We start from the raw sequence: 288,358 nt of genomic DNA, 5'->3' as shown, positions 1-288,358 counted from the left end.
AAAATTCATTCAAGTTACATTTGTGTACTAGTTCCAATATAAAATAAAAAAGTTGATATCACTAACTTAGGCAACATTTGACAGCGGTGTTTCTCCATCTGCCAATGAAGTGGCCATCATTAGAGTTTTTGTAGCACCAAGACTTTGATAATCAAGATAAAATGAACCCCCAACCATTGTCCTCCCATTGGTTGCATAGACATGTACTTTAACTTTGTTAAAAGATTAAATTAGCACACTATTAAGTGGTACATGAGTTCAAAAGCAAGATGATGATAGCTAGATAATCCTACAAACAAGTGTTCCATTGGAGTGAATTTGTGGTCATATAGAATGGTGCACAATATTACTTGTTACATATTTTGCAAATATAACAACAACCCAACTCGAGTTAGGATTGTCAAACAAAAAATTGGTGAAATTGGCCAGAACTTCATACCTTTGGAAACAAATAGAAACCTTCATGAATTTCTTAAAATATTCAAAAGCAAGAAATATTATAATTTGAAAGATAAAATTAATGTTATTGATAATAATGATGAAAAGGTTAATATTTGTGGAGAATGGTAACAAGAAAATTGATTATTTGAATACATTTCATTTGCAAAAATAGCAGTACCTCAACCCAGGGTAGGATATAAATCAGAGGTTAAGCTAACCATGGAATTTTATAGTTGGAAGCAATCAACAGTCTTATTTAGTTTCTTTGGATATTCAAGAATGAAGAAGTGAGAATCCATTTCATTACCATGCTGAGTTTTTTGATTGCAGTTATAGTGGAAGCAAGGTAAGGAATTATGTAAATGATGAGAATATATTATTGCAACTCTTCCATTTACATAAATATAATTTTATACACAAAAATGTATACTTCTCTAAGTCATATCCAAGGGATCTCATGGATTGAGAGTCTCTAATGGAAGCTTAGAGCTCCCTAGTCATCATGTGCAAAGGGTGCAAGTGAAGTGTTGTAGCTCTCAAACGAGCTTAGGTATGCAGCCCTTTGCAAGGTGTGCCATGAAATGGAAAATTTGAACACAAGAGAAATGGTGCTAGTGTCCAAGAACCGACACATAATGCAATGCAAAATGAAACTAACGTAAGAGGATGTAGAATGCAAAGCTAAACTAGCAAGAATGAATTGTTACAATCCCCTTAATTTAGCTAGATGAGCTATTCTAATGCATGAAAAGAAAAGCTACACTATATGCCATTATGCTAAGATGCAAATGGTGATGAAGTAGTGTGAAAATACCACAATCTCTCAAAAGCTCCAAAGTAGTTGAGGCAAGATATAAGCACATATTTTGGGCACCTTACAAGTTACACTACCTCAACTTGATGATGCAAGGAACTGGAATCCAAATAAAGTGGGTGAAAGAAATATTGTACATTATTCAAGCACATCATTCATTTCTTTGGACCATTATGATTTTAGGATATGTAGATGATGAATTGATCAGGCTTTAGACCCTTCCAAATAAAAGTGGAAGAAAAGATGACTTATTGGGATGAGAAGATGAGAGATAGATGGATTTGGGTTTTGCAATTCCTTTGTATGTTAGTTTGAGCTTCACTTGGTTTCAAGAATACTATAATATTCTCTACTTAACAAGGCCCAACCACATGAAGGTGGAAGCTCATCTGGCCTCACCCCCTCCCCCTAACACCAATCTAAATTACCCATTATCATCTAATTACATACTTCATTCATTCATTCATCCATTTATGAACTATAACATTCAATCAATACAATCACATAACATTCATTAATATACAATAGTAATCAAGACTTCATTAACACATAACAATATTCATTAACAAAAAATAAAAATCAATATTAATATGCATCATTCATAGATAATTACTTAAAAGAAAGTTCTTTCATTATACAACAAGGTTTATCAAAGACCATTTTTAAAACATCATTTCTTCTTTTAGTTTTTCTTAGCTCTCTTAAGAAAAATGCTCATAGGAGCATCCATTTCTTCCTCATTCTCCTCCTCTTCTAGCACATGTAATGTCAAATTATGATGGCTCCTTCTCTTTGGAGGAGCAAGAGGCTACTGCAGTAAAGGGGGATCTGTTGCAAGAACAAGTAAATGGGATAAATTGGCATACTCTTTTTCTTTTTAAAACTGTTACAAGTCTATAATTAAGTACTAGTACAACATAACATGCATTTTTTTTACCTAACAATGCCATATCATTTACATTAACATTTTGATCTGCCACCACATCAACACATGTTGAACACTTGGAACATGCTCCACTCCTTCACTATGATGTTCAACATGCTTTGAAATATTCAAAAAAAGGATACACATAAAATTGCAATTGAAGATGTTAAATTGTATTAATAATTGCATAATTAATTTCCAATAGAAAATTAATACCTTCACCACTATAATGAACATCATGGCCTTTGCCATGAGTAGGTTTTGTGATAGGATATGAAGGCTACCGTAGAATGTTATGCACATTGATATACAGTCAAATTATTTTCAAAACTAACACCAAAAAAGAATCTTCTCAACTATTCAATTTTATTTACTTTTCATCTAACCAATTTACCTATGAGATATCATTTGGTGCACTAGATTAGTGGGCAAGGCTTTCAGATTCTTCATGTAGGCATGCAACCATAACTTTATAGCCTTCCTTTAAGGCAATTTCTCTATCTTCATCTGTGAGCTTCACATTGAATTCTGTGCCCTATATTTTTTGCTTAATATCATCAGTTTTCCATGTATGGTTTCATTAAACAAAATTGTTTGCAATATTATATAAAAAAATAAATATGAAATTTCATTTCTCCTACTTACAAGTCGAGACTGAAGATTCATATAGCCACTGGAGCCAAGTTTGTGTTGACCAACCTTTTGTAGTCTCGCTTTTGTAGCCACGAATGTGTCATGCAATCTATGAACAATTTCAAACATCTTAGATTATATATTTACAAATATCACTAATTAGTGCATAATTAAAATGTACTTAATACTATCATGACATAAATTTTTTTGCCCTATGCTACTTCATTTACTCTATTTTCACATAGCCTTTTCTCCTTTGCATATTCTATTATTTCATTCCACTCCATCGGTGGAATCATAGGAGGATGGTCGTACTTTGGGTTCTCCTTAAGACCCCTTCTATATTGATCCCTCATAGTCTTTATATGCTTTGATGCTCTTTTGAGAAGTAGGCCAGTGTCAAAAATATTTTTTCCAAATTTCTCTTCAAAAGATGTAATCAATTAATTTTTTAATTCCACAGCTTGTAGATTCCACCTTTAAAAAAAAAAAAAAAAAGATTGTTAGATCAATAACTTTAATATAGTACAATAAATGGAAGAAAAGAAAAATTATGTAGCAATGATATGAAACTACGTACCTTTTACGTATGGTGGGTCCAAATAGTCTCAATGTCATATTAAAAAGATGATCAAAGAAAGCATTATTAACTACAAAAATATAAAGGTATAAAGGTATTATCAGTCCAAAATGAGTAATGTAAAAGTAAACTAAATTTACACTTTAAATACTAACAATTTTAAAGCACCTAGAAGCTTTTGTTCTTTTAACATAAACATAATTTTCTTATTCATCAACAATGTCTCTTCATATGAACTAGTACTAATCACACAAATTGCTCTAGGAAATGCATAAGATTTAGTAGTACTACTCTCTATTGCTCTTTCAACTGAAGGTCTATCTATTAGTGCACAAAATAAGAGCGTAGTAAGATCTATCTGGCATAACTTTTATCACTAGTTACATCCATTGATGAATTAGAGGAAACATTTAAAAACCATACTATTATTTAGTACCGTTCCTCATGACGAGTTTGAAGATTTAAAATATTTTACTTTATTGACATCCAATGACCCTTAAAGTGGAATTGAATGACATGGTTTTGTAGCTAAAATGACATCTTAAAAGATAAAATGCATGGTTTTTTAGCTAAAAAAACATGTCAAAAACACATTCTAACATTTTACCTGCATTGATATTTTTGCCCCTAGCTTTTGATTTGTTTACAATAATTTAATAGTTGCCCTTGCTAGTTAGCTTGTCAGAATCTGGGAAACCTTTTGCAGGCTATATCACTACATCCCCCCATTGTAGAATTTCAGATAAACATTGGTGAACTTATTTAGAAGTACTGGTGAATAAGTGCTAATATTGATTAAACAGTGTAATCTCAACCATTAATAAAAATAAAAGAAACGAGTTTATTTCTAGAAATGATTATACCCATTCTAATACACTATGCATTACAATATTCATTGAACTTGTGAAATGTTTTGCAATAATAACATCTTCAGCCCAAACAAATGTTCAAATAAAAAGTCTCAAAAATTAATTACCTATTGCTTTTATTTTTGTTTTTGCTACAAGAAATTCGAATTTCAGATTATTTATGTTAAACCTTACTTATCTCTGAAAATCACTTGAAAGAGGTGCTCTTTTGTAGTTCACAATTGTTACAAGTAATATTGATCACCTGGATTATTGAGATGTTTTATTGACCACAAACATAGTTATTTTCAGTAGTTTAGTACATGACCACTCTTTTTTGTGAAGTAAAAGAACAAATCAAGAGCTTGGCATCTTTTTTGTTACCATTCATTCAACCAATCACATTTTTGTTGTAGATATATCATTCTTAAATACTGTGGGGTTTGCATATCTCACTAAATATTATCGGGGGATATTTTTGGTACTACTGACAATTATAATTATAAAAGCCTTAACATATACTTTGAAAGTAGCTGGCATAGTGAATAGTGAGGCAACACAGATTTTAATGGACATATAAACTTATTGCTTTGATAATTTTCATTTCAACTTTCTTTGACGTAGGTCCCCGCATCACTTTTAAAGGACTAGGAAAATGACCTCATCTGCTAGTGGGTATGTGCAGGATCATGGTCAACCAAACTATGACCTTAAGTAGTAGTGAAAAACCAACAAATCAGGGTTATGTCAACTTGACACATAATTTTAAAGTGGTTCTGGACTTTATATCAAAAAGTTGTAAGAAAATAGTGTATAGGAAATTGAATGTAGTTTCTAAACTACTAGGCCTTATCTAGGAAAAAAATATTTGATTGGTCAAGAGTTTGGATTTTAATGCAATACTACAAAATTTTTTGGGTGAAAATAAAAAGTAGGTGTGTTTCTAACCACCTTAATCAAAATCAAATGATAATATTTTTTAATATAATTATAGATACAAAAAGTAGACTCATGCCTAGATGTGATGCATATTTTTGGGTAGTTTGATTCCAAATCAATAATTAAATATGGATTTTCTACTAAAAAATTTTTAGAAAAAAAACTCCTATGTCTGATCAACCTTAACTAATAGAAAACTTTACTAAATTAATTTTTTCCCTTATACTAGGCAAAGCATAGAATGTCACACAACTTTTGGATTTAAAAAATGTTATACCATTTGAAAGTTATAGCTATTTTTCAATCACTATGTCAATCAACACTTTACAATCATCTTCATTGGAAATTAACTAATAAATACTTATCGAACTTAGAATTTGATAGCAATTATATCGATGGAATCTTGAGTGTAATAAAAAAACCCTTTTCTTTTCATTCAATTTCGATGAAAATGACATTGTCAGATGGCTACCCTAAGTCTGAGTGTCAGTGAAACCCTTCTCAAACACATTTTTGGGTTAAGCAAATAGGCTTGGTAAATACTGAGCCTAATCAGATACCCAAAATGAAATTGAGTATCTGATCTGAAATCAGATATCTGATATGAAATTGGGTATCTGATCATTGCGTGATATTTCAATTGCAATTTTGGAGGGAAGTGTGGACATTGATATTATTATTACATATGATTATGATTACTATTATTAACTATTATTATTATATATGATTAATTATTATAATATCTAGTAATATATATGATTATTATTATTATATATAATATAGTAACATTATATGACTATTATTATATATAATAGTATATATGGTTATTATTATTACTAAATCTATAATCTAGTAACATATATGATTAGTATTATTATTTAATATAATAGTATAGTATTATTATATTAAAATATACAGTGTTATATTATTATTAAATATAATATTGTCATTAAATGTATTGAAAGGGGTCATAGGTTGTCCCTTGGGGTCTTAGGGCCCCTAGTGAAATACGGTGTCATGAAATTTGTTGAGAGGGGTCATAGGTTAATCTATGACACCTTTCGATGTATTATAACCATACAAATGCATCCCTAGGGGTCCTAGGGCCCTTAGGGAAATACATTGTAATGAAATGTGTCAATAGGGGTCATAGGTTAACTTATGAACCCTCTAGATGTATTGGAACCAACCAAATGTGTCAATAGGGGTCCGAGGACCTTGAGGAACATAGGTTGTAATGAAATGCATTGAGAGGGGTCATAGTTTAACCTATGACCCCTCTCGATGCATTGGAACCAACCACATGTGTCCCTAGGGTCTTAGGGCCCCTAGGAACATACGTTGTCATGAAATGTATTGAAAGGGGTCATAAGTTAACCAATGACCCCATCAAAGCATTAGAATTGAACACATGCATCCGTAGGGGTCCTAGGGCACCTAGGGACATATGTTGTCATCAAATGCATCGAGAGGGGTCATAGGTTAACCTATGACACCTCTCAATAATTTAGAACCAACCACATGCATTCCTAGGGGTCTTAGGGACCCTACAGACATAGGTTGTCATGAAATATATCGATAAGGGTCATAGGTTAACCAATGAACCCTCTCAACACATTGGAACCAACCACATTTGTCACTAGGGGTCCTAGGGGCCCTAGGGACATAGGTTGTCATGAATTATATTAAGAGGGGTCATAGGTTAACCTATGATGCCTCTCAATGCATTAGAACCAATCACATGTGTACTTATGGGTCCTACGACCCCTAGGGACATATGTTGTCATGAAATGCATTTAGACAGGTCATAGGTTAATATATGACCCCTCTTGATGCATTAAGGGTCCTAGGATGCCTAGGGACATACATTGTAATGAAATGCATCGATATGGGTCATAGGTTAACCTATGACCCCTCTTGATGCATTGCAATGAACCAAATGTGTCCTCAGGAGTCCTGGGGACCCCTAGGAACATATGTTGTCATGAAATGGGTTGAGAGGGGTCATAGGTTAACTTATGATCATTCTTGCCATATTAGAACCAATCAAATGCATCCCTAGGAGTCCTAGGGCCCCTAGGGACATACATTATGATGAAATGTGTTGATAGGGGTCATAGGTTATCCTATGACCCCTCTTGATGCATTGGAACCAACCAATTGCATGCCTATTTGTCTTAGAGCCCCTAGGGACATACATTGTCATGAAATGTATCAATAGGGGTCATAGGTTAACCAATGACTCCTTTTCATGCACTAGAACCAACAACATGCGTCCCTAGGGGTCATAGGACCCCTAGGGACATAGGTTGTCATGAAATGTGTCAAGAGGGGTCATAGGTTAACATATGACCCCTTTTGATGCATTATAATAAACTAAATGCATCGCTAGGGGTCCTAGGGCCCCTAAGAACATACATTATCATGAATTGCATCAATAGGGGTCATAGATTAAGTTATGATGCCTCCCGATGCATTGGAAGCAACCACATATGTCACTTGGGGTCCTAGGGCCCCTAGGGACATATGTTGTCATAAAATGAGTCAATAGGGGTCATAGGTTTACCTATGACCCCTCTCGATTCATTGGAAGTAACCACATGTGTCTTTAGAGGTTTTAGGGCCCTTAGGGACATTGTTTGTCATGAAATACATCGATAGCAGTCATATGTTAAACTATGACCCCTCTCAATGCATTAGAACCAACCACATGTCTCCCTAGGGGTCTTAGGGATCCTAGGGACATAGGTTATCATGAATTGCATCGAGAGGGGTCATACGTTAACTTATGATGCCTCTCAAAAAATTAGAACCAACCACATGCGTCCCTAGGGATCCTAGGGCCCCTAGGAACATACGATGTCATGAAATGCCTTGAGAGGGGTCACAAGTTAAGCTATGACACCTATCAATGCATTAGAACCAACCACATGCATCCCTAGGGGTCCTTGGACCCCTATGGACACACGTTGTCATGAAATGCATCAAGATAGGTCATAAGTTAACCTATGACCCCTCTTGACACATTATAGCCAAAAAAATGTGTCCTTAGGGGTCCTAGGGCCCGTAGTGACATACATTGTCATGAAATGCATCGATAGGGGTCATAGATGTATTATAACCAACCAAATGCATCACTAGGGTCATACATTGTCATGAAATGCATCGATAGGTGTCATTGGTTAAGCTATAAACACTCTGAATGCATTGGAACTAACCACATGCATCCCTAGGGGTCATTGGGCCCCTAAGGACATAGGTTGTCATGAAATACGTCGATAGGCATCATAGGTTAACCTATGATCCCTATCAATGCATTGGAACCAACCACATGCACCCCTAGGGGTCCTAGTGCCCCAAGGGACATATTTTATCATGAAAAGCATTTAAAAGGATCATAGATGAACTTATGATGCCTCTCGACACATTAGAACCAACCACATGTGTCCCTAGAGGTCCTAGGGCCCCTAGGGACATACATTGTGATGAAATATGTCGAGAGGGGTCATAGGTTAACCTATGATTCCTCTCAATATATTAGAACCAACTACATATGTCTCTAAGGGTCCTAGGGCAACTATGGACATATGTTTTCATGAAATGCATCGAGAGGGCTCACAGGTTAACTTATGACCCCTCTCGACACATTATAACCAACCAAATGCCTCTGTAGGGCTTCTAGGGCCCCTAGGAACATATATTGTCATGAAATGCATCGATAGGGGTCATAGGCTAACCTATAACCCCTCTTGATGCATTATAACCAACTAAATGCATCCGTAGGGGTCGTAGGGACCCTAGGGAAAAATATTGTCATGAAATGTGTCAATAGGGGTAATAGGTTAACCTATGATGCCTCTCAACACATTAGAACCAACCAAATGCATTCATAGGGGCCCTAGGACCCCTAGGGACATAGGTTGTGATGAAATGCATCAATAGAGGTGATAGGTTAACCTATGATCCCTCTCAACGCATTGGAACCAACCACATGCATCCCTAAGGGTCATAGGGCCCCTAGCAACATATGTTGTCATAAAATGAGTCAATAGAGGTCATAGGTTAACTTATGATCCCTCTTGATGCATTAGAACTAACCACATGCGTCCCTAAAGGTCTTAGGGACCCTAGGGACATAGTTTGTCATGAAATGCATCGATAGTGGTCATATGTTAAACTATGACCCCTCTTAATGCATTGGAACCAACCACATGTGTCCCTAAGGGTCTTAGGGTTCCTAGGGACATAGGTTGTCATGAATTGCTTTGAGAGGGGTCATAAGTTAACCTATGATGCCTCTCAAATAATTAGAACCAACCACATGCATCCTTGGGGATCCCAAGGCCTCTAGGAACATATGGTATCATGAAATGCCTCAAGAGGGGTCATAGGTTAACCTATGACACCTCTCGATGCATTAGAACCAACCACATGCATCCCCAAGGGTCCTAGGGCCCCTATGGACATATGTTGTCATGAAATGCATCAACTTGTGACCCCTCTCAACACATTATAACCAAAAAAATGCATCCCTAGTGGTCCTAGGTCCCATAGGGACATACATTGTCATGAAATGTGTCGATAGAGGTCATAGGTTAACCTATTACCCCTCTCGATGCGTTATAACCAACCAAATGCATCCCTAGGAACATACATTGTCATGAAATGCATCGATAGGGGTCATTGATTAACCTATGACCACTCTCAATGCATCCCTAGGGGTCCTTGGGACCCTAAGGACATAGGTTGTCATGAAATATGTCGATAGGCATCATAGGTTAACCTATGATCCATCTCAATGCATTGGAACCAAACACATGCATCCCTATGGGTCCTAGGGCCTTGAGGGACATATGTTGTCATGAATAGCATTTAAAGGGATCATAGGTTAACCTATGACACCTCTCGACATATTAGAACCAACCACATGCTTCATACATTGTGATGAAATGTGTTGAGAGGGGTCATAGGTTAACCTATGATGCCTCTTAATGTATTAGAATCAAACACATATGTCCCTAAGGATCCTAGGGCAGTTACAAACATACATTTTCATGAAATGCATTGAGAGGGCTTATAGGTTAACTTATGATCCCTCTCAACGCAATCTAAGCAACCAAATGTGGCTGTAGGGCTCCTATGGCCCCTAGGAACATACATTATCATGAAATGCATCGATAGGGGTCATAGGTTAACTTATAACCCCTCTCAATGCATTATAACCAACCAAAGTAATTTGTAGAGGTCCTAGGGATCCTAGGGACATACATTGTCATGAAATGGGTCAATAGGGGTCATAGGTTAACCTATGATGCCTGTTGAAGCATTAGAACCAACCACATGTGTCCCTAGGGGTCGTAGAGCCCCTAGGGACATAGATTGTCATGAAATGCATTGAGAGGAGTCAAAGATTAACCCATGATCCCTCTAGATGCATTAGAACCAACCAAATGCATGGTGAGTGGTCCTTGGGCCCCTAGGGACATACATAATCATGAAATGCATTGATAGGGGTCATGCATTAACCTATGATCGCTGTTGACACATTGGAACCAACGACATGTGTTCCTAGGTGTCATAGGGCCCCTAGGGACATACTTTGTCATGAAATGCATCGATAGGGGTCATAAGTTAACCTATGAACCCTCTCGACATATTAGAACTAACCACATGCGTCCCTAGGGTTCCTAGGGCCCTTAGGGATATAAGTTATCATGAAATGCATCAATAACCTATGACCCCTCTCAATGCATTGAAACCAACAACATGCATCACTAGGAGTCGTAGGGCCCCTAGGGACATAGGTTGTCATGAACTACATTGAAAAGGGTCATAGGTTAACCTATGATGCCTCTCAATGAATTAGAACCAATCACATGCATCCCTAGGGGTCATAGGGCCCCTTAGGACATACGTCGTCATGAAATGCATCAAGACCCCTCTTGACCCATTGTAACCAACCAAATGCATCAGTTTAGATATACATTGTCATGAAATGTGAGGAGAGGGGTCATAGGTTAACCTAAGACACCTCTTGATGTATTATAACCAACCAAATGTGTCGTTAGGGATCCTAGGGCCACTAAGGACATACATTGTCATGACATGTGTCGATAGGGGTCATAGGTTACCTATGACACCTTTTTATGCATTGGAACCAAGCCAATGTTTCCCTAAAGGTCTTAGGACCCCTAGGGAAATAGATGGTCATGAAATGCATCGAGAGGGGTCATAGGTTAACCTATGATCCCTCTTGATGCATTAGAACCAACCAAATGTGTCCCTAGATGTCCTTGGGCCCCAAGGGAATATCAATGTCATGAAATGCATCGATAGGGCTCATAGGTTAACCTATTACCCCTCTTGACACATTGAATCAACCAAATACATCTCTAGGGGTCCTAGGGCACCTAGGGTCATAGGTTGTCATGAAATGCATTAAGAGGGGTCCTAGCTTAACCTATGATGCCTCTCGATGCATTAGAACCAACCAAATGCATCCCTAGGGGCCCTAGGACCCCTATGGACATAGGTTGTGATGAAATGCATCAATATGGGTGATAGGTTAACCTATGATCCCTCTTGATGCATTGGAACCAACCACATGCATCCCTAAAGGTCATAGGGCCCCTAAGGACATACATTGGCATGAAATGTGTCGATAGGGGCCTATGACCCCCCTTGATCCATTGGAACCAATCAAATGCATCCCTATGGGTCATAGGGCCCCTATGGACATAATTTATGAAATGTCCCTTTTCTGATTTTGTATGATATTTCCAATCTTTAATCAGATCTTTAAGATCAAACAACTAATATCACAAAGATCCTCCAAATTTCTCAAGAAACCACAAATCGGGTATGCCAGAAATGGTGCCAAAAGCTTCACAGCTTCACCTATTATTAATAAATCTGAAAATGGCCATTTTTACAAATTTTTCAGTAGCATAACAGCCTAAAAAATGACATTTTCAGATCTATATAGCCTTTACACAACAGATCACAAATGTAGGACAAAAACTATGCTCATCGGGCTCCCGAAATTAACACAAAAATACCCGGAAACACCACAAAAACACTAATAAACTATCTCAGAAGTTTGATCACGTCCCAATACATATATTAAGCTCTATTTTAACAGCTTAAAGTCTGAAATACAGCAGCAACTAAAACTGATATGAAATGCTCAACTGAAAACACCAAACTCATGCAAAAAACACACCCAAAAACTCACAAATCTACATTGTTCAGCACAAAGGAAAACTCTGTATGAGCATGCACATGGAATGGCTTCAAACTCCCATCCTTAGCCTTCTTGGAAACTTGCAAACTCCCATTCTTGGGTCTCCCTAGAAACCTGCAAACTCCCATTCTTGGGTCTCCTTCTCCACAGGTTTGGCAGCCTCTGAAGAATAACAAAGAATGAGCAAAAATCAAGTTCTGGCATGTGCCCAAAATGCCTCCAAACCCCCTTAAAAGAGGGCATAAATGCAACTCACATCCAAGAGAGGTTAATGAAACATATTTTAATAATAATTTTCATTTATTAGTCCAACGGTTTCCAAAGATTAACCCCCTTTTTTTGAAACTTCACTTTCTTGGGCCTGGCCTGCCTTAGCAAAGATTATTATTTTTTTAATTATTTGAAAAGGGGACATGACAAGTCCTCCCCTCCCAAAAATTGTTTGTCCTCAAGCAATGGCTGAACAATAAACCAATCAATCCACCTAGATCCCAAATGTAGTCATGAACTATACTACTACCAATTAACACAGGCTCCTGCAATATCCTCTGCAATATGACCAAGAGGAATCCATAATCAAACTGACAATTATAGCTCAACCAAACTCCAAAATCACAACTTCCATAGTTAGAAACCCATGAGACACAAACTCTTAGAACATCAAAACTCAAGTAAAGTGGACTACCAACACAGTAAATACCATCAACGGATCCCACTAGCCTATACGGAATGCACAATCCAACTCTGCAACAATGGTGAATGCTCTTGAATAAAACTGCACCAAGTATGGAGAACCCACACACTTTACAAATCCTACAGTCAACACAACTTTGCAAATCACTGGCCACTATCTCATAACCATAACTACCATGCACCCCTGATGGTGAAAAGCCATCACAAGATAAATAGCAAGAATTGGAACCCAAACCAAATCTTCCTGCCATCAACTCCTCAACACAAGGATCAAATGCTAACTGATGTACATACCTTGCAATATAATGTTGATAAAAAAAACCAACCTTAGTCAACAACTCACCATGAAAAAGTGATACAACCCACTGTGACTGATTACCAGCTAAGTCTGGAGATGTCATAGCCAAAGGAGTAGAATCCATAACAACACCCGCTGAAGCATCACTCTGAAACTCCTGCTCTAAGTCATGTATTATCAAGTTGTCAACTGTAGAACCTATCGCCATGTCATGCCCATCACAACTCTCATCTTGAGGCATCAAATTGTCCCATAACTGATGATAAGCACTAGGAACCAAAGTACATCTCTGTATCATTATCTCATCAACATGGTCATCAAAGGTAAATTGATGAGCATACCTCACAGTGTAATGCCGATAGAATGCACCAATCTCAGTCAGTGGCTCAGACTGTAATCCAGATGAAACTAACTGCAATTGATCATTAACCATGTTGGAACTAACTACTACCTCTGAAGATATCACCAAGGGAGTAGTGTTACTAGTAGGAACCATGCCAACTACCGACTCACCAACATCACACATGATCTTTGATAAATCTCTAGTCTCGGTGCCATCAATACTAGAGGCCACCACCATGTCAGACATACAACAATCTTCTACAACACCCAACTCAACTGAACCTAACTCTAGTGGGAATGAACCTGATATTCCAATGTTAGTATCAAGAATGGATGCATCCCCATCTCCACTATCTTTGACAATCTCGGCCATGGACATCCTCGGATCACCAAACACCACTGCTTGTGACTGTATAGAATTAGGTGAAGATTGTAGTCACTCTAACTCCATGGTCACCATAGCCAAATGAAACTGTGACTCCTTGAAAGCCAACTGTGTACTCTCAAGAATCTCAGAAGTCACCACAAGTTGCTCAGTAATCTCACTCACCTCATCTTCCTTGGCCAACAATGCATCATATGTTGTACTGCCCCACTTCATAAGATAATCTCTGTCGGCTACCAACTGCATATAATCCTATCTTAGAATCTGGATAGCCTCCCATAAAGAGTGGAACTCTATCAAGGAAAGATAACTGCCTCCCTGCTCATCACTAGTAGGAGAACCCCATCCATAAACTGCTAACAACTGACGAGCAGCATCGAAATGCTGGCAAGTGATAGCAATGTCTTGGTCACTAACTCTCAACTGATTAGACACATGATGGCACTGGCTTGACTGTCTCCTACAAACCTCCTCTGATGCACTATCTAAAGGAGTATCCTCAAAGTTACTAGTCTCTAGAGTATTACCATCCATATCTTGTGAATCAAATCTAAAACTCATATCAACATACGGAGTATCAAAAACATTAGCATTTCTGTCCAACTCCTCTATACCCAAGGAAACTAAGTCTTCAAAATTGCCCACTGCATCTTCCTGGATGTCATCAATTCCAATATGATCCTGGGACTCATCTATACACACTGCCAAATATGAAATATCATCAACACATTCTAGCAAGTATGGTCAACTGGATATATGAACAAAGCCCAACATCAGTGTATAAAAACTAATACCAACATTGGACAAGCTGCTAGCACAAGAAAAGACAACACCGTGCAATCTGCTAATCAAATCCATGATAGCACCCAAACAAACACTGCTACCAAAAAGTGTTAAACATCTCCCATCAACTGAATCCCAAATGGCAATATAACAATCTTGAGTCCATATTTGTAAACTAGAATCAGCTGGTAACTCAAGCAAAATCCTCACTTGAGTAATATGACCAATACCAACTAACTCCACATACCTATCATGATGAGATAATGAAGTCAAAATACTATCTTCACTCACCTTCAGCTGGCGGGATAAATCATGTGAAGTACTACCTGCCTCAACCTCATGTGATGAAGCATCTAACTGTGCCTAGTACTCTTTCTGAGCAAAGTCATGAATGCTCAATGTTTGCTCATCTATATCAGGTATCTCACCATCCTGCACAACAACATCCTCATAATCATCATCTGAACCCACTACACTGTAGTCACTGCCTATTGTAACTATACCATCCTGAATACCTGTGGCGTCACCCTTTGACAACCTGTAAACAATTGTCTCAATTTGAGTATCAAGTTGACCGTTACTATCAATCTGTGTAATATCCTTTCCCGCCACCTCCTGTGGCAGAGTAGAATCTGAGACCTCTACCTGGCTATCAGCTAGTTTCTCAAACTCCTCATGCAAGTTCTTGGGAATTGTGTCATCTGTCCTGTGAGAAAATCTGCCAAATAGAAATCCAGTCAACTTATCCACCTTAGCTGGGTCAGATAACATGTCATTCATTATACGGTGGTGCTCAACCAACTGTTTAGACATGTCATAGCTTATTTTTATAAGTTTATCTCGAATGTCTAAATAACCATCCTTTCTACTATTTTGACTCTGGCTATCAATTGTCCAAGATCGTTCCCTCTAAGACTCTGTACTATACCTGTCCATTTTGGATAAAGTAGAGTGTAACCCCAATAGGATATAACTTCTTCAAACACCAAGAACTAATATGCAAATGATTAGAAGTAGCATGCAACCATAGATTTGGACATGCAACTGATTAGAAGCAACATGCAACCATCAAATTATGACATGCAAGATCTGGGTAGTTGTCAAAACTGACATGCAAGATCTGGGTAGTTGTCAAAACTAACATGCAAACTTCTACAACCACCAAATTCACCAAGAACTAACATGAAAATGATTGGAAGTAGCATGAAACCATAGATTTGGACATGCAACTAATTAGAAGCAACATGCAACCACCAAATTATGACATGCAAGATCTGGGTAGTTGTCAAAACTAACATGCAAAATCTGGGTACTTGTCAAAACTGAAATGCAAACTTCTACAACCACCAAATTCACCAAGAACTAACATGAAAATGATTAAAAGTAGCATGCAACCATAAATTTTGACATGCATCTGATTAGAAGCAACATGCAATCATAAATTATGACATGCAAGATTTGGGTAGTTCTCAAAACTGAAATGCAAGATCTGGGTAGTTGTCAAAACTGACCTGCAAACTTCTACAAACCCTCAGGCTGGCAAGATCATGGCTCTGATACCACTGAAATGTCCCTTTTCTGATTTTGTATGATATTTCCAATCTTTAATCAGATCTTTAAGATCAAACAACTAATATCACAAAGATCCTCCAAATTTCTCAAGAAACCCCAAATCGGGTATGCCAGAAATGGTGCCAAAAGCTTCACATCTTCACCTATTATTAATAAATCTGAAAATGGCCATTTTTACAAATTTTTCAGCAGCATAACAGCCTACAAAATGAAATTTCTAAATCTATATAGCCTTTACACAACAGCTCACAAATGTAGGACAAAACCTATGCTCATCGGGCTCCCGAAATTAACACAAAAATACCCGGAAACACCACAAAAACACTAATAAACTATCTCAAAAGTTTGATCACATCCCAATACGTATATTCAGCTCTATTTTAACAGCTTAAAGTCTGAAATACAGCATCAACTAAAACTGATATGAAATGCTCAACTGAAAACACCAAACTCATGCAAAAAACACACCCAAAAACTCACAAATCTACACTGTTCAGCACAAAGGCAAACTCTGTATGAGCATTCACATGGAATGGCTTCAAACTCCTGTCCTTTGCCTTCTTGGAAACTTGCAAACTCCCGTTCTTGGGTCTCCCTGGAAACCTGCAAACTCCCGTTCTTGGGTCTCCTTCTCCACAGGTTTGGCAGCCTCTGAAGAATAACAAAGAATGAGCAAAAATTAAGTTCTGGCATGTGCCCAAAATGCCTCCAAACCCCCTTAAAAGAGGGCATAAATGTAACTCACGTCCAAGAGAGGTTAATGAAACATATTTTAATAATAATTTTCATTTATTAGTCCAACGGTTTCCAAAGATTAGCCCCCTTTTTCCGAAACTTCACTTTCTTGGGCCTGGCCTGCCTTAGCAAAGATTATTATTTTTTAATTATTTGAAAAGGGGACATAAAAATTTATCATGAAATGCATCGATAGGGATCATATGTTAACCTATGACCTCTCTCAATACATTGGAACAAACCACATGCATCCCTAGGGGTCCTAGGGCCCTTGGGGACATAGGTTGTCATGAAATGCATCGATAGGGGTCAGAGGTTAACCTATGACCCCTCTTGACGCATTGAAACTAACCACATGCATCCCTAGGGGTCCTAGGGCCCATAGAGACATAGGTTATCATGAATTGCATTGACCTATGACCCCTCTCGACGCATTTTAGAACCAACCAAATGAATCATATGTCATAATAATTATAATAATAACAATAATATTATATGTTGTTATATTTAATAAAAATAAAAATAAAATATTAATAACATATCTATATATAACATTATTATATTTAATAATAATATAGTAAAAATAATAATAATATAATATAATAATCATATATATATATAATATTTATAGATTATAATAATAATAATAACATAATATATTATTATATATTAATAGCATAGGTCATAATAATAATAATAACATTTATTGCATTATTATATTTAATAATAATATTAAAAATAATAATAATAATATAATATAATAATTTCATATATATATATATTATAATTTAATAATAACATATATTATTATATTTAAATATAATATAATATAATAATCACATATATTAATACTAATAATAGGTCATAATAATATAATACATAACTCATTATACATTATAATCTTAATCTTAATCTTATTTCCCTCCAAAATTTTGGCGTGAATATCATATATCTAATCGAAAGTTAGATATCTGATTTATTATTAGGTATCTGATCTTAGATCAAATACGTGATTATAGTAGCATGATTTTCCCAAAATATTCCTTATGACTGCATACCCGACAACATCCCTTTTTGTGAGCCATTTTCACAAATTTTGGGAAAAGTCACATTTTGAGGCCCAAACGATCAACATTTTTTTCATAACATATCATTAGGTATCTGATATTGTCATCTGAATGGGCACCAACAATCATCAAAAGGCTAAACACAAAAGGAAGGTATCCAATGAAGATATTGCAGCATATAGGGAAAGGGACAAAGTAGATCATTGAAGGAAAAAACAAGGTATGTTAAATGTGAATCAAGTTGACGATGAATTAGTCAAAGGTGAAATCATAGAGTCAAATAATGAATATGTCCACTTGGGGAATGATAATGCCAGGATTGAAAATTTAGAGAATGAAAATTTGGAAGATGAAATGCTACCAGGTCATAATGTAAATTGCATGATTAACCATGCCAAACATGACAATGCATAAGAACCTTACATATCTTCTAATTATAATCAACATGAAGGTTTTAGAACATTAATTGAAAATGATGAAATAATGATGGCTAGTTTGGAAGGGACAAAATCAGAAAGAACTATTTGGTTATGGGCTTCAAGACTATATAAGATCTTTTTTGACAACAAGATAGTGGTGGAGTAATGTCAGCTTTTTATGAACTTATTAAAGATGCAAAAGATGAGACCTATGCTTTCCAAATTGAAGATTTGTGTCAATAAAAAATTGAAAAGAAATGTCATTATTGTAAAGAATCATTTTAGTGCTCTCAATAGCATTGAGAAAAATAGCAAGGAGAAGGATAAGAGAGCTGCTCGAAGGGTTATTACAACCTCTTGGGTAAGTCATCATTCGAGAAAGGGTGAATATATGAGACAAATTTGTATTGACCTGAACCTAAATCATACTACTTTGAGAAGAGCACTTAGTAGATGAGAGATAATTGATGATCCTCTTCAAAATGAAACATGGACTTTTGGTGGGAGGCTTTCACATTCTGATAAGAAGCTATCCAATGATGTGAAGGAAAAAATTACACAATTTTGGCACTCTCAATCAAGAGTATCACCCAATGCTAAGGACGCGTTAAAGTTTAGAATTGGCATTAGAGACCACATGCCACATCCTAAACATTATTTGGAGGTACTACACATTATTTAGAGTAAGTCAAACTATGTTGTTCAAAAAATTTAGAAAGAGTCATCCAAGTCTTCATATATCACAAAGGGCTTTTGAATCTTTGAAGCCATTTTATTGTGTGCTACTTAAAATTTGAAATATATGTTCTTGCAAATATCATGTTGAGTTTTCTATGCACCATGAACTATTACGCTCCATCTATTCTACTTTGCATAGTAAAGAAATGTTGGAGAATTGTGGTGCTAGTGGGCTTCCAAAATCATCAAGAGACTTGCTAGATCAATTTTTATGTCATAGAGTTGATGGTTGTTCTTTTATAGAAATGCTTACTTAAATGAGAAGTGTTCAGAATGTGGTGGCTTATCTAAGTCTGACAATAGTAAAAAAGAAAGGCATATGAAATGGTGAAATACACATTGAAGAGTGGGAGTGAGGGCTTTAGATGTGAATTGGTTGCAAAAGAAATCAATGTGGCTAGTTTTATTTTAGATTTCAAGACAAATCTTTTCTACAAGCATGCAAGACATAGTCAAAGGTCTTAGTGGTTGGATCAACAATTTAGAATGTGTTAGGAGACTTTTCCCATAAGCACTATTACATCAGTTGTTGACTTTACTGAGAACTAGACATTGCAACCTCAAAATGTGACACAATCTCAATATTACAACTCCATTCAGATTACTATTTTTTTCCACATAACATATAGACATACCCCTAATAGTGTAGAAGATAATCAAAAGATTATTAGAGAGTATCAATTTTATATGAGTGATGATAGATTTCACTCTCACGAGTTTGTACAACATTATTTTGAGAATTATTTTGATTTCTTATAAGAGCATGCAATTGTTATGGATAGATATATCATTTGATTAGATAACAGTATAGGTCAATTCAAGAATGCTCGCATCCTTTATTGGTTGTGTAGGATGCATGTAGAGAGGGGGTGCCTCATATTTAGAATTTTTTTAAGTCTGTCCATGCGAAAGGGGAACATTATGGACTAGGGGCATGTGTGAAGAGAGCTCTAGTTAAGGAGCAATTGAAGATTTCAGGAGCAGAGCTTCTTGATGCTCATAGAATTGTTGATTGGTGTAGTTTAGCATTATCATAGGGGGGAACTCTTGATTCAGTGTTACACAGGTTCTTTTGGTTGGTTAAAGAAGGGTCCATAGGTAATATATCAGATTATGCTACAGTTAGAGACTCGTCAAAAATGCATTCCTTTCGGAGCTCTAATTCTAGTACATGGACCTTTTGGACATGAAAACTAGCTAGCTTTTGTCCTAGTTGTTTTTAGTGTGATTGAGATCATTGTGAGTCGAGTGAGTGGGCAGACACATGGGCTCCACATTATCTTACTCCATTTTTCATCATACCCTCTATCAGAAATGATGACATGGAAAGTTCACTTGAGCATAACCATCTATTAGATCTTCTTCAACTAGGACAAGTCTTTGCATTGGTTGCACCATAGGGGAATGATGAGAAATATAATTATTGGTTAGCACGGTGTGTATGAGGTAAAAAAATTTTTGCACAACTGATCACAAATGATAATGGATTCACATACCCTATTGGTTTAGTGGTTGTCATTGGAACATGGCTAGAAGGAATGGAATTCCAGCATTCGAAGACTATTAGAAGCACAAAATAATTCTCATATATTTGCATCTTATTATAGCAACAAATGAAAAGTTATTGAAGCATCAAGGAAGACCAAAAGCAAAAGAACTTTTTGCTATTACTATTGTTGATCATGAAGCCCTATTGGAGACTCTAAAAAAGAGAGAGGACCCTACTAGAAGACTCAACTAAGTATATTTACTTTTTATGTTATTTTCTTCATAATGATTCAATGAACCAATGATTATCTTGTTTAATAAAATAAGTTACTAATTTTTTTAATGATATTGGAATGTAATTACATCATTAAGAGTAGCTAGGCATGAAGATAAAAAACTAAATAAGGAGTAGAATGAAGAAAATTCTATTCTATTTTTGACACTACGATTTTTTATAGTACTTTTATTGATACTACGATTTTTGACACTACTATTTATGACACAACAATTTTTGGTAGTTGTGAATTGATATAATAATGATGACACACTTGATATATTGTAAATGTGAACTTGTTGATTTAATGTAAGAAACAAAGATGATTTTACTTAATGCAATTTATGTGGTGGGACCTAAAAAATGATGATTTTAATACATATTAATACCAAACTTGCATTGTAAAAAATGCCAAAAACTCGAGAGAGGCAAAAAATAATGTTTATGCTTTTAATACAAACCCTAGTAAGACCCTTGTTCTAGCTACAGAGACCATCCATTGTCTGCGGCTAGCCTATACCGAGGAGTCCGCTAGGTGCTCTAAGTGTGTTTTGAGGTTGATATTCCAAGGGTCATAACTCCGAGCTTGTGAGGGATATCAATGGAATGTTGAATTTTATAAGACAATGATGTTGAGGCCTAAAATAACCTATCTCATTTTTGAGAGATCACATTCCATTTGGATTTGGCACAACAATCTTGCTTGATGCCAAAACTCATAATGTGCCTCAGTTCATAGGTGCACCACAACATAACTTTGAAACTGTTGATCTTGGCATCGAATCGTTAGCGCCATTAGGTCCAAATGGGTGGGTGAAACCTAGTGACACCCTTTTTCTAGCAATGGATACCTTCCATCATCCACAACCACCCCGTACCAAGGAGTCTCCAAGGTGCTCTAAGTGTGTTTCAAGGTCAATCTTCCCAAGGTCATAACTCAAAGCTTGTGAGGGCTATCAATGAAATTTTGAATGCTATAGGATGGTGATGTTGAGGCCTAAATAACCTATCCAATTTTTGAAAGATCATGTTCTATTTGGATTCGGCACAAAGATCTCATTCGATGCCAAAATTCACAGTGTGCCTGAGTTCATAGGTGCACCACAACGTAACTTTGAGACCACTAAACTTGGCATTGAATCATCAGCACCATTAGCTCTAATTGGCTAGGTGAACCCTTGTGACACCCTTGTTCTAGCTGTGGAGACCATCCGTTGGTCGTGGTCACTCTGTACTGAGGAATCTCCAAGGTGCTCTAAGTGGATTTTAAGGTTGATCTTTCAAGGGTTGTAACTTGGAGCTCGTGAGGGTTGTTGATGAACTATTGAATGCTATAGGATGGTGATGCCAAGGACTAAAATAGCCTATCTCATTTATGAGAGATCACTTTTTTTTTGGATTTGGCACAATGATCTCACTCGATGCCAAAAATCATAATGTGCCTCAGTTCATAGGTGCACCACAACCTAACTTTGAAACTACTGAACTTGGTATTGAATCATTCGTGTCATTAGCACTAGATGGGCAGGTGAACCCTAGTGACCCCATTGTTTTGGCTATGGAGACGATCCATCACCTGTAGCCACCCTATACCAAGGAGTCTCTAAGGTGCTCTAAGTGCATTTCAAGGTCAATCTTTCGAGGGTCATAACCTGGAGCTCATGAGCGCTATCGATGAACGATTGAATACTACAAGATTGTGATGCTAAGGCATAAAATAATGTATCTCATTTTTGAAAAATCACATTCTCTTTGGATTCAACACAAAAATCTTGCTCGATGCCAAAATTTGATGTGTACCTTAGTTCATAGGTGCACCACAACATAACTTTGAAACCACTGATCTTAGTATCGAATTATCAGTGCCATTAGCTTCAAATGGGTAGGTGAATCATAGTGAAACCCTTTTTTTGGCCATGAAAACCATCCATCATTTGTGACCACCCCATACCGAGGAGTTTCCAAGGTGCTCTAAGTGCATTTTGAGGTTGATCTTCTAAGGGTCATAAGTCAGAGCTCATGAGGGATATCAATGAACTATTGAATGCTACAAGGTAGTGATGCCAAGGCCTAAAATAAACTATCTCATTTTTTAGAGATCACATTCCATTTGGATTTAGCACAGCGATCTCGCTCAATGCCAAAACTGATAGTGTGCCTCAGTTCATAGGTGCACCACAACATAACTTTGAAACTACTGATCTTGGCATCGAATCATTAGCAACATTAGCTCTAGAAGGGTTGGTGAACATGAGTGACACCCTTGCTCTAGCCATGGAGACCATCCATCATCCATGGCCACCTCATATCAAGGAGATTCTAAGGTGCTCTAAGTGCGTTTTGAGGTCGATCTTCTAAGGGTCATAAATTTGATCTCATGAGGGCTATCAATGAACCATCAAATGCTACAAGATGGTGATGCAAAGGCCAAAAATAACCTATCTCATTTTTTAGAGATCACCTTCCATTTGGATTTGGCACAGTGATCTTGCTCGATGCCAAAAATTGTAGTGTGCCTTAGTTCATAGGTGCACCATAATGTAACTTTGAACATGCTGATCTTGGCATTGAATTGTCACTACCATTAGCTCCAGATGGGTGGGTGAACCCTAGTGACACCCTTGTTTTGGCTACGAAGACCCTCCATCATCTATGGCCACCATGTACTGAGGAGTCTCCAAGGTCCTATAAGTGTGTTTTGAGGTCGATCTTCTGAGGGTTGTAACTCGAAGCTCATGTAGGCTATTGATAAAACATCAAATGTTACAGGATGATGATACCAAGGCCTAAAATAACCTATCTCATTTTTGAGAGATCACATTCAGTTTGGATTCGACATAGCGATCTCGTTTGATGCCAAAACTTGTTCTTAGTTCATAGGTGCACCATAGTGTAACTTTGAAACCACTAATCTTGGTATCGAATCATCAATTCCATTAGCTCTAAATGGGTGGGTGAACTCTAGTGACACCCTTGTTCTAGCTGTGGAGACCATCCATCATCTACGATCACCTTGTACTAAGGAGACTCCAGGGTGCTCTAAGTGCATTTTGAGGTCAATCTACTGAGGTTCATAACTCAAAGCTTATGTGGGCTATCGATAACCCCTTAACAATATTGGTGAACTTGTCTAATTAAGAATTTAAAGTTATAGCAAAAATTGCTCAAAAGTTGCAAAATTGTAATTTTGCAACTTCTGCAACTTTTGCAACTTTTTCTTGCAAAGTGAAAATGAGTGCAAAGAACCAGTTAAGGGTTTGACCATGACCATACAAGGCTGGAAATAGCTATATAAGTTGTGAGATGATAACAATCATTAATGAAGCTAGTTTTGTTAAGTGGATCAGCATGGTTAATCTAATCAGTGTGAGAAATGTATAGATGTTATTCATAAGGATATGGTATTGGGGAACCAAATTAAAAAAGGTTTGATCCAATCAAGTCTCTTAAGTTGAGATATTTTGAGATTATGTTGAAATTGAAATGTTGTAGTATGAGGATAGTAACAAAGTGAAGGGCTAGTTATCAAAGATTATGAGTCTAGAAATGAGTTTGTGGTTGGGAATAGAATCCATGGTTGAGGAGTCGAGTCCTTAAGTGTGTTGAGATTAGATTTGAAGTCAAGAGTTAGTTTCAAGGTTGAAGGTGGATTTTAAAATCAGATTTGGGGTTATGTGAACCTTGTCTAGGAGGTTAACAAGTGTGTTTATGTCATGATAGCACTTCAAATTAAACATTGCATCCAAATTTGATAATAAAGGTTGTTAAAATGTTATTTGCAAATTATTGCATTTCAATCAAATATAACAAACATGATCAAAATTAATGATATTCCATAAACATGAACAATACACATGATCCATGATAAATTAAACAATACTAGATACTAAATTAATATGTATATCATTGTGCACGTAAATAAAAAAAAATATATATCAAAATACATGTATCCATAGACAAATTACACAAATATATATCAAAATACATAGATCCATATACAAAATGTGGCTGATCATGCCATCAGAATTTGTATAATATCAATGTTTCTATAAACAATGTGGCATATTCCATCTCAAAATGTCTCATGAGGTATCCTATGAAAACTATACTATCCTAGGGTGTTAGTGGATGATCAAAATGCAGCCTCTTTGCCACACTAGGTGGATCAAATGCCTCCTACATAAACAAAAAAGGAAAACCCAAAGTTAGACTACTAAATTTATATGATTCTTTGTTATATGATTCTTTGTATCCAACATTGAATTACTCAAATGCATAATGATATGTGTTTTAATGATATTTTATACTATTAAACTTTCATAATAAATACCTATCTTAACAACCTCTTGCACCGGTTAGGGGTCATATCGTATGCCCTCATCAATGCATGTACCTCACTGATTGTGGCCTTTGTATGTTCAAATATGTTTGTCAAATAAATCTACAACTTAAACTATAAAATTATAATTCATAGCATGCTAAATTTATAACATATTTAATCAAGAATTGACTACAACTTACTAGTATCAGTTCCTTCTTAGGATATAGTGGTTGTATCATCAAAGATACAAAACTCTCCTATCCAACCTCATGTGTACTAGGAGTTTTTTATGAGATACAAAATAGTAGTTGTTAATATCATGGAAATTAGTTTTGGATTTATTTATGAAGATAAGGAGAATAAAAAATAAATGATACTTATACATATAATGGGGCTCTTAGTGCGAATAGAAATGCCTAAGCATCTACAACACAAAATTTGCATGGGTTCATCGCTAGTAGCCACACTTTATACAGTAAATAATGTAATTAAATTTCATTACCACAAACATTTTACAAGAATGAATCAATATTTAATCAAATAGAAAGAACCTAATTACCTTTCCTTTGTCAATCGGTCTTGGCTCATCCCCACACTTTGTCCCCCAAGGATAGGTGGTACCTACAAGATAAAAGAAAGATTAGAAACCATATATGCTACAATATCAAATAGAAAAAATAATGAGAACACAAAATAATGTACCATAGATGTCTCAAGGCAAAATGAAATGGCCAAGAACATGACATCATCAACCTATCTCAACTCCTCCTCATTCATCAACTAAACATGAATGAAGATCACATACATGTATAAGTCAATATGGCTTAAAAATTAAAATTACTCTATGATAAAAATTAACTTTAAATCATATATTTTGTTACAAAAAAAAGTATACATGTACTGACACAAAAGGAGTCCATGTCTTTGCATGCCCTTCCTCTCTCGCATCAGGGTCCATAGCCTCTACATGTGCATCTAGTGTATCCTTGTCTAATAAAAACTAATACTTAGGAAGATCACCTATAGGACCCAAAAAAATATTCTTGCATGTAATGCAAGTATGAGGCACAAAAACATGTGATGACTTAGCTGATGATGAGCTTGCACCAGCATTATCAACATGGGGAGGTAGGACTAACCTAGCCTGAGATATCAATGGGCTGCTCAGTCTCTGGATGGCTCTAATGGTCTTAGAGCTAGCCTTTATGATAATATCAGAATACTGCACTCAAGGAGGGGGGGAGACATCAATAGAGGGGAAAAAAGTGCTAGCTTTCTTCCACTATGAAGAGGGTCTATCCTAAGGAGCTCCTAGTCCTACACCCATGCTGGGCTTGATGCTCCAATAGCTCACCTTGAGGCCCAATACAAGTTCTGCATACAATTTTCTAAGGAAATAAAATTCCACTTCTAAATTGCTATGTGTAGGAATGTCAAAAACAATCCACCAATGATCCCAAAAGTTCACACGTATGGCATCATTTGTGCACCATTTAATTGATAGTTTGGGCTTTTTGTGGTCAACTAGCAAACTAGATTTTGGGTTCACAAAAAGGGAAACCAAATCATCTTCACTTATATTGAGGGTTGCAAACTCATCATATTCAAACCCATTATCAAACATCTCATACATTTTGTCACACCAACAAGGAGTGGTATTTTGTTCCTTGGTAAGTGTTTCAATGTTATCCACTATGGTGTTTAACATGGATAACATAGGAGTTAATGAAGGTACATTATTATATGTCGTTCACAAAGCCCTCAATTCAGTGAGATTTCCAAATATCAAATCCTTGATTTGAGGAGGGTTTTGAGGGGGTAAAGGATCATTTGGTGGATAGTTTTGCAGGCCATTGGATTGTTTGGTGGGGGGTTATGAGTAACAACATTCCTTGCCTCAATATCATCATTTTGGTCTACCATACCTATTAATTTGCAAAACATAATTTAAATTTAATAAAATCTAAAATTTAACAATTTCTATATAAAAACCTAAATTCTAACAAATTCAACTAAAACTAAAAAATTTATAATAAAATATAATAAATTTATACTAAAATTGATTAAAAACAAAAAAATAACTTACTTATCATGTATCCGATCAAAAAATGGATATCCGAGCAAGAAAATACAATATCACTATGAAATCACAACCTGTTGATTTTCTTTTTTAATAATAGTGATAGTTATTAGGTATCTGATATCAGATACTTGATATTATCAAATATTATGATATCAGATACCTCATATTATCGAATACCCGATATTATTGGATATCCAATAATATCAGGTATTCGATATCAAATCGGATACTTGATAAGGGTTGGGGGCTTACTTTCTACGTTTGGTATTGGGATGGGTGGAAAAAAGTTAGAAAAAAATTTGAAATGCTTTTAGACATTTTCAAACTCTATTTTTTTTGCATTGCCACTCTTTGTAACACCATGATCCTACATGTACCCTAGCTTCATTCCACAGCTCATCAATACTAATACTAGCTAATTACTTTTTATTTGAATCATAATCATCATTTTAATTGTTATATGGTTCACTTACAAACTATATATGTGAGGTCATTAATAGACGATTTAAATGATGTAATTAGGGAAGAGTAAGGAAGTTGTTGAGTTGAAAACTCTTGACAACATAAACCATGTAATCAGATTGATTAAAAAAGTTGTTAGAAATTGGTTCAACAAAGTTATTATATTGATGTTCAGTAATGACAGTTTGTATGTCTTTTAATAAATAGGCCCTGACTAGTGAAGTGTGGTTGAGGCAGGATAGAAGTAGTGTAATACTGAAGCAAATATCAATGAAAATATATAATTCCTACATTTGAAATATATTCTAGGATTCATTATGACTGTTGGTAATCAATGGATGTATAGTGAATATAATAGAGTTAGAGTTTTTATCTTGAAGTACCATAATGGTATTTTGAACCCCATTATATTGATCACACTATGATTTAAGAACACAACTCAAAGGTATACCTTACCAAGGGTCACACGACAACTTGATGGATCCTCGGTGGTTTGGGGAATACTACTTCAGAAGAACATTTTCTAAAAATATGCATTCAAACTATGTCATCAACATAATTTATGTAACCATTAAAGCGGGGTCCCTACATGGGAAATTAATGTTTTTAGGATGAATGTAATAAGGAGGGGAATGTTGCTATGTTTTTATTACATTTTTTGGTAATACCACCATTTGGTAACTATTAACTACCTGCAAATAATTTGCACTTGTAACTGCCTTTGGCTTATAAATTTTCCCCATAACGTATCAATAAACTCATCGAATGTTTATTTGCTCTCTCTCAGGATCACATATTTATCTATGGAGAGAACTACAAAAATGTGTCCCAAAGATAATATAATGTTTTTTTAAGATGCATTAGTTTAGTCTAGTAAAATTAATGAATCTTCTGGTTAAGACAACCTAACTATGTTATCCTAGAAGCACATTTAATCCTTCCAAGAAAACACATACACAAACATTGATGTAGAAGGATCAAAATATGAAGTTTATTAAATATAAATGAAACATCATGAAAATTAAAGCACACAAAAAATGAAATGAAAGATAGAGAGACACCACCAGTCACACTTTCTTCATTGGTAAATGCATACATAAAAACATATGAAAGTACTGCCACTAATCACAGTATTGAAATTGTTGCCATATGAATTGTTTTACTTCAAACTAGAGTTCAGATCTATCAAATAGGACCTTAAATAAAATGATCAAAAAATAAATACTAGAATACATATCTTCCCAAACATATGCATTTCAAAGTTTCCAAATCTTGTAAGCCAACATATATGCCTAAATGATTACAAGAGTTTTTCTAGTCATCTTGTATCTGAATAATGATAATTTGGATATGCATGATAGGTACATGAGTAAAAAATCCACCCAACTAAAAAATATGCATGGTTAGCTTAGTATAGAAAAATAAGGTTTTACCAGTTGTAGTGGGCATAGACGAGGATGTTTGCATGGACCTTGTTGTTGACAATGTACAAGGCAATACTAGACTGCCAACCAAAGGAGGCATCTACACTTCACCATGAACTAAAGAATACAATATTGCTAGCAAATACATTTTCTATGGATAAAGATAAAATGGGATACTAGCTAGAAGCATCCACAAAAAAAAGGTAAGTGTTATAATGTTGATGAAAACAAAGAAAGAAAGTGTTACTTACATGAAGGTTGTGCACTACAACCCTCACCATGTTCACCATGTGATGTCACAACTGTCACATATTTCTATACAAGAACACATAAAATTAGAGATCATGATCCATAAGATACTATAAAATATTAACATCTATTGAAATTCTATTATTGCTTTAGTCTAATTACTGCTTACCTTCAAATATTGGATCCTACAGTCCAATTCTTTTCTTAGTGCCTCTTTCTCCTTGCTTGTGTCACCGTCAATGATAATGTTAACAATTTCATTAGTGTATCTTTGTTTGAATTTCTGTTCCATGAACATAGGGTCAGCACTAAGGGTGATGTCATGTAGAAATGATGCCCGTATTTCAAATCATATTTGATCAGTTGTCATTCTAGCTTTTCCCTATCATTTGTCACATCAAATAGCAGTAAAATTTCATCAAAATAACTCCAAAGCCATAAAGAAAAGAACAAAATAATATTAATTTTTTTTCTATATTAACATTTAAAATTACAATAATTAATGTTTACCTTTGCTGAAGGTGTGTGAGATGGTGCATTCATATTGCCTTGTGAAAAAGATTAGTAAGTTTTAGAAATCAGCAATGAAATTAAAATAATAGAATTAGAAAAAAAATATCTTAATAATAAAGTAGATTGCATATGTAAATAATTTGTCTTAAGTTAGCCAAAAATTTGGTGTAACTAATGTGTATATCTAAAAAAAAATTGACATGTTCTGCTTAATGTTTATATCTGCACATATGGTTTGGAAAGAAAAATTTGGTCATGCATGACCCCATCATAATTGACATTGATCCTACCAGGACATTTCATTGATCATCATGACCTTCATCCATGTCATCATCATCATCGTCATCACCATCATCATACTTGTCACTTTGATCATCGTCATCACCACCACATGATACTCCAAAATCTTTTGGGAGTTCAAATGCATACATTCTATCTTACAAAAATCTTAGTTGGTATGACAAGGGCCATGATCTAACTAATCCAAGTAAGCCCTTTGGTAGTTTCCTTTTCAAATAGCCATGAGCCTCAATGGCATTCATCTTCATAGTACATGGATCCTATAGTTTGCTACTAGTTAGAAAATTTATTTGATTGGTTTTCATCAAATCATTTGGTTGCAAAGGCATACAATCTTGTAATTCATATAATCGAGAATGGCCATGCCATGTTTTAGCTCTTACTATATGTATTTTAATACTTGTTTTAAGGCCCTTTAGCTTAGGAACCACACTTCTCTTTGATGGATTTGCCAAACAAGATAAAAAGCTTACACAATATTTGTTGAAGAAATGTACCATCAAATAGCAAGACACATGAACTTTGAGAAACAAAAATTTGTATCAAATAGCTAGTAGAAATCTAAAATTTGTATCAATACCATGCTATTTTGAGAAACAAAGTTATAAGATGCTATGTATATGTAATTTTCTACCATAGAAAATGTAGAGAGGAGGTGACAAAGGAATTCCCAAACCTAGAATTTTTGATCCTTGATATTGTTGCAGTAAATATTCTCACATTCCCAGAATTCCAAAACTAATAGAAAAATGTCAAAATCTACTCTGATGCCCTTATTCTCAATGGCCATGTTGTAGAAGCTCCAAAATATTTCTTTTAATATAGAGTAAAAGATAAGCTCTTCCAAACCACAAATGCTAGTTTCATATATGATTTGAACAAAGACTATATAAGAAATGTGTTAAGAAAGAGACTACATAACTAAAAAAGAAAAAGCCAGTGTGTAAATATAGGTTTGGCAAATAGAAAACATTGAACTTATAATTAAATCAATATGACTATGTACACAAGTCCAAACCCTCACCTATCCTATAGTTTAATGAATCTCCAAAAAAAGAAGAGATGAGTAAATTGATTCACAAAGATGACACGTCCACCTAAAAGGATTATTTTATTGTCAAAGCTATTCACAATCTAGAAAATCATATCCAAATCTTAATTGTGGATAGAAAGGAATGTTTGCAAGTAGTTGCCTATTCTGATCCCTAGATTCTTGGCTCAAAACACACAATGATAGACATGTGGAACATGGACAGGAAAAATAATATAGGTCACAACTAGAAAATAGTTTAGAGATGGTAAAGTTGATATTAAAGTCAACCAAACAAAAAATAAAGTGAAATCATAATGGAAGAGTGAACAATCAGTAATGCAAAAAGAGAGATTGGGAAACATGGAAGACAATGACTAGAAAGAAAATTCAAGACTACTAAATAGCAAAATCAAAATTCTTATAATAGTCATGAGTGAAGCCATAAGAAAATGAGTGGTCGCGACCTATTCCTAAAATATATGTAACCTCATAAAATTCCATACAACTAAGTAACATCATTAAATTCCACGTAGCTTAGTAACATCATATATCTTACAAGGCTTTATGATATAATGTGAACTTCCTTCCCAAAGTTATTATAATGAGATTAAAGAATATTTATACTCATAAACTCAAAAATTTAGAAACCAATATTTCAAATGTACAATTATTAAGCTATGGGATGTGTGTGCACCTATGTAATAATTTGATACTATTGACAATTAAGAAAATGACAACAAACAAAATCAGCATAAAAATAACTCTCCTACTACTCACACCTTTTTACTGGCTTTCTCTTAGCCTCCTTGTTTTCTATCTTGGTAGCTCCTTGGTTTCCCACTTGCAATCACCATTTAAACATGTTGAAATCATTCAGACAAATATTAAAAAGAGTAGAAATTATTTAAATTTCAAATTTTACAAGGAAACTCACATTTATTATAAATTTCTAGTTAAATGAGCCAAAACAAGAAAGCACACTTTCAGAGGTAATAATGATGAATTCAATCTAAAATATAGAAAAAAAATATTTTTTAGACTTTGCAATAAAAGAATTTATTTATTTTCAAAAAGCTACATGCATATAGATTATATTGTTGCAAAATGATGTAGAGTTGACAGGTAAACATAAAAAATGAAAAAATTCCAAGCCCTAGAGAGAAAGGTTGTGTTAAATTCTTCTCATGACTAAATGAGGAAAGGTATAGTTCAAGGTGACATTCACATAGAATTATCAATCCATTGGAAATTCCTTATGCACTTTGAAGAAAAAAGCCAACTTAATGACCTACTAATATGCAAGCTTTGTGAATAGTTGACTTGATATGTTTCCTAATGAGAGGTGCATAGGCTACATTTTTAAATGTCATACACAACTGGTTGAGAGAATAAACCAAAGCTGATAATATTCATGAGTAGGTGACTCAAATGAGTATGTTTTTGATTCATGAACACCTATCTTTTTAAATATTATCTGAACTGTGGAAAAATGAATATTTATTTTCTTTGTTGACTTTAAATGCTAGTCTTTTCAAAGCCAAAGAAAAAAAAATAGTTTTATAGTTGAAGACATTAAGCTTTTGACATCCATGCTATTAAATTTGAATGTTTCTAATTTGACTGCCTGAATGACAATTATGAAGTATTCAAATCATATTTTACAATCCATTATCAAAAACACTAAATTAGAAAACATATTTCTTTTCACTCAATAAAATCCAACATTTACAATTTAAATGATTATTATATTTTCAATTAAAAAAAATATCTTCTACCATTAAAGTAAATGTTACTTAAAAATCAGTTAATGAATCTATTAACACAATAATTATAGGTTCTTAAAGTATTTAGTAATCTTATATTCTAAATTCTAAGTAACTAATGGAATACAGTCATAATAAATAAGAATCATCCCCTTACTGATGTAGCATAGGGAAAGTGTGTATTTAACTTTACCCGTCTTAAATCATTGAGAAAATTCTAATCCTACTAAGTTACTAATTATTGTTTCTACTTTAGTTGGTATTGGCCTAACATGGAGAAGGAACATGCTTGTAAAGGAGATGCAGGGTACGATTGGGAGGTGGTAGCAGAGTAGATGCAGAATTGGAAGCAATGGGGGATGCAAAATGCAAGCCTGATAAAAAATCACCTTGGGAAAATGAGGGCTTTAAGCACTAGACAAGGATGAAAACTAAACATACCAATTTATTGTCATCAAGAGCACTAGTGCTAACAAGGCTAAACTAATTTCAAGGCACCCCCAATTCAAGCAATTATTGCACAACCTAGTACCCTAGACTTTGTTGAAGGTGCCTTCTCTTGATTAGTAATCTATATTTTCTATGAATTGATCTACCTATGAAAACTTTTTCCCAATTAAATTGTTAAAAAGTATTTCTAAAATATTTCAAACTAAAAAAATGTTCATCCTTCTTTGATTTAACATAGCAGACTATAGAAACTACAAGAATTTTGATCAATGATCGGTTCAAATTATAAAGGATTGATCACTAGTTAGTGTACAACCCTAAGCTTTAATTATCTTCCATGACATGGAAGGAACTAAAAAGAAGGCATCATTAGGCCAAAGAGGTCACATGAGCCTCCACAGGAAAATGCACCCATATTATTGTCATCATCAAGTTTCAGACCCACTTGTAAACACCCATAAAAGAAAGGTCATAAACATAAAGCTTACCAAAAAAAAACATCAAGCACAAACAATTTGTTTATCTATGTTAGGATTTATCCTTCTATGAAATACATAAATTCTGAAATATTTGAACTTAGGAAAATTTTACATATGTATCTATGAAGTCTTCAAAGATAACTGAAAATATTGTGACTTTATCTTTGATCCCTTCAAAGATCACACAAAGTGATATTTTTTAAAGCCCTAAAAGATTACTAAAAATATTGTAAATTAATCTATGAATCCTTCAAAGATTAGTCAAAAATAATTGTAAATTTTGATCTATGAAGTCTCCAAACATTACTAGGATCTCAACGCTGAAGAACAATGTGATTGCATTACAGATCATGTAAAAAAATAATGTTAACAAGGTTATAGCAGTATATCAGTTCATATTAAGGGTTCCAATATCTATCTCCATAAGTCACACAATATGATCATATCCCCCTTATTTAATTAATTTTCTATATCCATTAGGAATGCTTTTTGAATTTTTATGTACATTGATGAATTTTTGTGTGTATTGACTCTTTTCTAACAAAATGAATATGTTGAGAAATATTTTCTAATAGTGTTTTATCAACCATGAACATGGTTGTGAGGTAATATGTTTGTAGTCCAACCTCAACAAAAATTGGTTCCATAGAATAAGAGCATAGCATAATTTCATAAGCTTTGTCACCTTCTTCCCATGCATGCTCCAATAGGCATGAAAATTATATTTGGAAAATAAATGTTGATGACAGTCCTCATTAATTATAATCCACCTTTTCTTATTCTATTTAGAATAATATTTACTCTATTAGATCCAATCTATTAGTATATCAAATAAGATTTGGGGACATTACATTGTGATGGAGGAGTGAATCTATGTAAGAAAAAGACTAAAAATACACTAGCAACCAAAGTAGGTCATTGAGTTACAAGCTCAATCACAATCACAATCATGATAAACAGATTATGGATAGATGAATGAAAGGGGGTATATTTTTTGGATTATAATAGCACACAGAAATCACAAATCAGACTTGACAGTCCATCAAGCTTGAGTTCCCTACTAACATCTAAAAGTATCATACCTTGAATGCATAGGATTAGCAGAATATAGATCAGCAAAATGGAGGAATTACAATTGCCAAATGAATAAGTTTAAGTTAATTTCCATCATCTTGGTGTATTAGACCCTTAATGTACAACAATATCAACTCATTGATCACACAACTCCAAGACTCCACAACTGTCCAAAATGATATATGAGATATTTTTGTTCTTCTCAACCATACACGAGCCTCAACATATTAGTAGTCTAGAGTCCAATATGTTAGAAATGCGTTAGAATAATTGAGAGGCGGAGGGGGGAGGAGGGGGTGAATTAGTTATTCAAGGTCCAAATGTTGTATTCAAACTTTTTCATTAGTAAAGTGTGCCCATTTAACTTTGTGCTCATCCAAGCTTAAACTTCCTTATTCAACAAGTTACTATAAATCAACATGCAAGCATAACACATGAAATGATCAACACATAACACAGTGATTTATGTGGAAACCCAATTTGGGAAAAAACACCAGTAACATGCTACTCAATTTTCACTCTTCTGAAGTGATGCCTTGTGAAAGGCCTACCCTATTAAAGGTTTGCAACACACTGTTAAATGTGACCCGATTAAAGGATTTAACCACCTTATTAGAAGTGGGCCTGGTTAGAGGACTGTAGAACATTCACTTGGAATGCCACCCTATTAGAAAATTTACAAATGGTTGTTAGACCAACCTAAGTCCATAGGATTTTCCCTTACCCTAACTAATACAATTGCTAGAGAGTAACAATAAGGGGTTTAGACCTGATTACAGAATACAAATCACCTTGCAAATCTCATATCACTTCTCAGCTCATATCTTTCCTTGGCTTTCAATCTTTGTAGCTCTGACAGCTTGCCCTCCTATCAAGCTTAGTCTCTTTGAGTCTCCATGCTCAATGTACCAGTGCAATCATCACTCTCTGACCACTTTTTAAAGTATATTTTATGTTCTCTGTTCTTCCTTCTCCTAAATGTCTTCTCCTTGACACCCTTTGAACCACTTCATAATTTGGCACCCTAGTAGCTCTTGCTTCCTGGTCTATGACTTCTTAAATACAAGTCTTAGATTTCCTCTTCCTTCTTGATTCTTTTCTCTTTTAATTTCAATTCATATGGATTAGGTAGGATTCATTAAGTCTAACCCATATTTTGTTTCTTCTAGAAGCATCATGAAGAATCCTCTTGAATTCACTCAAAAATGGTTTACATAAAATTTTGGGCCACAAACTCATCATCGTTATCCTCCAATTGGTTCACAAAATTCAAGGTAAAAAAATTTTCAGCTCAAATTTGGTGAATCTTTGTCATTTCCAATAATGAAATAGCTTGACACATGCTATGTTACTTAGCATCAACTGTGTTTTACTGAAGCTCAGCACTTGAAGTTCACTTGACACATGCTAAGATCTTTTGATGTTTGGCATCTTCTATATCACTTGATACTTGAACTTCACTCGACACCCACTGAAGTTCACTCGACACACACTAGATTTTGCATTTGCTCTACTCCAACTAAAAAAATTCTTGCATTTAACTAGCTTGCTCAACACCCATTGATGAACTTAGTTTAAGCTTTTTAGTCAACCTTGTTCTAACTTATACTTCTTATGTTTCTAAGTGTGGCCAACCTCTATATCTTTAAGTATGCTATCAATACATCATTTAACCATTGTCTTAGCTGATCCTTGCACTTCATTACAAAACCATAACTCAACCTTTCCCTTAGATGCTATTGTTACGTCTTGTTGATCAAATCCTCTTCATCAATCAACTAAGTGATATTACTTGGATCTTATTAGCAATTATCATTCCTACAAATAGCAGGTTTGACATCAATGACAAAATAATGATTGAAAACATTCTTTTAACAACCAACTTCCTTCTTTGCAACAATCTCCCTCTTTGATCTTCAATCTTCTACATCAATGATCTTTTCAATCATGTTTCCAACAATCTCCCTCTTTGGCATTGATGGCAAACCAAATTGATCAACCATTAGACCAAACTATTCAACCATGTTATCAACATGCTAACTAGGTTAGAACAGTAAGTCAAATTGCAAAAAGTATTTGTGTTACCATCAATTTTCACATCTCCCTCTTTTGATCTATTATCCTGATTGCTTCATTTCTGCTTCCCCCTCTTAGTTGTTGTATCCTTTTTATTTCCTTCTCTCCCTCTATATGCATTTCTCATTTTCTACTATTTCTCTTTGTTCTGATCAACTCCTTCATTCTTCTTCCTCAACTATTGATCAGTTCTGCTATTTCTCCCTCAACCTTCATCTGATTAGTTTTTGCATTTTCTCCCTCTTTCTTCATTCTTTATCTTCTCAATAGTTGTTGATAAATTTTTGGCTATTTCTCCCTCTTTGACAATAATGCTAAAGACATATTATTTCAGCATCTTATCATGCAAGTGTAGCATTTGCAGGTTTATTCAATTTCTCCCTATGTCACCTTGCTTGTGACTGATTTGGAGCTTCTTCACTTTAATTACTTCAGGAGTAATCCTAAAGTAGGTATCCTCTACATCAATATGCAATATTTCAACAATCAACTTATTCGATGTAGGATAGTCTTACTTTTGCTTCAAGTAGCCTTGGTTAGGGTTATCACCCCTAACTTACCTATAAGATACTCAAAAGCATCTTTAGGTAATGCTTCTATGAAGATGCTAGCAATTTGTTCCTCTGAGCTAACATACTTAGGCTTTACTTGTTTGTCTTCCACCAATTTGCTTACATAGTGATACTTGATTACAATATGCTTGGTTTTGGATTATTTGATATGATGATAGCACTTGTATTATCACAATAAAGTATCATAGGCTCAATTACCTCTTCCTTCATACCTTGCAATAAATGTTTGATCCATACAATATTAGTGCAATTGATAGCAGCTGCAACATATTTAGCTTCTACAATGGACTCTGAGGTACAACTCTACTTTTTTCTGGCCCATGTAATCAATCTCTTTCCCAAAAAAAGTTCTCCTCCATTGGTGCTTTTTCTATCATCAATACTACATCCCCAATTTGCGTTAGTGTAGGCTCTTAGTTCAAAATTTTCACTCCTCTTGTAGTACAAACCAAATTCATTAGTTTCTTTTAGGTACCTTAGTATTCTCTTCATTACCATTAGATGATTTTCTCTTGGATTTGCAAAAAATCTTGCTACTATTCCAATAGCTAATACAATGTCTAGTCTACTATGTACAACATACTGTAACTTTCCAATCATTGATCTATACAATGTTTGATTCACTTTAGCTGACTCATCATTCTTTGATAGCTTATGTCCTATTACCATTGGTGTACTAACTAGTTTTGAGTCTTCTAATCCAAATGTCTTGAGTATCTCCTTGATGTATTTGGATTGGGTCACAAATATGCCATGCTTCAATTGATGTACTTGTAATCCAACAAAAAACTTAATTTCTCCAAACATTGACATTTCAAACTCATGTTTCATTTGATCAGCAAAATATTTGCATAAAACATCTTTTCCTCCAAATATTATATCATCAACAAAGATTTTAGATATCAAAATGTCTTTACCTTTTTTGGCCTTGATGTACAAGTTTCTATTGTCATATGTTCTCTCAAATCCTATCTTCACAAGATATTTGTCTATTCTCTCATGCCATGCTCTATGTGCTTGCTTCAAACCATAAAGTGCTTTATGCAATCTGCAAACCATTTCCTTGTTATTGTCATCGAAAAATCACTTTGGTTGTTTTATGTACAGACTGTTACCACATTTTATTTGCCCTGCCAAATTTCAAAATTTGAATGTTACCTCGCCCAACAGTCACCTCCCCGATTAGTAATATTTTAATACCCACGGAGATATTAAAATTACCTAAGTTTTGAACCTTACGATATTTTTTGTACCTCGCAAATTCTTTGCCGTCAGATCAAGGCTGATCAATAGTTGGTGCCATCGCGCTATGATGAAGATGCGTGAAGTTTACATTAGAGACATCGCGCCCTGTTGACACGTGTCCAGTGGGTCCACGGCGGGATAGAAAGTCTCACGACGGGTAGGTTGCATCACCAAAAAATGTTTGTGACAGCCGGGCAAGTATGAAGCTTCACGGGCCGAAAAACCTAAAAGACGGCAAGGCGCCATGGTGCTAACGAAAAATTTGCAAATTTTCGGTTAGCGACATAGCGCCCGGCCAGCCGGAGGGTGTTCAACGGCGAGTTCCAACGTTCGGTGGGAAAGTTTGCGATGACGGGAATGTCCATGACAGGCAGTTAGTTTTACGGGCTGAAGATAAAAATTTCAGTGAGGCACTATGTCGCCATCGAAAAACTCACAAGTTTTTCGATAGCAACATAATGCCTAACAGAAAGTTGCCACAGAGATAACTTCAGGTTGGGTCCCATTTCATACTTCCTTTTCCCAATTGGAAGGGTCCTCGTTCCATGCCAACAAGTTAGAACATGCCACATCCGTGAGAAAGAGCCACTCAATGAGTCGGGGCAGTATCGATCACCAAGATAATGCTACGCAGACCAGTGTGGGGATGCCACGTGTATTATGGGGCCAGGGTTTCTAATGTGATCATCGAATCAGGGAAAATCTTTTGTGGCTGTAGGATCAGCTCAGATCAACAGTAGGCACCATCGCGCTATAGAAAAGTTGCGCGAGATTTACAACGGTGACATAGCACCTGGATGCCATGTGTCCCTCAATAGGGTCAAGCGGTACGCACCCCACAGGTTGGTGCTTTGTCAGACCAAAGTTGTGCTTCATTGGACCAATAGGGAGCAGCCACGTACACCAGGTCAGAATATAGTCAGCTTCCCCAGTGTAGTCAAAAGTCAAGATCTTTACCGTCAGATCTATAGAGATCGACGATCAGCGTCATCTTGCTATATACAAGTTGCACGACAATTATGATAGCGACATGACAGCTTTTCAACACATGTCGGCGAGGTCCAGAGATGTTAGAAAGGATTCGTCAGACAGTTCACGTGGCTAGTTTCTATTCGTCGATGCACTGAGGGGCAGTATCCATCTTTCTTGCCGTCAGATGTAAGACAGATCAACGGATGGTGCCATGTCGCCATGGTGAAGTTGCCCGATCTTTACTATAGCGACATGGTGCCCTTTCGCCATGTGTCGACGGGGCCCGGTTGCAACAAGGTACGTTGGGCAGATGTCGACAGGTGTCATTCAAAGTGTAGTGCATTCTGCTGAGGTGGCACCAGATAGGACAGGCCCAGGGTGAAGCAAGTATGACACATGACGAGTCTTCATGATTGCCGAATTAAGATGGATCGACAACAGGTGTCATCTCACTATGAAGAAGTTACGCGATGTATATGTTGGCGACATAGTGATTTTTCGACGTGCATCTCACCGGCGGACCAGGGTTGATAGTTGACGGTTAGCAGCTGGCAGTTACGACGAATAATAATAGTCTGAAGGGTGCCGCGGTTAGTCTTATAAAGAGGGTCAACCACGGAAGACTCCCTAGGTGGAAAAATGAAGAGAGATGATTGGCCTGCATGGCCCAGCTGGCTCATATAGCCTGTTTGACTTGCTTCGATCCTGTTGATTCATGAACCAAGAAGCAAATGTAATCAATTTTATCCTGTGATCCAATCTTCATGATCAATCCCGACCTACCTGAAATGAATGTTGGGCAAAAAAGAACACTCCACCATCTCAGTCGATCCATCTACTTAGTCAGAACATCAATGGCACCATTTTCAATCCTCTCAAGACACCTATTGCAACAAGATTGGATTTTCCTCGGATTTCCATGATTGTCCTTCGCAGGACTTAATGGTAGGTAGCTGCAAGGTCACTTCAGTAGGAAAAAAATCTTCAGTTATGCCTAAACTATAAAGGCAATTGGGTAATCTTTTAAAAAAAGGTCGACCCTTCTCTGTTATTCTCTGCTACTGCTCGCAAGTTTGCAGTGTAAAATTCCCTGTGTCTCTGAACTGTATAACATTCTGTATCATCTCCTTCAGCCATCGATATGCATGTGCATTCATCTTGCCTCTCATTGGTGTACTGTTGAGATCTGTGACTGGCATATTGTATCTATTCTTGGCCTACTAGATAATGTATAAGTGAAACCCTTTTCCTTGTGTTATTCAACTATTTCTCTAATCTACATGCGGTTACTAATTGACATAAGTCTGAGTGTGTATGTCTTTGAATGTTATCTTGGTTTACTAGTGCATATATGGGCAGAAATGGGTTTGAACACTCTATTTAGGTGCATCACCTCCTTAGAATAGACTAGGTGGATTTTCTTTCATGCTCCTTTTTCTCCCTTTTCCTCTCCAAGAGTAGATAGGTGCACCCTGATAGTAAGAGGAAGCCGGCCTTCTCCGAAGACTCAACCTCACAGTTTAAGTCCCATAGCTTGGAGGTTGTTTCCATTTTTCACTAGGTTGTCCTCGCGCATAGGCCTTGGACAAGGGTGCAAACCTAAGTGACAACATAGACTTCTTCTTCCAATATACCATCTAGAAAAGAAAACTTCAAATCCATTTGGAGACTTTGAAACCTTTGTAAGCAACATATGCAAGAAATGTTCTTACTCCTTCCATTCTTGCAACAGGGGCAAATGTTTCCACATAATCTAGTCCTTCTTCTTATACATAGCCTTTGCAAAGTAGTCTACCTTTGTTTCTAGTTATCTCACCATTCTCATCAAGTTTGTTCCTAAACACCCATTTGGTACCACTTACATTCTTATCAGCTAGTCTTGGAACTAGGGTCTAGGTTTTGTTCTTCTTAATCAGGTCTAACTCTTCTTCCCTAGCTTTATACCAGTCATCATCTTGTAGTGTATCTTTTACTATTTTAGGTGCAATCTTGCTCAACAGGCGTGATTCATTCTTTAGTCTATTCCTTGTCATTGGTCTTGCATCCTTGTCACCAATGATTTGATCTATAGTGTGATGTCTTCTCACATACTTGGCTAACCTTGGTTCTCTCTTTCTTTACATGTTTGATCCTTCAACTTTAGAATCATTTTTCTCTCCTTCATCTGGTATTTCATCATCTCTTCCATGTGTGTTGTTTTCAAAGTCAGAATGTGTATTTCCTACATTTTGCAACTTGGCTTCTGAGTGCAACTTGACATTTACTGGTTGTGACTTGACTAATACTGAGATTTGTTGTTGATTCTCAACTTGATTGGTAGCATTGTCTTCAACGGTCATTCCTTCATAGAAGTATACAAAATATCTATAATCCTTTGATTGCTTGGACTCATCAACTTAGACTTCTACATATTCTTATAAATTTACATTTGCACTCTCTACAATCTTGTTAGTGTTAGTATTCAAAGACTTACATGAATTAGGAATATGCCTTCATCACTTTTTGCGTTAAGCTTTCCATTTATAGTGTCTTTAAGAATATAGCATTTACAACCAAAGCCTTTGAAATGTTTTACATTAGGTGAGTGACCATACCATAATTCAAAAGGTGTTGCATTTGTACCTTTCTTGACTTGGACTCTATTCAGGGTGTAAACAATAGTGCTTACAGCTTCTCTCTAGTACTTTACAGCAACATTTTTCTCCATCAACAATGTTCTAGCATTGTCTATCACTAATCTACTCCTTCTTTTAGTAATACCATTCTAAGGTGGAGTTCTTGGTGCTAATGTTTTCCTTTTGATACCTTTGTCATTACAGAATATCGCAAATTCCTTTGATGTGAACTCTTCTCCTTTGTCTGATCTTAGGCACTTTAAACTCTTACCTATTTCCTTCTCAACTCTGGCCAAATACCACTTAAACATTTGAAATGCATTATATTTTTTAAAGAAAAACATAGCAGTCATCATCTTTGAATAGTCATCTACAAATAGCATTATGTATGTATCTTCTAGGTAACTTTTCACTTCTATTGGACCACATAAGTCTATATGGACTAGCTCTAGTACTTCTTTGGAAGTGTATGTTTTTCTTTTGAAACTAGACTTAGTCATCTTCCCTAGTTGACATTGTTTGCACATTGTGTTTTCAAGATTCTTTAGTTTAGGCAAACCTCTAACTTTCTTCTTTTTGCTGATGCTAATCAAATTGTCAAAGTTAACATGATATAATCTTTTATTCCATAACCACACATCATCAAGTCTAACAACAAGATAGGTTGCATCTTCCATATCTAGATAAAATAGATTACTCCTAGTTTGTTCACTTTTCTTATCAGATTTCAATCAATGTCATAGATCTTGGCAATTTTGCTTTCAAATTCAACCTTGCAACCTACATTGCCTAACTATGATACACTCAACAAATTGTAGTTCAATCCTTCAACATAGTATGCATTATCACATGAAATTTTCTCTATAAGTTTAATTGATCTTTTTCCTTTGATTTTACATGGAACATCATTACCAAATCTAAAACTATTTCCATCATACTAAGTAAAGGTAATAAACTTACTTTTCTCTCCTGTCATGTGATGTGAGCAACCACTGTCTATGATCCACTTGTCATTCCTATTCACACAAGTCACCAATTTTGTAGCTTCATCTTCATTTGATTCATCCTTCATGACTACATAAACTACTTCATCATCATTCTCATTAGAATCTTCTTCAACAATGTAGCATCTTTTGTCATTGTCCTTGTAATCTCTACTATCATCTTCTCTTTTGTTCTTGTACTTATTTCCCTCTTTGTATTTCTTCTTCTATGTACACCTTGTAGCAATATGACCTACTTCATTGCAATTAAAAAAAATGATAGGCAACTTACCTCTGAATTTACCTTTGCCTCTATGGAATATTCTAGTTAGTAGTACTTCCAATTGTTCCACATCTTCTTCATCTGTGCTGCTATCATTGGATGCATGTTTTCCTTTTCTTCTCTTCTTGTTTGATTTCACCTCCTCAGTGTCTTTCAATGTCAGCTTGGCCTTGAAAGTAGATTAAAGGTTCTTAGGTATGTAGTTGTTAAAGTTGGACAATTCAAATGTAGTAAGTCTTCCCATAATTCATTCAAAGGTTAGTGTGCTCCCTTCTACACACCTTAGCTCTTCAATGGCTAAAACTCTAATGGCATAGATAGGGAGTAGGGTTCTCAATTATTTTTTTTTTATAGTCTCTTCTTCCAATTGACCACCCAAACTTCTTATTGTAGTTACCACTTCTTTCATTCTAGTACCATATTGAGTAGCATTTTCACCTTCCTCCATTTTCATGTCATCAAACTTTCCTCTAAGACTTTCTTTCTTTTCTCTCTAAACATTCTAATCTCCTCCATACCTATCTATCAGGGCTTTTCACATCTTGAATGATGTATCACATTCTTTGATGTAATCAAATTTAGCATAACTGAGTGTAGAGATAGTCTCTAGTATTGTCTGATTGTCCTCCTTCCTTTTATTCAAATCATCTGTAGTAAGAGGTCTAGTTGGATCTACATGTTTTGTTTTAATTGATGTTTTTTCATAATCACCTATTGATTCAAGGTTCAATCTCTTCAGACTCTACCATGTAAAAAATTTGTCTTTGTTGTGCTTGGGTACTTCTCTCTTGGACATCTTGATCTTCCTACTTCTAGTACCTTGAAACTAAATCAGTAGATGGGTCTACCACCAATTGTTAGAAATGCTTTAGAATAATTGAGAGGCGGGAAGGGGGGGGGGGGGGGGTTGCTGGGGGGGCACGAGGGGTGAATCATTTATTCAATGTCCAATTGTCCTATTCAAACTTTTTCATCAGTAAAGTGTGCCCATTTAACTATCTATTTATCCAAGCTTAAACTTTCTTATTCAGCAAGTTACTGTAAATCAATATTCAAGCATAACACATGAAATGATCAACACATAACACAGTGATTTACATGGAAACCCAATTTGGAAAAAGCTACCAGTAACATGCTACTCAATTCTCACTCTTCTAAAGTGATTCCCTATGAAAGGCCTACCCTATTAAAGACTTACAACACACTATTAAATGTGACCTGGTTAAAGGATTTAACCACCCTTTTAGAAGTGGGCCTAGTTAGAGGACATTAGAACATTCACTTGGATTGCCACCCTAATAAAGGATTTACAAATGGTTGTTAGACCAACCTAAGTCCATAGGATTTTCCCTTACCCTAACTGATACAATTTCTAGAGAATAACAATAAGGGTTTTAGACCTGATTACAAAATATAACTCAACTTGCAAATCTCATATCACTTCTTAGCTCATATCTTTGCCCGGCTTTTAGTCTCTACAACTCTGATAGCTTTTCCTCCTATCAAGCTTAGTCTCTTTGAGTCTCCATGCTCAATGTACTAGTGCAATCATCTCTCTATGACTACTTACCAAAGAAGAGTGTTTGTGCTCTATTCTTCCTTCTCCTAGATGTCTTCTCCTTGACACCTTTTCAACCACTTCACAATTTGGCACACCAACAACTCTTTCTTCCTAGTTTGTGACTTCTTAAATAGAAGTCTTGGATTTTCTCTTCCTACTTAATTATTTTCTCTTTTAATTTTAATCTGTATGGATTAGGTAGGATTCATTGAATCTAACCCATATTTTTTTTCTTCTAGAAACATCATGAAGAATCGTCTTGAATTCACTCAAAAATGGTTTACACAAAATTTTGTGCCATGAAATCATTATCCTTATCCTCCAATTAGTACAAAAAATTCAATTTAACAACTCTATCGGCCTAGATTTGACGAATCTTTGTCATTTCCAATAATGTAATAGCTCAACATTATTGAAATTTTGGTGCTTGGCACATATTGTGTTACTTGACATCAACTGTGTTTTACTGATGCTTGGCACCTGAAGTTCACTTGGAACACACTAAGATTTTCTAATTCTTAGCATCTTCTATATCACTTGACACTTGAACTTCACTTGGAAACCATTGAAGTTCACTTGGCTCACACTAGATTTTGCATTTGCTCAGCTCCAACTAAAAATTCTCTCGGCTTCAACTAGCTTTCTCAGCACCCACTGATGAACTTAGTTTAAGCTTTGTATTCAACCTTGTTCTAACTTATACTTCTAATGTTTTTAGGTGTAGCCAACCTCTATATCTTTATTTATGTTATCAATACATTATTTAACCATTGTCTTAGTTGATCCTTGCACTTCATTACAAAACCATAACTCAACCTTTCCCTTAGGTGCTCTTGTTACATCTTGCTGATCAAATCCTCTCCATCAATTGAGTAAGTGATAGTACTTGGATGTTATAAGCTACTATCATGCCTACAAATAGCAGGTTTGACATCAATGACAAAACAATGATCGAAAAGATTCTTTTAACAACCAACTTCCTTCGTTGCAACAATCCCCCTCTTTGATCTTCAATCTTCTTCATCAATGATCTTTTCAATCAGATTTTCAACACAATAAACCTTTTGAAAGATTAACATAGTATCTTTACACTATTTGAATGCTTAAGAAATTTTAGTGTCTACTCTAGAAAATATGATTTTTTTTTGTGTTGAAACCCTAGAGTTGAGTTACAGATGATGGCCTTTTGTAAATACTATGTGAGGGTGGTTTAGTATGACAGGTGATGTTATAGAGTCTAGAAGAGTTAGTAAAGTTTATGCAAAAAGTTGAATAAGTGAATTGGGTGATCATACATAGAAAAGCATCAATTGGAAATGGAGTGTGATATACATGACGTGGAAATTGCTAAAGAGATTGCAAAGAAAAACTTTGTTCAAAATGAACTAATGGGTGCCATGGCCAAGATTGAGCATAAAATAGTAGAAAAATTTGATAAGTACCTTGATTCCTCACCTCTTCCTTGATTACCACCTCTTCTCCTAAATTTATTATGCAGCTCCTATGTGCACTCTATAGAATCTTTGAAACTAGGGGAGACGAGAAAGATTGGAGCAAAGGCTGAGTGAATAGAGGCAAAGGTAGTAGTAGAGGCAATGAAGGTGGATGTAGTTTCAAGACTAGATATAAATTCTATTGACCTCATTTCCCAAGCATATTTACATCGAAATCGAGATGCACATGCCCTCCAAGCCATATACCTCCCACCCTCTTCATGCACCAACAAGCGCTAATCTACCACCTCTTAAGCAAACAAAATAATGAAATAGGCAAAACCCTTTTTCATTTTAACATATTCATCTTGTGTTGGTCAAGCATGGATATTTAAAGTAAAGATATTTTTCCTTCCATATTACAACCAATCTAAAATATTTTAATAGATGGTCAAAAATTTTGGTCTAAAAATGGGTCAAATGTACTAGTGACATTAGCACCCAGTTTCTTTTCTAATGTACTATCATGCAAACTGTTTCTCCTTTTCAAATAATGTAATATCATATTTTGACTATACCTAATATGAGATGATAGTGAAGAGATCTATCTTTTTTTCCATAATTTCTAATTTAAAATAGATGTCAGTAACACTCTTTGTGCAATGGATTTATCTATAGATCTAGATTTACTACCAACGGAATGCAACCCTTCCTCTTTTTAACACTTGTATCTATACCCAATAGTTTCAATGGCTCTTTTAATTCATCTTTAAGAAGTGAAATTTGATAATAGTTGAGTTTTCTCCACTGTATCAAGATTCTCAAATTGTGAAATTATTTCTTTAGAATTTTTATTGAATTTCCTCTTCATAGTATGTGAAGTTTGACTAGCATATTCTCTCAATTTTTCCACATCCATTTAAATTAAATGATCTATATTTCTATGATTCATTTTTCTCTTCAAACTTTGAGCTAGATTAACATTCTCATTTGTTGTTTGATATCGAGCTATAAGAAAAATTAAAATAGAGACTTAAGATCAAACTTCTCTTTAGGGTCCACATATGTGTATATACATATAACAAATGAACTATTAAATACAATTTTATCTAAACTTCAAATGATCCTTCTTCGATATTCATTGCTTCATCTTCAATTTCCTAATGTCTAACATTTTCATCTTCGACTATTGTACATGCATGTTATAACAAATTAAATTAGTAAATATTGTAAGGGGATTTTCCTCTAAAATTAAAAATCAAAGATATAAAGTTTTCCTCTAGACAGGTAGAAATCTAGAGAGAGATTGTACTTGCGAGAGATATGTGCATACATACATGTTTGAACTTGGGATTAACCTTCTCCAACCTCAGTAGGTTGCCATGTTTCACTACGTCCTAAATAAATTCATAATTTAAAAAGCCATAATTAAAATGTACCCTAATTCTAAATATTCATAATTTGAAAACCATAATGCAATAAACCCTAATTCTAAATATTCATAATTTATAAACCATAATGAAATTAACCCTAATTCTTACTATACACATACAAAAAGTATACAATACAATTGTACACTATATGAGCTAAATATGTATTGGAAAAGATATTGCACATGTGTACCTTGTTTCCTATAGTATCCTCCTCAATTTTTTCAACAATTTTCATCTTCTTGTTTGTGAATATTTACTTGCTCTTTTACCTTTACTATCCATGTCACAGTTTTTTCTTCCAAATTTTGAAAATAGACAAGTTGTAAAATATTTCCTCCCTCTTAGTTGAAATGTGAATTATCTAATTGGATTGAATGTTACAAATTGAAGAAAATAAAAATTTATTTATATGAAAAAATTTTAGTTTAAAGAAAACCCTAAAGGCAGACCTTACTTTTGATCAAAACAACATTAGGTAGTTTCAATCGAAAGTAAGGCTAACCCATTTAACCACATGGGTTGAGATTTATTAGTTTCAATAGAAACTAGACAATTTGGTTTCTATTGAAATTTATTTTTTTAGTTTCGATAGAAACTTAGTTTCTATCAAATCTAGGTAATTACAGGTCTTTCCAAAGTGTAAGAATATTTCCAATGTTTACATGGCTTCTAGGCTCAATCGCTAGGTTTAGATGGAGCACTAAAGTCATGTCATTTTGTGTGATAGAATTAATTTGTATGATCTTTCTAATGACTATGAATTTGCTAGATTTTGAATTTTTAAGGTAAACATTTTTCCACATGAATTGAATAGAGGTTTGTTAAAAGAAAAACCTATAGATTGAATGCTCATGGAAAAATAATAACTAAGAGATTTTTTTTTTGAAATATAACTACAGTCTTCATATTTGAGTCCTCTTTCAATCAAAAAAAGAAATTTTGAAATTGACTAAATATATAATAAGTTACATGTGTCAAAAGCTATGTATATCAAAGTTCATGTTAGGTCAATTCTAAACTCCAATAAAACATTAAATACTAAGGATAACAACATCATATCACCTCCATGGTTTTGGTATAGATGTTAGCAAACTAAATGAGAAAAAATCACACTGATATCTATTGTAGAAAAAAAGTTATATGCATCAAAAGTAATGTCACTTTTTAAAAATCAGCTTTTTGATAACATACCAATTTTCGTGGGAGAAAAAATAATTCAATCAAATCAATTCAAAAAAATATTTTTAAAAATATTTGTAATCTACACAAAAAATCCTAAAAAACTCTAATTTACTTCATCTTCAAATTCCTAATTGTTAAATGACAGTTTGCATTTGAAGGTGAAAGTCTTCTTGAAAATTCACAATTCAGTGTCAGTGTAGGCAAATAAGTGTAACCCACTATTGTGGGTTCACCTATCAACATTGGTTTAATTTTATATGAAATTTATAAAGTAAATAACAATATTTAGTTGTGGGAAAAATTTTCTAGAATACTGATTCACCCCCCTATCTCAGTATTATCTATTTCTAACAATTGGTAATAGGGCATAGTTACTTTGAAGAAGTATAACAACTTGAGTAAGATCCCCGAAGGTATGGAATAGTTGAAGAAAAATCATGAAGAAGATCTTGTGAAGATTTATCTCCTTACTAATGAAAGAGATAACCTAGAAGATAGGTATGAATATGCAAAAAAAGTTATTGGTAAACTAAAAAAGAAGATTGATGATTTGAAATCTTGCAAGGAATCCATTGCACAAACTAGTGATAATGTTGAAGTAGGAGATCTTCAGAAAGAAAATGATATTTTGAAACGTGAACTGAAAATCATCAAGAACTTAAGTTGAGTCTTAAGAAAAATAGCAACAAGAATGAACCAGAACTTAAAAGACTGAGAATGCATATCTTAGATCCTATTTAAGTCAACTTAGATTTGAACTAGATACTATCAAGATTGAACATGCTTAGTTAGAAAAATACAACATTATTGTGAAAGGAGAATTGACACAAGCTAAGTAGCACTTAGAGAAACTTTATACCTATAGTGAAAAGATAGATCACCAGATATTTCATTAGAGACCTTCTTATGACAAGACATGACATGGATATCTGATTGGAGAGAAATTAGCCAAGAATGTTGAAATAAGAAGAGAACCAGATCTAGTTATCGAACCCCCTAAGGAATTTCATCTGAGTAAGGTAGAATCAAGCACATCTACTAAAGTATCAAAAGAAGTTGAGTTAATTAATTTATTAGCTAAAACTAATGAACTTAAGAAAAAAGAGCAAGTTGATAAACCTAAGCAAGATGAAAGACATAAGGTCAGAGGTAGATGCTTCATATGTAATGAGGTTGGACACATGAAAAGAGATTGCACAAGTAAATATCTTAAACCCATTACTAATTTATATTTTTATAATTATCATGGTTATGGACATAAGGCAATAGAATGTAAGAAACCTAAGTTTGATAGTAATAATGCAAATAGTAGAATGTCTAGGAATACTAACCCTATAGGTAATGAAAGTGGAAGATCATAGAATAGATCAAATGATGGAGAGGCATCTAATGGAGAGAAGAACTAGTTTTTGTGTTAAAAATATAAAAATCCTAAAGATATTGTAAGGAATTGTAGAGAACCTAAGAATTGGAATGAAACTAATTAGAGAAGAAATGCACCTATATGTCAGTTATGTAATAACTTCAAACACATACTGAGATATTGTTGAATAGATAGAAGGAACCTTAACAGGAATCTGAATAACAAAATGAGCAATGATAGAAATGATAGAACGAATAATAATGGTAGTGACAAGAGTCAAAAGGAAGAAATTAAGGAACATGTTGATGAATTCAAAGAAGCATTTGTAATAGCTAAAGATCTAGAAAGTACTTATACATTTTTCGAGGAATATTTTTTCAATGCACTTGATAAGACATTGAAGTCACAGATTGTGTGTTACTCATACTACTTACATTGGGTAATTTCAATAGAGGTAGTGCATTAGTTGGTCATAACTAATGTTCAAAAGAGAATTGGAAGTTGCATAGTTAATAGAAGGTTAAGGACATAGAGAGAAGGCTATGGTCAAGTGTGCAAGTCTTGATATGATCGTAATGAGTAGGAATTGAGAAATCAAGCTTACTAGTAAATAGAGATAGAATTTGAATCTATGGTAGATACACATTTTATGTGTAGTGCATTTTGAAATGATTTAAGGATCACAAGAAAGATTGCATGTACTACTTGTGTGAAATGTCTTGAGTGAATTGAAGTGTGAAGTGAATATTGTAAAGCAGAAAATTGTGGAAATCCTAAATCACATTTTAAAGGTATTTTGTAAAGTTTTAATCTACTATTTCATTGTTTACAATCATTATGTGTATGATGTGAGTGACAAACCACAATATGAGTTTAAGAAACATCTATTTGTTTTATTATTGGATGACATGTTGGGAGCATTTTTATATGTTTTCGAAAATGTGTTACATGCTGAGGATATTATAAGTTATATTCACTATAAGATAGAGAGTATAGGTGATGACAAAATTCATTAAGACCTAGGAAGCATGTTCAACAATGAGTTATCCTTGAAGTATGAGTATGCACACCAAGAAGATTTAAATTTGGTAAGGTACATGTTTTATATAGATTTTGACAATCACAATTGGACCCAAATCATTTTGAGTATCATACATGATAATATGTTTTGGCTAGGTGATGATTAGCTTGTTATTGACAATGACCTAATTCACAAGGTCATTGAGAAGAATGTTAGAAAGATGGTTGAGAAAAACCTAAACACAAGGTTTGACAAAAGGAACATGAAGGTAGACTCCATTCAAGGCAAAGGAGTAAAGCTACTAAGCAAGATATTAAGGTACATGTTAAACCATGGATCAAGGATTAACTCAGTACCAGCTAGATTTCTACATGTAGCTTGTGTAATTGCTATGCAAGGAAGAAAAGTTAATTTGTATGAGATTATTAGATTGCAACTATTGGATAACATTGCAAAGATCAAGAAAACTAAGAATGAAGTTTTTTAATTTGAGTCCTTGCTTAATCATATATTCTTCTATGATACAAGGAAGTTTCTTGGATTGATATGTTAGGATAGCAACAAGTGAGCGATGAATATGGTGACTCAATACTATAGATCTAACCCAAAAAATGTCAAAGATGATGACATTAATAGGATGATGAGTAGTTTCTAGTCAGAAATGAAACATAGGTATAGAATACCTCCCTCAATGGTAGAGAAGTACAAAGAAGAATTATGTTTAATGATGGAAATAGATAACACCTACATGGAAGTAGTGATACCACAAGTCAAATTTATAAAGCCTACGAGATATCAGATGAGCACAGAGATCATAGAAGGGTATGCATAGATCATACTCTACTCAAAAAGGGACATAGAATGCCCTAGATGGGTTACTTATGAAGAAAAGATGAGAATAGTTCACTCAGAACTCTATAGCAAAGAAAGAAAGAAAAAGGTAGATGAAGAGATAGATTCCATCCCTAAGGAATCTAGAATGACTAGGGAAGAGTTTGATGAGATCAAAGGAATTGCATTGGAGATGAAAGCTAGTGGAAAAACTAAAGTATTGGCAACAACTCCCATTGGTATTGTAGGACCTTCAGAAGGTGTTACAATAGCACAACCTTGTGCATAGGCCCCTATTGAACCTTATGCAAAAGTTGCACAAGTCCAACCACTTAGAATAAGGGATGAACAACCTAGGAGGTAGACAGAGGTGAAAGCACTAATTGCATAGATAAAGTGTGAGATATTGGTAAGGCTAAAGCAAGAACGTGCATCATTAGCCAAGAAAAGGGTCAAGCACACCACCAGTAGACTAGGAAAAAGGAGAAAGTTAATGCAAGCAAGTAGTTTAGAGAGTTCTGAGGATGAAGCTAGTGATAAACCTATTGAACAAGATGCACAGGATCCTAGGACAACAATTGGAAGAAGAGCTTGGAAACCCAAGGTAGAGAATTTGAACATGTAGATAATTAAAGATGAAAATTTTGTAGAGTTAAATAAGTATTACAATATGTAAAGCAATATGGAAAGAAGGCAGTTGGAGAATGCTATGATAAGGAATATGATTTTGAGGAACAAGAAGTTTGAGAATATACAAAATAAGCTACCTAAAGACCTATACAATAGGATAACAAATAGAAAGAAGAGAGTGGTAGACGATGATCTAAGTATGAGGATCACTATAATAGATAAAATGGGTGATGTTGACTCCAAGGAGGAATTAGACAAATTTTTTAAGGGTATCAAGTCCTTGTTAAGGAATGAAACGATAACAATTCTTCTAATGGGAGGCAACTATGAGGATGTAAGGAAAGAAAAAGAGGAGACAATTGTAAAGTATATGACTATAATGCCTAAAATGAGTGCATAGTCAAATTTTGATAGCCTAGTATATCTGCAAGTACATACACCTTCTAAGGAAGATGAAGAAATAGAGGAGACACAATAGGCACCATCACAGCCTCACATTGTTATGAGTACTGAATCCATGGAAGTGGATAGTATGCACATAAATTTAGATAGAAAAGAGAATCCTTTTGTAGGATATGGGGAAAATATTATTGGAAATATCAGCAATATCACTACATACACCAACTTAGATGAGGAAGAAAAAAAGAGGAGAGAAGAAGATGGAAAGAGGAAGAAAGAAGAGGAAGAAATGAAGAAAGTTGAGGAGGAAGTAAAGAAGAACCAAAAAGGATAGCTAAAGAAAAGAAGAAGGTTGAGGAAGAGAAGAAGAGTACAAAACTAAAAGTAGTTCCACTCTTTCCTAGATCAGCTCTAGAAACAATAGCGAAAACAAAAATAGTAATAGTAGTACCATCAAATGATGATGATGATGATGATTAGAAGGGATTGATAAGCACTTTAAGAAATTTTTTTGAGAAGAACAAATCTATGAAGTCTTTGGAGAAGACTCTAGATGAAGTCTTGGACAAAATGTAGAAGGCAGATACTACAACTTTAGAAAATCTAGACATGCAGTCCAAGGCCAAATTGTTTGTGAAGACCTTTGATAGGGAATTTACAATATTAGAAAAAGTAGCCTCATCAAATCATAGGCAAAGCATGATGCATCATTGTTTGATACAGTATGCACCAATGTTAGAAATGATTTGATAAATTTATATGTTTGCATTAAAGATTTGAGGAGGATAATAGACAAAGGTAATAAGTTGTATGGACAATGTGAAATGACATAAAATTACCTATTAGATCTTGATAACAAGATTAAAGGCCAAATGAGTGAGCATCATGTATGCACTACAAGATTTCAGCAACCAGTGACCAAAATTGAAGATTTTGAAACTGAGATCTAGAAAAGATCCACAATGCTATTAGAAACATTTAGTTTGACAAGGAGAAGGTATTAAGGAGATTCTTTGTTCTCAAAGAACACTTATCATCCAAATTTTTCATTTTGTAGAGGTAGTTGGAGGAGTGTCTTGTAGCTAAGACATTCTATGACATCTTTGCCTATACTGACTTAAGTGCAGTTGAAGAGGCATGTTATGCACTTTGTGCACTCATCAATATATCTAATACAATCAAAGTAAATTGGAAGAAGGAATTTAAAAAGCTGAAACATGATTTTAGACATTGGATTTCCAGAATCACAAACTAATTAACAGAAGGTAACAAAGTTTTGCAGATACAATTTTTGACACCTCTTCCATTGATGTCAAAAGGGGAGTATTATGTAAAGGAAAATTGTATAGATGTAAATTTATATGTAAGAGGTAGCTTATGTATGTATCAATGGAAAGGATTCATGAGGAATGTAATGATCCATCAAAACACGAGTAAAATTTTATGTTTAGAAGGCAATTGTGTGTAGTTACATTTATTTGTTTTTGTTATGTATGACATCATTTTGGGACTCAGCCAATTTTTTCCAAATGTTTCCATTAATACCAAAGGGGGAGATTTTTGGAAATATGGCTAGATAGATGTCTTGATGATTTTCATTTATGGCAACATACATTAAACATTTCATTTATGCATTTAGAGTTAAAAAAATCTCTGTGTTAGAAAGTTTATAGTAGCACAGAGAATAGATCTTAAGTGTATGGATGTCACATTGAGAACTAGCTTATGTGCAGTTGAGGGAAGCTTCATGATAGTGTTATAATGATGTGTTCCATTACATAGATTTGTATAGGCTATACAATGCAAGTTATGATTAAAATACAAGTACAAGTATTTAATAGCACAAAATAGAGCATAGCAAAGAATTGGATTGTACAACCTTTAAAATTATTGTGGTTAGGAAATAATTACTAAGTTGTAATGAGATGACTATGTGGATATTATTCCATAGTCTATTTTACATTTTTTCAAGCATGTAAACACATGAAGGTTGACTGAGCAGAGTTTTGTAAATATGTAAGGTATAAGTAAAGATCTTATCTTGCAGAGAAAAGTGTGCTATCTATGATAGAGACAAAAGTGTTATGTGATGTAAACTATTATTTAGAAAGCTTGAAAGATATGCAACCCTTATATGATGTGAGATATTATTTATGATTAGAGTAAGTGTGAGTTATAATGGACAAAAATTATCAAGTATATATATCTATTCGTGTGAAGAACTAAATTGTATAATTTCATGTTATGGTAGTGGGTTCTTCTTGCATACATTGTATTTGTTCTAGCAACTCTTACTAGGGTTGAAGCAACTCCTAACAAGGTTGAGGCTTATAATAAGGTCTAGTTTCCTAACAAGGACTCAAGATTCTATATGTACTTCATAGACTCCTAACATGGTCAATATCCTTAATAGGATCCTATTGTTTAAGGAATCATCTAGCGGGTATCATCCCCACATGGATTTTCCCTTGGCCAAGTTTTCCCTAGTTAACAGATAATGATGTTATGAGTTGTCTATGTGCATGATTATATTTACTATTCAACATTGTTGGTTTACTTTCATATGCAAGTTATAAAGTAATTAAGAATATTCATTTTTGGGAAAAAGTTTGTAGAATATTGATTCACCACCCTGCCCGCCCCCCCCCCCCCCCCCTAGTATTATCTATTTCTAACACATGAACAATGACTATCCTCTGAGGAAAAAGGGGAAAGAAAACATGGTTATGTGGGCTTGTTATGAGGATTCTAATTCTAAAAATTCATTCCATCAATCTAAAAATGTGGAATCAATTGAAGGAAAGGAAGGCACGGGTGATGAAAACTTGAACAAAATGGCTAAAGGTGATGAGAAGGATTAGGATAGACTTAAGGAGGCACATCTCACTAGTCTATAACAAGATGTACCATTCAAGATGAGAGGCATATTGGCTGGTCAATGAGTTATCACTTTGCTTGATACAGGTGGAACTCACAAGTTTATTGATTCCAGGTTTATTGAGAGGCATGGGATACAAATAGAGTAGTATCTATATCTAAGAGTGATACAAGTTTATATTGGTTGTCTAAGAGTGAGGTTAGCTAATGGCTACATCCTCAAATGTGATAGGAAGATTATAGTCTTCCCCTAAAGATCAAAAAATTTGATTTCAAAGCATATTTTGATGTTGATAACATGAATGATACATATGTATTTCTTGGCATCACTTGGATACATGATATTGGAGTGTTTATTCTCAATATCAGAGATATAGAGATAGGTTTTTAGTTAGATGGAAAGACCAATATACTTAAGGCCATTCATGAAAATGTGTTTAGGATGATGTCTTGTGGACACATGGAGAGCTTGTTGAGGTATGACTAGGTTGAGTGGGTAGCTCATTTCACTTTAATGCCATCATATGGGTAGAGAAAATTAGAAGACACCCAGACATATAGGAACTAAGAATCAAGCACTATAAGGTTTTCAATGAAATACCACCAAGTAGACCTCTAGATAGAGGTATTGAGCATATTATTGAGTTAGAGGAAGATAATAAACCCATCATGGTCACATCCTATGGGTATCCAAAGACACTAAAGGATGAGATTGAGAAAACCATTATAAAACTACTTGCTACAGCCACTTTAGACCAAGTAAGTCGCCTTTCACTTCTATGTTTTTGGTGAAAAAGAAGGATGGAACTCTTAGGATGTGCATTGATTATGGGGTCCTAAACAAGAAGACTATCAAAAATAGGTACCCCATCCCATAGATTGATGAGTTATTAGATGAGCTACATCAAGCATGATTTTTCTCTAAAATTGATTTGAGATCGGTCTATCATTAGATATGAGTTAGAGAGAAAGATACAAAGAAGATGACATGCAGGTGTCATTGTGGCCATTTTGAGTTTTTGCTAATGCCATTGTGGATAACTAATGCTCCAACTACTTTTCATTCCATAATGAACAAGGTCTTTCAATATCAATTTAGCAAATTTTGGGTAGTCTTCTTTGGTCACATCCTAGTGTATAGTAGGACATTGCATGAGCATGTGTGGCACATAGACACTCTTTTGAGAATTTTGAGTAGGGATTCCCTGTATGCAAAGGAGGCCAAATGTGATTTGGGATTATCAATGTTCAGGGAATACACATGGATCCTAAAAATATTTTTACTAATACTGAGTGACCTACTCTAGTGAACTTGACATAGTTGAGAGGATTCTTGGAGTTGTGTTCGTTAGATAAGAAGTTTGTTAGTGTATATTCCATGCATGTATGACCCTTGATAAACTTTATGAGAAAGGGGATTTCTTATGGATTCTTGAGGCATAGGAGTGTTTTGATAAATTTAAGGAGTTGATGACTTCTTCTCCAATGCTAGCAATACCGGATTTCAACAGACCTTTTGAGATGAATTGTAATGCATCTAGTGAAGGTGTTGGAGTGGTGCTTATGTAGGATAATTATGAGAGTAGGAATCTCATGGGGCCTAAGAAGTGATTTAGCATTTATGATAATGAAATGTTGGCCACAATGCATGCTTTGGCCAAATTCAGGCACTATTTAGTGGGTAGAAAAATCAACATAAAAACTGACCACAATAGCCCAAAACATTTCGTGGGGTATCGATATCTTAATGATAGGAAATAAAAATCGATAAGTAAATTATAGGCATATGACTTTGCTAGTATCTATTTCAAGGGGCATAGAATGTAGTAGCAAATGTCTTGTCATGAAGACCTCACTTGAGCTTGATGAAAAATATATCTAAGGATTGGAGATATTTGATTGTTGTAGAATATGCAAAGGATACATGGTGATGTAAGCAAGGGAAGAATAACTAGGGCCAAAGGCTCACCCAGCTATCTAAACCACCTTACAAGAGTTAACACAATGGAAGCAAACACAAAGAAAAGCAACCAAAGGAGGAAGAAGAGCGAAATACTTTTATTGATTCATCAAAATATCTTCATACATGCCAAGCTATAAGGTGTTCTAGGTTATGGCCAAATAAAAATACATTCACATTCAAAGATCCAATAGAAAATTCACATTTTCAATTTTTCTCTCCAATCTACTTCCCAAAATCTTGCCTAAGTCTAAGTCTAAACACTCTATATATACTTGCTAAAATAACTTGCAGATTATTCTAGAACATTACATAAGAGGAAGGCTGACCTAACAATGGTCTAGACACATCTCAAGAAAAGATCTTAACATCAATGTCATGATCAAAATAAATCTCACAAGTCAGCTTGTAGAAATCATATCCAAATGCTAACACTCAGCATACACTAGGTAACTTAGCACATGAAGGAATTGCTATAGTAACTTGGCACATGAAGAAATTGCTACAGTAACTTAGCACATGAAGGAATTTCTATAATAACCTAGCACATGAAAGAATTGCTACAGTAACTCGACACTGAGTATTATAGTAATTTGGCTCTAACTGAGTGCTATAGTAACTTGGCCCTAACTAAGTGCTATAGTAACTCAGCTCCAATTGAGTGCTATAGTAACTTGCCACCAACTAAGTGCTATAGCAACTCGGCACCAACTTATAGATTGAATAAAAATGAGCAAGATAATAAGGCAACCCAGTATGCTCCTGCATTAGACAACCAAGGTTGAAAGAAATGATTCACTTGAATAATTGAGATGTCACAACCTGAGCTAAATCCAACTCAAATTGCAAAATCCATGAAGCATCTTCAATAGGTTTATTCTTCCACTTCACCAAATATTTATAGTAATTTTTTCCTCTTGTGCTCTTGCCAGCTCTCTAATCCAATATATGTTCAACTTCTTCAATCTGCTTCTTAGGATAATCATTTGATACAACAACTTCAGCCTTTGACTCATGATACTTATACAAATCAGCAATATTGAATATAGGAGATATATCCATGTCATCAGGTAACTCAACTTCATAAGCATTACCACTGTCAAACTTCTTCAAGATCTTACAAGGTCCAAATTTCTTCATCTTTAGCTTGTTATATGTTCCAACTATGAATCTTCCTTTCTTCAGATGAACCATCACCTCATTATCAACTTGAAAATCATGGTGTCTTCTAGACTAATCAGCATTCTCCTTATACTTTTGATTACTTTGTTCCAACCTCAACATCACTTCCTTATGCAAAGACTCCATAAAATCAGCAAATTCTTCCCCTACAATGCTTATTTTTTCTTCACCAGCAACATCTCTCAAATTTGATACTCCTCCAGGCTTCATTCTAGTAACAATCTAAAAAGGTGTCTTCCTTATACTCTTATTCATAGAATTATTATATACAAATTTATATTGTGTCAATACCATCTCCCAATTACTTGTCTTATTCCGAACTAAAAATCTTAGCAAATTACCTAAGCTTCTACTCACAACCTCTATTTGTCCATGTATTTGTGGATGGAATGTAGAACTAAACTTTAATTCAGTACCCATCTTCTTCCACAAAGTCTTCCAAAAGTAACCAACAAACTTACTATCTCTATCAGAAATAATGCTTCTTGATAATCCATGCAATCTCATAATCTCATTAAAGAAAAGTTCAGCAACATGCTTAGCATCATATGTCTTCTTACATGGTATGAAATGAGCCATCTTAGAAAATCTATCCATTACAACAAATATAGAGTCATACCTCTTCACTATCTTAGGTAATCCAAGAACAAAATCCATACCGATATCACTCCAAGGTTTCTCAAGAATAATAATAGTTGTATATAAACTAGTATTTTGACTTACTCATTTTGAAATTTGACAAACTCCAGAACTCTTTACAAATTTTTGAACATCCTTATACATTTGTGGCCAATAATACTTCTCTTTCAAAAAACTCAATGTCTTATCAATTCCAAAATGTCCAGCCAATCCACCACTATGATTTTCCTTGATTAGATTCAATCTCATAGAACTTTGAGGAATACACAATTGAATTCCTTTGGACAACATACCTTCTTGAATGAAATAATCATCATACTTACTTATGTGATCTCTTAGATTTGGTGCTCTAAACTCTCTCTACGCCTTAGAAAAATCAGGATCGACATCATACAACTCTTTCATTTCATCAAAACCAAGAACTTCAACCTTCATTTCAGTCAACAAAGAACATCTTCTACTCAATGCATCAAAAACCCTATTAGTAACTCTGCTCTTATGTTTAATAATAAATGTGAAACTCTGTAAGTACTCAACCCGCTTCATCTGTCTCTGATTTAATTTATGTTGACTTCCCAAGTATTATAAAGCTTTATGATCAGTATATAGCACAAACTCCTTGGGAATCAAATAATGTCTCCACTTCTTCAAAGCTTGAACAATAGTATACAATTCTTGACCATACATAGTGTAAGAATTTGCCTTAGGAAATAATTTATCCAAGACCAAGGAACTCAAAACACAGGCACAAATTAAACCAGAATATGATCAGAATAACTGTATAGTATTCAATTCTATATACAAGTACACTAGGAGTGCCTCAATATAAAGGCCTCTGAGATGCATCTAGAATGCCTCAGAATTAGCATCATGATAAGTCCAACAACTAGGCACATGTCCACTAGATATGGTTTATCCTCCATTATGCACAAAAGTAAGTGCAATGATGAGAGGATAAGCCTACAAAGGTGAAACACGCACATCAGTGTTGTAGACAACATGTGCTAAATTACGAGTACAAAAAATTGTGTTGTCTACATGACAACTCAGTGAATGATGCAAACTCTTGTGGTGTAGGCACCATGTGCATAATTAGAGTTGAATACTTCTATGTTGTCTACATGACAACTATAGAAGATGCACAAAGTCCTAAGTGTCTCATAAAGAGAAATAATAAAATAATGTAAAATAATAAAATAATGCACTAACCTAAGTAAACTTAAGTAAAGTGTAAATAGTAAATACCTATTTACACCAACACCCTCCCTTAAGTGCAACTTAGGGGAATACACTTAAGCTCACTAATGCATAATGGGTCCTAGCTACTAGGCCATGTTAGGTACCCATGTACAAAAGCAATGCTAAAATGATGCAATGCAATCTCTCATAAAGCGAAGAAAGAGGGAAAACCTCATGTGAAAAACCCTCCTCCATAAAGAGAGATAAGTACAATAGAGAAAGAGAGAGAAGAAGACCTCATAAGAGGAAAAAATCCCTCCTAGAAGAAGAAGAAGAGAGAAGTCAAGGGACTCCCCTATCTGCAACATCCCGCACCCCCAAGAGATCTCGTAAATGAGTATACTTGACCTCGGTGAAGGGTTTGGTGAAAATATCTGTGACCTGCTTTGTTGTAGGATAGTACTAAAGTGCAATGATCTACTCATGTATTATCTCTTTGATATAGTGCATGTGAACCTCAATGTACTTTGTCTACTGATGTTGAACTAGATGCTTAGAGATTTCAATGGCAATTTGGTTGTCACAAAGAATAACTATTAGCTTAGGTAGATCGAATCCAAACTCCTCCATGATGGTTGTAACCAAAGAGCCTCTGTAGCTGCATTGACAGCCCTTTGATACTCAGCCTCTGTGGAAGAAAGAGAAATATTGTTCTACTTCTTAATTTGCCAACAAATAGGTCCAGAATCAAGGTGAAATGTGTACCCTAAAGTATCCTTTCGAGAATCTAAGTCTCCTACATAGTCTAAATCTATCTATCCAATCAACTGAAGCCCTATACCTATTGCATAATGAATCCCATGTGTATGTGTACCCTTGATATAGAGAAAAATGTGCTTGGCAGCTTTCCAATGAAGCTCATGAGGTTCTTGCATAAAGCGTGAAACCATACCAACTGCAAGGGCAATATTAAGGTGTGTATGTGTCAAGTAGATAAGATCCCCAACTAACTTTTTGTATAATGTTGCATCAACAAGTGGAGTGGTGCACTTAGTCTCTAGCTTGACACCTGATAGGAAGGGAGTAGGAGCAGGCTTGCAGTCACTCATGTGAAACTAAGAAAGAAAGTCAAGAGCATACTTGGGCTATGAAAGTGAAATCCCTACTAAAGACTATATGATCTTAATGCCAAGGAAGTAGTGTAGCAACCCCAAGTCTATCATTAAAAAAATTGTCTTGAAGAGAGGTCTTGACACTAGCTATGATGGATGTAGTGCTCCATGTAATGATCAAGTCATCGACATAAAGCACTAAGATCAAGTGAGATTCATCTTGTTGAAGAATGTAAACATTCAAATCAAAATGACATTTTGTGAAACCTGCTAAGAGGAGAAATGAATCCATTTTGGCATACCAAGCTCGACAAGCCTGCTTTAAACCATAAATAGACTTATTTAATCTACAAACTATAGTAGAATCTTGTATGAACCCTTGTGGCTGCTCCATATAAAATTCCTCATGAAGGTCACCATTCAAAAAGGCGCTCTTAACATCCATCTAGTGTACAACCCATCCTTGAGCTGTAGCAATTGCTAGTGTTAGGCAAATGGAGTTCATTTTGGCAACTAGTGCAAAAGTCTCTATATAGTCAACACTTGGTACTTGCGAGAAACCTTTGGCAACTAGTCTAGCCTTATGTTTATCAATACTTCCATCTGCTGCAAATTTGGTTCGATAGATCAGCTTGCATTGAACCACTTTTATTCCCTTAGGAAGGGGAACTAAGTCCCATGTGTTATTGTTCACCAATGAATTGTATTCTTCCTCCATAGCTTTATCCCATTCTAGAATCCCCGATGCTTCCTTAAAAGACTATGGATCTAAAGTAATGGCTATGTATGCATGTGGAAATGACTTGTGTTGTGACCTAGTCCTCCGAGTGTCTAAAGATTTTCCCACTAATGAACCTGTTGCATCAAGAGTTTGTTGTTCCCAACATAGTTTAGTAGAAGAAGATGAAGGAATTTCCTCAGCTGTTTGTTGACCCTACAAAGATGGTGTCCTGCGAGTCAAGGTTGGAGTAATTTCATCTTTCGAGTCACTTTCATCACTGTGATCACTATCCATATAGGAGGAAGAATAAGGAGTTGAAGAAGCCAAACTTGGATATGTCTCTTCAAAATGAACACTCCTCTCATAAACTATTTTGTGAGTCTCTGGATCCATTAATTTATATGCCTTGAGATGATCATGATGTCCAAAAAATATGCATGGTTTTCTTTGTGGGTCTAATACCTTACGCTTTTGTGGAGGTATCCTTGCCCATGTTGGAGAACCAAACACTTTGAAATGCTTAACACTTGGTTTCCTTCTACACCATGCCTCAAAAGGTGTTATTCCATCTAAGGCCTTATGCAGACTTTGATTTTGAATATAGTTGGCACAACACATGGCTTTAGCCCAAAACACTTGATCAAGAGACTTGTGTTGAAGCATGCAAGTAGTCATTTCCTTAAGGGTTTTTTTCTTTCTTTCAGCTATGCCATTCTGCTATGGTGTGTACCCAATTAAATGTTGAAGATCTATCCCCTCATGTGTGCAATAGTCTATAAGTCTAGAGTTGACATATTCTCTACCATTTTCTATCCTTAGTATTTTGATGGCTTTCCCAGATTTCTTCTCAACTTGAGCTTTGAATGTGATAAAGTTGTAAAATACTTCACTCTTATGACCAAGGAAGAAGACCCAAGTGTACCTTGAAAAGTCATCAATAAATGTGAGAACATAGCGGGCCTTACCAAAAGAAGGTACTAGAAAGGGGCTAGCTACATCACTATGTACCAATTTGAGAACAACAGTTGCCTTTGAAAACTTCTCCTTGTCATATTTCTCTTTGGGATGTTTACCTGCTTCAGAACCTAGACATACTCCCTCTGAAAACTTGACTTGAGGTAGACCAATGACCATTTCCTTGCTGCTTAATTGTTGAAGGTAGCAATAATTAAGGTGTCCAAATCTTTCATGCCATAGTTTACTTTGAGTGTTTGAATGAGTCAACAAGGCAAGTGATGTGGACTTAGGCACAAAATGTGAGAAAGAATAAAGTCTAGTCTCATGGTTTGCCTTTCCAATCGCCACCATTGAATCATCTTTGATATTCTTTACCAAAACTGTGTCAGGGAGGAACTCTACTTTGTTGCCACATCCATAGTGAGTGATTTGATAGATGGAGAGAAGGTTGGTGCTAAGGCTAGGAACATGAAGCACATCAATGCAGACATCATTCTCTAACTCAACATTCCCTTTACCTTCTACTTTAATTTGAGTATCATTGCCCTCATAGATGTAGGGTACATTTGAAGTTTTTAAAGAGGAAAATCGCTTCCTTGAAGTACCCATGTGCTGAGATGCTCCTGAATCTAGAACCCATTCCTCCAGGTTGTTTGTTCTTGCAACTAAAGCTCGTCCCTTGCCCTTTGAAGTGGTTGAAGAACCCTTGTCTTTGTATGTATTAGGTGTAGACACCTAATAATCCTTTAGAAAATAAAATATTTTTTATTTTCTGAAAAAAGTCTCTGATGACATCATCGTTTATTATTTAATTAATTAATTTATTTATTTATTTATTTTTATGCCATTAAATCCCTTTATCTTAATTAAAAATATTTAATTAAGGAATCCCTCCCAAAAATGTTTAAATCTTATTTAAACACTATTTCCTTATTTATTAATTATTTAATTAATAAATTGACCAAAAATCCCAAAATAAATTATTTATCTATTTTTTGCCCAAAACTTGGCCAATTTCTTTAAGACCACTAACCTCTTCCAAAATCTTATAGTCCTTCTTTAATTTTGATTAAAGGCTAATCCCATCATTTCTTACCCCTAATCCCAACTCAAAATATTTAATTAGGATTAAATATTAATCCTCCTATTTATTAAAAATATTTCAATAAATATCTTCTCAACCCAAACCCTTGAAATAAATAAAACTTTATTTATTTCCTAAAAACCTTATTTATCCTCATCCTAGGAAGTTCTAGACTCTTCTAGAAAGTCTTCAAACTCATCCAAAGCCTAGACTCTTTTAGAAGATGTCAATCCTTATCTTTGACCCTAATCCTAATCCCCACCCCTAACCTTGTCACATTCCCTAAATATGGGTTAAGGCTTGCTAACCCAAGCTAAAGCCAAAAAATATCTCCTCCTTCACCCACCCCTCATTAAATGCCATCCACTTGCCCATCTGTAACATCCCTAATCTAATCCTAAGCCATCTCTAATCCTACCCTTAATCATTTGCACAATCTTAAACAAGCTTAAGACTTTCTTAAGCCAAGCCAAAGTCTATCCCCTCAAAATATCTCAACCATGAAACTTTATGAAAACCACAAAGCCATAAATGACTCTTACAAGCCCATTCATTGCTCTTACAAGCCATTATGAGGGTCTTTATGAGCTTTGAGCCTGCTTTGTTGACCCCTCAATCCCTCTTGCTCTAACAAATGAGATTGTGACATGTGTCACTCCCTGATTGGCTGTAAGGAAGCACAATCCATGTGCTCTCCTCTCATTCAATCTAAACCTTCCATAAGCATTTTCCCATCCTTGTATCCTAGCCCTTGATCCCTCAAGCCCTTTGCCTATTTAAAGAATCCTCTAGAAAGTAAAGCCATAATGCCATTTTGAGAAGCCATTTTTACATTAAAACCATTCACCAAAATCTATCAAAAATCCTCCATTGAAGCTCATTTGAGCATTTGAGCATACATACATAATCAAGCCATCTTAGCTATTAGACACACCTCTACATCAAGTGATCATCCTCATTGAGATAGCCTATCCATGGCTGATATTCTCATTTGAGGACTTCACTTTTTCTCTCATTAAGTTATGTTAAATTAGTATGCAAATGCTTTTTGATTGTTTTAATTTTGTCTTACTAACATACTAAAGTAGCATATACATTTTGGCATGCCCGGTGGGACCCTCCATGGGTCATCTTCATTAGCTTTTTTTATCAAGTTTTGTATGTCATTTTCTGATTTTGACTAATTTTTATTGTTTTTGTGATTGGTAGGATTGTATAAATGGGTTTTGTAGGTCCACATGAGCATGAAGAAGACAAAGGAACTCATAGTCTATCTCATAGTGTTTGCAGATTTTTTAAACTTATAGGTGGATGAAGCACTTGGAATTCTTCTTCCTCTTCTTGTCTATATTCTTCTTCTATTCCATCTACTACTTATTCTTCTTCTTGAGGGATCTTGGCCCTTTTTTTTTTAAGGAAGCAAAATCATACACACTTTTTTTTTAAGTGCTTAAAATGAACCCCCAAATCATACTTAAATCCATTCAAAACTAAAAATTTGCAACAAAAAAAAAAAATTTAACAAGTGAAACTAAACCAATCCAATCATTTGCATCCTTGCAACATCAAGGTTTTAGATGCATTCATGCAAAGTTAGAAACACTTCATTTTTGAAAATTTAAAAAGAACTTCAAGTTTCCATTTCAAAAAGTTCAAAATCAACACTAAGTGCACACTAAAATTTAAATCAAACTCAAAGCATCAATCAAGGATAACATAAACCTCATTTGCAAATATTTTAAAGTTCTTTTAAAAATCTCATGAAAACTAAAAGTACTAAATGGTTGCCAAAATTTTCCTAAACAGCTTTGTTATTTGTTCCAAACAAATGTCTTGTTGCAAAATCTTGAATGTTTCTTAGGTTTTTCATGCATCAAAACAATCTAGGAATATCATTTTTGGGCTTAAAACATGCAAACTAGAATACAAAATCTTGAATAAAAACCAAAGTCCAAAGAGTCATTTTCATTTTTGAGTCCAAAACAATCTTGAATGATCTAAGGTTAAAAAAAAGACCTTCAAAGTTCTTAAAACAACATGCAAAATCTCAATCTTGAATGCTCAAAGGAAAAAACTTGAATGTTTAATCACTTGTCTTTGAATGCATGTTGCTAAAATCACTCTTGAGTGCCATGGATTAAAATCAAGTTTTCTTTATTTTTTTAATGAATGCATGATTAAAACAACAAATCCAATCTTGAATGCCATAGATCAAATAATCATCTTTTGGGGCATAAAAAGAATTCACATTTTAAAAACTTTCTAAGTTATAAAAATAAATAAAGACACTTTGAGTGAATTTGTTGTTGGACTCATCCTCTTTAATCACCCATCATTCTAACCATTGGTTGCAATATTAACACCATATATGGGGATGGGTCTACCTAAGAAGGTGTTAAGTGCTCCACAAAAATCAAATTCCACTCATTTGAGTTTTTATTGGTTTTTCTAAGATAGAAAATTTTTTGAATGCACATTAGTCTCGCTAACACTTCATTTGGGTATAAAAATTGAACAAATCTTGACGTGGAGGGCCTTTGGGTGTGTACTTGAAATCAACCTTTACACATATCTTTATTTTGGGCTTAAAACAAACTCACACTCAATCTTGAATGCCTTAAAGAAAATCAATCAATACTTGACGTGGTGGGCCTCTGGGCGAGCGAGTTTACTTTTTGTTGGCCCTAAATCTTCTTAGTGTATTCATTCTTCAATCACTTCTCTTTTGTCAGTGCATTTCAAATTGGAATTGAACCTTTGCATCTTAAATCACGTGTGTTTTCAAAAGATCTAGATTAGAAAACTTAAAGTGTCAGTTGGAAAATAACTCTATCTTTTAGCCCAAGATCATCCAAGTCTTCTCTACCCTTGTTGTCTTTCAAGGCCATCTTGGGTGCATAAGATTAGGATCCAAAATCTTGTCTTAGCTTTTAGGAGGCATGCTCAGGGATTTCATCACCTTTTGGGATGACCTCAACTCCAGCATTCCGACAGAGTATAAAGATCGGGAGGTGAATCCAAAGACACCTCTCTTGGGATCAAAATTCTGTCACTCGGGCTAAGCCTCAAGGAACTTTATACCCTTGAAAAGTGATAGAGGAGAAGTGGGTTACCGCTCCTCTCGGCTGTGTGACATCTTTTTGGTTTCATCTATGGATTTGGGCCTCATGTACCTTGCGTATATTGAGGACTCCCTAGGTAAACCAAATTTCATCCTTGTAGAAAGCTTCCTAGGATGTTGGTGTGTTTGATGTTCTTGCTCCAAACTTTTGTCTGCTTTTTTGTTCATAGATTTTGAATGAATGTTTGCCAAATTTGGTCAAAATCCCAAAAATGCAAAAATCTCTCAGCTCAAGACATACTTAGCGTAGTCACTGCCTCATCAAAAAATCATCCAAGCTCCCCCGCCGCAACCAAATCTATCTAGTTCTTTGCTTTAGAACAATCTCAAATCCAAAGTCCATCCAAATCACCCCCCCAACCAGCTAGCAACCCAATCCAAAATCACCCAAGCCCTTAAGAAATTGTTGTTACTCTACCAAAGTTTTCTATCCAATCAATCTATCCAAATCCCTCAATCTCCCCAAGGTTATCCCTTTGATAGAGCTTTGTCTAGGGTAATCTAGCCTTGTCACTTGTCATCCCTCATCACCTTAAGTTAAAGGTTAGGATCCACAAGTGGTCAATCTTGTGTCATGCCCATAGGATCATTTTTCTATCCTCAAGTTGACACCAAAAGCCACCAATCTTGCACTTAGGAAAGCAAAACTCTCACTTTTTGATAGCATACCCTTGAAGTCTTCCATCCACAGGAAAGCCAACAATCTCTAGCCAATCCTCCTTAGGCCTATCATGCATCTTTGACTCTCCCTAAGAAATCTTTCATCAGCTAATCCAAAATCTATGCTTAATCCAAATCCAACCATGAGCTTTTGTGTTCATCCATATGCAAGACCCTATCCCCATCCAACTCATCATCAAAACATGAAATCCCAACCCTATCATGATGAGTTTGGTTGCATTGTCTTTTCTCTCACTACATCTTATTCTAATGATGATGAAAATCTTGTTGACTATGATGGGTATCTTGAGAGCCTAAGATGCCTTCTGCCAACCATCCCCCAAAATCCAAGCATTCCTCCAAACTATCTAGTCATGCCATCTCATATCCCAGCTTCTCCTCCATCACCCAATCAACCATGGTTCCAATCTTCCACCCCCATCACACCAACTATTCCTGTCAATCCACCACCTCCACCTCCGACACACGAGTCTCCCAGGAATCTCCTAGAGGAAATACAAGAAAAGATGCCTCCAACAGTCGATAAGACATGCTATCTAATCCAACCATGTGAAGTAGTCAGTGGTGAAGCTTCCCCATCTATAATATCACCTCCATCTTCCATAGCTATCATCCCCATACCATCCATCAAATTGCTTAAAACCGTTCCACTTCTCGCAAGCATCAAAATATCTCTACCTATCAAATCCCTCCAAATCCTATCCACATCACCTCCAAGCATTTCCCAAATCTCCCACAATGACCTTTATGTATCCATCTTCGACTCACCCATCTCCACTACCGAATCTCCCATCTATCCATCCACTACCTTTGAAGAATCCATCCCTTCACCTCCTATCGCACCATCTACTCTAATCCAATCCTATCAAGATCCTACCCAAAAGCATGTTGACATCCCCCAAAGCATAAACGAAGATATCATCGTACCATGTCTTCCATCCATAGTGCAGTCACCATCCCCTCCATGTCCAAAACCTCAAGCCATACCTCCTCTACTGCAGGATATCTTTTCATCCCATCAGCTAAATCAAGATCCTATCCTACCATCTCCTCTGCTCCATTCTTCCATCTTACCACCTATCCAAGCTATTCCACCATCTATAATCTACCCTCTTGGTTCAATTACATTCATCCATGGTGTCCCCCTCTCAATAGAAGAATTAAGAATAGTATCTCCCCATTGTAGTACATCTAATAAAGCACTTCTACCATTTTCTACAAGCAAAAAGTTTTCTCAACTCGTTCAAATGCTCAATCGATGGTATTATCAAGGTCAAGGTTTAGGACCACAAGAGCAAGGAATCAGAAAGCCTATTATTGCACAAAAGAATCTAGGATTTCATGGTCTTGGATATGTATCCAAAGGCTCACCATCTAAAAGTGTTGGTACACACCATCCCCAAACCAAGCCTATCTCTAGGCCCACCATGCCAACCTCCCATCACTCCTTCAAGAAATCTTATGTCATCCCCTCTCCACCATCTTTGCAACCCAAAACAACCTACCATATCCCCCCTTCATCCGCTAAATCTATTTTGGGTCCCCATGTCCCAAAATTTACCATCCTCCATCCTCCTATCAGCCATCATAAAAATCCTATTTCCTCCATCCCTACGCAAGATGAACAAAGGTACATATTAGGGCACATCATCCATCATCATCCCCCTACACACTCTTCCATATCCTCTCCATCTCACAAAGCTTCTCCTAACCATCTTCCCAAAGCTTACCATAGCAATCTGTATGCCAACTTTAAAATGCATAAAGCTAAAAATCCACATCCTAGGCAATCATATGTCTATTCTAAAAGACATACTCCAAAAAGGAAAAATCCAATCAAAGAATGCAAAACAATGCAAAAGCCTATGAAAAGAAAATCCAAAACCATGTGGATCCCAAGGAAAAAAGTTGAAACCCAATGCATAATGGCATCCACCATTGCTAATCCCCCATCCAGTGATTCATTTCCCCCATCGCCTAACTCTATCTTGGGTGCCTATATCCCCAAGTGTGCTTCCACAAATCCTCCATCAAGCCCACATCTACCATCTATCCCCCGTATGCTCTTTTCATACCCATCCCAACATGTGCCAAATTTGATCTTGCAAGCATCCCCATCTCATGCTCCTTTCTAGCCTTTTCATCCCTCCATCTCCTACCATAAATCCCATCTAATCCGATCTATTGCATAAATCACACATCTAGTGTACGAACAGCTACCAACAAAATTGAACATTCTAACAGCCAGTCAAAAATCCCAAAAAAGCCAAAAATAGCTGAAGAAAGCCAAAATCATTCCAGCTAAGTCCAAAGTCAAAAAAATAAAGAAAAATAAAGCGTCCACTGGTGAAAACTTGGCAATTCAAGTGCCTTGGACAAGTACCATGATGAAAACTTGGCAAACAAGCATCATGTGTAATCCAGCCATCCCCAGCTTTGCCTATCATCCTCATGATTTTGGTCACATCTTGCCATCTAGCTCCATCTTCCAATTTATCCACCTATCTTTCATCCTCTAGCTTTTATCTATCACTATCCACTTATTTTCCACAACCTCACCCCATCATCCTAGCTATCATCCATCTCCCTAGTGCCTTCAGCTTTTCCATCCTAGCTTCAATCCTATCACATCCATCGTAAGACCTCCTTCTGCATGTCATCTTCTAACTGGGGGCATTGTATTCCTTGGAGATCTTGTCTTGTCCATCCTCCCTTGTCATTGGTAGCTTTCTCTAGGCTATCCTCATGAAAATCCAATGTCATCCTCTCATTAGGCATTCACTCTAGCGCCATCTATTAGCTTAGCTACCACCAACCTTAGCATTCTCCCCATACTTGGTCACACATCTATCATCATCATTGGATGCATCTAGCCAAACCCATGTCGTCCACTATCACCTCATCCTTAGCTTCTGGATCTTGCACCAACTTGAGCCATCCCGCTATCTTATCATCTGGAGTTCCTGTACAGCTTGTAAATAATCTTGTATCCAATGCTTGTATCATACCTTGTATATCCAATCTTGTCCAAAACAACTTATACATTTGTACCATATCTTGGTCCATCAGCTTGTACATCCTCTTTATCTTAGTACCATTGTATCTATCTAGATTTTGTGTCAATTCATCCTTGATCATCATCTTGTACACATTGCACAAATCTTGGTTAGCTATTCCAATGCATCCTTTGGCTAGATCTCCTATCACCAAAGTGTTATCCTTCTTAGTTCAACTTGCTAAGTGCATCACTCATCCAAATCCACCAGCTTAGGTGCTCTCTGATAGATCTTTGCAGGATATAGCTTTCCTCATGTTCGATCTTTGTTAGTTAGTACCTTGTCCTACCCATCTCATTAGAAAATAGTTCTCTTTTCGATTTTTGCTTTCTTTTGATTTGGAATCTTCACTTTTGGGTTTTGAAGTATCTTTTCCAAGCAATCATTTTGTTCCCTCCTCAAGGTTGCCACGATCTTCCATATCATGGTATGCTATGAATGGGGCACTTTGAACTTACAATTTTGATCAAGTCTTTCATTTGTTTCTTTTTTTCTTGTGGGTTACCCAATGTCGGTTCCACGTTGTTTCCTCCAGGTTTCATGTGTGATGCTGGGGCAATCCTTGTCTGTTTGTTTTGAGTTAATCTATCAGTCCTCTAGACGGTTGGTGACATGGCCTTGATGTTCTTGTTAACCTTGGAAATTAACCAACAGTCCTATAGCAAATCTAATGCTCAACTACATGGTGGTACTTCTCTTTGAAGTATCCCCCTGCTCAAAAAGATTCAATGGATTCCCTTCATCTCCATTATCCCCCATCCATATCTAGCATATGTCTCTCCTACCCCAGCTTATGCATCAGTATCTCTTTGAATTAATCTTCACTTTTAGCTTTAGGGATCCACAATCCTAGTCTTAGGGATCCACCAATCCAATCAATCCACCAAGCCTCATCTTTTAAGATCCACAATCCTAGTCCTAGGGATCTTTGAAACCCATCTTCTGCCAATCTGACTCTTTGAAATCCTATTGCATCAACTTTATAATCCCCTCATCCTTCTCCGTATCCTAGATTCCATTTTATAGCGCTCCACTCCTTCATCTTTCACCTTCCCTAAAGTCTTAAGCTTGCTTCCTCTTGTGCATCTGATTCTCCTTTATCATTCTCCCATAGTGAGAGTTTGAGCTAATTTAGCTCCTTCTCTTTACCAATCTGATTCTCCTTGCTTATCTTGGATTCTTGTACTTTTCAAGAAGTCATCGAGCCTCGCTTTCTCTCCCTATTGCCTTCTCGAGGGGGCATCTCGCAGTCCATTCTCTCCTCTTTTGCTCTAGCCTTGGGCATCTTATTTTCTTATTTTTGATGCCATGCCACTTGCGGCATCACATCAAAGAGGGAAAAAATGTAGACACCTAAAAATCTTTTAGAAAATAAAATATTTTTATTTTCTGAAAAAAGTTCATGATGACACCATCATTTATTAATTAATTATTTATTTAATTAAATAATTTATTTTTATGCCATTAAATCCCTTTATCTTAATTAAAAATATTTAATTAAGGAATCCCTCCCAAAAATGTTCAAATCTTATTTAAACATTATTTCCTTATTTATTAATTATTTAATTAATAAATTGACCAAAAATCCCAAAATAAATTATTTATTTATTTTTTGCCCAAAACTTGGCCAATTTCTTTAAGACCAATAACCGCTTCCAAAATTTTCTAATCCTTCTTTAATTTCGATTAAAGGCTAATCTCATCCTTTCCCACCCCTAATCCCAACTCAAAATATTTAATCAAGATTAAATATTGATCCTCATGTTTATTAAAAATATTTTAATAAATATCTCCTCAACCCAAACCCTTGAAATAAATAAAACTTTATTTATTTCTTAAAAATCTTATTTATCGTCATCCTAGGAAGTTCTAGACTCTTCTAGAAAGTCTTCATCCTCATCCAAAGCGTAGACTCTTCTAGAAGATGTCAATCCTTATCTTTGACCGTAATCCTAATCCCCTCTCTAACCTTGTCACATTCCCTAAACATGGGTTAAGACTTGCTAACCCGAGCCAAAGCTAAAAAATATCTCCTCCTTCAGCCACCCTCATTAAATGCCATCCACTTGCCCATCTCTAACATCCCTAATCTAATCCTAAGCCATCTCTAATCCTACCATTAATCATTTGCACAATCCTAAACAAGCTTAAGACTTTCCTAAGCCAAGCCAAAGTCTATCTACTCAAAATATCCCAACCATAAAACCTTATGAAGCCGACAAAGCCATAAATGACTCTTACAAGCCCATTCATTGCTCTTACAAGTCATTATGAGGGTCTTTATGAGCTTTGAGCCTCTTTTGTTGACCCCTCAACCCCTCTTGCTCTAACCAATGACCTTGTGACATGTGTCACTCCTTAATTGCTTATAAAGAAGCACAATCCATGTGCTCTCCTCTCATTCAATCTAAACCTTCCATAAGCTTTTTCCCATCCTTGCATCCTAGCCCTTGATCCCTGAAGCCCTTTGCCTATTTAAGGAATCCTTTGCCAAGCCATTTTAACACATTCTATAAAGTAAAGCCATGATGCCATTTTGAGAAGCCATTTTTACATCAAATCCATTCACCAAAATCTATCAAAATTCCTCCATTGAAGCCCATTTGAGCATTTGAGCATACATACATAATCAAGCCATCTTAGCTATTAGACACACCTCTACATCAAGTGATCATCCTCATTGAGAGAGCCTATCCATGGCTCATATTCTCATTTGAGGACTTCACTTTGTCTCTCATGAAGTTATGTTAAATTAGTATGCAAATGCTTTTTGATTGTTTTAATTTAGTGTTTCTAACATAATAAAGTAGCATATACATTAGGAACATCAATTTTTTGTTTCCTCATAATGTTTATCAATTCATCAATCTGCTTATCTTTGCACTCATGTTCTTCATGTCCATTCCTCTTACAATGGAAACATGTTTTCTTCTCCTTGTTGGAAGTGTTCCCCTTTTGATTGTTCTTGGAAGAAGTCTTTCCTGATTATGAAGAAGAATGTTGAGTGGAAGAAGATTGACTTGTGGAAGATTGTTTTTTGAGGAGGATTGTTGTGTGTCATCTGGTGGCTTGGCCTTCCATTGGTTCTACTTCTTGTTTGAGTTTTTGCCACTTGAATTACCTTCATTTTCTACCAAGGCTTTGGTTTTGGAAGACTTGAGAATTCCCATACCCACTAGATTGTCATGTTCTAAGATCAACATTTCTAAGAATTTCTCGAATGAAGGCTTAACATAGGCACTACCCATTGTTAATTTGTGTGTATTAAAGCTAGAAACAAAAGGAGCATATTCAGATGGAAGATGAGTCATGATATGTTTGATCATCTTTCCATCTTTAATGGGTTCACCATAATCATTCAGTTGTGTCTTATAAATTTTTACTTGGGTAAGATAGTCTTTAATTATGTCAAAATTTCTAGGATCCAACCTAAGAAGTTTATCCTCTATTGTGTAAGCCATGTCTTGATCTACTGTCCCATACAAAGCTTCTAGTTTATTCCAAACATCTATTGGATCTATAGGGTTCCTAATGTGAAATTTGATAGGATCAGAGATATTTTTCAACAAGGCTCCTAAGGCCATATCTTGTTTGGATTCCCAATCTTCTTTACGAGCTTCATTAGCATCAGCAGGAGGTTTATTGGCTGCACTAGTGACATAATGCCATAAACCTTTTTCTACCAATGGCTCTTTAATGTTTTCTTTCCAAGTAGAATAATTATGTGGGGTTAACTTTGAAAAAGAACCCATAATGCAAGAACACAAGATAAAGGAGACACAGTACACAGTACACACCACCCCTTTTCACTCACTCAAAAAATGTCCCCCCCCCAAATAAATGATTTTGGCACTTTATATATATAGTGCATTTACAATGGGCCACTTGCCAAAATGGACAAAGTGGGCTTTCTGATTTTTTTGATTACAACCTCTGTATAGAGTACAAATCTGGACTATTACAATGTAGCTCAAAATTACATCAATTATGTAGCATTACAATGCAAAACAAGGCCTATCTCTGAAAGTTATACTTTTGTCCAAATAAGACTATAATCTGACTATAGATCTAAAAACTAGATAAAAAAATATACACTTTCAAAAAAAAGGGAACCTGAAAAGGAGTCCAGATGAGCCCGTACGATGCATTTGATGTTGCAAAAAGTAGGATTAGACAGGTATAGTCGACAAAAAATGTGATTTCCGACCAATTCGAGCACCAAAACTAGAAATAAACTACACCACTAAAATATTCAAGAAAATTTACCCAAAACCAAAAAAAACCACACCTAATTTGGAGTCTATATGACCAAATTATGGTTGATTGAAGTCAAGCTCCAAATCAAAATTGGAAATAAAGAGGGGCTTGTAGAGGAAACCATTATGTTAAATTTGATGTCCAAATGTTGTCTCAGTAGTTCAAAAATTCCCTGGTATGACAGTCAAATAGCTGTCAATTTTAGGCTAGTAAAATGATGACATCAGCATCTGTAAGGCCTTGATGACATCATGTAGTATGGTTTCTGATGTCATCATGTATGGACTGTACAAAAATTGTAGACATGTTTGGCTGATTTGACGTACAGAGGCTGACTGGGTCTATTTACATAGATGTTTATTCGACACTGAGTGTATAGGTTGGCATGGCATCTTGTCACTGTTGACAAGGAAAATAATTCAGCTACAGAGGCTATCAACATGGACCAGACTGTGCAGGGGGCTTTAGGGTGGGCGGCATAAATTTTTCCACGTGTCATGATCTATCTATGACCCATGTCATTGTGCTGCCAAAGCTAGAATAGGTTCTGAGAAACCGAAATCTCTTTTGTGACTGCCGGGTCTTCGTGGGTTTAGTCCCACATAGACTAGGGTCCCTCTGCGAGTGCAGAATATATACAAACTACCTTAAAATTTAAACAAAAGGCAATCATGCTTGTCGAAGATTGAAGGTGTTGAGTGGTTGTGAATTGCCACTCGTATGCGTGCAAGTACGATCAAAATTTTGGCCTTTGACAAAATTTATTGCAGAGTACAACCTTCGTGGGTTTAATACAGAGGCCCACGGTATGAATGATACAACCTTGCCAATTAATATAATAAATTTGCCAAATATGCAAACTAGGGGTTGATTGCCCAGTTCTGCCAAAAAAATTTCTCTCGAGGGCTGTATAATTTTTTTTGAAAATACCAAATCTAGAAAATACAGGGAAATAAAAAGAATAAATTTAGATCTAAAAATTAAAATTAACAGATCAAATAGATCATACCCTGATTTTCAAATTGGGCCTTCAGGTTCAAATTTGTAAAAAAAAAATTGCCTCTCGGTTGACTATGGCCTAAAATAGGAAAATTTATAGTCAATCTACACTGAATCTTTGCTCCGAACACAATGGCTATGATGCTCTAGATTTGAATCAAGTCTCTTAGAGGGATGAAGCAATGAGGTCTCCAATGGCTATCTGATGAGTATCTCCCTCAGCTCTGATACTATGTAAGAATTTTCCTTAGGGCAGAATTTACCCAAGACTAAGGAACTCAAGACACAAACACAAATTAGACCAGAGTATGATCAGAATAACTGTATAGTATTCAATTCTATATACAAGTACACTAGGAGTGCCTCAATATAAAGGCCTCTAAGATGCATCTAGAATGCCTCAGAATCAACACCATGATAAGTTCAACAACTAGGCACATGTCCACCAGATATGGGTTATCCTCCATTATGCACAAAAGTAAGTGCGATGATGAGAGGATAAGCCTACAAAAGTGAAACACACACATCAGTGTTGTAGACAGCATGTGCTAAATTAGGAGTGCGAAAAAATGTGTTGTCTACATGACAACTTAGTGAATGATGCAAACTCCTATGGTGTAAACACCATGTGCATAATTAGAGTTGCGTACTTCTATGTTGTCTATATGACAACTGTAGAAGATGCACAAACTCCTAAGTGTCTCATAAAGAGAAATAATAAAATAATGTACTAACCTAAGTAAACTTAAGTAAACTATAAATAGTAAATACCTATTTACACTAACACATAGAATACTTCTTTTTGGCGTCATTCAACTTTTCACTAAAAAAATGAGTTTACCTTCTTAACTTAATACAACTCCTATTGCATTACCACTTGCATTACATTGAACTTGAAATACTTTACTGAAATCAGGCAAAGCCAATACAGGTAATTCAACAAACTTTTTTTTCAAAATTTCAAAACTCTTATCAGCTCCATGTGTCCACTTGAAATCCCTTTTATCCCCCCTCATTGTTTCAGTCATAGCATTACAAATAGAACAAAAATTCCTTATAAACTTCCTATAAAAACTAGCCAAACCATGAAATGATCTTACCTCACTCACATTATTAGGTGTAGGCCATTCCAAAATTGCTTTAACCTTCTCGAGATCCATCTTCAATCCATCAACTAAAATCACAAATCCCAAATACACAATCTCCTCTTACATAAAAAAACACTTTTTTAGATTAATAATCAACTTTTCCTCTTTCAACCTCTACAATACTTTTCTAATATGTTCAAGGTTTGCTTCCTTAGTCATACTGAATATTAAAATGTAATCTAAATAAATGATCACAAACTTACCCAAAAATATTTTCAAAAATTCATTCATCAACCTCATGAAAGTACTAAGTGCATTAGTCAAACCAAAAGGCATAACCAACCATTCATACAAACCATCTTTTTTCTTGAAAGCCATTTTCCATTCATCACCTTCTCTAATTCTAATTTGATGATAGCCACTCTTCAAATAAATTTTGGTAAAATATTTTGCTCCACTCAAACAATCCATTATTTCATCCATCCTCGGCATATGAAACCTATATTTCATTGTTATCTTGTTAATAGCTTTGGAATTAGTACACTGTCTCCATTCTCAATTCTTTTTAGGTGCTAATATAGTAGGAACATTAGATGGACTCAAGCTTTCTCTAATCAAACCTTTTTGCAACAATTCATGTACTTGTCTGTTAAATTCTTCATTCTCTATAGGTGTCAATCTATATGGTGCTTTGTTTGGCAAACTAGCTCTAGGAATCATATCCATACAATGACTTATACTTATCAATGGTGGAAAATGATCAAGAATATCCTCAACAACAATATTCTTATACTCATTTAGCAATTCTATAGCTTTCACTGGTACTTGGCTATCATTATCTACTATCTCTTGGTCATTACCATCTTTTTCTGCTCGGTCATTACTACCAACACTCGGTCCTCTAAGAACTATGGAAAAAGAAATGTGATTCTTCTTCACTTCTTTTTCAAATTGTTTCCCATTAACCATGTAAACTTTTATTGTAGTACAACTAACCTCATTTAGACTTTCAATCAAAGGTCACAATATTTGTTTCTTTCCATTTGCCCAAAGAGTATATTGATTCAATCTTCCATCATGCATAGCATATCTATCATATTACCAAGGTCTACCCAACAAAATATGACAACAATCCATAGGCACAATATCACACAAAAATTCATCAAAGTAATGTCAAATCTTGAGCTTCACAAGGCATTGCTCACTTACCAATATCTTATGCTCATCTTTGATCCATGAAACATGATACGGTTTGGGATACTTTAGCCTTTGCAATTGCAACTTTGTAACCAGCTCTTCTAATGCTAGATTTGTAAAACTTCCACTATCAATGATCACTTTGCAGCATTTTTCAACCATCTTATATCTTGTCTTGAAAATACTTCTCCTTAAAATAGGTTCTTCGTCACTTCCCTTATTACATAAGGTTCTTCTCACCATCAAATTTTCTCTAGCCTCAGGTCTGCTTGGTGAACCCTCATCATGTCCTTGAATCACAATATTTCTATTACTTTGACCAATTTTAGAGGACCTACATTCAAAAGATCTATGTCCCTCTTTACCACATTTAAAATAATTACCATGAAATCCACCTCTAGAATAAGAATTACCTCTTCCTCGGTAAGGATTGGTACCTCCTCAAAAAGAATTACCACTTTTCCATTTTGTCTTTCCCTTCTCATCATTATTCCATTTAGATTTGCTTTTATCCTATACAAAATTGTTAGATTTGCTACCTTCACCATAAGATCTGCCTTTGCCTCTCTGGAATCTACCACCTCTAAATCTTTTTCTTTGTTCATGCTTCTTTGTCAAGATCTCCTAAGCTTTCAACGCATATTGATATGCTTCTTTAACACTTTCCAAGTTCAAAAAACTTATTTCATCTTGAATTCTAGATCTCAATCCATTTATGCACGTTTCAATTTTCTCAGCATCATCATACATATGTCCAGATCTGATGTCCAATCTATAGAATTCCTTAATATACTCTTTCACAGTCATGTCTTTTTATTTCAAATTTTGCATTTTTCTCAACAAGATAACTTGGTAATCGGTAGGAAGGAATTTGTTCTTTACCTTGTTTATCATCTTTGGCCAAGTTTTGATCTTCTCCTTTCCTCTCCTTTTTCTATCAGTTTGCAAGTGCTCCAACCATAGTGATGCATGACCTTTCAACCTAGTGACTACAATCTCCAGCTTTCTATTCTCAGGAGTGTTTCCATACTCAAAGATCTTCTCCATATTAGATATCCAATTTGATCTTTTTTCCAACTTGATCATATCTAAACAGTGTCCATCATCATTCGCATCCTCTTTCACATCAATTCCATATCATTTCATATCAACTCAAAACCATTTCAAATCAACTCAAAATCACCCAAAATTAGTCCTAATCAAACATCATCTATCCATTCCTAGGCATTGTTGTGACTTTTAGCACCTTGGAAACCTATTAATCTATCAAATCTTATCAATCTAACCTTAGTACTATCATGGCTCTCAATGCTAGGTCAAACTATCATTCATGTCATCCGATCTTTGACATCATTGAGTCTTTCAATGTTAGATCATGGAATTATCAACCATTTTAATAACATTGACAACATTTATCAATGTTATTATGATCAACCGTATCAATCAATCTTGATCCTATAGCATTTATGATATCAATTAAATGTTATGTATCTTTAATTCATGTCATGTGTCCTTGGCATGTTATAAATTTTGATCAATCAATCAATTTGACCATGGCTTTGGTCTACCTATCATCATCCTATTCGATCCATTTTATCATCACACTTCATCAAAGGATACTATTGCACTTATTTAATCAAATTGGCCACTCACCTACTAATTTTCTCTATACGAGTAAATAATTTAATCCTATGTCATTATTAATTATTCTTCTTAACTAACCTTTTTCATTTATTGATATTTTATTAATTTATTGGTTCATCATCCACAAACCATGGAAATTATCAATTTTCTATGTCATATTTCCACCATTAATTCCATTTTAACTATTTTTTATTTTTGTGGAATAAAGGATTTAATTCAAATATTCCATGTATAATATTGACATCATCATGACACATCGGTGTGACACCTCATGGATTCTCCTTTGACACTTGGCTAATATATGTCATAATCCAAAATTCTTATTCCCTTACACACATCCACATTTGGCTTCCTTTGTCATAGATTCTTGGCTTTAAGTAGGCTTGAGGTGTCATATGATGTGTCATAGATTCTCAACCATATTTAGCCTTGTTTGACTTCCAAGTGTCATAGGATCCTACACTTGGCATCTTGTGTCATATGTGTTGTGGATTCTCAAAGAAATCTCGTGCCAAGTCACATATCTAAGGGTGAAAATTCCAATGCTCTCATCCTTCGTGTTGATTATAAAATGAGCATTCTTTCTCTCATTTTGGGTCCTTGGCTCTTTAGTATTTTTACTCCATCTCTCACACTAAAATCGCAACTTCAAGTATATCATAGCATTATCATCACTATAGGATTTTGTTTCATAATTGTATACATTATAGACAATTTGGAGCTACATCACATGGAGAAGAAAGAAGGACATGGGAGCTACAAGTGAAGGAGTGAGTTCTTAACATTATTTTACTTTCCTTATTCGTTTGGCTTTCATGGTAGACTAGAGGGTGCTAACATATGTTTATTGGGTTTGTGATTTTCTCATAGTATGTTAGACATTAGCCTATTTTCTAGGTCCAACAATTGGTGAATTCGACGTGAACATGCTTATCTAACTTGGGTTTTCTTGTTTTGTGCTTGTAGGTGCAAGGAAGGAGCTCATTTGGAAGGGTATAATGACTATCTACACTTCCTTATCACACCTAGTATAATTAGGGGGCCTAGTAACATGCTTGTATGCTCTTGTTTCATGTATTTTGTTAGCTTGCTATCCTAGGGTGCACTCTACTCTATCAGGGCACACTTGGGACCCTTAGAAGTCAATTATAAGGGCCTAGGAGCCACCATAACCCCTTTATGTTGTTCCCAAGTCACTAACTATGCTTCGAACTTACCAATTGTGCCCTTTTGAGCCCTAACTACACCATGGGTATAGTTTGCACTGTCTAGGCACACTTGGGAGTATAGGTTTCAAAAATTTTAGTTTCTAGGTCTTATTTAGGCACCATTTCCCCACAACTTGCCACTGACCTTCCAACTATTCCCAGAAACTACCAATTGCACCGTTCTAGGCCCGAAGTGCACCATGGGTGTAGTTATCACTATCTAAGTACACTTGGGGGCATTCTTTTTCATTTTGGCCTTCTGGGGTGCATTATGCTCTGTCAGAGTGAACTTGGTTCATAGAAGGCACCTATTTCAATCAGAATTTGCATCTAAGGTTTCCATTTCCTTCTAGGACATACGTTAGATGATTTTTTGTTACTGATGGTCTATTTCTAACACATGGAAATCATTGGATGAAGACATGATCGTAATAAACTACTAATGCTTGTTTTCTAGGATGTCTAAGACATTGCATATTTGTCAAAACCATGTGTGTGGATTTCATAGAGTAAATAACACTTTGTTTGGTGCTTAAAATAAACTTTTTCTTTTCTACTTGGCATGTCTATTATGTTTAAAACCCTAGGGGTTACATGGATGTATCCTCTCCCCTCACCATTCATGGATCTTAGGTATAAGACAAATCTGTGTGACTTCTATAGGAAGCTTGCCTTTGACAAAGATACTCAATATTGGGTATGCCAGGGGATGACTTCAGAATGGTAATGGACCAAAAGCTAGGTCAACATTCTAGCCACTATATAAAACCCAATTATAGTGAAAGTTGTGTCAGTGATATTGCTGAGTGATAGCTCTCCTCTAGTACCCTTGGGGTGCATCAAACATTAATTCTTGGGGCTAGAAGACCTTCTGAGGAATTTTATCATTCACTTGCTAAATGGAATGGCCTTACTAGAAACCATGTTTTAGTGGCCAAATCTTTTCTATCCACTGGCTCAATGGGTCACCCATGCCCGTGAAGACATCATACATTCTTGTGGTCCTTAGTAGAGATAATAGTCCCTTAGGAAGTCATGCCCCTTGGGAAGAAAATCTTGGTAGCCCCGAGAAGTGAGTGCACTGTAAGGGGGAGCCTATGGTGCAAAGGTCCTAAGTTGTCTACTCTGGAAAAGTGTGGTTGAACTTCAGTTCAAGTAGGAATTTAGTAGATATAGTCCTAAAGCCTAGGTTGTGGTGTGCTTGTTCACTTTTTACAATAGCTATTATTTTCTTAATGTTTCTTACATGTGTGTAAAACATTAATCAAGATAAGAGCCAACATTTAGATTTACACCTTGGATATTTTTTACGCCTTCTCAAAACATCAAACATTATCAAAACATTACAACTTTGGTCAAAACTTTTCAATCTTAAACTTGGGAAACATGGAATACTAAATCCCTAGAAGTGCATACCTTAGGTTTCATCCTTGCATAGAACTAGTTGCATTCACCCTAGTTTTGACCATACTTTCATTATCTAGGTTTCATTTTGCATCTTCTAGTCCTCATCATGCTACCCTCATCCCTCACATTGCATTCGTTAGGATTTAGCCTACATTCTTTGCACTCCAACCTCCAATCTTGCATTTTGCATTGTCCATATTGCATCTTTGCATACCCAACCCTCATCTTGAACACTTAACCATCATTCCAAGTGTTATAAACATCATTCTAAACCTCCATTCTAGTCTTATCAGTGTGCTCTATTGTTTAGCTCATTGTGACATCAATCTAGAAACCCTAGCACTTCAAATTGTCTTAGTTTCAGCCAAGTTTAGCAACTGCAACCTGAAACTACCAACTGCACCAAAACTAGCCCCAACTACACCACAGGAATAGTTGGTACTATCTAAGTGCACTTAGTGGTCTGAGGAACCAGTTTGGGCTTCTTGACAATATTTTGAGACTTCAACAATGTCCTTAGGTACCTAGATAGCACCCCTATCTCAACATGCCCTAACTTGCATTCTGCATCTCCTAACCATCATTATCTTCACTTAGGACATCATTCCCTACATTATAACCTTCATTCTACATCTCATAACCCATCATAACAACAACTCTAGCATCCTAGCTTCCTGGCATAGCAAATTGACAACCACCCCTGTCAGAATCAACAACCCTTCAACCTAGCTTCCTTACTGTGCCATGAAACTACCAATTGCACCAAAACTAGCCCCAACTAAACCATAGGCATATTTTGTACTATTGGAGTGCACTTGGTGCTTTTAGAGTGGAGTTAGGCACTTGCCTGACCATTTTGGGCATCCAAACTACATTTTGGGACCCTAAAACTACTTTTAGATGCCACTATAGGTCCTCATTCTGCATTTGACCCAAAATGACATCTTGCACCCAAAACCTTTTTTTTCATCTTAGGACATGTCCATATTTCATATTTGATCAACATAACCACCATTTTGAGTAACCTAAACATCATTTTGAATCCCAAAACCCTTGAATTAAGTCAAAAATATAAACGATGTATGAGTCCTAGAGTATCTCCTAGTGTTGATGGATGATGGATCTTGACTAGTCTTTTTATCTTTTTTTATCATTTTCTTTGGTCAAACTCTATGTATGTCTTGATAGATTTTACCTTATCATCTTAATCATTTTGATCTTTTTGTCTTTTGTCACTTTTTGGTCAAGATCCAAAGTCCACTATCACAAGGTTAAGCTCCTAGACAAAATACTTTCTAAAGATTTCCACTAAATTAAAAAACTTTTCATACACACTTTCCATTAAATTTTCATATTCCTAAACATCATTTTGACTTACCTTAGTGTCATATTCCCCTTATCTTGCATTGTTCAAAACCTTAGCATCATTTCCACTATAAATCCCTATCAACTTGTCTATCAACCAAATTGTCTTCTTGATCACTTATCCTCATTTTGATTATCCCAAATGTCATTATCAACCCTAGGAAACCATCTCTTTCATAGTCTACCTTCCATACATCAACCCCTACCATCATTAACAGGTCCAAACTCCAACCCTAACCTTCATTTTTCATAATACGGGGTAATTTTAATCTCCTTTAGTCAACCTCCAATATGTCACTTTGCATTTGCATTTGTATAGTTTCCCTCGGACATTTGCATCTTTCATTTCAAAACCCAACATTTTTTGGCATTTTCCTAGGTTTCATAACATCCTTAAACACCTGAGTCAGAGGACTTTCACACTTATTATCAGCCTTTTATGTTTTAACTATTGGGTTTCAAGTTCCCTGTAAAACCTGTTTATCTAATCAAAAAAATCCTTAAACACCTAAAAATCCAAAAAATACTCATATCTTGCATACCCATGTCCTAAGTATCAAGTTTTGACCTGTTTTACCAACTACACCACTATTTTACCAACTACACACTTTAGGTGCATAGTTGGTAGTTTCAAAGTGCACTTGGTAATAAAGGAATTCATTCTACATTCTAGAACCCTAATCTGCACATCCACACCTTGCATTGCATCCCTAAACCTTGCAAAACACTATAAAACACTCAAATCATTCACATTTGGCATTTTAGGCACCCTAACACCCATTGAATACCTCCTACTTACCAACTACTTACGTTTAGGGCCCCAAGTGCACCAAGCATGCACTTGATACTATCTAAGTGCAGTTGGTAGTTTAGATATGCACTTTGGGGACATGGAGTCCATTTAGGTTATCCTCCACTTCATCTGTTTCCTTAGGTATCATGCCAACACTCACTAGGACACAACTAGCTTAGAGACCTGAAGAACTTTATCAACCTTTGTTTTCTAAGGCACCAACACAACCAAAACCTCATCCAAGAAAAAAGAAGTGCAATAAAATCCAAGAAACCTTTGATGAAGACCATATTGAGGTATCACAACCTTTACTTGTAGAACCCCTAAACATGTATTCGCAAGATCACCATAACCAAGAGATAATGCAACAAAACCTAAACAATGCACCTACCATGAGGTTTCCTTCAAACACCTCCCATACACATGGGATGATTCAATGTAGTCCTAACTTTGAACCTATATGCATGCTGATACCACCTGAAGGCGAAAGTGTACCAACCACACCTGATGATGAACAAACACACTCCTTTGAATTCAATAAACACAACACAAGTACCTTTCATGATAATATGTCAAACACAGAACAAGGTATTGTACACCTACATCATGACTCTGACACCGACTATGGCATCACTAATGAAGAAATGGCTAGGGCATGTCAAGAAAAAAATTTCCACAATAATTTCAAACTTTTGACAACCTAAGAAATTATCAAATTCAACCCAAACATGAAGAGACCTAAGTCCAAACATCAAACCAACACAACAATTGAAACCATACAACCCATGATCAATTTGGACTTAGATAAGGAAAAAAACCTTTGGAGTTTTCAAATACAATAATGGCACCTATAAGGTCCCATCAAGAATCAACCATCAAAATCCTCCTAAGTACATTTGAACACCTCAACATTAATCCCTTGTTTGATGAACCACAACCAATGAAGGGAAAAAAGACTCTTCCTAAGTATCCCAAAAGGATGTTATGACTTGATCTCAATCACGTGGTCCAACAACAAGATGTGCCTAAAGGGACTTGTGCTCTAGGGATTCCAAACACTCCTCCTTTGGAGACAAATCAAAAAACTACACTTTTGCTCCTAACCCTACCAAGTGTCATGACATCAAATGATATGGAGCCTCCCACAAGTACACTATGTGAAACATCAACTACAACAATCCCTATTGATGCAAAAAGGAAAAGTTTTATTGATATTACACCTATTCCCAAAATAAATGCACCTCATTTTAATATAAACATGATGTACCAAGGAGAAACCTCTAACACACAAAGGTTACAAAGCAATAATACCAACATGGTGGTCAATTCACAAGGACATAAGCAACTACCCCAACAACATCAATCTCCAATAGTCCAAGGGCCTAATGATTCAAACAAACATTCAACATATCAACAACAACCTCAACCACAATAGCAACAACCTCAAGTGGTACAAGCATCCAACATCCCTAACACATACTCCAATGTAAACCCACTTGACTTACATGCAATGTATCAACAAAAAATCCAACAACAACAAGCCTTGTTTGCTAAACAACAAGAGCAATTCAAACAAAATTTGGAATACCAAAGAAACCTTGAGCAACAAATTTCATACTAGCAACATTTTTTACAACAACAACATGTGCCACAACAACCTCAACAGATACCTCTACAATAACAATCACATACATGGTCTCACATACAACCAACAGAGGTATTCCAACAACAACCACAACGAATGGCACAACAACACATGGTACATAAATCATAGTCAATACCACAACAAGTGTGACATCAAATACCACAAAAAGTACCCCAACATGTGTCACAATAGAGACCTTTCTATCTTCAATGTACTAACATACCTCCAACACCTAGTGACACATCACCAAACTCATCATACATAGAAATGTCAGAACTAAGTAGACATAACTCCTTCCACAACAAATGGTCACCTCAGAGGCACAAAAGACTTGAAGGGAAAGCTATCGTGCAAAACCCTAATGAAGAACTGTTACAATAATTCAAACAACTTTGCAAACAAGTCGAGGCATTGGGAGTCTAGAAGAAACAGGCTCTATATACAAAAAGGGACTTACATCCTAATTTTTTTGATAAAATTCTATATATGCCTCCATTCCAAAAACACTTTGAGGCTCCAAGGTTTGAAAAATACTAAGGAAAAGGCAACCCTATTGATCACATCTAAGAATTTTGTGCCTCTTGTACTAAGCTCAGTGATGAGCCCACTTACCTCATGAGATTGTTCCCCCATTCTCTAGGTGGGCCTGCACTTGAATGGTACTCCAAACTTCCTCATGCTATCAAATCTTGGTCAGAGCTAGCAGACAAGTTCATCTCCACTTTGCCTTTAACATTATGAATGAGGTGACAGTCCCAAACTTAATGTATGAACTCAAAATCAAGAGTCCAAGCACCATTTCTAAATTGATGAAAAAAGGGGCCAGTATTGAAGATGCTCTTATCCATAAGGGAATCCTCAAGACAAATAAGTAAAACACAAACATCAACTTGTCTAATGTCAAGGCAATTTTTTTCTCCAAAAATAAGAAAGTGACTAATGGTGGCATTGTGGATGTGCATGCAATTAGCATGACACAACCTCAGTTGACTTTGAAAGGTGCAAACCCTATGAATTCACAAATTCCCAATCAAACATCACCTCCACAATAAAAAACTGAAACTTCCATGCTAGATGGACCTTGAAGACATCCTAGAAAAAAATATACAAAATTCACACCATTGGGTATACCTCTTGAAACTGCACTTCAACAATTACTCAGTAATAACTTCCTGCAGTTACCCCCAATCAAAGATGAGCCACTAACTAAGGCTTCTTGGTGGGATGACAAAAAAAATTTCGATTACCATCGCACCAAAGGACATAAGACCTCATCATGTTTCCAACTAAAGTATGCAATACAAGATCTTATTGATGATGGTGTAATCACAATCAATCCATCACTACTAGCATCAAACTTTGATCACATTATCTTCAAAGATCCTTTGGGTAATCATGACAAAGAGAAACCCTCCAGTTCAAACTAAAACTCACAAGGTAATGTGAATTACATGTGCACTAGATATGACTACACCATTAACTATTTCAATGAGTCAAATTCCCATGTATCCAAATTCAACTTAAAGGCTAAAGACCCTCATTGTGCTATCACTACACGTCGTACCAAGATCACCCTACCTGGAGCCCCATCTTCACCTACTCCCCCTAGTAGATGTGTTGCTCCTACTTCATCTTATTATAGCCTCATTGAATAGCCTAGCAAGACCCCTGCACAAATATCCATCTTGGACCTACTGTGTGCATCTCCCCAACACCATAAAATCTTGGATGAAGCCCTTAAAGAATTAGTTGTCCTAGATAAAATTGATATTTCCTAGTTCCAAGCCATGGTGGGAAACTTATCTGCATCACAATATATCACCTTTTGACCTCAAGATATTCCTAAAGACAAACCCAACCACAGTAATCTTCTTCACCTTGAAGTCTTTGTCCACAATGTTAAATTCTAATGTGTCTTGATAGGTGTTGGAGCAGGGTTGAATATGTGTACACTTAAAGTAGTCAAAGGTTTGGGTTATTTTGGAAATGATGTGGACCCATCTTGAAGGATCATAATCAAAGCCTATGATGATGGTGAAAAATTCTCTATGGGGGTCATCATCTTACCTATCAGAGTTGGTCTAGCTACTAAGAATACTTTATTCCAAGTCCTAGATATAGAAATGAACTGCAACATGATACTAGGCCACCCATGGATCCATGCTACAAAAGCAGTGCCTTCTACATACCACCAGTGCTTAAAATTATCCTATAATAATGTTGAGGTCACCATTCTAGGTGATCCAAATCCCTTCCAATTCTATCCTAATCTTAGAGGAACCACTACATAACAGGTCCTGACAAACCATGTAGCAAATCTACTTGAGTCCTTCAAGTATGTTGACCCTTCCACACTCACACCCACATTCAATGAAAAGCTCAAAATCCAAGACCAAGGTTATAGTGAGTACTTCATGTCACATCCCTTTCACATTGCGAAACTTCCTTTATCTCCCAAGTCATATGGTAAACCTCAGCTTAAACAAAACAAGCCTAAGTTCACATTGCAAAAGAAACCTTTTGTGGCTTTCACTAGTGGAGGCGGACTACATGAAGACCATGTTTCTTAAAATACCTCTACATGGATTGAAAAGGCTAAAGTAGAACAAGAACTTACTCCTATACCCCTTGACAAGTATGGACCTACATTCACCATCATGCAGAAAAAGAGATATGACAGATTTAGTGGCCTTGGACCTCAAAAGCAAGGCATTGTTCAACCCATCACTACATCAGGACAACCTCAAAGCTTGGGACATAGATCCAAACCATTTATTTTGGGTCTTCTTAATATTGAGTCATCCTCATCTAAGGATGTAAATGATTCAAATGATAACAAGGCATTTGAGAACTCCCATTTGAGAACACCCACCCTGAACCCGTCCAATCTGTATCCAACTTTGATGGTCCTGACACCTCCCTTGGCCTTGATCATATGTTTGCTGACCCCAATAGCCTATCTATGGTAGATAAACATGTAAATCCACCTATTACTCAAACCAATTCTTCACCTTGGATCAAAACATTCTGGTACCCAAGCCCTCCTACTTTTGAAGATGATCCCGATGATATCACTCAAGTGGATATCCATATATATGCCTTTGACCAATGCTTATTCAACACTGATGATGGCATTTCCCTAGTTTTCCATGAACTTATCAATTGGTACCAACAAGGACCACCAACATTTGAACTAGTTTGAAAATGATGACACCATCACAGATTTCTTTGAGCTCTGTGAAGATTTACCATAAGGCAATCACAAGTCCAGATTTTCCATTGATCTAAACATCATGGCATATTTCGAGGAGTCAACTCCATCTTCCAGTCACAAAATTGAGAGAATAACCAAAAAGACACAAGTAGGTCTCTTGATGAAAATTGAAAGGCACCATTAGACCATGAAAAAGTAAAAATAAAGGTTGTATCCAAGGGTGAAAACCTCTTTGAGGTGCCTGAGGATGGAAGATTGGACACACCCCCATTAAATGAAAGATCAACATTACTTGTGGAAATGATAAAAGAAATTAATCTGGGAACTCCTAACAACCCCAAGGTCATACATTTTGCAACCTCATTATCACCAGAGGAAAAGGATGAATTTGTCAGATTCTTTCTAGAGAGATAGATCAACTATGCATGGTATTATGTGGACATGCCTGTATTAGATCCTAAACTAGTCCTTCATCACTTACTACTCAAACTAGGAATGAAACAAGTAAAGAAAAAATTGAGAAAAATGCACCCTCAAGTTGCCCTCCTTGTCAAAGTTGAATTGAAGAAATTATTGGATGTCAGGTTCATAAGACCCATTGATTATGTAGAGTGGATATCTAGTCTAGTACTAGTAAGCAAACACTTAGGGGGCATCCAAATATGTACTGACTTCTATGATTTTAACAAGGCATGTCCCAAGCATGATTTTCGTTTACTGAATATAGATATCATTGTAGACATGACAGTTGGGTATGAGATGTTGTCACTATTGCATGGCTTTTTTTACTACAATAAGATAAGAATAGCCCCTAAAGATCAACACAAAATAAATTTTACATTCCCTTGGGGAACATACTACTGGAATGTTATGCCATTTGGTCTTAAAAATGCCAGGGCAACATATCAAAGAGCAATGAATACCATCTTCCATGATTTCATGCACATCCTAATGGAAGACTATGGTTACGACTTACTTTGCAAATCCTATAAAAGAAAAGATCATTTGGGTATCCTAGATTAGATATTCAATAGAATGGAAAGCTATAAGCTCTGTCTAAATCAAAAAAAGTGTGTATTTAGGGTTCTTTCTGGAAAGCTCCTAGGATACATTGTTTCTCAACAAGGCATTGAAGTGGATCCCGAGAAAGTAAAAGCAATACTTGACATGCCTCTCCAAAAAAATCTAAAAACATTAAAAGAACTACAAGGAAGATTATAGTATATCTGTAGATTCATTACACAACTAGCCAATAAGTGTCACTCCTTTCAACATCTTTTGCATAAGGGAGTGTCCTTTTAATGGAACAAGAAGTGCCAAGAATCTTTCCAATAGCTCAAGGATTATCTTCTACGTCCACCAATTTTAATGGCTCCTATTCCAAGAAAGCCATTCATCCTATACATATCTGCTATAGATATAGCATTAGGAGCTCTCTTAGCACAAAATGATGAACAAGGAAGAGACCGATCCATATATTACATCAGTAGAATACTTCTGGGCTATCAACTAAATTATTCACTCATTGAATGAGCTTGCCTTGTTATTCTCTTTGCAACCCAAAAGTTGAGACATTACATGCTCCGTCAGAAAACAATGCTTGTCTCTAAGATTGACCCACTGAAGTATCTCCTAAGCAGGGCTGCTCTCACAAGAGACTTAGCCAAATGGGTCATGATCCTTAGTGAATTTGGCATTGAATATGTAGACAGAAAGGAAATCAAAGGACAAGTGATAGTAGATTAGTTAGTAGAAGCACCTATGGCAGATGGTCATCCTCTGTTGATAGACTTTTCAGAATAAGCCATATTTTACAAGGATATAGCTAATGAATAGAAGCTTTACTTTGATAGATCACATACACATAATGGTTCAAGATCTGGCATTATGTTTATCACTCCCCAAGGAGACATAATTCCCAAGTCATATAGAATAACATTCCATTGTACGAACAACATAGCACAATATGAGGCATTGATCATAGGACTCAAGATAGCTATCCAATGGAACTTTCAACATTTACAAGTCTTTAGTTATTCCCAATTGGTCATCCACCAAGTCAATGATGACAATGAACCCAAAGATGATAAGTTAATGCCTTACAAGCAAATGGTAGACTTCCTTAAGTCTAAATTTGTCACTATCTCTTTTCATCAGCTACCAAGAATACACAACATGAATGTTGATGCTATGGCTATCATCATGTAATGCCCTGCCAAGCAATCCAAAGAATAAACCTAAAGTTTTACTAAGTTCAGTAGCATTTTTTTTTTTTTTTTAACATAAAAGTAAATACCACTTATCACTTATACACAATAACAGAAGCAATAGCAATGTCTATCTAAAACTAAACATAACAGGTTACATTCTTTAAGGATCCCTTAACGTTGAATTACATCTAAATCAACTAATGTTATTGAATCCATCTAATACAACAACCACATGAAATAATAATGATAAGTCCAATGTTTATACATTACATTTTTAATTGTTCAATCATCTACTATACATGTCATAGGGTATGAAAAGATTAAAAGAATATACATATGTGGAATAAGGTACATCATTCTATTCTAATCCATGATACATCAAAGTAAAGATAACCATATGATACACAAGATACATCATCATAGAAGATATATACATCCATCATAAAGATCAAACATAATAAACTAAGTGCACGGTTACTCCCAACCATTAATAGCATCATTAGACCATCATGGGTCCTAGCCATCCCTCCGTACATAACATTCCAAATCATCGAAGAGATCATCGGTATTGACATGGTAGGAATGTCACACCTAACATACTATATCATATGCAAAAAGTAATCTAACATGAAAAGTAAAGCATAAAATAACATCATCTAACATATGCTAATCATCAATGAAAGGATACATATCCACCATCATAAAGGACGCATCAACCATGATGTCTCAAACCGATCTCAAATGATAAGAGTGGAAAAACACTACCACCCGACTGCATGGAACCTAAGTGGTCTACTCCCACCGTGCTGAGGAGATAATCTCAAGTCCCAAACAGGTTAACAAAATCACATAGCATAAATCTCTATAAGTTCAGGAATCCTAAAAGTATACTAACTCAAAGGTTCCAACACAAAACTGACATTTAATTCCCAGAGGCACACACAGACATGTAGGAAGCCTACTATGCAAGCGGGAAAGTGTCATCGCATATATCATGTAGAAGTTACCCTGATAGTTAGCTATACTCCACAGGTCCCTACTGATCCTCATGCGGTCACTAGTATCCTCTCATACTAACAAGGCATACTATGGAATGCAAGGTCGCAACCAAGTGTTCTCTCTACTCCCATCCTAGTCTATACAAGCACTCGAGGCATGGGCAAGAACAAATTTTTTTTTTTTTTTTAGGTTCATTTAGTTAGTATTAGGTGTGAATGTTTTCACTTATTAAAACAACTTACAATGAGTTACCCTGGCAGCCTCTTAGGGCACCAACCCTCATTGCAAGCCACTTCCCGACACTACAAGCAGATAACCTACCCTAAGCTCATGGAATCATAAAGCACCCTAGTCCTATACAAGCGACTGGAAAGAAAACTCAAAAGATAATCCATAATAAGAACATCAAATATACACAATAAAAACATCAAATCTCCATGAGCAACTAAAAAGCATCCATAGAAAATCATGACCACAACAGCTCTCTATTCGCAACTGAAGCATCACTGATAATCAAAAGTATCCATTGGTTCTTAATAACCCAAAATATATCTCAAATCATACTGATCAAAGACTCCAAAATGGTTGAGCCAAAACATGTCACAACATGACATCATAAATCAACATTTCAATCCCATCATGGCAACTGGAAAATATACTTTGAGGATAACTGATCGATGACTCAAAAATTATTGAGTCAAATGTCTTATACATATGAATCTCATCTTCTTGCAAGAAGACTAGAAAACAATAACAATCAGCAATTACAAACATTTCATAAAGCATTCCATCACATAACCATTGTTGGGTTTATAAAGATCAGAAATAAGACATCATCATGACATCATAATCATAACCCCCAAGCCTTTGGTAGATGTTCTATAACTAGTCAACACTAGTCAACCCAAAACTCGAAACAAATAGCATAGAGAAACCACAATGCAAGCACATGTTTTGGTTTTGCTAAAATTACATCATTGAATTAAAAGTGGAGGTTTTCGGTTTCCATTTCCAATTTTGGATAATGAATGGAGGAACATTTTGTACGTTTTTCTAACCCATGTATATGTTTAAAAGGTTTTCCTTTATAACTCTAAAAACCTATCTTCCATTTATAATATTTTGTTTGTATAAATGTTATACTGAAAACATCCCCATCAAACTACAAATTAAAATTCATATTTTTTATAATTTAAATCAATTAATTAAATCTTAAAAGTTAAATTGTAATATAATTCACCATTATAAAAGATGAACCTTTAATTTTAATCATTTATCAATTATATAATAATTTAAATTTATTAATAACATATGTACATACTTAAATATATACATATATATATTTATATATAAAAATATATATATACATACATATATAAATATATATAAATAATTATTAATATTAACATTTTATAAAAAAACTGAAATATAAAATCGAATGTAATGTTTTCTTTATACAACTGTTGCAACATATATATAAACCGTGGCATGCACACCAGTACCCTGCCGTTGCAGGGCCTACAGCGACAGCGGGTACATGGTACCTACTAACATTGTAGTTCCTGTGACCGCAGGTACCCCATTGTAAACAAAGCGTGTGGGCACGGAAATCTTCTCCCCCACTACACATTAAAATATATATATATATTTATTTATTTATATTTTAAATGCATTTTGAATAACATTTTTTTTTAAATGTATTCAATCAATCGCGATGCGATTTTATAAGTTCTCACTGCGATATATCATTCAACCTTTCAATTAAATATATATATATATGTATATATGTGTGTGTGTGTGTGTGTGTGTATATGTGTGTATATATATACATATATACATATATATATACATATATACATATATATATATATACATACATATATGTATATATATATATATGTATATATATATATATGTACATATATATATATGTATATATATATATATATATATATATATATACATATATCTATATATATATACATATACATATATGTATGTATATGTATATATATATAGATATATGTATATATATTTATGTACATATATATATATACATATATATATATACATATGTACATATATATATATATACATGTAGATATATATATATATGTACATATATATATATATATATATATACATACATATATATACATATATACATATATATATATATGTATATATATGTATGTATATATATATATATGTACATATATATATATATATCTACATGTATATATATATATATATGTATATATATATATGTACATATGTATATATATATATGTATATATATATATATGTACATATGTATATATATATATGTATATATATATATATGTAGAGTTTTATATAGCATAAACATATATATTTATATGTATATATAAATGTATATTTATGCAAGTCTGAAAATATATGTTTTTCCACAAAGAATATATATACAAATTTAAGAATTTCATAAAAAATATTTGTTCTGTAAATTTACCCAATAATTCTTCTAATGGATTTGGCTATAATTTGAACCCTAGCCCCATAATCTCTTCAGATCTATGCATATAAAGTTTTTTCAAATAAATTTAACTACCCATATTAAAAAATGCATACAACCAAAATAGAAAAATCCTCAGAAAGCATATGGAAGACACGAAGAAGACAGGAAGTGCAAGATGCAAAAATAGCATAAGCAAAATCACAAGAGTCTACCCGGATTCTGATGCTAATTCACTTCTCCTCAGAAACTGTAGAGCAAGCTCCCTCCTTCTTCCACGTACCCGAGTCCTCCAATGCTCCAAAAATGCTCCCCTTAAGCCTCTAGGAGTGCCCGAATATAAAGGACTCTCAGGAAGCACCTAGAATGTTTCTAGAAAAAACTAGAAGGTGTAGACAACTAAGCACAAGCTTTTTCCAACCGTCTAGATGAGTCATAAGGTTGTAGACACCATGTGCTTAATTGGTGCACTAACCCCCGTGTTGTTGACATATGAGAAATAAAAAGGTGTGTTTACTCCTAGGCAAGCTTATAACTTTTATTTTAATTTTTATAACTTTGATTTTAATTTTTATAATAATTATTATTATTATTTATTTATTACTTGATTATTATTTTATAATTATTTTTAATTTCTAATTTCTTTTATTTAATTCTTTTTCTCAATTAATTATCATTTAATTAATTATAGTCAAAATATCAAAGATCATGATATTATATTATTTTTTTCCAAATAATTAATTTATTAATTAAATATATTTATTAAGACTTAATTAATAGAAAATTCACCATAGACCTCCAAGATAAAAATATGAAAACCCATCATAGAATAATTCATACAAAATCGGTCTAAAGGGTTAAAAATCACGAATTATGTCATCCGACACATTCGGTGGGTGAAATATCTAGATACATGTCCTATCTTTCTAGGACAATGGTTTTAAAGGTTTGGGATTTGGACTTGAGAATTTATCTCCCTTCTCTTATCATTGAGATAGTATAATAGGATACGCTCATCTTGGAAATTCAGGGAAGTCGATACTCGGTACCTGCAACCTACATAAAAACCATGGATGTACATACAATATATATAATGCTAAGCTAAACAGGCAATGGCAAGAAGTGGTGCATCATGTAGATCCCGAATAGCAGGTAACTATGACTCCCCTCCTTAACAAAATTGGAAATGCCATACAATAAGAACAAACATGGACACCATACACATGCAAGTATGGTGTAAGTACCCATAATAAAACACATGAGATAATAAACCATCTAACTAATCATCATCAATAACTGAAAGCAATGTAATGATCTTCATGCATACATGAAATGTAAAGTCTAAATGATATCATCATATATCAAGTGAATCCATAACATAATGTCTGATAGTCTCAAACTAATACCACTAATCCATCACCATAAAACTAGTCTAACATAGTTTGATACTAATAACAACAATATGTCCAGAAAGATGTGAATGAGGGTAGGCACTACATGTCACTTCTATGGTTGATATGCCTCAAAATGTGGAATTTTGTGAATTCCTTGTTGAGCAACTTTTGATTCTAGCATTCGAGCTCCCTCAAACTAAGTTTGTGGGAAAATTTGTTGGTCCCAATCCTCCTTGGTATCAAGACATTTACAATTACCCACATGCCCAAATCCTACCACCCAACTTATCCAAAAATGACTGTCGAGCCTTTATCTGTCAAGCCATTAGATACGTCATCATTGGTGGACCCTTTATAAGAGATTAGTTGACCAAACCCTTCTTAGATGCCTTGACACGTAAGAAGCTGAAACTACCTTACATGAGGTTCATGAAGGTATATGTGGAGGTCATTTCAATGGTCTGATTCTAGCTAAGAAACTTCTTAGAGCTGAATATTATTGGCCAACCATGGAACAAGATGCCCATGATTTTTCCAAAACATGTCATAAATGTCAGATACATAGCATTCTGATCCATTCACCAGCACAAGAATTACAACCAGTCATATCTCCATCGTCGTCTTCACAATGGGTATTTGATCTTATTGGAGCTATTTCTCCTCCATCCTCTAATGGTCATAAATTCATTATCATAGCAACAAAATATTTTACCAAGTGGGTTGAAGTTGCCCCTTTGACCTTCACCACTAGCAAGCAGATTTCAAGGTTTATTCTAAACTACATCATATGTTGGTATGGAGTCCCCTTGGCTATTAATTATTACTGACCATGGTAGTTCATTTTGAAACAAAGATGTAGATAAGCTCTGTGAGATGTACCACATAGACCATGGACATTCTAGTATTTACCATCCACAAGGCAATGGCCAAGCAGAAGCATCTAATAAGACCATTGTTAAGATTCTCCAAAAGACTATCAATGATTTTTGTTGAGACTGGCACCTACAACGAAACCTAGCTCTTTGGGCCTACCAAACAACTATACATGCTCCTACTGGTGCAACACCATACTCTCTTGTCTATGGCACTGAGGCCATACTTCCCATTGAAATTGAAATTCCATCATTGAGAGTGTCCCTACAAGATATTTTTGATGATGAAAACTACTAAATATCTAGACTAAAATGAGTTGGAAATGCTTGATGAATGGAGATGAGCTACCTTGACACATTTGCAAGCTTACTAAAACTGACTCAAATGGAGCTATAACAAGAAAGTCTAAGGTCATCATTCTAAGATCAGTGATCTAGTACTGAAGATGAACTACAAGACTCAACAACATAGAGAAAAACAAGGCAAATTTGAACCCAAATGGGAAGGACCTTATGTACTTACTACATCATTTGCGTTTGAAGTATATCAACTTACGACTCTAGAGGGTGAACCATTACCCATGTCCATCAAAAACATGCATCTTCATAAGTACTACACTTGGTTCTATCTAAAAGTCTTGAAAAAATATTTTTAAAAAGGCAAAAAGTCCTAAAAAAATCTCAAAAAAATAGCAAAAAGTCATGAAAAAATAAAAGAAAAAAGTGAATAAATTCATGGAAAAATGGATGCCTTAATGAAAACCTGGCACATAGGCATCTTGGCATGAAAATTTGAGTTAAGAGAAAAATTCTGTCCAAAAGTGAAAACCTGGAAACAGGCACTTTGGGCAAGTACCATGGTTAAAACCTAGCAAATGGGCGCCATGTGTAATCAATTGTTGCTCATCCATCTATTAGGATTCCATCTGGCTTTCTCCCCTTTTGCTATTCCTTCATCATATCCTTCATCCTACAAGACATCCTTGGGTCCTTGACCAAGGCTCATGAACTAGTTAATATCCATTGTTATCTTACCTAACTCATCACTAGTTTGCACATACTCTCTCATGGGCTTTTGTACATAGTTTGCATCTTTTCTGTGGGCATATTACCTACATGATGCATGAGTTTGAATTTGAACTAGGGGCATATCCCTAAAAAAATTTTATCAATTAGACCTATCACATAAGAGATTGGAGTAACACTTGTATATGCTATTACGATCCTGAAAAAATCCTTAAAATTCAAATACAATCCTAAAAAAAATCATAAAAATTCAAAAATGCCTTGAAAAAAGCACTAAAAATCATAATGTCTTGAAAAAAACACTAAAAATCATAAAATGTCCTGAAGAAAATCCTAAAAATTGTAAAACATCTTGAAGAAACCAGTCACACAAAAAAATCACATATCCTCAAAAACCCTAAAAATCACAAAACCACTCAAAAATTTGTAATAAACCCTATACATAATCATACCTTTTGCATAAACACTTGCACTTTCATAGAGTGAAACCCAAGGCATTTCACTTCAATGACAATCACACCTATTTGAGCACTATGAACCGACAATCAATCCAACATGTCATCATGAACCTATCAACTGAACCAACAATTGCAACCATCACATAATCAACCTATCAAACACTATCTAAAGACCTCAAACACTAAAAAGCAAGTAATAATGGATAAGAATAGCCATTGGCTCACATTGTTTAGTGAGTGATTTATTTTTTCTTTGTTTTTTCTTCGATCATGTTCCTATGCCACTCGATGATATAATCTAATCTATGAGAGTGGGAAAGATGGTGCATGGTCATATTTTATTTTTTGTCTATTATAATGTACCTTTGAGAGTCTAGGGCATGCATATATGCCTTAGGAAGGACAAGGTCATCTTTTGTTTGCATCGTCTTTGTTTATGCAAAAGGCTTGCATTTGCATTCTAGCCCTTTATGCCATGATGTGTTGCATTCCATATGCCATATCAAAATAAAGCTCCATTTGACATATAGTGCACTTTACAAAAGAAAAATTCTTCCCATCATCATTCACATCCTCTTCCACACCATTTTCATATCATTTCAAAATCATTTCATATCAACTCAAAATCATTTCATATCAATCCAAAACCATTTCAAATCAACCTAAAATCACCAAAAATCAGTCCTAATAAACCCAGAACATGTACAAAATCCCAAATCATTAATCATGTATCCAATCCTAGGCATTGTTGTGGCTATCAGTGCCTTGGAAACCTATCAATCTATCAAATCTTATCAAGCTTACCTTAGTACTATCATGGCTCTTAGTGCTAGGTCAAACTATTATTCATGTAATCCAATCTTTGACATCATTGAGTCTTTCAATGTCGGATCATGGAATTATCAACCATTTTAATAATATTGACAGTGTCCGTTGATGTTATTATGATCAACCATATCAATCAATCTCGATCTTGTAGCATTTATGATATTGGTTAAATGTTATGTATCTTTAATTCATGTCATTTTTCCTTGGCAGGTTATCAATTTCAATCAATCAATCAATTTGACCATGGCGCTGGTCTACCTATCATCATCGTATTCAATCTGTATTATCATCACACTTCATCAAAGGATACTATTGCACTTATTTAATCAAATTGGCCAGTCACCTACTAATTTTCTCTATAGGATTAAATAACCCATAATTTAATCCTATTGCATTACTAATTATTCTTCTTAACTAACCTTCTCAATTAATTTATATTTTAGTAATTAATTGGTTCATCATCTGCAAACCATGGAAATTCTCAATTTCTTAAGTCATATTTCCACCATTAATTCCATTTTCACTAATTTCTATTTTTGTAGAATAAAGGATTTTTAATTCAAATATTCCACATGATATTGACACCATCATGACACATGGGTGTGACACCTCATGGATTCTCCTTCGAAACTTGGCTAAGATATGTCATAATCTAATATTCTTATTCTCTTATGCACATCCATATTTGGCTTCCTTTGTCATAGATTCTTGGCTTTAAGTGGGCTTGAGGTGTCATATGACACGTCATAGATTCTCAACCATATTTAGCCTTGTTTGACTTCCAAGCATCATAGGATCCTACACTTGGCATCTTGTGTCATATGTTTCATGGATTCTCAAAGGAATCTCGTGCCAAGTTGCATATATAAGGGTGAAAATTCCAATGCTCTCATCCTTAATGTTGACTATAAAATGAGCATTCTTTCTCTCATTTTGGGTCCTTGGCTCTTTAGTATTTTCACTCCATCTCTCACACTAAAATCACAACTTCAAGTATTCTCATAGCATTATCATCACTATAGGCCTTTGCTTCATAATTGTGTGAATTATAGGCAAATTGGAGCTACATCACATGGAGAAGAAAGAAGGACAGGGGAGCTAAGAAGTGAAAGATGGAGTTCTTAACATTGTTTTACTTTCTTTATTCATTTGGCTTTCATGGTAGACTAGAGGGTGTTAACATATGTTTATTGGGTTTGTGATTTGCTCATAGTATGTTAGACATTAGCCCATTTTCTAGGTCGTACAATTCCTCTACCATGAACCATCTTTACTATAGGTCAAATTTGTAGATCTACAACCCTACAACCATATCCAGATCAGGGTTTTACGCCATCCATTCTCTACAAGGATGAACCTTAGGCTTTGTTACCAACTAACACAAGCAAGGGAAGAATAACTAAGGCCAAAGGCTCACCCAGCTATCCAAACCACCTTGCAAGAGTTAACACAATGGAAAAAAACACAAAGAACAACTAACAAAGGAGGAAGAAGAGTGAAATACTTTTATTGATTCATCAAAATATCTTCATACATGCCCAACTATAAGGCCTTCTGGGTTACAGCCAAATACAAATACATTCACATTCAAAGATCCAACAACAAATTTGCACTTTCAATTCTACTCTACAATCTACTTCCCAAAAACTTGCCTAACTCTAAGCCTAAACACTCTATATATAATTGCCAAAACGGCTTACAAATTATTCTAGAACATTACATAAGAGGAAGGTTGACCCAACAACAATCTGGACACATCCTAAGTAAAGATCTTCACATAAATGTTGTGATCAAAATAAATCCCGCAAGTCAACTCATAGAAATCACATCCAAATGTTGACACTCGGCATACACTGGGTAACTTGACACATGAAGGAATTTCTATAGTGACTCGACACATGAAGGAATTTCCATAGTAACTCAGCACATGAAGGAATTGCTACTGTAACTCGGCACCAACTAAGTGCTACAATAACTTGGCTCTAACTGAGTACTATAGTAACTTGGCTCCAATTGAGTGCTATAGTAACTCAACACCAACTGAGTGCTACAATAACTGGGCACCAACTGAGTGCTACAGTAACTCAACACCAACTAAGTACTACAGTAACTCGGTACCAACTTATAGATTGAAAAAAAATGAGAAACAAAATAAGGCAACCCAATATGCTCCTACATCACATGAGCATTGGGATTCAAAGATGATTTCACCCTTGTGAATAAGCTCATTATTTACAAAAGGGTGCATTTATTTGGTGCCAGGGTCAGAGGTGAGGAGGATGGTGTTGAGATATTATCATGACTCACCTATGGTAGGATATCCAAGTTATTATAAAACCTATCAGCAGATTCATGAGTATTTTTCTTGGAAAGGGCTTAAAGCTTATGTGTTGTAGTATGTTAGAGAGTTTCCTACTTGTGAGCAGAATAAATAGGAATACTCTTATGCAGACAATATCCTTAAAGCACTTCCAATTCTTGATAGCAAGTGAGAGTATTTGTCCATGGAATTCATTGCAGGAGGTCCGATAGCCTAGGGTAGAGACTGTATATATATGTTTTTGTTGATTGGCTTACAAAGTTTTCTAACTTCTTTCCAGTAAACACTACATACACTACTACATAGGTGGTATATTTATTCATCAAAGAGGTATTTAGGCTACATGTCTTACCTTATAGCATTGCCAGCAATAGGGACAATAGGTTTATGAGTCACTTCTGGTAGGAGTTGTTCAGATTGTGCATGATAGAGCTCACTCTGAGTACCAGCTACCATCCCTAGATAAATGGTCAGATAGAGGTAGTGAACAAATGGGTGGAGGGAAACCTCAAGAATTACATAGGAGCTCCATAAAAGGCTTGCATTAAGTGGATATATCTATGTGAGCATTGTTATATTATTGCATGTCTATCTAGATGTCACCATTCATAGCATTATATGGATATGAGGAACCTAGTTTCATGGATTTTTTGTTAATAGATAGTAGAGTCCCTAGTGCTAGAGACTTCTTATAAGAGAATGAGGACATTATAAAGGCTCTTAAGGAGAATATCAGTAAGGCATAGAATTAGAAGAAGCAATAGTATGGTGATCAAAAGAGGACTAAGTGGGATTTTGAGGTAGGGGATATGGTATATTTGATGTTGTAGCCTTACCACTAGTCCACTCTCAAAAAGAGTGGTTCCAAGAAACTTAAGCCATGTTATTATGGGCTTTTTAAGTTGATCAAGAGAGTTGGAGAGGAGGCTTATGAGTTGGATTTATCTGTAGAAAGAAACATTCATAATATTTTTCATGTATCATGTCTCAAAAAAGTGTTAGGACACCATATTGTTCCTTTTGTAGTGCTTCCTCCCTTGGATGATGAGGGAAAATTGGTATTGGTGCCAGACCCTAACATTGATTTAAAGGAGGATAGACTGTAATGTCCCCCATCTTTTAGGCCCTCAATGGAGTTCTTACCTTCTCATTCTCTAAAGGCTAAGTAGAGAAATAAATCAAATTAAAATAAATAAATCTAAAGGTCACTTTATATTTAATTAATTTAATTTTCTAAAAACACAACTAATTATTGTATTGGAAAGCGGGAAGCTTCTAGAGAGTGCAATTAAATAATATTTTATTTCCTTCTAGAAGGGTAAAGTAAAAATATAAATAGAGGCAAGAGCTTCATTACTAGGCATCCACTATTTTTTTATTTGATTTCTTTGAGCTTTGAGAAAGGATTTCAACATTTTTCACTATAGAACGAAGTTCTTTTGTGTGCCTCCATTTGAGTTGGTGAAATACCTGGTCAATTTGGTATTGGGAAGACATCATACAGGTGTTCTATTCGAGCATATTGGTGAAAGATCTTCCAAAGGGTTGCAACTATTGGAGTAGACATATTAGTCTTTTCATCATGCCGAATTTGTGGCCTAGGGCTAGATTGTGGAGTACAATTGAAGGAATAAGATATATATTTCTATAGTGTCCCCACTACTACAATGATTTGCTATAGTAAAATCCATATTTATGGAGCAGTTTCTAGGTTCCTATCCATTTCATTTTGTATTGCATGGAGGATAGATTTGAATATCTTAGGGCATGTTTAAGAATTTATAAATCATTTGCAATCTGATTTATATTAGAGTTTTGAATCAGAATTTGTTGTCCTAATGTCATATTGTTCTAGATGCATATTTTCTCATTTGTAACTAGTGTTATATGTTTCAAAGAAATACAAAAATATTGTCATCTTCATTGTTAGATGTTTTGGAGTTCTTTGCAAGCATATTTATTAAAGTTTGGCATTTAGAAAGATGTCAAAATTTAGATCTACAATATATCCCTTGCGTGCAAATTGTTTGACAAAATTCTCAGCTTAAGAAATCATAAAACTAAAATCAGAATTACAAGGGATATTACAGGGAAAATAATCAAATTTTAAAAGACATAGTATATCAAAAAGAGAACCATCCAGAAGGTTAATAATATGAACAAACAAATTGAAAATGAAAATGGGTGAATCACATTAAACATTAAACAACAAAGACTCACCTTTCATTATCACGGATCTAATAAAAAATTTACCTGTAAAAGATCCTTAAAGTTTTTTCTCATACAAAAAAATTGTTCAAATTGTAGTTCTACAGCCCAAAGGGGAAAAAAAAATGCCGAGAAAATCCAAAGCTTCTAAAATGGATGCAGCTTCCATGGCAAGGTTTAATACCAACTTCCTAAACCGTAGTGGATTCCAAAGATTATGAGAAGCTCTATGGTGACTACTAAAGCTTCGAGAAAATGTAAAGTTTCTTGAGTTTTTATGGACTAATGTTTAAAGGTTAGAAAATTTATTAATTTAATGTATAGAAATTTGATTTTTCTCCCTAATCAATATTAATCAATTAAAAGATAGATAAATAAATTTTTGGTTAAACCAATTAAATATATATAAATTTTGGCACTAGAAAAATGTTGAAAATTTTTCTTAATGTCGATTGAACAATTAAAATTGATAAAGAGCATCAAACCAATGCATCAGTATCAGGAGCTAAAAATTAATATTCAATAGATTCATTTGAATGGTCTTGTAATAGTTGTAAAAGTCATCATCTTCTATATAAAACTTCCTAAATTGAGTGACCGTTACATAACTAACATTTACTAAATCTGCCATTATTTATTTATTAATAACTATAGTAAACACAAACTATGATATAATATTCTTCTCTTCTTGGAAGCGTTGTAATAGAATGCAAGACACTAGGTCGCCCATTGAAAGACAAAGGAGAGACAGCCAAACACGGAAGACACATTTGTTGCCAACGCATACTATCTTCTATTTGAGAGACCTCACTTTACAATGTGAACGTCTGATTATTACTTCCCCGAAATATCGAAGAACAAACACAGAAAGCTGGCATGAAACACGAGGGTGACACATTGCACACGTCATCAAGTGACGCAGGATTGTCAGTATGATCTACGTCAGTGAAAATTATGCATTCTTGCAATATGATTAAAAACATTTCTTGACCAGTAAAATCTACGTCAGTGAAAATTATGCATTCTTGCAATATGATTTAAAACATTTCTTAACTAGTAAAATCTACGTCACCGAAAATTATGCATTCTTGCAATATGATTAAAAACATTTCTTGACCAGTAAAATCTACGTCAGTGAAAATTATGCATTCTTGCAATATGATTTAAAACATTTCTTGACCAGTAAACGCAGTGTCGGCGTACATTGCCCCCACAATGACTTTTTAACCATCGTATTTTTCCAACGTAGTCTTCTAACAAAACTTGAAAAACAATCTACAATGCTAATCAACAAAAATGTCATTGCTAAATTTGCTTCAAGGCTTAAGCTACCTTCAAGTCTAACCTCGATTTTTCCCACTTATGACATATTTGTGAAACATTAATAAAAATTCGAATAGTCTTTAGTCTATAAAATAAATATTTTAATAACAGAGTAGAAAAAGCAATTATCGTTCATTTATGGTTATAATTTACAAATTTAAAATAAAACATCGTGAAAATAGGAGGGAACAAAATAAATAAGATTTTAGTCTTAAAATATATTTTAGTTACATATAAAAATGTATGCTTTTAAAAATTAATTTCTGCTTTTGTATAAATTAATAATCTTAAATACAATTGAGAAAACGTTTAGAACATGAGGATGATTTAAAAATGTATTATGATTAAAGGGTTGATGCATGTTAGTTTGTTACTTTTTTATTATTCTAATTAAGTATAGGCAATTACTTCTAAATAATATTGTAGAAAGAGGTGGTTGATAAAAAAAATTAATTATATTATTATCTGTATATGATATAGATCACTTTTAAAAATCAAATTAGTTCATTTGGAATAGTACAAAGTTCAATAGAATTTTTTACTGTGTTTATTAGTCATTATAAAGAATCAAGTAGTATTAAATTAAAAAAGAAGGATCATGATAGATTTCTATATTCTTGTATCATGATAACTATAAGATATGTGTGTGTATGTGTGCGCGCGTGCGCGGTATTACTCCACACATGAATTCCTAAATAATAAGTTGTTACTACAAGAATTACAATATAAAAACATCGATCTCTTCTAAACTCCAATTGATTACAATATCTTGAACTACTATTCAATAATATGAATTCTCATAACTTTTATGTTCTTATTATACTATTAAATCTGAGTTGATTCTAATATAACCCTCTTTCATTTCTAGTTAATTTGAGATGTAAAATGACTCTTTTGTACAAAATTGAAGCAAGTAAAGATGAGTAACTTTTATTGTAGTACACATGTTACAATTATTATAATTAAATAAAAGACTAATGAAAAACCTCCCTAAGGTTAATAAGTCTAATTATGTCTTCAAATAATATTAGAAGTTCAAAATGTTTGACACACAATTTTATTAGGTCCTCTTTAGGGAATTTAACAAGTCATGGCACATTGACTAATATTTGAAATATTTGGAAATGATATTGCATGATAGAGTATGTAGTGTGCAAGAATTAATGGACCTAGTAAATAACATACAGAAATTATTACAAAATAATAATATTATTTTGGCACTGATAACTTAATATTTTGAAACATTTGTTTTAAATATAATCAAATGTTATTCTTTGAGATTAATGAAATTTATACTCCTATATACACAAAAAATAAAACAAACATAAACTAGTTACTTGAGATGATACAAGATTTTTTTGACACTCTAGATACTCTTCCATTAGGCCTCTAAAAACTAAAAAGCTAGTCCTCACTTTAAGTTGGATAAAACGAAACAATAGGTGTCTACCTTACCTATATACATATTTATATTTAGATTTCAATTATATTTCCCTCCAATATTACTAGATAATTTGATTATTTTTATTACTTGTATTATTCTCATTTATATTTTCTACTCCATCCTTGCTTTTGATTAGTTTCTTGTTCCCACATGTAATTTATTTTTGTACCTTAATTTTCCATTCAACTTCATGAGCTTCAAATAAATTTATAATATTAGATACTAATAACAAAAAATAAGCTAAATGTAACTCTACCCATTAGAATTACCACAATTGAACTTCATCATCTTACAGTTATTATTAGTGCCCAATGGACATATTTATCTTACCAAATTTATTGTCATGACATTTACAATTTAATATTCCTTATGTAGAATGTTAAAATTGTACTTTGAATTATTCTAATATACATTTTCTATAGAATTTGTTACCTTGTCTTGTAACATCTCCATATGATCTACAAATTCTCTCATACCTATTTCTAATTTTCCTTCATTTTATGATAAATTTATTAGGTTACTTTCATACACTTCCTTAAATTTTCTATCATTTTCTTCTTGCTCTCTATAGTATATGGAAAATGCATCCACATTGATGTAACATCTCAATATATTGTTATTTGATCCTCTAGAAATATCATAATTCAAATAGATTATTTTCAAATTTTTTTATCTACTTATCAATTTGTCAATCATACTTTGAATTAAATTTCATTTGTCTCATTATTTCCCATAAAATACTTTAAATGTAATAAAACAAAGTTCTATAGATAATACTAGAAATTGTATTCCTTTATATCAGTTTTACTCATAATATATTTTAAAAATAAATCAAGTACATTTATTGACTCATTAGTTTTTTTCTTGCATGATATTAATCATGGCCCCTCATTCTTTCATATTTTACAATGACATGTGAATTCATGTCATAATTATTTTTAGTTGTGTTAATCCTCTAACTTAATTCTCTATCATATAGAGACATTTAGTTATTTTAAATGAAAATTTAGGATAATGTTGAAAACCCTATTTTATTAAATCTTCCTAATAGCCAATTCTAAATGGGTAATTATATCTTTAGATTGACAATTTCAAGAAAATGCTTTGCTATAAGTATCTTTTTGGACTATTCAAATATTTGTTCTCCTCTTGTTTACACATGCAATAGTTGGAGGAATATTATATATAATGAAAGCTAATCTATTTAAGTAATTAGTCAATATGATGGAATGGATTTTCCTTCTATGAATTTAGAAAAAGTTATTATTTTCTTTAAAAATATTTAATAATATAATATTAGTTAGATATTTCAAAAAAAAATATTTATTTGTAGAAGCTAAAAATAATTATATTGTTTAATAGAAAAAGGCTAGTAGACATTATGTACTTATACATGTGTTAGCCACTAAATATAATATTTTATTTGAATGAATGATATAAAATTGTGTTGTATAATATCACTGACCAATATCACAAAGTTAGAATGTAAAAATGTAATAAAAAAATAAGGAATATTTGATCTTGAAAATTGTGCTTGATTTTTATTAACAAGTTTTAATGCATTTATTTTCTCTTGTTATTATTTTCCATTTTGGAAACAAGTTATGGCCTGCCCCGTGGACCTAAAAAAAGGTCATTGTGGTTATAAGAATCCATAATTTCGAAACAATAAATTGTTGGCCACATATTACTTGTAAGTGAATGTTTATATTGAGATATGAAACACATTAAAATCTTATGTAAGGAATTTAGCATGTAACTTTTTTATGATAGTTAATAAATAATTATTTTCATATAAATTTTATATTAGCACATGTTTTATTGATTTGTTAGAGAAAGACTCTATGCGCATGCGTGCGCGCGCGTGTTTGTGTACATGCATGTGCATGTATTTATATATATACATACATGTACACACACACACACATATGTATATATATGTATATCATATATGTGTATAGACACACACACACACACAAACACACATATATATACACATACACACACACACATATATATATACACATACATATATAAGTACATGTGTGCGTGTGTGTGTGTGTGTGTGTACATACATACATACATACATACATGCATACATATATAAATAGACACACACACACACACACACACACACACACACACACACACACACACATCTATGTGTGTGTGTACAATTTGCATAGCACATTGAGAAAAATGATATCACATGTTTGGCTCCTTGTTCAATTGCATTCATGAAAATTAATAGACTTGAAGCATTGGTTGAGGTAGATGCTAAGGTAGATGATTGGTTTTTAGATGTGCCTAATAAGAGGTTTTTAGATATTATTGTTGATATGGCTAGGAGATTTAATAAATTAATCATTTTGGATAATGAGATTAAGGAGGTTAGTTCCAAGGTAGCCTTCAAATAAGGAAGTTTTTTTATGATCTTGGCTATCAAGAAAAACTAGGGACTAACAAGATGGTGGATTCCATGTAATTGTTCTTCAAGGAGTTGGAATGTCATTGAGCCAAGAAGGAAAAAATGGATTTTATTTGATTCCTTATTGGAGTCACGTAGTAATATGTCTACTACTTAGTGTAAAGGGAAAATAAATTTCTTTTATCCAATGGTCGAGAGATTTTTAATACGAGATGAAGTTTTAAGGCCTCCAAATTGCAGGCCATTTATTGGTGTATACTAGGAGTGTGTTTTGGTCCTTGGGTCTTTTTTGTTATTTTCATTTGGTTTAGTTTTATGCACTATCGAAAATGATAAAAATGAAAAAACTGTTACCCTATAATGGAGATATGATCACCATTCTTACCATTAACAGAGGAGGAGTTCGAGGAATAATCCCCAAGAATCCTTGAATTTCTAGAAGAAGAGCTTCAAGTATTTATTTATATCAAACCCAACCCATTGTTACATATTCTAAATTGTTTCTATTGTTCTTACTATTTCTAAAGCTTTCCTGCAGTAAAATTAACATGAATTCATTGGTAGAAACTTGGCAGCCAAGATGTTAGATTGGCAGATTACTTAGATGCCATTTCAGTGTCAAGCACAGGAGGACTAATTACAGAAATGTTAAGAGCTCCAAACAAGCAAAACAAACCATTGTTTGCAGCCAAGTACATTACAAAATTCTATTTGAAGCAGTACCCTAAAGTTTTCCCAATCAAAGGATTAGCGTGTGAGAAATAAAAAATATTTCAATCACAAAAAACAACCCTAAATATTTCTTGCACAACCCTAAAAATTTCTCAACAACAACTATTACTAGGTGACAGATTTTGCTCGATAACCAAAGAAAATAGGTGGCAGGAGTGTTTACTGAGTGAGCTCGGTAAATGAAGGATAAACAACTCAGTAACCAAAGGAATCCGAGTGAGCTCGGTAGTGTGATTACTGAGTGAACTCGATACACAAGAAGGTGGAGCTTGGTAGAAGAAAGCATTGAGTGAGGTCCGTAGCCACTGTAGGGAGGAGCTCAGTAGAAGACATTACCGAGTGAGGTCGGTTTGAGCTGCAGATGACTTCTACCAAAGACAATACTAAGTGCAGACTTATGATGTGAATATTTTCACCATTAAAACCAGAGACTCAAAACTTGAAATACTCAACAATAAATTTCACAAATGTAATGAACAAGAAGCAATGGAATCATGTATGCCTGCTTGCTTCCTATTCAACTTAGATTCAAACTATTACAAAATTTGGGAGCATTCGGCTTCAACCAAAAAACCCTAAACTGGTAAAACTTGAACAACTTCAATACTTAGAAACTTTAAACTTGCAGCTCTAATGGCTGCATACAATAACGCCTAGAGCAATCGCTACTTCAACAAGATGAATGAAACAATAAAACATTCAACTTACAAAATGATCAGAGAAGAAACATGTGCAACTACAGGCACGAAATGAATTTCCTTTGTCTCTACAACAAACTTTGATCACTTTCTATGCTCTTTGCAACTTCTGAGCTCTTCAACTTCTTCTCTCTCTATCTCTACTTCTCACTTGTCGAATGAATCTGATCATTCCTTTTGTTATACTTGCAAAATATTTTCCCCCTCATTTCTGAATTCAAAAATTTTCACCTACCATAAAATAAATTCATTTGATTGTTCTGCAAGTCGTCAGGGAGGTAGGTGGGCATTTGGCTCCAGGGAGAAATGACCAACCACAATTAATATTCCAACATAGCGACCTACAATTTTCAAGCATTTCAGTTGGCAGAATAGAAGGATATTAAAAATGTTTAGGTGACTAACTTGTTGAATGAATCCTCTTCAGTGCCATTTCAGGATGGTTGAAATCAATCTACTCCCGCTTCGAATGCCTCAAATATAGTGGGGATTATTTGCACGATCTTGTAAGACTTAATGGGTGACATTCTGTTTCAGCAACTACTAACTAATGTGGTGATCCCAACCTTTCATATCAAAGTAGACAAGCCCACAATTTTCTCTACTTTTGAGGCACTTTTCTTCCCTTATAACAAGATACTTTAAATACTGATTGTTATATGTACATGTGTTATCTACAGGCCAGACATAATATCTCAAAAGATGCATATGTATCAGATGTATGCATTACTACTTCTACTACTCGAACATATCTTCCCGCCCACTATTTTGAAACAAAAATTGAGTCTGCAATACTAGATAATTTCACCTCATAGATGGACGAATCACTGCTAATAATCCAGTAATACTTCTTCCAATGTACCCAGTCCCACCACTGCTTTTGTCAATAAATCAAATGCTTTTCACTGTACTTTATGTTGAGATTTATGAATTAAATCCGATTGTCTGAAGCCTCCATAGAGAAAATATTAATTTTTAGATGCTTCCTATAGTTGTCACCAACTCAATCTTTATAGCTGCTCAGAAAATCAATTCTTATCTCTTCTTTTCATAACTTGATAATTAAGTCTCGAGGCTCCTCCCTCTTTTCTTCATGATTAAGTTACCAAGCAGGTCACTGATTACTTAGTGGTGAAGTCTCCAGTCCTATGAATAGAAGAGAATGGTTTTAATTTTGGCAAGTGTGTGCAAGAAGTATAGAGCTCAAAACAGAGCATTTGATAGAAGACAACAATAGTTTATATTTGCAGCAGAAAATTGATTTCCTCTGTACTCTATACTTCAGCACATAGCTTCTAGCATTAAATTTATTTTTGTATTGCACTATAGAGAGGAGATTGCTCATGGAAAAGACAATTTTGTTTGCAGCTCTGTAGTGCTTAGGTGTTTTGTAACAAAAATAGGACATATAAGCTGTAGAAGTTTATTTTTAATGTAATTTGTTTGTTTCAGTTATTGAATATAAAACAAGAATTTCTTGCATACTCTAGCACTTGTTGTTGTCTCCATTCGAATTAGTTATGTCACATGGTTGGATAGAAAAGAAATCTCTATGCATCTACTACTCTTCCCTATATGTGAAAAAACATAATCTAGGTTTGGAAGCATTAGTTTGGTATTTGTTGTTTGGTTTTTTGCTTCTAAAATCTTCACATGCCATTAGAATTGTTAAGCCCTCAATTGTACTGAGTTTGGGCATTTTTGTTTGTTAGGTGTTTGAAGTTATTGTGTAGGAGACATGGCTGGAGATGGGAGAAAAATTTGGCAGCAAGCATCGTCCTTTCATGGACAGAACTATCATGTTTGAGCAAGAAAAATAGAGACCATCATGATAGAAAATAACTTGTGGGATCTTGTAAAGAATGGTTTCGCAGATATCATAGACCTTGTTCAGTATGCTTCCTTAACGAGAAATCATAAGACTTAGCTGAGAGAGATAAGAAGGAAAGATGTGACGACAATGAGCTTGATTGAAGCATCCTTAACAAAGACTTTATTTCCAAGAATAACAATAACGAGTTATTCTAAATAAGCTTGGGATATTCTTGAAACTGCATTCAAAGGGACTGATCAAGTTTGTGTTGTGAAGTTGCAAATCCTTCAAAGAGAGTGTGAATCTCTTCTTAAGAAAGAAAATGAATCTATTTCTAAGTTAAGCCCTAGAGTCTCCACTTTGATAAATCAGTTGAAAGATAACGGAGAAGTGATTGAAGAATAAAGATTAGTGGAGAAAACCTTGAAGAGTTTTCCTTTTTGAAACACTTGTGATTGCTATTAAAGAGTCAAAAGACTTGTCCAAGTTGACAGCTGAGTAGGTGATGGGTTCTTTCCATACTCATTAACATTGTCTTAATAGATCTAAAAATTCTTCTCAAGAGCTCATTTTCAGAGATGAAGCCAATGCAAGAGGAAGGTGGAGAGGAAGAAAAAACTCTAGACATGGTTGAGGAAGAGGACATGCCAACTTTGGAAAAAAAATAATCTGGAGTAGAAATCTTAGCAAGTAGTTCTCAAAATAGTACTCGAGGAGGATGAAGAAATACCATTTCTAATAAGAGAAACGTTCAATGTTATTATTTACACAAGTTTTGGCATTATGTAAATGAATGATGGGAAAAATAGAGTGTTCAACCACAACAAACTGCTAATGTTACTGATGTAAATGTTGGAGAAAAAAACAATAAGACAACCTTTATTATGTGCAATATTGGTGAAGAAGGAAGTCCTAATGTTTGTTATGTAGATAGTGGTTTTAGTAACCAAATGAGTGGTAATGAAAGTCTATTGTGTTTCATTGATAAGAATCACAAGTCTATAATTAAGATGGGGACAAATGTAATTGTTCTTGTTGTGTGAAAAAGATTTGTTATGATCCATACCAAGTAATGTGAGAAAAAAGAAATTCACAATGTTAATTTTTTCCATGGTACTAAGCACAATCTAATGAGTGTTGGACAAATCATTCAGAATGGATACAAAGTGCTCTTATAAAATGACAAGTTTGTGATTCATGAGAAGGATGGGAGCAAGAAAGTTGTTGCAACAATTTAAATGAAAAGAATTAAATCTTTCCACTAAAGATTGAGAGATGTTTTAGCTCTCAATCTATTGTTGCACCTCTCAAGAAAGTGTGTACAACAATATAGAAGCAATCATCTTTTAATAGCATGAATAAAGACCCCTCCAAGTTATGGTATTTAAGGTATGGACATCTTCACTATGCTAGTTTGAATTTATTATCCAAAAAAATAATGGTGGATAGTTTTCCAAGTATTTTAGAATCTAGTAACAAGTGCAAGTATTACATTTTGGGTAAGCAACATAGAATACCCTTCAATTCTGGTAATGCCACATGGGCTAGACCACCATTAGAGTTGGTACATACTAATTTGGAAGGCCCTACACAAGTTACTTCCATAGGAGGGAGTATGATGAAGGGTTCTCCCCTTAATACCTTAAACATGTAACATAAATAAAGAAATGATTGCAATTTGTTAGAGTAAAATATGGGCTTCTTATTATAATCACAAATGCAAAATTACAAAATTCAAAATTACACTATGCTAACCTACAGGGGTGTTTTTATTATAGTAATATGGAAGACAAATCTAAGAACTATCACCTAAAGTTGTCCTAGATAATGTATGAGAATTTCTTAAATATGCAATTTTATGCCACCTGGGAAGGTTCTAGACAAACAAACCTAATACCTAGGGTCAACAGACCCTAATGATACATATAGAGTTAATCAAATACATATTTGACATTTATTTTAGAAGTCTTTTATTGGCCAAACTTTGGAAGGCCATAACTAACCATTAATATGATTGGCTATTATAACCACTTTCCAAATTCCTCATCCTTTGATCTACATGATTAGATTAGAGAAAACACCCGTCCATCAAGTTTTTGGGCCTCATTCGAGCACATTTAGCTCTTCAAAACTAAGCCCAACATTTTTGTACCAAAATTTATTCCAAAAATCCATAATAACTTCAACAATACTTATAATATGGCTTTGAGCCTCGACTGATAGGCTGATAAGACTAAGATGAACCTCCACCTCTAAAATTAGGATATTTTGATCTCGTATGAATGACTTACTAAGTAGCAAGATTCCATGGATAACAACTCTACATTAAGAAATCCCTTATTCAAACAATTGAAACAAAATATTTTTGGGTGATGCAAGATTACTCTTACACCCAGGATGGTCCTACATTAGACAATAAGGGTAGTTTGAGAAATACCTCATCACGTGTCTAGTATCCAGAGGAAAACTAAGACACTTAACCTCATCCCTTGCTAGCCATGACGAATCTTCTACTGGCATCCCTTTCCATTGACCATGTGTTCTTCATAAGTTTTTTCCTTGTAATTTTGCCTACATGACTATCTAGTATCTCCTCAATCTCCTTTGTAGCTGAACTAGCTACTAGAATAGTCCATTGTACTTGAACTAGTATTATCTCTCCCAAAGAACAGGTCTTATCTCTCCCAAAATGTCTAGTCGATCCACCACTATGCTTCTTCTGGATGAGATTATCTCTCATCAAACTTTTGGGACTGCACAACTAACTTCCTTTAAATATCATACTATCTTGGATTATGAAATCCAACCACTCTATCCTGTCAAGTGTAATAGGCTCTATACAATCGTTCCAAGATTTAGCAAAATCTGGATCCTATAGATACAAATTAATGAGTTCACTAAACCGAACCACCTTAATGTACATCTCTGTTAGTGAAAATTGTCTTCTACTAAGATCATCTACAACTCTATTAGACTTCCCACTTGCTTGTTTCAAAATAAAAGTATACTTTGTAAAAAATCAACCCACTTCAAATGCCTCTAGTTTAATTTTCCTTGACTATTCAAATATTGAAAATCTTGATGATTACTATACAAGAAAAACTCCTTAGGAAGAAGATAGTGTCTCCACTTCTTCAATGTCTAAACTATAGCATAAAATTTCTCATCACAAATAATTTTTTATTCTTTTTTATAATTAGTCAACTTCATACTAAAATAAGAAACATGGCTACCTTCTTTTCTCAAAATATTTCCTATTATAGTACCACTAGCATCACAATCTACTTGAAAAACCTTGTTAAAATATAGAAGTTCTAAAATAGACTTCTTTGTACCTTTCTATTTCAACATATTAAAAAACTTATCTTCTCCTACAATCCACTCAAATTCCTTCCTATCCCCTCTCATTGTTTTAGTCAAGGGTCCACAAATACTACTAAAACCTCTTATGAACTTTCTACAAAAACTAACCAGTCCAAGGAAATATCTTACCTCTATAGCACTCTTTGGAGTAGGCCATTCAAGGAGACCCTTCACATTCTCTAGGTCCATTTTTAGACCTTCTTCTAAAACTACAAATCCAAGGCAGACCAATTCCTTCTTCACAAAACTGCACATCTTTTGGTTTATCAACAATGTTTCTTCCCTCAACTTATAAAAATCCTTTCGAATATGCATCAAATTTTTTTGCTCTTGATTTTGACAATATTTTAGCTACCTTTTATAAATGCAAAGGATACCTAAGAGACATCCAAAATCCATAATTTGTACTCTTAAAAAGAAAAATAGGGCCAACTATTAAGATTGCTTCAGTCTTCTTCCTTTTGAATTCTCCTAGATTCAAGTGGGTATACCTAAGAATTCACGAGTCTTCAACATATTTATTGCTTCTTGAGATGAATTCCATAATAAAAGGTGAAATGAGGATGCACAATGACAAACTTCTCAAAACCATATGCTCCTTAAAATAAGCGAAGGGTATACTTTAAAATTTTACAACCACAAATTTAAATAATTTGATTGATTAAATTTTGTGCTATAAAATTAATCTAGATCTTGCCCATTCAAAATATGATTAGTGCTTTTTCCATTGGGATATCATTCAAAAAAAATTGACACATAGAAACAGATCTATCCTATAACTTTGTGAAAAGGAGGACAATACTTGGTCAAAAATCTCATTCTTATCATGATCTTCTTTAAGAAAACTTTAAATTCTCCAAAATTCATATCAAGCATTTTCATAACCTATTAGACTATCAACAAAATATGAACTAAGATCTAATTCAAAATGAATTATAACTAAAATTTAATAGACCTAATTGTCAAATTCTAGAAAATCAAAAGTAACACCAAAAGAGACAAGATTTAGGTTAGGTGACTATACTATAAACACTTCTAGTATTATCTTCTTTAAAAATATACAACTTAGTGTCAAATTCAGTGAGAATGAACTCCAAATAGACTTAGCCATCTAACTTTGTATTTGCATTAATGGAATTTTTGAATCAATATAATTATATAGCTCTGGACTGACTCCAAAAATCGAAAGTGTACATGTTCAATCAAAATGAAAATATGGACCATCTTCTTGCCTTGGGAACTCATTTATATCGGATTATTTGTAACAAGCTTAAGGCACAAAGGGAAGAGGACAACTATCCTTTAATAAAACATAGTTACAAAAATGAAAAAAGTGTCACTACCTTCAACCCCAGGGATGATTGACTTAAGCATAGGTGGCATCTTTCATTTGATTTGAAGGTAGATGTATGAATTTTTTATATGGGTATACTCATAGTGGATGAAACACAAAAGTAAGGTATCCTATTCTAATAACTTGTTTTCCATTCTTGACAATAATTAGTTGCCACACATTCTATTTGTTTATTCTTTGTCATGGGGTAAGAGTTTCCTCAATTTTTCCTACCCTTGATCATTAAAATATTTTTTCCTTTTCTTCTCTTATTGTTTCTCCTAAAGGTGGTGGAGCCAATTTTTCAACTTCTTTAGTTGTTACAAGATCCTTTTCAACTGATTGCCGATCTTCTTTAGTTGTGTGCATGCATTGTGATTTGTCTTCTACTACCACCTTTAAAGATTATGCTATTGAGGTATATTTTTTCATCCATTCATTATAAACTAAGTCATCATGCCAATTAAAATTAAGTATTTCATTCTCTTTAGCCATGATGCTCTTTCCCATCTTCTTTAGTTATTCAAACTCAAGCCAAAATGAATCACAAAATATTTGAACATTTACTATCTCCTCCACTATTCTTGCAAACCAAATATTATCCTCTATCTTTATATTTATAATTCATCCCTAAACTCATAATTTCTTTTAATTCATTTCCCCATATTTCTTTGATATTTTCATTAATCTTAGTGTTCAAGTTCCTAGTAGTAGAAATGGTTATTTTTCTTACTTGGTGTCTCTTGTATGATGATTTTTTCTTTCATATCCACATTCCTAGTAATTTCTAATTATATTTTCCAATAAGGCATCCAAGAGCTTTTGCTAATTATTGACCAAAGTAGTGGTTTTTCTTACCAAATTATCAATTTTGTGATTGAGCCTTATATCTTTACATCCACATAATTCCTAGCATTGCCACTACTTGCCTTCTCAATGATCTGTTTGTCAATTTCCTCCATTTTCACATTGAGGGCCATAATTTACATTAAGTGTTTTGATGAAATTAAAGGTCCATTGCTCCATTCTAAAATTTTATATGGAAATATATTTTTTCCTTTGGATTCCATCTAATTGAGGATGAATATCAATAACTTTCATATCTTCCTCCAACAATTTAACATCGACCACATGAACATACATGATATTGGTAATAAGGAATTTCCTCTCTCTATTTTCCTCATTCTTATCCTTAGACTCTTCATAGGTAGCATTGGGAGAAAATTTCTCTAGTGTAATTTACACATCATGAATGACCTTTTCCTCAAAAGAGTTATAGCATTGGGACACTTTATCATAATCATCCTCTTCTTCACCAAATTCAACATATTTAACTCCCTCTTTTTCTTCCCCAGTCTCAACATTTTTAGCTCCCATATACTACTTCTTCTTTAATCCACCCTTCACATTCTCAAAATTAATGGAAACAAGGGAGGGATAGGTACTTGGTAGCCTAAAAAGTTTTTCCACCAATCCACTAGAGTATTCATTGTTTGGTTCTTCCTTCATTCCAAGAACTTTGGCATATTATTCAAAAACTTCTTTAGAATCTAACACCATTTCATTATAGATTACACTCTTTGTATTTAATTTTTTCATCTCCTTTTCACCTTTCTCATCTTGGTCATCATTCTCTTTCCTTTATCTTTGCTACTTCCTAGGGTTTTAGGGATTTTTTAATTTTTCTAATAGAGACATATGAAGGGAGAGTATTCTTCACATGGTCCATCATAAACTCAAAAACTAACCACATCAACCCTTCATGAAGAATGGGTTTATAAGGTTTTTCCTTATACTCCTTCATGTTATGAGAAAGAGAACATGGTAGATAAAATCGGAAACAAACCCTAATTTTATGACTCAAATGATTAAGCAAGACAAAATGATAATTTTTTTCCCTATCATACCTCTCATCGCAAGTCACATATAGGATTACAAATTTAAGAACAAGTTTCCACAATTTTATAATCCATAGAAAAAAATATCAGCATAAAATGCTAGTTCCATTCCTTGGCCCAAACTAGGGAAGAGTGATAAGATTTTACAAAGAACATATAGTCGATGCCTCAAAATAAGAACAAATGACATTGCCTTCATAAAAAATCCTATAAGGTTCATTCCTGACAAACACTATAGAGTTGAGATCACTCATTAAGGAAGTAAAAATATGATCAAGGGCTTTGAGATCCACCCATCCATCATTCTACTATTAGTCTAAGCCTTGAGATCCAAGCCATATAATACATCTATCCTTGAAGGATTGAAACCTCACCAAAGAAGAAATTGGTTCCTAAAAAATGCATTTATCTTTCCAAAAATCCACCTTACTACTACTTTCCACTTTCCATCTAGATCTTGACTTGATTAACTCTTTACCTTGCAAGATGTCATTCCATATGCAAGACCCACGAACAAAATTTTTGGAGCTCAAGAATTCCATTATGTTATTATTGTTGATCAGGTACTTACTCTTCAAGAGTTTGTTCCAATCTTTATTTTTTTCAAAAATGCTCTAAATTTGTTTTTCCAAATGACAAAAGCTATATAATTTGATCAAGCCAATTCCCAAACCTCCATTCTCTTTTGTGTTACAAATTTTTTTCCAAGAAACTAGTGCCAATTTCTTTCCCTCAACTCTAGACCAAAGAAAATTCCTCAATATTGTTTCAACAGTATCCAAGAACTTAACAAGCATTTTAAACAAGCTAAGACCATAAATCAAAATTCTTTGTAAATTTTACTTAAGAAGTTGAGGATTCATTGCTTGGCTAAGAAGGGAACCTTTAAGGCTAGCTAACCAAATATTGAATCTATCAACCATCTTATCCTAGAAGGCATGTGAGGGTTTCAACCCTAAAGGTAGTCCCACATACAAAGTAGACAAGCTCTCAACCTTACACTCCAAAAGTTTAGTGGTCTTCTCCTATCTAGGGATAGGGGTATTGATAAAGAAGATAGAGATTTTGTCCCTATTGATCAATTCATTTGAAGCCTTGGTATACACTTTAAAAAAATTATTACCATGGTAATGGTTCCCACTTTTTGGCCAAGTTTGACACTAAAATAGATATTTTTAACAAAAACTTCATTTTCAAATGCATATTAATAAAAAACCATAAAGAATTTGATGATGATGTAAACCAGCGATTTGAAGTCCATTTTTTTATCTCCTTTGGCAAGTGGTTAATATAAAAATTGATATTTTCAAAAAGTGATGGGTGTTTTGATCAACATAACATTTTTTCAAAATATGATAATTAAAAAATTCTTTCTAAGGCTTGAATAGTAACATCAATATCTAGTAACTTTTATTCGTTTTGTTAAATTTTGTAAAAAAAAAAAAAAAAAATTTAGTGACAAAGTGATGCTAATGCTAATTTAGACATAGGTTTCTTTTGATCAATATAACTTTATTTATATATATCGAAATGCAATTTTTATTGGCTTGCTAGAAAACTAACACACATAGCTTTGATGATTGTATTTTACAAAAAAGTTATTCTTTACTTTTATATATTTCCAAAAGCTTCAAATGAAAATTTCTAAAATGATAAAAAAACCTATATTTAATAAAACAAAAAATAAAACACCACATTTAACACAATATATGCTAAAAATATATTCATTGGAAAGCTTATTGAAAGAACAACACCTTTCCAAATTATGTTTGAGTATTTAAAGTTATTTGGCCCTTGTTTGAGTGATCAAAATAGGAAAATTTGATAGAAATTAAGAATATATTGAGAAAATTTCCCTTTTAGATGCTTCACATGAAGTCGACTTCATACAGAGTCCACTTTTGAGTCTTGACTCAAAGAGGCTTTCAATGAAGCTAGTAAGGTTGTTTATCACATTTTACTAAGGGCTTCATTCAAAGCCCCTAGGGATGTTTCCAAAGAAGGTCTTGAGGGCTTCAAACGAAGCCCCAAGTGTAGCCAAGAGGCTTCATTTGAAGCCCCTTGACTACCATGTTGGGTGTTAGGGGGCTTCACTCAAATACCCTTGGTTGCTTTAGGTACCATAGGGCTTCGTTCGAAGCCCCTTGGCTATCACTTTTGGTGATAGGGGGCTTCGCTCAAAGCCCCTTGTCAACTACAATTTTTTTAAAATATTTTTTGTTTGATATAAAAAAAAAAATTGCCTTCATTTTTAAAATCAATGTAGAACAATCTTACAAGGAATTCATTGTTTTTGAAGAAAAAGGAAGAAGAATGAAGACAAATTAAAATATTTTGATAGTTTTTTGAAGACCAAAGAAAATTAAAAATAATTTTGTAATTTTTTTAAAATCAAAGATGGGACAACACCAAGGAACACAAAGAAAATCAGCAAGAAATAGATCAACTGGTGTAGGATAGAGAAATCGTGAGAAAACTTTAGCAAATTATCACAAAAAGGAGAATGTATGTACATGTGTAAATTCATATGGACGTGTATATTTTTAATTTTATAATTACTTTTCTAAATTTATTCATTTATATGGATGTAGGTCTTAACAAACAATCACAAGATAGGCAAATACATGTTGTTGAAGATTTGAGTCATGACAATCTAGGATATAACAATCTGGGACATGATAATTCAGGACATAAATCAATGAAATTTGGAGAAGGGTCAAAATCAATTATCCAAATTGGTACTGATGAATGCATAAGATTAGCCATAAGTGTAAAGAAAAACATCACTCGTAGAAATTTAGATCATTTACTTATGATGGATGCAAATAAATTGAAATTAATTAATTTTATTAAACCATTAAGTCTTTCTAAAAATATCTTTGAATAAGATAGTAAAATAAATATCAAGTAAATTTGATGTTTTGAAACACTTGAAAAAGCTCAATTACTTGCTCATGTTCTTTTATAGAGAAACTTTGAAGAGTCATTAAAATTGCTAGGTGTAGACAACATCAAAAAAGAGAAAATTTTCTAACATGCAAACTAATATGATTGAAAATGTGAAGAAAGGTTAGATCTCTATAGGGAAAAAAACTTGAAGTAAAGATAAGAGTCCTACAAGAAGAGTTATGTTGCAATCTATTCTTGGTAGTAGTATACCCCAAATTAGGAAAATATCTTCAATTTCATCACATATTGGTTTTAGAAGAAAAACCATATCAAAATATATTAAGAGGAGAATGGTTTTTGATGATAGCCGTTTGGAAAGGAAATTGGAAAATTATGTGTAGAGATCCTCATTGTGATAGGATTGATGATAGCTTAAAAAATTTTGTAATATAATTTTGGAATGATAATACTTTTTCTTCATCAAATACCAGAGATGTTCTTAGACATAGGGTTAGGGCTAACCTTTATGAACATCATACAAAACATTGGTTGGACATAGCACAACATGAAATGCATGTCTCATTTTGTAGTTCAAATCCTAATATAAAGATATGGTAGAGAATGTTTGAAATATTGAAGCCATATGATGTTAGGAGAAACTAAGTTTTTGAAACTTTTTGTTGTCATTATCATATTGAATTCGATCTCCACTATCAATTTATTAGAAATTTATTGAAGAAACTTTTGGTTATAAAAATTCCCCTCCTAGTAGATGAAGTGAGTTCATCTCATCTATTTTATATGAAAAAATAGATGATCCTATTGGTCAAATCAATTGCATTAGAGGAACATGTGGCACCTATTCTAATTTGGCTATTTTTCTTTGAATGATGAAGATATTGATGTCGCAAAAATAATAACTTGCAAGGGTTACATGTATGTAATGAACAAAACTAAATCTAGGAAAGGATCGAAAAAATTAGAATGTGTTGGAGAGGAGATAACCATTGGAGCATTTATGGAAAAATTTAAAAGTTTGATACAACCATATATTCATCATGTGTATTTTTGGCAAAGTGGCAAGCACAAAAATTTCAAACATTTAGAGATAATTTCCCACTTCGAACCATTTTATTAGTTGTTGACTTTGTAGAAAACTATTCATTTGTTCATCAAAAGTTTATTTAATCAAACTACTTTTTTTTAGGTTGCTATTATGATACTAGTATGTTATCATCATGTACAATTAGATTTGGATGGTATTCAAAGCATAGTTGAATCACAAGTCATCAAAAAATAATATCACTTCTACATAAACGATGATAAATAATGTGATATTAAATATGTAGAACATTGTTTAATGAATTTTTTTTTTTATATCAAAGAAAGAGGCATAAGTATCAACAAACATTATGTTATACCACATGTATGGAGTTTCTTTGAAAGTTGATATTGTAAAGGTGAACATGATGGTGCTAGAGCTTGTATCAAATGTTCTCTATGAAAGTATCAAATGAATTATAAGGGAGATCATATAAATAATGCACATGCCATTGTTGAATTGTGCAAGATACATTTTGCATCAAATAAGATTTTTGCATCATCAAGAGTGGGTAAAATAGTATCATGTAGAGTCTTTTGGGAGATATTAGGTAAATGTAGATGCACATGTATATATTTTCTCTCATCTAATTTAATTTATACTCACATGGCATGTGAATATATATTTTTCTCTCTTGTTTTTTTCTATATAATAAATATGTTTCTTTAGGTGTGGATAGAAAAGTATACATGGTTGCAAGAGGATAGGAAAAATATGATAAAATTTGGTTATGAGTACAAATTATCACTATTGGACATTGTACATAGGAGACTATTCATGTTTTTGTTATTATTGCATTGCTAAGAATTACAACGAATGCATCAATCAGGATCATGAATATGTAGGTGTATGGACTTTGGTGCTACTTCTTGTTACTAATACAGTTAACAAAGATGAAGATGAAAACTTTGATCACATTCCTTTGATTTGTACTAATTATAACCATATATCTAGAATAGTTCAAATTGGTAAGTAAAAATTTAAAATTAATAAATACACACACACACACACACACACACACACACACACAAGTCACAAAGATATTTTAGACCTGACAATATACATGTATGATATTTAAATTAAGTGTAGTAAAAGTCTTTACACTTATTGTGGAGCCTTGAAATGTAGGAGTGACTTACTATATATTGTGTTGCACTGCAAAAAGGATGACATTAATTGAACCTGAAGAAAGTGATGGAATGTTATTCCCTATAGGTACACATTAAATTAACTAAATTATGTGTGTATATTATTAAGTGGTGAATTTATTTATTACATGTGCACATTAAATTATCTTTTAAATGCATGGTTTGCAGGCTCAATTGTTTCAGAGGGAACATATCTCAGCCAACACAAATTAGTGAAACATGGAATTCACTTTTTTGATTACCTACCTTACAATAAAGTACTTTAATATATATATATATATATATATATATATATATATATATATATATATATATATATATATATATATGATTCACAAAGATATTTTAGAGCTCACAATAGACATGTATTATATTTCAATTAAGTGTAGGTGAAGTCTTTGCAGTTATTGTTGAGCTTTGAAATGTAGGAGTGAGGTACTATTTATTGTATTTTACTACATAAAGGATGAAGTTAATTGAACCTAAAGAAAGTGATGGAATGGTATTCCCTATAGGTACACATTAAATTAACTAGATTGTGTGTACATATTATTAAATGATGAATTTATTTATTACATGTACACATTAAATTGTCTTTTAAATGCATGGTCTATAGGTTCAGTTGTTTTGGAGGTAACATATCTAAACCAACACAAATTAGTGAAACATGGAATTCACTTTGTTGATTAGCAACTTGAAAAAAAAGTGCTTCAATATAGTCACCATGTTATTGCTACATCCATTTCTCTACATCTAGTTAAACATAAAGGTGGATGTCAAAAGTGGAGATTAGATAATAAGGACCAAGAGACAATATTAAATGTTCTCCATGAGCTTGTGAAACCACTTGGAACCACTTGACATATTTCATATTTGTAGCACTTGCTTAGATCTTTCACATTTCTAGGACATGCTACATTTAATACTTCATATTCATGTATGTTCATTTCATGTAACCTAGGAAAATTATATGTGTAGACATGTGTAAATTTTTTCATTTCATACATAACATGTAGGACTTATAGCGAGTGTATGTATGTGGTATGTGAATACATTATACATGAACATGCATTTAATGAAACTTAAGACTTATATCAAATTTACATGAACTCAATCCATGAACTACACATGTAGGAGTTATATTGAATACTTACATGTTCATTTTTTGAACTACTATTCATATGTGTGCATATACATTCTCATCAATCATGTACATCTAACCATGAAATAAATACATATATAATCTATCTAATCATAAATTTAACCAATCATTTACATGTCTAACCATAAACTAAATACAGATGTATATCTCATGGACCATAAAGTAGAAACATGTATATAACATTTAGAAAATCATAAATTGAACCAAACATGTACATGTCTAATCATAAACTAAATACACATATATCACATGGATCATAAACAAGAAATGTGTGTATCACATTTAGATAATAATAAATTGAACCAATCATTTACATGTCTAACCATAAACTAAATACATGTATATGACATGGACCATAAACTAGAAACATATATGATGATCATAAATTGAACCATTCATGTGTTTAAAAAAAAAATGAATCATAAACACACATGTGCAAAGATCAATGCACACACACACACACATGTCAAACCATAAATGTATAGGTCTCAATAAGATCAATCATAAAGTAAACATTTGCATGTGTCCTAAACTAGAGAGTCATCCATATGAAGAAGAACAGAGTATCAACTAAGTGGGAACAAGAATCTAACTCAAATCTTGTAACTATTGATCAAGTAGGTTAAGTCCATCTGTAGAAATAGAAATACCTCGATCAACTCCTAAAGTCCCCTCAGGTGGAGCTAAAATAGACTATTGTGCATCTAACTACTAAGATGAGTGTTGAGCACTAGAGTTTAGAGTAATAGAGTGTTGTGTAGGGTGTTCAATGCCCAAGTCCTATTAAGAGTGCTATGTAATTTGGTGTGCATGAACTTATGGCATGTCATGGAATGCTCGAAATATAGGCCTCTGTTAAATAGTCTCTATGACACTGTGTAAAGGCATCCTCTATGTATCTACGATTTATAAATATGTTTGTAAAAGAACATTTAGAAAATAGAAGGCCATCTCCATATGTTTGTACTCTCAAGTGAGGCCACATATATCTCATGGTATAGGAATATATGCAACTCTATAGATCTCATTAGTGGGTAGTGTAGTACTTGATGATGCCTTAGAAGATTATGTACACTAACTAGGTCTACTTAGAAGATATCTACCAAAAGTGTCAAATGTAATGCTCCTAGTAGCAGATCCAATGAGTCATATCTAATCAACATCTTCCCTCTGAGAAGCAATGGCAACTCTATCTATAGTAGTAGCCATCACTCAACTCACTGCTAGTGTCCTAGATCCCACCAATGCATGATGATGAGGAAGAACATGATTCAAATCATGGTGTGTATCATGATTACAAAATCTACTGCATCCCTAACCATAATATCCTAGAATATCTAAATAGTTGATACAATGCTCCAAATAGAACTCCCCGTACAACTACTCGACAAAATTTAATGGAATTTGGTCATTATTAGGATAAAGACCATGTGTTTCTAGGAATAAAGGGGATATCATACAATAAATATGTGGTACAAAATTTTAGTAACCTGATATGCCCTAGCCTTGGTCTTCGCCTCATAAACTGGGAAGGTCTCTTATTTGATAATCTCCTTAGAAACCTTTCTCTAAACTTGGTCTAAGCATATAACAACTGAGATCTTTACTCGAAGCTCAAAAAAAATCCTATATATAGGCTATGATACAAATGTAGCCTATGATCTAAATCACTTAATAAGCTCATTAAGACTAGTCAAAATTTGCTAACATATACTTCTATCTAGCTGATCCTAAGATCAATCAATAACTGATCTCATCCTAGTAGTCTTTGTAGTTACAAATAGGAATATAGAAGTCGTATGAGGAACATGAGGATGGAAAGAGGATACATCAATAGGTAATCCATGTCTTCTTAGTTTGTGGTGACTAATTAGGGAAGTATTGTACATACTTCATAAATTATTTGGGACTCAGCTCATGGCCTCGAAAAGAATTTTTGGGCCCTATTTTATTGAGATTTTTGGTCTGACATGTAATTATTTAATTATAACCCTAAAATAGTTTAATACTTGTATAAAAGGGCTTAGGGTTAGTGATTTATTAATAAGGTGATGCAAAAATTGGTTCTTATAGTGGTATTGAGCTATAAGACATTACAGATTGTAATCAAGTTGTAATTACTAGATCATAAAAATATTAGGTTTGTTGTTTGGTGGACAAAGCCCATGAATTGGGTGAACCACATTAAATCTTGATATCTTGTGTTCTTTTCTGTGTGATCTATTATTTTAAGATATTGTTTATATTTGCATGTAATTATTATTTTTATCCATGGTTTAATCCTAACATGTCCCTAAGCCTAAGCTTGTCCATGTCCCTAAGCCTAAGCCTAACCCTATCCCTAGTCATGTTCCTATCCCTAATCCTGAGGCTAAGCTTGATTGTGGGATGTGATCTATTGGTATGACATGTGAAAACTAAATGTTAACTTAATATTACAAGAACAGAAGGGGTCAATAAGGGGAGAGAAACTGGGGAGAGGGAGGGAGAGAGAGAGAGAGAGAGAGAGAGAGAGAGAGAGAGAGAGAGAGAGAGAGAGAGAGAGTTCAAGGAGAGATAAAGTATGAGGAGAGAGAAAGTGAGAAAAGAGAGAAAGTGAGGGGCAGAGAGTAAAGATAGAGAACATTCTAGAGAAGAGAGAGAAAGTGAGGAGAGAGAGAGAGTTTTTCTAGATATTAAAAGTAATCTTTTTAGTTTTTAATTCATCTAGAGTTTTAGATACTTTTTTGTTTTCTAGATCTAATCCTATTGTTAGTTTTCTACATCTAATCATATTTTTGGTTTTCTACATCTGATCATATTTTTGGTTTTCTATATCTAATCATATTTTTTATTTTTATTTTTTATCTACCTAGCATTTTATATTTCTAAACATATTATTTTGTAACATTTAAACTAAAATAGAATATATTAACATAAAATTAATTAATGTATGCTAAAAATAACAAAATAATCATAATAAAACTAAATATTCATCAAAAAATACTAATCATTCATCAAAATCAATGCAATATTCATTAAAAATAACTAAATAATCATTAAAAATACACAAATGAATATACCTGGTAAGCTTAAGGCTTGAAGGAAGTTGAAAATGTTAAGTTGGAATGATGATGCAACTAAAGACATCATGAAGTTCTTTTCAAGCCCTATTGCAAAACTGTTGCCATAAAAATGAACACTAAAATTTTAAAATGACTTATAAAAAGCCAATTTTGGGTGACAACTAGGGTTAAGAGAGGCTTCAAATGAAGCCTCATAGGCTTCAAAAAAAGTGCATAAGGCTTCAAGTGACATTTGCAACTTCTATCAAAGTCATGTCCACATGGCTTCAAGTGAAGTCATGTGGAGCTTTGATGGAAGCCAAGGCTTCATGCAAAGTGGCTTAAAAGATTTTTTCCCTCTTTTCATTTGCTTCATTTCTGATGAAAAGTGAGAACTTGTTGCAAGGTCTTACCCACATTCTTTAGCTGACACTTCCTATGGGCACAAATGAAGATAAAGAGGATACAAATACAAACCAAAATGAGCATCAAGATCAAGACATTCTAGGAGGAAATACAGATACCAAGAAAGAGACTAATATTGTTGATGGTAGAAATACTCAAATATAAGGAGAAATAGTTGAGAAAAAACTAGATGATTCAACTATAGGAGAAAGATCATCAACCCACAAACCTTTGAGTGAGGGAAATATTGGGCAAGGACTTGTAGACTTGTCTTGTGAAAAGAAGAAAGATAATTTGCCATAGTTAGTGGTTAAACCACAAACCATATTTCAATATGCATATATGGTACCACATGTGATAAGTAAAGAAGGATATACATGAGAGGATATAAAGAAAGAAAGTAACAAAATTGATTCAATAGTGAAACAATTATAGGGTATGGCTAAGATCCCACCCACACAACCCATATTAGTTGATATGGATATCCATTGAAATGAAAAGAGAGATGAAATGAAGAAAGATAAGGAACCAAAAAAGACAAATTTAGAGTACAAGACTCTAGTGCCACAATAGTTATCCCTAAGCACCTATGATGTAAGAAGAAGAAGAAGAAGAAGACACCAATAGTAAGAACCAATTTTTCCACAATAGATGAATTAAGTACTATACCTAAAGTTAGAATCCCAATACTATGGACACTAATTCCATTTTTCTACATAGTTAATTATTTTCAACTAATGCTTAGCAAGAAATATTGAAGAAGGGACATAACAAAAATAAAGTACTTCCTGATGTGAGGAATATAGTGTTCAAAGTTGTCCGAAATATTACATTGAATTAGAACACTCCAATCTTGGAGAAATGTTTCCAAATAGTGGAGAAGCTCAATGAGGTTGATATAGATACTGAGGCAAAATTGATAGAGAGAGTAGAATGTAACTTGAAAGTAAAGTTGTAAAAACATTGCTAAGAAAGTTATCCTTGAACAAGTGGAATTGTCCACTAATGCTAATAAATTAGAAAATTTGGTCCAAAATGTGCATACATTATTCAAAATTTTGTGCGAAACACCATTTCATACAAATGAAGTCAAAAATACTTTTCAAAAAGTAAGTGTAGACATGAAGGTAAGGTCTTGAGGTAATGAAAATACATTTACAAATTGCAAAGGATCTAATAGCTGCCCCAAGCCTATCAATAAAAAATCATATAATGATTTGGTAGCTAAGTTACACATTGAAATTAAAATAATGCTGCAAATATAAGGTAGGCTAGCTTACATAGAGGGGATGGGTGAATCAGGAGCCAATAAAAATTTAACTAATTTCACCAATTAATCCTTCATATTGTAAGGAAACTCAGGTGCAGAAACAAATTTTTACACTAATCTTTTAAGGAAAGTATTTTGCAAATTCTATTTAAATCCTTACAGTTTCAAATTCTAATGTAGGAGCATCCTTGGTTTCCTTGCAATCCTACACTTTTTCTCTTTTTTCCAGTGACTACTGAGTTCTTAGTTGCTGATGAGTTCCTTTGGTTGTCAATTGAACTCTTTGGATGTCGAGTCATTCTTAGTTGCTGCTGCGTTCTTTTTGTTGCCAAGTAAATTATTTGGATGCCAAGTGAATCCTTTGGTTTCTGAGTGCCTTTGGTTGCCAAGTGATTTCCTTTGGTTGACAAGTGTTGGGGGATGCCAAGTTCATAGTTGCTACCAAGTGATTCCTTTGGATGCCAACCTCATGTGGATGTCATGTGCAAGTTTTTATTTGCCAAGTTGTATACATTTGGTTCTAGCTTGGGTCAAATTTGCTTGCATTTAATTTCTATTAGGTAGCTAATATTTGTAAACAACTGCCTTGTGGCCTTTCTATGTTCTAGAGTCTTATGTAAGCCATTTTGCCAAGTATTTAAGGAAGTCTAAGGTTAGGTTTTAGGGAGCTAAGAAGAAGGTAGACAAAAGCTAGAGGCAAGATTGTAAACAAAATATAGGTGCTTGGAAGAGAGAATTCAAAGATTGTATTTTATTTTGGCCATAACCTAGAAGGCCTTACAACTAGGAATGTATATTGTTTACTTGAAGAATCAATAAAGATATCTTGTTCTCTCTCCTCAGCATTGAATTTGTGTTGTTTTTTCCATTGTGTTAACTCTCACAAGGTGGATTTGGATAGCTGGGTGTACCTTTGGCCCTAGTTATTCCACCATTGCCTGTGTTATTTGGTATCAGACCTTGAGGTTCATCCTTGGGGAGATTGGATTGTATAGAACCCTAATTTGAATTTGGTTGTAGGGTGGTAGATCTATGGATTTGACCTATAACTTGTAGATGGTGACAATCTCATAGGAACCTAATTTGTAAAGATGGTTTGTCATAGAGGAAATGCTAATAATACCATATTAGATCAGTTTACACAAATTGTAGCTAAATTAGATGCTGTGGATATAGCCCAAAGGAGAGAAGCACATCTTGATGATGTAAGTGATGATGAAGTAGCAAGACCAAACCATAATCCAAAACCTAAAGAAGATCAAGATGAGGAAAGTTGTCTAGGGAAAATTCAAAGCCTACTATAGAAGTTGTTCCTTATGATGGAAAATTGGATACGAATGTTGCATTGGATTGGATCTCAGATATGGAGAAGTTCTTTAAGTATGAAAACACTCCTAATAATCGAAAGGTGAAGATTGTATTCACTAGATTAAAAGGTCATGCATCACTATGATGGGAGCACTTGCAAATTGATAGACAAAGGAGAGGAAAGGAGAAGATTAGAAGTTGGCCAAAGATGGTGAACAAGGTAAAGCACAAATTCCTCCCTACTGATTACCAAGTTAGCTTGTTGACAAAGATGCAAAATTTGAAACAAAGGGAAATGACTATGAAAGAGTATACTGAGGAATTCTATGGATTAGACATTAGATCTGGACATGTGGATGATGATGTTGAGATAATTGCAAGGTACATAAATGGATTAAGATCTAGAATTCAAGATGAAATAGTTTTATGAAGTTGAAAATTGTGGAAGAAGCATATAAATATTCCTTGAAAGCTAAAGAGATCTTAGCAAAGAAGCATGAACAAAGACAAAGAGGTAAAGGTGGTAGATTCTAGAGAGGGAAAGGTAGATCTTATGGTGAAGGTGATAGATCTGAAAGTTTTGTGCAGGATAAAGGCAAATCTGAATGGAAGAATGATGACAAAGGAAAGACTGAATGGAAAAGTGGTAATTCTTACAAAGGAGGTACTAATTCTTATCAAGGAAGAGTTAATTCTTATTCTAGAGGTAGATTCCACGGTAATTATTTTAGATGTGGTAAAGAGGAACATAGATCTTTTTAATGTAGATCATCTAAAAGTGGGCAAAGCAACAAAGATTTTGTGATTCAAGGAGATGATGAGGGTTCACCAAGTGGACCTGAGGATGGAGAAAATTTGATGGTGATAAGAACCTTATGTAATAAGGGAAGTCATGAGGAAATTTTCTTTAGAAGAAGTCTTTTTAAGACCAGATGTAAGATGACAAGAAAATATTGTAAGGTGATCATTGATAGTGGATGTTCTACAAATTTTGTATCAGAAGAGCTGGTTACAAAGTTGTAGTTGTAGAGTCTAAAACATCGCAAACCTTATCATGTTTCATGGATCAAAGATGAGTATAAGATATTGGTAAGTGAGCAATGCCTTGCGAAGTTCAAAATTAGACATTACTTTGATAAAATGTTGTGTGATATTATGCCTATGGATTGTTGTCATATTTTGTTGGGTAGACCTTGACAATATGAGAGATATGTATTGCATGATGGAAGATTGAATCAATATACTCTTTGGGTGAATGAGAAGAAAAAATATTGTTGCCTTTGATTGAAAGTCTAGATGAGGTTAGTTACACTGTATTAAAAGGTTTTATGGTTAATGGATAGCAGTTTGAAAAGGATGTAAAGAAGAATGAAGTTTTTTTTTCTATAGTTCCTAGAGGACCGAGTATTGGTTGTAATGACCAAGTAGTAAAAGTTGGTAATGAAAAAATGGCAAAAAAAATTAAAAAATTGTTGAATGAGTATAAGGATATTGTTTCTAATGATGTTCTTGATGGTTTACCTCTAGTAAGAATCATAAGTCATTGTATGGATTTAATTCCTAGAGCTAGTTTGCCAAACAAAGCACTATATAGATTGACACCTATAGAGAAAGAAGAACTTAACCAAAAAGTGCATGAGTTTTTGCAAAAAGGTTTGATCAGAGAAATTTTGAGTCCATGTGATGTACCTATTGTATTAGCACCTAAAAATAATGGAGAATGGAGAATATGTACTGATTCCAGAGCTATTAACAAAATCACAATGAAATATAGGGTTCCTATGCAGAGGATGGATGACATAATGGATTTTTTGAGTGGATCAAAGTATTTTACCAAGATTGATTTGAAGAGTGGCTATCATTAGATTAGAATCAGAGAAGGTGATGAATGGGAGGCTTCTTTCAAGACAAAAGATGGTTTCTATGAATGGTTAGTTATTGCTTTTGGTTTGACCAATGCACCTAGTACTTTAATGAGGTTGATGAATGAAGTTCTAAAAAGATTCTTGGGTAAGTTTGTGATTGTTTATTTGTATGATATTCTGATATTCAATAAGACTAAGGAAGAACATCTTGAGCATATTAGACAAGTATTGTAGAGGTTCAAAGAGGAAATGTTGCTGATTAATCTAAAAAAGTGTTCTTTTATGCAAGTGGATATTGTGTATTTGGGATTTGTGATTTCAGCTGATGGATTAAAGATGGATCGTGAGAAGGTTACAGCAATTTTGGAGTGGCCTACACCTAAGAATGTGGGTGAGATAAGATCATTTTATGGTTTGGCTAGTTTTTACAGAAAGTTTATAAAGAATTTCAATTATGTTTGTAATGCTATGACTAAAACAATGAAGGGAGATAAAAAGGAATTCAAGTGGACACATGGAGTTGATAAGAGTTTTGAGTCTTTGAAAAAAAAGGTTTTCGAATTACCTGTATTGGCTTTGCTTTATTTCAACAAAGTATTTCAAGTTGAATGTGATGTAAGTCATAATGAAATAGGAGCTATATTAAGTCATGAAGGTAAGCATATTGCTTTCTTCAGTTATAAGTTGAATAATGCTAAAGTGAAGTATTCTGTGTATGATCAAGAGTTTTATGCTATTATTTAAGCATTGAAGAAGTGGAGACATTATTTGATTCCTAAGGAGTTTGTGTTGTATACTAATCATAAAGCTTTACAATACTTGGGAAGTAAACATAAATTGAATTAGAGACATATGAATTTTACATTTTTCACTAAGCACAAGAGTGGAGTTACTAATAGAGTTGTTGATGCATTAAGTAGAAGACATTCTTTGTTGACTAAAGAAAAGGTTGAAGTTCTTGGTTTTGATGAAATGAAAGACTTGTACGATGTTTATCCTAAATTTTCTGAGGTGTAGAGAGAGTCCAGAGCACCAAATCTAACCAATCACATAAGTAAGTATGATGAGTATTTTATTCAAGAAGGTATGTTGTTCAAAGGTATTTAGTTGTCTATTCCTAGAAGTTCTATGAGGTTGAAGCTAATTAAAGAAAAGCATAGTGGTGGATTAGTTGGACATTTTGGAATTGATAAGACATTGAGCTTGCTGAAAGAGAAGTATTATTGGCCACAAATGTATAAGGATGTTCAAAAATTTGTAAAGAGCTATAGAGTTTGTCAAGTTGCAAAAGAAGTGAGTCAAAATACTTGTTTGTATACACCTATTACTATTCCTGAGAAACCTTGGAGAGATATTAGTATGATTTTTGTTCTTATATTGCCTAAGATAGTGAAATGGCATGATTCCATATTTTTTGTAGTGGATAGATTTTCTAGGATAGCTCATTTTATACCATGTAAGAAGATATCAAATTTTGAGTATGTTGCTAAACTTTTCTTCAAAGAGATTGTGAGATTGCATGGATTACCAAGAAGCATTATTTCTGACAGAGATAGTAAGTTTGTTGGTTATTTTTGGAAGACTTTGTAGAATAAGATGGGTATTGAATTGAAGTTTAGTTCTACATTCTGTCCACAAATAGATGGATAGATAGAGGTGGTGAATAGAAGCTTGGGTAACTTGCTAAGATACTTAGTTGGGAATAAGCTAAGTAATTGGGAGATGGTATTGGCCTGAGCTGAATTTGCATATAATAATATTGTCAATAGGAGTATAGGAAAGACACATTTTGAGATTGTCACTAGAATGAAGCCTAGAGAAGTATCAGAGTTGAGAGATATTGCTGGTGAAGACAAGAGAAGTGTTGTAGGAGAAGAATTCTCTAATTTTATGGAGTCTTTACATAAGGAAGTGAAGTTGAGGATAGAACAAAGTAATCAGAATTATAAAGAGAATGTTGATCAATCTAAGAGACATCATGATTTTCAAGTGGCTAATGAGGTGATGGTTCACCTGAAGAAAGGAAGATTTCTAGTTGGAGCATATAGTAAGTTGAAGATGAAGATGTTTGGACCTTGTAAGACCTTGAAGAAATTTGATAGTGGAAATGCCTATGATGTTGAGTTACTTGATGACATGGATATATCTCCTATATTCAGTGTTATTGATTTATATAAGCATCATAAGTCAGATGACGAAATTTCTATATCAAAGGACTATCCTAAGAAGTAGATTGAAGAAGTTGGATAGATATTGGATTAGAGAATTGGTAGGAGCACAAGAGGAAAAGATTATAACGAATATCTGGTGAAGTGGAAGAGTAGACCTATGGAAGATGCTTCATGGATTTCTCAATTTGACTTCAATTTAGATTAGGTTATGACATCTCAATGATTTAGGGGAATCATTTCTTCCAACCCTGATTGTCTGATGTAGGAGCATCCTAGGTTGCATTGCTATCCTACATGTTTTTAGTTTTTATCTTGTTGTTGAAACTGGGTTCTGCTACATGGATTTCTCAATTTGAATGTGATGTAAGTGGTAATGAAATAGGAGCTATATTAAGTCATGAAGGCAAGCCTATTTCTTTCTTTAGTGAAAAGTTGAATGATGCTAAAAGGAAGTATTCTTTTTATGATCAAGAGTTTTATGCTATTGTTCAAGCATTGAAGAATTGGAGACATTATTTGACTCCTAAGGAGTTTGTGTTGTATACTAATCATAAAGATTTATAATACCTAGGAAGTCAACATAAATTGAATCAGATGCATATAAAGTGGGTTGAGTGCTTGTAGAATTTTATATTGGTCATTAATCACAAGAGTGGAGTTACTAATAGAGTTACTAGTGCATTGAGTAGAAGACATTCTTTGTTGATTGAAATGAAGGTTAAAGTTCTTGGTTTTGATGAGATGAAAGAGTTGTATGATATTGATCTTGATTTTTCTATGGTGTGGAGAGAGTGTAGAGCACCAAATCTAATAGATCGCATAAATAAGTATGATGATTATTTCATTCAAGAAGGTATCTTGTTCAAAAATATTTAGTTGTGTATTCCTAGAAGTTCTATGAGGTTGAATTTGATTAAGGAAAAGCATAGTGGTGGATTGGCTAGACATTTTTGAATTGATAAGACAATAAGTTTGCTAAAAGAGAACTATTATTGGCCACAAATGTATAAGGATCTTCATAAATTTGTAAAGATTTGTGGAGTTTATCAAGTTGCAAAATGAGTGAGTCAAAGTACTAGTTTGTATACACCTATTACTATTCCTACGAAACCTTGGAGTGATATTAGTATGGATTTTGTTCTTGGATTACCTAAGACAGTGAAGGGGTATGATTACATATTTGTTATTGTGGATAGATTTTCTAAGATGGCTCATTTCATACCATGTAAGAAGACATCAGATGTAGAGCATGTTGTTGAACTTTTCTTTAAAGAGATTGTGAGATTGCATGGATTACCAAGAAGCATTATTTTTTTTAGAGATAGTAAGTTTGTTGGATATTTTTGGAAGACTTTGTGGAAAAAGATGGGTACTGAATTGAAGTTTAGTTCTATATTTTATTTGCACACAAATGGACAAACAGAGGTAGTGAATAGAAGCTTGGGTAATTTGCTCAGATATTTAGTTGGAAATAAGCCAAGTAATTGGGAGATGGTATTGGCACAAGTTGTATTTTCATATAATAATTTTGTAAATAGGAGTACAAGAAAGAAACCTTTTGAGATTGTTACTAGAATGAAGCCTAGAGGAGTATCAGATTTGAGAGATATTTCTGGTGAAGAAAGGAGGAGTGCTATAGGAGAAGAATTTTCTGACTTCATGAAGTCTTTACATAAGAAAGTGAAGTTGAGGTTGGAACAAAGTAATCAAAAATATAAAGAGAATGCTGATAAGTCTAGAAGCTATCATGAATTTGAAGTTGGTGATGAGGTGATGGTTCATTTGAAGAAAGGAAGATTCCCCCTTGGAACATATAGTAAGCTAAAGATGAAGAAGTTTGGACCTTGTAAGATCTTGAAGAAGTTTGATAGTGGTAATGCTTATGAAGTTGAGTCACCTAATGACATGGATATATCTCCTATATTCAATATTGCTGATTTATACAAGCATTATGAGTCAGATGATGAAGTCTTTGTACCTGATGATTACCCTAAGAAATAGATTGAAGAAGTTGAATAGATATTTAGTCAAAGACTTGGTAATTATAGAAGAGGAAAAGATTACTATGAATATTTGGTGAAGTGGAGGAATAGACCTATTGAAGATGCTACATGGATTTCTCAATTTGATTTGGATTCAGCTCAAGTTGTGACACTTGCATGATTTAGGAGAATCATTTATTCCAACCCTAGTTGTTTGATGCAGGAGCATCATGGGTTTCCTTGCAATCTTGCACTTTTTCTCTTTTTTCTAGTGACTACTAAATTCTTGGTTACTCCCAAGTTCCTTTGGTTGCCAAGTGAACTCTTTGGATGCTGAGTCATTCTTAGTTGCTACTGAGTTCCTTTGGTTGCTAAGTAAATTCTTTGGATGTTGAGTGAATCCTTTGGTTGCCAAGTGCCTTTCATTTCCAAGTGATTTCCTTTGGTTGGTGAGCATTGGAGGATACTAAGTTCATAGTTTTTGCTGAGTGATTCCTTTGGATGCTAAGCTTGTGTGGATGCCGAGAGATAGTTTTCATTTTCTCAGTTGTCTACATCTGGTTCTAGGTTAGGCCAACTCTGCTTGCATTTAATTTCTATTAGGTAGCTAATATTTGTAAAGAGCCAACTTATGGCCTTTCTATGTTTTAGAATCTTCTATAAGTTGTTTTGCCAAGTATTTAAGGAAGTTTAAGGTTAAGTTTTAGGGTAGTTAAGAAGAAGGTAGACATAAGATAGAGGTGAGATTGTGAATAGAATACATACACTTGGAAGTGAGAATTTGAAGATTGTAATTTTTTTTGGCCGTAACCTAGAATGCCTTATAGTTGGGAATGTATCCTATTTACTTGAAGAATAAATAAAGATATCTTGTTCTCTCTCCTTGGTGCTATATTTGTGTTGTGTTTTTTGTTGTGTTAACTCTTGCAAGGTGGATTTAGATAGCTAGATGTGCCTTTGGCCCTAGTTATTCTATCATTGCCTGCATCAGATTCAATATTATCTAAACAATAATATTTTAGCCAAAAATGAATACAAAAAATAGATAGAGAAAGAAAACAAAAACACAGAGATATGCTAGTTGAGAAAAACCTTTTAGTAAAACAACCCCGCCCCTCCAAAACTTGCATAATGTATTATCTTCAACACAAAATTTACAACACACTTGCAATGCAAGTTCTTTTAGGACATGGAAGACTTATCTAGTAGCTATTAACAATACACTTCTCACTCTCACTCAAACTATCTATAGCCCTTCGAGTGCTCTTATAATGCACTTTCAATTTTTAGGGCATCTTCCAAAGATAGCTCTTAAACATCATAGGAATGTGTCATAACCATTCTAGTCATGATTTCCTTACACACTATTAAATCTTTCAAAGATAGCTCTTACATGTCATAGAAATCCATCATAACTATTTTAGTCATGATTTCCTTGCACACAATTAAATATTCCAAAGAAAGCTCTTACGCATCATATGAATCTATCATAACTATTTTAGTCATTATTTCCTTACACACAATTCAAAATGTTGACACATGCAAGTGGAGTGACACATCGACATAATAACTAGACATGTGCACTCACACTTAATTACAAAAGATACATTTATAGAATAAATAATAAGAATAGGAATTATCCAAGGTTGAGACACCTTATTCCTAACATTCCCCCACTTGTTTAACACCTTGTAAGAGCAACAACAACATAACAAGAACTAATTTCTATAGGTTGAAAGGCCCATAGACTCCAAACACCATCTAAACTTCTCTGTACTCACTAATTTCATTAATGCATCTACAAAATTCTTTATAGTATCTACCTTATCCAAATTTACCTTTCCATCTTCCACTATTTCTCTTACAAAGGGAAACTGCACATTAATATGCTTTGTTTTGGCATGAAAAGTTGGATTCTTTGCAAGGCAAATAGCACTATGATTATCAAATAGTAATATTTCCTACATCAACAACAATATTAGAACACAATCTCCTAAGCCAAATGGCTTCCATGCAAGAATTAATAGCAGCCATGTACTTAGCTTTTGCAGTGGACAAAGCAACAACAAGTTGTCATTTACTCATTCAACTAATGGCACCACCAAACATAGTGAACACATAATCACTAGTGGATCTCCTATTTTCAATATCACCAGCCTAATTTGAATCCACAAACCCATGAATACAAACTAAATGTGAAGCTCTAGAAGAGTTACCACGATAAAAATGGAGTAATCTAATATAACCCTCAAATATCTGAATACTCAACTACATCCCAATGTACCCATCCAAGATTCACCATAAACTGGCTCAGAATTCCCACTACTTGGGCAATGTCTAGTCTAGTATAGATCATAGCATACATAAGATTGCCAACTACACTAGCATAAGGTACTCTACTCATGTCCCCCACCTCACTAGGAGATTTTGGAAAATCATCTATAGATAACTTTGTTCCCATAGCAATAGTAACACACAATGGTCTACAATCTACCATGTTGAACCTTTCCAACACAAACTTCACATACTTACTCTAACTCAACCACAGTTTTCTATTAGACCTATCTCTACTAATTTCCATACCCAAAATGTACCTTGCTGCCCCAAGATCCTTCATCTCAAATTGTGCTGGCAACTAACATTTAAACTCAGAAATCATACCCTTACCCTTCCCAAACAACAATATATCATCAACATATAATGTAACAATAAGAAGGTGATCATTTTCAAATATGAAATAAACACAATGGTCGGATTTTGATCTTGCAAATCCAATTGACAACACAAAGGCATCAAACTTAAGATACCACATCCCAGGAGATTATTTCAAACCATATAGAGACTTCTTTAATCTGCAAACCAAAGATTCTTTACCTTTAACAATGTAGTGCTCAGGCTATGACATATAAATCTCTTCCTCTATATCACCATGAAGGAAAGATGTCTTCACATCCATCTATTCTATCTCTAAATCATATGATGTAGCAAGAGATAATAGAAATCTAATGGATGTCAACTTTGCAATGGGAGAGATTATTTTACCATAATCTATTCCCTCTACCTGTGAATAGCCCTTTGCAACCAATCTAGCTTTGTACCTTTCAACACTGTCATTTGCACAAAATTTCTTCTTCAACACCCATTTACTACCAACAAGTTTCCATCCTATAGGCAAAGGTACAAGGCGCCCATTTTTTTGTTTATCTAATGAAGACATCTCATCATGCATGATCTCAATATAGGAACCTACATCTTCCATATCCAAAGCCTCTTTCATAGATCTAAGCTCATCAGTGTTAGTGATCAAAGAAAAGGAACAATTAGAATCTAACATAGAATAACCAAACCTTTTTGGCTACTTTTTTTACTCTTGTGGATCTCCTTGAGGGCTAAGGTTGAGGTTGTTCTTCCTCTTCTGCTGAACTATCAAAGCTACTGGGGCTCTCCTCATCACTAGACCCAACATGGTCTATTTTTTTAGTCTTCTCAAGGCTAGGAGACAACTGAACAATATCTTCCTTATTTTCTTTTTCATCTAGTTGTAGCACAATAGGAGAAGATGTTAGCTCACTAAAAATGACATTTTTTCTATACAAAACCTTACTAGTCATAGGGTCCCAAAGCTTGTATCCTTTCATACTAACACCATATTTGATGAAAATACCTTTGACAACTTTGTTTTCCAACTTAGATCTTTTCTCCTTTGGAACATGTGCATAAGCTTCACAACCAAAAACATGAAGATGTCTAATTGAAGGCTTCTTACTAGACCACACCTCCATGGGTGTCTTACAAACAAGAGCTGATGTAGGAGATCTATTAACTATATAGCAAGTAGTGGCCATAGTGTCAGCACAAAACTTTTGTTCAAGACCAACTCCACTACACATACTCCTAGCCTTCTTTGTCAGTGTCATGTTCATTCTTTCTACAACTCCATTTTTTTGTAAGGTATAAGGAGTTGTCTTATGCCTCTTCATACCTTGTTCTATATAGAACTACTCAAACTCTATTGAGCAAAACTCACCACCATTATTAGTTCTCACACACTTAATCTTCTTACTATTATAATTCTCTACAAGGACTTTAAATTCCTTGAACCAACTAAAGACTTGTGTCTCTCTTTTTAGGTAATAAATCCATGTCCTATTGTAATCATCTATGAAAGATACAAAAAAAATAGACTTGGAGATTGAAGGAACTTTTACAGGACCAAATACATTAGAATGAATAAGATCCAAAAATTAGAAGATTTGTGAGAGCTAGAGTAAAACTAAACATGATTTTGTTTACCATTGACACAATGTTCACAGAAGTTGAACTCGAGATTCAAATTATTTAACACCTCAACGATGTTCTTTTTTTTTAGGGTTATGAGACCCTTCTCACCTATGTGGCCAAATCTCATATGACACAACATTGTCTTTCTTGTCAAAAGCTTGCCTTCCAATTTGTTTGTACCCTTAGGTACACATGTTGCATTTCCATCGGAACCAATAACCATAGTTTTCTTTACTTCTTGTTCACATGGAGGGGATGAAGTGATAGTTGTTCTCTTCTTTGAAACATAAGAGCTATTGAACCGAGAAATGCATGCATCAAGCTAAAATTAAGTACCTCTGCTAGTTCCCTTAGCAAGCGCCATAGCTCCTCTTATCATCTTACATCCATCTTTAGAAAAAATAACTTGCACACCTACATCATTCAACATACTTATAGATAATAGGTTTCATGCCAAACTAGGGATGTGCATTATCCCATTGATCCCCTTTACTTGTCCATCAGGGAATCTGATAGTGAGCCATCCTTATCCAACTATCTTTAGGTGAGAATCATAACTCGAGTATACTTTTCCACCATAAAAAAATTCATACTTTGAGAACTAGCTTCAATAAGAGGTCATGTGGAAAGAAGAACCCAAGTCCATTAACCACACATCATCAGACACATGCATTGCCAAGGCTAGAATGAAAGCATCACAATCTTCTTGAGATTTTTCTAAACATAAATCTAGGGCCTTCCTCTTGTTCTTTGGCTCTTTAAAATCTTTATGGATGTGCTCAGTCTTATCACAATTCCAACAATTTTCCTTGGACTTTCTAGGAGTCTTTGATTTTCCATGAGATTTGGATCTACCTATTCCAGACTTGTCATTTTGATTGCCTCTATCAATGGATCTACTGAGAATAGCAAGAGGTTCCTTAGCTGAGTTTGATGACTTTCTCTGCATCTCCTTAAATAACAGTGAAGACACCACATCATCCATTCTAAAAGTGACTAAAGCACTTCCAAGAGCCATCATAAGAGGTAAAAGCACAAACCTATGTCACCCTTTTATAAAGGAAAAGGCTAACAAAAGTATAATAATTCATCTTATTTAGAATTTGATAATGAAGTAAAAAATTGAAATGTGTAGAAATGGCTGAATTTTAGGATTATAATCTTTAATAATTATTTGGAATAAGAATTGATATATTTTTCTAATTTTTAAAGACAGTTTTTTACTTGTTGAAAAATGCTAAAAATTAGGGGTCTAGTTCCCATCACAAAATAATGTGGAAATAAATTTATTTCCCTTTAATATTAGATTATGTTATAGATAACATATATAGCTAGAAAAATTAAAAATAAAAATTGTTTTTAGACCTATATTTTATCTTTTATAATGACTCAAAATTAACTCATACGAAATTGATAGTTTTCATCTCCCACCACATTTTTCAAAATAAATATTTTCTAACCAAAAGAAAAATTATACATTCTTGAAGAGTACTCTCTCCTCTAGAATGTCATGTGATTTTTAAATTTTTTTGATATGATTTAATATTGTTTCCTTTCTTAGACTTGACATCTTTTCGAGTGTTAAATTATGTAATTATAGAATTTTTTAATTACAATATACTATATCCAATTAAAACATTATAAACTCTATATAAGAATATTCTTGATTTTGAACTCTATAAAATGGTGTTTATATGTTATTAAAAAAATATCATAAAAAATAGGAAGATTTATTGAAATGCCAGTTTTTTGATTATTTTATTTCTTTAGTAATTGGATACAAACTAGTATAAAACATTCATTTAATAGATATTTCCAATTGGAAAAGTGTGAGACCATATATAACTTAGCTAGAGTAAATTTGTCTAGATCATATGTTTGAATAAAATTGTTTTTAGAAAGAAATACTCAAATTCAGTCATTCTAATAAGTCAGCGTGAAAGGTGACAAAACTTTCTGCTTTTACACCATGATGATCCCATGAATCTGGCCAGGAACATAATAGGGTCATACATCGATCCTCCTCCTCTATCTTGACACTAGATGATGTCGACTATGTAGTCAGTAAATTAAAAGAATTTAGATCATCTATAACAAATCATCCTTCCTCCATTCTTAGAGAATATAGCTTCTTCCTAAGGAACAAATTTTTCACCAGAGATTTGTCTTGATACATAGACCCAAGTCATGTCCACAAACTATTTGCAATCTTCTCGTCAAGAACATTTAGGAGAACTAAATCAGCGAGACAGAACCTAATAAGACTCTTAGCTTTTTGATCCTTGAGATCCCAATCTAGTCGAGATATTTTTGTGGGTCTCACATCAAGTGAAGGCACCTCCCATAGATCACAATCTTCAAGCAAGTCTTCCATCTTGATTTTCAACAACTCAAAATTATTGCCATTAAATTTTTCCACCTCCATTTTTCTATATAATGAACTAGGCATCACAATCTACAAATAAGACTCAAAATGCTTTGCACAAAACTCCCACTCAACTTGAGATTAGCTCAAAAAACCCTACCCAACAACTAGAATAGAAAGTTGATCAATCTCTAATACCACTTGTAAGGGAACTCAGGTGCGAAAATAGCTTCCTAGACTAATTTCTTAAGGAAAGTATTGTGAAAATTTTATTTAAATCCTTACAATTTCATATTCAATATTATGTAAATAATAGTATTGCAGCCAAAAATGAATATAACAAATAGATAGAGAAAGAAAACACAAACACAGTGATATGTTGATGGAGAAAAACCTTTCGGTAAAGCAACCCCGCCCCTCCAAAACTTGCACAATGTATTGTCTTCAACACAAGTATTACAACACACTTGCAATGCAAGTTCTTTTAGGACATGGAAGACTTATCTAGTAGCTGCCAACAATACACTACTCACTCTCACTCAAACTATCTATAGCTCTCAAAGTGCTTATATATCATGCTTTCCATTTTTAGGGCATCTTCCAAAGATAGCTCTTATGCATCATAGGAATCCATCATAACCATTTCAGTCATGATTTCCTTACACATAATCAAATCTTCTAAAGATAGTTCTTACACATCATAGGAATCCATCATAACCATTTTAGTCATGATTTTGTTACACATAATTAAATATTCCAAAGATAGCTCTTACATGTCATAGTAATCCATCATAACCATTTCAGTCATGATTTCTTTACATAGAATTCAAGATGCTGACACATATAAGTGGAGTGACACATTAACATGCCAACTAGACATGTACGCTCACACTTAATTACAAAAAATACATTTAAGAAACAAATAATAGGAATACAAATTATCTAAGGTTGAAACACCTTATTCCTAACAAATTATTATTATAATCTAATTGCATGCATGAAAGAATTAAAGAAATAAAAAATTCATAATAATTTGATACAAGATATGGTGACCCAAAAACCTTCCAATTAGAAAGTAAAACAAGGGTGGGGATGATACACACAAGCTTGAGTATGATAGTATAAAGTTAACTTGTTAAGGCTTACAATTGACTGATTTTGGTGATTAGCTCTATTAGGAGCAATAAGGACTATGAGGTCCACCTTTTTAAAGGATTTAAAACATATAATGAAGTATGCAGTTTGCTAGGAGATTTAGCAAAAGACTGTTAAGTCTACTTGGTTAAAGGATTCAACTAATACACTAGTTAGAATGAATTAGTGGCTGATATTTGATCTGCAAATTTGATTTTCCAAAATGAGATTCCTTGAATTGCAATGATTACCTTGTTGTGATAGATAAATATCTATTATTCCTAATATTGTTGTATTCTTCGTCAATTCATACTCATACACTTCTCATTAACACACTTGGATATGATACAATGAGTTACTTATATATCGATCCAAATAATTACGTTTTAGAGTTAGCTACAATACAAATTCCATCATACCTCACAAAGTTGACCCAAGTATTGTAACTCAAGTTTAGAAGAAAAACTTGGCGATGTTTTGAGATTCAAAAAATATTATCAATGCTCAAAAAGCTTTGACACTTGGTTGAATTTGAAGCTCAATTCATATAAATCAATTTTGAGTAGCTCAAACTCGGTCAGCACTGTGTGACTTGGTGGACACTTAGAAACTCAGTACCAACTAAAACACTTGGTTGATACTGCATGACTCGGTTAACACTAGATTCACTTTGTTAACACTATGATCTTGCTAGATAATGTAGAACTTGGTTAACACTAGAGTGTTCATTACTTCTATTGAAAAGCTTGGTAGACACTATGAAGCTTAGCATGAACTACAAATTTTTTGTTTTAGCTTGATAGCAAATAAGATGCTTGGTTAACACTACTAGAAGAATGATAAGTTTGGTAGAAACTATAGAGCTCAATATCAACGTAACCAAATGACTAAGTGTTGAGTCAATAGTAGAAAAATTAACCTTAATGTCAATAATCTAACCCTTTCGCATTAGTGACCAAAACATTTATCATACAAAAAATCTGAATTCTCAAGATTACAATTCAAAAATATTCTTTATCAACATACTATGTCTTCAACTCAGTTTTGACTTCCTACTATTGTAGCTTAGTAAAATACTCTATTTTTTTGAATTTTCAAAATTTCTTTTGTTAACATGTTTTCTTCTTATCTGTACATATTACTACTCCCCCATACATATATCTCTCCTATATATATATATATATATATATATATATATATATATCTGGAATATAATGTACTTCTCCCCCTTTATCAATAATATTCTCCCACTTATTATTAATAAGCATATTTACTTCTCCCACTTTGTGATATCAATACCAAAGGTGTATAATATCTACAAGTTAATACCAAAACGTGACAAGAAATCAGAATGTACCTTCAAGATTATTACCATAGTCTTCTCCCGACTCTCTTGCAGTAGCTTGCATGCAAGGCTTTCTGTACTTTTGCTGATAATTCCATAATGTGGTTTGTTGGAATTATGTTGTATTTTTCATTAGTGACAATGCTTATTTGATTCTAAATGTCTATCGAGCTCATCACTCAATTTATAGTTTATAATGAGCATTCAGTGGTTACCTTGTAAATTCAGTAGTTAAGCAGTTCATGCTGAGTATTCCTAAAGCTACTAAGTGAATATGTAGTTCAATAGTGTTTACTGAGATTATAATATTCACCAAATAGATAATTGTCACCGAGCTTCATAGTATCTACCAAGTCATCAGTTTGCATGATATGAAATCAATTTCTACTGAGTAATGGATGTGTAGTGTTTATTGAGTGATAGCAAGGTAAACAAAGGTTTTAGTATTTATTGAGTGACACTATATCTACCAAGTCTCCAATGGTTATCGAGTTCCAAGATACATTTTCTGATTAGTATGGACTGTGCTTCTACTTCTACCAAGTGCATGACAATGCCAAGTAATGAAGTGGATGCCAAGTATCAGAAGGTCACCAATTTAGCTTGAAAAGCTTGAGTCTTCTACTATTTGGCTAACTCAGTAATATTTTGTTTACTTGTGTTTTAGCCAACCTTGCAATTGTAACTATTGGAATGGTATATATGTAATGTAATGTATTAATTATTGTCATCAGTATGTTAAGGAGTGGATATGTAATGTTTTGAGAAGAGTGAATGTGAATTAGCAACAGAGCAGAGGTTTTAGCAAGGTCATTAAGGAGCAGCAAAGACATATCAGTCACAAGAGGTGATCTGTACTTCAAGATCTATTCAGCAATCAAGTTGTAAGTCAAATCTATTGTTTCATCCTAACAGGTGAATTAGTTTTGAAAATCCTTTAATAGGGTAGACTTAATAGTCTTTGTATAAATCTCCTAACAGAGTGCATACTTCATTCTATGTTTACAAAGCCTCTAACAAGGTGGACATAGTAGGTCAGTGTAAGCCCTAATAGGCCAACTTTATAATATAGTAGTGAAGTTTTGTGGGTATCATCCCCACCCTAGTTTTACTTTCTATTTGGAAGTTTTCTAGGTCACCAAAATACTATGTTCACGTGTTATGAATGTTTATCTTTTCTCATGCATGCAATAGATTAGCTGAATGAATGGTGAATGATTTATATGGTTAAGTGCTGAATTAATTTAAAAGTTTTGAGGTTACTAATTCACCCCTCCCCTCTCAATAACCTAGCTAGTCTTGATTATTTCTAACAATTGGTATTAGAGCTTTGTGGTTCTTAGGATAAAGCTTGATAGATTGAGCAAAGACCAAGGACAATGGACATATCTAGACTTGACAAAGCTATTGAGAATGAAAAGCTAGATCTAGAAATGGCCATAGCACAACTCAAGGAAGAAAAAGAGCATCTTTCCCAATCTCTAAAAAGAAAGAAAGAACTTGCAAGACAAATGAATGACCATTAGTATGTTGAAGAAAAGATTGAAGACTTTTTCCCATCAAGTAGCTTAGATCAAGAAAATGAGACAATTAAAGAATTCCTAGCAAAGAATGGCTCTTTGCAAGAAGAGGTAAGAAAATTGAAAAGCGAACAAGAAGTTCAATCAATAAGAATGTGTGAAATCTTGGAACAAAGGAATAAGGCAAGTGAAAAATTGTAGACAAGGAACAATGCAAGTCAAAATCAAACCCTTCAGTAAGAAAGTCTTATCAATCAACTCTCTAATGCAAATGAAGAAATCATAAGTCTGAGATCTAAAAATGAAAACTTAAGGAATGATTTAATCACTAAAAGATATAACAATGAAAGATTGAAAGGTGATATAATCTCTAAAAAGAAACTCAATGAAAGGATGATGAAATCACAAGTAGATATGGATCAATTGAATTAACTAAGTGGGTAGAATCTCTATAGGAAAAAAAGTAAAGTAGGACTTGGTTACAAAGAAGAAGGTGAATCTTCCAAACAAGGTGCCCAAAGGAATCAAAGACCTACTTGCAATCACTATGGTAAGTTAGGTCATACATCAAACAAATGTTGGAGCAATGCAAAGGAAAAATTCAATGGAAAATGCTAAAATTGTAGTAAACATGGTCACAAAGCTAATGAATGCAAGGAGAAACCAAAATTTGAAGGTAAATGTCACAAATGCGAGAAACAAGGTCACAAGGCATCTGAGTGTAGATCCAAATCATTCAATCTAGTTGAACAAATTGTCAAAGCAATATTTGGTTGGGATTACAACACTTGGTGCAGATGTCACTATTGTGGAGAATATGGACACATTGGCATAGATTGCACAAGGCATCACTTAAGAAAAATAAATTCAATAGTAAGATGTTACACATACACTGAAATTGGTCATATAGCTAAGAACTGCATGAACATGGGAAGAGTGGAAGATGAGAAGAAAGCTAAAGCTAATAACAATAGGAAGAAAATGAGATAGTAGTGGATTCCTAAATCTACTAAGTAGAATAGTCCAAATAATGTAAATGTCACTCAAGAAGTGGGTGGATCCACCATTTCCAATTAGATTTTACTAAGGAGGGATTGGAATTGCATCTTCAAGCCATATCTTGAGAAATTCCAAATGGAAGAAAGTAGAAGATCCAAATTAGTATTTTAGATACAAAAGGATCACATGAGTTTAGTTCATACCAAGCAAGGTTGGTCACTGACTCAACTGAGCTAGGTCAGGAGTAATGAAAGTTTTGTTTGATCACCAAGTTACAAGTTTCTATCAAGCTAGTGATTGGATGATAGTCTATCATGCATTACATCAGTATGGTACCTACCATTAATGAAAAAAAAATTATCAAAAGAGGTAGGATTTGACTTCATTTTTTACAGTGCATCTTTAGCATTCACAAAGAAAAGAGATTTCCAAGTGCACACAAGCAATTCCATGTGATTTCAAGCGAATTTGTAGCTAAGGATTTTTTTTTGAAAATTTCCATCACTTACCAAGCAACAATGGCATTTGGAAGCATTAGTAGTAGCAAGGTGAAAAGGGGTTAAAAGATGTTGGTCAAGGGTGTAGAATGGAAAGCAATAAATTTAAAACTAGTTCCAGTAGTGGCGGAGGTACTCGACCCTAATGGTGCACAATCTCAAATTCCACCAAAGGTACTTCTAATTAACAATATCTACACTCATTTTAAGTGTTCAATTTAGGAGATAGGAACACTAGAAATGGATAGTGCTTTAGAGAAAATGTGTGTTGATGTCACATTGAAACCTGACCACAAGCATCTTGAAATAAAAGGGTCGACACACATATCACACCTGCCAAGGAATTTTTAGATAAAATGCATTAGGTATATTCTTAGCCATGTACACAATGGTCAGTTATGGTTGGAACAGATCATAATTACAACCAAAAAGATGATTCACAAGATTACTGGCCTTCCCATTCTGAGTAAAGAAAAATCCACCAAAACCCTAGGTCAGGATGAACTCCAGAAGAAAACCCTAGCCGATGGGATGGTAGAGGTTTGAAAATTAGCATTATTTCTAATGTGGACTTGAGGTTCAGAATTCATGAAATTTCCCATAAGATTTATAGTTTGAGTCATTTAAATAGCGTGCCATGTGAGGCAATGGACTTAGCATTCAAAGTCATGAAGAAAATTATGGAATTTGATCTATCAAAGTTACTACTCAAACAATTAAACAAGAATATGGACAGCATCTGGACATCAAAGAAAAATCCCTATAAATTTGGTTCTTTGTTGACATGCCTTTTCTTTTATGTGCAAAAATTCTTTCCATCCAAAGGTTCTATTGTATGGAGAAAGGATGTTCCCATTTTGTATCAAATAAATGAGTTTATTGCAGAAATAGGTGTAAATTTTGACTGCATAATGGATAATTATTTTGAAGATTCCAAAGAAAAGATGAAAAAACGGTTCAAGATTCCTTCTAAGCTTGTTGAGGATTATAAAGATGATGTGTTTTTCATGGTTGATTGTGATAGAGTATATATTCAAGCAGTTAGGCCCTGAGTTGCATGGGTGAAACCTCTTCCTTATGAGGTCAATATTGATGAAACTAGGGACATCATTGAAGCATTGGTGAATGAGCCTATAAACCCTAAGAAACCAATTTTTGGAACTTATGATGAGGCAAAAGCTAGAATTGAACTGGAAATCAAGCTACCTCAAGCAATCAACAAAAGCAAGAGGAAGATAACTAAGATGAAAACTACCATCGGTCCCTTAATGCTTACTGAGGGAAAAGAAGAAGAAGAAGAAGAAGAAGAAGAAGAAGAAGAGCAAGAAGCTAAGAAGGGGGAAAACCTAGAAAGGAAGAAGGGCAAGGTAATTATTAACAAGCCACCAAAGACCTCCACATCTATTTTCACCAGGAGAGGCAAAGGCAAAGATAGAGGTGAAGTTATGTTCAGCAAGGGCCCACTTACCTTTCAAGAAATACTAAATAGATGGAAGAAGGATCTAGCATCACAAACATCAAGGCTTTAAATTTTGAAACAAGAACTGATGCCGAGAAGATGTAGATTGTGGAAATGGTACACACCAAAATGGGAAAATGGAAATATTCCCTAGACTAGATTGCTCCTCAAATCTCAAAGGAATTATTAGTGAGATTACAACCAAGGTGGGAATTTTTTGTGCAGATAGCTAAGGATATCTATGAATAATATTTGAGAAAATTATTACCAAATCTTACTAATGTAGAAGTAAAGGCAGCCATGAAGAATAATGTAGGTAAAATGATGAGCAAATTCCACACATGTCTGATTTTAATTAAAGACATTGAGCATGTTGTAAGAGATGCAAAAAACATGTGGAAGAATATCTATCACCTTCATAAGCCTAGTGATGATTTAGTTGAGATCAAGGATGATGATGGTGATAGTGATGAAGAAGAAGATGATAACACTTCATGTGCTATTGTTGATGTTGAAGACTATCAGGCACTAAGGGTTGATGATGAAAAGAAAGAGGAAGAACCTGATGAGGAAGACAAGGAAGTAGATGAAGAAGATGACCCAATGAAGATTGCAACAAAAGTCATTGCTTCCCTTCCTCACTCTCCACCTAAGCCAGCAACATCATCAGGGTTGGAGTCAGCCTTAGTAGGATTGATTGCAACTACATCAAAAATATCATTTGCTCCTGCCATCTCACAACTCTAGGTATCTTCACTAGAATTATCATTTACTTCATCTACCAAGATGCAACCCTCTTCATCAGCACCCAAGCAATCTACCTCAGTAGTGTGTATAGCTGCCAATTCTATAATTGTATCAACTTCTTATGCACCATGTACATTAAGTCTGCTAGTTTATTCTACAAGTTTTTCTACCACAACTTTAACTGCACCAATTTTTATTCTAGCTTGTACATTACCTATTGGTAAATCATTTTTGGGAGGCAAACCAATTTTGGATACAGTCGGTACTTCTCTCAGTTTTCCTCTAGTTGGACCAATCCAAGTTTTTATTACTAGTCGAACAACATCAACTATTATTTATGTTTCTAAATGCAAGGAAGTAAGCACTAAAGTAAAACCAAAGACTCCTCTAAAACCTGTACTTATTGTTAAGGCAATTGATGAAGATATAGACTTGGACAAAGAAATTATTATCCTTAAGATAGATTTGGACACTACCATAGCCAATTAAATGAGATCGATTAGTCAACTTTTAGAGAAAAAAGCAAGGGAGAAGTAGCTAAGAGAAGAGAGAGATAGAGGATTCACAATAATTGAGAATGCCAAAAACATAATTACTAAGGCTATAGGTGTTGATGTTGATCCATCTCAACACATTTTGTTACAATTAGAAGAGGATATAAATAAGTTCAATGAGGACACCTCTAGTCAAGAGAAGCTCATTGAGAAGGTAGAGAAGAAATTTGACAATAAGGTTGTCACGTCCCCTTCTCAAATAATTAAAAATAATAATCTTTGCTAAGGCAAGCAGGCTCAAAAAGGTGAAGTTTCGGCAAAACGGGCTAATATTTAGAAACCAATGGACTAATAAATGAAAATTATTATTAAAATATGTTTTATTAACCCCTCTTGGATGTGAGTTAGGGTTATTCCCTCTTTAAGGGATTTGGAGGCATTTTGGGCTTATTCTAGAACTTGATTTTGCTCATTTCTTTGTTGCATTTCAGAGGTTGCCAAACCTGTGGAGAAGGAGACCCAAGGATGGGAGTTTTCAGGTTTCTAAGAAGGCTAAGGATGTGATTTTAAAGCAATTCCATGTGCAAGCTCATGCAGAGTTTTCCCTTGTGATGAACAGTGCAAATTTGTGAGTTTTCGGGTGTGTTTTTTGTGAGATTTTGGTGTTTTCGGTTGAGTATTTCATATCAGTTTGGGTTGCTACTATATTTCAGACATTTAGATGTTGAAATAGAGCTGAATATATGTATTTGGTTGTGATTATACTTCTATGATATATTATTAGTGTTTTTGTGCTGTATCCGAGCATTTTTGTGTTAATTTTGGGAGCCCGATGAGCATGGTTTTTGTCCTACATTTGGGAGCTGTTGTGTAAATGCTATAAAAATCTGGAAATATCATTTTTAGGCTGTTATACTAGTGAAATTTCTGTAAAAATGTCTACTTTTAGATTTATTAATAATATGTGAAGCTGTGAAGTTTTTGGCACTATTTCGGGCATACCCAATTTGGGTTTATTTGAGAAATTGGTGGATCTTTGAAATATTTGGTTGTTTGATTTTAAAATCTGATTAGAGGCTTTAAATATCATATGAAATTAGAAAAGAGACATTTTAGTGGTATCAGAGCTATGATCTTGCCAGCCTGAGGGTTTGTAGAAGTTTGCATGCAACCAAGTGAAAGAGAAAAGAGATATTTGCAGTGAGAAAAGAATAAAAAAAATTTGATCAAACCTCCAGTTAAAAGTAAAAGTACAAAATCTAAGGAAGGAAAAAGTATGGCTGATCAAGATGAGATGGCAAAGAAATTTTTCCAAGACATCCAAAATACTCAGAAGCAAACAATGGATAGTTTGGCGTAAACTAGAGAGGCTTTGTGAATATTGATAGAAAAATTGCAAGGAGTTGCGTCTATTAATGAGAGAGGGAGCACTTCAGAGGAGCCAAGAAATATGAAACCCACACCCTCTAAATCAAAAAAAACTATTTTCCTGCTTGTAGATGAGCTACCAGTAGAAAATCCAGCCCTTAATCCCGTGGAAGAGGTTACATGTAACTTGATTGCATTTTTAGCTACTTACAATGGCTTAGATGATGACTTTCGTAGTTTGGTTCCTTTTAGAGAATATGTGGATATGATGAACACTTTGATGCCCAAGAAAGAGTATAGGAGGGAGCATGACATAAGTGGAAGACAGCTCAAAAATAAAATAAGCAAGTTTACAGCACCTACTTTTGATGGAACAAATAAAATTTCAGCTAGAGCATGGCTACAAAAATTACAGACCTTCTTCACACTTAACCCCATGAAGGAGAGTGGTGATGTTCAATTTGCAAGTCTACACTTGGAAGATGCAGCCTAAGATTGGTGGTATCATGGAAGGACTACTCAAGGTCATGATCAGGTAACTACATTTGATGATTTCAGTCAAAGAGTGATAGATAGATTTGACCTCAAGGATGATGAAGAGTACTTTAAAGAATTGTCAAAGTTGAAGCAAACCAAATTAGTTAATGAGTATATAGAATTGTTTCAAAAAGTGTCTATTATGGTACCTAATATGAGTGAAAATAGGATTGTTTATCTTTTCCTTGATGGTTTGGAAGATTCTATTAAGGGTTTGGTTAAGGATTTCTCACCCTCAACCTTACAAGAAGCTATCAAAAGAAGTTTGCAACTTGAAACTTGTGTGCCTATGAAACAAGTCACTAATCAAAAACCTCCAAATTTTGGGCAACATAAAGGGAATTTTCAAAAAAAGAATTTTCCAACACTACCACCAAAACATGTGATAAATGTGACAAAAAAGAAGGTAGATGAAGAGACTAGGAGTGAATTACAAAGGAAAAAGCTTTGTTTCACTTGTAGAGAACCATGGGCTCCGAGACACAAATGTTTGGGAAAAGGTCAAGTGCGCTATATTGAAGTTGTTTCAGAATCTGATTGAGATGATCATGAGGAATTTCATGACACTAAGGAGGAGGAAGAAGAAGAGAAAGCAGGAGTCCCAAAATACCATCCCTTTTGAATTCGAGGGGTACTAGCAAGGCAAAGGTTGACAGTTCTTCTTGATAGTGGGGCAACTCACAATTTTATTGATGAGGGATTTGTCATGAAAAGAGGGCTTAAAGTAGAATATTTTGAGGGATTCAATGTTATTGTAGTTGTTGGATTCACTATGCCTTGCACACGGGTGGTGAAACAACTCAAGATGACCTTAGGAGATTATGAGTTATGTCATGACTTCTATGTGGTTGGCATTAGGGAGACAAATCTTGTATTGGGTGTTCAATGGTTGCACTCTATTGGAGGCTACTACATGAACCATCAAACTATGGAGTTTAAATTTCATTCCAATGGGAAAGAAGTCTTATTGAGAGGCTTATCAAATGGAGCACCTAAGGCGATTCTACAAAGAGGATGGAGAGGACATTTTGAAGAGGATAAGTAGCATGGGAAGTAGGAGTCATAATCCATCCAACAAGCTCTCCAAAGAATCAAGGTAATTTCCATTTTGAAATTCAAAATATTATTGATAAGCATAGTATAGTTTTCAATGACTTGCCTCCAGGATTACCACCATGCAGAGGTTTTGAGCATGTTATAGAGTTAGAATAGAGTGCCAAACTAGTTATAAGAACCCCATACCACCATCCAAGAGGTTATAAGGAAGAAATTGGAAAAACTATTAAAGAACTCCTAGACATGGGATTCATAAGGCCTAGCTCTAGTCCATTTGCATCATCTATGGTACTTGTCAAGAAAAAGGATGGTAAATTAAGAATGTGTATAGACTACAGGGCTCTAAACAAGAGGACCATAAAAAATAAGAATCCCATACCACACATAGATGAACTCATTGATGAGTTACATGGTGTTGTATACTTCTCAAAAATTGACTTAAGATCAGGGTACCATCAAATTTGAATGAGGAGTGAAGATGTGGAAAAGACTGCTTTCAGATATCACTATGGGCAATTTGAATTTCTTGTTATCCCATTTGGCCTCACTAATGCACCTGCAACATTCCAATCTTGTATGAATAAGGTACTCAACCAGCATCTTTGAAAATTTTTTTTGGTATTTTTTGATGATATCTTGATTTACAGTAAAACATGGGAAGAGCATCTAAAGCACATAGACACTATTTTGGGAATCTTGGAGTAGCAATCCTTCTATGCTAAGCTATCTAAATGTGAGTTTGGTTTGACAGAGATCCTATATTTGGGACATATTATAAGTTCTAAAGGAGTACAAGTTGATCAACAAAAAATCTAAGCAATTTTGGATTGGCCTCCACCCACTAATCTTACATAGTTGAGATGTTTCTTCACGTTGTGTAGCTACTATAGGAGATTTGCCAAGGAATTTTCTCAGCTTGATGCCCCCTTGACTGATTTGACAAAGAAAGGAGCTTTTGTTTGGACAAAAGAGGCACAAAAAAAATTTGATAAGCTTAAGGAGGTAATGAGTTCATGCCCTGTGCTTGCAATTTCAGATTTCTCTTTACCTTTTGTTGTTGAATGTGATGCTTCTGGAGAAGGTATAGGGGATGTCCTAACTCAAAGGGGACATCCAATAGCATTTGAGAGTAGAAAATTAAATCAATCAGAGAAAGGTTAACTCCATCTATGATAAGAAAATGTTGGCAATCATGCATGCACTTCATAAGTTTAGACAATATTTGGTATGTGGGAGATTCATTGTAAAGACATACCATAATAGCCTCAAGTTCTTCTAGAACCAAAGGGATTTGAATGATCATCAACAAAAATGGGTAAGAAAATTGCAAGCTTATGATTTTGATATTGAATACATGAAAGGAAAGAATAATGTGGTTGCTGATGCTCTCTCAAGGAAGCCCACTTTGTGTTCCTTAACATCTATCTCTGCTGAATTGAAAGTCCCCATAATTTTAGAGTATGCTAAAGATTCCTTTGCCACCAAGATTTTGGATAAGTTAGTGGATGATAACAGGTACAAGGTTGTTGATGAATTGATTTATTACAAGAACAAGATCTTCTTAGTGCCAGGATCAAAAACTAAGGAGAGGATATTGAGGGCCTTTCATGACACACCTTTGGCTAGTCATCAGGGATACTTCAAGACATATAGGAAAATTTGAGAGTGGTTTTCATGGAAGGGTATGAAGGAGGATGTCCTTAAACACATTAAGGACTGTATGGTATGCCAACAAAGCAAGAGTCAGCAAAATTTTCCTGTATGGTTGTTGCAGCCACTTCCTATTCCTGAACAAAAATGGAAAAGTATTTCAATGGACTTCATTATTGGGTTGACCAAAGTTCAAGGTAAGGATTGAATATATGTGGTGGTAGATAGACTAACTAAGTATGCACATTTATTTCCTATCACATCTAATTTCAAGGCATCACAAGTGGCTGAATTGTTCTTTAAGGAAATTTTTAGATTACATGGCTTGCCTAGAAACATTGTTAGTGACCGGGACAATAGATTCCTCAGCTCTTTTTGGAAGGAACTAAACTTAATCCCAATACTAGCTATCACCCTCAAACAGATGGACAAACAAAGATAGTTAATAAATGGATAGAGGGATATTTGGGGAACTATGTTTCAAATCAACAACATGCTTGGGTGAAATGGTTGCACCTAGGGGAGTATTGTTACAATACATCTCATCACATGTCTATTGGTGTGCCTCATTTTCATGCTCTTGATGGTTATGATGCCATTTCTTTTGTTGATCTAGTACTTTCAGATAGCAAAGTACCTGCAGCAAGTTATTTTGTCAAGCAAAGCCAAGACATAATAAGGTCCCTCAAGGATAATCTACAACATGTACAGAACCAACAGAAGTTGTATGCTGATATGAAAAGGACTAAAAGATCTTTTGAGGTGGGAGATTTGGTATTTTTTAAGTTGCAGCGATATAAGCAAAGCACTTTGAAGAGGAGTGGGGCAGAAAAACTCAAGCCAAGGTTCTATGGGCCTTATAAGATCATCAAGAAGGTAGGAGAGGTAGCTTATGAATTGGAGCTCCCACCAAATAGAAAAATACATAATATTTTCCATGTATCTTGCTTGAAGAAGGTTCTAAGCCAGAAAACCATAGTATCTACAAAATTACCACCTCTTGATGATGAAGGGAAATTATTTTTGATACTAGAAGAGATTTTGGATACAAGAGAGAAAAGATTGAGAAATATTAGCATCATAGAGCATTTGATCAAATGAAAAGGATTACCACTAAAGGATGCAACTTGGGAAGGAGCACATATTCTTGAGAATTCCAACCTTCATTGCTTAAGGACAAGAAATATTTGGGAGGGGAGGACTTGTCATGTCCCCTTTTCAAATAATTAAAAATAATAATCTTTGCTAAGGCAAGCAAGCTCAAAAAGGTGAAGTTTCGGCAAAAGGGGCTAATATTTGGAAACCAATGGAATAATAAATGAAAATTATTATTAAAATATTTTTTATTAACCCCTCTTGGATGTGAGTTAGATTTATGCCCTCTTTTAAGAGATTTGGAGGCATTTTGGGCTTATTCCAGAACTTGATTTTGCTCATTTCTTTGTTGTTCTTCAGAGGCTGCCAAACCTATGGAGAACGAGACCCAAGGATTGGAGTTTGTAGGTTTCTAGGAAGGCTAAAGATGGGATTTTAAATCCATTCCATGTGAAAGCTCATGCAGAGTTTTCCCTTGTGCTGAATAGTGCAAATTTGTAGATTTTTGGGTGTGTTTTTTGCGAGATTTTGGTGTTTTCGGTTGAGTATTTCATATCAGTTTTGGTTGCTACTATATTTCAGACATTTAGATGTTAAAATAGAGATAGATATATTTATTTTTTCATGATTATACTTCTGTGATAGATTATTAGTTTTTTTGTGGTGTATCTGGGCATTTTTGTGTTAATTTTAGGAGCCCGCTGAGCATGGTTTTTGTCCTACATTTGGGAGCTGTTGTGTAAATTCTATACAGATATAGAAATGTCATTTTTAGGTTGTTATTCTGGTGAAATTTCTGTAAAAATTTCTACTTTTAGATTTATTAATAATATGTGAAGCTGTGAAGTTTTTTGCACTATTTCGGGCATACCCGATTTGGGTTTATTTGAGAAATTGGTGGATCTTTGAAATATTTGGTTGTTTGATTTTAAAATCTAATTGGAGGCTTTAAATATCATATAAAATCAGAAAAGGGATATTTCAAAGGTGCTTGAGCACATTGTTCAACACATTGAAATAAATCAAGTAGAATTATCCACAATTTTGAGCAACCTTGAACAATCCTGTAAAAATGTAACATTACTTTTTGGAAAATTTTGTGATGTTACTGAGTATACCAAGGATATTAAGGTGAAATTGAATAATATTTATGTGGACATGAGGGCTAGTGCTCAAAGCTTATAGCTTGACCCTAGTTCAAGCTTGACACATCACATGAAGGTGAATTTTTTGTCAGAAATGCAGGTAGAGTTACTCAGAAAGGAAGCAGGATCAGGTCTACACTGATTGATATCTAGAATATGATCCTTCCAATTATGGACCCAATGCAAAAACATATTACATATTCAAAAAAATTGGTCCAAGATAAAAATAAATTTCAATACCAGATTATATGATTGAACTTTCTATAGAAGTTCAAGTGGCACTCTCCACCTGCAAGTTTTTACAAGATAATCGGGATAAAACATTTGCTCTTATTCTCAAGGTACACTCTAAGTTTCTCTCACATTTTTGTGTCTCTATTTGAATGTATTGCATATACCCTTTGGAATTATTGTCAAAAAAGGGGAGAATGAAGATATTAATATCACATGAGAAACTAAGAGACTTGTGTAGAAATAAGGAAGAAAATAGATTGATATATGTACAAATAAAGCTATGTATATATTATGCCATATGTATGGGGGAGATATGTAAGATATGTATATACAAAAGCTTTACAAAGATCAATTTTGAAAAATCAACATCAAAATGTCAGTGTACATAAGTTTTGGCTCATAAGTGTTTTTGTCACTAATGCAAAAGGGGGAGATTATTGGAATTATGTTGTATTTGTCATTAGTGACAACACTTATTTGATTCTAAATGGCTACCAAGCTCATTTCTCAATTCACAATTTATATCGAGCATTTAGTGGTTACCTTATAAGTTCAATTGTTAAGCAGTTCACACCGAGTATTCCTAAAGCTACGAAGTGAATATGCAGTTCAACAATGTTTACCGAGCTTATAGTATTCACCGAATAGATAATGGTCACTGAGCTTCACATTATCTACCAAGTCATCAATTTGCATGATATGAAATCAGTTTCTACTAAGTACTAGATGTGTAGTGTTTACCAAGTGACAACAAGGTAAATAAAAGTTTCAGTATTTACCAAGTGACACTATATCTACCGAGTCTCCAATGGTTACCAAGTTCTAAGCTACGTTGTGTGATTAGTATGGACTATGCTTCTACTTCTACCAAGTTCATGATGATGCCAAGTAATGCAGTAGATGTCGAGTATTAAAAGGTTACCAAGTTAGCTTTAAGAGCTTGAGTCTTAGATTGTTTGGCCTACTCAATAATATTTTGTTTACTTGTGTTTTAGCTGACCTTGCAATTGTAATTATTGGAATGGTATATATGTATTTTATTGTATCATTTGCAATGTATTAATTATTGTCATGAGTATGTTAAGGAGTGGACATGTAGTGTTTTAAGAAGAGTGAATGTGAATCAGTAGCAAAGTAGAGTTTGTAGCAAGGTCATTAAGGAGCAACAAAGACATATCAGTCACAAGAGGTGATCTGTACTTCAAGATTTATTCAGCAATCAAGTTATAAGTTAGATCTACTATTTCATCCTGATAGGTGAATTAGTTTTCCAAATCCTTTAACAAGGTAGACTTAATAGTTTTTGTAAAAAATTCCTAACATAGTGCATACTTCATTGTATGTTTGCAAAACCTCTAACAAGGTGGACCTAATAGTCCAAATTTCTCTTAATAGGGTAGATCATTAGAAGTGGTCAATGTAAGCCCTAACATGCCAACTTTATACTTTAGTAGTGAAGTTTTGTGGGTATCATCCCCACCCTAGTTTTACTTTCTATTTTATAGGTTTCTAGGTCACCAAAATACTATCTTCATGTGTTATGAACGTTTATCTTTTCTCATGCATGCAATAGATTAGATGAATGAATGGTGAATTATTTATATGGTTAAGTACTGAATTAATTTAAAAATTTTGAGGTTATTGATTCACCTCTCCCCTCTTAGTAACCTAGCTAGTCTTGCTTATTTGCAACAATGGTTAGCTATGAAGAAGTTGTTATCATGGATGGGAGTCTTTCCATGTTGAATTTTTTTTTGTAGTGAGTCCATGTTTAGAAGAATCATGCCTTAAATTTCTACAAGTGTGGCTTTGATTCTAGCTTCATCCCTCAATAGTTTTGCCTGGAGATTGTTAGATATTTGACCTTTGTGAAGTGTACATAACCATAGCTTAGATCAAGTGATAGCTATTGTTCACTTGCCTTCATTTCCTCATCTATCTTGGATAATTTATCCTTGATTTCCCTTGTAAAGATAGATGTGTCACTCAATTTCAAAAATAAAGAAATAACATTATTGACAGATGTTTCTAGTGAAGTAGGAGTACTACAACAATGCTACTTGATCTATAGTAATCTTCAATGCTACTTCAACACTTTATTTTCAAATTTTCTTTTTTCTCTCTACAACATTTTTTCCTACCCATTAAATTCTTCTTTATACTTGTGGACAATTTTAGCTAACTAATCCAGAATAGCTTGTTTTCTATCAAGCTCAATATTCAGAGCATCAACAAATATGTGCTTTATGTACTCGAGGAATTGATTTTTATTTTTCTTCTCTTCTCTAATATTTTTTTGCTTAGCCCTCTTCTTCCAAAGTTCACCTAGGGTATCCATTTGATTAGGAGTGATGTTAGAGGTATTTCAATTTGGAATAGAAACATCCTCATCTAGATCAATATCTTCCTCTTATGCACCCTTAATCTTTGAATTAGTAGAAACAATTTCTTTACCTTTATCCACAACTTTAGAGTTGTGTTGAGACTCATTCTCAACTATCATTGCACTGGCCATGGGGGAAACAATAGTTGAAGAAGTAGGAGTAGTACCAACTATATTAACAGTAGAAATAGTTGTAACAACAAGAATAACATTTTGTTTCTTAGTCAAGCCTAGTACTAGAAGGACTTGTTACATGATAGATGAAGTGTTAGGAAATTCAATCATTGAAATACTCGGTATAACAATTCTAGAGATTAGTTTTGTGCATGGTGTTGCATATTTGTCCTCAACCAACTAGGTAGAGGCTATCTTTGAGCCTGATTGTACTAAGGCTTTGCTTGAAGAATAGGTAAAGGAAGTCATAATCTATGTTGCAATCTTTTGTGCATCAGATTCTTCATTACTCTATATTTCTAGAATAATCCCTTTGGTGGCTTCTTGTTCTTCCTCCTCATCATCAAGATTGACATCATCTATTTCATCATCTTTGATTTTTACTTCTTCTTCAGCATTCTTCACCATCTTTCTCATTAACTTGCACAAAAAAGTCACTAGGCTTGTGCAACCCCTAGATATTCTTACAAGTGGTAGTGGAAAACTTCACTATATATTCAATCTCTTTAATTAGTATCAAACATGTATTGAATTCAATGTGATCTTCTTCTCATTTTCCTTCAAAGCTTCCCTCACCGCTTTCTCACCGAGACTCAACATAAGCTGCCTCAATGTTTATTTGTTGATATCATTGGTAGTTTTCATTGCACCATTCCATCAAGGCTTAACTACATTCAAAATAATATTAGGAACTTCTTGTGAAATTTCATCAGGTGAATACTACCACTAACCTAATTTTTGTCACAAGGGTACCCTCAATCTTCTTTTTCTCCTCTTCATTCCTAGTCTCATATTAAAGAGACTTAAAACATGCCATACCAAATCCTTATTCTATCTTCTTTAATCTTTCCTAAAGGATAGGAGCAGACCTTTGAAAGATAATCTATTTAGCTTCATCTTCACCCAACTTCAACTTCTTCTTAGACTTTGTAGATCTTCTTGTAAGCACTGTAGGCAAAGAATTGGTAGGTTTGGTTATAAAAAACTTCCCCTTCTTCCTGGGAGGCTCCTCTTCCTTAGATTCTACTTCCTCTACTTCATCCTCTTCATCTTCATCCTCTATATCATCTCCTTTACTCTTGATAATCATAAGAGGAGAACTTGACGATTTAGAATTCTTGATTATTTTCTCTATCCTCCTCCTTCCTCTCTTTACTACTTGAGGTAGCTTGATCTCAAGCTCAATTATGGCCTTAGCCTCAACATAAGTGCCAAAACATGTAACTTTAGGATCCACAGGCTCATTCAATAGAGACTCAATGATATCTTTAGTTTCATCAATGTTAACCTCACATTCTAGAGGCTTAAATGTCTAAATGTAAACCTTGCCATCGTCAACCATAAAATAGATATCATTCTCATAACCTTCTACAAGTTTCTTGGAAATTCTAAATCAACTCTACATTTAGTCCATAAATGTTTCAAAATTAGTTTTCTATATTGCTGTCAAAATTTTCACCCATCTTTGCTATGAATTCATTGATTTGGTACAAAATTGGAATATATTTCTTCAATACTATAGTTCCTTTAGAAGGGAAAAACTTCTGAACATATAAAAATAAAAATGTCAATAGAGAACCAAACTTACATGGATTTTTCTTTGATACTAGAATTCTCTCCATATTCTTACTTAAGTGATTCAACAATAGCTTGGCAAGGTTGAAGGATAAGTTGTTCTTCATAACCTTGTATGCTAGGTCAACTACTTCACATGACACACTATTTAACCAAATCATGCTATAGATTTTGTGAGCTAATTATAGATGCTAAAATTAAATTATATGTTAGTTAAACGACTTAGGTTCATGCCTCTACCAGCCCACTTGGCAAGAGTTTTTTTTCCCAACTCAACCTGACCTGGGGTTTTAGTGGTCATTGCTTTGTTTAACATGGTAAATCCAATGATCTTATGTATAATCTTCTTGGTTATCAAAACACGATGATATAACCATAGATACATGTGATGAACATGACTTACAATGAGTCTGATCCACTTCACTTGAAATTCCCTTGACATATGCAATATATGTGTCAAGCCTTTTGTCTCCAAATGTTTGTGCTCATGTTTTAGAACACCATCCACACAAATTTTGTTGTATGCCTCATTCATTTCCAGGGTTCCAAGATTCTAAATAGAAAAGTGATAGAAAGAATGAATGTCATGTACAATAAGTACCTTTAGTGGAATTTTTGATTCCGACCCAGTGTGGTCTAGTGCCTTCACAATTAATGGACTTAGATTAAATGTGGGAGCCTTATAATCTACTCCATGAACCAATATCAATTAAAAACCTTTCTTAATCTTGCTACTTCAATATTGTTGATATTGTGGTGACTAATCATGTAGTGGGGGTTGATGCTATGGTGCCTTCTCTGGTGGTGTCTTTTTAGTGCTTTTTCCAATAACATTAAATTGAAAATGTAAAAACTCTAAAATGTTCAATTTTATAGGTCTCCCTAAAATGTTGTTATAAGTGGCTAAGATGCATAATTCATTATAATGTTGATAATTTTTTTTCTAGATAATAGAAAGGTTGAAGGCTATGTAGGTGGATGTAGCCCAGGTTTTGGGATAACCATGTTAAATCTATCTATTATCTATGTTCCTTGTGTTTTCTTCTATTTATTTTGCATTCTATTGTTTATTCTTGTATTGTTTTGGATTTGCCAAATCCTAATAATTGGTATCAGAGCAGGGTTTGTTGGTTTAGATTGATAGGAGTTTCAAATTTGAGTAGGAGAAATGGAGGATTCCATATTCAAGATTGGAAAATTCAATGGCCATAATTTCTAGTTATGGAAAATGTAAATGTAATATTACCTATATGAAAAGAGTTTGTGGAAGCCATTAGAAGGAAATGTAAAGAAATAGGGAACCATCATAGAGGAAGATTGGGAGATCTTTAATAGGAAGGCACTGGGATCTATTCAACTATTCCTTGTACCATCTATAATGTTCAATATATCAAAGGAAAAAATGATAGTAGAGTTGATGGAGACATTGGCCATGTTATACAAGAAACCGTTAGCTTTGAATATGGTATTTCTTATGAAGCATTTGTTTAATATGAAAGTGGGTGAGAGGGGATCTCTAGAGAATCATTAAAAAGAATTTAACATAGTTACCAGTCATTTGACATAAGTACAAATTGCATTCGATGAAGAGGTTAGGGCTCTCTTAATCTTATGTTCTTCACCAGAAAGTTGAAATAGCTTTGTTATGGCTGTAAGTAATTCTATGTCTTGTTGAAATAAATTTAAATTTGATGAAGTAGTTGGTGTTATCCTACATATGGAAATGTAACAGAAAGGAATAGGTGACACTTTGACCTCATTAGGTTCCTCTATAAATGTGGAGAACAGAAAAGGAATAAGGGAAAAAGGAAAAGGGGCTTCACATGACAAGTTATGAGGGAAGTCAAGGAAAGAGAATTTTCAATAGAAAGGAAGGAAAATGTATAAGCCTAGACTTGTGGTAAAGGGTTTTGTGCAAAAAAGTGGTATAGATTTTGATGAAATATTCTCCCCTGCTGTAAAAATGACTTCAATTAGAACTGTAGTAAGTCTTGTGGCTGCAAATGACTTGTGTCTTGAACAAGTACATGTCAAGATAGCTTTTCTCGATCAAGATTTGGAGGAAGAAATTTACATTTAGCAACCAGATGGATATGAGGCCAAGGGTAAGGAGATTTTGGTGTGCAAGTTAAGGAAAAGTCTATATGACCTAAAGTAGGCACCTCAACAATGGTATTTAAAATTTGATAGTTTCATGGCTGAACAAGGGTACCATGGATGTCATTTTGATCTCTATGTATATTTGAAGAGATTGGTGATGTAAATAGGATTTCAAAAAAACCCAAATCTACATGTTTTTGACATTAAACATTCAACATAGAGGCATTTTATGAGGTTAAACACAACCAAGCTTAATATTCTCTCATTCCCATAGCCTGGTTTCTATTTTGAGTTCCATTATTCATAATATCTATTCCAAAAAAAAATCTTTCCAAACCATTTGTAGGAATTATTTAAAATTATTCCTTATAAATCATATCCAAATTTGAGCCTAATCCAAGAACTGAATTATAATTTAAGATCTCTATATCAAGACCCAATTATACTATAAAAATATAGAAGTAAAACTCAAAACCTTGCCCAGGGAATCCAATATCTTTCTCATCAAAAGTCCAAATGAAACAAAATAAATTTACAAATCACCACTTCTGAGTATAGTTTTCAAATATTTAAGCCTCTAATTATTCCAATAAATAAATCATTACATGCATGCAAATCTATGCCTGCAACTTTATTGAAGATATCAACAAACCAATCTCCACTAAAACACTCATAATATCCATAAATATGATTAAAAATGACTCAAATTAAAAGGAAATGAAATTATATTCATGTATCTATCCAATGAATCTATTTAGAGGTCACAACTATTCAATGTGTGTTAGTACCAAATGCTACAACATGACTACTGTCAAGAAATCTAAAATCTGTAAATAACCACTTTCACTGAAATGTGCATAACTTCTTCAAAAAAAAATTAAACTAATCCAAAATAGAAAGGGAAGAACTATTATTCATCCTTCTACCTAAAAAATACATATTACATATGGTTTCTAGTTCATACATGGCCACACAATAACTGGAACCAACACTAAAACTGAAAATCAATTAAAATAACAACTTAGAATTTCACCATTTTTTTTTCAAATGTATCTCTTTCCTTAGATTTTTCTTTGGTTTGACCATGCATCCTTTTTTCATAGCTTCCAAACCACTTTTTTAACCAGCACCTTACATTCTTTTGAATCATTATGTATCTTTGACAATTTTTTATGCACTTTTCACATTACAACTTTTGAAGTGTAAGTCCAAATTTGACAAATATTTGCATGGACACTTGAATAACCATAAAATGGAATTAAATGGAAATTTTACATCAATTTAATTATTTATAAGGCATTCTTTCATATGTTTACTTTCTTGACCAATTTGAGACCTCCTTGCACAGTTTTAACACTTATTACAAATGGCTTTTCTAGCCTTTACATTTCAACTTATGGAATCAAACACATTATAAATGTATTAAAAAAAATTTAATATATGATATAAGGACTCTTAAGCTCTTTTTGCTCTTGTACTTTAGGTGCTCCTACACCATACTCCCAATTTTGAAAAATTTCCATGTCCAATGGAAATGCCTTTGTGAATAATCTACAAACAAGCTTTTCTCCATTCTTCTAATGCTTGCTCTAATGCTGCAACTTACTTCCAACATTGGAGTACATATTGGTCACTATCCACCTTGTTTCATACTACTTCACACAACCTCCATATTATTACACACACAAGATCTTGGAAGATACTTCCCACCCTTCTCATAGTGGTTGCCTACAATGCACATTCTATGCAACTTTGTCTACTTGGAGACAATACCAAGACCTCTATTGAGATCTTCACGTAAGAACACTTTGTCCTCTAGCAACTTTGGTGAAATAACTTACAACCATTCTTGAAGAGAAACTCTGCCCTACCCATATCTTTCGCTTGCTCTGATACCAATTTGATGTAAATAGGATTTCAATCAAACCCAAATCTACATATTTCTAAAGTTAAACATTCAACATGGAGGCATTTTATGATGTTAAACACAACCAAGCTTAATATTCTCTCATTCCCATAGCCTAGATTCTATTTCTGGTTACATTATTCATAAAGTTTATTCCAAAAGCTTTCTTTCCAAATTGTTTGGAGGAATTATTTAAAATTAGTCCTTATAAATAATTTCCAAAGATGATCCCAATTTAAAAAACCAATTATAATTTATGATCTCTATATCAAGACCCAATTATACTATAAAAATACAAAAGTAAAACTCAAAACCTTGCCTAGGGAATTTGATATCTTTCTCAAAAAAACTTAAAAGGAAACCAAACCAATTTAAAAATGACCCCTTCTAAGTCTAACTTTCAAATCAATAAGCCATTAACTATTCCAATCTATAAATTATTACATGCATGCAAATTTATAACTGCAAGTCCATTCAAGATATAAAAAAACTAGTTTCCACTAAAACATTTATAACTTTCATAAATATCATTGAAAATGAATCAACCCAAAATGAAATGAAATTAGATTCGCATATATATCCAATGAATCTATTTAGAGGTCACAATTATTACATATGTGTTAGTACCAAATGCTGCAACATGACTACTATGAAGAAATCTGAAATCTGTAAATAACCACTTTCACTAAAATGTGTATAACTTCTTCAAAATAATTTTTAAGTAATCCAAACCAAATAGAGAAGGAATATTATTTAGCCTTCTATCTAAAAATATAGATTATACATGATTTCAAAGTTTTACATGGCCATACAAGACCTAGAACCAACACTAAAATTGAAAAGTCAATCAAAATAACAACTCAAAATTTCGTGCCATTTCTTTTCTTCAAATATATCTCTTTCCTTCCATTCTTCTTTGGTTTGTACATAGATCCATTTTTATAGTTTTTTTGGTTGGTTATAACTTCAAAAACACCTTTTAAACTATCTCCTTACATTCTTTTAAATCGTTACGCAACTTTGAAATTTTTATGCACTTTTCACATTACAACTTTAGAAGTGTAAATCCAAATTTGACAAATATTTGCATGAACACTTCAATAAGCCTAAAATGGAATTAAATGGAAATTTTACTTCAATTTAGTCATTTATAAGTCATTCTTTCAAATTTTTACCTTCTTGGCCAATTTGAGACCTCCTTGCACAATTTTGACACTTATTACAAATGGCTCATGCACTAATTGGATAATGGGAGTTACATTATCCTATTACTCTATGTTGATGAAATGCTTCTTGTTGGGTCTAATATGGAAAAAATAAATGGACCTAAACAAAAACTATCAATTTGATTTGCTATGAAGAATTTTGGTGTTGGTAAGAAAAATGTTGGTATGAGGATTACATTGTAAAGGAAATATAAAACATTGAATCTGTCCCAAAGTAAATATATAAAGAAGGTGTTGAAAATATTTAATATACAAGATGCAAAAGTAGTCAATACACCTTTGGCTAGTCATTTCAAATTGACTAAGGAAATTTGCTCAAAGGCATAGGAAGAGGTAGATAGAATGTCCAAAATCACATATTCATCAAAAGTTGGCAATCTGATGTATGTAATGATATGCACATGACTAGATATTGCTAATGTAGTGGGAGTTGTTAGTAGGTATATTAGAAATCTGGGTATGGAACATTGAAATGTTGTAAAATGGATTCTTCAATGTTTGAAAGGTACTACAACAAAGGTATTTGTTTCACAAGATCCAAATCTGCTCTTAGTGCATTTGTTGACTTTGATCTAATAGGAGATATTGATACAAGGTATGCTTTCATTGTAGGGGGTACTGCAGTCAGTTGGATTTCTAGATTACAAAAGGGAAATGCACTTTTAACCACTAAAGTTGAGTATGTAGCTGCTATGAAAGCTAGCAAGGAGATGATTTGGTTATAATGTTTTTTGGAGGAGTTGGGTAAGAAGTAGGAAGATCACCCATTGTACAGTGATGTCTAGAGTGCCATTTATCTTGCAAAAAATTATGCTTTTCATTCAAGGACAAAGTACATATAGCTAAGGTAACATTTTATAAGGTCTATTTTGGAGGATGGCCAATTATGGCTTGAAAATATTTACACAAGAAAAAATCCTACAAACATGTTCATAAAGGCAGTCCCAAAGGAGAAGTTAGTTTCTTGTTTAGCTTCTATTGGGCTTCTTGACTAATGATCAGGGACATACTACACATGAAGGTCTTTTATCCAGTGGGAGTTGTACATACTATATTGTTGTCTAGGTTTTGTCTCCAAGTGGGAGATTGTTGATATTGTGACAACTAATCATGTAGTGGTGGTTGATGTTATGGTGCCTTTTTAGTGCCTTTTTCTGGTAACATAAAACCAAAATTGTAGAAACCCTAAAATGGTCAATTTTAGAGGTTGCCCTAAAATATTATTATAAGAAACTAAGATGAACAATGCATTTTAATTTTGGTAAACATTTTTTCTAGATAATAGAAAGGTTGAAGGCTATGCAGGTGGATGTAGCCCAAGTTTTGGGTGAACCACATTAGATCTATGTGTTATCTATGTTCTTTGTGTTTTCTTCTATTTTTTTTTTCATTCTACTATTTATTCTTCTATTGTTCTGGATCTATAAAATCCTAATAAAGATGTCATTACTTGGTAGGGTTTCAAATACAAGAGGATCTTCAACAACAACTACTAAAATCACTTTGAGGCTCATAATTTTCTCTTAACTCTTTACTCTAAAAACTCATGGTTAAATAATAAAATCAATTTCTTCCTTTTAATGAATTTCAGTCTTTACAATTTCCATTAATACTTCGTACATGTATTTAGTTAGTGATAGAATGTCCTCCACTTGGTTTGGTCTTTAATTCTTGAAAGACACCTTCAACTTGGTAATGTCTCCTAACTCAATAGGAACTACCAACTTGAAATCTAAATCCGAAGAAAGATATGCACCCTGACCTTCCTCAGTAAGGTCTTGTGACCCGACCTTTCTTGGTAAGGTCTTAAATTACCATCATCACTCAGTGGTCCTCGTTCATCATATTTCCTTTCTTCTTGCTAGCTAGAAGTAATGTTAGAAAATTCCTTTTGAATCATAGTTCCAATGATCTTCATAGGAAACAAAATTGAAATCGTTGGGCCATGCAACTCAATGATTTGGGTATCAACAAATTTAGGACTTTGGCTTGCATTTTCTAGATATTTTTGCACCCATTTCTCCCTCATTTGTTATCTAATATTTTTAGCTTTGGCTTTCTTTTCATCTTCTACTCTACCTATGTTCATATAGTTCTTGGCAAGGTGTCCAAGTTCTATACAAAAATAAATAAAAAAATCTCTTTGTAGTGTCTCTTTTTCTCATGTGATGTTCCACACAATTTTCTCCAATGTGTCCAAACTCACCAGAGTAGTGACATCTACACCATGTGTATTAATCCTATCCAAATGTTGGTTTCAATTTTCTCTACTGGGTTCCACTTCTTGGTCTTGCACTTTATAGATTTGTATCCTTGTTTGTTGCAATTGTGACACTTTCCTTCAAAATTAGATTTCTCTATGCATTCATTTTCACTATGACCATGTTTATTTCAATTGTAATAATTTCTATTAAATTTTGCTTTACCATTGCTCCAACACTTATTGGATGTATGATCTATCTTACAAAAAAGATTGCAAGTAGGTCTTTTGTTCTTTTCAGCTCCTTACTAAGATGATTCACCTTCTTCTGTATATCCTAATTGCATCTTTTCCTTTGTGTCTATATTGAGTTTTCTCATTCAACTGATTCATGGTTTCTTGAGATTTCAACATTGTTTCATTGGTTTTCTTTTCAATGCAGAGATCACTTCATAGTCTTTCATTCTATGTCCTTGGATTGATAAGCTCTTGATTTGCATCATTGAGTTTATCAATAAAGTGTTGGAAATATAGGTGTAGTAACTAGGGGGGGTGAATTAGTTGTAGCAAAATAAATCCACAGATCCCTTAGATGTTTGATAAAACTATTTGCTGCTATCACTTGGTAAACATACTTAAAATGTTGTAACTTGGTAAATACAGTGTATGTTAACTTTAATAGATCTTAAACACCCATAGTGATTATCATGTAAGCATGAAAGAAATAACATGAACACATGAGATACCGGATTTAATGTGAAAACCGAATATGGGAAAAATCACCAAGTAACTAGTTACTAATTTTCACTCTTCTAAAGTGAGCCCTATTAGGAGCCAACCTGGTTAAAGGTTACAATACACACTATTAGGTCTGGCCTAGTTAGAGGATTTAATCACCCTATTAGGAGTGGCCTTGAAAGAGGTCTTAAAAAAATTCAATGGAACTGTCACCTTGTTATAGGATTTACAACTGGCTATTAAACCAACTCTGCTAAGAGATTTTAGAATTACTGCTACAATGGTAAGAAAGTAATAATGGAATGACCTAAATGAGATACAATTGAATTGCTGATTATAAATCTCTGTTCTGCTTTATGCTAGATCCTTCTTGATTGAATATAACTTTTCTACTCCTCAAGTATATTTGACCATCCTTCAAATTTGCTCACACTTTCCTTCTCAAACAATCAATACACTTGCATACTTGTTCATAATTTAGAAACTCAACTTGACTTTATATTTACACCATTTAGATTATCAAGTCAACTCATTCACAACTTACAATAACCAACAATCATTACCTCAGTCAGCTAGAATCAGTTCTAGAAATAATTAAACTTTATATTCCCATGTTAGCAAAATCCTTCATTGGCCAACCCTACTTGGTAAACACTGATCCTAAAATGATTTCCTGTTTTAACCAACAGAAGCTCGGTTAACACTACGAACCTAAAAATATCCTTTGGAGATCGAGTGAACTCGGTAAACACTAACTTTCCTTCATTAACCATGAGAGTTCAGTTAACGCTACTTTCTGCCACATTTTCCTGCGATGCTTGAGTGAGCTTGATATACATCTTCTACATAGAGTAATTTTTAGGAATGCTCAATAGACACAGAAAATTGCTTTGTTGACCAATTGAGCTCAATAAGCACTATCTGCCAACTAATATAACATTTGATTAACATCAAAGACAACACATAATTGGACAATTGTATCCAACAATCTCCCTCTTTGGCGTTGATGGCAATAAAACATGTCATAGCATAATGAAAATTGAAAACAAGTATTTCTTTGATAAAAAATTTCTCACTCTTAGATTTTATGTCACAAACTTCTCTAATGCAATAATCTCCCTTTGTGAAAGAATTGCATAGCTCCTTCTTCAAACAATAAACTTTCCATCAAACAAATTTTAGAAAGATATGATAGTAAAGTCTCCCTCTTTGACAAAACATCCCAAAGACAACACATACCAAATGAGTATCAATGTAACTTGAGTACTGATTCATATGCAATGTTACCTTGATTATGCTACATCAACTGATAGATCTTCAACTTGGTTCTTGTTGATGCATCACTAAAACTTTATTTTAGTGAGCTTCAAATAGGGGAATGAACCCTAACTTACCTCTTAGATACAAGAATGCATCCTTAAGTAATGGCTTGGTGAATATGTCTACAATCTATTCTTTTGTATGGACATATTCCAATCTAATTTCTTTGTCCTGCACCAATTCTCTAACAAAGCGGTATTTTATAGCAATGTGCTTGGTTTTGGAATGCATCACTAGATTCTTTGATATGTTAATTTCACTTATATTATCACAAAACATGGCAACTGGTTCTTTGATCTCAACCTTCATGCCTTCCAACAACTATTTAAATCAAACAATGTTAGAACAGTTCACTGCTACTACAACATACTTTCCTTTTGTTGTAGATTGGGATGTGCAACTTTTCTTTTTGCTTGTCCAAGATACCAACCTTTTTCCAAGAAAGAATGCTCCACCACTTGTACTATTTCTATCATCAGTGTTTCCTATGCAATTAGCATCAATAAACACTTTTAAGTCTAGATTTCCTCCAAGTTTATACCATAAGCCATAATCTTCAATTCCTTTCAAGTATCTCAAGATTCTTTTGATTACCATCATATGAGATTCTCTAGATTTTTCTAAGAATCTTCCCATTATACCAACTACAACAGCAATATCAGGCCATGTATGAGCTACATACTGTAATTTTCCAATCATTTATCTATATAAGGTCTAATCTACCTCTTTTGATTCATCATCTTTGGTAAGCTTTAGTCCTGTACACATGGGGGTTTGAACTAGTTAACAATCTTCCATACCAAACTTCTTGAGTATCTCCTTGATATAGATTGTGTGATGTAGATACCATTCTTTCTTTGCTATATCTGAAGACCAACAATGAACTTAATCTCACCAAACATAGACATTTCAAATTCTTTGTTCATTTTCTCTAAAAATTCTTTGCATAGATTATCATTCCCTGTAAAAAAATAATTATCCACAAATATTTCTACCAAAACAATCTTGTTATCTGGTCCATCCTTGATGTAGAAATTATTGTTATCATTAGTTCTTTAGAAACCAATCTAAATAAAGTAGTTATGCAACCTCTCATAGCATACTCTAGGAGCTTGTTATAAGACATACAATTCTTTGTTTAACTTGTAGACCATATCCTTTTTGTTTGGATCAACAAAACCTTTAGTTTGTTTAGTGTAGACTTCTTTATCAAGAATACCATTGAGAAATGCAGATTTAACATCAATCTAATATACATTAAATCCTTTATGTGCTACATATGCAAGTAAGGTCTTGACACCTTCCAATCTTGCAATAGGAGAAAAAGTCTCAACATAATCTATGCGTTCTTCTCGAGAATGTCATTTACATAACAATCTAGCTTGTTTCTTAATACCTTACCATCTTCATTCAACTTATTCCTGAATACCCATTTTGTTCCAATCACATTCTTATCTTTAGGTCTAACTACAAGAGTCCAAGTTTTGTTCTTTTCTATTTGCTCTATCTGTTCATTCATAGCCTCAATCTAATTTTCATTTTTCAATGCATCTTTGAAATTTCTAGGTTCAAAATTAGAAAGTAAACATGTACCTTTTAGCTTACTTCTTGTCATAGTACCTTATGATTTGTCTCCAATAATTTGATCTAGTGCATGATGTCTCCTAAATACTTGGATAATACAAGTTCCTTGTGTCTTGAATGAATTGCATTGTCATCCTCTTGAACTTCAACTTTAGGTTCTAGCTACTTAGACTTAGTAGGCATTGGCTTGGTAGCTTCAGCATGTGACTAGGGTCCTTGTGACTCGATTTGAACTTCTTGCAACTCGGCAAGTGAGTAAGACTCAGGAGTAGTAGATTCCTGATTAACAAATGTGCCTAGAAATGTATCAGGTTCAATTAAAAAAAATCTCTTGTAATCCTCTAATTCCTTTTTGCTTTCTTCTTCAATCCTTTCTACAAACTCATCAACTTTCACATCTGCACTTTCTATGATTTTGTGAGTAGACAAATTCAAACATATATATGCCTTACTGTTGCAAGAATATCCTAAAAATATACCTTCATCACCTTTCACATCAAATTTTCCTTTTCTAGATTCTTTCAAGATATAACATTTACCTCCAAATACTTTCAGGTAACTAACATTAGGTTTATAGCTATACTATAACTTGTAGGGGGTTTTAAATGAGTCCTTCTTCAACTATACTTAGTATAAAGTATGAACTGCAGTGTTGATAGATTCCTTCTAGTATTTGATAGCAATGTTCTTTTAAATCATTAGAGTCCTTGCACAATCCATGATAGATTTGTTCCTCCTTTTAGCTATTCCATTCTGCTCAGGAGTTCTAGGAGCATATACTTGTAGTTTGATTCCTCTTTCAATGCAAAAGTTATTGAATTCATTAGAGATGAATTCATTGTGCTTCTATATAATCTTAAGCATTTCAATCTTTACCTTGTTTCCTTCTGTACTCTTTCCAAATACCATTTGGACTTCTCAAATGCTTCTAACTTCTCTCTTAGATAAATAACAATCATCATTCTAGAGTAGTCATCAACAAAAATAATGAAGAACTTTTCTCCAGTATAGCTCTCAATTCTTATATGTCCACACAAATCATTATGCATAATTTCTAAAGTATCTTTAGATTGATATTTTTTTCTTTTAAAACTAGTCTTTCCCATTTTACCAATTTGACAATTCTTGCATAGACCAACACCAAGTTTCTTCAAACTAGAAATGCCTCTCACTTTCTTGAATTTTCTTATTTTCACCATGTTATTAAAATTTACATGACATAACCTTCTATGCCATAACCAACTTTTTTCAACTTGAGCAATAAAACATTAGCAATCACCAAGATCAAGATAAAATAAGTTACCTTTTTTCGTTTGTCTTATCCAATCAATTTTCCTTTGTCATCTAGCAATCTTGCCTTGCCATGTATGAATTCCACCTTGAATCCAATATTGATTAGTTGTGCCACACTCAATAGATTATTTTTTAGTCCTTCAACCCAAAAGGCATTATCACATACAAGTTCTTTGGTTAATGAGATTTGACCTCTTCCTTTTATGCAACAAGGTTCATTGTTTCTAAATCTTACACTACCACTATCATAGTCTTCAAAGTGTTCAAAATTTTTTTTTGTCACTAGTCATATGATGTGAACATCCATTGTCTATGATTCACATATCATTCTTGCTCACATGAGAGATAAGTGCAATCTTATCTTCTTCATCATTATCAAATTCATCTTTCACAACAATGTAAACTATTTCATCATCACTATTATCATAATCCTTAGAGTCCTTAGGCACAAAAAATGTTTCTTAACTTTATCCTTGAATGATTTAAAGCCCTTGCCATTGCATTTGTGACCTTTCTTCTAATCCTTGCTTTACTTGTTTGGGCACCTGGCTGCAATATGACCAATTTCTTCACATGAAAACATATTAGGGGAGCTTTACCTTTGTATTTTCCTCTACCTATAGAATATTTCCTTGCAAGTAGGGCTTCAGCAACTTCAAGATCACTGTTAGAACTTTCCTCTATTTCTTCTTCACTTTTTGACTGAGTGTCCTTTATTTTCTTTCCTTTTTCTTTAAGTGAAAGCTTGGCCTCAAATGCAGATTCAATATTCTTGGAAGTTGGAACATAATTGTCTTAGTTATCTAGCTCAAAGGCTATCAATCTTCCTACCACAGTATCCAAAGTTATCTTATGATTTGTCTCACATCTTCTTTCTTAAATTGCAGATACTCTAATTTCATAAATATGAAGCAATGCTCTAAGAACTTTACTTACAACTATTTCTTCCTTGATCTCTCCTCCAAAAGCTTTGATTGCACTGAAACTTGCTTTGATCCTTTCAACATATTTGGCAATGTTTTCATCCTCTCTCATCCTCATCTGATCAAATTATCCTCTAAGGCTTTTTACTTTGGCTCTCCTCACATTGTCATCACCATTGTAGATATATTTTAGCTTATTCCACATTTCAAAGGTAGTTTTGCAATCCTTGATATCATCAAATTCCCAATAGGTTAGAGTAGATGCAATGTCTATCATCATGGTGTTATGGTTCTTTATCTCAACAATGTCATCAAAAGATAATGTACTAGAAGGAGTTGTATATTCTTCATCAAGGTATTTCAATCATCAATCACCAATGGAATCTAGATGAAGTCTCATGAGATCATACCATGCTAAGAAGTTATCTCTATTAAGCCTTGGAATTTTTCTCTTGTAAGACATCTTGATCTTTACCTTAGGTCCTTGAAACTTTTCTTGCAAGCACCAAAAGCTCTGATACCAATTTTTGAAAATATAGGTGTAGTAACTAGGGGGGGTGAATCAGTTACAACAAAATAAATCCATAGATCTCTTAGATGTCTAATAAAACTATTTATTCTTGTCACTTGGTAAACATACTTAAAATGTTGTGACTGGGTAAATGCAGTGTATGTTAACTTTAACAGATCTTAAACATTCATAGTGATTATCATGCAAGCATAAAAGAAATAACATGAACACATGAGACACCAAATTCAACATGGAAACTGAATATGGAAAAAACCACCAAGTAACTAGCTAGTAATTTTCACCCTTCTAAAGTGAGCCCTATTAGGAGCCAACCTAGTTAAAGGTTACAATACACACTATTAGGTGTGACCTTGTTAGAGGGTTGAATCACCCTGTGAGGAGTGGCCTTGCAAGAGGTCTTAAAAAAATTCAATGAAACTGTCACCTTGTTAGAGGATTTACAACTGGCTATTAAACTAACTCTACTAAGAGATTTTGGAATCACTGCTATAATGGTAAGAAAGTAACAATGAAATAACCTGAATGAGATGCAACTGAATTTTTGATTATAGATCTCTATTTTTCTTCATGCTAGATCCTTCTTGATTGAATATAACTTTGCTACTCATCAAGGATATCTAACCATCCTTCAAATTTGCTCACACTTTCCTTCTCAAAAAATCAATACACTTGCATACTCACTCATACTTTTGAAACTCAACTTGACTTTATATTTATACCATTCAGATTATGAAGTCAGATCATTTACAACTTACAATAACCAATAATCATTACCTCAGTCAGTTGGAATCAATGCTAGAAATAATTAAACTTCATATTGCCAAGTTAACAAAATCCTTCATTGGCTGCCCTTGCTTAGTAAACACTGATCTTGAAATGATTTCTTATGTTAACCAACATAAGCTCGGTTAATACTGCAAACCTACAAAATCCTTTCGACACTGAGTGACCTTAGTAAACACTAAATTTCCTTTGTTAACCATGGGAGCTTGGTTAACACTACTTTCTGTCACATTTTCCTTCGAAACCCGAGTGAGCTCAATAGACACTACCTATCTAGAGTAATTTCCAAGAATGCTCAATAGATATAGAAAATTGCTTTGCTAACCAACTGAGTTCCATAAGCATTGTCTGCCAATTCATATGATATTTGTGTTACATCAAAGACAACACACAATTATATAGTTGTATCCAACATAAAGTCTTCTTGCTGAACGGATAGTTGTTGAATTTTATTCTCCTTTTCTTCTATCACTTCTTTCACCTTGTCATTTTCTTCCATGACTTCACATAATCTATCTAATTATATTTCTTGCTCTCTTTTAGCATTTTGACTTCTTGAAGATTGGAATTCTTCTCTAGTAGGTCTTTGATCACTGCACCAACTTAACCTGAATTTCTTTCTAGGAATAAGTCTTCAAATCTTTCTTCAATGTAAATATTATCATCCATTTGTGTTGCAAGATGTTTCCTTCTTTTCAATGATTTAGAGAGTCACTCCTTTTCTTTCTTGAGTTGTCCAATGGCCAATTCTAGATTTAACTTTTCATTCTCAATAACCTTGTCAAACCTATATACCTGCATTGCCTCTAATCTTGTCTCAAGATGTTAAACTTCTTTTTTGAGAACCAAATTTTCTAATGAAAAATGTTGGAAATACAAGGTAGGTTAGGTTACTAAGAGGGGAGGGGTGAATAAGGAACCAATAAAAATTTAAACTATTTCACCAATTAATCCTTCATATATTATTCTGATCTAATTGCATGCATGAAAGAAATAAAATATTCATAACACTTTGAGACAAGATATGGTGATGCAAAAACCATCCAATTAGAAAGGAAAACTAGGGTGGGGATGATACCCTCAAGCTTTAGTACTATAGTATAAAGTAACTTGTTAAGGATTACAATTGACCACTTCTAGTGATCTACCTTGTTAGGAGAAATAAAAACTGTGAGGTCGACCTTTTAAATGATTTACAAACATACAATGAAGTATGCATTCTACTAGGAGATTTAGCAAAACACTGCTAAGTCTACTCAGTTGAAGGATTTAATTGATACACCTATTATAATGAATTAGTGGCTGATCTCTAATATTCAACTTTGATTTGCTGAATAAGATTCCTTGAATTGCAATGATCACCTTGTTGTGATAGATAATCTCTACTAGTCCTCATACATCTTGTAGCCTCCTTCAATTCACACTCATACACTTCTCATTAACACACTTGGATATGATACAATGAGTTTCATATATATCAATCCAAATAATTACTTACTAGAGTCAGCTACAATACCAGTTTCATCATAATTGACAAAGTCAACCCAACTACATTGTAACTTAGGTTCATAAGAAAAACTCAATGATGTTCTAATACTTGGAAAACACTATCAACACTTGGAAAATACTAGTGCTTGATTCAAGTTGAACCTTGGTCCATACTAATTAAACTTGGTCAATACTGTGTGACTCGGTGAATAGTATGAAACTTGGCAGCAACTGAATCACTCTGTTGACATTCCATAACTGGGTAAACACTAGATTCACGTTCTTAACACTATGAGCTTGGTAGACTCTATAGAACTTGGTTAACACTATAGAGGTTGGTTAACACTAGAGTCTTCATCACTTCTACTAGAAAGCTTAGTAGACACTGTGAAGCTTGACATGAATTGCAAACTATTTGTTTTAGCTTGGTAGTAACTAAGACACTTGGTTAGCACTACTAGATGAATGATAAGCTTGGTAGCAACTTTAGAACTTGATATAAATGTAACCAACTGACTAAGTGTTGAGTCACTAATAGATAAATTTACCTTAATGTCAACAAATAATTGAGCAACTAAAGATGCATTGGGATCATACCATGGCCATTATGTTGAAGAATCTTCAAGAGATTCTTTATGGCTTTGGTTTACATCCCTAGAATGTATTTCAATTTTGTAGTTATTTGACATAATTGTAAAAAAAGTGGGGATATATATTTATCAATATAGGGGAGTATATGTGTATATATGAGTGTGTGTGTGTGTGTGTGTGTGTGCGCGCGCGCGCGTTTAAGAAGTTGTAAGGAGGAGATATGAGATATAAGGAGATAAGCATACATACAAAAAGATTTTTGAAAAAGATTTATGAAAAATAATAGTTCTACAAAGGAAGAGAAGTAAGCATATATGTAGCAGGAGTTCTATGATGTCTAAGATATTTACGAGCATAATATTTTTTTCACTAATGTCAAATGGGGAGAGTGTTACTTCTAAGACACATTCATGTGTTTATTAGTGCTAAATAGTTAATGATGAAGGAAGACAATGTAAAGTAGACCAAGGTTCAATGAGTTTTAGTGCTTTGTCTAAGAACAAGAAATTAGTGAAAGTTTATTAGAAGATACAACTAGGCATTAGTATATATTGAGTTACACCATATTAACCAATTACATAAGTTAATGAGCATTTCAAGTATAACTGAGTGGGAAGGCTACCAATAAATAACACAACTACCTAGAAGAAAACAAAGTATACATCAAGTTGTATAGAGGGCACATACATGTTTCCATTGGCACATAATTTGATGTGAAATTAATCTACCAATCAGGAATCTTGATTCACACAAATTGAGAAAAAGATTTGAAAATATTTTTTGGTTAATGTGAAGTGACTATGCATGATTACAAGCAAGACAAGGCAAATGAAACAACATAAATAGAAACTATGGAACATGGACTACTCTAGATCATTGATTTTAATTAGTAACATTTTCTAGAGAATTCTAAGACCCTAATTAGGTCATAAATTATAAGAGGCAAAAATAATATAATTTTAGGACCTACAAGGGATAGAGAAAAGCTCTTGTTGACATGAAATTTGGTACTATAAATATTATGTTGAGAAGGAGTTAATTTCAAAGGACAAGAATAGATTCAAGTAGCATAAGTAAAGGTTCACTATTCCAATCACTTGTGGTATAATTCAGTGAGAAAAAGAGGGATCTAATTGGAAAATTAAGTTGCATTGTACATATCAATTAACTAATATTCTCTAACCATTGTAGTAAATTAAATCCTTTCACAAGGTATACTTGATTTTCTAGTATTATTGTAAATCTTCTAAGAGATTACACACCTGTGAAGTGTTGTAAAATACTTGACAAATGTACACTCTAATAAATATATTTGTGTTAATCCTAACTTATAGTAAGCTACTAGAAGTGACATAATATTGTAGCCCTAACAAGGCACCATCTTAGTCTAGGAGTGATAGATTTGTGGGTACCATCCCTACTGCAGTTTTCTCTCAAATGAAGGGTTTTTGTGTGACCCAATACTTGTGTTATATGTAATAATTTTATGGTTTATGTTTCATGATTCATACAAGTTAGATTAGACAAAGTTATTTTCATTTTCAAACAGTGTGGTTAATAGTTTATGGTGACAGAGTTGAGAAAAGAATAAGAATATCACATATTTTGTTTAAGGGTTAAAGTTTTCTAGCATATTGATTCACCCACCGCTGCTCTACTCGCCTCTTAGAATCCTACCTTTCTTAAAGAATCCAACAATATATGCATCTAATGTATAGACACACACACACACACACACCTCTCTCTCTCTCTCTCTCTCTCTCTCTCTCTCTCTCTCTATATATATATATATATATATATATATATATATATATATATAATTGCATTCCCTTATTTATTACACTCAACTCTCTCTCTCTCTCTCTCTCTCTCTCTCTCTCTGTGTGAACCTCTTGACGTTTACATATATATTTTCTCAAATTTTAATCAACTTATACTCTCATTATCTAAACTATTAAATGCAAACTCCACCCATACTCAAATCATGTCCAATCCTTATGAAATTCAAATCCTATATTTTCATCAAACCCACTCATATATTTTTCATCAACCTTATTAATAATCTTTATTTTGAAATTATTGCATTGAAATTCTAGTCATACTTATATTATTACTCAATCTTTTTACATTTCATCTATATAAATTTCATTAAATTTTTAATCTAAAATTTTAAATTAATTTATTCAAATATTTGCCATATCAACTATATTCCTATAATCAAGTTATATGGATAATATATTGAATTGCATTTAAACTATTTCTTCATTTCTCAAGCAACTTTTTAAAATTATTTTAAAAAAATATTATTATTTGCAATATTATAAACCGATACTTCTCTATAAGCAATTTACTGTAATAATATTCCGGAAGAATAAATCATTTGGCTGGAATAACTCACTATTTATCTCTCTTTGTCTACACGAAAATCATGTGGGAGATGGCATAATTACAAACCATTTCGAATACTGTTATTGCATAACATTCTCACATAGTACACTGCGTATTCCATGAGCAATGCGTGTAAACAAACTGGAAGCCAATGGAGCAGCTTCGAATTGATCTTGTTGTTTTTGAAATAATTAATAAATCCAACCGTCTCTGGCCGGCATTTGTTTCCAGCCAACTAGCCATCTTTTAAAACAATATTTCATTAATATTGCATCTACTTCTTAAGCTACAATGCTTGTACATTTATTCTAAATTTTGTTATAAATATAATGTTTTATGTTTGGCTTTTCAGCGCTTGTGTTCCGTTATTCATGAATATTTTTTCACTTTTTTTCCTCATTTCTTATTCAACTTGCCAATTACAGATTCTCAACAGTGGTGTGGTAATTAAATATTTATTTGTTCACATCTGAGGTCGTCTTATTTCATTAAATATTTGTGTGTAATCGAGTGCAATGGCAAGTATGAGAAAGCTGTCACCCATGAATCATGGAGAGATGATCACTATTCTTAGCATTGACGGAGGGGGTGTCCGCGGTCTCATCCCTGCAACTATCCTTCAATTTCTAGAGGGGAAGCTTCAGGTATCCAATAATAATTCTTATGAACACATTTCTTATAAGAATGAATAAAATAGTTAACAATCACAAAAATGAAATACCAATATTATTTAATTATTAAAATCACTTTTCTTGCCACCCTATTTCCTAACTCAATACATATTCTAAAACGTCCTCGTCCATTTAACTAACACTACCTTGAATTTCTTGATAGAAAACTACACGCGACTAAGGTGGGGTTTCTATCTTCATCTGTTGCCTTCCGGGTTTGGTCGATTTTTTCATTGCTTGTTTTAGAGGCCCCAGATATGATGGGGTTTATCTGCACGAGCGTGTAACCGAATTAGGCGGTCATATTCGATTGGATCAACTGCTAACTAACGTGGCGATCCCAACCTTCGATACCTGTTTAGAGCAGTCCGTAATTTTTTCCACTTTTTCTCTCTTTAATCATTTGAGTTACAACAACATTTGGTGAAGGTTTTGCAAATGGGGTTGCAAGCTTTGGGTTTAACCATGGAGGAAACTCGAGAGCTAAGCACGCTCAGACTCGAGTAGTCGAGATGGGTGACCTCCCGGGAAGTCCCGGTGCTTCACCCCTTAAGCATCACCTAGATCCAATGAGTGGTAAGTCTTCCATTTATTCTCACGAGAGATAGATTCATGTAGAATCACTACTCATGAATCATGAAACATGGGTTAATGAGTTTGACTCAAAATCACTTTACTGTGAAAATAATCTCCTACTGTTCTTTTATCACTGATTCTAAAATTTAAACTATTAAATAGTTAAAATTAACTTATTTTTTCAAATTGTAGAACAAAACACGATGTCTTAAAAAATGCAATTTTATCAGATATATGCATCGCTACTTTGGCTGCCCCAACATATCTTCTTGCTCTCTATTTTGAAATAGAATATCCATCGGGCAGACGTAGAGAATTCAACCTCATAGATGAAGGAGTGGCGGTTAACAATCCAGTAATGATTCTTCCATTCTTCTCATTGCTTGATAAGAAGAACAGCTAACTTCAATAGTTTCAACATCGAATTTGCGGACTTTAATTGCTATGGACGAAGTGACAAAAAATAATCTCTCAGGCAAGACAAAGAGTGGGTATCCCTTAACAAAGCAAAGGTGATTTAATTAAACAGTTCTTACATTATTTTTAATTCAGGAAAATCATTAATTATTAATGAGTAGTATTTTTTTATCAGGACAAAAGCAAGATTTTGGTGTTGTCTCTTGGAACAGGGTCAAAACATTATCGTCCAAAGCTACTAATGCTGTAAGATGGGGAATCTTGGGTTGGATCAATCCATTCAATGCAGTATCAATAGTCAACATGTCGAGGACATCAAGTTCAGATATGGTGGATATTTATATTGAATATTTAAAATAAAAGATCTTATGCTATATTGATAATCAAAGGGGGAAAAAAACCATAAATAATGAACAATCAAAATTAAAATAAAATGTCTGCTTTTATCGAATGTGTATTTCTAAAATTAAAGAGTACATTATAAAGAAAAACTGAAACACTTAACCTTTAGTGCTGCTCAAGGAAGATAGTAAAAACTACAATAAAAAATTCTAAACAATAACATGCAAAGAGATTAGATGATATTCAAAGTTTTGCATAATAAACAAACTAATGAACAAATAAATAAAACCGATGTCTATGAGGCTAACTGCAACATGCAGTTTTATTAACCATGAAATAAATAAATAAATAAAAATTAATGCATTGAAATGCACCACCACTGCATGTGCATGCAACGGAATGGTGCATGCAAGCAGTGAAGTGCATGCCTTCAATCTCCCCTTGCATGAACAATAATAATGAGATTGAGTTGAATTTTCAAGGTAGTAAAACTGGATATAGTGAGAGCTTTAGTGAAGATATCAATAACTTGCTTAGAAGTTGTTCAAAACTGTAACTCCATTATACCATTCTTTACCAAATCTTGAATGAAGTGATCGCAGATTTCAATGTCCTTCAATCTAGTATGAAACACTAGATTCTTGGTCATTGCACTAGCACTACTGTTATCAGAAACAATAGTTGTAGGATGTTCATGAACCAAATACAAATCTTCATGAATCCATATCACTTGACAAGTGGCTGTTGTTTGTGCAATATACTCTAGTTTTGCTAGAGAGAGTCATGGTTGTCTACTTCTTGCTACTCCATGAAAAGACTCCAAAACGAAGTGGGAAAACATAACCAGAGGTTGATTTTTGATCATCCACTGAGCCGGCACAATTAGAATCTATGTCAGCAACTAGGTGAAACTTATCATAGGGAGAAAAATGAACACCAAAATTGTGTGTACCACTCACATACCTTAAGATTATGTTTGTAGCTTGCCAATGAGACTCATGCGGATCTTCCATAAACTAAGTGATGAGGCTCATGATATAGAAAATATCAGCTCTTATTGTAGTAAGTAACATGAGGCTCCCAACTAAACATCTGTATAATGTAGGATCAACATGGGGACTTGGATCATCCTTGGTTAACTATTCATCAAGGATCATAGGGGTAGCAACTATTTTGCATGACATCATTCTAAACTACTTTAATAAATTAGCAACATACTTTTTTTGAAAAATAGCATAGATTGTTCAACTTCTTTCTTCCATGCCATACTCACCCTTCCTTAAAAACCACTTCTTGACTAATAATCCATTTATTTACGTCAAGTTCATAAAATTGATATCTTTTGGTGCAATTTGAATATCCCACAAAGATACAAAGTTGGGATTTGGCATCCAACCTTTTCCTCTTTTGAACATGAACATGAACATATGCAGGACAACCAAATACACGAAAGTGAGCTACTAAGGGATTTTATCCACTCTAGGCTTCCTTTGGAGTGATATTCTAAAGCACTTTTGTTGGGCTCCGATTCAAAATATAAGTTGTGGTTGCCATTGAAAATCCTCAAAAAGAATTGGGAAGGTTCTTAGACTTTAACATACTTCATGCCATCTCCATAATGTTACATTTCTTTCTTTTTGTAATACCATTCTTCCATGGGGTAAAGGCTTCTATAAGCTATCTTTGAATGACATGCATGTCACAGAAATTAGTAAACTCTTTTGAGATGAATTCTCCCCCTCTATTTTTTTTGAGTATTTTAATAGAATACCCACTTCATTTTTTTGTCATCCTGAAAATGATTGAAGCATTCAAGTGCTTTAGATTTTTTCTTAAGAAAATAATCCCATGTGTGACATGGGAAATCATCAATTAATGCCAAAAAATAGATATTCTTCCCAAAAAAATTCTCTTGCATAGCACCAGAAATGTCAAAATGTACAAGCTCTAGAAGAGATTTTCCATTCCATGAATTTTTAACCAAAAAATTTCTCAATGTTGCTTACTAAGAGCTCACCTTGAACAAACTTCTTCTTTTTGTTGAATGGCAGGAAATCCTCTCACCATGTCCTTTTTATGATGAAAACGTAAGCCCTAAAAATGTAAATGACAATATCTTTGATTCCATAACGACGAGTCATCTATGGTTACCTTAAGAGCATGTGTATTAGTAGAAACCAAAGTGAGAGGAAACAATCTATTTCTTGTCATACAAGTCTTTTCTACAAGATGGTGGTTAGCTGATTTATCAAAAACTTTGTAGTAGTTATCCTCAAAAACAACTTCATAATTTTTTTCTACAAGTTGCCCAATACTCAAAAGATTATTTTGTAACTTGTGCATATACAAGGTATCATGAATATAAGTAATTTCTCCTTGCTTAGTTTTCATAGCAAGGGTACCTTTTCCCATAGCATCAACCTCTTTATCATCACTAGATTTGACATAACTTCTCATAGATTCATCTAAGTTGATAAAGAGACTAGATTTACCTATCATATGATTTGAGCACATGCTATCAAGAAACCATATGTCCTTCTGAGGTTCTTTTTCTTAACTGCATGTAAAGAACATGGAGTTCTTTACATCTTCAAGGGATTCTTCAGTATAGTTGGTTCTTGACTTATTCAAATCATATTTTATTCATTCTACATTCAGATTCATATTGTCCATACCTTTCATAATAGCTACACTGAATGCTTCTTCAATCCTCAAGAACTCCTTCTTCTTCCTTAGTTATTTCCTCTTCCTCATCCTCTACCATGTCATCATGATGTAGAAGACTCCCCTTGAGTTTTGTTTGACTGAAAATGGGTTAATATCAAGGGTTTTGACCTCCCAGAATATCAATGATATTCACCAAGTACTTAGAAGTTTTTGATATCATATTTGATATCAAGAGTATTGGCCTCCCTAAATATCAATGATATTCACCAAGTACTCTTTGATTAATAGCTTTCTAGAATGTTGAGATGCAAGACATTCACCATATACTTAAGTTTGATTTTGTAATAAAAAATATTGTAAGATTGTCACCTTACAGTAAATTTTTCAAATGAAGTGACATCATTTGGAAGTCGTCACTTCCTCATGATGTACATAGGGAGTAGGCCATTAAATCACGTACTCACAAGATATATTCATGAATTATAGTCCTCTTGACTATTCCAATTTACTATAGAATTTGTCTTGGCATGGTTTACTTTCTCTAAATCAATATGATTGAGATCATCAAAGGTTGACTAATCATATCCTTTATCTACTCCCTCTTTTTCAAGGTTGCCTCTAATAAAATGTTAGCATCCCTATAAATCTCAATCTCCCTCCTCCTACAATAACATTCTTAGAAGAAGATCATAGAAAATAATATTTATAGAAATACAAGTAAGGGAGAGTCTATAATGATTAGATCAATAAAATATTCTATAATTTTTCATAATCATATAATATCATTCTAATAAAATATATACTTTGAACATATATGCATAAATTCAATTTTCTAGATATATTTTTCAATCTATAATTTAATTTATATCTTATTGTATATGTAATGACACTTTATATCTATATAAATAGAGCCTCATATATTTTTATTCATAATATCATTAATGTAAAGGAACTATATTACCTTAGTTTACCTCTGTGGGGCTCGATTCTTATACCCTTGAAGCTTCCATCATTCATGTTAAGTCTTTACTTGTATTGCATGGATGTCATGTCCATTCTCAGTGCATCTACTATTATACTTCTCTTACCCTTAATAAGTGTTTTTATCTAGCATAAAACCAGCTTCCTCCATAATCTTCATAGCTCCTACACCCTCATTGAATCTACTAGCCATTGTTAGACACCAAGGAACAACATAAAATCTCTATTTGTTAAATTTTCCATTTGCATTCTCAAGTTTCTAATAATCTATACTTTCTCGATGTTGCTTATCAAGAGCATGCCCTGAACAAACTTCTTTCTTTTCTTAATGGCAAGAAGTCCTCTCACCATGTCCTTTTTATGAAGCAAGATTAAGCCCTAAAAATTCAAATGACCATACCTTTGATGCCATAACCATGAGTCATATGTGGTTTCCTTAAGAGCATGCATATTAGCAAAAACCAAAGTGAGACAAAACAATCTATTCCCTGTCATACATGTCTTTGCTACAAGATCGTGGTTGGCTAATTAATCAAAAACTTTGTAGTAGTTATCCTCAAAAACAACTTTATAATTTTTTTCTACAAGCTACCCAATACTCAAAATATTATGTTGTAACTTGGGCGCATGCAAGGTATCATGAATATTGGAAATTTCTCCTTTCTTAGTTTTCACTGCAAGGGTACATTTTCCCATAACATTAACCTCTTTATCATCACCAAATTTGACTTAACTTATCCTAGATTCATCTATTTTGATAAAGAGAGGAGATTTACCTATCATATGATTTGAGCACATGCTATCAAGAAATCATACATTCTTCAAAGGTTCTTTTTCAAAATTTTATGTAAAAACATGGAGTTCTTTTCATCTTCAAGAGATTCTTCAGTATAGTGGGCTCTTGACTTATTCACATAAGATTTTTTTGTTCTATAGTCAAATTGATAATGTCCATACCTTTCACAATATCTACACTAGATGCTTCTTCGATCCTCAGAACTCCCTCTTCTTCCTAAATAATTTCTTCCTCCTCATCCTCTACCACATCCTCTTGATGTAGAAGATTCTCCTTGAGTTTTGTTTGATTGAAAAGAGGCTGTAGGTTTTTCTTCAATTTTGACTATAGACTAGAAGGCTTGCATTAGATGTTTTGTTGAACCTTCCATACACTCTTCATGTGATTGTAAAGAACCTATCAACTCTTCAATTTTGAAGGTAGATGTATCTTTACTCTATTCAACGACTATGACCACTGGATCAAATGTTGAAGGGGGAGATCTTAGAATCTTCTCTTTAACTTTTTTCTCTGTGATAGTTTCCCCTTGAGTTTGAAGATGATTGATAATAGATTGAGCCCTCATAATAAAGTCATGAGTGGACTCATCTTCTCTAATCCTTAAATTTTCTAAATTGCTTCGAAGGGTTTGATGTATCAACAATATTATCTTGTCAAATCCTTGGTATGTTGTTTGAAGGGCTTCCAATGCATTCTTTGACTTTGTCATACTTACTATATGTGGGAAAATAAACATATCCAATGTAGTTTGAATGAGGAAAAGAGCTTGATTATCCTTCTTCTTGTCTACTTTAAACTGATTTTGTTGAGCTTGTGTTAAGGCATTTAAAGAATTCAGGTTTGTAGGCTTAGTGTATCTTCCTTCTACTAATTCCTATATATCTTGAGATAATAGTAGGGTCATCATCATGGTACTCCAATATTCATAATTGTCTCTAGAAAATAATAGAAGCTAGAATGGAAAGTTGTCACCATTTTCCATTTTGAAAGATCTTGGAAAAACTTGGTGCTCTACCTAGAAGAGAACAATATTCTACAACCTGCTTTAATACCAACTGGAGATTTGAAAATAAAATCTCTTATGCAATACTGATAATCAAAGAAATAAAAAAATAGAGCATAAACAACAAACAACCAAAATCAAAATAAAAACTCAATTTTTATTGAATGTATATTTTTGAAATTAAAGAGTACATTATAAAGAAAAACTAAAACACTTAACCTTGAGTGTTGATCAAGGAAGATAGTAAAAACTACAATAAAAAATTCTAAAAAATCCCATGCAAAGAGATTTCATGAAAAATAGAGTTTTGCATGATATGAAAACTATTTAACAAATAAGTAAAACTAATGCCTACGAGGCTAACTACAACATGTAGTTTTATTAAGCATGAAATAAATAAATATATCTAAATTAGTGCATTGTCAATGTATTGAAATGCATCACCATTGCATGCACATGCAATGGAATGGTGCATGCGAGTAGTGCATATGAGCAGTGAAGTGCACACCTAAGTCATATACTGCCTCAATCTTTAGAATGCTTGACTCTCAAAACAACTATCTTATAATTTAGGTATATAAATTTCTTATATACTCAAAGTCATATATATTATAGTGATCTTCACCAAAAACTTGTTTTATTTTAGGAAAGTGAATTGAAGGGAGACAACGCCTCTGTCGATATCCCTACTTGCAAGAATCTTAGGGAGCTTATAGTTGGCAATTTTTTTGGATGAGATCATTTCTAGAGTCAATTTAGACACTAGATCATTTGAACCAGTTTATTGTGTGGGCACAAACAAATATGCCTTGACCAGGTAAAAATCCATAGGAATAATCACAATCCATATTATTTCATTACATTGTAACATCTTGATAAGTATTGGTGAAAACATCTTGTTGTTTGCCTAGATTAATAAAGAAACTATCTGAAGAAAGAATGTTTCAAATGAAGTGATCATATGTGGTGTGAGGAGTTCGACACAACCATGGGAAAGAAACCAATGGAGGGCTATAGTTCTTTTAAAATTATTTTCTAGTATGTGATAATGTAAAATAAGTATTTGAGTGCGTACTAATGGTAACTGGTTTAATTGAGAAATGAAGAAAACTAGTATGAGCATGAATAAAGTGATAGTATTTTTTTTTATGTTAATTAAGTTAGTAAAAAATAATATATATTAGTTATTGTATTTATTATAGGCAATATACTATTTCAATCACTTGTTAACAAGTGGTTAATATTTTCTATTTCAACCAGTAAAAAGAAAGTTTTTTTTTTTACTATTTAAATTTTTATAACGTTTATGTGGGAAATTTTGAAGTTTTACAATCATTAAAAACATTTTATGTTAACTTTATTGGTGCATATATTTGAGGTTTTATAGGAGCAGATTTCTAGAAAGTGTTGTCCTATTATGTGGCGATATGTTAGGATGCACAGATATATAAAAATATAAAACACATTAAACATATTAAAAACTTCTAATAATTAATATATACTTTTAAAAAATGACAAGTTTCATGTAAGAATATGAAAATATTAATCTTATATTAAAATATTAATGAAATACTATCAAATTATTATTAGTTTTATTTGGGGCAATTGCTTTTGATTGGAACTTTGAACCAACGGGATCACATTAATAGGGGACCACATCCCTGATGAGAATGTGGTTGTCGAGGTCTCAACACACCTCCTAGATACACCGATATTTATACTACCCATCACCTTATTGCTCCAAGAATTCAACTTATCTCTCCATCCTAATACCTCCTTAACATTCACTCCTTATGACTCCTGAAATGATGAACTGGGTACCTCCTTCCAAAACAATGCATGAGGGACATCATAGCCTCCATTTTTTCATGCTAAAGCTTGCATAGCAATCATGCTAGCGATGAGCAAGTCAGGCACAGTGATTGTTGGATCAACAAGGAATGCAAGAGCAAGAAAAATTCAATCTACTTATCTCTTTGATGCTCCTTCTCACTCAATGACCCCCATAAAATCTAAACCACCACATAGTCACCAAGCAGAATAGGCACATCCACCTCCTCATAGGCACAAGTGGTAGCAACATACTCTCCAAACTGAACATCAGTAGGATTCTCCATAATCCATGTCAACATCAAACAACAATGGCAATCAACTACCCAATGAAATGAAGGGCCTATAAGGCTTGAACCAATGACCTCACAGTTGTGAGGCTTGTGACATTTGACTGTCCCACTATGGGGTTATCCTCCTAAATGCCATAAAATTATTATTATTATAATTAATCCTTGTTTTCTCTTATAACTCTACATTTTTTAATTCTAATTTTATTTGATTCATCTATAGTATTTAATTTTTAGTTTAACTACTATAATTTTTTAAAATTCAATTTAATGATATGAAAAATACAAATTACGATGTGGCACTCATTTTGAGGAATAAATTAGTTTAAAGTCAATAAAGGATTATAGATATTTTGATTTATATGAGAAAATATGTAATAATTACTTGAACGTGTAATAATGGTAGTTAGTTTAAGTTGGAAATGAAGTAAATCACTTATGAACATAAAATGAATGATAGTATTTTCTTTTATTTGGACTAAGTTAGCATAAAATAATATATAATATTTATTGTATTCATTGTCTACTGATACTATTCTTGTATTGGCAGTAGGTTAATACTATTGTAACCACATGTACTTAATTTATGATTAATATTTTCTATCTCAACCAATTAGATAAAAGTAGTCTTCTTTTTAATTTTAGCTTTCTATTTTTATAATGTTTATATAAGGGTTTTTTAATTTCTAAAATTGTTAAACTTGATTGGTTCATATATTTGGAGTCTTGTACAAGCTATTTTTTAGGAAGCACTAGCTAATATTTTAGCATGCATCACAAAATATATTTAATATTATTCTATTTGTAGTTTAAAATATAAAATAATTATTTTTTGATTATGAAGGACCAAAATTTCTTCCGTTTAATTTGGTTCTCATTGTGATTATTTTCGCAAATAAGTAATAATTTATATAAAATAAATATTATTTCATTACAAATGTCTTGTCATTCACAAGATATATTGAATAGTTTTTTAATTAATTATAATTTTTTATATTAATGAACTATTAAAATATGAATTAAAGAGTAATAATTTATTTTAAACATTATCACATGATTAACTTTGCTATTCTACCTAATTAAACTATTACAACATACAACAAATAGAAGCCAATATATGAGACTTATTTACTTTGTAGTTCATTTAATTTCAAAATGAAGCAAACTAGTCATTAACATGAAATGATGTAAAATTATTTACTATCATATAGACTAAGATTCTCATATGCATCCCTTATATAAATAATAGATGATATTAAGACTTTTGATAAGTATGTCATTTATTGCACTAACAACATATCTAACAAGAAACAAAATTTTCAAAAATAAATTATATGGTATTAGTAAAAATACATTTAGTTATTAAAAAATAAAATCCTTTATTATTACACTAGAATATGCACACATTAAAATATATAAAAAATAATATTAATAATAAACACTCAAAAAATATCTATTGAATTTTTACATATTTTTTTGTAAAAGGAAAAGTAATAAAATGGTTTTAATAATTCTAATATACCAAATAATATGATACCAAGAAATTTTTGGTGCCTATTTGGGTAGAATTCCCTAGGCTTCCCATTCCTTGCTGGTCTATTTTGACTGCTATTGCACAAACCATCGACAAGGCTGTGTGCCTTGAATTAGACATGTCTTTCAACCCTTGACCCTAGTGTAGGGTTTGTGTTGAGGTCGACATGTCTAGGTACCTCAAATATATTGTGAAAATCCAAATAGATGGTACCACCTTTACTTAGAAGGTTCTTTCACTTAACCTTCTAAATACCTACTATTAGTGCTAGTCAACTAAGCATAAGATTATAGATTGTCCCTTGTTAGACTGAAACTGACCCCCTATTTTAGAAGCTAAGCCTTCTATGGCCTCCAAGAAAGATGAGTGGACTACAGTGCTGAACAAAGGGAAGGGTTTGGCTATAGCTAAGTTGAGCTCTTTGCCTGTGGATAATAGTAGAACTAGCTCAAGCTAGATACCAATTGAATCCTTAGTTCCATTGCTCCCTTTGCCTCCTATTTCAAACCCTGGAGACCATGAGATAGTGGACATTCATACCCCAAATCCATGCCGTCTTTAGACTCGAGCACTATAGGTGGTGTCAATGATTGCCCAACAAATTTTATGTTTATCTTGCAACCTAGGTGGCTATGATGAGTTTTTTAATAATGGGGAGAAGATTTAGAGAGTCATTGCTCTTGATGACTCCTTGTTTGAGTCTCCCTCATTTTTACACAATAGATTCTACTCTCTTTCAGATGAGGATGATATGTAAGCTAGGTTACCATGAATTACCTTTCATGAAATGTGCAGGGGTTGACGTACCTTCATAGAAAATAAATTATGTTTGTAATACTAGGCATTTGCTTAATGTTGATGTGCCTTGTCTTTAGGAAGTTAAATTTGTTGGGTTTCTTCTCACCTCAGCTTGTTATGTTATTTGGCTAGATAGTACCATGTTTTCTTCTAAGCATGAAGCTGGTTGAGGTGGTGTTGTTACTCTTCTCTCCCCTCATTTAACCTCCTATGTTAGTTCACATGATTCTAACCCTCTACATAGGGTAATTTGTATTTTTTTTCTTTTTAGAATCACTCTTTTAGTATTTTTAAATTTTATGCCCCCAATGATGATTTTGATCATTCACACCTATGGAAATGTTGGCAAATCATTCACCACCTATGACCTATGTTTCTTGTGGTGATTTTAACATGGTTGAGCTAGCCTCTGACAAGGAATGTTTTTATCCTTTTAGATGGGTAGCTGGTGAATGGGAGGCCTAGTTTTACATGTGGAACAAGCTAGGCCTTTTTGATCCTAATGCTAGCCATTGCCGCCCAAATGGGATTCAGCATACTTGGTCCAATTTTTGAGTTGGGCCTAATAGAGTCATTAAGAGACTTGATAGGGCTATGATCTCTGCATAGTCCTTTTTTCCTTTTCCTAAAAGAATGCCCTACCTATCACTCCCTTGCCAGATCTAACATTGTCAAATCACTTCCCCATTCTCTTTTCTATCACCTAGAAAACACTTCCTTGTCCATGTAAAACCAAGTTTTACATCACCTAGCAGAAACTTCCTTGTCAGATCACTTCCCCATTCTCTTTTTGATAACTTGTCCATGTAAAACCAAGTTTTATCTCAACACTTCCTTGTTGTCCCATCCACCAACTGTTGCACATATCTTGCATGTCTAGAATCTTGAACCTCAGCCCTGCACTCACCATAGATGGATTCAGTTGTGGAATGATGCTATCCTCTATAATATGAGATTTGTTTTGCATTTATGGTAGATAGTTGGCTATGTACCACAAAAGATCTTATGAAGCCACAATCCAAGATCTATGTACAGCTTCAGAGGCTTTTTCCATGAATCCATTTGATGTAGAGCTCTAGGTTTAGCTTGCCAACCTTCAACATTGGAAAGAGGTTGTAGATAGCTATGCTGCTTGAGGAGCTCAGATCAAGGTCTGTCTCCATTGGTTGGAGATTAGTGATCAGGCTTCCAAGGAATTTTTTAATGTTTTGAGGGTTCACCACTCTATGGTTGGTATTAAACACATCCAAGAAGATCAACATGTTCTCACTGACCTATTGAACATTCTCTAGGATTTTGTGCATCATTATGAGTAGGTTTTTATGGCCCAAGGGACCTCTATTATGCATTATCAAGCATTACAAGCCTTCCTTGTTGTTACTCCCAATAGGCTTGCTCTTGAGCAATATGCCCTTTGTGAACAAAAGCAAATGCTTGTAGACCTGAAGGAGGTTATCCTTTCCATGGATGATGACAAAGCCCTTATATGTGATGGATTCCATTATGAATTTTACAAGATTCTTTGGGATGAAATTGGCTTTGATTTGCTTGATGTTTATCATGAAGAATACAACTCTAATTCTTTGGGCAAAATCATTAATAAAGGGAATATTAAATTCATACCTAAAGCTAATGATCTTGGAGAAATTTGAAACTGGAGGCCCATCACCATGTTGAATGTCTCCTAAAAGATCATTGCCAAAGCCGTCTCTCTCTTAAAATTTGAAATTTTCTCTCTTAGATTATTTGGCCTAAACAAACTAGTTTTATCAAGTCCCCTATATATTAGACAACATCATTATTGTTTGGGAAGGTATGAAATGGGCCAATAAATTCAAATAATAGGCCTTATTCCTCAAAATTGATTTTTCCAAAGCACATGATCATATTGAATGGCCTTCTATTTTAGTTATGCCTCAAGCTCTGGTTTTTGGCCTAGTCTTTCTATAGTCAGTGCAGATACTTTTTGAGAATGCTTCTACTTACATCACCATCTATGAAAGGCAGTCTGATGCCTTTGGGATTTTCATGTCTATCTGAAAAGTTTTTTCCTCTTGCACCTTCTCTCTATGTTTTGGTGACCAATGGCTTTGGTTATCTTCTTTCCAATGCCATTTCACTAGGTTTGGTGCATGGCATTCTTCGCTAGAGTTGACCAGTTAGCTAGTTAATGGTCATTTTGTAGATGACTCTTTCCTCACTCTGATTGAGGATGAGGAAAACATTTTCAATGCCTTACAATTCTTGGATACCTTTTTCCTTACTTCAAGATCTGATATTAAATGGTACAAAACCCTTTGCTAATGACAATCCTTCTTGGCAAGCCCGTAGTGGTTGTAGTAGTATGAGTGGAAATGGGTCAAACATGGGGAAATGTTTAACTTTTTGAGAATTCGCTAGTTTTCTTTCCAAGCCTCTCCTATGGAGTTGTGGAATGTTGTGCTTGCTTAGATTGAGAAGAAGTTGGAATATTGGATCACTAAAACATTTTCACTTGTGGGGAAGTTACAAATATGTTCAAAGTGCTTCCCACTATGCATGTATATTATTATTCTTGTTGGACTCCCTCCAAAGCCTCATACCTTTAGCTTGAACATCTCCTTTGGGACTTTCTCTAGGCCTCTAATGATATGTATCATGGATTTCATAGAGTTTCCTAAGATTTTTGTTATTTTCTCAAATATATTGGTGGCCTTGGATTACTTTCCACTCTTAAATAGGGGATTTCCCTCTATGCCAAGTGGGTCACATGGGCTCTCACTAGAGATGAGGCTTGAAAAATTTTGTTACGACACTAAATTTCTTCAGGTTTCCAATTAATCAACTAGCTTGGAAGGGTATTGGCTTTCAAACCCTTCTTGTGACTTTTGAACCTATTCAAATTTAGGGAACTTTTGTTGCTAAGATCTTTGGAAAACCCTAGGAAGCCATTAAGCCATGGCTTTGTTGGGCTTGTAATGGGTTTTGAGATGGGCTTTCAATGAACCAATGAAACCTTTGGTGGTTGTCCTTGTTTGCCACTCAAGGTGTGCCTTTAGGAAAGATTCAAAGGCTAGGTGCTTTGTGTTTATTTTGTAGGGGTATTAAAATACCCAAAGATTTATTCTCCAAGGTTACTATGAGCCTTTAGGGAGGATCTTCAAGTGTAGTATAAGGTTAGTTGTTTAGATTAGTAGACAATTGATCTTCTCATTTCTATTACCCCTCCCAATTTGTTACACAAGCTTGGAATTCACTCATCCTGCGCTTGGTTCAAAGATTGGAAGTGGTATCCTACCACTCTAATGACTAGTTACAAGCTTAGACTAGGGTATTGGTGGCTTGTGCCCCATCTTCTGATGGTTGATACTCTCAACTAGCATTGGCATTTGCATTCTTCTCATAAGACATGGAGTCTTGGAGTTTCCACTATCTAGCATACCATCGAAGAGCCAAAGATTTCTCACCTCACCTAGTGTCTCCTTTTCCAGGGCTTGTCTTTGGGTCCTTGACTTTGACATTTGGGAGTTCCTAATCTTAGATGTCCTTTTTGTGGTTAGACTGAAAGCTTCCTAAATATTTTTTGGATCTATAGATGAGCCTAGAATTATTGGGTCTAGATTTATAATTTTCTCAAGCGTTTTCATCTAGAGGCTTTCACTTGGCACATGGTGGTTCTAGGTGATGCTCCCAGACTCCCTTTCAGATATGCTCAACTTTGGCATGCTTTTAGAATGGAGATTTTGTTTACTATTTGGAAAGACTGCAATGTTGTGTTATTCTCTCAAAGCTTTCTTTATATTCATTTTTCTATGTACTCTAAAGCACATATATGTAATAATGTCATGTTGTAGATATAAGTACAACTTGACAAAGTTGTGTTGGAGATGGCTCACCTACAAGAGCTACTTTCTTAATAGTGAAATGCCCCTTGTATGGTTGCTCATGTCCCTCCAAATGTTTTTTTTGATGATTGGACTCCTCCTTATGGTCGTTGGAAAGGCCAAAGCTGATTTTCTTACCACTCATAGAGCCCCATGTCATAGCCTCATTTTTGCTCTCGTAGTAGTGGTTTTCATAGTTGTTTCTCATCCTTGCCTCCTTAGAGGCTAGGCTCAAGTTGGTCCTCGGTGGCTCTCCCTATTGCTATTTATGTGAGCTAGTCATATGCTCCCTGTTACCCCAAGTGGGCTTTCCCTCAACTGAATTTAGCCATTTCTCCTCCAACGGCTAAGGATAAAGACAATAATGCTAATAAAGATGTTTTTGCTACTAATGGTTGGGCTCCCCTTGAGGTAACCACTAACCTCAAGGATTTTTAGGGTTTTGGTGATAAAGACCCTCCTTCGATTGGCACTGCTCTTACACCCTGAAGGCTTTATGTCTTTCTACATGTTTTTTCATGACTACGTGATTTCTAAACCTTCTCCATTTGAAATTGTGAGGTGTTCTTGTATCCCTCGGCCCCTTTTTTGTGAATATGTACCTTTACATTTTAATTAATGGAAAAGGTCTATTCATCAAAAAGAAAGTAAGATGTAAACTTCTCTTTGGAAAAAATACATTCTTATGTACTAGATTTAAAATACACAAAATTTTAGAAATATTAATCATTTTTAATGAAACCTAAAACTATGTATTAAAAAGTATACATTATTTATTGAGAATATTATTTTCTTACAATCAATATGAATTTATTACAATGTTTCTAATTATGATATCTATTCAATTTTTTATCAACCTTTTGAGTAGCACTCAAAAATCTATTATTAAGATAATAGAATGAAAAAATATATTAAGGTCAAGAAACGAAAAATCAATAGTTCTAAATCTTATAATATAAGAATATTAAGTTAAAGGAGGAGAAGGGTGTGTGTGCAACTCAAGGAATGACATGAAAATGATAGGATAAAACATCATCAAAGAATTCAAATGAAGCATTAAAAGAGAAAAAATTTAAAAAATTATATTACAAATAATATTAGAATAATTAAAAAAGAATAAGTTAAAATAAATCTAATTGCTGAGATAGAATAAATAAATTAGATAAACTAATTGTCATATCTAATATATAAGATAACATAAGAGAAAAACTAGGTGGATGAATTCAAACACTAAATAGATATATACAAAAAAAGACAATAAGAAAAATAATAAATATATATAGGAAGTCCTCAATTAATATTGGAATGGCTTGGTTCAATGGTTTTAGAGAAAGTTCTCAAGATGAAAAGGCAAAATCTTAAGCAAGGTGGGGAAACTCGAGCTTCTTTCTACCTCCTTGTAGATCATCTCAATGTATTTCCTCTCTATTTTTAAAATTGTAGGCAGATTTAGAGACATTCATGAGAAAATCTAGTGTAAATGTTTATGGTTCAAAACTAAAGAGAAGTATAGAATGAGTTTAGTTAGCTAGGAGAAAGTTTTTTTTCTCAAAGCTCTTAGATGATTGAATATTAGAAGAATAGGTCAATTGAATATGACCCTCCTAACTAAAATTTGCTAGAAGTTGATGAATTCTCAAGGTAGAAGTTCTTCCTTCCATTATTTTGTTTGGGCACATGCCCTCCCATAGGATTCCATGATCTAGAATAGTGTGGTTAAAACTTGAAATATCTTGAAAATGGGGTGTCATTGGATCATGGGGAATGGTAATTCTATTGACTTCTTGGAAGATCAATAGATTCATGAAAACCCTCTCATGCATACCAAGTTGTTACCTCTGTGTGAGATGTGTACTAGATTATATGGCTCTTGGGCTCAAAAATTTATCACCCGTGATAGACGATGGATCAAATTCTAGAACCTAGAGCATATGGAGTTGGGATTTTTTTGGGAGCTACAAGACCTTCTCTAGAACTATAGCATTCCCCTTACCCCAATGGAGGACTCCTTAGTGTGGAAACTCACACCCTAAGGTGATTTCATAGTTAATTCTACTTAACTCAGTTGTCTTGGATAGGAGGTGGCTTAGCTTGGCTAGAAAAAGGCCTAGTACCCTTGGATTCAACCAAAGATAAACTTGATTCAGTGGACAAATTCACATGGATCCATCCTCACTATTGATAATCTCTAGAGAAGAGGGTGTCAACTTGCCAACTACTATATTTTATGTCTTGAAGATGTTCAATCTAGTCCACACCTATTAATTTACTTCCCTTTTGCCACAAATGTGTGGAAGGAAGTCCTAGCCTTATGGAAAGTCTAGTGGTGTATGGATAGTAATTTGAAGGAGGCTTTTTACTAGGATAGGCCATTTTCTCACCCATACCTAAAAAACTTATGGTTGATTCTCCACCCATATGTTTCATGGAAAATCTAAAAGGAGAGGAACAATAGGATTTTTTAGGGAACAAGCCACCACCATCTTGGGGGTGACCAAGTAGATTATTAGGCTATGAAAAGAATGCAGTAAGATTTGGTGTTGGAACCTTCCCCCCTATCGAACCCCTTAGGTAAATTTGACATGAAATGGGCATCGACTTGGAATATTGGTTTAGTAATGGTACAATTGGAGAATTCCAAAGTCATGGCTAGAAAGAAGATGGTGTGTCACCCTCCCCCACATCCTAAATCAACCTAAATTTTGATAGATTAACCATGATGGGAAGCATCCATGTGAGGGTCAATCATTTGGCAAGATTGTATGTTGATCCACATTAATGATTTGATTGTCATGAGTCTTAAGTATTGCTAAAAAGGGATGAAGAGGGTGGATTTGTTGAGATAGAAAAAATTGCTAGGCAATGATAAAAAAGTCAACTTGTTAAAGTCCCACACCAACTATAATTGGTGATGGTCATCTATGGATGGAAAAGGACTACTAACACATGGTACCGAGGGTAGAAAATCTTGTCGACTTATGATGGTTATGCACTGCCTTTTCATTTTAATATTTGAGCCCTTTCATTTTATATTCAGTAATTGTCAAACCTTCAACAAGGCTATGTCAAAAAAATATAAAGATTTGGTGGTTGATCTAGGTGACAACATTAGCACTAGGGATCGCATTGAATTAGTGGGTGTGGAGGATTGCATCCATAATAGTGAACCAATGATGGTTTGCTTGCAAGAGGGTGGCCTCTTGCTATACATGGAATGAATGATGAAGCATGAATAGAATATCTCTATGTAGTTCTTCCATTCTTGGAAGGATAGGAGGGTGACTATCAATGGGATGGGATTGAAAATTTTGGAGGAAGCCATTGCAAGGGTTGGAGATTTTACCATGGAAGGAAAGAACTAGTAGAGGTGAACCAAGGTTAATGATTCTAATGAGGAAATTAGTCTATATAAATTTCTCAAATTAAAGGAGGAGCTAATGTGAATGCATGGTGGGTTTTTGAGGAAATCCCTTCGAAAACCTTGGGATGTTATTTACTATGAGATTATGTGGTATATCATGCTTTAGGATCACTTCTAGGTACTTTATTATTACTACTTCCCTATTCTTAATCACTTAAAAATCTTTGACAACATTTCCTTCCCATTTTCGTTGTTGCATTCATTGAAAGATTGCATTCATTGAAACATAGGTAGGGTAAAAACTTTTACCTCATCCATTAGGGATTCATGAAAAAATTTATATCCAACATCTCACCCAAAAACCACTACTCCCGATTAACCCTCTGGCCTATGTTACTGGCCAACTCTCATTGGACCCTGACCCTAGCCCTAGCAAAAAGAAAATGAAGAAAACCCTAGGCCCTAAAGTTTTCATTGAGTCTAATTCGAACACTACAAAGGGTAAGAAAAATGCCAAGTGATCTAGTAAATGCCTCTAGATGCAAAAATTGAAGTCACCCCCCACAACTTTGAATCTTCTGAAAGTGATCCTAAACCTACAAAAAAGAAAAGAATACCCTAGGACACCAAGCCTATCCCCATCCCTCTTATCCCTTCTCATATCTATGACACCCTCAACACTACATTGGCTAGAAGTAGGGGGGAAGACATTACATCACCTAGGAAAGAAACTCCCAAAGGTGGGGTAAGAAAGGTAGGCATAACCACAGATAGAGCCACAGTAATGCTAGACAAGATAGGCTTGAGAAATTGATGAGGGACTTGGTAGATAATCAAATTGCTATCTATCAGAGATTTGATACTTTGGTGGAATTTTCCATCAAATTCATGCATTCTAGGACCACCACCCTTTAATTTTTGTAGGTGAATAAAGAGGAGAACGACCACAAATTTGAGATCCTTGTTGAGTTCTCTACTATGCTAATGCAGTTGGCAACAACCACACTATATTTTCTATAGATCAACAATGAGGAGAATGATGCAGGAAAATATAGAAAAAGCACCTACTCCCTCTATATCTTTATGGCAGATGACTAGTTCAAGACCTTGTTGGACAAGCCTTCTTATGAAGAGGATGAAAAACCTATTAAGAACAGTTTAGATGATAAAGAAGTCAGCTAGCCCCTATTTTTTTTCTTTTAAATTTTTGTTATGCTTTGGTATCTTTTGAACTCATTGCCATATGAGGAAAATTTGGTTAAGATAAAACATTGGTGGTGTTATAGAAGCACTCGTGCATTATGATGCTACTATATATTTTTGTTTAGAATTTATGATATTATGTTTATTTCTGATCATAATTTCAGTAAGAAGGACTTGGCTATTTTTTTTATCATTATTTCTAGAAATGGAATTGGTTGAATTGTTGTTGTTTGACTCCTGGCTGCCCACTAACCTATTGTACTTTGGGGTCAACCCCCCTTTTGGATTATTTTTAATATATTAAAAACTAATAATATTTTAATTGTTTAGATTGTGATTTTTCATATTTAATTGTTTTATATATTTATTGATTATTCTTATTAAAATTAGTAATCCTCCCTTGGTTGTATTTATGTATTAAATGGGATAAACCAAGGCATCCCTTATGTTATTTGTCTTGTAGTCCACATGTGAGGAAATGTCACGTGCTTTTCCTATTGTCCATGTGTGAGGACAACTCTTTTTGTAATTTCTTTTATAAGGAAACTAGTTATTCCTCCTTAAGAGGATTATGACACTTATTATGCACACACTTATGAATGTAGCAATCATTCACATGGGTGTTACAAATAACTACTCATCTCATCTCTTTATAAGAGATGCTTCTCTCTCATTCTAACAACACATAATCATTATGTAGTCCATGTAATGAGCCTTTTGCTCCACTTTATCTCATTCTCTCCATCTCATCATTCTTTAGGCTTTTTCCTCATTCATATAATTCACAATGGGTTTTCTTTGTCTCCTCTATTGTGTTGATGTTTGAAAGCTCATGTAAATTATGACAATTATGTTCATCACAAACTCTCTTGGATTAATTTATGGTTCTTTATTTTAGTTCATTTCAATTTCATTATTTCTAGCACGACATCAGAGCAAACTAATCTATGTTTTGAGTTTAGTGATGAAGGTTGAACAAACCATATTTCTACCTAGGTATATCTATTTAAAAAATTAAATATAATTTTTTTTGCTCTTATTTTGGAATGCCTACCACCAAAACAAATAGCATATATCAAACTTTTTTTTTAATAGCATTTTTTTTAAATTATAAAGTGTGCAATGTTTTTTCAATATTTAAGACAAAAAAAATTTATTTCTTCCCTAATATTTTCATTGCAGAAAACACTTCAATATTCTTATCTATGATTATATTTTTATTCAACATACAATAGTTGGTTAAAACCAATTCAAATATCCTTGTTGAAATTTAAAATTTACTCTTATCCATCACTTTTTGAGATTTTTTAAATATTCAATATTTAATATTATTCATTTTTAGTATCTCCATATTAATTATTTTCTTTCCAAATTTGAGCTAACTTCTCTCATACCTTTCTTGTAATTTTTAGTTATGTCCTTTATTAAGTCCTATTTTTTCTCTTTTATCTTCCTCAACTTCTTAAGCCCTTGATCAAACTTAGGATCTCATTTTATTTATTTCTTCTCTCCTTCTAAAGGCTTACGTAGGAGCTTGCATTCTTAACTACATGTCTCCTCTAATTGCCCTCCCCTCTATTATCCTCATTTTAAAAGTTTTTTTTACAAGCTTTCTATGACACTGCTATTCATTTCCTTGGAGGCATTTTGTTGCATCTGTATGATTTAGGAGTGTTGATTTCCCCTCTATTACTACTTTCCCTTGTTCTTTCTTTTTTCCTTCAGCTAACCTTCTTCCTAGAGCTTGGTTCTCCTCCATTAGCCTTTTGCATGGTGTGGCTTCTGCCTAGTGTTATGCTTGCCCTACTACCTTGTACCCCTACCATGTCTTACCTCCCTTTCAATCTTGTGACACTCTCCCTTCTCTCCACATGTATTTGCTCTCTATTCCTTGGCTTCCTCATTGGATGCCACTTCCTCTCTCCTCTTCCTAACTATTGCTTCACTCACTCTCCTTAGTTTTTTTGTGAGCCTTTCTTTTGTCCAGGTACTTGTTTGCTAGCCTTCACATTATTTGTCCTCCGCATCAGCTCATTTCTCCTCCCTCGTCATGCCCTTTCATATTCGTTGTTCTCAAGCTTCATTCTGATCTCCCTTGTTCATCTCATTGTGCCAAGTTGTACCATTTGGAACTATCTCCTCTCGTTGTGGTGGTGTCCATGATTCCTTGCTTCTTTCACTCCACTTATAACACTTTTTTTTTCTTACAAGGTTTATTATTAAGTTTTAATGTTCCTTTTATTAATAGAGTTTTTAATGTTTTTGTTTGTCATTAACAATTGCTAGGTTTACTATAAAGTTTTATGCTTTTTTGTTTTATCAATAGAGCATGATTTTTTTATTTTTATTTTGTCACTAATCATAACAAAAGTTTAAAATGACATTCTACTTATTACTTTATTAATATAGTTTTGTTTTGATTTTTCTTTACTCACAAACCCATGCCTTTTTTTATCAATATTCCATTATAAAGTTTTCATTATTATTTCTTTAATAGCTTTTGTTTGTCATTAATCTAAAAACCTTTTTGTCATTAATCATTGATAAACATTTTTAGTGTGGCCTTCGTGTAAGTTATAAAATTGATTTATAAATTTTATGTTTGACATTCTCATATTTTGTATTGTTTCAAAGTTATAAGTCATAAAATTCTATTATAACTTATAAAATTAATTTATAACTTTAAATTTTTTCTTATTATAAGTTACTTAGTGTTGTTTAATAATTTTAAATTCATTAGGATTCATATTCATACTTAGTTAGATGTCTCTACCTTCAAGTTTTTTAAATCATATTTCAAGTTTCTATTTTAAGCTTTTTTGAAAATTTCTTGGTCATTTAATAATTTAATAATGGTTCTACATCATTTTGTTTCCTTAAGTTGCAGGTGTATTATTCGTCTAACATTTTCTTACATGGTTGCATTATTAGTCTGTTACCACATCTATTTTAAGTTATTCCTTGAGAAGGTTCTTTTTTTTTTTTAAATCTCAAGATTAATCATTTTGAAATAATTATTCATAGCTTTATTAGGAAGCAATAATAATTCCATACTGTATTTGCATCCTTACCAATACTTTCCTTTTTAGGGCATTTTTTATTCATTAGTCGATTTCAAACAAAGAAAGTTCATTAATTTTTTTTCTTCTCTCTCTATCATATCTAAACCTAAAATTGTTGCATGCCTAATCCTTCATTCTTAACCCTTTCCTCTAAACCCAACCCCCTACACCTAGCTTGTAGAACCCACCAACTCTACAATAACACCTATATTGTTATCCCTTGAAGAGACTCTCATCTCAAGAGGAACCCTTTGGTTATTGCAGTATTAGACCACCACTAGCATTGCATCAAATAGTTCATTTTCCCTTGCCACTAAATCTACTAGTAGTAGCCTAACCATATGTTTCATTTCCCTTTCAAAATACACATGATTCCTTAGTCTCAATCCTATCCTCATTGTATCCAAAAGGGACATTTGTACCATATCCTCACTAAATCTCTTGATGGGAATAATTCTCCCCACCTATGCCTTTGAACCATGAAACCAATAACCTCTAAGTGCCTCATCTAGTACTATTGTATTCAGAAATTATGGATATATGTAGATATTTTGAATATTCATCAATGTCCTATACTTAGGTAACATATCATATATGTTTGAGTATAATATGGATAATGCTTGAGTTTGACACATTGGATGTGGTGCCCTTGGCTATAGCAGCCCATATCCTATTATGCAACTTATTGCATGGTCCACCTCTGCAAGCATCCAACACTAGAAATTTTATGTCAAAATCTCCCCTCATGTATGTTGATTCAAGAGGAAATTCCCATGTTAAAATGGGAATTATCACTTAGAAATTTAGTACATTGTGATCCATCTCCTTTCTTCACCTTGCATTCAATATACAAAGAAATATAAGCTTTTTCTATGACAAAAAGATACTATTGCATACTCTACTATCATAAGCATTACCTTCACCAAGAATTAGATTAGCTAAAGATTCTTCTAATCCTGAGTAAGGCTCCAAGTGCATCTTTCAACTCCATTCTCTTTGTACAACTTATAACAGTTTCTCTTTCTATTTTCTTCCTTTTTGATCTTCTACTACATTTGGTACCAAATTGCAACGACAGTGTTGTTGAAGTTTTTTTGTCACAACCTTGTTGTTGTCGCAATTGTGACGCTCTACCATCACAATTACGACGACGACAAGGTTGTGACAGAAAAACTGCAATGGCACTGCCATTGCAATTTGGTACCAAATGTATTAGTTTGACCACCCAATGCATGTTATTTAATTTCTTTGGCTCACCTGCAACTTTCTATCCTAGTTATATTATTTTCTATCTGCTACCTTTGATATCATTATTTTAACGTTTTGACACATCTATGTATGAAAGTAAGAGTTTTTGTACATGTAACATTTTTTTGTAACCAAGTGTTCTCATCTTTCATTATTTCTAAAAATTTAGTTACATTTTGAAAAGTACTTTATTTGGTTTGACAAGTCATTCCTATGCCATTCGTAATGATAATACATTTCTTTGACTCTGATTAAATAAAATTTCATTATTCCATTTTATCAAACTTCTATAGATAATTACTATTCCAACTTGAGGTATTTTATCTTTGTACAAAATGATCATTCTACTTGAAATATAACTTTATAAAAGGATCCACTCAATGTGTTTTTTTGTTAAAGGTAAATCATAATTCTTTCAAGTACTATGACTTATCATTTGCATATATTTATTTGAATATATATGGGTGCACACATATATTCCTAGATAAATATATAATTTCTTATGACTATGATGATTAAAAAATTTGTATATTACTTCACAAAATGACTTATGTACCTATGTTTACCCTCAATGGAGTTTTCTTCCTAATATCCATACATTGTTTATTTCTCATTGATCTTCCTTGGATCTCTATATTTACCTCAATTCTTTTTGTATTATGAGTTATCTTATACATTTTCCTTCATTGTGATCTATTGATTTCCACATAGTTGCAATTTTGTACTTCTATAGCATCATTCTATGCCCATGTTGTCACTTTATGGTTTTATACCATTGATTTACATGAAGTTATCTAGATATTTTCTGAGTTGCATAGGGAGCCAATTTTTTCAAGGTTAACTATGTAGGCTCCCTTAGTATAACTAATATGTAGCTTCTTTATCTGGCTCATGGACTATCCCTTCATCCTATATTGGTGTGCACATTTTTTATGGATATTTCCCTCCACTTGGTTCTATTTGTTCCACTTTGAAAGGATTATATTTTGTATGGAGTTTCCCTCAAGTTGGTTCCATTGGCTCCACTTTGAAAGTATGATATTTATATGGAGTTTACCTCCATTTGATTCTATATCCTTTACCTTGAAGGTTGATATATATGGATTTTCCCTCGATGTTGTTCTATTTTGTTCCTCAATGAAGAGAATGCTATTCTTGGAGTTTCCCTCCAAATTCATATGGTTTGATCCAATTTGAATGCAATATGTTGTTAATCATCATAATCCTTTCCTTTCTAGTATCCTAAAAAAATTAATGATGTGATAATACTAATTTGATCAGGATGTCTCTCCTTTTAATTTGTTTCATATATTAATGTGATAATGCTCTCCATACTTTATTGCTTAGATGATGAGTCATGTAGGTTATGGAGGGAGTCTCCCATTAACTTGTAGTGAGATGATCCATTAAATGGACTATCTATATCCATGTGATTTATGTAACTTTGATGCAAGTATCATTAGTTGGCCTTGTCTATGGTCATTTGTGCATTAGTATAATATACTTTACATGAGAACATTGATCAAGCTTTTTTGATAATATTTTGAGCATATAACTTATCTTGATATCAGGTTATCTCCATTGCTTTGTGGTGACATGTCTTATTTTCTTCTCTATTTCTCCACGAGATTTTTCTTATCCTTATTCAAAAGGATTTGTAATTTCAATATAAGATTAAATACTCCTTGTGGATAGTTGTCTTGTTTCTTGTATCTATTTTTTTAGGTGATCCATCTAGACATGTACAAGACATTATTATTTGGTATACATATCATATGCACTATGATTTGACTTGCAGATGCAACACATTCAAATGATCTATCCACTTATCTTGGCTCTATGATGATCTACCCACACTCAAAAGAGACCTCTTGCATAATTGAAAACATTCTCAAAGATCCAATGGCTGATATATTGTTAAAGCCTCTTTCTAGGAAGAATTTTGAATTTCATTGTAAAAATTTGGGTTTAATACCCTTTGATTTAATTTCCCCAACTAAAGATTAAATGGGGTTGTTAAAATTATTAATCCTTCATTGCTTGTATTTATGTATTAAATGGGATAAACCAAGGTATCCCTTATGTTTTTTTTCCTCTAGTCCACATGTGAGGACATGTTACTTGCTTGTCCTATTGTCCATGTGTGAGGACAACCTTTTTTGTAATTCCTTTTATAAGGAAACTAGTTATTCCTCCTTAAGAGGATTATGACACTCGTATAATTTTCTCATTTAATAATGACCTTATATCTTGATATAAAGAAACATATAAATATAAATTATATCTCATACATAATTACATATGGGTTTATATAACCGAAGCTATCAAACATCAACACTCCCTCTTAGCTTAGATGGATAAACATATAAGAATAAATATTACTTCAATGTAATATTACACATAACAATTTTAAAGATATCTCATTTTATATCTCAAAATATTTTCACCATTTAATATTGCATGCAATATCATGAGTATAAGTCCTCTAGAATATCAAAATATTATATTCACCATGTACCCAAATAAGGATTGATATCACATCTAATATCAAGAGTGTTGGCCTCCCAAAATGTCAATAATATTCACCAAGTACTCAAAAGGTGTTGATATCACATCTGATATCAAGAGTATTGGCCTCCCAAAATATCAATGATATTTACCAAGTACTCAAAAGATTTAGATATCACATTTGATATCAAGAGTATTGGCCTCCTTGAATTTCAATGATATTCACCAAGTACTCTTTGATTAATGGCCTTCTAGAATATTGAGATGCAAGACATTCACCATTTACTCAAGTTATTTGATCTCATAATATAATTTATTGTAAGATTGTCAACTTATAGTAAATTTTGAAAATAAAGTTACACCATTTGAAAGTCATCACTTCCTCATGATGTAACCAGGGAGTAGGTCATTAAATCACATGGTGATGATATATATTTAGGAATTACAGTCCTCTTGACTTCTATAATTTATTGGAGAATCTATCTCAAGATGGTTTACTCCCTTTGAATCAATATGATTGAGATCACTGAAGGTTGACTAGATCATATCCTCTATGTGCTCCCTCTCTTTCAAGGTTTCCTCTAATTAAATGTTAGGTTCTTTCCAAATCTCAATCTCCCTCTTCCTGAAATTACATTCTTAGAGGACGATCAAGGAAAATAATTCTTCTATAAGTATGGGAGAGCCTATAGTGATTAGATAAATAAAATACTCTATAATTTTGCACAATAATATAATATCATTCCAATAAAATATAGATAAATATCTAATTAAGTATATACTTTGAACATATATGCTTATATTCAATTTTCTAGATATATTCTTCAATCTATAATTTAGTTTATATGTTATCGTATATATAATGACACTTTATATCTATATAAATAGAGCCTCGTATATTTATATCCATAATATCACTAATGTAAAGGAACCATATAACCTTAGTTTACCTCTATGGGGCTCGATTCTTATACCCTTGAAGCTTCCATCTTTTATGCTAAGTCTTTACTTGTATTACATGGATTTTATGTCCATTCTTAGTGCATCTACTATTATACTTCTCTTTCCCTTAATATGTGTTGTTATCTGGCACAAAACTAGCCTCCTCCATAATCTTCATAGCTCCTATAGCCTCATCAAATCTACCAATAATTTTTAGACACCAATGAATAACATCAAATATTTCCATATTAAATTTTCCATTATCATTCTCAAGTTTCTAATACTCTATAAACAAAATCAACACCACGACTACCAAATAATGAGAACTAGTATAGATTCATACTAAGAACCAGGCTAGAAGGCCTGTTTTTATCACTAGCTAGAACAAACAAATCCACAACATCCTCTTGAATATTTTTCTTTCACATCTTTTGAACTTCATTTTTCATTACTAGTATAACACTCAGAAAAGACAATGTTCAAAATTGATCAATGCATGACTTCTATTGTAAAAGTGCTAACCATGTGATTGAAGTTGATTTTAATGGATGTCTAGTTAAAAACAAAAAACAAAAAATTAGATGTGATTTTTCATCGATGAACAACAAATTCTTCTCTACATTGAGTGATTGAAACATGAGTAAAGCCTCGTTTGGGTCAACAACTCTTCTTGTCAGCTACATCATTTCATAACAAAAAAATGTTTTTCCTTTGAGAATATGACATCAAGCCCCTTCTAGATTTGTTTCCTTGAATCACTAATTACTCCCAAATCAATGATTTGATAACAAGATTCATAGAAGAAATTTCTTGAAAGTAAACATTTTTCCATTTCCAAAGACATTGATATCTCTTAGGCACCATATTGTAATGATGTGATTTTATAGGTTGTGTTCCATATCATCTATGAAATTTTCCCTTGATAATAGTTATCTCATACCATTAAAGAAATTTCAAATGGAAGAATATCAATCATCGATAGAAATTTGATCAAGGTAAATATTTGATTCACTTTTTATCTTTCAAAAGATGCCTAAGATCGAGTGGTTCTGATACTATGTTGTTATTTTGTGAATCTGCTACAAATATACCAAGAACTTGTAATTGTTGGTATGTGTGTTCCAAATGCAACATCCTCTTATATTTATATATAGAAAGAGAGAATAGGCCATGAATAGACAGGTTCCTTCATGGGACATGTCTATTCATTAATCAGATTATATATATATATATATATATATTTTTTTTTTTTTTTTTCTCATATAATAATGACCTTATATCTCAATATAAACATATCATATAAACACATCAACATATATGATAAGGTAAATTTAACATGTAATTGTTTGAGACTCACACACATATCATATTATTTATCCTCAAATCATCATTCCTATTCCTCAATAATAATTTTCATGTTCTATACATATACCTAATTGATTATTATATGGTAATGTTTGACTACCATTGCATAGAACATGCAAATCCCTTAATGTGTTGTGCATGGTAAAGTATATAGTTACCATTATTAGCTAATTTAAATTTAAATTTATTTCTTACCTTAATTTTATATTTATAAACAACTATGTTGTATATGTATTTAAATTAATAAGAGTAAAATTTATGTTATGTGTTGAAAGCTTTTAAAATTCAATTTCGACCATTTGGAAAATTACTATGCCTCTCAGTTTTAAGGTGTTTCAAATAATTGGTTTTAAAGGTTTAAAAATAACTAAGTTGTAAACTGTTTATATCAATAGTAATACATTTTCCATATAATATGATATTTAAATAAAAGGAATATATAGACCCTTGATATTATATCTTGGAATTGAAAATTTGCAGCATGCATAAGTGACTACAACTAGAGACAACCTATAGTCACAACACACACACGAGAGAGAGAGAGAGAGAGAGAGAGAGAGAGAGAGAGAGAGAGAGAGAGAGAGAGAGAGAGAGAGAGAGAGAGAGAGAGAGAGAGAGAGAAATTTGTGTTTATATAAAGTCCCAATATAATAAGAATCTATTTATATGAGAGACCATATTTTTCAATGGACAATACATTGATAATTTTTTAAAAATGGGATTCTCCTTTTTCTTCAATAGACTTTTTCTTAAGTTTTCCTTCCTAGGGAAAGGGTTCTCTACATGAATGGTCTTCATGAGTATTATAATGAAAAATATAGAGCCTCTTCCAATATTCCAAAATATGTTGATTATCATTTACCAATGATATTGATTAATATTAGTTGGATCAAAAGGAGGGAAAATAAACATATGAACTAGGTGTTGGTGTTTTATGAATAAAACATATTATATGTGACTTATAATGGGAGGAAATACAATATATTCAATAAAAGAAGACAATATTTTTAGTGATAAATATTCACCAATTAGTAAAGTGTATTTTCTAATGCATTGTCAAATTGGTGAACAATATTGGTGGAGCAAGGTGTTTGTATCCAACCTAATATTCATGCATTATTTATCACATGCACAAATGATTGACCAAATTTTGATTGAAATAATTGTATGGCTAAACTAGGGTCTATTTCATTAGATTTATTAAGGATGTATTTTGGATGCAAGTACTCTTAGTGATACCTAGAATTGTCAATCTGGGATTAGTAAACTAATGAGAGATATTGTGGCTATCTACTCAAGGGATAATGATAGAATGTCAAGTGGTTATGGATGCATTCTAATTCACACACTTTATCTTAAAGTGACAAATTTAAACTATTTTAACTAATAAATTGAGTACATTCCTACCCATTGTTGTATAACTTCCCACTCACAACCCGCCTTCATCCCATACCTAGTCAAGCTTTCCAAGTTAGGGCCACATACAATAGCAATTACAAAAATATTTTTGCAAGATCCCTCAAGATCCAAACTAAACATAGTTGGTCCAAATCCACACTTTGGTAGAAACCTCCAAGGAAGATATAAACTTCTACTTGTGAGCCCTCCAAGAAATCTCCTTGTTTCCCAAGCCTCAGGTACCAGATCTTCTAACAAACTCACAACTCCACCACAATCTTGTTGTAAACTACCTCACATTTGGTGCTCTATCCACACACTAGGAAAAATCTCCCTTGAACTACTCTATGCTAAACTTATGATCCACACCCTTCAATCCATGACTTAAGACTCCATAAAACTCCCTTACTTTCATCTAGGGGATATTTTCACCAAAAATTGAAGTATCTCAAAAACTCCAATAATCAACATCATTTTAAAGTCTTCAAAATTCTGCACCCAATGCAATTCGAATGGGCAAAAAAGGAGTTCGTACGCAAAATTTATAGCCAGTCAAAGTTTGGTCAAACCAAGTACAGAGGTCATCAAAAGGTGAAAATAAAATCATCTCAAAAGCGGTCAACAATGGATTTCAAATTGAAGATCTGGTCAAGAGCTTTCCAACAATGTTCGTTTCATCAAAAATGGAGCTCGTATGCAAAAGATATGCCCGATTGAAGTTTTAGGTGGAAAAAAAATAATAAAATAATAATAAAAAAAATTTAAAAAACAAAAAAAATATAAAATAATAATAGTGGCACCGGGTTTTGAACCCGCGACCATCAGTTTCAAAAATTCGGCCGGTGGCCATCACACTACCGGTAGCCTATGAAAACTATTTAAGAAACATTTTATTTATGGTTTGAAATGGTCCTAAGTTTAGTTAAAGTCTAGAGGTCGGTGTGGTGGTTGGAACCATCGACCTCCCTCTATTACAAGCATTTTCAAAATCTCCTTTGGCATTGCGCCATGTGAGTCACTTGTGATATTATTAGTGCAGATTTTATTTAAAATGTATCAAGCCCAATTCTCTCTTGTCTAAGTAAAGGCAATTAGTAAATAAGGACAAATTTATAAAATAGAAACAAGTCTCATTCTAAGGAGAGACTGTTGTAAGGGTCTAAATATATTTTTCCCTATTATTAGACATTGTTTTGTATAAAAAGAGGGGTTAGGGGCCTTTTCAAGGCATGAACATGAAGGGAGAAATAATGTAAATGTTGAGAGAGAGTTTTTCTATGTGGAGACTTAGTGATTTTTCCTGCACACAGAGGAATTTTGCTGCATGTGCTTGAAGGGAATTGTCACAAATCACTTGTATTGATTTATTGGATTTAATCGGATTGATCCCCCTATTGGAGCTAGACTCGGAGACATAGTTCTTCCTAGACAAACTCTGAAATCAAATGTGTTGTGTCTCTATCTCTCTTTCTATCATCTCATTCTATGTTTTTTTATTTGCAATTATGTTAATTTTTCTTTATTAAAGCTTTAAAATTAACTTTATGTAATTGGTTAGCATTCTCTGTAATAGTCCTAGATCCTAGAAATCAGATCAAATTTGGTATCAGAGCTTTGTTGGACTAGTATTGCAGATTTAAATGTTAACAAGATCCAGGTTGAATCAAGGAAAAGGTGATCTTGAAGAATATAACCTTGAGATCGAAAAATGAAGAACTAATCCACTATTCCAGATGGAAGATAAAGGTGGTGGACAAGGTTTAGAAGATCAAAATATCTAGAAGACTCTCCAAAGTTTACAAACAATGGTAGAAGTTTTGTTACAAGAAAGAGAAGAGAAGATGTGAAGGCATGCAACTCATGATGACAAAGGGAAAAAGAAAGGCACTGATGATGATTCTGATCGTGAGCCTCCATCTCCTCCCTCTTCTCCTTTTCCCTCTTCTTCTCCTTCTTCTACACATTCTAAGTATTCTAATATTTTTAAAGGCTAACATAAGCCTCAAATTAAGTTGGATGTAAAGTTTGACTTGCCAAAATATTGTGGGGAGTTAAATGCTGAGAAATTAGATGACTGGATTCAACAAGTAGAAGTTTACTGTAGAGTCCAAAACCTTGTAGATGATGTTGATAGAATTCAGTTAGCCACTCTTCGGTTAGGCGGTGTAGCTCTTACTTGGTGGGAGAGTAGGACCCAACATGAAACTTCAAAACATGGTAAGTTAAATATGTCTTGGTCAGAATTTGTTAGTGCTTTAAAGAAGCAATTCTATCCCCTAGGCCATATGCAATAGTTAATGATGAGCTGGCAACATTTTAGGCGAGGGAAAGGTCAAATTGTCCAAGAGTACACCCATGAGTTTCTTAAAAGGGCTATTTCATTAAATGTCCCATTGTATACCCAGGACACTTTACTCAAGTATATAGGTGGTCTTCATTCTTACCTAAGGCACTCTATTCTCATCCTGAATCCTTGTAATTTGGATGAAGTATGTGTCCAGGCAACACATTTAGAGTCAAGAGGTAAGGGTACCTTCATTGATAAGTCTGATAAAAAAACATCTAAGTCTGAGGAAAAGTCCAAAGGAAAATGGAAAGGTAAAAAGAAAACTACAGTAAAGAAAGAGGGTGAGAAACACACATGCTCACATTGCAAGAAAGAAGGGAATGATGATTCTAAGTGCTGGAAGCTGCATCCTGAAAAGAGGCCGAAGTGATTTGGTGGAAATAAAGGCAAACAAAAGACTACTGTAGTAGCTCAACAGGATCTTGGATCTGACTATGGAGATGAAACAAAGATCGTTGCTACCGAGATCCAAGGTAAAGGAAAAGGTATTTCTCTTTCATCAACTACCAGTTCTTCTAGCATAAGTGCAAGTACAACTAAAGATTCTTCTCCTAAGAATGATAAGAAAAGGAATGAATTGTTTCACATTTGAGTTGTCATCAAGCGAAATAAGGTTGATACATTATTTGATACAGGTTCTCAAGTTAACTTGATATATGAGGAAATTGTTAAGAAGCTCAATCTGACTACAACACCTCATCCAAAGCCATATCCTCTTGGATGGGTTTGCAATGATGCACAATTACAAGTAACCACCCAATGTAAGTTAAGATTTACTATCACTGCAAACTTTGTAGATGATGTAGAAGCTGATGTAATCCCTTTAGATATTTGTGGTCTTGTACTTGGGAGTCCCTATTTATATGATTGACAGGCTATCTTCTAATGGGGGGAAAATAAGTATCATCTATTTAAAGATAAAATTCAATACATTGTACGAGAACATAAGGTTAAGACTAATCTAGCACTAGTTAATGTTGGTTAGATGAAAAGGTTAGTCAACTCTAGTAAGAATTTTGTGTTGAAGATTGTAAAAGCTAAAGAAGATGAAACATTTGAGGCATTTAAGGGATGTGATCAAAAACATAAAAATGAAATGGTCAAAGTTGTTTCCACCTATGATGACTTGTTTCAAGAACTGAAAGGATTGCCTCCTAAGAGAGAGATACAACATGAGATTCAGTTGTAGCCAGAAGTGCCACTTCCTAATATTGGCATGTAACGCTTATCAGTCTTGCAGAATGAGGAAATCAAGAAGCAAGTTCAAGAGCTCGTGGAGAAAGGAGTTATCCATCCTAGTACTTCTCCTTGTGGTTCTCCTATTGTGTTGGTTCCAAAGAAAGATGGGACTTGGAGAATGTGCATTGACTATAGAGCTTTGAACAAGATAATGGTAAAGAACAGGTACCCTTTTCCCAGAATTGATGATTTACTTCATCAATTGAAACATGTAATTTATTTCACTAACCTAGACTTGCATAGTGGATATCATCAAATAAGAATAGCAGAAAGTGATATTTGGAAAACTACTTTTAAGAAAAAATAAGGACTTTATGAGCGGTTGGTTATGCCATTTGGGCTTTGTAATGCACCAGCTACATTCATGAGAGTCATGAATGATGTCTTTTGTCCTTTTATTGATGATTTTGTCATTGTCTATTTAGATGATATTCTTGTATTTAGTAAGTCTTGGGATGATCATGTAATTCATGTAAAAAAAGTACTTGATGTATTGAGAAAAGAAAAACTCTATGTAAAGATGTCAAAATGCGAATTTGCAAAGACATTCTTAGTGTACTTAGTCTATATCGTAGGACATGGTCAATTGAAAGTAGACCCTGCGAAGGTCGAATGTATTATAAAATGGCCTAAGCCAAGTATAGTTATAGAAGTCAGGAGCTTTTTAGGTGCAGTTTAGTACTGGAGAAATTTCATTGCAAACTTCTCTTATATTGCATCACCATTGCATGCATTGACCAATACCAAGTCAACTTTTCAGTGGGGAGCTCCACAACAGAAGGCTTTAGACACTTTGAATGAAAAGTTGAGCACCGTACCAGTTCTAGCTTTACCAGATTTACATCAACCATTTTAGATAGAGATAGATGCAAGCAGGTTTTCCATGGGAGTTGTACTCATGCAAGGAGGTAAACCAATCTACTACTACTCTAAAACTTTTTCAGGAGTAGTAAGTAACTATCCTACTTATGATAAGGAACTTTATGCTTTAGTTCAAAGTGTTAAAAAATGGAAGCACTACTTAATGGGAAAGGAGACTATAATCCACATTAATCACCAGCCACTACAATATTTGCACTCACAATATAAGTTGCAGCAAAGTATGCACTTTAGGTGGATGAGTTTTCTACAACAGTTTCATTTGGTAATTAAGTATAAAAAGGGTTCCCATAACAAAGTAGCAGATATGCTCTCTAGGCCTCCTATTAAGAATGTTTTGATAATCCTTCAGAATAGTTCTATGGTTCATGAAAGTTTTTAGGAACAATATGCTAATGATGAGGACTTTAAGGATATCTATGCAGCTTTAATCCAGGGTAAACATGTGGAAGAGAATGATTACTATGTGCAGGAAAATTTGTTGTACCACTTGGGCAAACTATGCATTCCTAAAGAAGAAAAAGCACATGTAATCCATGAAGCACACACCTCTTTGATTGCAGGGCATTTCAGGGTAAGTAAGACATTAGCTCAATTGCAAAAATATTGTTACTGGCCTCATATGCAGTAAACTATCACCAAGTATATAAAAGGATGTGTAATGTGTGCAACTAGTAAGCCAAGTAATAGGAAATTGGGTTTGTACACACCATTACCTATACCATCCCGTCCATGGGAAAGTGTGTCTATGGACTTTGTGGGGGGTTTACCTATGTCTAGGAAGGGTCATGATTATTTGTATGTAGTAGTTGATCAGTTCAGTAAAATGTGTATTTTAATGCCTTATAAAAAGCTAGTCACTGCTAAACTGATTGCTCATTTGTACTTTAAAAATGTATGGGTTCATTTTGGGTTACCCACTTCCATTGTATTGGATCGAGATTCTCGATTCTTAGGGGAATTTTGGTCATCTTTGTGGGGACTCATGGATACCAAGCTGAAGAAGAGTACAGCCTTCCATCCACAAACTGACGAACAAATAGAGGTAGTCAATAGGATAGTGGTTCAACTGCTTAGAGGCTACTGCAGCAAGCATCCTAAGTTGTGGGATGAAAGTCTTCACTATGTGCAACACGCTTATAACCATGTAGCACACTGTTCTACAAAGAGATCTCATTTTGAGACTTGCTTCAGTTATTTGCCAAAAACACCAATGGATTTTACTTTTGGAAAGGACAATATCACCGATGGATGTCGTGATGTAGAAAGGGCTTTGAAGCTCATCCAGAAGGTCCAAGCAATCCATCAGGTAGTAGAAGCATAGTTGGAGCAGAGCCAAGCAAAATACAAGGCTCGCCATGATAAGCATCACATTGATCATCAGTTTCAAGTTGGTGATAGAGTTTGGTTACATATCAGTAAGGAAATAATGCAAGGTGAAGAAAGGAAGCTCAAGCCTATTAGGTATGGTCCTTTTGAAATCTTGGAAAAGATTGGTAGCAATGCCTTCTGCCTTAATCTTCCTCCATACATGCAAATTTACTCCATTATCAATGTTGAGAATCTAAAGTTGTATGAGCCTCCAATGGTCTTGGATGAAGACATCAGTGTTCAAGTTCCATTAGTTGATGATCTTTCACCAGAGTATATGATAGAATTGCCAAAAGATGTCATCCTTGATAGGAATGTCAGAACTTCATTAAGAGGAACAATTGAATACCTCCAAGTGGGACTGAAGGGGATGCATCCAAGCAAAGCAAGATGGATGGATATTGGTATAGTGAGGGAAAAATACCCTCACCTATTTTTTGAGTAATCAAACTTTCGGTGGTCCAAAAGCTTCTCAGTGGGGAGGCTTGATCCGGGGGATATTTTCACAAAAAATTGAAGTATCTCCAAAACTCTGACAATCAACATCATTTTAAAGTCTTCAAAATTTTTCACCCAACACAATTCGAATGGGCAAAAAAGGAGTTCATATGCAAAAGTTATAGCAAGTCAAAGTTTCATCAAACCAAGTACAGAGGTCGTCAAATGGTGAAAATAAAATCATCTCAAAAGTGGTCAAAAATGTATTTCAAATTGAATATCTCGTCAAGAGCTTTCCAACGATGTTTGTTTCATAAAAAATGGAGCTCGTATGCAAAAGATATGCCCGATTGAAGTTTGAGGTGAAAATAATAATAATAAAATAATAATAATAATTAGAAAAACAAAAAATATATATAAAATAATAATAGCAGTGCCGGGTTTTGAACCCGCAACCATCAGTTCCAAAAATTTGGCCGATGGCCATCACACCACCAGTGGCCTATGAAAATTATTTAAGAAATGTTTTATTTATGGTTTGAAACGGTGCTAAGTTTAGTTAAAGTCTAGAGGTCGGTGTGGTGGTTGGAACCACCGACCTCCCTTTATTACATGCATTTTCAAAATCTCCTTTGCCATTGCACCACGTGAGTCACTTATGATATTATTAGCGTAGATTTTATTTAAAGTGTATCAAGCCCGATTCCCTCTTGTCTAAGTAAACACAATTAGTAAATAAGGACAAATTTAAAAAATAGAAACAAGTCTCATTCCTAGGAGAGACTGTTGTAAGGGTCTAAATATATTTTTCCCAATTATTAGACATTGTTTTGTATAAAAAGAGGGGTTAGGGGACTTTTCAAGGCATGAAAATGAAGGGAGAAATAATGAAAATGTTGAGAGAGAGTTTGTCTATGTGGAGACTTAGTGATTATTGCTGCACATAGAGGAATTTTGCTATGTGTGCTTGAAGGGAATTGTCACAAATCACTTGTATTGATTTATTGGAATTAATTGGATCGGTCCCCCTATTGGAGTTGGACCCGGAGACATGGTCCTTCCCAGACGAACTCCGAAATCAAATGTGTTGTGTCTCTATCTCTCTTTCTATCATCTCATTTTGTGTTTTCTTATTTGCAATTACGTTAATTTTTCTTTATTAAAGCTTTAAAATTAACTTTATGTAATTGGTTAGCATTCTCTATAATAGTCCTAGATCCTAGAAATCAGATCATACTTATACCCAAATAAGGTACAAGTCAGCCTATACCAATACAAATTAAAATAAAACCTTACATTAAATGATCATGCAAGGCCTAGGTTGGCTGTAACATATTAAATATTCACAACTCAAATCAAATGCCAAAATGGTAGCTCATGGACAAGTTGGTTAACACAAAAAATGAGACCAAACTAAGTGCCAAAGAAACCACACCAAATATAAGCATTTCACAAAGGATGACTAAGCTCCATCATTAGTCGAACCACTAAGTCAACATTGCAACTGAACCATCTAAACTCCCTAGTATAGATCAAGTAACACTTTATGCTAAGTTCCTCCAAGCATTGCTAAACACTTCCATTAACCAAGTCACTTAGTTAACACAACAACCACCAACAACCAAGTAATGACTGAGTGCCATCTCTTTACTGACTGAGTACAAACCAAAGCTTAATCAAGCACACTCAGTAAAGCCATAAATTAGCTCCAATGTAAGTCTCGGGCACTCCTCCAAAGTAGTCACTAAGAAAACCCAAGATGCTCCTACATCAAACTCCATAGGTAAATAGAAATGTGTGTGCCACACTTTGATGCCAAAAGAAAGATCAACAATCATCTTCATCTTCACCAAATATTTCTACTCTAATAGGAACAAGAAAACCAATCTGCACATCATCTAGATCTGCATCCATCTGTCAAATACAAGAATCTCAACTATCCAATTAGCATGCTCAGTCCCAGGAACAAACTTAACATAATGCTTCATCAATAAATCCACATCCACATTAGTAACTAGAGAATCCACACTAGGAACAATAAACTCCATATCACCAATAATAGGTAACATCTTAGTGACATATGCAAAACTCTTAACACTAGAAATCTTATTGCTCAAGACAAGATGTTCTACAAAATAAAACTCAATAACCTAATCATCCATGACAATGTGCTCTAAAATTTCCATGTTAGATCCAACCAAATGATCATGAAAACTAATCTCCATCCCAATATCAATAAGGTTAGCAACCTCTTTAGGAACAACCATAATTTTCTCTATAGGATTCACATCAAACTCCACAAATTTATCAATAAAACCATCCTCTTCCTCAACCTCACCATGTCATCTTCATTCATGAACAAGACTTCTAACTAGCTAGAAAACTCTTTTCATGATCAATAGACTCCAACTCCAAACACATCTATAGAAGTCAACCATCTCATCCTTAACTACCCTAGAAAGCCTCTTCTCCAACACATCACAAAGATCTACAATCATCCCATGGTCCATTCTTCCTGGATCCATCTTCCAATATCTTCACAAATCCTCTACAAAAAATACTTCCCATGAACCTTGTGACAACCTAGGATTTTCTACAAATCTAATGACAACTTGCCACCTCACATGAAAAACCATGAACAAATCATGAGTCAAGGGACACATATCTACAACATTAATCACACAAACTATATGTGATCATGCTACAACAAGATCAACCTTCCATCTTTCCATCCATTGATCCATCTACAAGTCCTCTACAATTGCATGTCAAAACCATGATCTTCCACCTCATAACCAAGATATCTAGGTCTCTAGAAAGAACAACCCACCACAAGATCAAGATCTCCTCAACTTCTCTCAACCCCAGATCACAGTGCCACTTCCTTGGCTTTGGCAATTTCTCTACACACTATGGAATAATTATGCTCTAGTACCATTTGATTTTGTCAAAATTCAAGGGTGCCCCTATTGGAGGTAATTTGGATCCCTACAAATAACCATACAGTAGAAATAGACACAAATGCAAGATATGATACCAATTCATAACACTTATTTATAAGTATAACTATTTACATGCAATATGCCTTACTATAAGGCTTTCCAGGTTATGGTTGAATACAATAGAAATTAAAAAAATAGTTCTACAAGATCCCTCAAGATCCAAAATAAACTTAGATAGTCCTAATAGACAATATAGTAGAAACCTCCAAGGAAGATCTAAACTTTTGCTCACAAGCCCACCAAGAAATCTCCTTTTTTTCCAAGCCTCATCTACTATCTCTACTCACAAAATCACAAATCCACCATAATCCTATTGTAAACCCTCACATTTAGCATTCTATCCACAAAATCAGAAAAACTCACCCTTCAACTACTCTAGACTAAAATTAGAATTCACTCCCTTCAATCCATGACTTAAGACTCCACAAGAACCCATTAATTATACCCAACTAAGTCACAAGTCAGCCTAGCCCAATAAAAATTAAAATAAATCCCTTACATTAAGTTCCCTTGCAAGAAACAAGTTAGCTTTAACACATATTAAATACCCACAACCCAAATTAAGTGCCAAAATAATGGCTTATAGAAAACTCGATTAACCTAGAAACCAAGACCAAACTAAGTGTCAGAAAAACCACATTGAGTCACACCATTTTACCAAGCATAATCAAGCTCCATAATTGACCAAACCACTTAGTGATCAATACAACCAAACCAACTAAGGTCCCTAGTACAAATTGAGCCACAATATAGGACAAGTTCCTCTAAGCATCATCGAACACCTTCATTAACTAAGTCACTCAGTTAACACAACAACCACCAACCACCTAGTAATGACTGAATGGCTTCTCTTCACTAACCAAGCATGAACCAAATTTTAATAAAGAACACTATTTAAATACAAAAATTACCTCCAAAGTAACTACTAAGCACTCCTCCAAAGTAGTCATCGAGAAAACCCAAGATGCTCTTGCGTCAATGTACTTGATGCAAAAAAAAAAAGACTATATAAATTGGACATAGGGAAAGATTTAAAAGTTTTCAAAGGGGAAAGGAAAACATGAGCCATAAACCATCCAAGACAGAAAAATGGAGGAAATGTGAACCAAGATAAAGAAGGGACCCACAAAGAGAATGATTTTGCAAAGGGACAAATTTGATTATTTTCTCTTTTTTCTTTTAGGTTCAAGTCCCAAATTTTTTCTTTATTTTTACTGAAAATATTATGATGGAGTTCTAAAGGTCTTAATCATAGAATGATGCATCTTATTTTAACGTTTTCTCTTCAATAGACCAAAGTGGATTTGATTCTTCTTCAAGAAACAAAATTAGGACATGAGGCTTTTTATAAAATGGCTATTAGTCTATGGCCTATGGTGGATTGGGTTTCACTAGATTCTCTGGGAGCTGTTGGGGGTCTCACTATCATGTGGAACAAGAAAACAATATTTGGTACTCTTGTTTACTCTTCTCCTAAGTCCCTTATTTTATCTTTTCATGACATTATAACTTATCAGTCATAAAATTTGGTTAACATATATGCTTCTATTAATAAGGGGTATATAAAATAGTCTTGGTCTTCATTGTCCAATAACATGGGTTATAATAAGAACACGCAATAGATTTTAGCACAAGATTTTAATTCCCTTATTTACCCTTTGAAAAAACTTGGAGGAAGTAAGGGTTACTTTTATAATATGATATAACTTCGGTATTCTTCCCTCTAATAAGGGCTTTATTAATATGAATCCTAAGAGATCTAAGTATATATGGACCAGCATGACAAAGAGCGTTAGACTTATCCAAGTGATACTTGACAGATTTACTCTATATACTAATTGGAATAATCTAGATGACTTTCTCTTTATAACCAAAACCAAAATTGTATATGATCATACTGCTATACTGTTGGAATGAAGCATTGATGAAAGAGTGGCTTCCCATTTTAAATTAAATAATATGCTTCTCTCTTATCAAGGCCTAAGGGATCTCATCCATGGGCGGTGGAACAAACTAGTTGTGAGCTGCCTATGATTATTATGTGTGCTGAATTAAGAGATCTATCAATGTTAAAGTTAAAGGATGGATTAAAAAATCTTTTGCAAATATATTTGAAAGATAAAAATACATGCTATAGAAAATGGAGAGATTTCAAAACTAGATGCACATGGCTAATAGTAGGAAGTTGGGTCTCACTTTTGGGCAAAAAGTGGAAGTGTTTTTCCTATTTTTGAAATTTATTGTCAATTGATGTCAAAATTTGAGGCATTTAGACATTGAATATAAAAAAACTTTAGAAATTAAAAATTTTTTGTTTGGAATCTAGTTTTTGAATATTTAATTTATTTGTAGACCCATATGATAGATTTTTTTTTTTGGTAAGGATCTTTAAAAACCACTTTTTCAAAATGCCTGTTTCAGGACCATACCACACTTGTGTACGTACACCATAATTTGACACAAATAAATGAATTTTCATAAATCCTTTTAAAGGGAGGTACCTAATACACCTAAGATTGATGACAATATGTTTCCTTAATTTTTTATTGAATAATTTTATTATTATTAATCATTAATTGGCTATAAAGGTAAATTTTTAAACCTCTCATATATGAACACCATAATTAGATCAAAATTTCACTTTTTTCAAAAAAAAATTCTTTTTAACCTCAAAAGAATTCTATGTAGATTGATGACATATAAATTAATTTAAGAAAAATTATAAAGTAAAAAAGTTATTAAAGTTTTAGTGAACTTCACTATTTTACATTTAGGTACTAACTTTCATTTAAAAATAATGCAAAAATAATAAATAAAGTCATAGCACTATAAAATTTATATTTCTAAAATTAGGACATTGAGAGCTCTAATGGGTTTTTGTTTCATAAAAATATTTGATCAGGAAGACCCTCTAAGAATTATGGCAAGCTGTAAATTTGTTAGTTCAATGCCTTAGCCAAATCTTGATAGGTTTGGTCTCACCAAGCCTATCCCAAACCAAAATTTGAGGTAGGAGAAAAAAATCTTGCCCAATATTGTAAGAAATGAGTACCCATTATTTAAATTCAAAAAATAGGTACTGGTTTTGAAAAAGTCAAATTGGCATACAAAATCCCCCCGAAAAAATAAAATTTTAAATTTTTAGAAATACGCACCTATTTCAAAAAAATAAATTTTTTTTATGTTTTCAAAAATGGTTACCCAATATGGGTGCCCAGTTTTAAAATTTTGGATTAGGTGCCCAAGCATAAAACAGGTACCCATTTTTTTTAAATGGGTACCCGTTTCTAAAAGAGCATAATCTCAATCCATGGACTTCCACAAAATTGAGATCCAACTCCTTCCTTCTACCCAAATAGATTACAGAAATTGGAAGTTGGGAAAATAATAAAGGAACCTACTTGAAGTATAGTTTAAATTCTCAAAATAAGAAGAGCTATTATGGAAGCTCTTAAACAATTGTGTTAATATTTTGTCAACCATTCATTTAAACACAAAGCTAGGATCCCACTCTATAAAAGCATGCCAAAATATTGTGGTTGAGATTGTTACAAAAATTGTGACATACACACAAGAAACATGTACATGCTACAAAAACCACCTCTTATGATTTTTAGTTTCCAATTTATATCACAATATTCAAAAAATAATGTCCCACCACCTCAAACAGGTAGTTGATGGCACTAAGATATAGTATAGATACATACAACCCTACTTGCATCATCCATGCTAGTTACAATTGGTTACACTAATTCAATGACAAAATCTTCAATTATATTGTTGGTTGAAAAAGATACAAAAATAATATATAAAAGAAAAAAATGACACTAAAAACATTTCTAAGGTCTCTCAACCATTTGAGAAGAAGGCTCCCAAATTTGAGCCATGTTCTTCAACCAATTTTGAAGATGATTTATGAGGTTTGGCTAATAAATGAATCACTCATAAGATTATTTTGCAGCTTAAATATTTTGAACTTAATCCATTATAATTTTGTACAATATGTTAGGTCAATAGATAACACATAGTTGATTAGTCTAGGTGTGTTGTGAAGCTTGTGTTCACATCTAGATGTAGGTAGCAACAAATGAGAATCAAAGGTTTTTAAGTGATGCAAAAATTGAGTCATTTGAGGGTTTGTCAATGTAAGACAAGAAAAAGGGTTACAATGCATATCAAGGTTAAAAACCTTTAAATATATGCAAACCTATCTAATCTACCATAAAATCCACTTGAAACACACTAATTTTGCAATTAAATATTACTAATTACACTCTACTTAACTTAGGATAATGCATTTTCATTTTAGTTGTCATGTAGACACGAAGGAGTTAGCACTTTATTTGAGAACATGTTGTCTTGCACCCCTCTTTCTATGATACACTTTTGTGTTCTCATCCTCTCATTCTAGTATGTACTTTCATGCACAATGGAGCATAATCCACCCATAGAGAATATGTGCTTAGTTACAATTCTTATCACTTGCATGACTCATAGTCATCTAGTATTACCTGTTTATTAAGGCACTTCTGCATGCATATTACCTAAATATTAATAGGATATTGAGTATTGTACTCTTGATGATTATGTACTAAATCAATTGATCATCATTTTTCTTATCTCTCTTGTGCTATCTCTTGAGCTTATAGATTTTTGAATTTCAGTCTTTCCTTATGAAAATTCTTACATGACATAAGCTCTTGAAGTAGATTCTTTCACACACACACACACACCAAAAAAAAAAACCCTTTCGAGTGTAGCTCCTACCTTCTCATTTCTTTTCCATGAAATTGATATGATGTTTTCTCTTTATCTATGACCAAATTACACTATAATTTAAAGGAGATTGAAAGAATGAGGATACTATGATAGTAGCGGATTGAGAAATAAGACATCAATTTATAAAGTTTCAAGGCCAAAATGTAGATTTGAAAACTTGAATGCAAATTGGAAGATAGTCATTATTATGAAAAAATAAAATGCAAAATTTAAAATGCATAAATTAATACACTATTAGTTAATGTATGGAAGAGGGAATGAAAATGATAATTAGTTTGAATTTGGAGGCAAAACCATGGAAAAATGAAAGAGGAAATATGGAAGAGATGATGAAGCTAATTAATAGAGCTCAAACATAAGACATTATTATAGGAGGCGGAAAAAAATAGTATGAAAAATTTCAAATTTGAATTTTATTTTATTCCTTAAGAAATATAAATTAGTAATTTAGGAATCAGAAAATCAAATGGTTTAAAAAAAGAAAGATGGCGATTAATAAATTGAGACAGTTAGGAGAAATAGGAGATTGGTATGATGAAGCGAATAAGACATAGGAATATGTTAAAGGGTTTTTTTTAATGAAACTTTATATTTATATTATTAATAATAATTGATTAAAAATGGATCCAACATAAAAGAATCTATAAAGAAAAAATTTGGTCTTTTCCTAATAAAAAAATGATGCAGAAGAAGAAAGACTACACCTAGAGAGAGTATCTATCAACACTAATGAATCTTGTCTGAATCCCAAATCTAGAACATTGTGATTACAAAGAGCCCAAAACGCATATTGTTACAATTCATTTTTTGGTGTCAAAGACAACACCAAAAGCTAAGCCAAAAACTATCATAAAAGTTTTCATCATTGATCTTGATTGAAAACTCCAATTGAGAGCATGATATATTAAAAAAAAATTCCACTTGATGTAGTTGCAATCTAGAACCTTGAACTCCATACAATATCACAGAAGGAGTGAAATCCATAAAAATAAAACATGTGAAATCACAAAGAAGCCATAATTTCCTATCAAATAATATTTGAGAAGGGCTCAATAGGATTCTAAACTTTTTTTTTTCATAAGGTATTTGAAGGATCATGGTCAACCAAAATATGACCTTAAGTGCCCATAAAAAATTAGAAAATCAGGGTTATGTCAACTAGATGTGCAATTTTCAGCTTATTATGAACTTTCTATCAAATTTTTCATACAAAATAATATCTAGGAAATTGAATTTAGTTTCTAAACTACTAGGCATTGTGTAAAATAAGTAAAAGTTGATTGGTCTAAAACTTTAATTTTAATGCAATAGTACAAAAATAAGAAGTAGATGTATGTCTAACCACCCTAATCAAAATCAAATGATAATATTTTTTAATAATATTCTAGATATAATAAACTTAGACTCATTCCTATATGTGACACATATTTTTGGGTATTTTTTATTCTAACTAAATAATTAATTATGATTTTTTTACTATAGTATTTTTAGAATAAAAAACCTCTCATGTCTGGCCACCTTAATTAATTCAAAACTCTATAAAATTTATTTTTTCTATATTTTTTCCCTTATAGTAGAAGAAATGTAGAATGTGATGCATCTTTTGGATTTAAAAAATGTTGTAGTATTTGAAAGGTAATAGTTCTTTTTGAATTAGTGTCTCAATCGACACTTTATACAAAACTTTATTACAAAATAAGTAATAATTGCTTTCTGAGCTCATAGTTTGGAAAAAAAGAACATTTATGGAAAGCTAGGAACATTCTTAAGAAACCCTTTTCATTACATCAGATTTGGGTGAGAAAAGTCATCAACTACATGTTTGAAGTAAACATAATACAAGAACAAGCCAAAAACATGTTTTAATGATGTTTTTAAAGTTGACCATTTAGGGTTTGTATCCAAAGATATACTAGGCCCTATAGAGGTATTAATTATTTTGTTTGGTATCAGGATGGTTGGAGAAAAAATTAGAAGAGATTTTGAAATGCTTTGAGGCATTTCAAAACTACACATTTTCAAATTCCCACTTTTTGGCACACCATGATCCTTCACATACCCCATAATATTAGAATATGTTAAGGATTATTTATTCCCAATGGATAAATCAATTTATGATTTGTAAAATTAAGGATTTAATGTAAATATATTCAATTTTGATGATCATGGTGAATATTCAGATTAGCGAGCAATGACATGATGTTGAAAAGGATTAATTATGCAATTCATAAATTCAATAACAATGTCAAATTGGTTAGGAAAAATCTTGAATTTTATGTATCAAGTTTATTTGGATAATTATTAATGTTGTATGACATTAATGGACTTTGTCAATGTCATTGGAATTGATTGATAAAGTTAGTTTGGAATATTGAATAGCATTGATAAACTCTATCAACAATATTGAATCAATTTTGAAAAGGTTGAGTTGAATTCATTAGACACATAGGGACTAGGCAATGTTTATGATTATTTGTAAGATTACTAACGATGAATTGAATTAATTTTATAAGTCTTTATTAGGGGTTTTTAAGGCACTACATGACTTGTCAATGTTTGATAATTGATTTGAAAGTGGTCAATGAAGATTCAAAATATTGATGATAAATAGGATAATGATCTAATAAGATTTGGTTAGGCACTCAGGTATATGAAATCCAAATAGTGGGTTGAACTATTTTTTATGATGATAGATCTAGCAAAGATCTAATAGGTTAGGCACCGAGGAACTTGAAAATGCCCAAGAGTGTTTTGAAAGCTTTTAGAGCTAGTTTGAATTGAGATAGTTTCTATTAAGAATGATTTAAATTCATGAGATTAATTAGGTTTTGAAATATCTGGAATCAACATTTTTGGGTGTCTATAGTTAGTTTTTTTTTCCTTCATATTGTACAATTTTATGAAAACATTTAAAGTTTTGTAGCTCTTCATGTATATAGACTATTCCATTAATGAGTTTTGGGATAGAATAACTTTTAAGAAAAAAACATTTTTATTGTAATCACAAACCATAGCCTAGCAATAGGGTCATCAATACAATCTTCCATCAATGTAACAAAGAAAAAAAAATTAACCCTTTATAGAATAGAAACTAAAATAGGGCCCTTGAAAGACCAAGAATTCACCACCAACCTTCTAGCAAGAATAATACATGTTCAACCACATTTAAATTTTCCAACTGAGTTATTTTTTTTTATAATAGAAAGATAATGTAGGGAAAGTTAAACTAAATACCCTCTCAATGTGGGAAACAAGACTTCAAAATCCACTAAGTTGATGAATTAACATCCCAAAATGGTATTTTTGAGCAGTTTTAGTTTGGGAATGAAATGAAACAACCATATTTTGAAGACTAAAAAACATGGTGGCCCCAATGCTAAAGAATTAACAAATGGTTAGATAAATTTATGGGCATTGTAAAAGGCTTCTTCTAACATTTTAATCTTCTAAATAAGGATATTTAGGTAAAGGTCTTTGATTATATTTTTAACTAAAATTTATTTATGATGAAAATTAATTTCTCTCATATTCCAAGGTAGAATAATCAACTTACCTATTTGCAAGAGAATTCCTTCTTTGATGTGCTATGATTTCTATTTTCCGCATGTTTTTTAATACAATTAGTTCTCAATATCAATAGCCAATTTCTTTTTATATTTTCTACATATGTTGATTTATTAATTTTCAAGCATGTGGCCAACATAGTGGAGTTCTTTCTAAACAACCATGAGAAAGGGGAAGAGCCCTAGTAGAGAAGGTTGAGGGAGAAAATAGATCCACACTAACCATGGGTTTGGTATGGGAGGGGGAATATAAATGAGGCGATGAAAGATAGTATGTAGGGAGGAAATTGAATGGGGATAAAGCTCTGAGATAGAATCCAAGTTTCACAAAAATGAACCATTTGAAGAGAAGATAAAATTTCTAAACCTTATGAATATTGACCACAAAATAAAATTCAAGACTCCAACTCAACTTCTTAGACTTTCATAATCTTTTTTTTTTGTCTCAATGAAAGGAAAACCATTTTGAATGGTACAAAGAAAACCTTTGCTAGTATCTAGGACCATTGATAGTGAAGGAAATATATAAATAAGGGTGGTTCAAATAGAGCTTCCAATTATGTCCTTGTCAAAAGAAAAGTTTGCCTCTTTCCTTAGATAATTTGAACTGAAATGATAAGGACAAGAGAAAATATCAAAAAAAAGGGCTGGAGTTCTTATATTCAAGAATCTGAGACCAACATCCCATGGACACAATCTCAATTACCACTAGAAGGATAGTGCTAGGAACAATTGAATCATGGAAACACTTCAAATAGTAAATATGGTTTGTCTTTTAGTGATACTATCAATGCTCAAAAATTGAACGAAGGACCTAAGAGCTAGAAATATTTTGTAAGCATGTTTAATAATTTTGTATGGTTAAAATAAATAGATGTTGAGGGTAAGCATAAGCCCTTTACATTAAAATTTTAAACTTCAATATAGCTACATAACCAATATCTCCAACTAGATTAAATATGATCCAAAATAAAAGAAATATATTTTAACAGGATGCAACATCACATCACATCTAGTGTATCTTATGTGCAACCTCAGATTCCACTTCTCATTGGTAAAAATTATGATACTTGGGGAATTAAAATGAAAACTTTGTTTGGATCTCAAAGGCTAATTGACATTGTTGAAAAATGTTTTGAAGAGCCAGATAATGAATTTGATTTGAATGATCACCACATAAGGGAATTGTAGAAAAGTAGACAAAAAAATTGGAAATTTGTGACGTTCATACAAACAAGTATGGAAGGATGAATTTTTCAAAAAATTATAATTGAAAGTTTAGTAAACATGCTTGAGAGATTTTTGAAAGTACATATCGAGATACATCTAAGGTTAAGAAAGAGAAATTGTAATCACTTATAAGATGCTTTGAAAATATACAAATGAAAGAATCAGAGTTAGTAGATCATTTTTAAGCCAACATTCTGAATATTGTCAATCAAATTAGATTGAATAGTGAAGATTTGTCTAATAAAAATGTTATAGAAAATATTTTAAGAAGTTTTCCAAGCTTGTTTGATACTATTGTGGTAACAATTGAAGAAGCCAAAGATCTATCACCGTTGTCTTTAGATGATTTTTTTGGATCATTGATTGCACATGAATCTAGGATGAATAAGAATGGTGACACAACTTTGAAGAATGCTTTCAAGTCATGGATGAGATTTTGCAAAGGTGGAGGAAGAGGAAATTTTGGATTTAGAGGAAGAGATAGAGGAAGAAATAACTATCAAAGAGAAGAAATGAAGAGTCTTGATTGTGGAGGATAGAGAAATCAAAATTTAAAGGGACACAATAACAATCATGCATCAACACAATATGAAAAATTAAATGTTCAATGTTATGATTGCAAGAAGTTTGGACATTTTTCAAATGAATGTAGAATGAAACAAGAAGATATAAGGAAACAAAATGCAACTTTTTCTGAGAGTAGTTCTAGAACATTTTTTAATACATGCCATGTTTCTCAAGAGAGTCCACATGATGTTTGGTTTCTAGAAAATGGTTGTAATAACCATATGATAGGAAATAGAGATATATTTGAAAGCTTGGATACTTTAGTGAAATCAAAAGTTAATTTGGGAAAAGATAACATAGTAGAAGTTGAAGGAAAATGTACAATTAATGTAATGACAAACCTTTGTAAGAAATTTATTCCTAATGTGTATTGTGTACCTAGATTAAAGGATGATATTATAAGTGTGCAATAACTTACACAAAAATGTTATAAAGTTGTTTTTGAGAATAACGTGTACACTATATTTGATATTTCTCCATAGAAAATGGTGATTTAAAGGGTTGAAATGATAGATAATAGAATGTTTCCACTTCAAATGAAAAGTTGAGTGATGGAGGAGAGTGGTGCGAGTTTCAAGGCAACATGTCAAGATCAATCATAGAAATGAAATTTGAGGTATAGTCATCTAAATTTCAAGGGGTTATGTTTGTTGCAAAGGAAAAACATGGCAAGAGGTCTACAACCCATTAAAGAACCATTGAGTTCATGTGAAAGTTTTGTTTTTACTAAGCAACATAGAGAAAGGTTTCAAAAAGAAATGTCATACAGAGCTTGGGCACCTTTAGAAATTGTGCATACAAACATGTGTGGTCCAATGCAAACAAAATCATTATAGGGAGCATTTATTTTCTAACATTCATTGATTATTATAGTAGGAAGACATGGGTTTAATTTTACAAAAATAAATCTAAGAAATTTGTAAAATTCAAGGAGTTTAAGGCATTGGTTGAAAAACAAAGTGGCCTATTTGTCAAGGTGTTAAGGTCATATAGAGGAGGAGAATGCATGTCAAACAACTTTTTGGATTATTGCAGGTATGATGGAATAAAGAATAAATCCACTAAAGGTTATACACGTTAGCAAAATGGTTTTACAAAAAGGAAGAATTGAACAATGATCAAGATGGCAAGGAGCATGTTGAAAGGTAAAAAACTTCCTAATGAATATTGTGCTGAAGTAGTAGCTTGTGTTTTTATAATCTTGAATAGAATTCTAACTAGGATTGTAAGGAACATGATTTCAAAATAAGAATGGAGTGGTAAGAAACATTGTGTCTCTCATTTAAGAGTATTTGGTTATATTTCTTATCACTAGTAGAATTTTGGCAAATAAATGACTATGTGACTAAAAAATTTAGTCACGTGACTAAAAGTGATCAAATTAGAGTACTATTTTTCAATTTATAAGAATAAGTGATTAAATAAATTACTAATTTGGTCATGAAATAAAATCAAAAGGTTATACAAAGATAAGTAAAAAAATAAATGACTAAATAATTGGTCACTCAAAGATAAGTGTCTACAACACTATGGTAAATTTGGAGTCTCTTTTGTGTGTGCCATGCCTTTTGAGCCCAAATGCATCAACTCTAATTCTGCAACACCAACAAATGCATATGATTTTCTAGCATCATCATGTTTATAGGTAATGATTCTACAAAATGGATCTAACACTCTTGATGCTCGAATTCCTTCTGAAGGATATTCACGACCTTGATTTGTGAGGAAATGCAAACACTTGATAAAAAATGAGAGATCCAAATCCATGAGGCCTACCAATGCTTCATTTTTTGTAGTCAAGGTTTTTGTGAGAGTAGCTTTGAATTTGGTGCTCGTTGTTGGTTCTAATATATATATATATATATATATATATATATATATATATATATATATATATATATATATATATATATATATATATATATATATATATATATATATATATATATATATATATATATATATAGAAACCATATGACCTAATAATTATCATGAGAATGAATAAACAAATACCACTTAATTATAAAAAGTACTAGTCATTGGATCTAGCTAGGCACTGATATTGCTCACAAGACCTGAGAAGTAACAATAATTTCTAGGAGGTTAATACCCATCATAAACTACTCAAGCTCAAAATATTCAAAAGTTTAAAATGTTCTAGACATAATTAACATATTATATTTATTAAACTATAGATTATTATTATTAATTACTTTGAAAATAAAATTAAAATTATATTAATTTTCTTAAACTTAAAAATGAAAAATAAATAAATTAACATTTATAACTTATATTAGATGATCATGAATAAAATTTAATTAACTTAAAAATGAAATTAAAATTATAGATTGTTAAATTAATAATAATAAAATTAATTAATCTAGGATTAAAGCAAAAATATATAAGATTTCTAATGATAATAGAATTATATAGAGCTTTTAGTACCTATTAAAAATAAGTAAATAAATGATAAAAGTAAATAAAATCATTGACCTTTTGAAAGCCTATTTTATAAAAAAACAAAAGATAAATTCACATTTATGATTATTATTTGAATTTTTTTTAATAGTTTACAATTAAAAAAAAAAAAAAAAAGATTATAAGAATAATGAAAAACTTATAAAATGATATGCATGGGCTCACCGTAACTTGTGGAGTAAAATCAATTGAGGAGAGTTTTAAAAAAACAATAATCACGCCCCCTTTGAAAGCTCATATATATGAAAGGGCGAAAAAGCTTATTCCTCACAAATTTTTGCTTCGCTCACTGGGAACATTTTTCTCAGAGAGAATAGAATGGGGCTACGTATGGAGAGGGCATATTGGGTTTATTAAAAAATAAATTCATTTGTCTCTTTGAGGACAGAAGATTAAGGTGATTATTCGGTTGCTTGAGAGGACTGGGGATAGAAGAATAAAGTATTTTAGTTCATTTGGCCTTCTTGCTTCATTCATCACCAGGTGAGTTAGCATTGCTTTCCTTCAAATCTTGAACAAATTTGTCTAATTTGAAGTATGCAATCCCTTAGCATTTAAAAGCCACTCCTTTCATGTTTTTTGAATGTTTGGTCAATTAATGAGGTGGTTGTCCCATTCTCTATTCATGTGTTTCTCCTAACATTTCCCCACTCTATCATTATGGTGTGGGAATCTTTAACTAAGATACATGGGAGCCGTATTTGAGATCATATCTCCCAACTATCTACTTTTACTCTTCAATCAACATCATCATGTATTGTAGACCAGTGAAATGTGTAAAATGCAAAATCTCTATTTACACACTATTCTATTCATGAATTGTCCATTCCCCCCTGCAAGATTTCTTTCACTAGCTTAGTCCATCATCAATCTCTCTATTCAAACATTCAAAAAATTAATTGCAAAATCTTTAGTATGATATTTCCACTCCTAAGGAGGATATGCCCATTTATGGCTCTCTTTGATGGGCATATACACATACACTATGATGTCTCTTCTTCATTGTTGTATGAGAGCATATGCTTCTGTTTTTTGTAGAAGAAAATTAGAGCATCCAACAAAAGGGGTCTCTCTTCATTCTTACTTTTTTGTGCACAATAAAAATCAATAGCCTTGTCTTGTGTATACATTATGTCTTCTATATATTATCATTTTGGATTGATATATGTTATACCTTTGTTATTGCTTTCTTTTCTACCTTTTTGCTTTGTATTATATAGTTTTTGAAATCTATTATCATTGGTCACAACACTCCTTCAGCTCCCTAGACACACTCTTCACTGGGGAGATTTTGTAGACTTTTCTACAAGAAGAGCTTGTGCACATCAGCTAGCAATGAATATTTCAGTCTTTGCTAAACACATGGACTTCACTAATTGTAAGCCATATGAGGAGGCTATAGAAATTATTGTAGAGTAAGAAAAAGGAGAAGAGTATAATTCTAATGTGAAGATTGAATAATGGAAATTGATGATGCCTACAAGAGTAGGCACACTTCTGATGGAAAGATTGATAGACATAGTGATGTGTAGACTGCATTGATTTTCTATAGGGTTTCACCATTACAAATGCTAGTTACAAGTTCCATGCTGAAAAAGAGCAGCATAAATGATTTAAATAAATAGAGATGTTCCTATTATCAAAAGAAAATGTATTAGTTGACAGAAAACTTGTAGCATCTTAGCATAAACAAGTAATTTGAAACTAAGTAAACACTGTGTGCATGAATATGTGGCCTCTGCTAACACACACACTTCAACATGGTCCTTATTTGTGGATTCATCCCGGAATGAACATTGGATTGTTCATCTAAAAATCAGCTAGCAAGACGACCTATTGCCTTCTATCTAAAGGGAATTTCTTGTTAGATATCCTCAGATTTGAGGTGTTAAGCAACCGGACCCTCTATGAACGAAGGATTTAAAAGAAAATACAACTAATCTATATAACAATGCAGATTAATCTAGAATGGAGTATGCATGTTTAATCTAAGAACATGTAAAAGAAGATTATGCTAAAATGTATGCATATTATGCTAAATGAGATTAAACTAGAAAATGAATATCTTATGAAAGTAAGGAGCTCAAATGAATACACAATCCAGCAGCAACTCGATGCAAATTCTCATTCAACCTCCCTCAAAATGAAGAGATGAGGGTCTCTTAAATAGACTTTCCTAGAATCCATCAATGGTTGAGATTGATTTCAATCAACGGTCAGGATTAAAGGTGAAGTACAGTCATAAATAAAGATTTCCAAATTAAAGGGAGTTAACTGATTTAATTTGAGTAGAATAAGGAGTTAATTGATTTAATTTGAGTAGAAAAAGGAGTTAACTGATTTAATTCCTTTTTGATCAATAGTGAACTAGAAATTTCCCTTTTTGAATTGAAGAAGGATTTTGGAGAGATATTTAATTTAATAAAATGAGATATGGTCTTATAATTACCTTTTCTAGTTAAATAAATAATCCTTTAATTAATTAGAGACATTTTTCTTATTTAATTAAATAACTTTGTTTAATTAATTAGAATTAAGTACGCCATTTAATTAAATAATTACATTTAATTAATCAAGATAGGCGTCTTTATTAAATTAAATAAATTTAATTCCATAGTACATTAGCCTTAAGATATAATTTAATTTAATTAAAGTATAAATACTTAGTAATTAAATTAAATATTAATCAATAGGTTTAATGTGACTAATATGAGTGAATACTATAGGAATTAAATAATAAGCATGATGAATGCAGATTAGGGTTTTCTACATCTGACAATTAAGTCAAGTAGTGAGTAGTAGAATAAGAATTTGCCTAGTGGAATAGGACTTTAGGATTGGTCAGAAATAGACCAGAATTGGTTGAGATGGCAATGAGCCAATTTTGGGGTATTACATTTTGCCCCTCTTTAAATGAATGTGTGAGCAACACGTTCAATTCAAAGATAATCAAAACGCATGATGCGAACATGAGATTGGTTTCGAAGTTGATTACACAGAGACCAATTGATAAGCTTTTAAGGATTATCTCTAGAATAGAGCTTAATCCCAAGGAATCCAAGTACATCACTTAGATACCTAAGATTGATAGCATTTAAAAGACTATCTCCAGAATGAAGCGTAATCTTTAAGGATCTAGACAAAACGTCTAGATACCTGAAATTGAAAGCATTAAAAAGGTTTCTTCAGAACGAAGTTTAACCTTTAAGGATCGAGATAGAACACCTAGATACTCGAGAATAATAGCATTTAGAAGACTATCTCTAGAACAGAGCATAATCTTCAAGGATCCAGATAGAACACCTAGATACCTGAGATGGATAAGAATTTAAAAGGTTTCTTCAGAACAAAGTTTAACCTTTAAGGATCCAAATAGAACACCTAGATACCCAAAACTGAAAGCATTTAGAAGATTATCTCCAAAACGAAGCTTAACCTTCAAGGATCCAGATAGAACACCTATATACCTAAGATTGAAAAAAGATAGCAAGGTCTAATCATCAGTCGTAGAATCATCCCTAGAATGAGGCGTGATCCTTAGGAGTCAGGGTTTAGACAGTCTCAATACCTGTCCATCGAACTCTAAGAAGAGTTGTTATAAGGTTGATCAATTAATGAAAAGATAAGTAAGATGGCAAAGATGCCAGATAGAAGGAAACAAGATGCTCTGAGTGATGAGATGCCCCAAGTGATAAGGACATAAGATGGGAACCAGATGCCCCAAGCAGTAAGTATTTAATGATGTTTAATCATCCTGCCCCCTCAGGAGCAAAATCAAAAGATGACACACCAAAAATATGATTTGAAGCAGTATATCATGAGATATATGAAAAATTTGAGATTCAGCAGAATATAGATGAGACTAAAATGATCAAAAGAAGATTCAGGGTTGATTTGAAATGAGTGCAAAGTCACAAAGACCAAGTTTGACCAAATGTTGACCAAATTTAGCTATAGTTGACTTGAGTTGACTATTTTCAAAAATAAATTTTGAAAATATGGAGAATGTAAAGTTGAAAAGATTCCAAGAATCACAAAGTATCAGAAAAATTTGGGCTGCACAAGCATTCAATCGTGTCGGTCCCCAAAATTTTAAAATGCATTTTTGAGGCTCTTAGGTGTGTTAGATTTCGAATTTGATCTCGAAAATGGATCCAAAATGGTCCAATTAGCCAGGGGTTGATTTTTGCGCAAATTCGAGTGAGTTTGAAAATTTTGGTCAATAGCTATATAAGGGCCCGAGGGGTCATTTTCAATTCATTTGTGCTTTTTTCTTGTAGTGATTTTAAGCTCTAATAGAGACATCCTAGTGAACATGAGATATCATCATTTTGAGCACTCTAGATCACACAGCCGACCAGCAAACTATGGGCCATTGATGAGTCATCGATTTCCCATCTTTGTACTTTCATGTTTATGCATTTCGAGGTCATTTATTGCATTTTTAGAATACTTTTAGGATTGTTTAATATTTCTTCTCACAAGACCAATCAAATTTCACGCGAAGATTTTCTTTCTTCGCGCATGGCAGTGAGGATCTTCGCGCGGGAGGCATTTGGTTTTGGGTGAAGATGGAGATTCTTCACGCAAGGTGATTCATTTCTCGCGCAATATCATCTTTCTCCACACAAACAATTCTTTCTTCCCATGATGAGATCCTTTTTCGCGCGAAGGCGAGATTCTTCGCATGAAGAAAGAATGGTTTCACACGAAACTAAAGAATTTTGCATGAGATTTCATGAATTTCGCACGAAATTCTATGACAGTTAAGCTTTAATATTTGATTTTTGCGTTTAACAATTGCATTTTAATTCATTTTGATGCTTCATTTTGACTTGATACTAATCGTTTATTTGTCGTTCCTTGTTGTGCATGCAAGTGGTCTTTGGAGATGTTGCATTCAGATCTCATTTCCCACCATACAGGGAGCTATTGTGGAGTCTTGATGATGCTAATCAGGCACACATTGCTCGATTGAGTTTGTCTTCTTTGTGCCAGATTCCAGCCATGATGGTGAATCACGACCTTCTCACTGCCTTGGTAGAGCATTTCCATTCGAAGACGAACACCTTCCACTTGCCGATGGGGTAGATGACCATCACACCAGAGGATATATGGAGGATTTTGCAGATTCCTTTTGATGACACTCGGGTCATGTATGATAGAGTGCCCTGAGCAGGGATAGAGGCATTATCACTTGTGTTTGGGAGAGAGTTACCGAGGGGTAGGGCCATCAGCTGGGATGAGCTCATGCATACTTATGGAATGACACACAGGCTGGCAGCTGTGTTGGCTATATTTTTGAGTTGTTTCCTATTTCTTGACAGAGGATAGCATGGTTTGGACTATGAGTGTGGAGTCATGCTTTATAGGATGGTTGAGGCACCTAAGATCTTTGGGTGGGGTCAATGCATGTTGGCCCATCTTTTTCATGAGATGCATGAGGTCGTCTTCCACAAGAAGAAGACCATGGCAACGAGAGTATATGTATTGCAGATCTGGGCCTAAGAGCATCTTCCCATATGTCAGCCAATTTTTGAGGATGCCAAAGAGCCCATGGAGTCCTACATTTGTAGATATTGAGGGCATATTACCCAGGCCCACCTGGATAAGACTGAGCATTGCCAGACGCATCTTGATGACCTAGTGTCCATTGTATGGCAACCCTGGAGAGAGACAGAGGACTGGGATGATGCCCCTAGAGAGATGCCATGGATGTTTAGTTCTCACCCTCTGGTGGGTAGGAAGACATCAGTTATAGAGAGATTTTCTATTTCACTAGTATGGCAGTAGTATGGCCATCCCCAAGACATTTCTTATGAGTATCATTCCTATGCTAGGGTACAGAAGGACGTTGAGCAGGGACGGCCACCATAGACTGGTCCAAGGTGATCCATGATAGATATTCATAGTTTAGCTATAGTTCAGTGGGACTACCTATTAGAGGTAGTAGATGCGGGGATGATGCTTGCATATTAGGCATTTTTGATCAGCCATCTATTCCCATGCTTCACAGATCCACTAGGGATGGCAAGGTAGGTACAGAGACAGGTGCCCCAGTAGTAGCAGGCATAGCCATAGCCACTAGGTCAGCCATAGATTTTTCCATAGGTTCAACACCAAGTATAGAAGATGCCTATTCCCCCATGTCAGCTGGGATCAAACCTAGGTGCTAGGGGCAGTTGGGCAGGACACAGTCGACAGAGGAGGCAGAGGACAAAGGAGCAAGCCCCTCAACAGGAGGCTCCACAGTAGCAGGTGCCACCAAGGCCACAGGAACCTCCACAACAATAAGAACCAGAGATGGTAGATGAGGATATGCCAGATCAGCCAGTAGGTGGGGTGCAAGACATGGTGTGGTGGTATTGCGAGCGGGTTCGTTAGGCCTCTCGACAGTTGGGAGAGTTGCAGATTGTAGTGGCAGTCAGGGATGCGCAGCTGGTATAGCAACAACAAGACACTAATCTTTTGAGAGAGCATGCTGAGACTACAGAGTGGAGATTAGAGCTGGCACAGGATGACATCTGCTTCTAGTCAGCTTGGGCAATGTAATACTATGTTGCATACACCAGTGCCATGCCTAATGAGACACTTTAGGTGCAACGATATTCTCAGTATGCATGAGAGTTTGGGGGTGCATGACCTCCTGTCAGGCCAAATATGCCACCATCACCTCTACCACCTGCTACCCCTACTCCTCCTACTCCTCCTGGAGGTGAGGGTTTAGGATAGAGTTAGACTCTCTGTGCCTGATCTTTGATTTTGATCCTTGGCTATGTATCGATTGGTGTGCTAGCACCACATGTATCATTTTTGATCGATTGCACTCGAGTAGCGCCCATTTTTGTACTAACCCATTCTTTGATATATATATATATGAGATTTTGAGCTGAGTATTCTTGTGTACATGTCATTGTCTATTTTTTTTTACTTTGATGTACATGAGATTTATGTTGTACTTAGATAGAATGCATATGTATGAACTGACATCTCATGTAGTGTTGCATGTTTTTCCTTGACAGTCACAGGTATACCATTAAGGAGCGTGAATCGACAAACTAAATGCTTGTGTAGCCGTGGAGGAATCTAATGCATGTGGAGTATGAATAGAATGACCATCGAATTGTGTGGTTATGAAAATGAAGTATGTAATGCAAGACTATGTTAAATGCAACCCTAGGTCTGGTTACCAAGCCTCGATATTTAATCATCACCAGATATAAAATAAAGCTGGTATAGTATACAATTCCCACTAACATTGCAATCATGGAAATATGAATATAACATACATTATTGGTTTGTCAAGATTAAATATAAGCATTCAAGGCACAAGAAGCCAGGATGACCAAAAAATTTGTCCCTTTTAATGTAGCAAGTTAGCATAAGCATCAGAGCATAAATGATAGGATGACCTAAATGTTGCTTGCATGATAGGCGCACCAAACACATGGGAGATCTGTCTTATGCTAAGTATTTAGTATTCATTATGTCCGCAATGACCCTTGTGTTCGTAACTTGAGATAGAAGTGTGCTAGATATACTCACAGTGACCCGTACGTTCACTTAATAGGATGACTATCAATATGTACTGTAGCATGAAGAATTCACTCCAACAAACAAGGAGAAGAACCAACGTTATTGGCGTATTCATATAAAAGGAGTCGAGGTACACGTAGCCATCCAATATGAGATGGAGGCTCTTATAGTGGACACCCCTCTTATAGGAATAGATCAACTTATTGGAACTAAATTGCAAACAAAAAGCAAAGAACAGATCATGCCCCAGTCATTACTTCTCTAGTCCAAGATGACATCATCAAGTTTCTTGAGGAGATATGATAAAGCAAAAATAAAGAAAACAAAGAAAAAGCTCAGCATATCCAAATAAGTATGTCATTTTTCAGTTCAATGTTTTGGGATTGATGTCAAGTGTCAGTGTCTAGAACATGTTTGAAAGAAATCTCTTTAGTAAGGTGACAACAGTAGGCAAATGTAGTCAAAACAACTGGTGATTGAGGTCAAAGAGTAAACTTGACAATGAAGAACCTAAAGAGGACTAAGCAATAGTAGATACAGCTAGGATGACTAGTGACTGATGCAAAAGAGATCTTCCATAAAGGAATCTGGAGACATGAACTTAGCAAAAGTAGGCAAACATAGTTGAAACAATTGGTGACTGTTGTGGAAGAGATTTTATGAGGAGAATCTTGAAGAGAGTGTCACTGGCGATAGTAGGCAAACACAGTGAGGACCACTAGTGACTATCATGAAGGAGATTCTATGAGGAGAATCTTGAAAAGAATGACACTAGTCATAGTAGGCAGATGTAGTGAGGACCACTGGTGACTGTTGTGAAGGAGATTGTATGAGGAGAATCTCAAAAAGAGTGACACTAGCGATAGTAGGTAGACGCAGTGAGGACCACCGGTGATTGTTGCGAAGGAGATTCTATGGGGAGAATCTCAAAAAGGGTGACACTAGCAATAGTAGGTAGATGCAGTGAGGACCACTGGCAACTATCGTGAAGGAGATTCTATGAGGAGAATCTCAAAAAGAGTGACATTAACGACAGTAAGCAGATGCAGTGAGGACCACTAGTGACTATCGCGAAAGAGATTCTATGAGGAGAATCTCAAAAATAATGACACTAAGGGGGGGATGCCCCCAAGCTATGACAAGACCCAATCCATAGATACATGAGTGAGAAAACTAGGAAAGTGAAAATATGAAAGAAACTGTATAGAAAGCCTAAAGGTACACTGCAAGATGAGGCATTGGGAATAAGAGGCACCTGTTTACCAGGTTTTCACCTTCTTAGCAACATTTTTTTTTTTTTTTGGTGTTATGAAGGCACCTATTGCTAGGTTTTCACCAGGGTAACAATTTTTTTTAGGACCTTTTCTTAGTTTTAGAAAATTTTTAGGACATATAGATATGTACAAAGAGCTTGCTGAGATTAAATCAACTGTAAAACTACTTTAAGTGAAGAGTGTTGATAGGCTCTATAAGAACTTCTCCTTCAGTTGTGGAAAGCTGATAAGTGCCAGATCTATATACTACAGTAATGATGTACGGACCTAGCCAGTTTGGTTCAAACTTTCCCTTTTGCACTCGTTGTTGTTGATTCTTAGGGTTCTCTCTTAGGACGAGGTCACCCAGCTGGAAGTCACGTGGCATGATCCTTCGATTGTAGCTTTGCGCCATTCTTTGTTGATTAGCTCATAGATGATCACATGCCACTTGTCGTCATTCATCTAATAATATAAGCTCTTGAAGCTGAGCTATCCTGTAGTCATCATCAGTGATAAGGCCTTTCATGGAGATTCTCAAGGTAGGAATGTTGACTTCTATTGGAAGCACAGCATCCGACCCATGCACCAATGCAAATGGAGTCATGCCCGTTAAAGTTCTAATGCTTATCCTATATGCCCACAAGATTGGGTTGATCTGGAGATGCCAGTCTCTCCTTGACTTACTAACCGTGCAATGGAGAATTTTGAGGATTTCCTTATTGGATGCCTCAGCTTGGCCATTACCCTGGGAGTAATAAATGGAACACCATGTTGTGTGATCTTGAATTTTTTGCACAGTTCCTTGAGGTCTTTATTCTTGAACTATCCTCCATTGTTGGTAATGATTGAGGATGGTATACCATATCTATAGATGATGTAGTTTGTGATGAAAAGCACTATAGTTTTGCCATCAGCAACTGTGAGAGGGATTGCCTCTACCCATTTTGTGAAATAATCTGTAGCCGTGATAATGAACTTATTTCCATTGGAAGAGGTTGGGTGAATCTATCCCACCAAGTTGAAGGCCCATTGTTGAAATGGCCATGTTGTAGTTGAGGGAATCAGCTCTCTGGCTGGAGCGTGAATGAGATTCCCATGTAACTGACACTACTTGTAGGACCTAGCATACTTAAAAGCTACTTGCTCCATTTTAGGCCAGTAGTAACCAGCACAAAGAAGTTTGTGAGCTAGTGTCAGGTCATGGGAATGAGATCTACAAATGCCTTTGTGAACATCAATTAGTGCACGTTTGGACTGGTTGGGTTCTAAACACCTAAGGAGTGTTCCGTTGAGACCTCTCCTATATAGATCGTCAGCAATAATAACATAATGTGAAGCATTACAGATTAGGTAACGCTTCTCATTCTGGGTCAAATCTTTTGGAATGGTTTGACTAAGAAGGTAGGAATAGATGTGAGGTAGCAGGATGATTCTTGCCCTATAATAGAATAGATCATCCTAGAATCAGGTGTGTCATAGGTTGGGTAGTGTAACGCTTCCACCAAGAACTCATGTCAAAGATCATTTTCTGGCATTTGTTAGAATTTGAAAAGATTAATAACCCAGAAAACTAGTGCAAAGAGTAAATATCTAAACTATGAATGCAAATGATACGAAATCAAAATAGCATCATAGAGTTAGTCTCCAAGAGAGTAATGCAAATGTTGGAAGCAAAATAGCATTAAGAGGGTGCAAAAACAAGAGATGCAAATACAAGCCAGGTAGCATGCTTATATAGGCTAGGAAGAGGGAGGAGGTGGCAACACCAACCAATGAGGAGCAACCATCTATCAGACTAAAGATAGAAAAGTATCTTCCCAAGATAGCTAATGGATGCTCACATGTAGGAAGGTGACACCTCACAACCATTCACCTAATAAGACATGCTTTATTAACCTAAGCGAGATTATTAAAAGTGTAGGAAAAACTTAGCAAAATAGGAAAAATAAAAAACTACACTAACACCCCCCCATAAGCGAAGCTTAGGTGGATGTAGAAATGGGTCCCGGCAAGTCAAGCCTGATGAGGTACCCATGTACATAAAATTCCCCTAAAAGAGAGAGAAAAGAGACTCCCCAAAGAAAATTAGGACTCCAAGTGAGAGGAAGAGGCCCCCCCAAAAGATGTAGCATCCCACACCTCCAGCAAAGCTTGCAAATTTTGTCCGGTAGATCCACTTGCATCGAACAAGTTTTCTTCCCTTAGGAAAAAGGACAAGATCCCAAGTGTGGTTCCTCATCAAGGAACTATACTCTTCCTGCATAGCTGTATCCCATTCAAAAATACCAGAAGCCTCATGAAAGGACTGTGGATTTGAGGCAGTAGCAATGAAGATATGTAGAGCATCCTGGAATTGTGAACGAGTCTGCTTGGTGTCTGATGGATCCCCAACCCAATCACCTATAAACTACAAGGTCTGTCTAGCCCAAAGTGGACTGGAAGATGGAGAATCTAGAGGAGAATCATCAACTTGTAAATGATGACTAGGAGAGGAAGGAGGTGAGTCCTTTGAATCACTCTCTACATCAGAAGTGGAGGTAGAAGACTTCTCAAGTGAATCTGACCCATCGTGTATTCCAAGTGACTCCAATGTCAAAGTAGAAGGCAACCCTATGACCATGCTTTGCTGGTTAAGATGATGCAAGTAGTGGAAGTTAAGATGGCCAAACCACTCATGCCATAATCTGCTCACATCATTAAAGTGAGTGAGTGAAACAATCAAAGGAGGATCAAGAACAAAGTGAGAAAACATATAGAGTCGTGACTGATGATCTGCTCTCCCAACTGCAACTGTAGAATCATTGTGCAACTCACATATCTCCACTAAACTAGGAGCGAACTCAACTCGCTTGCCTAAACCTGTGTGAGTGATCTGGTGTACTGATTGAGATTAGTTGACAATGAGGGTACATAAGGAACATCATGGAATGTACCGTCCCCCACATCAACAGACCCTCTCCCACACACCTCAATAAGAGTGTTATCACCCATCAAAATAGAAGGCATAGTATACGGCTCCAAGGATGCAAGTTCTTCCTTAGATGAAGCCATTTGGTGTGAAGTACCCGAATCAAGAACCCAAGTCGATGGTGAGGAAGTGACTGCAAAAAGGGCCTTGCCCTTTCCTTTCCCCTTGCTATTTTCTTTTTCCTTGTTAGACCCTTCATTAGAACTTTGTTTGATAGACTCAGAAACACTGATATTATTCTTCTCAAGAATGTATGTCAAGTGATCAAGTTGTTTCTGCAAACATTTATGTTCATCATGACCAGGTCTTTTACAATAAGCACATTTGACCTTTTCTTTCTTAGGCTTATCGCCCTTGGAAGATGGTGTATCAATAGTTGAAGAAACCGGCGTCTGATCCTTCTTCTCCTCGCTATTCTTTTGTTTCTTGTCCTTACTATTGTTGTTACTACTTTGTCCTTGTTGTTCTTTTGTGCCTTGGTTGGCAGCCAAGGCATGTGACTTAGAGGACTTAAGAATGCCCATCTGGATTAGCTTGTCCTGTTCTCGAGTGAGATTGATAGAAAAATCATCTAAAGATGGCACCCTTAGTAGCATAGAAGGTAGAGACAAACACAGAATATTCTGAACTTAGCTTAGAGAGAATACTAAAAATCAGTTGTTCATCTTTCTTTTCAATTCCACATTGTTTTAACTGTAGCCTTAGTGATTTCAATTTGGTGAAGAAATCTTGGATTGTGTTGAAATTGCCTGGACTCAAACTTATTAATTCATTTTCCAACATATGACCCCTCATTGAATCTTGTGTGCCAAATAGTGTTTCTAGCTTTGTCCATACTTCATTTGGTGTATCCAAAGACTCAATGTGAAATAGCAAGTCAGGAGAAACAGAAAAACACAATGTTCCAAATGCCTCATCACATTTGTTAAACCACTTAGGCTTATCTTCATCTTTAGCAGGTTCAGTTTCAAGTCCCATAGTTATCCTATTTAATCCAGCTTTCCTTAAGTGAATTGTCATGCATGATTTCCACTCAAAGTAATTGTATGGAGTTAGGATGGGCATATTTGTTTGATCCATGATGAAGAAATGCAAAGAAATGCTAAAAAGAAGAGAACCCAGCCACGACAATGTCCCCCCCTTTTTACTCAATCAAAGAACCCCCCCCCCCCCCCCCAAAGAATTATGATTTGGCACTTTATTTTAGTGCATTTAAAACTACCACTAGAAAGAGATACTTAGTGGTCGTGATTTCAATGCATTACAAACCCTCATGAAGAGCATATGCTAAAAGTGAAACTTGGGCACAATAATCAAGGAAACAAACAACACCACTGTGATCTACTCGAAAAATCATGCACTTTCAAAAAAAGAATTGCCTCGATACAAGGTCGTATGAGAAAGTTATGATCCTCCGAAGTTTCCAAAATGAGAACTGTGCATAGTCACGGCTGAGAATCTGCAATTTTTGAAGAATTCATGCATGAAAATCAAAAACTAACTCCACTAGTGGATAGAGCACAAAAAAATAGCCAAGTTCATAACAAGAATCATCAAAATCGGAGTCCGTATTAGTAAGAACGAGACATTTAAAAACTGCATTCAAGTCTGCGGTTGCCAACGGAGACGGGTATGGCTGTAGCTTTGCATGCTCGATCCTGAAAAATATACAGCTTGCATGCAAAATCTAAAAGATACCCAGATGGTTTTTCGGGGCTACGAACAAAACCCAGAAATTGTTTTTCTTGCTGATGAACAGAAGATGTTGCTGTAGTGTAAATCAGACGCCTTTAACAGTAAAAAACGGCTCCAAAAATTAAAAAACGACCCCAACAACCAAAATTTGACATGCAAATGCTGGATCAGCTTCTTAAGTCCATCAATGGCATGTTGGAACCTGCAAAACTGATTGAAAACTCCAAATATGCAAGTTGGTTGTCAAATTTGAGATTGAAACCCCAGAGAAAAACTGTTTTTGTCAAAACTTTTCTGATTCTCAAGATCATCCAAAGATGCAAGAGAAGAGCATACTTTTTTTTTCAAAAAACTACAATAAAGTTTATTTGCCCCCCCCCCCCCCCCCCCCCGAATCTCTCAAATAAGGAAACTAAAATCTACTCTTGCACATAGAAAAGCTCTGATACCATGTTAGAATCTGAAAAGATTAATAACCTAGAAAACTAGTGCAAAGAGTAAATATCTAAACTATGAATGCAAATGATACAAAATCAAAATAGCATCATAGAGTTAGTCTCCAAGAGAGTAATGCAAATGTTGGAAGCAAAATAGCATTAAGAGGGTGCAAAAACAAGAGATGCAAATACAAGCCAGGTAGCATGCTTATATAGGCTAGGAAGAGGGAGGAGGTGGCAACACCAACCAATGAGGAGCAACCATCTATCAGACTAAAGATAGAAAAGTATCTTCCCAAGATAGCTAATGGATGCTCACATGTAGGAAGGGGACACCTCACAACCATTCACCTAATAAGACATGCTTTATTAACCTAAGCGAGATTATTAAAAGTGTAGGAAAAACTTAGCAAAATAGGAAAAATAAAAAACTACACTAACAGAGGCCAAAGTGGCCATCGCATTAGCCTCTTTATTATCTACTCATGGAACTTGTTGGAAGGTGATGTATGCTAAATACTTTGTCAAGTCATCAACCATGCATTTATAAGGAATTAGTTTCTCATCCTTTTTTTGATACACATCATTTACTTGGTTGATAACAAGCTAAGAGTCACTGAAAATGTCCAACTGATCTACTCTCCATTCAACTGCAATTTTCATACCATTGATCAAAGCTTCATATTCGACAATGTTATTTGTACAAGGAAACATAATCTTGTACGCTTTGGGCAATGAGTATCTTTGTGGTGTAATGAAGAGTAATCCAGCACCTGATCCTTGTTGTGTGAAGGACTCATCGAAGAACATAACCCATGTATGGTGAGTGAGTGTTAGAATTGACTCAACTAAGAAATCAATGTTTATCGGTAGAAGACTCTGTATGGGTGCCTCGAGTAGCTGGTCTATAATTTCCTACCCCTCAACATATTGGATGTCAAACTCACTTAGTATCATGACCCATTTAGCCAATCTTCTTGTGAGAGCTGCCTTACTAAGAAAGTACTTTAATGGGTCTATTTTAGCCACAAGCCATGTAGTGTGGGCAAGCATGTAGTGTCTCAACTTCTAGGAAGAAAAGACAACTGCCAAGCAAGCTTTCTCAATAATGTTGTAGTTTTTCTCATAAGAGACCAATGTTCAGCTCAAGTAATAAATAGCTCTTTCTTTGTTGTCATTGTCTTCCTGAGGCAACAAGATTCCCAAAGATGTTTTCGTAGCTAAAATGTATAAAAGAAAAGGCTTCCCATGCATAGGAGGCATCAGGATTGGTGGATTGACAAGATATTGTTTGATCTATGTTAAGCTTTGCTCACAATCCTGTCTCCAATTGAATTTCACACCCTTATGTAAGGTCTTTGTGAAGGGTTGTGATTTATTCACCAATTGTGAAATAAACCTACAAATAGATTGAAGCCTTCCCTATAGTCCTCTCGGTTGACTTATGTTCCGAGGTGGTGGCATGTCCATTATTGCTTGTACTTTTTTTGGATCTACTTCAATTCTTTTTGTAGAAACAATATATCCTAACAATTTTCTTGATGTGACACCAAATGCGGATTTCTTCAAATTGAGCCGAAGATTGAATTTTTTCATAGGATCTAGGATGGGACCCAAATCTTGTAGATGAGCATTGCATTTAGCACTTTTGACCAAGGTATCATCAACGTAGTCCTCCATGGTTCTATGCATCATTTCATGGAAAATTGTAGTAACAACCCATTGATATGTAGCACGAGAATTCTTTAAACCAAATGGCATCACATTCTGACAAAAGGTTCCCCATCCACATGTGAAAGCTATTTTCTCCTAATCTTCTGGTGTAATTTTTATCTGATTGTATCTAGAGAAACCATCCATAAGTGAGTACATCTCATAGCCAGCCATCATGTCCACGATCATATCAATATTAGGGAGCGAAAAGTCATCTTTAGGACATGCCGAGTTAAGATCATAGAAGTTTGTAAAAACCTTGATAGATTTATCATGCTTGGAAATAGGAACGATATTGGATACCCATTCAACATAATCAATTACATGGATGAAACCAGCCTTTAGATGTTTCTCCAATTCTGCTTTGACAAGCAATGCAACATGAGGGTGTATTTTTCGAAGCTTCTATTTAACTGGTTTGATGCCTGGTGCTATGGATAAGTGATGCATGATAAGATCAAGATCCAATCCTAGCATGTCAGAATATGTCCAGGAAAAATTTATTTTCTTTTAATTGAAAAAAGAAATGAATTATTCCTTCTCTTCAGGTGACAGTGACTACACCAAATTTACCACATGAGGATGTTCTTCTGTGCCCGAGTTAATTGGCTGCATTGGCTTTATTAACATTGATGATCTCTCCTGAAAGTGATTGGGAAGGACATAAAATATCTCATCCATGGGTACCTCAGAGAGGTTTTCACCCTTGGATATGTCTTTTGCTTTTACTTTTTTGGGATTGGACACTGCCACAATGTGGTTTTCACCATCGGGCCTCTTGCATTTTTTCCTTTTAATTGTGTGATTGAGATATTTGATGTCAGCCTCAATCATGTTGATACTCTACTCATTGGTGGAAGACATTACAGGTTCGACAGTGTTTAGGTAACAGGAGAGAGCATAGTCATTCTGGAATGTGGGAACTTTGTTAGATGCATTGGGGTTCCAGTCTATAAGCTTGAGATGTGTGAGTGAGAGAGTATTGTTTGGTTCAATTGCATTCATAGTATAGTCATTAAATGCATTGACCAACAATTTGTGACCTATGGAGACCTCATCCATAGGTGTATCCAAATGCCTTGGAATACTAACGTCAGGAATTGACAACTCTAGGACACTAGTTGGATCAGACCCTTGTGACCTAACCCTAGATGTTTCACGTACTTCGATTCAATTTTCATAGACATGCACTTGCTCAATGTCTTCATCAGTAGTCACTTCTGAAATATTTTCAAACTCATATTCATGAGAATCGGTGCTACATGGTGAGAGACTATAGAACTCCCCAATAGTGATAGGGACATACTCTCCTTTGGCCTCTGAATTCTTACACAAATACTCAATATGGCATGACTAACTAGATTCTCCCTTTTTTGAATGGTATTTGAGTTGCTCAGTATTATCCTCAGAAGAATCACTAGTATCATCCATAGTGCTAACATGTGGTACAAAGTCATCTGGCTCAGTGAAGAATTTAGCGAGATCATAAGGAATAGGATGAGGGTAGGAATCCTCATCATCAGATTCTTCCTCTCGAGTACCTGACTCAAATTGTGACTCATTTTCAGATGAACTTTCAGGTATGGGTATAAATTTATTGGATCCCAAATGGAAAGGAACCTTCTTAAACCCTAGGCCAGTTGTGTCGTTGTTGCTTTGAGCTATTACTTTGATAGGATCTATTAGACCATTGTTATTGCACCCAATAGGGAAAGTTCCCTTATAACCAAAATGCTTCATAAGCTTAAGACCAGGTCCATATTTCTTAGGATTGATTTCTCAAACTTGTTCTATTAGGTCTACTGGAGCTTCTTCTTCGTAAAGCCATGCAGTAATGGCTCTATTTTCACTTTTGTCTTCTAAGGGAACTGTAGCCTTGACAAAAGAGCCATTAAACTTGGTCTGAGGTGTCAGCACAAATGGCTTCTTTGCTTCTGAGGGCCTCCCATAATATCGAGGGGACTCTAGAATAGATGTTAATGACATCACTGCTTCCATGTGGTACTCTCCCATACCAGTTTCTTTCAATTTAAATGACTGCTCAATTTGTTTCAGCTTATTGTCATGACAATCAGTAGACTCACAGTTAGCAGGGATGAAAGAATCAGTAGCTTTGAGCATATTGCAGGTGTAGCTAGTAGTGGCAGGAATAGTAACTTCAGAACCATGAAATGGGAATTTAATGCATTGGTGGTATGTGGATGGCACAACGCACATCTCATGTATCCATGGCCATCCCAATAAAATGTTGTAGGCTAAGGGAATGTCAAGCACCTGATAGGTGACATCCCTTTCGACAGGACCAACATGAATTGATAAAACCACAAGACCTAGTGACTTTTGTTCCACTTCATCATATGGTTTAATAGTAATCTTTTGTCGAGGATCAAAAGAGTCGTCAAAATAATCCAATTGTCTAAGTAGAGTAGTAGAGACAATATTTAGGCCAGCGCTATTGTCAATGAGTACCCAATGAACACATGTCTAGTGGATCATAACCTCAATGTGTAGAGGCTGATTGTGTGGGTGATTCAGCGAGTTGTCATCCTCCTCGGAGAAGGTCATAAGATGAGGTGAGGTCAAGTGACCTACCATGGATTGAAACCACTCAAGATCAAGATCTTGAGGAACATTTGCCTCAGTGAGGGCTTTGTCTAGAATTTGCCTATGAGCAGGCAAGATTTTAAGCAGTTCAAAGATGGAAATCTGAGCATTAGTTTGTTTCAACTGATCGAGAACACTATAACTGGTTGTAGTCAAGTGCGTTGCGTGTTTTGTACCTTTACTGGATGGACCAGCAAGGGCTTTGTCTTTGTGTTGTTCAAGATTTGAAGTAGGAGGTGCAGGGCCTTTGAGCACCAACTTCGCATGAGAGCAAGTAATAGCGTTAGCATAGTGTTGCGAAGACACATTATCCATGTTATTGGAAGTAGGGCCTCTCAAGACAAATGGTGTCTTGGATTTGTCATTATCTTGCTTGCCCTTTATGGTAATAACTTTGCAGTATTAAGAATCTACAAGTTCAACCATGTGAATGACATTATCATCATTGGAATATGTATAGTTGACCTTGTTGTAGGGTTCTGTTTTCGAAGTCTCTCCTTTTTCATAAGCTGGGAAAGGCTTTTTGAATGCCTTGTGGTCCAAGTTTTTGTTATGTCCATCTACCACAAGATCGCCAGCATCAATAATGTCCTAAAATTTATGATGCAAGTTTATACAGTTGCTGGTTTTGTGTCCCTTATTTTGTTGATACTCATAAAATGAGGTCTCATTCCACCATGGTGGATGTGGTTGTGGATCATAGGGACAAGGGTTATCCATTGGTGAAATAAGCTTGTGTTGTAGCAATGTTTTTTAAACCACATCCAAAGGCTCTCCCAAAGGCCTATACTCTCTCTTGGGTCATGTTGTCCATGAGTTTCTCGATTTATTCCCAGATGCCTTGTTGTCAGGGGGAGGCTTCTCAACATTTTTGGCTGCTTTGAGGTAATCCGTGAGATTAAATGCTACTTTAGAAGGTTTGGGTGTGACATTGTCAACAACCCCATCATGTACAATTTCTTGATTCTTGTTGACATGTTTGGTTGTATCCCTGTTGGAAGTGGAACCTTGTTTTGTGTCTCTCTGAAGAGTGAGCTCACCTTTCTTGACCATAAATTCTTTGATATGAATAGCTTGTGTGATCATGTCTTCAAAGGTACATGGACCTTGTAGTTGGACTCTATACTCGAAATCAGGTAAGAGGTTATTAGTGAAAATGTCAAGCTTCTTCATTTTTGGGATTTTACAGGAATACTTAGTGTATAGTTGTCTCCACCGTTGGAGGAAAGTGAGAAAAGGCTCACCAACCTTCTATTTAAGGTTGCATAGATCTTGAATATTTACAAGATGTTGAATGTTATGAGAATATTGCTGAACAAATGAATTGGCAATTTCATCAAACATCTTGATACTAGGAGGTAAGTGTGACAACCACTCCAAAGCCTGACCACCTAGGCTTCTAGGGAATAAATGCATGAGGTACATTTGATTGTGTATAAACTCCATAGATAAAGCACCAAATTTGTCCAATTGATCTTGGGGATTAGTACTACCAAAGTACTTGTCATAGTTGGGTAGTTCTATGCCTTGTGGGAAAGGCAGCATGTTTATGCTTTTGTCAAATGAAAATGAACAAAGAGCATCCAATGTGTACATCTTTGTGGGTTTCTCCTTCTCATGCATCATTTGAGCCAACTGGTCTTGCATAATTTTCAATTTTTTTTGGAGTATGGAGGTCTTAGTTTCTTGTTTAGTTTTGACAATGGTTTCTACATTGAAATGAGAAGGTAACTTTGCTCCCTCTTGGGCAAGTTTGAGAAAGTATTTTTCTTTCTCTTCATTGATTAGGATTCCCATGACCTTCTGAAATTTTTTGTCTCTTCAACATTTTGCTATGTGTTCAGGGAGGATTTCCACCTCTTCCTGTTCCTCGTCAGTCTCATATTCTTTCTCTTTCTCTTTGTCATCCCTAGGTGGTTCTTGATACTGACTATGACTACCATATTTAGGTTCACGATTAGTCATTATAGGAACATGTTCAGCTTTTGTATGTTGTATTTCAAAAGGGTCTATGGAGAAAGGATCATACATTGTGTTTGGGAATGTGGGACCTCTACTTGTCTTAGTATCCTCTTGGTAAAATAGATTTCTAATTTTTTGCAAATTGGAAAATGTTCGTTTAACTTGAGATGACTTGGCAGGTGAGGAAGACTATGAAGATGCCTCACTAGCCAAACTGGATATAGATTGCATAATGAAAGTTAAGCGACCTCTACCACGATTATGACCCCTAGCATGACCATGTCTAAGGTTATCAAGATAAAACACATTACCGCTTCTAGTTGTGACAGTCATAGGCAAAGACAAGAAGCTAGAACCTGGACAAGGACTACACTAAGACTGAGTCTCAAAAAGGACAAGATAATAGCAAGAATGTTGTTCACTAAGGCACAAATAGTCTGATTTAAAGGCTAGAATAGCTAGAGATTATGACCACCATGACACAAAGTATGACAAGCATTAAGACAAAGAACAAAAAAATTACTTATGAGACGAGACTAGTCAAGGTATAAGACACAAGTCTTCAGCTAAGCAAAGTGTCACTATTTCAGGACTATTTGCAAAGAAAGAGAGATAAATGAATGCAGAAAAGGATAGCATGCAGGCTGCAGATACCTAAAATAAACCCAAATTGGTAATGCTAATACAAAGTCTCCCGCAAAAAACCTTTATCGGTCACGCAAAGAAGTTTTACAAGCCGCGCGAAGAAGTTTCTGTCTCACGCAAAGGTCAGTGACAGCAGTTTAATTTCACGTGAAGAAGTTCATAGGGCCACGCAAAGACTCATAATAGCAATTTGATTTTGCGCGAGAATAAAATACTTTCACATGAGGAGAATATAATTTTGCGTGAACCAAAATGATTTCACGCGATAAGGTAATCTAGTTTTACAACAGTAACTAATTTTGACAAGATTTCTTTTTTCGTTCCAATAACCAGGTAGATAAACAAGCACGCAGAACAGCAGTCAAGTGATTTCAAGCACGTCTGAAAACAATGAGCAAGGGAAAAAGCAACCTTGTGCATTAACAATCAAGTGACTTAGTTTGTGCTAATCCCTAGGAGAGCTATTTGTGTATGTTTTCAAAAGGTTTTGCAATCACGCATACATCCCTAGAAAATAAAAGTTGGGCTCTCTAAGGTTTTTAGTAATGGTTTGACTCTGCAACTTTTATGACTCATAGGAGTGACTTCCAATCCTGGCGCACTGAGGTTTTGACACAGTCTGAGAACTTAATCTTCAAGAGCTGCTAGAGAGACCTGACAACCCACAATGAACCACACCCATGGAGATTTCTTCCACAAGGACATTTATATAGCAGTTGTTACTACCATGTCAAAAATGGCTATTACTGCTGGAGGTTTCGTCAACACAATTTTCCCTGAAGAGGGATTGTCTGCTATGGTTAAACTTCTCTAAAGGTGACTGACTCACAATAGTGTACCACAAGGGGACTTAACTTCAAGATTCAAAGTTTTTGACACCTTTTCACTTTTAGCCCAATCAAAGCAGAAAGATTAATTCAACACGCTAAACTAAGAGTATCTCTTAAAAATTTATAATATCAACTCCTAGTGATCTATCAACCTCTCTGGAGAAAGGATGCCTTAATCAACAAGTTGAAGATTCATCTATCTATGAGATGCTGAAGGTATCCTCCCCACCTACAAGGAATCCATCTTAGAGAGGAGTTTCACTAGGAACCCACTCCCTCAAGATCCATGAATAGTGTTCATGGGGGCTTAATTACTATGTGTGTACAGATGTTAATTCTTGAAAGAAAATCTATCCAAAAGTAGTCAAAGAGCACAAGGTGGTACACTTAACACTTTAACTAATGTGAGGTGAGTCCAAAGATGATGGACATTTAACCCCTCACACAAGCCAAAACGAGTCCACAACTTAGAAACTAGCGAGTTCTAGAAAGCACAAAAGGGTTACCTTGTGGAGCCTTTAACACTTCTATCCTGTAGACCCCTCCCCTTTAACGTGGTGTTGATCTTGCAACCACAGGGTGGAACGAGGGGCCGGTAGATTAGCAAGTCCAATAACCCAAGATAACTAATTAGATCTATCACTAATAACTAAGCTTGCTAGATTAAACTAATAGAGATCACAACCTAGTATCAAATTATGCATGTGTTGTAAAATGAGAACATGGGAGGAAATACACACAAGCTTGACACAAGAGATGTTCGTTTTAGCTCCAAATGAAGTGTTATCAGTCAAAGAGAATTACCTGGTAATCCTTGCAACATGCTTAGTAGATCTTTTACCTATTTTTAGCAACTTTACCACGCTTTTCCAATTGTCCCGCAAACTGTTGTTATCATGTTCCAATAAATTAGAAAACACAAAAAAACTAGAAACAGTGAGCAGTTAGCAAAAAAACAAGAAAACATGAGAATCAATGCAAAAATAGCCTCTATCAGTAGAGTTTCGCACGAAATTCCTGACAATTCGTGCAAAGAAGTTTTTTGACCCGCACAAAATTATATTTGGCTCACACGAAAAAATATGTTCCATGCAAAGTTTCATGCGCACAGGAACTTTCTCGCGTGATACGAAAAGAATGTTCGTGCGAAGATTCTAGATCCTCGCATGAAAATGAACAATCTCACGTGAAGATTTCTGAATCTGTACAGAATAGTAAGGACAAAAAAATGATTAAAAAAATGTAGAAAGAGGCCAAAAAAATTGGTTTTCCTTACCCCACGATGGATGGCAGAAATGTATGGGTGAATATGCGGCCTCTGCTAACACACACACTTCAGCATGGTCCTTATTTGTGGATTCATCCCAAAATGAACATTGGATTGTTCATCTGAAAATTAGCCGGCAAGGCGACTTGTTGCCTTTTATCTAAAGGGAATTACTTGTTAGATATCCTCAGATTTGAGGTGTTAAGCAACCAGACCCTCTACGAATGAATGATTTAAAAGAAAATGTGACTAATCTATATGAGAATGTAGATTAATCTAGAATGGAGTATGCATGTTTAATCTAAGAACATGTAAAAGAAGATTATGCTAAAATGTATGCATATTATGCTAAATGAGATTAAACTAGAAAATGAATATGTTATGAAAGTAAGGAGCTCAAATGAATGCACAATCTAGCAGTAATTCGATGCAAATTCTCATTCAACCTCCCTCAAAATGAAGAGATGAGGGTCTCTTAAATAGACTTTCCTGGAATCCATCAACAGTTGAGATCAATTTCAATCAATGGTCAAGATTAAAGGTGAAGTTCAGTCATAAAGGAAGATTCCCAAATTAAAGGGATTTAACTGATTTAATTTGAGTAGAATAAGGAGTTAACTAATTTAATTTGAGTAGAAAGAGTTAACTGATTTAATTCCTTTTTGATCAATAATGAACTGGAAATTTCCCTTTTTGAACTGAAGAAGGATTTTGGAGAGATATTTAATTTTAAAAAATGAGATATGCTCTCATGATTACCTTTTCTAATTAATTAAATAATCCTTTAATTAATTAGAGACACTTTTATTATTTAATTAAATAACTTCATTTAATTAATTAGGAATGGCTTCCTATTTAATTAAATAACTTTGTTTAATTAATTAGAAGTAAGTACTCCATTTAATTAAATAATTTTCTTTAATTACTTAGAAATACTTTTCCCATTTAATTAAATAATTACATTTAATTAATCAAGATAGGCGTATTTATTAAATTAAATAAATTTAATTCCATAGTACATTAGCCTTAAGATATATTTTAATTTAATTAAAGTATAAATACTTAGTAATTAAATTAAATATTAATCAATAGGTTTAATGTGACTAATATGAGTGAATACTATAGGAATTAAATAATAAGCATAATGAATACAGATTAGGGTTTTCTGCATCTGACAATTAAGTCAAGTAGCGAGTAGTAGAATAAGAATTTTCCTAGTGGAATAGGACTTTAGAATTGGTCAGAAATAGACCAGAATTGGTTGAGATGGCAATGAGCCAATTTTGGGGTATTACAAACACAAGTGAAAGTAATAGAGTTTCCTTGGAGAAAATATGGGAACACCTCCAGCTAAGTCAATCTACTATTGAAATTACTTTTTACAACCTTGCTCCCTTCAAGGGAATTTGAAAACCAACTCTCTTGTAGCATTCTCACTTACATCTAATTTTGTAAATTCTAATGACTGTACACAATCACTTGATACTCATGGAACATAGTAATTATCTTCCACAGCAATTGAACCAATCACTTGTTGTCCTCTCTTTTCAAAGTTGAATTTGATAGTGATAAAAAATATGTCAGACAAATTTAATCATGGCCAAACCCTTCACTAATACTTCACCCTATAGGTTGTAATTACATATGTAAATATATTCGGCTTTATTGAAATATGTAAAAATGTTGCAGTTAATCGAAATATCACACTTATGATAAGTCTCTTATGTTTAAATTGTTTGTGTCCCACTTGATATAAAATAAAGAATGTGTAAGATATGCTCCAACTTGATCACACCATTCCATAACGCAACCTTTCATGTCTCTATTTAATGAAAAAGATTTTGGGCCCGTCCATCATTATAAATGGACAAATGCATTATAGAGGGTAATGTAATCCAAATTTTGGCTGGTTATAAGCCATAAATTTGCATTGAAACAAATAAATGATATTCACCACAAAGTTATTGATGCAAGAATAAGAAATTAACACTCTTAAACACTCTACGAAAGTGTCTTAATGTCACCATGTCATTTCATTGAACAAAAAAGTATGTCATCATACACTGTGAATTCCTCTTTATTAGATTGTGCTCATGTAATAAAGGTGTTAAACATATGTCTTCTCCAGCTCTAATGCTAGTATCAGATTTATAAGACTACGTGAAAAGCACACAACCAGATTCCCTTGTAATCTTGAGTACATTGATGTCTCAGTTAGTCAATACTAATTATAAATTATTTGTGCTATTTGCAACCACTATTTTTTCCAAATCTATTAACTCTTATACCTAGCCAATGCACTTCATTATCATATTAGAGTAGAAGAATTTTTCTAGCCAAAAATCTTATACTTCCTGAAAATAATAGCTTGACATGGAATTTATGTTTCTAGAATTGTAACATCTATGGCTTGTTTACACCAAAAATATTTGAATAGGTATTTCACAAAAATATATTCAGCAGCCTACTTGTGAATTTCCATATGTGAAGACCATGGCCAAGGTGAGCTAGAACCAACTCCAATAATATTTATATTATACTCACCATTTGGAAGTCTAGAGCTAGGTATCTATGTCCAATTGATAGGTATATCTATGATAGGAATGTTTATACATTACAAAGATATACTAATTACACATTAAAGCAAAACCATTTAAGATGCATATTGATGAAAAGTTGATGTGCTAGGTATCTTTGTCCAGTTGACAGGTATATAAACATTTACATAGATATACTAATTCCACATTAAAGCCCAACCATTTAAGATGCATATTGATGAAAAGTTGATGTGCAATAGCACTTGTGAACATTTTGAATTAACACTAAGTGTCTTTGACCTCTTCACTACCAACTAAGAGTAGACACAAATGGAATGCTTTCATTAGAATTTTGCGATATAAATTGTGAGTTACTACAACTCACCTCTCTAGATGAGCCTAAGAACCAAATGTAGCAACTAATATATTGTGAATGTTTGCAATTGAATTGCTTCTTATTTTGTTTTCCTTGATAATCCCCTGGCCACAATATGATAGTTAAACCTATTAAGGAATAAGTATCAAATCATTGATAGAGTTTTATTTTTATTTTCTTTAATATGATGACTAGAATCTCTTCTTTAATCTTCTTCCTGATGTGAATTCTCCTTGCTGATGTGAATTATTTTTCTTAGATTCTAATAAAGATACCGTAGTTAAAATTCTTTTCCTCTCATCTTTAGATTGATTCATAAGTTGTTAATAAATGCTAATCATATTTGTTGGTATTTCTATTCTCATGGGTAGGTATTGAAGCAATTATTTGTCTTAGATTGTAATAAAGATATTGTAGTTACAATGATTTTCCTCTCATCTTTAGATTGATTCATAATTTGTTAATAAATGTTCATCATATTTGTTGGCATTTTTATTCTCGTGGGTAGGTATTGAAGCACATGCATGGGTGACAAAGTTGTTTTGGATAGGACTTGGAGACTTTTGAAAAGATGTGCAAGGAAATTAGAGTTTGTTGCAACAAATTTGAAGTCAGGGACACCCTCTACAACAAATTTAGAGGTAACTCAAAACTTGAAACACATGCATTTTTTATTCCCACTAGGTAATCTTCAAATAAATGTAAGATTTCAAAATAATGACTCATTATATCTCCAAAACTGACTACATTCAAGAATGTTTTGGCATCTATGTCTCCAAATATACATTTTCTTCATTAATTTAGAAACTCAATTAATTGGAATGTACAATATTGCAAATGAATTAGCGTCATAGGTTGTCTATGAATCAATATCATGCATATCATGAGAGAGTAGCTGAGGAGGTAGGCATTAACAAATATCCATATCCATGTAAAGATTGTCTTGGTGGAAAGGTGAAAGAAAGAAATGTGATTTATTGACACATGATAAGATATGGGCATAGTGGTATAAGTCCTTGGGCTTACACTTATTATGAAAATATGATAGAATTACAGACTGTGAGAGATGAAGAGGCAAAAAAAATAGATGAAGTGACAGAAATGTTTGACAAGGGGTTTGAAGTTGATAGAATGTTGAATGAGGGATAAATGATGATTGGGCCAAGTCAATCGAGGACGTTTTAAAGCCTGTGTATGCAAACTGTAAGTTAAGTCATTTAACAACAATCCTTCAAATTCTTAACTTGAAAGTGGTGCATGGTTGGAAAAATGAGAGTGTAGATCAACTATTGGCATTATTAAGTTCATTGTTACCAGATGACTCCACATTGCCAACAAAATAAAGTCAATGTAAAAAGAAAATTAGTAAGCTTGGCTTAGGGTATGAAAACATTCATACATGTGTTAATGGTTGTGTCTTATTAATTAAAAATCTTGCAAATGAGAGTGAATGTCCAAAATGTCATGAACAGAGCTATAAACAAGGGTTCAAATCAGTTGTTGTTCCTAGAAAGGTTCTTCACCACTTTCCAATAATCCCATGGTTACTCTGAATGTATAGGTGTAGAGATATATCTGAACTAATGCAGTGGCATGCCCAAAAGAAGAGCACTAATGGAAAACAACGACATGTTCCAGATTCTAAGACATGGATGGAATTTGATAATAGATGGCCTGATTTTTCTCAAGATCTTTGTAATATAAGGTTGGGACTGGCTCTGGATGGGGTGAATCCTTTCTCAGATCAGAGTACTAAATGGTCAACATGGCTAGTGTTTCTAATAAATTATAACTTACCACCATGGTTAGCAACTAAGCCATTTTTCTTAATGTTATCATTGATTATACCAGGAAAGAAAAGTGTGACTTCAGATACAATAGATACTTATCTAGAGCCATTATATGATGAGCTAATTGAATTGTGGAAAGGAATTGAAGCAATTCAATCTTTAAGGGATGGCCATTTAATCAAATTTACTTTAAGAGCTTCCTTATTTTTTACAATTCATGATCTTCCTGCATATGGCACATTGTCTGGTCTATCAGTTTGTGGATACCATGGATGTCCTGCTTGCAACTTTAGGGATTTTGTGAGGCACTCAAGAAGTTTTCATAAGTGTATCTATTGTGGCTATCGTGCTTACCTTAAAATAGATCATCCATATCATCAACAAAAAACATGTTTTAATGGTCAAGAAGAGAATCGTGTAGCGCCATTGCAAAAAATAGGTGATTACATTGTTGAGAATGGACAAAAAAGAATGTCATTTATTGAAAATGGTGGGATTGTTGGAAGTAGATATGATCCATATAATGAAAGTGGTGTAAAATGATTGTGCATATTGTATAAGTTGCCATACTTTAAGGATATTGCCATTAGGTATAATGTTGACTTTATGCATACTGAGAAAAATATAGCTTATTCTATTATAGAAACTCTTTTTGGTGCTTTTGATACTAATTCATATCATGAAGACTTTCGAGAAATAAAGATTTGTCAAAATCTTTCGGTTGAAAAATATGATAATGAAAGATATAGAAAACCTAAGGTTCCTTATATTTGGACAAAGGAACAATGTGTACAATTCTTACAATTAATGTCTTAGACTTGATTTCCTACTAGATATGTGAGTAGTAGCATTAGAAGCCAAGCTGATATTAATAGCATAAGAGGCCTCAAGACCCATGACTATCATGTCATAATTGAGGATATATTACCTATTGTAGTAAATATGTCAAGTTTGGCAAAAGGGCCAAGAATGGAAATTATAAGGCTTGGCCTAATATTAAAGAGAATGAGTTTACATGTATTGGATCCTTCAAACTTTGATAGTTTGCGAGTGGAGGTTGTTGAAGTCCTTTGTCTATTAGAATGAGAATTTCCACCAATAATTTTTAAGATTTCTATGCATCTTTTGATACATCTAGAATATGAACTAGAGCATTGTGGCCCAATAAGAACAAGATGGATGTATCTTATAGAACGATAAATGAAGGTTTTGAAAAAATTTGTTCATACTAGGGAAAAACCTGAAGGCAGCATGTCCAAGGGATATTCAATGCAAGAGGCCATGGGGTTTTGCACAGAATATATGAAGGATTTTAAAAATGTCAATGGATGTGTATGGAATGATGATGAAGATGAGAGGGTTGCAGGTGAAGTATTAGAAGGAAATGGATGTCGCTTCAAACTCTCGTATCAAGAAAGAACAACAATACATACCTTTATTCTTCAAAACATGTCTTCATTCAAAAAATGTAGAAGGTAAAAAGTTACACTAATTTATTTACTCAATTATATTCAAAAATTTATGTCATTAATCTTACTATTTGTATGTCATTATTCTATGTAGAAAATATGAAGAGGAGAAACAATCATGGCTCCAACATCAACCTCAAAAGTGCAGACGTTATGATTTGAGTAGATGTAATTCTTTTCCTAAATTTGAAGAGTGGATTGCTAATGCAATTAGTGATGCAAAAAGAGAAGGTAAAGATATAACAATTAAGGAAAGTGAGCTTTCACAAGCTCCATATATATGGCCTTTGTGTTTTAGTGGAATGTGGGCTTATGGTAGTCATTTAAGAGTGGAAGAAAAGGACAAAGGAAAGACAAATTGTGATTGTGTTGTTAGTGCTGAATTTCTTCATGAAATTGAGAAGAAATTTTATGTTGGAATCATCAAAGAAATCATTCAAGTGGATTTTGGTGAAAACAGTCCTATATTATTAAAAAGTAAGTGGATCCCACCATCTTCTATACAAGTTGATGAGTATGGATTTATACATGCAAATACATGACAATTTTTATCAGAGACAAATGAGCCATATGTTTCTTCTCTTCAAAGTAATCAGTCATTTCTAATTGAGGATGTAAGAAGCCTAGGTTGTTCATATGTCATTCAAACAAAGCCTTTTTGGAAATGAAAATTTATGGAATTTGTCAATGTAATGCATAATGAACGATATTTTCATGTACAAGAAACATTTGAAGAAGTGGATGAAGACAATGAGGGACTATTTGAAGAAGAGATTTTGATTACCAATGAAGAAATTGAGAGAGAGAATGTACTGCATATCAAAAATGTGGATGATGAAGAAAATCAAGTAGATATAGACATGGGTGATCATCATTTTGATCTTGTTGGAAATGTAGATGACTATTGATGATTCCCATTTTATGAACTTTAATCCGAGACACTTATGTTGTTTTGAGAATATTTTATGTTTTAAGGATGTTGTCCTTAAGATTAATACCTCTTCCAAATTTTTAATGTTGAGCCAAGTTTCTATATCAATGGATATTTTCTATATAAAAATTAAGATGCAATATCTCAATATGTTTTCTATTAATGTGCAACTTCTCAATATTGCATTTTCCAACCATAGTATATTAAATAAGCTTTAATTTTTGTAACAGGTCTTATTGTAAGGTGTTGTATTGTGGCTATGCCATCCATAGCACTCATCCCCATGTAAATAGTAGAGAAGTTGTAATTGATCTAATTAGTTGTAGATGTGACTTTCTGTTTGCGATGTCCATTTACTCCACTTCAAAAATAGTGATAGGTAAACAAAAGAGTTATCTATGTCTGAAAATTGAAAATTCTTCTGTTATTGTTGTGAATCAATCTCTTTCAAATAAATAGTAGATGTAACACCAAGGAAATATCATTTCACAAAGTGGCATGCTGTAGCATAGTCATTGTCAAAATTTGCATGCACTAGGTTGGCACATGAATTGTTCACTAACGAAATAAAAAGCTTCCTTTTCTTCTCATCATTATATGATTCATTGTTCTCATTTAGGCAGTTATTTGATCTCTTGGCCATCACTAAAGTATATCATTCTGACCTCTATACCTATTTGAGGCCAAAAAAAATTGGTATAGCTTGCATTAAGGAAAAAATTGTGAGCAAAAATAAAATTTACACCTGGGCAAAAACAATAATCCACAAAAAAAAGGAAATGCATAAATACCTCGAAAAGAAGTGAGTGTTGCTTTGTCTCTGGGTCAAATTGCTTAGCAACCTTGTAACCAAGCCTACCAATTTTAACTGCAAAAGTCAAATAATTGTAACTGCAATATTTTAGGATGAATATAGTGCCCAATAAACATTAATATTAGAGAGGGTTGTGTAAAAAGTAACAACATTATCTATAAGTAAAATAAATTGTATCTTTCTCCCATGGAAAATGGATGATGAATAGAAGCCAAAAACTCATGAGAACCTAGAATGCATGATTTGCTAAGATTTTAAATCTGTAAAGTTAACACCCAGTAGCTGTCACACTACTGCCTATTTTAAAAGGGATAGCATGCCACAAATATTTCCATCCAACTTCCATTATTGCAATAGATTGCCCCTGTGAAGGAAGAAAAAGAAAAACACAACATTGATAGTTGGGGAATAATTTTGCTAGTGTCCCAAGATGGAGACTCATTGTAATTTTCCTTCTATTTGGTTGTGGTTGGGCTAGAGCATCTTTGATGTAATAGATTCACTACACACTCCCAAGACTCAATCACCCTACTCAATTTTGCATATATTTCTCTATCAACATTCATTAGAGGCTCTAAAATACTATCACCTTCCCATAAGAGTGTACCCATTTACCCTAAACATAGAATCTTTACATTAGACTTCATGCTCCTCTTTGAATGAAATCTCATTATTCCATAAACACATCTCAGTATAATGGTATACAATATGAGATAACACTAGCTATGAATGATCACTGTATTACATCTCATTAAATATTTACCTTCAAAACATTGCTTCTTTCTATCTCTAGATAGACCCGCACTCAGACATGAATAACTTTTGAACCAAATAAAAACTCTTCAATTGCTCTAGTGAAGATGGGTGGAATTAGGCCTATAGAAACATATCCAAAGCTAACAAAAATCCAACTATGCATTTGGGAGATATGGCCCCCATACTGAGACTATTTTTGTCTATGCCAGTCAAGAACGAAATGTAGAGAACTCTCTTATTTTTTAATCAAATGCCATCATTCCAAAAAAAAAATGGGCATAAAAGGTAACCAGTCAAACTAGACTTATTAGACTATTCGAACTCTTGAACTAGATTGCAAGAGATTTAAAGAAACTTCTTAATAAAAATTGAACAGACCATTCTTTGATTTGCTAAAACACATTCCAGTTAAAATTCAAAATCATTACATATTAGAAGGGCTCTCTAGTTATAGGCCAGAGAACCCATATCTTTCCACTCTCTACTCTATCTCCCATAATCTTTCTACTCTCCCCTTTTCACAATTACATTGATATCTCTTTAAGAGATTCGTGGGCAGTTACAGAACTTCCCATCTTTTCATAACTGCCACCATGATTACATAAAGTTGTCTATTAATAGGCAATCTTGGATAGTTACAAAAACTATTTATCTGATGACCCATCATAATCTCATTGTAGTCTTTGGTTACAAATTCCATGTAATCCATTCTAAATGAAATTTTAATCCATTTAAGCATTCCTTAGACATGGTATCATTTCATTCAAGATGAATGAAACATTACAGTATCACAAATCATGTCATAATGTTCAAGGGTTGAGATGTTCCTACATCAATCTTTTGCTTCACAAGTAGCATGCTTTGCTAAATTTGTGTGATGTCTCAAATCTAAGATAATACACCTAATTTCTTTGGGGCAACTTTCCTTCTATTTGGTTGTGGTTGGGTTGGAGCATCTTTTTCTTCACAAGTAGCACACTTCGCTAAATTTGTCTAATGTCTCAAATCTAAGATAATACACCTAATTTCTTTGGGGAAACTTTCCTTCTATTTGGTTGTGGTTGGGTTGGAGCATCTTTTGCTTCATGAGCAGCATGCTTTGCTAAATTTTTCTGATGTCTCTTTCTTTGAGCATGTGCCAAATAATTGCCTTCATTATTGTGTAGGGTCAAACACATTTTGCACTCATATTTGCAAAATTCAGCCATAAACATGAGTTCTCTTTCTTATGATTCCTAATATTCAAGGGAAGACAACATCGGTTGATATGAGAGAAATCAAAAGAGTAATCATGCATAACTAACAACAAAAATTTAAAAGAGAACCTAGATGCAAGATTCCCTATCTCCAATGCTTTGTCACTCCCAGCCGATAATCTTTCTCAACAGTTGCTCATCTATGCTACTAGACATAGACTAGTTTTGCATAATATTAACTCTATTCTCATAGAGGATTTTCTACAGTTAATTAAAAAATATCACTTCATAATAGATGTTACAGAGGGGATTTTTCAAATGACCAAAGGGAAAAATATTTATTTAAATGTTTAAAAGAGCATAGAATAATATATATTTATAAAAACAACAGTCGTGGATATGCTTCCTTTTAGGAAAAAAGAACCGATTTGAGAAAGCAAAAAAAATGGTTCAACCTATGCTTTGCTATTGGTAGCTGGGATTCTATCTCATAATGTTTGCTAAATTAGTTATCTTTTCCACAAATTTTAAATAAAAATATTTAAATCAAGAAATATCATTGGTTGGTTGTTTCAATGATCTAATATATAAAGCATGCACAATTACAGATAGAGAGTTTAAAAAAAAAAAAAAATTGGTTTATCTACCAATTTCATTGATACTGCAAAAACTCAACAATACTCAAACAAGACAAACATGGCCATGATAAAATTTAAGGGTTAGGTGGTCATCACATTCTAATGTCTAACTAGGAGTCTCTACCATTCTATAGCCAGAGCTCATGTAAAAAAATAGAAATCCACTACCATCATCTACAAAGTTTTCCTATAAGATGAATAACACTAGCTAGTAGTTTAATTCTTGTTGAAACAGAGGATAAACTTAGAAGTGATAGTGAAAGATGTATGAAGGAGAACCTGGTGATTAATGCTGAAAAAAAGTTGACTGTGCACACAACTCCTAATAATTTCCTTGTACAACCAAACTCACTAACACATGAGGTCTTCAGCACATGACCTTTCCAATGGAAAAAATCTTGTTAGTAAATTAGCACATCAAAAATTCTATATTGCAAAAAATATCAATTGTAGTGATAATTTAAACAAGCAAGGAAAGAAGCAATAAACATCCATGGGGTAAATGAGTCCCACATTTGAAATCATCAAGGCTAATCATATTATGAAAAGCATACATTTTTGCTACCAAAAGACTACACATCAGATGACACACCTGGGATTCTAAAATAATGATAAACTACTCAAATAAATCTATCACTAATTCCATGTTGTCCTAAAAGAATATTAAAAAACTAGGAATCACTGATTCCATGTGGTCCTTAAAATAACAACTAAGAATAATTGGCTACAAATATGTGTCAACTTTTAGTATTATATGTTTTCCTTATTGATCCAAGGATGCATCAACTTTCTATGATTATAGATGTCAATTTTATCATGGCATTAGGCTTTTGGTCTATCATAAAAAATTATTCTGAGAGTTATCATACTATTTATATTCTAATTATGCATGTATGTTAGTGTAATGATGGAAAAAAATTACACCTGGCCTATCCTGCCTTTAGCTCAAGGGTTCCTATTAGAAGCTAGTATCTTTTTATATGATTTTCTCTTACAATCCTTTAGTCTTAGTGATTTTTAAAAACTTTGGATTCACGCTTATTAATTCCCATGAATCAAATAGGCTTATGTCATATCTTTCATAGGAGTGTCCTAAAAAACTCTTAAAGATTGACTTGTAAGTTAACATACTTCAAGAAAAAATGACCAATACACATGTTTTAATCTTATAGTATATAGGTACTCTTAATTTGACAAAGTGATAGAGTGCAAAAGGTAATCAGTGTTGAGTGAAGGTTGAATATATTTTGGGAGTAAATATTAGGGCTGGAATATGATAGAGAATGTTGTATCAAGAAAGAAAAGTATGTTATAATTTAATAAAAACCCAAAGGAAGCAGCATTGGCATAAATTAAGGATATTCATTGTTTTCGAGGAGCAGCTACATAATTGCACATTTTACCCAAAGATGACATCCCATTTTTGAGGAGCAGCTACATAATTGTACATTTTACCCAAAGATGACATCCTATCCTACTCTTGCAAATCCAATTAAAACAATAAAGGTTAGTCTTTCAATATTTTATTGGGAACAATAGAAAGTGGGAGAGCATGAAAGATCATGAAAGATCCACATATCAGAGATTAAGTCTATATAAAAGAAGAAATCTAAGTATACAAAGATAGTGATTAATAAACATTAAAATATCATGTTTATATCTAGAATGCAAATAAAGAGCATACATTGATGATAAATCCTGCTCATCCTTCACAAAATGAGTGCAGTGTGACATCCAAAAATTCCTTTGTACATATGAGCTTCATCTATGATAATATACCTAACTTATCAATAATAAATAAAAAATGAGAAAATTCTATGTTGTTCACTACCCAATAATAACATTGAGATAAGGTGGTTCTCATTCATTCTATTATTAAATAGGAGTTGATAAGAACATGAAGATGCAAGCAGTGCATTTTATACAGTTTCTTTTAGAAGAAATATTTGCACTCAGTGAAAGATTGCAACAATGTAATAGGGAATTGACATAGAAACATGTTTATGCCATGATAGTAATATGTGTTCTTCTAGTTTTTTCTGCAAGATATGAGTATAGTTGGATTGTTTCCATATTGGTAGTCATATTGATACCCATATGAAGCAGGTTGTTAGCTGTAAAAATTGGAAGCACCATGAAGGAACATAAATGGTTTGAAGTGGAGTAATGGAATACCACTGGGTTCTTGCTTTAAGATGTACTTTTTGCTTGGATTTTCAAATGGTGTTACCTATTACCAAGAAAGAGTTCTATCTATTTTATTGCTTAAATTGATATTCAATTGATTAGCAACCTAAATTTGGCAGATGCCATGGCACAAGAAGATGTCAATATGATTGTTTTATTGTTGGATGTTGTAACAACCTTCAACCTCCAATATTCATATGATCTACTCCTTCCAAAGATTTTCTCAACATCCCAAGGATATATATACTAACCCTCCAGTGAACATGCAAATCTTAAAATCCTCTATCATAGGTTTCCAGCTTGTAGATTTATTGTTATTGTATACAACAGCATATGAGTTTTTGATTCTCATCCAGTTCGTTAAAAAGGGGTGGTGATGTGGTTTCAACACGTAAGGTGGTCATTTAAAACAACCAAAGTGGTCTTTAAATCTTCCACAACCTTTATAAAATGACAATAAATAGATATTGTGCTCAGTGAACCCGAGAGTGCCAATATTTTACTATTCTAACTAAGAATAATCCATACAACTAGGGGTGTTGGGTATACATGTTGTATTCATATTGAGTCACACCTTCAATAACATTCACAAGGAATTTGAAACATCACCAAAAACCATGAGATAGTAAGGAAAAACATAAGACTCTAACCAAGTATCTAAGAATACAGATTTTTAAAGGGATCATTAGTATTTTTTTAAGGGATCCTTTCATAGCTAGAAACCAAAAGATATATCTTTTCAAGAAAAAAACTAGGCAATTTACCTCGCATAGAAGGGCAACCAGTCCTTTAGGCAATGCTTACAAATCTGCTATAGAAGTTTCCATATTTGTTAGCTTCCTACACAATTTCTCAAATCTTAGTTTTTGTAGATGTAACTCAAACTTTCCATGATCATCTTTCCATGCATCTTCTCCACAATCCTTAACTGCTGAGGACAAAAACCACTCCTTTATTAGACACAAGGTTAACTTATGTGTCAAGGTTTCCCCAGAAGCATCTCTTAGAGTCCCAATTAAAATCAATTTTTCTACTCTTCTGTTTAATCTCTTGTAGAAAAAAAAGCATGACTCTTCCCATTTAACTACTTTTTCTATAACCCCTTTTGTAGCCATTCTGAAGGATGTGTCATGCAACTCAGCAAATTTGATAGCTATTTGTTTATAAATAGGAAGCAACTATTTCTCATGAGCTTTAATGTTTTTTTGTATGTCTACAATCACCCCAATGTTATGATCATTGGATTTTTGTGACTCCATTTTAAGTGAGATCAGTTGCTTATCAAGCCTGTGCATGCATTGAAGTAGGTCTTTTGTACGGAGTTTAATTTCAATCAGCCCCTTTGGTTCTAGTACACCACCTTTTGCATTTCTTTCTCCATACATTTCAACTTCATCAGAATTAATCTTTCTATCTACAACCACCCATGCCCCTTCTCTTAGTTCCCCTATTTTTAGAATGAAAAAAAATATAGGTTGCTTTTATGTACATAGATTTTTAGCAATGGTTGATCCTGCCTTAAGAATTCCTTCAAAAAGATCCCTTTGGCCAGCAAAGAATCCTCTCTAGTTAATCAAGATGAAAAGAGGTAGCTCTTCCTTGTTAAAATTTTGTTAAGGCTTGAGATGTCTTACTTGCTGAATCCAGAAACCAAAGTTACCTAGCTTGAGGAACTACTCTCTCAGCAGAATCAAGTTCTTTAGGAACTTCAGGAATCACCTGCATTACTGTTTGAGTCATAATAGCAATGACACCTATAGGGATGCCCCAAGTTTTTCTCATCCAGTTACCACTGTTTGTGCCCACCATTCTAATGTAAATGTGATTTTGGAGAGTTTTAGTATTAAGATGAAAGCAAAGAGTAGAAACCCAAAATTAGCTTAATTGGACAGATTTCTCACCTCATTTATTATTATGTACTCAATTATTCATTTTGAGTTTTCTCGTTGAATAGAGCTTTCCACCCCTTTTTCTTCTTTTATTTTATGGAGTATACTTTCTGCTATTGCTATTACTTTTAGTGAATTTTTGACAAGATTATTTATATTTTTTTATTATGAGAATTGTCAAAAACTAGCAATTGTCTTTTGTAAACAAGAATTTAGTTTGTTACTTCATCAAGGCCTAATAGACCTTGCAAACTAAATGGTGGCAAGACCTATCAGTTTGTTACATATCTTGAATTCAATGGTTCATTTTGTTTCTTCACAAATGAAATTTTACATAAAAAATGTTGCATGAAATTGTATTTTGCAATTTCTATTATGGTTAATTATGGTTGTATCAAGTTACTAATTTATACAGTATTTCTTTTTTTGATATCAAAAAATAAAGAGAAATAATGTAAGGCACAAATTAGATGATAGTGATCAAAATGCTGAAATTCTGGTGACAAATTATGAGCGCTTTCATGAAGAACATGTGGCCAAGAATAATGAATGTTTATTGAATCTTGGTTTGGCAAACAGACAAGTTTTAAATCAACCAAGTAGTATATTATTCATTTAATACTAACTAATGAAATTATACAAGCAATATCTTTTTGTATATATGACATGATATGTTTTTTTTGGTCTTTTAGGCAAGAAAAAGAGTGCAAAGAAAATGAAGAGAAAAGAAAAGTAGCAGAAAAAGATAGAGTGTTGTCATTTCATAAAAGCCAATGCTTTTGTGATTCAACAAACATGGTTGGTGAAAAAGGTAGTTGTGATGATGCACAACCTAATATAGCACACGATGATACACATCTTGATGAAAGTCATGAAGAGAGTCCATTTGCATCTGATGCACCTCAGAGTGCACCTTTTGGTAGTGGTTCAACAGAAGATATGCTTGCTTTTGTTAAAAGAAAGAAATTGAGTCAAGATTTGTACAGATCTACACACAGAGAGGCAAAAGAAATGAAATTAGAAGGAAAGAAGCCATTCTTATTTGAGGTATCAAAAAATGGCAAGCCCATTGGGAAAAGTGCCACAAGGTGGGCTATCGAGTTGGGTGTAAGATGTCGGGCCCATTTGGATATTTGCAAATGGAATTTTACAGAGCAAGATCCATAGTGAGTGGAATTTGTTATACAAAAAATGGAAAATATCTTTGAGACTATTGGTTGACAAATCTCTAGAACGTATTACAAGAACAAGATGAGACTTATACTGAATAATTTTTGATACAATTGCAAAAAATTAATCATGGAGGGAAAAGAGAGTTCTGACAATACCTTAACTCTCAACCAGTGGGATGAATTAAAAGAAAGCATGCGTTCTAAAGAATATTTGACAAAGAGTAACAAAGGAAAGAGAGCAAGAAATAATGTAAGGGCTCAATATATATTTGGCCGAGGTGGGTTGTAGGCCAAACTAAACAAATTTGGAGTAAGTGTATGACTTTTTAGTTCATTTTACATTATGATATTTATTTCATTTTTTATTTAAATGACTATTAAAATTGATCTTGTATTTTAGGTTGAAAACAATAGTAGAGAACTAGGTGCTGAAGATATTGTCAATTATATGGTGGCAATAGATCCTACAAAAAATAAGAGTAGTATGAAGTGGAAATCTATTTCATCAACATCAATTTCACAACAATCTGTGGAACACACAGTAAGAGCCTCTTGAAATCATGCTAACTCAAATACAGGATACCAACATATGATGAGTTATTTGCATGGTCTTTGTGAGAAAGTTTCTCAATTGACTTCCGCAGCTTAGCCTATGCTTTCTACACAAAATGACAACAATTCCACAGATTCATATCAGGTAAGAGGCTCTATTGGTGAGTTAAGTCTATTTTGTACTAATGTATTTTTGCATTGTTGAAGACATCATTTTGATCATTGTCTTTAAAAAAAAAAAGATATATATGTAGAACAATTTTATCAAAGAAACACAAAAACAAAAATACCTTCATGCCAATAAAGCTGCTAATATTTATAACGATCATGATGAACTAGCGGATACGAATAATTTTCAACCCAATCATAGTTATCCTGAATTTAAGGTAATATAATAACTGTTGTGGATTTTTTTTTAATAGATTTTGTATTCTCTACTTGAACTATATTAACTCCTCATGATGATTAAACCACATGCAGAGCAATCATATGAAAACAAATAAAAAAGGAAACAACAATGTTGATAGTGATTATGTTGACTTCGATGAGGATGCAAATGATATGTATGGAACTAGCAGTACCAAACCTAAGGTGAGTGCTATAAAATTTTACATTTTCTTGATTACGATATGATTTTTAGTTCTTAAATAACTCGAAATAGTCATGAAATTGCCTCAAAATGGTTCTTTTACTCATTGTACACAATTGAAATTATTATTTTGCGACTGTGTATTTCTTTATATTTGATTATCTTTAATTTTTATTCACATTCCATGTAAATTCAAGTGATCATATACATCTTTGCTTCCTTTCAAGCTATTATCTTTCATTGCTAACTTACTTTGAGTCACATAGAAGATATAGCCAATCTTGTCTTGTTATTTGTAAAACCAAAAAAAAATCTTTAAAAGATTCTAATTTGAGACATGTACAAATAAAATTATAATATTGTTAATTTATATATTATTTTGTGAGTGTTTTTATATTTTAGAAGAATATTCTACCTTTAGCAAAGAAAAATGAATCTTTATCACAAGTACATTATTATTGCATTATATTTTTGGCTATTCATTACCTATGTAATCTGATGTATTTTTTATTCATTTTGTAGAAATGTATTGATAAACTCAAAGAAGGGGATAAAGTTAAAGTTGTGGATCCATATGATGGTTATGTTGTAGCTATTGGGTGGATTCATTCTCTATCCATTATACATGGATCCAACCTGAATGGAACTGGAGATGCTAATGTAAATATTATAAAGGTCACAAGTAATGTTCAACTTTCTTATGAAGACAAAATTGATGAAATCGTTTGTCTCAAAGAGAAAGAGAGAGCCTTCACATGATGGCCACTAAAGTATTTGCAAAAAATGACATAGTTGATCAATGCTTTATAATGTTCTATTTTTCAAAAATTTTGGATCATTTCTTAATATTGCACTAGTTTGAAAGTGGTGTTTAAATATTCACTATCAAGGTGTATTTGAAATCTGAGTTGGAAACTCTTAGTCAATTTTGACATTTTTATTATATTATGTACTCTTTTAGAAAAAATTGACATGTTATTGCATATTACCTTTCTTTATCATGATATTAAATTAATCTTTTAATTTATTATATTGTGGCTTGTTCATGTGTATATTTTCATTTGCTTTTATTTTTTAGCTCAAGTCTATATCATGTTTTTTGTATTTTAAAATTTACACTATTGAATAAATTATTCATTTCATAACCATATTTGCTACTAATGAATATAAATGATCAATAAATGATGTTAACAATGAACTACTAAATGAACTACCAAATAATATACTACCATATATACTACTAAATAAAATACCAAATATACTACCATATATACCACCCAAAAAACTACCCAATCAACTACCAAATATACTACCACATATACTACTCAAAAACTACCAAATATACTATCCAAAAAACTACCAAATGTACTACCCAAAAAACTACCAAATATACCACCAAAAAAACTACCGCAATTACCAAATAAACTATCAAATAAACTAGAAAGTAACAACAATAAATGACTAAATCAATGACCTAATCAATATTTAAAATAGTTTAGTCACAAATTTGGTCGTAAGATAAATGTCTGGAAATAAACTACCATTGGTCACGTGATCAAAATTAGTCACATATCTACAATTTTTAGTAGTTTATTTAGTATTATATTGTTGTTTTTGTACTAGTGTATGCACATGTTCCTAACGAAGCAAGAAATAAATTAGATGATAAAAGTGAAATGTGCATATATGTTGGTTATGATGAACATTTGAAGGCTTACAAGTTGTTTAATCATGTAACTAAGAATTAATTGTAAGTTGTGATGTTATATTTAAAGAAGAAGAATATTGGGATGGAAGTATAGATAAGACAATTGTAGGTACTCCAACAATATCATGAAAATGAAGATGATCAATAAAATGAGCAAAGAGGAAGTCCATCAAGAAGCCCACAAGGAGATACCACACAAATGTGAGATGTGCAAGATGAGCATTCAAGTACACAAGTAAGTAATGACTCAAATCCTATACTTGCACAATTGAGATCAAGGTATAAAAGAAATTTAAGACTAGAAGTTTGAAAGATATATATGATCAAGAGGATAGAAGAAATTCACAATCAAATTTTACTCTATTTTCTCAAGATCATGTATATTTTGAAGATGCAATTAAGGAAGAACAATGGATTGATGTACTGAATGATAAAATTGAATCCATTGAGAAAAATGGGTATGTGCAAGATCATGGTGTGCCAAAACATGGTGATCTGAAAAATATGTAGTTCTAAAATATCTTAGAAAATTTCAAAATCTATTCCAACCTTTTTCCCTCCCATCTTGAAACCAAAAAAAAAATTAATATCTTTATAACGCCTAATATATATTTGGATACCAACCTTTAAAAATGTCCTGAAAATGTGGATTTTCCCTATTCTTGTGTGCTTTTAACTTCAAACATGTAGCTGACAACTTTTTTCCATCAAAATTTGATGAAATGGAAAGGGTTTCTTAAGAATCTTCATATCTTTCCATAATTGTATTTTTTGTCAAATTATAAGTTCAATAAGTAATTATTACTTATTTTCTAATGGAGTTACATATAAAGTGTTGATTGACATACTGATTGAGAAATAACTATATCTTTCAAATAGTGCGACAGTTTTGAAATCCAAAAGGTGGATCACCTTCTATTCTTCTACTATAAGGAAAAAGAAAGAAAAAAAATATTTTGCAGAGTTTTGAATTGGTTAAGGTGGTCAGACATGAGAGTTTTTTTAATCCAAAAATATAAGAGTTGAAAATTACTAATTAATTATTTATATAAAATAAAAATAATTTAAAAATGTGTCACATCCAACTGTGAGTCTACTTCTTATATCTATAATATTAATAAAAAATATTATCATTTGATATTGATTAAGGTGGTCAGACATACGTCTACTTCTTACTTTTATCCTAAAATTTCTGTACTATTGCATTACAATTCAAATTTTTGACTAATCAATTTTTTATTTTTTTAGATAAGGCCTATGAGTTTAGAAACTAAATTCAATTTCCTAGAGATTATTTTTCTCCACTTTTTGATAGAAATTTCATAACAAGTTTAAAATTGCACATAAAAATGACATAACCCTGATTTATTGATTTTTCATTATCACTTAAGGGTATCTTTTGGTTGACCATCATCCTACACATACCTAAATGATATCTATGAATTGGTTTATTTCTCTAATGATAGAGATTAATAGGTGTAAAATGAGTTTATAAAACTAAGTATAAGGCAAAAGAGGAAATTGATAAATATAAGGCAAGACTAGTGGATAAAGGGTTTGCACAAGAATATGGAGCTGATTATAATGAAACTTTTGTACACATAGCTAAACTAGAAATTATTAGAATGGTTTTAACCATCACAACTCAAAAGAATGGATGGTCTATCAAATGGATGAATGTTTTGCTCTCTTAAATGGATATTTGGAAGAAGGTTATGTGCAACAACCACTAGGGTACAAAATAAAAGGATAGAAATCCAAGTTTTATAGATTGAAGAAGGCACTCTACAAGTTAAAGCAAGTAGCAAGGGCTTGGTATAGTAGAATTGACTCATACATGACTACAAATGGATTCAATAGAAGCACTAGTGAGCCAACTCTATACACCAAGGTCAATAAGGAAGGTCAAATTTTGAATTTTTTCTTGTATGTTGATGATTTGATATTGATAGGTAATCTTTCTATTAAAATGTTTAAATCAGAAATGAAGAAGGAATTCTAGATGACAAATTTGGGTTTGATTAAATATTTGCAGGAAATACAACTAGAAAAGTAAACACTGGAAGGGGGGGTGGGGGAGGGGGGGTGTGTGAAAATGTCCTTCAAGACTTTAACCATAAAATCATTCACCACACACCCATCTCACAATTTCCATGTAAACCAAAACAACTAGCTATACATATTCATCCATAGCATGAAAGAAAATTACATTCAACAGATATATGACACAAGACATTTGGTTACATGGAAACTCTCCAATGAGAAGGTAAAATTGGGGTGGGGATGTCACCCACAAATCTTCACTATTGTAGTTGTAAATTGTATCCAATGAAGGTTACAATGTTTGATCATAAACTATGATCTACCCTAGTGAAAGTCCACCATGTTAAAGGCTTACAAGATTGTTAGATCTTATCCTATTAAATGATTTTAACATCTAGTTAGAAGTGTGTCTAATTAAAGGGTTTGAACTTACAATGAAGTAAGAACCCTATTATAGAATTTACAACAACCTATTAGGACTAATCTATTAAGATATTTAACTAATTCACCTATTAGAATGTCTCAACAATGATCTTGCAATTACCACTCTGCTACTAGATAATAGACAACCTCTTTCTTGATGTGTACTTGATCCTCTCTAATCATATGTATCACTTCAATCCTTTAACTCATGTCCCCTATTTTACTTTAATTTATTTTGCAATGTATAACTCAATTCACAATTCCTTAGCCACTTTCAATGCTCTATTTGTGCATGCAACCTTCTATTTTAGCATATTACAATTTTTAGGGTTTTCCTTCCTTGAGAGGACCTAGGTGACTTAGGGTTAATTATGAATCAATGATTTTGATTCACCCATTTTTCCACTCAATTCATCTATTTTACTAATTGGTTGTATTTACTACATAGAGATCCTTAATATAAATTTGTCCTTATTATCTACAATCACAAAAAAATTATTAAGTCAACTCAAAAATGGTTTACATATTAGTTTGTGCCATTACAAAAAACTATGTCCAAAACTATTTTACTCAACACTTGAAGTCTCTAATTCTTGGCATCTAGTGTATCTTCAATGTTATAACTAGACCTCTGAATGACTCAACATCCATTGATCACTCAACATCTAAATTTATTAGCATCAACTTTTTGCTTGAAACTTGAGTGACTCAACACTTACTAGTTACTTAACACATACTATATGTCTCACTCAACATATACTATCTAACAACTTATGCTCAGCATACATTACTCATTTTACATGAACTAAGTTCTATCTTGTAAATTCTTTAAGTATATTGTCACTCATATGTCAAAACCAATCTAAGATTAACAATCTCTGCCTTCTTGATATGAGTGGAAAAAGCACTTGGTCATGCATGAATAACCTTAACTTATGAACATAAATTAGATAATCTATATTTAGTATTCAGCTACAAAAAATTTAACTTATTAGTCATACCTCAAAATTCTATAACTCTCCCTAAGTTGATTATTCATTTTTGAATCTAAATACTCCTACTGAATACTTTTGTTGTGTTAGATTTGTTTCTCTATACTGACTCCCCCTTTGTTTTGTCTCACCCAAAACTTATGTATTCTCCCATTTTATATCATTATCCCCCTTTTTGACACGTTTGTCATGGCTGGGATATGGATAGTGTTTTTTTTCCAAGAATGATTTATGGACCTCCAGTATTAGCTTGAGTGTTGAATCCTAGTTGTCACGTGCTTCCTCTAAAGATTTGATTTGAATAGTTGTCTTAGTAGCAAGGTTGACTAGGCCTTTATGAATAGAAAGATGGGGATATTTCTTCATCAATGTAATTTCTACAAAGGCTAGTTCCTTTTGCAACACCTCCATTTGAGAGATCAACATGTGTTGGATGTTGATAAGTGTAGCTTGAATATTGGCATCTTGAGCTTGCAATGCTACTAACTAACCTTGTGCAAACAAAAAATTTCTAGAATGAGACTGACTTTGACCAAGAGATTGATTTAAGATTTTAAATGTTGACTTCAAATCTCCCTCCAAGTGGTCAATGTGTCTTTGCACTTCTTGTGTGAATAGTGGTACATTACACAACTTAGTGTAAAGGGATAAAATTTTCTCCAACACTTTATTCACACATCAATTTTGGTTGCTAACTCAACTTGACTAAGTTCAATGGCACTTGATATCTTTTTAGTGACATTGACATGAAATTTCTTCTCAAACCATTCTAACAATTTGACATTTGTGTCTAGGTCTTCATCATTGATCTTCTCCATAATACTTTCCAACTGCTCAATGATTGGCTTGACTTCATCAGGTACAAGTAGGCTAAATTCATTAAGAAATATGTCCTTGATGTCATAAATTTCATTTTTCTTCCTATGCTCACTTCTAAGTAGTTCTTGTTGTTTCATTTTGGCTAAAGCATCTTTTAATATTCCCATTTTCTCTATGGTGATTGATGTAAGATAAAACTTTCGCAGTTCAATCACCTCATATAATTTTATATCACCATTATATGTGACCTCATCAACCTTAGATGTGCTAGGACTAGGCCGTAATGATTGCAAGGGTGTAGCTTCTACAATTGGCCTATGAATTGCTTGACTAGGAATAGGAATAGTAGTATCTGGTAGGGTAACCAGTGTCTAAATTTTTATTACTTCCTTTGGTTTCATATTCAAGACTAAATCCTCAATGCTATTCTTCTCCTTTTTTGTGATTTTTTTATTACCTTGAGCTTTTGTTGTAGGTGCAGGATTTGCTTCTTGATATGTTTAGACTGGTGTTCTATTTTTCACATCTATTGAAGTTGTATGTACTAAAACATTTTGCACCAATGTGCTGATATGTGAGGACACTATTTCCTTCCTTTAATATACTACCATCGGAATGGTACATAACATTTCTATATATTGAAGGGGGCACTGGATAATTCGTGACTTTTCTCCCCTGCAAATGCCAATTCTACCTTCTCAATCTCATCCACACTCACCAAAATAGGATGGTTGCATAGTTTTGCCTTGGTGGTGGTATCAATCAATCTCTTCTTCATATCCTCCTCTATTAAGGGATTGATGTTGTGAGTGGAGTTGTTAGAGACATCCTTGATCTTTACTATTTCTATTTGTTGATCCTCTTTATCCTTGTGAGGTGGAGTGCCACTTGGCATATGTGCCTCTAGTACATTATGTTCTTGTTGTTCCTCTTCCTTAGTTGTAGCTTCTATAACTACTTCCTCTATTGTACCTTCTTCATTTCCTTCCCTTACAAATTCATCCTTTGTTACCTCAACAACCTCTTGTTCTACTTTTTTTCACCTACTTCTACAATTGTCTATTTGATTAACTCGTGTGTTGCTAACCCATATATCATTTTCCATATCTAGGTTTTCTTTTTCAAATCATCCTCAATATTATTTTGTAAAATTTTAATAGTGTTGGTATGTTTTTCATTATGCCAAAATCTCAAGCTATCAATGAACATAACAAACACTAGACTTACCTAGATCCATGAGAGGTGGTTAGGCCATGTGGCAAAGCCTGAAGGAGGTACTAAAGACCAAGTCAACAATCTCTGCCTCAACACCAACTGAGGGTTTCACACTGATGGAATGAAGAGACCTCCCAAGATTTGAACTCATGACCGAAGGCTCTAATACCAATTTTTGGTATGTTTTTCATTGTGCCAAAACCTTGAGCTATCAACAGACATCACAAACACCAAATTTACCCAGATCCATGAGAAGCGATTAAGCCATGTTGCAAACCCTAAAGGAGATGCTTACTACCAAGTCAACAAAAGGCTCTATATTTAGGAGAAAAGTTTACTTTATGTTTATTAATTTCCTTTTCCATTGCAGACTTGTCCAAGTCTAGCATCACTCTTGCTAGAGTAGCCTCTCTCATATTGCTTTCAGTTAAGAGACTATATTTCCACCTTTTCTCAACACTGTCGTATAGATTTTTGGGTAAAGAGTTGGCAATCTAATTTGGAGTGGTCTTAAAAGTTTCCATCATGGCATACATAGATTCTTCTACTTTATTCATTTCTATCCTACCAAGTTTATCAAATTGAACATGTGTGAACCCTAATAAGTTAGCATTATTCTTGATATTATCACACAAGTTGTTAAAATCAAAAGAGGGACTATGACTTACCACTTTGAATTGGTTGTTGTCATTTAATTTCATCCTCTCATCATTTGAGTTAGCTGGAGCTATGTATTTTCTTCTTTGCTTCTACTTAGGTTCATCTCCCTTAGTAGCTTTACTAGCTCTCTTTCCTTTAGGCTTCTCAACTTCCTGAGCCTTCTTATTTTTGTCTTTCTTATGGCTACCAATTATTTTGATAAATACTAGAGTTATAAATTGGCAAGGTCATGAGAATGATCCTTCTTTACTGTCTTATAGCCTAAATCCATAGCTATACATGGTACACTACTCAATCTGCTATATTGAAAAAACTTATGTGAAATGATCCTTACTCCAAATGCAATTATGGTGTCAATGATTATATCTATGGTCATCCCTCTCTTATTCCACACTACCCCTATATTTTTTTCAATTGCCTCTTTTGCATCACTCCTCATAGTCTTTGTTCTATCTAGAGTAGGATACCTTGTCATCCTTTGAATATTTCTCCTTGTGATCTTGGTAGGGTCATCTTCTAACCGTATAGAGTTGTCATGTATTCTACTAAGAACTATCTTAATCATTCTGTCTTGAATACATTAGGAAAATCTAGGGCATGGGTGAACCCTTTTCTCTCTACAATTTTTTCCCTCTTTCAACACTCCATTTTCACATAATTTTTCATACAAGTCTCTAATTTCCATGTCTCCTATACTTCCTATCTTACAAGTGTAGCAACACCTTACATCATGTACCATTAAAACTTGTGGTGGTATCACATATAATACACTAGATGGGTCTTCTTTGTATGTAATGCAAGGAATTGCCCAAAAATGTGGTTGCTTTATCTTATTACTAATAAATTGAACATTTAAAACTTCCTTTCCTTCGTTAACCATAGATGGAGAAGATCTAGATGCCATAAAAACTAGCCTGGGTTTGTGTAAATTCAAATAGCATAGCTCAACAGACAAAAAATACCTTAAAAAATATGATGTCTAGTGTCGAGTAGTAGTTAAATTTAGTATGTAAATGCTTGAATTGATTTCTCCAATTCATCTTATGCTCTTTGTGTTCTCTTTAGTCTCAAATAATCATAAATAAGTCAAAGACTAACCATATAGACCTTGAAACATTGCAATAAATGCTTAGTGCCTACATAGCTATAAGCTCGGCTCCAATAGAAATTTTGACTCACTCAACTTCCATGTAATTTCTTCCATGCTCGCCAACTATAGCAAGCTCAGAAAACACTATCACCTTTGATAGCTTGGCAACAACTAAACTTTCACTTGACAACAATAGTCAAACTTTTCATGCTTGAGAGTAGCATAAAAACTTATAGGTTTATTCTACATTCTAACCAATGCTTTGCATCTTACTTCATTCAGAGATGATATTTCCATAACTAAATCTTTGGAACTAATGTATAATTGAAAATTGAAATATCAGTCCCACACCTACCTCTTGATTGCCTAGTTGGGGGTGGTGTGATCACCTGACCCCTTGTATGAAGTGATTTCATTTGAACTTGATGTACTGCAATCTTCCTTTTTCTTCTATGTCTTGTTGCTTTTCACTTTGACTTCTTCAACATCAATCTTTCCTTTTCCTTTATTGAGTTCACATGAAGGTACTTTTGACCTTGTTGGATGATTTCTTCTGATTTGACCACTTTAAATAGCTAAAACATGTAATTTTACTCAACCATCTACTATAGTCACTTCTAAAATGTATTCTAATGCAATTCTCAACAACATGTAGACCCATACTCTTGATGATAGTGACAACTATACCTTGTATTGTAATCCCAGTTGTAGGATCTATTAGTATGGTTTAACTTAGCTTACTTGTTTGATGACCAGTTAGGCTTGGATCTATCCTCATATGCTCTATGTCCATACTTCTTATAGTTATAGTTGTAACCTTCAAATATTTGTGTACTTGTTGTCTTGGTCTTGTATTCATGTACCTAATGTCCCTGATTGTTGTAGTTATGACATTTACACATGAATTTATTCTTAGGGTTCTAATTTGCATTGTTGCTCCTGCAAACATTTTTTGTATGACCTATCTTTCCACAATGATAACAAGTAGGTTTCTTGTTATTACCTTTGTTTCTTCTTTTTTCACCACTTTTAGATGATTCTACTTCTTTAGTATTGGTGCAACCTAATCCAATAGTGTCACTATTAGATCTAATAGATCTCATCAATTTCTCAAAATACTTGATTGATTCACTAGGTCTATTGAAACTTTCAGCAATTTTTTTTTCTCTTTCTAGATCATTTCTCAGTTGTTCATTATGTAACTTCAAGGTTGTGAACTAAGTATCATTTCCATTCAATTCATTAGTGGAAATCATCATTTAATTCATGGTTTCTAGTTTCATGTGAGCAATCTTATTCATCTTTGATGTCTTCTCTTCCAGTCTATTGGTCTATATCCTTTTATCATCTTTAATCATTACTTTACCTTCTTTAGCTTTTTTTTTCTATTTAGTCACATCACATAGCAATACTAATTGGACTTCTTGTTCGATCTGAAGATTTATGACCCCTTTAGTTAGGGCACCATTCTTTTTTCATCAGATCTACAACTACTACATCAAATTCACTTGTGTTTCCATTTGCAAATAATTTAGTAATGTCAATCTCTTGGTAATGTGTGTCATTCTCTCTAGTATTTGTCTCTTTCCCTTTCTTTAGTGAGCACTTCAACTCATCTCTTACTTCATTCAGCTGATGTAAGGCAAGATGGATTTCAATCTTCTAATTTTCAATATTCTTTCCCAACTTGTAGACTTCCATCTTCAATATCTTTCCTCAAAGTTGCAAAACTTTCCTTTCTAGAGAACTAGGCTCTGATACCAATTGTTGGAAATACAATAGGGAAAGTAAGCTCTAAGAGGGGGGTGAATTAGTCCTTCAAAACTTTAACCATAACATTATTCACTATGCATCCATCTTTCAATTTGCACATAAGCTGAAATGGGTAGCTAAACATATTCATCCATAGCATGAAAGCAAATGACATTCAACACATGTATGATACAAGAAATTTTATTACTTAGAAACCCTAAAATGAGAAAGTAAAACTAGGGTGGGATGAAAATCGCAAATCTTTGCTACTATAGTTGTAAAGCATATCCAATGAAGGTTACAATGTTTGATCATAAACTATGATCTACCTTGTGAAAGGTATGCCCTGTTAAAGGCTTACACAATTACTAGATCTTACCTTTTTAAAGGATTTAAACACCCTGTTAGATGTGTGCCTAACTAGAGGACTTG

The 288,358-nt window shown here is 33.9% G+C and overlaps 1 long non-coding RNA gene and 1 pseudogene across 1 annotated transcript; both read left to right on the top strand.

The window, feature by feature from the left end:
* The first annotated feature begins 111,683 nt into the window (after positions 1–111,683).
* Positions 111,684–277,983, top strand: LOC149541642 (patatin-like protein 2; annotated as a pseudogene).
* On the top strand, positions 113,978–115,489 carry LOC149541643 (uncharacterized). The gene is made up of 2 exons (XR_016355150.1): positions 113,978–114,218; positions 114,497–115,489. It is a non-coding gene; the product is annotated as an uncharacterized LOC149541643 (long non-coding RNA).
* Positions 277,984–288,358: the final 10,375 nt, after the last annotated feature.

Source organism: Cupressus sempervirens, chromosome 8 (assembly GCF_028749045.1).
Source record: "Cupressus sempervirens isolate cs-2001-9-10 chromosome 8, ASM2874904v1, whole genome shotgun sequence".
Taxonomy (NCBI): Eukaryota; Viridiplantae; Streptophyta; class Pinopsida; order Cupressales; family Cupressaceae; genus Cupressus; species Cupressus sempervirens.
This window is presented reverse-complemented; position numbering and strand designations above follow the sequence as displayed.